The following is a 271261-nucleotide window of genomic DNA, read 5'->3' as shown; positions in this document are numbered from 1 at the left end:
AGGGGGCTCGGCAAAGTTTTCTCGCAGCTGCACCTGCTGTTAATTAGTCTATGTCTTAATGATCCCCAGGAACTGCTGATGCTGACTTGTCTTGGGACTAACATTTACAGCTTCTCTGCAGATGCACCATGGTCCCTTTGCAGAAGGTGTCAGTGCCTCGCAGATGACAGGGTAATTGCGGCTCATGGGGGGAAATGAACTTGGGGAATCTCAAGACAGATGACTGCTCTGGTTCTACTTGGCATATATTTACTGATGGCCACAGACCTGCTGCCGGTTCCTGTAGCCCTGGTGACTGTCTCATTACGGCTTAGACTCGGATAAGGTATGGGGGGAATGTCTGAGGGGAGAGGGCAGGTACAGAACTGAACAGGACAGCGGTTTTCCCCTTGGGTCTCGGGGCAACTTTGCCTCAGCTCTGGATTCCTTTCTTGGCTGACAGAGTGGTGGGACAGCGTGACCACAGAGACCCCAAGACAGGCAAGGGATGGTCATGGGTACGAGCCTGGATGGGGCTGGACATTGCTGAGGCTGAGGCCAGCCTGAGGGGAAAGAGTTGCAATTCTCCCTCCGCTTTCCCCTTAAGAGTGCAGACGAGGGGTTTCATTGGCTCAAACCACTGAGAACTGGGCTGGGAGCAGTTGATAAATTTGATGTCAAGAGTTCGGGGTGAACGTTCAGCCTCTAGGTGGGGTCCCATGCATACACACACAGACTCCTGCTGCTTCAGGACCTCCCGCAGACAGATTTCAGGATTTGGAATGGAGCTGGAGAGATGGATGGATGTGGGTTGTGATAGCGTGTGGCTTTTCTTCACCACTGAAAGGCACCATTTAAAAGCAACACTGACGAAGAGTCCAGCCTTTAGAACGAGGGGCAGCTTTTTTTTTTTTTTTTCAATTCCTGACTCAGCCTCCCTCCCTGAGGGACTGGGAGCTCCTGACCGTGCGTCTCAACGTCCCAACCTGTGAGCCAGGGATAGGAATGCAGGGTCAGTCCGCACACCAAGTAGAGTGACTGAAAGAGGGTGGCGTTGCTGGTACACAGGAAATCTCTAGCAAATAGTAGTCATAGGTCCCTTCTGCATGATTCTAGAGCCAGTGTTTTGCAATAAGATGGACACACAGCTGGCAGCTGCATCATCAAATTCACCCCGTCTCTGTGTGACTCTCCCTATTGACGTCCCAACTCCATTTCTGTGTGGTTTTGGACACTTTGTGGGATGAGTCTGAATGACTGTGTGTGTGTGTGTGTGTGTGTGTGTGTGTGTGTGTGTGTTTGGGAGACCAAAGCTGGACACGGGTATCTAGACACCATGCTTACCAGTATTCCGGTGAATTAATCCTCTCCCAGATATGTATGAATAATGAGACATTACATACCTCAGGTCATCAGACCTTGTCTGCCATGTACTGGAATTGCGTGACCTTGAGAAAGTTGAATTCTCTCTGCCTCATTTTCTATCCATGTAAAATAGGATAAGAATATTCTTTAACACCGAACACTCCGTGTTAATGAAGGCCCTGTACTTCCCCCTACTGCCCAACATACAGAGAAGGTCATCAAGCAATTGTATCTGTTCATAGTTTCTCTGAACAGACTGTGAGCCACTTGTTGGGAAGTGGGTTAGAAATACAGGAAATGGTAGCTCTGTTCTAACGTCTTCTTTCCGTGATCTGCGTTTCTCTCTTCCTACTCCTTCTCTTTTCCTCTCCTGCCTCTCATTATGTTCCCCCTTAGGTCACTAGGTTCTTCCAGTCCCATTCTTCTTCCTTGTCGGTCATCTCTAAGTGAGACCCAGGGGTTATTTCCAGAACTCTTGAAGCCAGGAGCTCTCTCAAACATCGCTCCCGCTTGGCTCCAGCTAGCACATCTGACTGTGCCTAAGTCACCGGTACTGGACCTGTCCCTCACAGTTCCATTTATTTTAATTTTCATGTTTATTTCTGATGAGGGCTTTTCCCTGGGGCACTTGCATTAATGGAGTTTTTCCCCCCTCGTTCCTGCTGTCAGCTTAAAATTTGTTTCCATAAAGAAGACCCCACAAAGCACAGGCACCCAGGGGAAGAAGGAAACCCAGTGGACATCTTGGGGTCCACTGCAGAAACTTTTAGTCCGTGGCAAAACAAAGCAGATGACACAGGATCCCTAAGACCTGGTTTGCGGGGGTCAGCTCCCACACCCACCACTAACTAACTTTGTGACTTTGGGCAAGGTTTGCACTGTCTGGGTTTCATTGTCGCTACCTGCCAAATGAGAAGAATAATTACTCTATTTATCCCATTGGGTTACGTGGGCATTAAATGAAATCACTATTCAAAACCCTGAGAGCTGGCACAGAGTCAATACTCAGTGAGTTTTCACTAATTCCTTATTATCCTTATTGTCCTGGTCTTACAAAGCATAGGTTATAGTGCATGTTTCATTTGGAGCCTGGAGCAGGGCTGGGATTTGGTGGGATTTGATGTATCGGAACCATGTGTCACCTTTCCAGAAGGAAACACTGATTCACCCAGCCCCAATTTGATCCATGACCTGGCTGTGCTATTCTCTCGCGCACGTTCTGCAGTTTCTGGTCCTGATGGTGCCCTCGCTGCTGGAGAACAGGAGGGTGGCCGTGTCGATGAGAGTCAGCGTGAGCGGGTTTTACAGGAATTCAGCAATACTGTCTGTGGGTGTCACAGCTGTTTATGGAGCCGGCACTGTTACTCTATAGAAAAGTCTCCCTGGGACAGACAAGCCAGTGGGTCTTGTTACAGTCTGGACTGAGAGACAAATGTTAGAAGGAAGACATAATTAGGTCGCAAAACGCAGAGCTGTGGCTGATAGTCAAACAGATTTGCAGGTAGATCTGACTAGTCCTAGACTGTAACCCAGATCTCTCACCTCTGTTCTTCAGGCCTAGATGCTTTCTTTACTAGGTGGGGCACTCTTTGTCCTTACTATGGGGGGAGCCTCTCAGCATATTCAGACAATACCATCATTATATATTGTCGTAAGACCTTTTTCTTAAGCATGAGATGCATGTTCCCCGGTACACCATATTCACTTTAGAATGGAAAAAAGCAGGGGCGCCTGGGTGGCGCAGTCGGTTAAGCGTCCGACTTCAGGCAGGTCACGATCTCGCGGTCCGTGAGTTCGAGCCCCGCGTCGGGCTCTGGGCTGATGGCTCAGAGCCTAGAGCCTGTTTCCGATTCTGTGTCTCCCTCTCTCTCTGCCCCTCCCCCGTTCATGCTCTGTCTGTCTCTCTCTGTCCCAAAAATAAATAAACGTTGAAAAAAAAAATAAAAAAAAAAGAATGGAAAAAAGCAGAATCTTGGAGGTATTTGCTACTTACTATTTTTGAAAAAAAAAAAAAAAAGTCTTGCGTGTTGGTAAAGATGGTAGTAAATTCACCTCCAGGGTTATGTTGAGCCCTTAGTCTGTGTCCCTGTGTGTGTGTGTGTGTGTGTGTGTGTGTGTGTGTGTGTGTGTGTTTAACTAGAATGAAAACCTGTGTCAAAAATTCACAGTCCTAAATCTTGCCTCCTCCGGGGCCATGCATAACTTTGCCGCCTCCAGGAATGATCGACGGCCACGTGGGGGAGTGGTTGAGAAAGTTGCCAATGAAACTCAAGCCACTGCCGTCATTTCGAAACTATTTGTTGACGTGTCCTGTGGGCCAGGTAGCCTGCCGAGTGCTGGGTAGGCAGAGACCACAGAACAAACGCGTCCCCTGCTGATACTGAATTTAAGCTGGGGGGCTGAAACACAAAGTGGCTATAAAATCTCGTATGAATAGCAGAAAGAGGCCTGAGTGAAAGCTGAAGGATTTTTGCTCCAAGGGAAAAAATAACTGGTGGCACCTGGCTTAGGAGGAAGGCTTAGCGCCAGTGTCGCAGACAGAGCAACCGTAGCTGAGACCGAAGTAATGACTCAGAGTAATGCTGGCCTATGGACTGTGGAGGATGTTGCAGGCAAAGAGAACATTCTCTGTCTTCAAAATAGGAATGGGCTTGAAAACCCAAGTCCTGAGAAGGACAGCTGCAACCCCGGGGGGGCGTACTGGCTGTGCACAGGGGCAGGAAGATGAAGCCGGGAAGGTAGGACTTGGGGAAGGATTTTGTCTTTTAATCCTAAGCACTATGGGATGTCAGCGAAAGCTTATGCGGGGAGTGACGTGATACAATCCAGGTTCCAAAAGTATTAGCCTGCTCTGGAGAATGCGTTGGTGGGAAGCAAGGGCCGTGTCGGGCATAAATGGGACAAATTGCCATCGCAATTACTGATAATGTAGCAACACTGCTGGACAGTCCAAGAGAATTAATGGAAAAAAATATGAGTAGTAATATGCTTGTTCAGTTAGGGAAATAAGAGATGATGATCATTAGCTTTCTTATACAAAAGCAAGAAAATAGGAAATAAGAAATAGGAATAGAAATTAATAGAAAATAGGAAATAAGAAATTAATGTGGCAAAAAGTAGCAGTAAATGGAATAAGTTTGAAAGAAGTGTGCAGAAAAAAAAAAAAACGTGAGCTGAAAATAAGCAGAGCAGTAAAGAAAGAAAAAATTAGGAAATGTATCTCACAATATTATAAGGATATTAGTTCTTCTCCTTTTTCTCTATGAATTTAGAGAAATTCCAGCCAAAACTTAAACTATTCTAATAATTCACTTAAAGAAGAAAATGTGGGAAAATGACAAATAATTTGAAAAGAAAACAATACTGACAAGAGACGTGCCAGATACACTTATCTGAAGCCAAATTTATAAATTTAAAAGTTCCATTTTTAGTTCTTTCTTCTTTTTGGTGGGGGAGGGGATATTTATTTTACTAATTTTATAAATGTTTGGCATTTTATGTTCAGTTTTTTTTTTTTATGAAGTAGAATTGACATACAGTATTATGTTAGTTTCAGGTGCACATGGGGATTCAACATTTATATACGTTATGAAACAATCTCCATGGTAAGTCTAGTTACCATCTGTCACCATACAGAGTCACTAAAATACGATTCGTTATTTTATCTGTGCTGTACTTTACATCCCCATGACTTTTTAATTTTTATTTCTTTAATGTTTATTTATTTATTTTTGAGAGAGAGAGCAGGAGAGGGACAGAGAGGGAGAGAGAATCCCAAGCAGGCTCCACACCATTAGGGCAGGGCCTGACTCAGGACTTGAACCCACAAACCATGAGATCATGACCTGAGCCAAAATCAAGACTTGGACACTCAACTGACTGAGCCACCCAGGAGCCCCATTATCTTATCTTATCTTATCTTATCTTATCTTATCTTATCTTATCTTATTATTTTTATTATTTTATTATTTTAATCTAAAAAGTATTTTTAATGTTTATATTTGAGAGAGAGAGAGGGAGAGAGCACAAGCAGGAGAGTGGCAGAGAGAGAGGGAGACACAGAATCTGAAGCAGGCTCCAGGCTCTGAGCTGTCAGCACAGAGCCCGACGCGGTGCTTGAACCCACGATTTGCGTGACCTGAGCCGAAGTCAGACGCTCAACTGACTGAGCCCCTTGGGCGCTATTTTATTTTTAAAGATTTTATTTTTAAGTAACCCCTGCACCCAACAGGAGGCTTGAACTCACAACCCCAAGATCAAGAGTTGCCCTCTCCACTGACTGAAGCCAGCCAGGTGCTGCCCCCCCCCCCACCACCACCTTGACTTATCTTATAACTAGAACTTTATACCTCTTAATTTTCTTTCTCTATCTTCTTTCTTTCTCTAATTTCTTTCTCTTTCAACATTTAGGATATACATTTACCTCTGAGGATAGCTCTAACAAACTCCAAGGCTTAGAAGTATAGTGTTTTCAATATCATTCAACTTTAACCATTTTTGAAAACCCTTTTATATGGGAATAGTTTAGAAGTCACAGAAAGTCCCTCCGCCTTCTGGGATCTCTCCTGTACCCGTTAGGTTTTGGTGTGAGTCGGCGGTTTTAGAAGTATCCATATTTAGATGTGGGTGTTTATTTCGTCTTCAGTTCTCCCACTTCTAGGATTTCCTTAAATTTGCAGTTTTTTTTTTTCTTTATCCCTGAATTCTGTTCCCTGGCACCTTGAGATGGTAAGCCCTGCTGTTGTAACTGTGATCAAGGAACTAAATGAAGAGAAATTCCCTTTACTACCCTGATCACAGTTATAAAATCTGTTTTAAAATCATTGTCTGCCAATTCCAACATCTGGGTCATCTCGGGTTTAGTCTCTATTGGTTACTTTATTTATTTATTTATTTTTCTTCCTCGAGCATGGGCTACATTTTCATGTTCCTTTGTATGTTTAGAAATTGAGGGTTGTTTACTAATACACTGTAGAGAGTGGATTTTGTTACATTTCCCCAAAGAATATAGATTATTTTCTTTCAGCCAACATTTAATTTGGCTAAGTTTAAATACCATATTTTGAAATCTCAGTTCGGATAGTTTAGGCTTAGATGGACCACTTGCCATCTCGTCCACGTGTGCATAGTCAGGGGTCAGCCAGAGCCTTGGATAGAGGTTACATCCAAATCTATAGTTCCACCTTTGTGGCTTTCTTTTTTCACAGACTTCCTTCTCCTTTGCAGCTTCTGTGATCATCCTGAACTTTGTTTTTTGGTTCTTTAGACCAACAGGACTACGGAGATCTGTTTGGCTTCAGGCATTTTGCATGTTGCCAGCTACAGCCTGAACCTCAGAAACAGTGTCATTTAAAAAAATGGAAAACCTGGGGCGCCTGGGTGGCTCAGTCAGCTGAGCGTCTCACTTCAGTTCAGGTCATGATCTTACAGCTCGTGAGTTCGAGCCCCGCATCAGGCTGTCTACTGTCAGCACAGAGCCTTCTTTGGATCCTTCTCCCCTGCTTTCTGCCCCTCCCTCCCTTGTGCCTGCAAGCTCTCTCTCAAAAATAAATAGACATTAAAAAAAAAAAAAAAAAAAAAAGGAAAACCCATAGTTCTTCCAAGTGTCAACCCCTTCCAGGATCTGCTTGTTGTTGTTCCCTCTTTAGTGAACTAACTCTTTAGTTAGTCATTAAAAAAAATATTTTGTCTGGAGTCTATGGCGATTGTTTGCAAAGAAGCTGATTCAGTGAGAGTTGCTCAGCTATTACCAGAAGCAGAAACTGCTCTTTCTTTTCTATTTGACTGTTAGTGTTTTGGCCAGGAAGACTTCTTTCTTTTAATCTTTGGTGTAGTTGACTTCATTGATATTTTATTACCTTCTGATTTTGAGTCCATTAGAAAGCATTTCCCAGATTTTACATCTTCTAATATTTATATGGAGTGTTTCATTTTAACAGACTTATTTATCTTAGTTATCTTTCTGCTCTCATCTGCTCCACTGTTCTGTTTGTCTGTGTGCAAGTATGACACTCTTAATTACAGAGACTTTGAAGTATGTTTTAATTTCTGATAGAACTACTCTCTAGCTCATAGCAATTTTATACTTTTCCTACCTAACCTAGCATGTTATTCTTCATTTAATCTTTAGAATCCACTCATTGGGAGTGGAGGTTATGTCCTGGGCACGTACACTCAAGGATTTGGGAATAGACTAAATAATGAACCATCTTGAATGGCTATATGAACATAAGCAGAAACATGCCAGGATGGCTATTCTGAGGGGCAGTTTTGAACTCACTGGTGTGGAGTGCCCTTCCCAGAAACGTTATTTCCATCCTCAGAAAGGGTAGTTGTCAAGGACCCAAGAGTCCCTTTCAGAGCTGGAAATATTGGAACAAATCTGTGACCGATGCTGTCACACTGAGTTCTAACTTTATGACCTTCAGGCTCTTTGCTGAACCGCTTCTTCCCATGATCCCAAGAGAATGATGTTTGGCGACTTGATCCTGATGCTACTTTTCTTTGTCCAGACTGGGATTGGGGTCCTGGGGAATACCTTTCTTCTCTCATCCTATGCTTCCACGTCATGTACTGACCATGCCCTGAGGCCCATACACTTGATTCTCACCAACATGGCTGTGGCCAACTTCTTGGTTCTTGTCTCCAAGGGGATCCCCCAGATGATACTCACCTGGGGAGTAACACGTGTGCTGGGCACCATCGGGTGTAAATTTGTCTATTATATCCATAGAATGGCCCGAGGCCTTTCTCTCTGCACCACTTCCCTCCTGAGCAGTTTTCAGGCAGTCACCATCAGCCCCAGAGCCGGCAGGTGGATGGGCCTCAAAGAAAGAGCTTGGAAAAACATCAGGTCTTCTTGCTTTTTATGTTGGATCTCCAACCTGCTGATAAACATCTTTATTCCCATAAATTTAGAATCTCTGCAGCCTGTTCACAATTCTACCAACATACAGGATTATGGACTGTGCTCTTCTAAAACTCCTGAAACACCTGGTGCTACAAAATACACAATTCTAATGACTTTCCCAGATGTTGTCTTCATGGGAGCCATGATTGGGGCCAGTGTTTACACAGTACTTTTCCTTCATAGACACCACCGGAGAGTGAGGCACATTCACACCCTCAAAAACGCCCATAGATTCTCTCCAGAGGGGAGAGCCACTCAAACCATCTTGCTTCTAGCAAGCACCTTCACATTTTTTTACTTCACCAATTCTGTCCTTACATTTTACAGTGTTTTGTTCAAGTCTCAACTCTGGATGCAGCAAACCACCACCTTTCTGGCGGCATCTTATCCCACCCTCAGCCCCCTGATACTGTTGCATCGAGATCCCCAAGCACTGAGATTCTGCTCTTAAATGGTGCGGGAAAAAATCCCGAGTTACTAACGATGCATTCACAACACTTTCTCTTTTCTTCAAGGAATCTGGTTATTCACTGACTCAAGCAAAGATATAGGGCTGTCTAGAACGTGACAGACATGTACCCAAGATACTGATGACAAAAAGATTTACATGACGTCGTAGTCATGTAGAGGCTTTCAGCTTCGCTTAGAAGGCAATCAAATATAATAATGCATAAATGTCTATATTGTCTCAGCGCTTTGTGATTTTTTTTTCTTTGAAATAATTGATGGAAGCATGGCCAAACTGTCACCTGCCTCAGCATTGAAGTGGTGCCTCAACACACAAATTATTCTTGGCAAAAGGGGAAGACTTCCAAGGCAGCTAAGGAAATCCCTGACTAATCTGATAGCCAAGCAAGGATTTCAGTGACCACATTCTACAGTGAAAACAGACTTTACTGAATTAGTCCAGGAATGACCAAACACACAAATTGCAACAACAGTAACCGCAGCAAACCATGAGGCAAGGGGGGCAACTTTATGTTATCTAAAATGTCTAGTTTCAATAAAAATTTGTGATACACAAAGAATCAGAAAAGTGTGGCCCATACACAAGGAAAAAAGGAGTCCATAGGAACTGTCCCCGAGAGGTCTTCTGTGTCAGACTTAATACACAATGACATTATCAGCTGTTAGAAGTGTGTTCGAGGAGCAGAAAACTAAAGAACCAAAGGGAAGTATGATAATGGTTCTTCACCAAATGGCATATATCAACAAAGAGATAAAAACAATAAATTTACTAGAGGGGCTCAGAGCAAATTTGATCTGGCACAAGACAGAACAAGCCAACACGAAGAAAGATCAATAAACATTATCCACTGTGAGAAAAAGGAAAAAGTGAAGTAGAAAAAAAGAAAAAGAAAAAGTGATCCGAGCCTCAGAGATCTATAGCACACCCTCAAGCATACCACCATATGCATAATGGAATCCCTAGAAGGGGGAGAGAATACATGGCAGAAGGTATATTTGAACAAATAATGACAAAAGCTTCCAAATTTGATGAAAACACTCTATACATCCAAGAAGCTCACATACTCCCAAGTAGCGTCAATTCATTACCTTCCCCGCAGGCTTTCAGTCCAGGAAGCCAGACAGAAACCCTGCTTCTCCCTGGGGATGAGTATAGAATGGGTTCTTCCAGATGAGTGCTGATTTCTACCAGTAATCTAAGTTGGACAGAACCTCTACTTTCTTCTCCCACTTCCTCCCAACTGCAAACAGACACACTAAGGAGAATCAGTTACATATCCAAAATCAGTCACTAGTAGTTTCCCAAGCCTTTTATCATAAAAATCCTCATGTACATACAAAAACTCAAATAATAGTACAGTGGACACCATTATATAGATCACATAAGTTCAGTAAATGTTACATTTTGCTGTATTTGCTTTATCTGTGTATCTTCTACTTATCCATCCATCTCTACTATCCAATTTACTGCTTTTTTAAAGTAAACATTTTTTTAAGTTCATTTATTTTTGAGAGAGGAAGAGAGAAAAAACATGAGTGGGGGAGGGGCAGGGAGAGAGAGGGAGGGACAGAGGATCTGATGCATGCTCTGCACTGACAGTAGAGAGCCCGATGTGGGGCTCGAACACGTGAACCATGAAATGATGACCTGAGCCAAAGTCGGATGCTTAACCAACTGAGCCACCCAGTCACCCCCCAATCTACTTTTGATTGAACTAATTGAAAGTAAGATTGCAGACATATGATCCTTCGCTGCCAAATACTTCAATTAGAATCTTCTTTATTTATTTTTGAGAGGGAGAGAGAGAGAGAGAGAGAGAGAGAGAAAACACGAGTGGGGGAGGGGCAGAGAGAGAGGGAGAAAGAGGATCTGAAGCGAAGTGGGCTCTGTGACAGCAGCGAACCAGATGTGGGGCTCGAACTCATGAACCTGAGCTAAAGTCAGATGTTCAGCCAACTGAGCCATCCAGGAGCCTTCAACTTGAATCTTCTAATAATAAAAGATACTCTCCTACAAACCACAGTGTCTTTCTGATGCTAATCCTTTGATAGTGTATTTGGAAAAAAATAAGGCCCAGATACTGAAAAGAGAAACCTCACTTCAATGAAAGTGTCAGACAAGAAAGCCACAGTGAAGCTTCCTGGGGCCAGGAAGCCCCCAAAGCCAAAGATACAATATAAAGCAGCAACAGAACCTTCATGAAATTTAAAAATCCTATGACCGTGTTCAGAATCAGGCCCTACTGTATTAGCTTCCACATGGTTACTAGGTCTTGGGACTGAACAACCATAGTCCTTTAAGTTGGGCAAATTGAAGACCAGAGTCCTTTAATGCCTCTGTGAAAAGAATGAAACAATTGAGCTCAACACTCAAGATCTAGCAGGTAAATGAAAAGGAGGGGGAAATGGGAGCTCTTAGGATAGTGCTCTTTTCACATGAGCTTTTTGGCTCCTAGACCAGACACTTGGGCCTAGCTAAACACAATCCTCTCTGTCTGTATTTTTTATATTTTTAAAAGATTTATTTATTTTTGAGAGAGAAAGAACAAGCAGGGGAGGGATAGAGAGAGGGAGGACAGAGGATCCGAAGTGGGCTCTGTGCTGATGTGGGGCTCAAACTCACCAACAGTGAGATCATGACCTGAGCTGAAGTCGGACTCTCAACCATCGAGCCACCCAAATGTCCCCCTCCTTTTTTTTTAAGATTTTTTTTTTTTTTTTTTTGAGAGAGAGTGAGTGAGAACAGGGAAGGGGCAGAGAGACAGGGAGAGAATCCCAAGCAGGCTCCATACTGTCAGTGTGGAGCCTCACATGGGGCTTGAACTTGCAAACTTCAGGATCATGACCTGAGCCAAAACCAAGAGTCAGACGCTCAACTGACTGAGCCACCCAGGTGCCCCTTAAAGATTTTATTTTTAAGTAATGTCTACACCCAATGTGGGAATCAAACTCACAACCCCAACATCAAGAGTCACATGCTCCACCAACTGAGCAAGCCAGGCACCCCAAACACAATCCTCTCTTTTGGGATGTTTAAGCTATTTGTTTCCGTGAAGTATTCATAAAAGTGAAGGCAGTTGTTGCCTGTAACTAAAAATCTATTAATTCTACCTAGTTGCCAGCTGTGTAAAGTGGAGTATGTACAATTATTAAAACATTTGTATTCTAGAATATACCATACAGAAAAGTATATTAAATACAATCACACACATATGTATTAGTTTAACATAAAATGGCAACACCCATGTGTTAACAATTATGTACTACCACTCAGATCAAGCCATAGAACATTCCAGAAGCCCAATTTATCCCTTTCCAGTAAACACCCTTACATCATTTTTAAATTTTTAATATTTATTTTTGAGAGAGAGAGAAAGACAGAGTGCAAGTGGGGGAGGGGCAGACACGGAATCCGAAGCAGGCTCCAGGCTCTGAGCTGTCAGCACAGAGCCCAACATGGGGCTCAAACTCTCGAACCTGGAGATCATGATCTGAGCCAAAGTCGGATGCTTAACTGACTGAGCCACCCAGGCGTTCCTCCTTCTCATCATTTTCAATGGTCCCGATCCCTTCACAGAGATAGCCCTGGAATGCTATTCTAGATTTTTTCCACAAACACTTCTGTGTGTGTGGAAGTTCACAAGGTGAGTTAAAATTTTATTTGAAAATATAAGGGTGTCTGGATGACTCAGTTGGTTAAGTGTCTGACTTGATTTTGGCTCAGGTCATGATCTCATGGTTCCTGGGTTGGAGCTCTGCTTCAGGCTCTGTGCTGAAGGCGGGAGCCTGTTTGGGATTCTTTCTGTCCCTTTCTCTGCCCTTCTGCCACTCACAGTCTCTGTCTCTCTCAAAAATAAACTTAAAAAATCTTATTTGAAAATATAAAGGGCCTAAAGAACAAAAACAGGCTCATAGAAAAAGAATATGGTAGGAGACCTTGCTTTATCGGATTGTTAAGACTTGGAAAGCTCCCATAGCTAAAACATAGTGGTACCGGCACAGGGATAAACAAAGAGACCAATGGAACAGAACGTCCTAAGTCAGAGCCATGAAGGTAAGGAGACTTGATTTATGACAGATGGTACTACATAGCAGTGGGGGAAACCGACTAAATAATGCTGCTGGGATCATTATCTGTGCGGTATTCACAAAAACAAATGACTGGTGGGCTGTGACTAACGAGGATACACAGGATCCTTCTTTAATGTACTCAGTTTATGTTGGGACACGGGATACAAGAGTTAATCTTCTGGCGTGGACCTCGGGTCCCAGTGAATGCTTCACAACCGTCTCTCATCGCGAAGCACACATCCAGAGCGCTCTCCTCGTACCGCCCCTGCTCCTCCAGATCCAGTTCTAGCCTCCTAATCCCCGTTTTCTCAAATGTGCCGTGAACGCCTCCGGATTCCCAGCCCTGAAGTCCGCTCTTCCCTGTACGGATCCAGACTTTCTCAATATGGCCGCGCCCTCAGAGCGGCTTCCAAAGGGCGACGAGACAGAGCGGGAGCGGCCATTTCCGGCTCAGGCCTGGTCTGTGATTGGCTTAGCGTCCCGGTGAGGTTGGAAGACTGCAGGAGAGAGCGCTGAGGTTCTACTAAGCATGCGCGACCGCACGGACAGCCGCTGCCGAGGTGGAAGAACCGGACATGAGAAGTCTCGAAAAGTGGAGAAAGGATGGGCTGGATTTGCACCTTTCGTGTCTGGCCGGCCTACTCCGGTCGCCTACGGTGGCCATCTCGCTCTCCGTACAGCGCACGACGCAAGATGGCGGGCACGATCCGCAATGGCCGCTCCCGCCAATACGCAGCGAAATCGTCGCGGCGGAGTTAGCCAGCGGTAATTCCAGCCGGGGCCGGAGTGAGGGTTTGTGGCTTGATCGCTCACTCCAAAGTGCTACTGAATCTGAGTAATGGCTCTGGACACGGGCCAGCACACCAGGTGAACGGAAGCGGAAGTGGCGTATTGAGGATTGGGTTCCCACGGCGTAAGGTCACAGATTCGCGGTCGAGGTCCTGTGAGGTTTCTGCAGGCTCCTTTCAGAGTCCCTCGTTGTGGGAATTCCTCGACCTGAGCTGCGGTTTGCGGTGGGTGCTCGTAGGAAGGTGCTTGTTTAAGGCGGTTTGGAGGCTGTCGGAGTCTTCGGCTGGCATCAGTGTTTAGGACGAGAGACCATTCCTGCTGACAGTGACAGGTGTGCTTCGGAACGCGCCCCCAAGCCGTAGACAGAGGCTCTGGGGGAGCCACTGACCCAGGGGCCCGGGGCCCATCGGGGTCCGGTCGGTGAGGAAAGGATTGGGGGTTAGTCGTCTGGGGTTCCTGTGGTCCGAGTTCGAGCATCCGAGGGGTTCGTGACCCTGTGAAAATAGCTGTCTGGGGGGGGGGGGGGGGGGCTGTGAGTAGGTGCAGGAGCGAAGGGCAGGGTGTGCAGCAGCCTGGCGTCCGTGGGAGAGGTGGGTGGGGTTGGCACGCGAGGAGGCCTCAGGTAGACAGACATTGGGGTGTGTATGAAGCATTGAAATATTACGTTTCCCAGCTTTTCATACCGAATTTTAAGCATAAAGAGAACTCGAAAGAACAGCAAAGTGATCACGAGTATACCTGCCATACATAGATCCATTGTTAAAAATTGTGCCATGAACACTGTGTGCGCGTGTCAGCCAGTGTATGCGTGTTTGCATGCGAGTGAAATCATGTTAGTCCTAGCTTTTTATGTCCGTTCTGCTACTTGTTTGTGTGATTTGGGGTGAGGTACCAAGTTCTATCTATAATTCGCATTTTTCCCATGCAGACAAATTGGTATCTACCTCACAGAGGTACTCCTGAGGGCCCTACCTTCATGACCTCATCAAACCTAATTGTCTCCCAAAGGCCCTGTGTCCAAATACACAACTAATCCTGAGTTTGGAGGCTGTGAATTTTTTTTTTTATTTTTTTAAGTAGGTTCCCCGCCCTAGGTAGGGCTTGAACTCACAACCCGGGACCCTGAGATCAAGCGTGGCATGCTCTACTGACTGAGTCAGCCAGGCGCCACCTAGACGACATAAATATTAAGTCCATAACAGGTAGGTACTTGACAAAAGGAAGTTATCGTTATATACTTATCATCAATAAAAGCGGATAAAAATCACCTTAAAGTGTCTGTACTATTTTGAAATGTATTTTTAAACCGAATTATATTTTGTATCTATTTTCCTTTTTTATCTTTTTTTTTTAAATTTTTTTTTAACGTTTATTTATTTTTGCGACAGAGAGAGACAGAGCATGAACGGGGGATGGTCAGAGAGAGGGAGACACAGAATCTGAAACAGGCTCCAGGCTCTGAGCTGTCAGCACAGAGCCCGATGCGGGGCTCGAACTCACGGACCGCGAGATCATGACCTGAGCCGAAGTCGGACGCCTAACCGACCGAGCCACCCAGGCACCCCTATTTTCCTTTTTTAATATATAAAAGTAGGCCGGCTTAACTGCATATTTCATATTTCAAAGGCTTCTGGTTTAGTTTTACCAAACTCCCCAGTAATGTTCCATTATGTAATGCTTGCACACACTCTGTGCCAGGCTTTTCTACATCTTTAGTGACACTGGGTGTATCATCCTTTTATGAGTTTTTTCTAGTGTGATAGCCCCATTTAGAAAAAGGTGATTAACCTCAGCTTTTCTTTATAGTTTTGTTTAATTAAAGGTCATATTTGATTATTTAAAAATGGAAAAGTCTCCATGCTTATTCATCTTCCTAGTCCCTCCTTTTAACTCTCCCAAACTTTGGAACTACTGTTCACAAATTAGTATGTAGTATTCCCTTGACTTTTATAATTTTATCACGTCTATGAATACCATAAGAGTACACTCTTTAATTTTTCTAGTTTGTAAGTGTTATAATAAGGATCTTATAATGTGGTCTTCTGAGGCTTGCTTTTCTTGATTCATTACAAGTCTGTGATTGAGGGTGCCTGGGTGGCTCAGTCAGTTGAGCATCTGAGTCTCTCGATTTCAGCTCAGGTCATGATCCTAGGGTCATGGGATTGATCCCTGTGTCAGGCTCGATGCTCAGCCTGGAGCCTGCTTAAGATGCTCTCTCCCTCTGCCCCTCTCCCCTGCTTGCACTCTCTCTCTAAAATAAAAAAAAATTTTTTTAATTATTTATTAAAAACATTTCTTAAATGTTTTTATTTTTGAGACAGAGACAGAGCATGAGCAGGGGAGGGGCAGAGAGAGACACACAGGATCAGAAGCAGGCTCCAGGCTATCAGCACAGAGGCCGATGCAGGGCTCAAACTCATGGACTGTGAGATCATGACCTGAGCTGAAGTCGGACGCCTAACCGACTGAGTCACCCAGGTGCCCCCAATTTTGTTTAATTAAAAAAAAAGTCTGTGATTCATCCATCTTGCATGTAAGTTTGGCTCATTAAAATGAATTTCATTGTGGGGTGCCTGGGTGGCGCAGTCGGTTAAGCGTCCGACTTCAGCCAGGTCACGATCTCGCGGTCCGTGAGTTCGAGCCCCGCGTCAGGCTCTGGGCTGATGGCTCGGAGCCTGGAGCCTGTTTCCGATTCTGTGTCTCCCTCTCTCTCTGCCCCTCCCCCGTTCATGCTCTGTCTCTCTCTGTCCCACAAATAAATAAACGTTGAAAAAAATTAAAAAAAAAAAATGAATTTCATTGCATGAATATAGTGTAGTTCACGCATCCATTCTCCTACTGTTGGACATTCGTATTGTTTCTGGGTTTCGGCTGTTAAAAGTAGTGAAGTTCCAAAGTCTTATATATCTCCTGGTCATTGTGAGAATCTATATAGTCTAGCCCAGAAGTATAATTTCTGACATAAAATAGATGAATTTTCATCTAGAAGGAAAAGCCAAATTTCTCTTGTACCACCTTACTCTCTCATCAGTATTGTAAAAGTGTCTGTTGATCAGTAAGCTTTCCCACACTTAGTATTTTCATTCTTGTTTTTGACCATCTTTTGGGTGTCAAAGTCCTCTCGTTGTGGTCTCCATATGTACTATTCTCATAACTATGATGGTTGATTATCTTTTTTCTTTAATTTTAATGTTTATTTATTTTGAGAGAGAGAAAGACACAGCATGAGTTGGGGAGGGGCAGAGAGAGAGGAGAGAGAGAATCCTAGGCAGGCTCCACACTGTCAGCACAGTGCCTGATGTGGGGCTCAAACTCACAAAACCGTGAGATCATGACCTGAGCCGAGATCAAGAGTCGGATACTTAACCAACTGAGCCACCTGGGTGCCCCGATTATCTTTTTATATGTTCATTGGCCAGTTTTATTTTATTTACTTACTTTAATTTTTAAATTTCATTACAGTTGATACAACAACGTTACAGGTGTACAACATAGTGATTCAACATCTTTATATATTACGTTGGCCAATTTTAAAACTTACAAGTTTGTCTTTACTCATTTTAGAGAATAGTCACGTACTTAGAAACTTAGTCTTTTGCTAGGTATTTTGTGATAAACCATTTGCCTGGGCTTTGTCCTCAGTTCCTGGGAGGTAGCCTCTAAACTGTTGGAATGTCCTAAGTGACAGGCGTGTCCCTGTTATTATTCATGGTGGGTCTATGGGTAGTTTATGCCAATGAAGACACTTGGCATGGGGCTATTTATGCCAGAAAGACCAACCATGCGATTAGGGGGTGGGGGCTTTGAGCCTGGTGAGACCAGCCTTAGCTCCAAGATGGTAGTGGTGCTGGAGGCTGAGTCAAATGGCCAGTGATTAAATCAGTCCTGCTTACTGATTAATGAAATTCTAATAAAAACTACAGACACTGAAACTCAGATGCACCTCTGTGGTGGCAATACCCTACATATTGGCACTCGTGGATATGCTGGATGGATAAGTAATGTGTCCCAACTCCCAGAGGATAGGACAATGGAAACTTCTGGTTTGGGATCCTCCCGAACCTCACCCTCTTGTCCCTCTCTCCATTTGACTGCTTACAATTTGCATTCTTTTGCTATAATGTTACCTTGCACAGGTTCCCCCCAGGTACTTCATAGGTTTTGCTGGTATTGTGAATACTGGTTATAACCCCTTTTAAACCTTAGTTGTTTTTTGAATGTGAAATTCCAATTGATGTTTATATTGATCTCAAAACAGTTGCATAATGACAGTTTTGGGTTTTTCCAGTCTTCTTTCAATTGGTTTTGCCCATTTTATTGCTCAGGTTCTGATCTGTGGTACATTTTTGACTAAAGGTTCAGTGAGAGGTTATCCATGTCCCTGAGTTTAAAGAAATGTGCTGTGGATTATTTTGTAGATACTCTTTCTTGTCTATTTCTAGTTTAGTAATATATTTTTTTTAATTGAGTGGCTTGGGGTTTTCTGACATCTCTTTTCTTCATCTTTTGAGAGAATTAAATGGTTCTTATTAAACTATCCTTGCGGGGCGCCTGGGTGGCGCAGTCGGTTAAGCCTCCGACTTTAGCCAGGTCACGATCTCGCGGTCCGTGAGTTCGAGCCCCGCGTCGGGCTCTGGGCGGATGGCTCAGAGCCTGGAGCCTGTTTCCGATTCTGTGTCTCCCTCTCTCTCTGCCCCTCCCCCGTTCATGCTCCGTCTCTCTCTGTCCCAAAAATAAATAAAAACGAAGAAAAAAAAATTAAAAAAAAAAAATAAACTATCCTTGCATTACTGGAATAAAGTCAGCTGTGCGTAGTACAGTTCTTCTGTATTCAGTTTTCCTAGTATGTACCTCCTACATACCAGTGGATACAGTTATCTAGCATTTTATTTCGAGGTTTTTTTTAATTATTTTTTTCCTAAGCAATCTCTGCACCCAACATGGGGCTCACACTCACAACCCTGAGATCAAGAGTTGCATCCTCAGGGTGCCTGGGTGGCTCAGTCGGTTAAACATCTGACTCCGGCTCAGGTCATGATCTTGTGCTTGATGAGTTCAAGCCCTGCATCAAGCTCTGTGCTTTCAGCTTTGGATCCTCTGTCTCCCTTTTCTCTGCCCCTCCCCCTCTCATGTGCACTCACTCGTCTCTCTCTCTCAGATATAAATAAACATTAAAAAAAGAGAATACCATTAAAAACAAAAGAGTTGCATGCTCTACCCACTGAGCCAGCCAGGAGTCCCTTATTTCAGGTTTTTATAGAGAAGCTAATAAATGCAATTGGCCTATAAATTTCTTTCTCCCATTGTCTTTGAAATCCAGTTGTTTTCTTCAGTTCTCCTACAGTCTAAGACACAGAGTTGTATTTTCTTTCAGAGTTCTCAGCAGTGTGATATTGAGAGTAATAAACTGTGTCCAAGTATTTCCAGGATGTCCTGGCATCTCTACATTACTCTGTGGTAAATTAATTTTGCATAGCCAGAATTAATTATTTAACAGTCAGCACTGCTCGGAGTACATAAGAGATCCAGCAGGGATTTTGTGTGAAGATAAAGTCTCAACAAGAGATAAGTATTTGAGACCGCCCCTCGGTCTTTTAAATTATAGCCATTCTGGGGCACCTGGCAAGTCTTGATCTCAGGGTCATGAGTTGGAGCTCCACATTGGGCCTAGAGCTTACTTATAAATAAATAAATACATATATACACACATATGTAAACACATAAATAAATGACCATTCTAACAGGTTTGTAGCAATATTTTATTTTGGTTTTAATTTGCTTTCGTTGTGTAACCTAAAACAGTTTTTCATGTGCTTAATTGCTGTCTATGTTTGGGAGGAAGTGTTTGTTTAAATCTTTTGTTCCTTTTTTTACTAGATTGTCTCTTTTGTGAAGTTGGAAAAGTTCTTCATATTTTTTACATAGAAGTCTTTCAATCAAGTATGCACTTCATTAATGTTTTACTCTAACCTCCTCTGGCTTCATCCTTCATTTTACAACTATCTTTTGCATATCAAAAATGTTTAGTAATGAGGAAGTCCAATTTATCAATTTTTTTTTTATTGTGCGTTTTGTGCCCTGTAATAAATCTTTGCCTAATCCAAGATCACTTAAAGTTTGTCTGTGCTTGGGGCTCCTGGATGGCTCAGTCAGTTAAACATTCAACTCTTGATTTCAGCTCAAGTCATGATCTCATGTCCACTGACAGCACAGAGGCTGCTTGGGATTCTCTCTTTCTCTCTCTCTCTGCCCCGCTTCCTCCCCCTTCTCTCTTCTCTCTCCTAAAACAAATAAATAAACTTAAAAATTTTTTTCTGTGCTTTCTTCTAGAAGTATCACAGTTTCAGTTCTTACAACTGTAATCTATTTGAGTTAATTTTGGTATGAGGTAAACGTAAATGTCCTCCTAGTGTTTCAGTCACATTTGTTAAACATTTTAAAGTTTTTCATCATGTTCATGCTTGTCCCTAATGTGTTGAATATATGGAGTATATATATAATAGCATTTGTTTTTAATTTTTTAATGTTTATTTTTGAGAGAGAGACAGAGACAGAGACAGAGACAGCACAAGCAGGGGAGGGACAGAGATAGAGGGAGACAAAGAATCCAAAGCATGCTCCAGGCTACAAGCTGTCAGCACAGAGCCTGACATGGGGCTCGAACCCACAAACCATGAGATCATGACCTGAGCTTACCCTACTGAGCCACCCAGGTGTGCCTATGATAGCGTTTTTAGCGTACTGGGTGCCAGGTCTCTCCCTTTGGCCATTTTTGTCTCTTTCTCTTGCTTGATTTCCCCCCTAGCCGTGGGTCATATTTCCTTGCTTCTCTGCATCTCTGGTCATTTTTGATTGGATATCATATCGTCAGCTTCACACTGTTTGCAAGATTTTCTTTGATTCCTTTCACTACTTTTGAGGTTTGCTCTGGGATGTAACCAAGTTACTCTGAAAGAGTTTTGATTCTTTGGAGGCTTTCTTTTAAGCTTTCTTAGGTGGGGCCATAAGAGTCTTTTTGGTCTTATTTTGTCCCCATTATTGAGGTAATATTCTCCTGAGACCTCTGCACATTTGAAAAACAGGCATACTAGAAGGTCTTTCCACCCAGGCTAGTCAGAACACTGGCTGTTCCTGATCTGGTGTGAGCTCCAGGAATTGTCGGACCTTCTCCCTTCCTCACAGTTCATTAGACCTTAGCCAGAGACTCAAAAGAACCCTCTGTGCATCTGCAGAGTGAGTTTTCCCTCTCTCTCTTCTGGTATACTGCCTGGCAAGTGCTTGTCATCTTTGCTTCCTCAGACTTTGACTTGTTTATCATTAATTCAGCAAGCCTGCTAGACTCTTTGGGTTCCTTCTCCCCAACTGTGGCCTAGAAGGTCTCCAGGCAGTGAGTCTCAGCTCACCAATGTTCCCCTTCTTCTCTGACTTCTGTGTCTGAAAATAGTTGTTTTAGATATTTCCCCCTTCTTTTTTAGTTGATTAGGCTGAAAGGATGATTCATCATTCTGGTAATTTCCCTGGAATCAGATTCTATCATTTCTGAGGGTTTGCGTCTTAATCCTTGGTCCACCAGTTACCGTGTGGCTTTTAGTTAGGGGTTTGATCTTTCTTTTCTTTCAAATGGAATAATTATAGTCTAGCCACTAGGATTGTGAGGGTTAAGTGAGAAAAGAAGACGCTTAAAAACAGTTCCTTGCCTGCACAGGAGCTTGCTTTTATTATTATTTCCACGCCAAACAAATCTTTCTTTGAATCCATAGATGCTGCCTTCCCAGAATGAGGCACTTCCTATAAAGGAAAAAAAGTAGATCTCGAGTCTAGAAATTCATCCTTACTGAGGATACTCTTGACACCGGAGACACCTGAATGCTGAAAATGACCAAGTCCCAGGTGAGCTGTTTATTTCCCATATTTCTAGAGGTTTATAAAAATGCATACAATCTGATGCTTGCCAGAGTTGGTAAGGGAGTGAGGAGTTGGGCAAAATGGGTGAAGGGAAGTGGAAGATACAGGCTTTCAATTTTGGAATGAAGAAATCATGAGCATAAAAGCTACAGCATAGGGTAGCACCTGGGTGGCCCAGTCGGGTGAGCGGCCGGCTCTTGATTTCACTCAAGTCATGATCCCAGGATCTTGGAATCGAGTCCCATATCAGGCTTCACGCTGAGAGCCTAAAATTCCCTCTCTCCCTCTGCCCCTTCCCTACTCACACTCTCTTTCTAAAATAAAACAATTAAAAAAAATTTTTTTAATGTACAGCATAGGGAATGTAATCAATGATATTGTAATAGTGTTGTATTTAGACAGCTACACATGCAGTGAACATGACATGACTATAGTTTGTTGAATCTCTATTATACAACTGAAACTAATGTAACATTGTGTGACAACTAATTAACTAGTTAACGATTTAAAACACTACACAAAGTGAACTATGTATATAGATACATTGCAGCTGGGAGAGATGTGCTTAGACCCAGAGACGGAATAAATGATCCAGAGGAGCCAATGAGGAAGGGAGTTCTAGCTAATCTGCATGTCACATGTTGCAAGGTGCTAACAGTTGGAACATTGCCACATAAGCAGTGGGATCCAGAGCTGAGTTGCAGACATATCTGTGGTAATACTGGAAACCATCACAAAAGAATAAAAACATAAGATTTACTTTGTATAGGGGCACCTGGGTGGCTCAGTTAGTTAAAGTGTCTGACTTGCGCTCAGGTCATGATCTAACCACTTGTGAGTTCGAGCCCCACATCAGGCTCTGTGCTGACAGCTCAGAGCTTGGAGCCTGCTTCCAATTCTGTGTCTTCCTCTCTCTCTGCCCCTCCCCTGCTCATGCTCTGTCTGTCTCTCTTTCTCTCAAAAATTAATAAACATTTTTTAAAAAAGGGATTTACTTTGTATATAAGGAGGAAGCACATGAACTTTTTGAGTAAATATTTCCCAGGCATTAAGTGTGAAGAAGTGTCCTCAAATATCGATGGGTATTCTTCTCCTGTCCTTCTCCAGAGTATGGACCCAGTGAACGGTCATCTTCCTAAGGAAATGTAGGAGGTATAAAAGGCATAGCTAGAAAACTTAAAAAAAATACCTTCTTACTTGCGAAGAGTAATGCTCACCTAAGGGTCATTGTGCAGATCATTGTGTTAACACATATGAAGTGTTTAGAGCAATACACAGTAAGTGCTTTCTGTTTGCTTTTGTATCATGAGTTAATATGTAGCACAGTCAATTTCTAAAAGGTAATTCTGAGCATAACATACTTTTGTATATGCAAAACACTGCAGGCGCACCTGGCTGGCTCGGTTGGAAGAGCATGTGACTCTTGATCTTGGGGTCATGAGTTCAAGCCCTGCATTTGGTGTAGAGATTACATACATAAACTAACTTAAAAAAAAAAGAAAAAGAAAAAAGAAAAACACTATAGTGTCTACCAAGTGTCTATAGGAAATATAAACACTTGCTCCAAGGTCTGTTGCTGCCTGTGCCCAGGGCATCTGTTCTCTTTGGCCTCTTTTGTCTCGCTGAACTTTTTGCAGTTTCTTGAAGCCAGTATGGTACTTAACACTTTTTTTTTTAAACTTTATTTATTTTGAGAGAAAAAGAAAGAGCACAAGCAGGAGAGGGGGAGAGAGAGGATCCCAAGCAGGCTCAGCGCTGTCAGCACAAAGCCCAACTTGGGGCTTGAACCCACGAACCGTGAGATCATGACCTGAGCTGAAATCAAGAGTCAGCTGTTCCACTGACCGAGCCACCCAGGCTCCCCAGGATTTAACACTTTGAACTCGTCCTCCCTTTGGAAGACCCATGGCTCCCACCTCTTCTAGCTCTTACTGTGGGACACACCACTAAACATACCGGATGTAGCTCTAGCTTGACCACTTCTTCAGGACTGTTATTTCTCCACCAACTTGTGCCCATGTTTTAACTTGAGTATACTTCTGTTGTAACCCTTAAACCATAATGTCTTCCCGTATGTCAACTCTGTCAAGGAGTGTACTTGCCACTCTGCACTATCAGAAGCTACATGAAGGCTGGATTATGCTTTATTTCCTTTTTTAGTGCATATGTATTCCTATTACAGTAGGTAACATTACTCATTTTTAAAAAGTTAACTTGAGAGAAAAGAGTATACGCACATGTGAATGGGGAGGGGCAGAGAGGGGCAGGGGGTGGGAGAGAGAGAGAGAGAGAATGAATGAATGAATCAATCAGTCCATCCATCCCAACCAGTCTCCGTGCTGTCAGCACAGAGCCGACTCGGGGCTTGATCTCACAAACCGTGAGATCATGACCCGAGCTGAGCTCGAGTTGGACACTTAACCAACTGAGCCACCCAGGCGCCCCAACATTAAACACTCCTAAGGTGGGCTGCAGATGGTTTTTAGGCAAAGTTTTAGCAACATTTCGCATGGGTGAATGAATGAGTGAAGTGAATGAAGAATGCAGAAAGGATAGCTTAAATGAAGTCATTAGCCCACAAAGCATAAATCAAAACTAGGCATGGAGAAATACTTGTTTATAAATGTCTATAGCAAAAATAATCAGAATAACATCTGTCTCCTACATTTTTTCCGTTATATTAACTCCAGATCAAAAAGGGTTATGTTATTACAGGGCTTATTGTCATTCAGTGATGTGGCTGTGGATTTCACCTGCGAAGAATGGGAGCTACTGGATCCTGTTCAGAAGAACCTCTACCGGGACGTGATGTTGGAAAATTACAGCAACCTAATGTCATTGGGTAAAGACGACTTTCCTACATATCTCAGCATGAGCCCATTAATTGCCCCTTTTTCCCCCCCATTGCTACAATTTATGGGTACTCCGATATCCTTAGTGATTTTGGACTTGGAAAGGTGATAGAACCTACTTTCCTTATGACCAGTGACGGTACTTATTTTCATTTTTGGAATAAAGAGTTTGTGTTCTGCTGAGATTTACTGTCTGTTCCCTAAAACAGAACTTTCCTTCGATAGGCCCTAATACTGCTCAGTTCTCTGTGATGACCCCTTGACAGGTTATCACGCTCCCTGGCCAGAAGCAACGGTTCCTGTGGAGAAAGGAGTGCAAGGACTGGTAGAGAGAGAATTCCCAAGTTCGTGTAGTCCAGGTGAGTATACCAGCGCAGTGGGAGTTAGCGGAAGCCAAGTGACAGTTGATCTTGGTGCTTTGGGACCCTTGTTATTTTGGGTTTTTTTTCTCATCATCTTTGAACCTTTAGAGGTGACTTTGAGTGAACAGAGGTCACCAGTGTGAATGGTGCTTCCTTCTCTTACCGTGTATGACTCATTTGCTAGCCACCTCAGAGAAGACGTACCTCCTTTTATCTGCTCTGGGTCAGATCTTGGCCTGTTTCATTCGGTCTTTCTTTTTTGGCTCAGTTGTTCTTTTGCAGCTTGTGAGACACAACCCACTTTCCCCATGTCTTACCCATATTCACTTAGCTCTCCTTCTTTTTCTTTCTTTTTTTTTTTTAAAGAGGTATACTTTTTTTTTTTTTAATGTTTGTTTTCGAGAAAGAGGGAGTGAGCAGGGGAGGGGAGAGGGAAGGGGAGACAGAGAATCCCAAGCAGGCTCGCGCTGTCAGTGCAAAGCCCAACATGGGGCTTGAACCCTCAAACCATAAGATCATGACCTGAGCTGAAGTTGCGGACACTCAACCAACTGAGCCACCCAGGCACTCCCACATAGCCCTTCTGTTACGCTTCTAGAGATTTCATAGATTCCCTCCAAAATTTGATGACACCCATGTCCTTCAGTTCATTACTTATTATCTATTTCTTTTATTGGATGCCTCTGACTTCTGTGCACCTGCTGTGTCACTTTCTCCATTCTCTTTAGATAGGGACTTGAGATTCCATCCCCCTCCATTTCATAATGATAGGATTTTTTTTTTTTTTTTCCCTGAAGTAATGTGGCAGGTTTAGGATTAGTATCAGGAAAATATTGAGAATGATGAATCTGTTAAGCAATAATGAAAATAATGCATTGGGAAAAAATTTTTCTCTGAGCAAAACTTTGTTCCATTTGTAGAAAGACCCCTTCAGTGTTTCTCAAGAGGAATACGTTTGAAACAATATTCAGATTCAAAACTTCAGAATAAAAATTCTGCAGAAATGAATTCCAATGAATTAAGTGGCCATGGGAAATCATTTTTCCATACTCCACATGAAACCTGCCATACTTCAGCCCAGTACAGTGAACATAATTTCTGTGTGAAGACTTTCAGCACGGTGAAAAATCTCAAAAGACATCACAGAATTCACACAGAAGGAAAACCTTATGAATGCAGTGAATGTCCCAAATCCTTCAGGTATAAGTCAAAGCTCATAATACACCAGAGAACTCATACAGGAGAGAAGCCGTACAGATGCCCTGAATGTCAGAAAGCTTTCAGTACAAAATGTCATCTTACTCTGCACCAGAGAACTCATACAGGAGAGAAACCGTATGGATGTTTTGAGTGTCCAAAGTCTTTCAGAACAAAGTATCATCTCATTTTACACCACAGGACTCACACAGGAGAGAAACCCTACGAATGCAAAGAGTGTGGCAAAGCCTACAGAGAGAAGACAAAGCTCAGGTTGCATTACCGCACACACACAGGAGAGAAACCTTTTGAGTGTAGTGACTGTGGGAAAGGTTTCATGCAGAAGTCAAACCTACTTATCCATCAAAGAACTCATACAGGAGACAGACCCTATGCATGTAAAGAATGTGAAAAGACCTTCTGCAGTAAGTCTCAGCTTGTTGTTCACCAGCGAACTCACACACGAGAAAAATCGTACGAATGCAAGGAATGTGGGAAAGCCTTCAGTAAAAACTCACATCTCCTGGCGCATCAGAGAATTCATATAGGAGAGAAGCCTTATGAATGCAATGAGTGTGGAAAAGCTTTCGTACACACATCACAGCTCATTGTACATCAGAGAAATCATACAGGAAGAAAACCTTATGAGTGTAAGGAATGTGGGAAAGCCTTCAATAAAAAGTCACACTTCATAACACATCAGAGAATCCATACGGGAGAGAAGCCTTATGAATGCAGTGAATGTGGAAAAGCATTTATAGACAACTCCCAGCTTATCGTTCATCGAAGAACTCACACAGGAGAGAAACCTTATGAGTGCAAGGAATGTGGGAAAGCCTTTAATAAAAAGTCATCCCTCATAACACATCAGAGAATTCATACAGGAGAGAAGCCTTATGAATGCAGTGAGTGTGGAAAAGCCTTCATAGACAAGTCACATCTCATTGTCCATCAGCGAACTCATACAGGAGAGAAACCCTATGAATGCGGTGAGTGTGGAAAAGCTTTCATACGAAAGGCAATGCTCATTGTCCATCACAGAACGCATACAGGAGAGAAACCCTTTGTATGTCTCGAATGCCAGAAAGCCTTTAGCAGTATGGCAATGCTCAGTAGACATCAGTTGATTCACACAGGAGAGAAACCCCATGGATGCAATGAATGTGGAAAAGCTTTCCGCCAAAAAAGCCATCTTATTATCCATCAACGGTGCCATACTGGAGAGAAACCCTATGGGTGTGTTCCATGTGGTCAGATCTTCAACCAGAAGTCACAGCTCATCAGACATCAGAGACGCCACACAGGAGAGAAACCATATCAGTGCACTCAATGTGGGAAAGCCTTTTTTGAGAAATCATACCTCAGTGTTCATCAGAGAAGTCACGTGGGACAGAAACCTTATCATTGTAATGAGTGTGGGAAAACATTCTCTGTCAAGTTCTTTCTCACTTCACATGAGGAAATTCACACAGGAAAGAAATCTTGGGAACACAGCGCTGGAAAGACTTTAGTGAAGGGCCAGATCTCACGGAATACAAAAGAATCCACACAAAGGACACCCTCTGAATGCAGGGAACGTTAGGATAATTTTGGTCTTTGTCAGTTCCAGAAAACTTATCCAGGAGGGGCCTTTTAAATGCAGTGAATATATTCACTGCATAGATGGAAAACCATCTACCACCAGTGTAGCCTAATTTCATTAGGGAAAGGCCTACAAATGAGGTGAAAAGTCAACATCTGTTCTCTAGAAGAGAAATCCCATTATACGTCACACAGAAATAAAACTTGGCTGCAACAGGTGTGTTTGAGGGGTCATCATATAATAGTTTTCACTGAGGGGGAAGAAAAAAACTCGTAAATGTTGGGAATCCTGGAACACCTTCCAAACAAATGAGCTTTCACACCAAAGAAGATAGCTGACTGAAGACTTGTGATAAGAGATGCCTCTGGCATGAAGTCCAAAACTTACTGTGCATCAGATAATACTTATTAAGGAGAGTTAGTGTAATGTAATGACACTGGGCCAGTTGCTTACATATAAACTTTATAATAGAAATTCTGTTCCTGTCACATTACCATTTATTTATAAAAAATACAACATGACGTAGTCAAGAAGAGCAAATAACTGCAGTATGCTAAAAGACAGTTTTGTTTCATGTTTGAATATATGGAATAGTCAAAGCAGTAATTTAAGAAAGGTCCAAGATGTATGTGATTTTGTGTCCAGAGGATTTTTGTAGCACATGTATGTCCTGAGTTTCAGGTTTCATAAGATCATGAAAGAAAATCGTATACCATAAAATTCTTGTTTGTAGGTGTAGAATCCATCAAGAAATGCCAGCATTGTAAATTTTTGTATATCTTCTAAATTGCAAGGGAAGTAATTAGGCTTAAAACTAAACAAGACTTAAAAAAAAAAACTTGGCTGGTATGTGTAAACGGATCTGGTAATACTTTTTAGCCATTTGGGATAATATTCTTTTTTAACACAAATTGTCTTCTGCCACTCTGATTTAATTGATTTAAATATATCAATACGTGTGGTGTAAAAGTTAAATAAGTCTATAGAATAAACAAGGTCCCTTTTCACCATTTCCCTAAATCCTCCCTTTCCTTTTCCATTATTTTTTTTAACGTTTATTTGAGAGAGAGTGAGTGTGTGCGCATGAGCAGGGGAGGGGCAGAGAGAGAGAGAGAGTAGGAGAAAGAGAATCCCAGGCAGGCTCCACACTGTCAGTGCAGAGCCCAATGCTGGGCTCAATCCCCCGAACCATGAGATCAGGAGCCAAAATTCAGAGTCGGAAGCTTAACTGACTGAGCCACCCAGGTACCCCCCCAAAATACTGAGATTTAAGAGTGATGAGTAATCACAACTCTTCTGTCCCTGAGTTTTGAAAAACTGGAAGCAGCTGGTATCTGCCCCACTCTCCTGCTCATATACTCTCTAAAATAAAAAAAGAAACTTTAATTTTAAGTAAATAAAACCTAAAAAAAAAAAAATCCATGTTTAAAGTAATCATTAAGGGAACAGGAACAGAGTGCATATTTTCCAAACGAGTCAAGGGCAAAGGCAGAATGATTAAGAAACAAAAATTATCATGAACCCAAAAGAAGGCAGAGTATAAAGAAACGTGGAATAAAAAAAGATAAATTTACGCTGATAAAAATATTTATAAAAGGAAGTTTTGAACAACATAACAAAAATCAATATAATGGAGGTATTGTATACAATGTTCTCAAAACTCACAGAATTTTCAAGCACTTATTTTCCAAAGTTTACCGTGTTGGCCATGTTCTAGCCTATAATGCAAATCTCAACAAACCTGAAAGGACTAAATAATGTGCACTCTTGTTCTGTAAGCCGACATACACTAAGTCCAGGACAAAAATTAGCTAGAAATCTGTAATTCTGGGAATCAAGAAATAAATTATAAATATTACATTGTTGCAGACCTTGAGTCCGGAGTTCTCTCATGTTCAGCAAGACAGCAGATGCAGAAATGAACACGAGAGAGGCTAATGTCTGGGAGGAGACAAGAGCCCTGAGTAAGGTCCTTTCTCCATATTAGGATCAGAAGGACTACATCTATGATGGTCATGCCGAAAGAGACAATAAAACAGTTATCATTATTCATGTGTGTGAGAGAAAAGGGGTTCCAAAGGTATGTGACGTTAGGGGTTAGGGTCAAGACAAATCAACATCTTGGTGCCAAGCAGGCAGCCCTTCACTGCTGGCACTGTATTTGTCTACCTTTTCTAGGGGCTAAGATGAATGGGGCATGCCACCCTAGGCTTAACAAGGCATATTTCTCGCTAGCAAACCTGGGACAAAGCCTTGCAGCCGCGGCTCTCCACCTCTACCAGCTCTCGGAGGCTTTCGTCCTGTGAAAGCGGCTTTCCGCCCTAAGCCTTGTGAACCCATTGGTGCAAGTTCAGAGAATTCTTAAACTTATCCCTCCACATTGCATGAGTCAAAGAAGAAATCGTTATTTTTCCAACTTTGCATTCTAACAATTTTTAAGTATAAAAAGATTGCAAGTCTAAATAATGATGAGGCCTATGTACCTACAAAATAGGTTCAGCAACTTCACCATTTTGTTATGTACCTATTTTCCATTTAGTTACCTACCTGTTTATCTTTTCAGAATCCTCTGGTCGTAAAGATACTATCACATCTATATTATCATGCATCCCCTACATAATCAAAACATCATTACTAAACCTAAGAAATTAAACAGTGGAAGTTAAGCCACTGGGGATTCCCTAATAAGAGCCATAAAAGTGTACACCAGGAGACTTGGCTGCCGCCTGACGACAGGTCACGTTAACACGACTAGTCCCATTTGGGCCTGGGTCTCCACTTTGTCGTTGGGAAGATGACAAAATACTCTTCCTGCGTGTTGAAGAAGCACTTAAAGCCAAGCCTTTATGTGACATCTCCAACCCAGATAGGTTGGAGGCGTCCAGGTGAACTATACTGTTATTTGATGGAGTAACTTGAACTCTTGTTTCCCAGGATGTGTCACAGACTGTGGAGTTTGGGGTAGGGCTGGTTGGTATGATCAGCGGAGCCCGGCAGACAACTCCAGAAATGCAGTAGTTCACATCCGCACTTTTTCTGGCTTTAGCATTCGCAACAGTTCCCCGGCGGCTCTGCTGCGGCCGGGCGCCTGGACCACGTGCAGAGCTCCCCCGCCCCCCTCCACTGGGCCCCCTTTCTCAGGGTCAGGCACGCAGCCCGCCCTCACAGTTGGCTTTCCCCTCCTACTGGCCCCGGTGTCTCCTTTCCCTTTTCCTCTTCCACAACCTCTATACGAATACCCTAGAGTTACCCCTCTTCAACGCACAGGCCTACTGTGTCCCCCAGAGCCCGCTGCCCTTCATCAGAAGTCTTCTCGGATTCCGCTACCAACCCTCCTGCTGGAAGTGCCCACTCGGGAGGCGCTGCGCCGCGGACGCGCTACTGAGCATGCGCAGCGGCTCCCGGAGGCGCGGCGGACTGGACGCGCTACTGAGCATGCGTGGCGGCCCGGGCGGGCTGCAGAGGCGCGGGCCTGGAAGCGAGGGAGCGAGACAGACCGGGAGAAGTGAGCGGAGGCCTCAGACCCGCATGTATTTCAAGACAACCGCTCCCATTGTGAAGCCGCTCAGTGCGGGCAGCAGCATTACTTGCCGTGTATCCACGGCCCTGAATTCCAGTGTTTGGGAGGATGCGGCCCTGTTATCTCCGCGTGCCCAAGAGTGAGCGGCAGAGGTGGTCGGCGCGGGGTGTGCCGGAAACGGAAGTGTAGTGTGCCGTTCTTTTAAACCTCTGGTGATGGGCTAAGTCAGATGCTTGCTTAGAGGGGCGGCGCTTAACGAGTGCTTGGGCTGGGTGGTGGTGCGGTCAGTTGTTGGTGAAGGCAGCCTGGGGGCATCTGGCCATGGGTTAGGGGATCTGTGATGAGTGAGGGGAGACGAGGCTTCGGCGTGAGAGCAGGTGTCATGGGAGTACGTCAGCGGGGCTTAGGGATTACTCCATGGGGACTTTTTTTTTTTTTAAGTTTTTATTTCGAGAGAGAAAGCGCAAGCAGGGGAGGGGCAGAGAGACAAGAAGATTGTGCACTGTGGGTGCAAAGCCCAACACGGGCTGGAACTCATGAACCGTAAGATCATGACCTGAGCCTGAGTCTGCTGCTTAATGAACTGAGCCACCCGGGCGCCCCTCCCTGGGGACTTTTGGTGGTCTATGTTTCGTTGGCTGCCAGAGTCCGCAATAACTTAAATGCCGTGGGTTTTTGAATGGGGTGACTTGGTTCAGGATAAGATAGAAGAGTGGGCTTGAGTGATTGTGATGTGAGGAACAAAGGCAAAAGAAAAAATTAAATTTCTTTATAACTTACAGCCCATTGGCAAGTCCTTGAAATAGGCAGAGTGACTGTTTTCCAAGAGGTCAGCTGCTTGGATGTTGACACTTTGCTAAGGGCAAAAGGCAATCTTAGCATTATCCCAAACCCCCAGGATCCTGTGTGCCTACTTAAAACATACAGAAATTCCTTTGGAAGCTTCCTTTATTTCTACCTCCCAAGATACATGTTAGCCATCATCCTCTAAGTATATGGCCCACTGATTCACAGCTGAAGGGTCACATGACTGAGGGTTTACTAAACAGTAATAAATGACCCTTTCCGAACCACAGCTACCCCCTCAAGGTCCTGGAAACCTTGTTTCCAAAATTCTTGGAGGCTTGTGCTGTCCCTAACGCCTTTAGGACTCTAGTGCAGCTCTCTTCCTGCCCACGTGTCCTGTCCAGTGCTTTAATAAAGCAGTTTTTTTGCACCAACGTCTCAAGAATTCTTCCTTGGCCCTCAGCTCCAAATTTCAAGATTTCCACATCAATTGGACAGCCTTATTTATGTTTGTGATTGGGTAGCTTGTTGGGGTATGCGCGGGTCTGAGAAGTGCAGTGAATTGGGGAGGTCTTGATGGACAGAGGGTTTCAGTAATTTGAGTCCACCACCTGGGAAAATGGGAGCAGGCTCTTTAGCGTATGATTCTCACAGCTGACACACAGTTTGGTCCATCATATCCAATCTCCTACTCAAGGTCCGTTTTCGAATCTCCTTTGACCTCAAGTCCTACTCTCCTCTTATTCTATGAAAAATGAAAATACTTTGAAGTGATTAGATTAATCTGAAAACTATGTGTAGTTATGAAAGTCAAAAAGCTTCTGCCTTTTTGACTTTTGAGTTTTGTAAATTTCACTTGAGTATTTCCTTTGTGGTTGATCATGACACAGGTAGTGAGAAACAAGCCAGTTCCCCATCCCCCCATATATGCTACCTAGAGATAACAATTGTTAAATTTTCATTATTTCTTAAGGCTTTTTATGCATTTTGAAAAATTCTTAATTGAGCAGTTTCTTAAAACTGAGTTTATTATGTATGCATTCCCACATTCTTTTAAATTTATTTTTTAAGTTAAAAAATACTTTTAGTATTCCATTAAGTGAATGTACAATGGAATTTTGACTGGTGTCACATTAAAACCCAGGGACACTTGGGTGGCTTAGTTGGTTGAGCCAACTTGATTTCGGCTCACGTCATGATCCCAGGGTTGTGGGATCGAGCCCCATGTTGGGCTTTCTGCTGAACGTGGAGGCTGCTTAGAATTCTCTCTCTCCCTCTCCTGCCTTCTCCCTGGTGCGCTCTCTCTAAAAAAAATAATAATAAAATTTAAAAAGAACTAAACATAAATTTGGGCAAAACAATCTATACTTTAAAAAAATGTTTTTTGTTTATTTTTCAGAGAAAGAGATAGAGTGCAAGTGGGGGAGGAGCAGAGAGAGAGAGGAGACACAGAATCCAAAGCAGGCTCCAGGCTCTGAGCTGTCAGCACAGAGCCCGATGCGGGGCTTGAACCCACGAACTGTGAGATCGTAACCTGAGCCAAAGTTCGACACTTACCCGACTGAACCACGCAGGCACCCCTACTTTTAACTTAATACAAATTGGTCTCTCTCTCCAGCTCCTCAAGAAAATTTTCTGGTTTAATTATGTGCTGGATATTTTTGTTGTCTTTAATAATTTTTACTGTTGTTTTAGTCATCAATGTAACTTGAATTTTCTGAAATGTTTTTCATTATCTTGATGTTTTTTATTTAATTGTTGTGGCGAATTATGTTTATTGGCTTTAGGATTTTTTTTTTAAGTTTTTATTTATTTTGAGAGAGAGAGAGAGCACAGGTGTGTGAATGTGAGCAGGAGAGGGAGAGAGAGGGTGAGAGAGAGAATTCCACGCAGGCTCAAGCAGGGGAGGGGCAGAGAGAGAGAGGGAGATACAGAATCTGAACCAGGCTCCAGGCTTTGAGCTGTCAGCACGGAGCCCAACGCAGAGCTCGAACCCACAAACCGTGGTGTCATGACCTGAGCCAAAGTCGGGCGCTTAACTGACTGAGCCACCCAGGTGCCCCCTAACTTTAGAACTTTATTTTATTAAAAAAATTTTTTTAATGTTTATTTATTTTTGAGAGAGAGAGCACAAATGGGGAAGGGGCAGAGAGAGAGGGAGACCTAGAATCTGAAGCAGGCTCCAGGCTCTGAGCTATCAGCACAGAACCCGACGAGATCATCACCTGACCTGAAGTCAGATGCTTAACCAACTGAGCCACCCAAGTGCCCCAACTTTAGGATTTTAAATGAACTCTGTACTCCTGTGGTAAATACCCTGATGACATCCTAACTTTAGGATATTTTAACTTTTAGGGGCCCTAACTTTAGGTTTTTTTTTTTAATGTTTATTTATTTTTGAGAGAGAGAGACAGAAACAGAGCATGAGAGGGGAAGGGGCAGAGAGAAAGGGAGACACAGTATCCGAAGCAGGCTCCAGGGTCTGAGCTGTCAGCCCAGAACCTGACACAGGGCTGGAACCCATGAACCACGGGATCATGACCTGAGCCAAAGTCGGACACTTAACTGATTGAGCCACCCAGGCGCCCGTAACTTTAGGTTTTAAATCAACTTTGTACTCCTAGGGTAAAACCCTTGATGACATCCTAAATCAGCTTTTGCTAGATTTGATTTCTCCTCCTCCCTCTCCCCGTTATCCTCCCTCTTCTCTGCCCCTCCTCCTCGTGGTGCAAAGGGATGGTTTGGTAAAGCATGGGGACAGGATCTGTGGGCAGAAAGAGCTGCCGATTTATTATTCTTTTACAGTGTCACTAGTGTTCATGTATGAGATTTGCCTGTAGTTTTCTTCTCTTGGACTGTTCTCAAAACTCAGTTTTTACCAGTTATTGTATGTTTCCCAATAGACTATACTTGTGAAGTTGCACGTTTTTAATATATATTCAAAGACTCAAATTTTAATATAACTGTATTGTACTGAGACAGTAAAAACCTTGGGAACAAGCCTCTATGCCCCTGGGAAGCTCCGTGCTGGCCAATACCACTTCTCTTGCAGAGCAAGACACCAGCTAAGGATCAGAGCAAACTAGTCTGAGACACAGTGTCTGCCAGATTTGACCTTTTACTGACTTTTGCCCTCATTATAATAGTAAAAATCACATGCAAGGGGTGGAGATTTTAACATGTTAGACACATAACACATGAAGAAGTGTGACCTTTAATTTTTTTTTAATGTTTATTTATTTATGTTTGAGAGACAGAGACAGAGCACGAACAGGAGAGGGGCAGAGAGAGAGGGAGACACAGAATCCGAAACAGGCTCCAGGCTCCAAGCTGTCAGCACAGAGCCCGACGTGGGGCTCGAACTCACAAACCATGAGATCATGACCTGAGCCAAAGCTGGACACTCAACCAACTGAGCCACCCAGGTGCCCCAGAAGTATGACCTTTAAATGCACAGGTATAAATAACCTTTTCCCACCTAAGTTCCTTTAAAAACTTTCCCTGACCTCTCCTTGAGGTCAGCTTGAGGATTCTTCCCTTAGTGCTGCCTCCCTTGTGCTCGAGCATAAGCCCCAATAAAGCCTTCCCTGTGCTTTAAATTCTGGGTCCAACCTCATTTCCATCGTTGCTGGAAATGGACTTGAGTCTGGTAACGGTACATGGGAAAGTCATCAATCCATAAGTATGCTTAGGATGTCCTTGGGAATATTAATAGCATCTCAGCCTTGGACACTGTATTTCCAGAGCCTTTGGATTAAACCAAACACTTAAGGCTATTTTTGTTCCCAGGAGCCTGATCAGAATCAGCAGAAAGCCTAGCCTGGAGTTCCATGTGAGGATAAGGCCTCGACAATAAAAGCAGAGATTCAGGGCCTGGAGTTAACATGCCATCTAACATAAGTATTCCCCTTAAATCCACAGGTCTCACTTTCTGGGAAAAGACAGATTACGTGACGTGAGGACGTAGCATTCCCGAGTAAGCGGTGCCTTGTCACTGACGGTTCTCTTGACCGGAGAGTTCATACCAAGATTCAGAGAAGAGCTGGAAGAGTCCTTTGGGCAGATGTTGGACTCGCCATTTCCCAAAAGCAGCTGAAAATGACCAAGTCCTAGGTGAGCTGTCTTTCCAAAGGATTTGGGGAGATTTCTAAGAATGTGCACAATTTTGAGAGCAACACTATGTGCACATAATAGTCACGTGGGAAAAAGCATGGACGAGAAGATAGAAGATTAAGACACAGCCAGGTGGAGCCTACATAGATCGTGGGTGAGAGCGCTTAACGTTGAAACATTGCCGCACGAACCATTACAGTCCAGAGCAGGGTTGCTGATTTTCCGCTGGTGCGGATGGCAGCCGTAATCAAAAGAGAAATGGGCATTTTTATGAAGTACATTTTCCATTAAGACAGTTCCTCACAGTCAATAAATGCTTTCTGTCACTTAGGCAACAAGGTCTTCATCAAAAACCAAAAGAGTCGCCAAAACTCCGTATCACCAGTCCCTCCTCCCTCTCTTATTTGAATCCACTTCAGTTGCTTTTAATCCCCTCCTTCCTCCAAAAGTGGTTTCTATCAGGATCCTCGGTGACTTCCTGTTGTTAAATCCCATGCTCAGTTTTTACTGGACCTTCCAGCAGCATCTAACATCGTCGATACTTCCTTCTTCCTTGAAGTACTCTTGTCGTTTGGTGTTCAGAACGCCATGCTCTCTCGGTGTTTCTGCCTTATTGGCCACTTCTAGGGTTCAACTTCTTTTTGTAATTTGTCTTGTCTCCCAATCCTCTTATCTTGTCTCAGGGCTTATTCCCTGCATCTTTTGTGTCTGTACTTTCTCCTTAGTGCTCTCGTCTGGTGTCACAGTTTAAACCGCACTCATGCTGATGGCTTCCTCTTTCTATCTCCAGCCTGCACTTGTCCGCCAAGCGTCACCTCCTGTACCTTACTGCCTCCTTGACATCTCTAAGGTGCACATCTCTACAGGTCCGTCCATTTTGCCATTTACCAAAGCTAGCTCTGAATCTCCCCTGAAGCCTGTTCCTTCCACAGTTTCCCTCTTTCAATGAATAGCTTCTCTTAGCTTCTCAGATGAGGGGTCAGCAAACTTCTGTGAAGGGCAAAATAATAAGCCTTTGTGGGCCAGATACTCTCTGCTGCAACTACTCAACTCTGCCACCACAGCACAACAGCAGCCATAGCGGACACATCTCCACTTCTCACACTTTCTTCGGTCTCTGTGTTTCCCATCATGTGAGGGCAAATCCTGTTGGTTCTGTTTACAAAGCCGAACTCAGATCTGTCGCTCTTCCTTGCCACAGCACTACCCTGGTCAGAGCCATCGTCATCGGTCATTTGGACCACTGCAGCTGCCGCCTCACTGTTCTTGCTCACGTTCTTGCTGTGTCACAGGCTCCTCTCCAGACCCTTGGTATTTTCTTATAAATTTTATTTTTTAAAACAGTATTTTAAAATAATTTTTTTATTTTAGAGACAACTCGCAAAGGGTGGGGCAGGGGGGCAGAGAGAGAGAGAGAGAGAGAATCCTGAGCAGGATTCCGTGCTTAGTACAGAGCCTGCCACAGGGCTCAATCCCACAACCCTAGGATCATGACCTGAGCCAAAATCAAGAATCAGACGCTCAACCAACTGAACCACCCAGGAGTTGCTCTTGTAAATTTTAGAATCAGCCTGTCGGTTTCCAGAAAACACCTGCTAGAATATTGGTTTTATTGCATTGGCTGTATTAATTTGGGGGATAATCAACATGCCTGTACGGTGGAATTTTCTAATCCAAGACATGGCATATTCTTGCCTTTATTCACATTTTCTTTAACGTGTTTCAGTAGAGTTTTATGGTTTTCAATATTGAGGTCTTGCACATCCTTTTAAGAATTATTTCTAGGCAGGGGTGCCTGGGTGGCTCAGTCGGTTGAGCATCTGACTTTGGCTCAGGTCACGATCTCACAGTCTGTGGGTTCGAGCCCCGCATCGGACTCTGTGCTGACAGCTCAGAGCCTGGAGCCTGCTTCGGACTCTGTGTCTCCCTCTCTCTGTGCCCCTCCCCTGCTCATGCTCTGTCTCAAAAATAAATAAAAACATTTAAAAAAATTTTTTAATTAAAAAAAGGAATTATTTCTAGCCATTTGCTGTTTGATACTATTATGAGTGGATTATTATTTAATTTCATTTCCTAGTAGTTGGCTACTAGTAGTTGGCTACTGTTGAAATGCAGTTGGTTTATTAATACTGATCTTATGGTCAGTGACTTTGAGAAATTCATTTATGAATTCTAATAGTTTATAATTCTTACGGATTTTCTACTTTCCAAATCACGTCCTCTGTGAATAATAAATTTCTTCCTAATTCTTTTGCCTCTTACTTTTTCTTGCCCAGTTGCACTGGCAGGGCCTTCAGTACCATTTGAATAGAAATGGTGATAGGCATCCTTGCCTCATTCTTACCTCAGTGCAAAGACTTTTAATAATTCACCATTAAATGTAATGTTTGCTTTAGGTTTTATATGGATTTTTTTTTGAGAGAGAGAGTGTGTGCACATGTGCAAACAGGGGAAGGGCAGAGAGAGAGAGGGAGAGAGAGAATCCCAAGCAGGCTCTGCATTGTCAGCATGGAGCCCGATGCAGGGCTCGATCTCACAAACCATGAGATCATGACCTGAGCCAAAGTCAAGAGCCAGACGCTTGACTGAACCACCCAGATGCCCCTATGGATGTTATTTTTTCAGATTAAGGCAGATTACTTATATTCCTAATTTGCTAAGAGTTTTCATCATTGAAGGGTGTTAAATTTTACTATGTGCTTTTTTCTAGTATTTTTTTGATGTTTTATTATAAAAAATTTCAGATGTACACAAAAGTTGAAAGAATTTTACAGTGAACACCTATATACCAACCAACTAAATTCTATAATGTTTTACTTGCTTTATCAGCTATGTGATACTGTGATTCATAAGAAATATACATTTGGTCATTCAGACAACCAAAATACATTTTTCATGTATATTTGGTCTTATCCACAGTTCCTGGCTCACAGCTCCCCAGATCCTTGGAATTTCCTAAATACTGAGAGTGATAACAGTGTCTTTTGTTACATGAATGATGACTTCTTGGAAGCCTCCAAGGAAGAGGGCTGGTTGCCAGGAGAATCAATCATGTGTTAAGAGGGTTGGAACTTTCAGTCACACCCCCCTGACCTAAGGGAATGGGAAAAGGGTAAGAGATTGAATCTGTTGCCAGCAGCCAGTGATTTAATCAGTCATGCCTGTGCAATGAAGCCCTCATAAAAACCCAAAAGGAGAGTGTTTGGACAGCTTCCAGGTTGACGGAGACTGGGAGGGTGGTGCACCTGGAGAGTGTGGAAGCCCCATGTCCTTGCCCCATACCTGGCCCTACGCGTCCCTTTCACTTGTCTCTTCCCTTGTTAAATCCTTTCATAGTAAACTCTTATTCTAGAAAGTAAAATGTTTCTCTGAGTTCTTTGAGCTATTCTAGCAAATTAATTGAACCTGAAGCAGAAGTTTTAGGAAGCTCTGATTTATAGCCACTCAGTCAGCAGTACAGGTGAACCCTAGACTTGTAACTGGGATCTGAGGTGGCAGAGGGGAAAGGCAGTCTTGTGGGACTGACCCCTTAAAGTGTGGAATCTGATGCTATCTGCAGGTAGATAATATCAGAATTAAGTTGAATTGTGGGACACTGAGCTGGTGTCCCAAGAATTGCTTATTGTTTTTATGAGGGAACCACCCCTCTGCCATGTTAGAAATTGGGTCTCTGGGGCGCCTGGGTGGCGCAGTCGGTTAAGCGTCCGACTTCAGCCAGGTCACGATCTCGCGGTCCGTGAGTTCGAGCCCCGCGTCAGGCTCTGGGCTGATGGCTCAGAGCCTGGAGCCTGTTTCCGATTCTGTGTCTCCCTCTCTCTCTGCCCCTTCCCCGTTCATGCTCTGTCTCTCTCTGTCCCAAAAATAAATAAACGTTGAAAAAAAAAATTAAAAAAAAAAAAAAGAAATTGGGTCTCAGAATACCAAAATATTTGCTTTTATTTAGCCATCCCTTGCTCCCTTGTTTTTTTTTTTTTTAATGTATTTTGAAGTAAATTTCAAACATTAGGGGGTGCCTGGGTGGCTCAGTTGGTTAAGCATCTGACTCTTGGTTTCAGCTCAGGTCTGATCTCACGGTTCATGAGTTCGAGCCTTGCATTGGGCTCTGGGCTGACATTGTGGAGCCTGCTTGGGATTCTCCCTCTCTCCCTCAGTCTCTGCGCCTCCCCCGCTTGCTCTCTCTGTCTCTCAAAATAAATAAATACACTTAAAAAATATATTTTTAAAAAATTAGTAAACTTCCCCCTAAATACTCCAGCATGTATATTATTAACTAGAGTTTAATATTTGTTTATAGTACTTTTATTTATTTTGAAGTAAAACTTATATACAACCAAATATACAAATCTTAGCAATCCATTCAATAGTTTAGACATATGTGTGCTCACTGGTGTGACATGCTTTCCATGGATCCATTGTCATGATGATAAGATTTTTATCCTTGGGGCACCTGGGTGGCTCAGTCGGTTAAGGGTCTGACTCTTGGTATCAGCCCAGGTTATGATTTGCAGTTCATGAGATCAAGCTCTAGGTTGGGCTCTGCACTAACAGCATGGAGCCAGCTTGGGATTCTCTCTCTCCCTCTCTCTCTGCCCCACTCATGTGCTCTCTTTCTCTCTCTCTCTCAAAAATAAATAAATAACCTAAAAAAATATTTTTATCCTTGATTCTGTCAATGTGGTGAGTTACACTGGTTGATTTTTGAATGGCAGGATATTTTTAATGAGCTGTAAGTTTCTTCCGTAGGTACAAGGCAAATTTAGATTCACCAAACCTTGGGTATATAATGTATTGTGAAAATGATCATAATAAATTCATGTGCATTTTTTTCCATACCATTGAGTGAAAAGTCACTTGAAACAACGTGTCATTACAGGTAACACTCACCTGAGGATGTGGCCGTGCACTTCACGTCAGAGGACTGGCAACTACTGGATGTGGTCCAGAAGAAGCTGTACTGGGTTGTAATGTTGGAAACTTACAGCAACCTCAGGTCAGTGGGCAAGGACTGTGGTGAACCCCAGTCTGTTGCCATTTCTTTTTTAACTGCTGGAATTTAGAAGCTCTCTGAAGTGTTTAATGTCTTTGAACTTAGGATTTATAAATGATAGAGCCTTTGTGTCTGTCTGAACGTGGAGAGAGGATCATGCTCTCGCCTCCCAAATTAAAGTTTTTCATGGGGCGCCTGGGTGGCTCAGTCAGTTAAATGTCCAACTCTTGGTTAAGGCTCAGGTCGTCACCTCACGGTTCATGGGTTCAAGCCCCACATTAGGCTCTGCACTGGCAGTGTGGAACCTGCTTAGGATTCTCTCTCTCTCTCTCTCTCTCTCTCTCTCTCTCTCTCTCTTCCCCCTCTCTCTCCCCCCTCTCTCTCCCCCTGTCTCTCTCTCCCTCTCTCTCTCTGCCCCTCCTGCACTGGTGCTATCTCTGTCTCTCTCAAAATAAATACATAAACTTAAAAAAATTTTTTTTCACTTTGCTGAGGTGTTGACTCTGGAACAGCCCCTTCCTACTTCTTCAGAGGTTCTGAAGATCAACCTCTTGGCACCGTGTTTAGCCGTGATCAAATTGTTAGGCTTCCCGACTAGCAGCGGTCCTCCAGCTGGAGCAGGGAGCCATGGATTGTAGAGGGGGAAGTCGGTAGTAAGGACCATCTGGGAGAGTGGATAACAGCCAGGTAGATGAGTGAAAGCCTAAGGAGCTATAACTTTTTTTTAATTTATTTTTTTAGTGTTTCTTTATTTTTGAGAGAGAGAGAGAGAGAGAGAGAGAGAGAGAGACAGAGTGCGAGTAAGGGAGGGGCAGAGAGAGAGGGAGACACAGAATCTGAAGCAGGTTCCAGGCTCTGAGCTGTCAGCACAGAGCCCGATGTAGGGCTTGAACCCAGGGACTGTGAGATCATGACCTGAGTGGAAGCCGGATGCCCAACCGACTCAGCCACCCAGGCGCCCCAGAAGCTAGAACCTTTGATAGGTTGTTTTAAGGACATTATTTAAAAACCCTTGAACCTTTGGGGCTCCTGGTTGGCTCAGTTGGTAGATCATGTGACTCTTGATCGGGCATGAGTTCAAGACCCACATTGGGTGTAGAGATTACTGAAAATAAATAAATAAGCTTCCAAAAAAAGGAGATAGGCCATTATGTCTTTGCACTCTGTGTCAGATCTTAGACTCAACTAGGACCCAGCTCTCTTGGTTATTCTCCGTTTCTAGCATCCTCACTCTTCATCACCAGTACTGCTCATGTTGCCTTCCTCCTACTCAACATCTCACCTCTGGTCAGAATTAAGCTTCCAGATACACATGAATTTTTCCCCTTTACCATGTCCCTCTGCTTCCCTTCTATTTTCTCTTCTTCTACTGGATGCCTCTAACTTGTTTCCTGATTAAAAATCCTCTTTTGTAAGGATCCTTGATCCTCATTGTGAGAGTTGGCCTCTTCCACTGCCTAATTGTATACAGATTCATCAGTCTCCTTCCTAGAAGATGCCTAGCAAGTTGATGATGAGGCAGATGGGCTCCAGGAAAACTCTGACAAACTTGATCCCATGGCAAGGCACCAGGAATGTGACGTATTTGACAAAATGTCTCACCTGAGAAAAGACTTTGATCAATTTGATTCAAATGGGAAAACTTTGAAACATAATTTAGATTTACTTTTCCAGAACAGAAATTATATAAGTGAAAAAGCTAAGAAGTTAAATCTATGAGAAATTGTTTTTCCATACTATGCATAAAAATGCTCATTCTGGAATTAATTGCTGTGAATGTGATTATGGAGAAGCTGTCAATAAGATGTCATGCCTGAATATAAGTCATATAGAAATGAGATTTTATAAAGGTAGTAAATGTCAAAGATCCTTTAACCATGTGCCGTAACTCCTACACCAGAGAAGTCACACAGGACAGAAACCCTATGGATACAGTGAATGAAGAAAAATTTTCTCCCAGAAATCACAGCTCATGGTATACCAGAGAACTCATACAGGAGAAAAAAACATATGAATGTGACGGATGTCTCTAAGCTTTTATTCAGAAGGTAGAGCGTATTTTATATCAGAGAACTCACACAGGAGAGAAACCCTATGAATGTGATGAATGTCGGAAAACCTTCATTAGTAAGACACATCTTGTTAAGCGTGAGAGAACTCATACAGGTGAGAACCCCTGTGGCTGTAAGGAATGTGGAAGAACTTTCTCTCTTAAGATTAGTCTCACTTTACTTCACAAAACGCGTACTGCAGAAAAGCCCAGCAAATGCACTCATTGTCAGAGAGCTTTCATCCACAGGTCACAGCTCATTGAACACCGAAGACAGCACACTGGAGAAAAACCCTTTTCATGTAAAGAACGCCAGAAGGCTGAGAATGCAAGCTGGTGCAGCCACTTTGGAAGACAGTATGGAGGTTCCTCAAAAAACTAAAAATAGAACTACCTTATGACCCAGCAATTGCACTACTAGGCATTTATCCACGGGATACAGGCGTGCTATTTCGAAGGGACATGTGCACCCCCATGTTTATAGCAGCACTATCAACAATAGCCAAAGTATGGAAAGAGCCCAAACGTCCATCGATGGATGAACGGATAAAGAAGATGTGGTATATAGATATACAATGAAGTATTACTCAGCAATCAAAAAGAATGAAATCTTGCCATTTGCAACTACATGGATGGAAGTGGAGGGTATTATGCTAAGTGAAATTAGTCAGAGAAAGACAAATATTTTATGACTTCACTCATATGAGGACTTTAAGAGACAAAACAGATGAACATAAGGGAAGGGAACAAAAATAATATAAAAACAGGGAGGGGGACAAAACAGAAGAGACTCATAAATATGGGAAACAAACTGAGGGTTGCTGGAGGGGTTGTGGGAAGGCGGATGGGCTAAATGGGGAAGGGGCATCAAGGAACCTACTCCTGAGGTCATGACGTTGCACTATATGCTAACTAATTTGGATGTAAATTTTAAAAAATAAAAAATAAAATTAAAAAACAAAAAGAATGCCAGAAGGCTTTCATCTGGAAGTCAGAGCTCACTTTATATCAGAGAGTTCATACCAGGGAGAAGCCTTTCCGCTGTAGTGAATGCCAGAAAGCCTTCAGTTCCAAATCAACACTCGCTATACACCACAGGAGAGAAACCCTACAGATGCAGTGGTTGTGGGAAAGTTTGAAGTCACAACTCATTGTGCATCAAAGAACCTACACAGGAGAGAAACCCTGTGAATGAAGTAATTGTCAGAAAACCTTCAGCCATAAGTCCCCACTCATCATACACGGGAGAACCCACGCAGGAGGAAAGCGAATGTGGGAAACCTTTCGCCTGGAAGCCTAGTCAAAGTAGGCATCAAAGAACACATACAGGAGAGAGACCCTACAGAGGCAGTGAGTGTGTGAAATCCTTTAGCGTCAAGGCACACCTCGGTAGATACCAAAGAGGGCAAAATCAGATGAGTATGGTGAAAATGAGGAAGCCTTTAAGGAGGTCATTCCAGCATGAAATTGCAGGCGTATGGGAGAGAATTCTTTTTTTTTTTTTAATTTTTTAAAATGTTTATTTATTTTGGAGAGAGAGAGAGACAGACTAGTGGGGGAGGGGCAGAGAGAGAGGGAGACACACAATCTGAAGCAGGCTCCAGGCTCTGACTGTCTGTCTGTCTTTCACACAGACGCAGGGCTCGAACCCACAAACCTTAAGATCATGACCAGAGCTGAAGTCTGGCGTTTAACTGCCTGAGCCACCCAGGTGCCCTTATATGGGAGAGAATTCTTATGGTGACTAAGGAGAAGCTTCCACAAGGATGTTTACTTTTATAGGAAGCTAAAATGAGAGAGAAATCTAGTGCAGTAAATAAATATGACAAAATCGGGGCTCTTGGGTGGCTCAGCCAGTTAACCGTCTGACTTCGGCTCAGGTCATGATCACTTGGCTTGTGAGTTTGAGCCCCACGTTGGACTCTGTGCTGACAGCTCAGAGCCTGGAGCCTGTTTCGGATTCTGTGTCTCCCCCTCTCTCTCTCTCTGCCCCTCCCCTGCTTACACTCTGTCTCTCAAAAATAAACATTAAAGGGGCGCCTGGGTGGCGCAGTCGGTTGGGCGTCCGACTTCAGCCAGGTCACGATCTCGCGGTCCGTGAGTTCGAGCCCCGCGTCGGGCTCCGGGCTGATGGCTCGGAGCCTGGAGCCTGTTTCCGATTCTGTGTCTCCCTCTCTCTCTGCCCCTCCCCCGTTCATGCTCTGTCTCTCTCTGTCCCAAAAATAAATAAACGTTGAAAAAAAAAATTTAAAAAAATAAATAAATAAATAAATAAACATTAAAAAAATTTTTTTTTTTAAATATGACAAAATCTTCAGTAACAACCTGTAGTGCGTTCATCAGGAAAATGCATACATGGGAGAAACTGAATTTAGCAAATGTGTAAAAGTTTTTCACATAGAAGTGTTAGCAGGCACTTAGGAGGCTTAGTCACTTAAGTGTCTGAGTCTAGATTTCGACTCAGGTCATGATCTCGCAGTCATGGGAACGAGCCAAGCCCTGCACATCCAGCTCTGTGCTGGCTGTGGAGCCTGCTTGAGATTCTCTCTCTGTCTCTCTCTGTGTCTCTGTCTCCCTCCCTCCCCCTCTGCCCCTCCCCAGCTTGGGTGTGTGTACATCCACTGTCTCTCTAAAAAATACATAAATAGGGGTGCTGGGGTGGCTCAGTCGGTTGAGTGTCTGACTTTGGCTCAGGTCATGATCTCATGGTCTGTGAGTTCGGGCCCCGCATCGGGCTCTGTGCCGACAGCTCAGAGCCTGGAGCCTGCTTTGGATTCTGTGTCTCCTTCTCTCTCTGCCCCTCCCCTGCTCATGCTCTCTCTCTCTCTCTCTCTCTCTCTCTGTCAAAAATAAACAAATATTAAAATTAAAAAAATACATAAATAAAAATTTATAAAAGAAGTGGTGTGCACTCATTAGACAACAGAAAGACAGCCACTGTAAATGTAGTGATTTTGTGAAAACTTTTAAGAAGTATAGGTCATTTTATATCGGAGAAACTCATGGAAAAGAAATTGTACAAGGGAGGGAATGTTGTAGTATTTTCATTGAGAAACCAAATTCCGGATGCATCAGAGAGTTTACTCCAGAGTGAATCATAGAAGAGTAATAAATGTGAGAAAAACCTTTTGTTGAAAGTCATAAGCATGTGGTATTAGAGAGTTTACGCTAAGGAATAACTTCGATTGCCATAAAATGCTTGAAAACCTTTTCTGATTATGAAAAAAATGTGTACAGACAATACATATAAAAATGCAAACCTGGGGGCGCCTGGGTGGCTCAGTCGGTTGAGCGGCCAACTTCGGCTCAGGTCACGATCTCGCGGTCTGTGAGTTCGAGCCCCGCGTCGGGCTCTGTGCTGACAGCTCGGAGCCTGGAGCCTGTTTCCGATTCTGTGTCTCCCTCTCTCTGACCCTCCCCCGTTCATGCTCTGTCTCTCTCTGTCTCAAAAATAAATAAACGTTAAAAAAAAATTAAAAAAAAAATGCAAACCTATGAATGTATTAAGTGTGGGGATGACTATACCATGAATAAACTTCATTGTGTATAAGATAATTTATATTTATGAAAAATTAAGCCAGGTCAGTGAATCGAGGAAATCATTTTCTCTAGAAATAATTTTGTAAAGTCATGTTCTTGCTGTGACTACCATGTTGATAAAATATTTCAGGGGTGCCTGGGTGGCTCAGTTGGTTAAGTGTCCAACTCTTGATTTTGGCTCAGGTAGTGAGATCAGGCCCCATATCTGGCTCTGAGCTGACAGTGCAGAGCCTGCTTGGGATTCTCTCTTTCCCAACCCCCCCCCCCCCCCCCCCCGCTCATGTTCTCTCTCTCACAAAAAAAAAAAAAAAAAAAAAAAAAAAAAAAAAAAAAAAAAAAAAAAATATATATATATATATATATATATATATATATATATATATATTTCAAAAGGCTTTCAGTAGGAAGAAGAGATGGTATGAAAGTTTTTAAGTGTGTGAGTAAATGGAATATTCAGAATAAGAGAAGAAGTCATCAACTATTTCAACTCTATATCTATGTGTTACTTCCTAAGAGTATCAGTCCAAGTTGTAGGCTTAACCGATTGAGCCACCTAGAGGCCCCCAAAATAAAGAGGAGCCCAGGTGGCTCAGCCAGTTAAGTGTCTGACCCTTGATTTCAACTCAGGTCATGATCTCACAGTTCTTGAGTTCGAGTCCCACATCAGGCTCTGTACTGACAGCATGGAGCCTGCTTGTGATTCTCTCTCCCTCTCTCTCTGCCCTTCCCAGGGCACATGCATGCCTCCTCTCTCTCTCTCTCTCTCTCTCTCTCTCTCTCTCTTTCTCTCTCTCTCTCTCTCAAAATAAATAAACATTTTTAAAAACTAATTAAAATATAAATAAATAAAATGGTACAGACAAATAAGTTTCTTAGAGAGTTATATATAGTAAAGCTATAAAGAATAGTTAGAGGAATGCTAGACACAAAATTTAGGAAAGTAGTTACTTACGGGTATAAAAGGGGAATTTGGTCAAAGAAGGGCAAAGACAAACTTTCATAGCATTGGTAGTATTCTCTCTCTTAAGCCTGGTGGTGAATGGGAGTCTTCACTAATTTTTTTTTCTATCTTACATGTATATAATAGTCCTTTGTATGAAATACTATAATTTCATAAAGTACTAATCTGTGAATAAAATATCACCACATCACCTTTTTTTGTTTTCACTATGATACCTGATGTAGAAAATGTTGGGGTTCAGAGCCGATGGCCAAGAAAGCATTCTTGAGATGTCTTTGGTGCAAAAAGGTGGTTTTATTAAAGCAGGATCCATGGGCAGGAAGAGCTACACTGGGTGACTTGTATACTTTGTTTTTGGTTTAAAAAATTTTTTTTAATGTTTATTTATTTTTGAGAGACAGAGACAGAGAGACAGAGCGTGAATGGAAGAGGGGCAGAGAGAGGGAGACACAGAATCCTAAGCATGCTCCAGGCTCTGAGCTGTCAGCACAGAGCCTGACACAGGGCTCGAACTGTCTCTTGAACCAAGAGATCATGACCTGAGCCACCCAGGCACCCCTATACTTTCAAGTTGGGAGGGGGTTTGAGACAGCACAGGAATTTTGGAAAGGTATTTTGGAAAAAAGGTTTCCAGGACCTTGAAGGAGCGAACTATTGTTACAAAAGGTCGTTTATTACTGTCTAATAAAACTTTAGTCATGAGACCCTTCTGATGTATATCAGTGGGCCATATGCTTGGAGGATGATTGCTAATATATATTTTGGGTATAGAGACAAAGGAAGTTTCCAGAGGAATTTGTGTATGTTAAAGTAGACTTGCGGGGGGGGGGGGGGGGGGGATGGGGGCAAGTGGGCTAAGATTGCCTTTTGCCCTGAGTAGTATGTCATCATCCAGGCAGCTAAGCTCCTAGAGGAAGGTCACTGTGCCTGTTTCAAGGACTTGCCAATGGGCTGTAGGCAGTGATGAAATTTAATTTTTCATTTGCCTTTGTTTCCCACATCAATACCTACCTACTTGACAAAAAGTGTCTAACCCAAGTACTTGTGATCAGTACTTAACTATATTTGAACAGTAAGATTTCACAGTGTCTTTCCATTTTTATCATCATAGGAATTTCATGAAGTGCCTGACGATAATGTCACAACACCCTTATTATACTAGTCGCATACTTAAGAAAATTTGGGACATTTTGGAGCAGTAAAAAATAATTTGGCTTCATTTTTGTTTCACTGCAAATTTCCACAAGACAAAATCATTGGAAACCAAGCGTTTTATTGTTTTAAAGCAATAAGGGGGTGCCTGTCTGGCTCAGTCGGTAGAGCATGCGACTCTTGATCTCAGGGTTGTGAGTTCAAGCCCCACAATGGGGGTAGAGATTACTTAAAAAAAAAAAGAGAGAGAAAGGGGCGCCTGGGTGGCTCAGTCGGTTAAGCGGCCGACTTCGGCTCAGGTCATGATCTCGTGGTCCGTGAGTTCAAGCCCCGTGTCGGGCTCTGTGCTGACAGCTCAGAGCTTGGAGCCTGTTTCGGATTCTGTGTCTCCCTCTCTCTGACCCTCCCCCGTTCATGCTCTGTCTCTCTCTGTCTCAAAAATAAATAAACGTTAAAAAAAAATTAAAAAAAAAAAAAGAGAAAGGACATTGCAGAAAACATAAATGAATATACCACAGTTTATCCACACACCTATGAATACACTCCTGGGTTGTTTCCAGTTGGGGGCTATTATAAATAAAGCTAATATGGGGGTGCCTGGGTGGCTCAGTTGGTTGGCCTGACTTCAGCTCGGTCATGATCTTATGCCTGGTGACTTTGAGTCCCATATTGGGCTCTGTCCTTACAGCACAGAGCCCACTTCGGATCATCTATCTCCCTCTCTCTCTGCCCCTCCCCAGCTTCTGTTCTCTCTCTCTCAAAAATAAATATTAAAAAAAATAATAAAGCTACTGTGAACCTTCTTATAGTCTTTTTGTTGAAATATGTTTTGGGTTTCTTTGGGTAAATATCTGGTATCTGAGGAGCTGTTTAAAATATGTAGTTGTAGGGGTGCGTGGGTGGCTCAGTTGGAAGCATCAGACTTCGGCTCAGGTCATGATCTCACCGTTTGTGAGTTCAAGCCCCACATCGGTCTCTGTGCTGACAGCTCCAAGCTTGGAGCCTCCTTCAGATTCTATGTCTCACTGTCTCTCTGCCCCTCCCCTGCTCATGCCCAGTCTGTCTCTCTGTCTCCCCCTCTGTCTCTCTCAAAAATAAATAAACATTAAAAAAAAATTGGGGGCACCTGGGTGGCTCAGTCGGTTAAGCATCCGACTTTGGCTCAGGTCATGATCTCGCAGTCTGTGGGTTTGAGCCCCATGTGGGGCTCTGTGCTGACAGCTCAGAGCCTAGAGCCTGCTTCGGATTCTGTGTCTCCCTCTCTCTCTCTGACCCTCCACTGCTTGCTCTCTCTCTTTCTCTCTCTCAAATATAAACATTAAACAATTTTTTAAAAATATGTAGTTTTAGGGGCACCTGGGTGGCTCAGTCATTTGAGTGTCTAACTTCATCTCAGATCATGATTTCACGGTTCCTGACTTCAAGCCCCCTGTGGGGCTCTGTGCTGACAGGGCAGAGCCTACTTTGGATTCTGTTTCCCCCTCTCTCTCCCCTTCCCCCACATGCGTTTGTTTTGTATCTCAAAAATAAGCATTCAAAAACATTTTTAATAAATAAAGTAAAACATGCAGTTTTGTTGGGATCTAATTGACATGAAACACCGTTAAGTTTATGGTGTATCACACAGTAGTTTGGCTTACATATATTGTGGAATGATCACCACAGTAAATTGACTTGTCCATCATCTGTCATCTCTTAGATGCAATAAAGAGAAAGCAAAAAGAGAAAAAAAATTTGTTTTTCCTTGTAATGAGAGCTCTTAGGATTTACCCTCTTAACAACTTTCAAGTACCCTGTATGGTAGTGTTCCCCATCATCATCATGGTGTCCATTCCGTCCCCAGTACTTCTTCACCTGGTAACTGGAAGTTTGTACCTTTGACCACCTGCCTCTGATTCCCCTGCCCCTGTTCCCACTGTTGGTCACCAACAATCACTGTTGGTTGATCTCTTTCTCTAGGAGTTTGATGTGTTTTTTTTGTTTTGTTTTGTTTTGTTTTTAGATTCCACACTTAAGTGAGATCATACAGTACTTGTCTTCCTCAGATTTGTTTCACTTAGCATAGTGCCTTTAAGGTCCATTCTTGTTGTCGCAAATAAATGTCGTGGACATTATGGAAAGTCCACTGTGGACTTATGGAAAAATTGCCACAGGTGGTGTTTGGGAAAGATATTTGGGGGAGGGTGGGGGAAGCTGGGAATTCAGGGGCGAACAGTATACAGCAGTTATAACCTATTTCCTTCAGCCTAGTAACAGTGAGGGGTGAGGGGAGGGCCAGTCTCTTGAATACACATTTGGATGGATGAGGATATCCTGGGTTTCTTGGAAGGTTGTTTGTTTGGGGGCCCCAGAAAACTCAATCTGGAGAAGCTGACAGAGAGGTAGGTGAGTTAGGAGTCTCTCCCAATGGGGGTGAAGAAATGAGATTCTGCCAAACTTCCTCTTCCTTAATTGTGCCAGAGCTCCAAGTAACCACTGGGTGGGGTTTGTGTTCTTTTTTTTTTTTTTTTCTTTTTTTAAATTTTTATTTATTTTTGACAGAGCATGGCGGTGGCGGAGAGAGAGGGAAAGGGAGAGGGAGAGAGAATCCCAAGCAGGCTCTGCACTGTCAGGACTCTAGTGAGGCTCGAACTCATAAACTATGAGATCATGACCTGGGCCAAAGTCAGATGCTTAACCAACTGAGCCACCCAGGTGCCCCCATTGGGGTTGTGTTCTAACTCAAGTTTTCATTAGCTCTTGAACAAATAAAATAGGAGTGGCATCAATCTCAGCTCAGGCCCAAGTTGTTTTGCTTGCTGTCTCTTTGATCTCCCAGATTTCTCTCTTCTAATAAGCCCAATTTTAGATAACAGAGCTCTGATATGAATAGGATGCTCTACTTCAGACTGCCTGGATCCCAGAAGCCAAGAGGCTTCTTTAGTGTAAAGGGAAAGGAATGAATTCATTTTTTTAATGCCCCCCCCTTAAAAAAAAAGTTTATTTTTTGAGAGAGAAAGAGAGACAGAACACAAGCAGGGAAGGGGCAGGGAGAGAGGGAGACACAGAATCCGAAGCAGGCTCCAGCCTCTGAGCTGTCAGCACAGACCCCAAAGCGGGGCTTGAACTCACGAGCCACAAGATCATGATCTGAGCTGAAGTTGGACACTTCACCAACTGAGTCACCCAGGTGCCCCTACCATTACATTGAGTTAATTGCTTTTGCATTTTCCAAGGCATGTTTGTATCCCCATTACTGAAGGTTTTGCTATTAAATACATAGTTTAAAAATCTAAAAAGAAAATAAAATAAACCTAATTATGTGTACCTAAGTAGTAGAGTTTAATTTTGCCTTTTGGAAAACTGAACATAAAAAAGAATATAACAGATCTATTCTGATATCTGTGGCTTTTTCATTTAGCATGATGATCTTAAGATTGATCCATGTTGTGCAGAATACTTCAGTTATCTTATTATATAGTAATTCATTTTAGGAATATACTGCAATTTTTTTGTTTATTTATTTATTTATTTATTTATTTTTCAACGTTTATTTATTTTTGGGACAGAGAGAGACAGAGCATGAACGGGGGAGGGGCAGAGAGAGAGGGAGACACAGAATCGGAAACAGGCTCCAGGCTCCGAGCCATCAGCCCAGAGCCCGACGCGGGGCTCGAACTCACGGACCGCGAGATCGTGACCTGGCTGAAGTCGGACGCTTAACCGACTGCGCCACCCAGGCGCCCCTTGTTTATTTATTTTTGAGAGAGAGAGAGACATTCAGAGTGCAAGCAGGGGACGGGCAGAGAGAAAGGGAGATACAGAATCTGAAGCAGGCTCCAGGCTCTGAGCTGCCAGCACAGAGCCCGATGCAGGGCTTGAACCCACAAACTGTGAGATCGTGACCTGAGCCGAAGTCAGACGCTTAACCAACTGAGCCACCCAGGCACCCCTGCAATTGTTTATCCTACTGTTGATGGACATTAGATTTGTTTACAGTTTGGTGCTATTATGAAATATGTACGTATTTTATAATCTTAGACACACACTTGTTCAGCTGTGTTTTTCCCTTACCTACGATGTATGTGCCCTAGTGTTCATAGGCACACATTTGTTGGTAGGGCATTTATGCATTTATCTAGGAGTGGATTTGTTGGGTCATAGAGTGACTTTTGAAAGACTTTGAAGTGGAAAATGGAAACATATACAAGAGTCGTAGGCTTCAAAAGTTGAAAACATTCTGCTGATCTCTCACTGATTGCCTTTTTTTCCTCTGGGGATTATCTCTAATCAGATATCATGTGTCATGTCATTTTCCCTGTAAATACTTTAGTATGTATCTGTAACAGATAAGGGTTTTAAAAGACTATAGCCACCATTACACCCAACAATTAACAATAATTTTTAAAAATATATTAGGGTTCTCCAAAGAAACAGAACCAATAGGTTGCGTGGGTGTGGGTGTGTGATTTATTGTGAGGTATCCACTCGCATGATTATGGAGGCTGAGAATTTGGAGTTGGAAAGGGTGAGGAAGATGTCTTCCTGATTAGTAACTTGTTAGCTGATCCTGAGAACCTCTCCTTTTAGAATAGAATTACCTCACCCCCATCTGCCATTTCAAGACCAAAGCAGCTCCAGAGGATCTCAAACAAGATACTGTACAGCAACCTTTCTGTTAAGATTTATTTTGCTGGGGCGCCTGAGTGGCTCAGTCGGTTGGGTGACCGACTTTGGCTCAGGTCATGATCTCATGGTTCGTGAGTTCAAGCCCCGCATCAGGCTCTGGGCTGAGAGCACAGAGCCTGCTTGGGATTCTCTCTCTCCCCCTCTCTCTCCCCTTCTCTCTGCCCCTCCCCTGCTCATGTGTTCTCTCGCTTGTGTGCTCTCTCTCTCTCTCAAAAGTAAATAAACATTAAAATTTTTTTTTATTTTGCTAACTTAACTGCCCACATTGCCCTCCTAAGAGCTGCTTCACCACCCCATAAGAAGACCATTTGTTCTTGGGTGTGGACTTTAAAGATATATCTGTGTCTCCAAGATCTGATCCTGGTTCTTAGTCGGCTCTCTTGTAAAGAGAACACTTATTCAACTGCTAATCAGCACAGGAATCTGATTGTACAAATAGCTACCAGGGAGCTTTGTGAATGAATACAGATTCCTGCCTTCTGTATCAGACTCTGTCGATCAGATGGCTTGGTGCTGCAGTGACCTAACCCATATTTAAAAACATACCTCCCCAGGTGATTCTGATGGAACAGCATCAGTTGTAGATCCTTATTTGGGAAACAGTTACCTAGATGGTATTTGGAGCTGGGAGAGCCAGGAGATGGAAACACAAGGAAAAAACACAGTTGCTCAATCTTCAGTGTCCCAAGATTATGAGACATTCACACAAATTCCCTTTTTATCTAGTAGCGAGTTTATCTAGTATCTTAGGGTGGGATGAGATACAGGAGACATGCCCACTCTCCTATCTCTGGAATGAACATTCTGGAATGAATGAGGGGGACTTCCTGGATTACAAAACAGATTTCCTTGTTCAGATGCACTTGGAAATTCACTTTGGGGGAACTCACCTGGAAGAGAATCTGGTTCTTCCAGAGAATCTCTCCCAGTGAGGTTAGGTTGTAGAGCTGAGGAGGCGGCCAGACGCCTGTTTCCTTGCTTAGTTTTCTGGAAGCCACAAGGTGGAGCTCTATTTCTAAGTCTGTTTTCTTTAGTGCTTAAAGGACACCAAAGCTGGGATTGTTCACTGCTGCTTGCTTCCCTTTGACCCCTCAGCTCTCCCTGTCCTAATAAATCCAAATTTAGAGAACTGCAGTGTCTGTATGAATGGGTTGCCCTACTTGAATCAGCCTAAATCCAGAAGCTATGAAGTTTTCCTGGTATGAAGGAAAAGGGATCTGAATTTCCCTGAACTGTTAAAAAAAAAAAAAAAAAAGGAATATAACAAACCTAAGGGCAAAAACAGATAGAAGATAAACATGGAGATTAACATATTTGCATAAAGGAAATCCCCATGTACCACCAGCAGTAGAGATCACAGCATTCCAGAAGCCATCAGCTGCAACATACATTTTCCTGATCAGTTTCTCTCCTTTCTTCCAATTATATAACCACTATCTTGATTATGGCAATCAATTCATCACTTTCCTTCATAATTTTACTGCATAGGTCTGTATCTCTAAACTGTATAGTTTAGGGGCATCTGGGTGGCTCAGTCATTTAAGTGTCTGACTCTTGATTTGGGCTCAGGTCATGAGCTCATGGTTTGTGGATTTGAGCTCCGTGTCCAGCTCTGCACTGATGGTACAGAGTCTGCTTGGGATTCTCTCTCTCCCTCTCTCTGCCCCTCCTCCGCTTGTGCTCGCCCCCTCTCTCTCAAAATAAATAAATAAATAAAAATACAGTTCAACTTTATTAACTAAAAAATTTGAAAACATAAATGGAATGCTGTACATACTGTTGTCTTTTTATTTTGTCTATGTGATAGATTCATGTTGTAGTTTTTAAATATTTTATTGCTGAAGAGTAATTTACTATTACTACACTTTATTCTGTTAATGAACTTTTGGGTTGTTTATAGTTTGGGGCTGTTGTAAACAATTCTACAGTGACCATTTGTGAAAACATGTGCTGTTGACATGAATATATAAAATTGAGCGTATGTGGGATTGCTGGGTATAGGAATCTTTTTTTTTTTTAAGATTTTTTATTTATTTTTATTTTTTTTTAATGTTTATTTATTTTTGACAGAGAGAGAGAGACAGAGCATGAGCAGGGGAGGGGCAGAGAGAGAGGGAGACACAGAATCCGAAGCAGGCTTCAGGCTCTGAGCTGTCAGCACAGAGCCCGATGTGGGACTTGAACCCACAAACCGTGAGATCATGACCTGAGCCGAAGTTGGACGCTTAACCGACTGAGCCACCCAGGAGCCCCTGGGTGAAGGACTTTTGATAACAAGACTACCTAATATTTATTTTGAGTTCTTTCTTTTGCCAATGCATCAGGAAAGTATGTTACACAGTAATGGATTATTTGCAAGTGATTATTTGCAGAAAGCCAAAAAAAAAAAAAAAAAAAAAAGCTGAGTATTATTGTAGACTGATTTATGTCAAAACAGAAGCACCAAGCAACAGTCAGAGTGCTTTACTTGAAGTAGAAATTCAAAACCAGATTCATAAAAATGTAAGCCACATGGGAATTTGTAAATCTTGTAAACTGCAATGATATGAGGGTCAGAGATCATTTTAGCTAGCTTTAAAGGTTCTCACTTGGGGCGCCTGGGTGGCTCAGTCGGTTAAGCGTCCAACTTCAGCTCAGGTCATGATCTCATGGTTCACAAGTTCAAGCCCCATGCTGGGCTCTGTGCTGACAGCTCAGAGCCTGGAGCCTGCTTCAGATTCTGTGTCTCCCTCTCTGTGCTCCTCCCCTAATCATGCTCTGTCTCTCTCTCTCTCAAAAATAAATAAAACATTAAAAAATGTTTTAATAAAATAAAGGCTCTCACTTGATATCTGGATCATACCATTGTTTATTTATTCATCAATTCAATATTTATTGAGTGTCTGTCTATCACATGTTAGGCACTATTTTACACATATGGTATGGGGATCCATTGGTGAACAATACGGACCAAAATCCCTGCCTTCAGATAGCTTACATTCTCATTATGTAAAGGAAAGCATACCAAGTACTACACACAGTTATTATACCATTTCATGCCAATAGATTTGACAGTTTGGATGAAATGGCTAAATTCATTAAAAGTCACAGTTTGTCAAAATTGACGGAAGAGGAAATAGAAAATCTGAATAGTCCCATAACTATGAAAGAAATTGAACTCGTTACTAAAAGCCTTCCCAGAAAGAAAACCCAGGGCCAACTGTCTTCGCTGGTGAATTTCTGAACATTTATGAAAGAATATAATCAGAGAAATCATTTCCCAAGTCTGTGTAGGAGGCCATTAGAAGTTTGGTGCAAAAGCTGACCAGGATATTAGTGGAAAGGAAAATAACAGACCCATCTTTACATGAACATAAATGCATAAGTTATAAACAAATCTAGTGACGTAAATTATAATTAGACAAAATACATCATGACCAATCCTGGTTTATTCTAGGAACGCAAGGGTAGTTTCACATGCAAAAATCAATCAAGGTAATGTACGGTGGCGTAAATAAAAGGATAAAAATAATATCTTCATATATGCATAAAATTCATTCGATACAGTTCTATAGCCATTCATGATTTTTAAAGGAAGAAAACACTTAGTAAACTATTAATACAAAGAAATTCCTGTAATCTTATTAAAAATAGCTTAAAATAAAACCTACAGCAAACATCTTAATGGTAAAATAACTAAAGTTTTCCCCTTACCATACCCTCTTATCTAAGCGTTACCAGTTCCCCATCACTTTCTCTTCTCCTCCCTTGTACCCCTTTACAGTCTCCACTTATCCCAGGGGAAGAAGCTGAGGCCCAAAATCCAAAAATGACATCTTATGTTACTTTTTCCTTTCATGATGTGTGTCTCAGTATGACCCAAGGTAAGATGGAGCTGGAAATGGGAGAAGGGTAGGAGCATACAGAGTTAAAAAATGTCCCCCAGCTGCCCTCACATTGCCTGTAACTCTGCTTCTTCATGAGGTAAAGTGGATTTGTTTGTTGTGTCACTGGTCTGGGATAAGTCCTCAGTAAGGGCCCTCTCCAGACTGGCAGGCAGGGAGTGGATCAGTCTCTCTCGGAAGTCTTGGCCCATGAAGACGTAAAGGATTGGATTGAGGCAGCTGTTGAAGAAGGCCAGGGAGCTTGTTGGATTAGTCAGGACATCAAGGATTTTGTACTTGCCCTCAAACAGTATCTGTTTGAGCCAGACTGTGCTTAAAAGGGCAACCATTTGAAAGGGGAACCAACAGAGAAAGAAGGAAGCCACAACAGCAGTAAGGACCCTTAAGGGACGGCTGGATTTAATCATGCCTTTTTTACGTATCTTGGCAGCAATGAGCCCATAGCAGATAGCAACAATGGACATTGGCATACTGAAGCCAATGATAAACCGGATGATGCCTCTGATTGTCAACATGGTGATAGCCACCTTCAGCCTCTGTTCAATACTGTTGCCCCAGTGTGCAAAGTTGAAAGTACAGTATATGTTCCCTGTTCCATCATTTACTGTAGTCAAGAAGATGAAAACTGGCAAGGTAAGGACTAGGGCAAAAATCCAGGGTCCAATGATGAGTTTTGTAGCCAGACTTACAGTGCGGTGGTTCTGGGCCCAGACTGGATGCAAGACACAAATACAGCGGTCCAGGGCAATGAAAGCAATGAGGAAGACACTTCCAAACAGGTTGATGTCCACCACAATGTGAATTAGCTTACACAGGAACCAGCCAAAAGGCCACCGTTCTTTCATGGCCATTGAGACAATGAGAAATGGCAGAGTGGCAGTGAAAGAGAAGTCAGCCAAGGCCAAGTTCAGGTAACAGATGGTGGTGACACTGCGTGCCATCCGGAATCCAGCCACCCAGATCACAAGCCCATTGCCCAGGATGCCAAGGACAAAGGTGATCCCAAGCACCACCAGTGATAGGATCCACAGAACAGTGTAGCCAGCAGACTCGTGGAGTATCTCTTCATATTCATTCGGAGTGATGGAGAGGTTGGTTTCCATCTTGCACACACCTGAAACATTTCAACAATGGCCATTTCCAATCCATGAACCATCTTACAGCCTCCCTATTCATGGACAACATCAACTACCACTCCAACTAGGACCCCCCTCTACTGAAACTTGGCCGGTTATACTATAAAATTGACACTCTTTTGGCTATTACTTTGGGAAAGGATAGTTCTCCATATTCCCATAATAATTCATATGCATTCCACCTATCAGGCTGATTGCTTAGCCAAGAGGATTACAAGGCTCCTGTTTACTAGCAGAAAACTACACCGAGGGTGAATAGATAAGAGAAATTGATTAGGAGCCAGTTACAGCTTAGTGAGGGAAGCGCTAGACTCAGAGTCAGCAGAGGAGGCACATTGCTTAATGTCATGCAGAGTTTCTCAGCCTTGGCACCATTGAACATTTGGAACTGGATAATGCTTAGCTGTGGAAGACTTTCCTGTACATTGTACAATGTTTTAGCAACATCCCTGGCCCCCATCTAGCAGCCCCACCCCCAGTTGTGACATGCAAAAGTATCTACAGACGTTATCAAATGTCCCCTGGGTGGGTGGGTGGGGGAGAATCACTCCCAGTTGAGAGCCACTGTTAACAGTATGAAGAGTGTTGGGCTCTGGGGGGAGGTCAGTCTGTATTCTCATCTGACACCTGCCCAGTGGGTTCTTGGTGACATCTCTTTGAGCTTCAGTTTGCTCCTCCACAGAATAGAGGCCATTTTATGGAGGAGACTGATTTTCAGGTGAGGGTTAGTTGAGAGCGGACATGGAAATCTTTCAGGCAAGACCAAGTGAGTCTAACAGATGGGAACTTTCTGTTTTCCCCAGGCTCTATGCTGTGCCCTGGGGCTTAGTCCTGGGCCATCCACGCATCATGGAATCTCAAGTTCAGGTCAAGTACAGTGCTCACAACAGTAGCAGCTAGTACTTAAGAGCATTTTCCATATGCCAAGAGTTCCTGTAGCCCTCACCACAACCCTTGTGTATGGCGTTTGAGGATTGACGTGTGCCAGAATTTGAGCTCAACCAGACAGATTCCACCAGAATTGTCCTCTCAACCTTCTTCCACCTGCTATACTTCCATAACAGAGTCAAGTTCTCTCTACCCACTCACTAAGCACCCTACAAGGCACTCAGAAGGGATGATGTTGCTGCAACAGGGAAAGCCAATTGTGCAATGACAGGAGAGGAAAGGCCAGTGAGACAAAGTTGTAAAATTAGGGCCGCACCCTGGTTGCAGTGTGGGACACAGAACCTGCAAACCACAGACGATACCCCAGTGGATTATGATGACTACTATTTGGTAAGCCCCTCAAATGTGCCAGTCACTGTACCTTTTATGATCTCCAATTACAACAGTCTTGCTTTTGGATAAGTATGATTACCACATCATTGGGGCGCCTGGGTGGCTCAGTCAATTAAGCATCCCACTCTTGACTTCTGCTCAGGTCATGATCTCGCTGTTTGTGAGCTCGAGCCCAACATCGGGCTCTGTGATCGCGGAGCCTGCTTGGGATTCGCTCTCTCTCCCTGTCTCTCTGCCCCTACCTTGCTCTCTCTCAAAATAAATAAATAAACTTAAAAAAAATAAAAAACTGAAGTATCATTACCACATAACGTAAAAGGAAGCCATGACTCTGGCAGGGGAAGTGACTTGTCCAGTGTCTCAATTACTAAGGGGCACAGTTGGATTTCTGACCGAATTTCATATGGCAGCTCAGCATTTGTGTGTCTGCTGACTCTACTTCTCCAGCATATTTGCATTTCCAAGTTTTGAAATAACTGTTGTAGTTCCACTTCCTCCCGTCTGCTTTTCCCTGGCCTCTCCCCTCCTCATCTGTGTGCTCATCTGATGCCTTTGCCTCATATTTTAACGGGAAAATGGTAACCATTGGAACTTTTTAGCCTTCCCTGCCCCAAACCTTCCAATCTGCCTGCACTGCTACAGTCAGTGTAGAGTTCTCGTTCATCCCAGTGGCTACCTTCCCATGTTTGCTCTGGATCCCTCTCTACCTCACCTTCCCAAGAACTTTCCTCCTGCATTATCCCTTTTTCTTTTTTACCAAGAACAAAAACCCAAGATTTTCTTAAAATTAGATTATGTTATCTTATCTCTTCCCCTTACAAAGAAACCATCCCAGGGGCTCCTGGGTGGCTGAGTCAGTTAAGCAACAGACTTGATCTGGGCTCAGGTCATGGATTCATGGTCATGAATTCAAGCCCTGCATCAGGCTCTGTGCTGACAGTGCAAAGCGTGCTTGGGATTCTCTCTCCCCTCTCTCTCTGCCCCTACCCAGCTCTCACTCTCTCTCTCTCTCTCTCTCAAAATAAATAAACTTCAAAAAAAAATTTTTTTTTAATAAAAAGAAACCATCCTGGGGACCCAAGGGTCCCAGTTGGTCAAACATCTGACTCTTGATCTCAGCTGAGGTTTTGAGCTCAGGTCTTGATCTCAGGGTCGTGAGTTCAAGCCCCACGTTGGGCTCCACGCTGGGTGTGAAGCTTACTTTAAAAAAGAAGTGGGGCACCTGGGTGGCTCAATGGGTTAAGCATCCAACTTCAGCTCATGATCTCACAGTTTGTGGATTCAAGCCCTGAGTTGGGGTCTCTGCTGTCAGCACAGAGCCCACTTTGGATCCTCTGTCCCCCTCTCCTTTTGCTCCTCCCCCACACTGTCTCTCAAAAATAAACCTAATAAGTAAATAAACAAATAAATGAATATTTAAAAATAAAAAGAAGCCATCCTGTTCTGTTTTTTAACGATTTCATTTTTAAGAAATCTCTATACCCAACATGGGGTTTAAAGTCACAGCCCTGAGATCAAGAGTCACACACTCCACTGACTGAGCCAGCCAAGAGCCCCCTCTAAATTTCACTTTCATTTCACTTTCTTTTTTTTTTTTAATTTTTTTTTTCAACGTTTATTTATTTTTGGGACAGAGAGAGACAGAGCATGAACGGGGGAGGGGCAGAGAGAGAGGGAGACACAGAATCGGAAACAGGCTCCAGGCTCTGAGCCATCAGCCCAGAGCCCGACGCGGAGCTCGAACTCACGGACCGCGAGATCGTGACCTGGCTGAAGTCGGACGCTTAACCGACTGCGCCACCCAGGCGCCCCTAAGTTTCACTTTCAATGTTAGGGCAGCCCAGGGTTTGTACCTGCTCCCCTCCATCCTCTCTATGTAGTCTTTCCATAGGTAGTATCATCTGGTCTCATGGCTTATAATACTACACTGATAACTTCCTTTTTAGGTTTTTTTTTTTTTATTTAAGTCATCTCCACACCCAACAACCCCAAGGTCAAGAGTCCCACACTCCACCAGCTGAGCCAACCCAGGGCACCTATACTGAAAACTTCTCATCTAAGGCATCAGCCTTGGCTTCTCCTTAGAGCTCTAGCCTGATATAACCATCTGACTTCCTGACACCTCCCTGTGGGAATGCCATAGGCACTCCAAACCTGACATTACCCAAACCAAACTCAACTATTCCATCCTCCCAAATCTGCCTCTCTCACAGTATCCTGTATCTATTTGGAATGTAAACACCCAGCTGTTAAAGCTCCAAATCTAAATCGTATCCTTGCTGTCTTTGCCTTATCACCCAAAGCAATCCAAGTTTATAGATTCTGTCTGCAAAGCAACTGAATCCACACCCAGAATCACTTCCATCTCCACTGCCCTTGCCCATGCCCCCTCTTCTGGTCTGCATGTTTCCACTGACCTTGAAAATAGCTTGTTCCTGTTCCGAATGCCTCCCCCCACTCACCCCAAAACATCCATTCTCCAGACCGTGGCCATATGACCTTTTAAAAACACAGATCATGACATTATTCTGTTCAACACCCTCCAGTGGTTTCCAAACTCCTAACTCAAGCTTACCAAGCACTGTTGGATCTGCCCTGTCTATCCTTCTTTTGTGACCCAGTTTCCAAAGTGTGAGGGAGTCCCCACACCAACAAACAATTTCCAAGAATTCAGCTCAGTTCTGACACCGTCAGATCACACCGGTTAAAGGTTCAGTCCTAAAAGATGCCCCTCCTGCCCCTGGGCCAAATCAGACACCAGCTGCAAGCCCAGGGTACCTGTGCGACTGACTGACTGGCTGTAAATCAGAGGTTCCCATAACCTCTTCCTCACAAAACTTAATGATTTCCAGAACCCAGAGAAATATTTTACGTACTAGATCACCAGTTGATTAGAAAAGGTTGTAACTTAGGAACAGCCAGTTGGAAGAGATGCGTAGGGCCAGGTATGAGGCAAAGGCGCGAGGCTTCTATGGGCCCTCCAGGTGTGCGGCTCTCCAGGCATCTCCATATGTTTTCACCAACCCGGAAGCTCTCTGAACCCTGCGTCCTTTTGGGGTTTTATGGAGTGTTCATTACATAGGCATGACTGATTAACTCATTGGGGTTAATGAGGATTGGGGATTGAACTGGGGGTTGAACTCAGTTTCTACCACTTCTTCTCTCCCTGGAGGTCAGGGGGCTGAACCTGAAAGTTCTGGCAACCAGCCCCCAGCCTTAGGTGCCTCCCTCAAATCACTCATTAACATAACAAAAGACACCTCTATTGCTCTCATCACTTAGGAAATTCCCAGGGTTTTAGGAGCTTGGTGCCAGAAACAGGATGAAGACCCGACATATATTTCTTATTATGTATCACAACATCACACTGGATCGTAGTTCATACATTCACTGTGATCTTACATAATGGGCTCCATCCAAATTGAATTCCTTCAATTCCTCCAACATGCTGAGCTCACTGCCATCTCAGGGCTTCTGGATCCTCTGTTCCTTCTGCTTACGATGCTCTTTCAGGCTTCCCACGTTTGGCTCTTACTGAATATTCAGTCCAAGCTTAGATACTAACATGTTCAGAGGCCCCACCTGGCCCATAATGCAGAGGAGCTATACCAGATATTTTTCCTGTGTATCCATTTGTTTATTTTCTACTCTAAATATCCTCCACGTTAGCATATATGCTAGAAGACTACCAAATTCTTTCAATGTTATACTTCTAGAGTAACGCTCTCCAATGGAAACATAAATGTAAGCCATAAATATGAGCCATATATGAGGGTTACCATTCTCTTTACAAAGTAAAATAAATGGATTATAATAACATATTAACTTTGATAATATATTCTGTGTAAGCCAACATATCAAAAGAATATTATTTGAAAATGTAACCAATAGAAGAGTCATGAGTCAGGGGGCTCCTGGGTGGCTCAGTTGGTTGAGCGTCATAATCTCACAGTGAGTGGGTTCGAGCCCCACTGTGCTGTCAGCACAGAGCCCGCTTTGGATCCTCTGTCCCAGTCTTTCCTTGCCCCTCCTCTGCCTGTGCTTTCTCTCTCTCAAAAATAAATATTAAAAAAAAAAAGTTACCAATCAGATATTTTACATTCTTTTTTCATGCTGTCTTTGAATATAACATTGGTTTCACACTTCCCAGCACATCGCGATTTGGCCTAGCAAGAGCTCAACAACCATATGTGGCAAGTGGATTCTGTATTGGACAGCCCGGCCTAAGGGCTTAGGAGGTATCTGCCACACGGTAGAGGTTCAAATAATAAGTTTTGAAATTGTCAAGCCCCCAACTTACCACCAGCTGAGATCCTTTTTCTGTCTCTAGTTCCTGGCTTCCTGCAGAGTGACTCAACTCGGGCAGATGCTTTATTGGACAAGGGGGAGGGACAGTGGAGCTGGGACCAATCAGGTGACAGAAACCCAGGCTTCTTGCAGTTTCCAGAAAGCAGCCTGGATGTGTTGTCAGCATCCCCTTCTTAGAAGTCTGAATATTCCCCTCACCTCCAACCTTCTGTGGGAGACAGGAATTCAGCCCTCTAAATGTCAAGAATCAAGGAATCTGGATGTCCAGGCCCTCCCTTTCTCCTTCAGGGATTCAAGAAAATGAAAGAAACAATTAGATGAGAGGAACTCAAGGCAAGCAATAAAAAGCATAGAAGATAGTCAAAATCTTGTTTCTCTACTCACACAACAGGTTTTTTTTTGTTTGTTTGTTTTTTTTTTTTAGTTTATTTTTTAAGTAGGCTCCATGCCTGGCATGGAGCCCAAAATGGGGCTTGAACTCATGACCCTGAGATCAAGAGTCAGATACTTAACTGACTGAACCACCCAGGCACCCTTGCCCATGTAGCACTCATGATACCAAATGTGTAGTAAAGGGCTCAATCCCACAAGCCTGCCCCCATTTCAGATGCTACTTCTCAGCTTGCCACCTGTACTTCTGACTGACCAGCTAAATCAGGGGCTCCTGTGACCCCCTTAGGTTCAATAATTTGCTAGAGTGGCCCAACAAACTCAGGAAGGCAATTTGCTTGTGTTTACCAGTTTATTATGTAAAGGTTATGACTCAAAAACAACCAAAGCCTGTGTCCATCTTGTCATTTCAGATGAAATAAAGAACAATAGGGTCTGTATCAACCCCCAGGCACAGCTGGACAGCCAAGGAATCTGTGGGAACCCTACTAGCTTGTAAGTAGTTAATCAGCACTACCCTAAAGATATAATCACAAGGGGTACCTAGTGAAACCTCTAACATAAAAAATAAAGATATTTTTCAGGGCACCTGGGTGGCTCAGTCAGTTAAGCGTCCGACTTCTGCTCAGGTCATGATCTCACAGTTCATGAGTTCGAGACCGCATCAGGCTCTGTGCTGACAGCTCGGAGCCTGGAGCCTGCTTTGGATTCTGTGTCTCCTTCTCTCTCTGCCCCTCCATGACTCGCACTCTATCTCTCTCTCTCTCAAAAATAAAAATAAACATTAAAAAAAATTTTTTTTTTAATTGGGAGGAAGTAGGTTCTGAGTCTGAACAAGAATTGAGTTTATTATAATTCTTCCAGTCCACCATCCCATTGGTTTTCTTCCAGGGGCTTCCTGAACATGACCACGAAATGGCTGCCATTGTTCCAGACATCACCACCATGGCCACATAACCTCCAAGCCAGGAGAATGGGGATGGGCAGAAAAACAGACTTCATTAATATGCCTCTCTCATTTTATAAGGAAGGAAAATCTGTTCTGCCGTCTTTGCAAAACCTCTTCTTACTTTCCACTGGCAGAACCAAGTAATATACCCATTTCTAGACCAATGCCTGACACACACACACACACACACACACACACACACACACACACACACACACAGTTTCAATGAAGTTGCCCTGATTGGCTTACGATGAACGAAATTGCCACCTGGATAAAATGGAGTCCACCTATCAAGGAATAAAGGTGGTAGATAACTGTATAGGTATAGATCTCCAAAGGAGTTCTCCCTTGCTGGTTCCTGGGGACGTAGAAAGTAATCAGACATAGGCTCTGACCGACTGGATGAAGAGATGAGACAGTGAAGGGCTTGTGTCACTGACTTAGGTCCTTTGGGTTCTCCAAGCAATAGAAATTTACTAGAGGCATTGACTAGAGGAGTTTCAGGCTTTCATTGGAGCTTATGCTCAAGCACAAGGGTCCTTTGTGCCGGCTCTCTGGCAAAGGCCAGAGAACGTTCTTTAAAAGAGACTGAGATGGGGCAGGAGTGACTCTAAGTCATGTAGTTGGGGAGAGATACAGGAAATTGGGTGCACAGGTATAGTGAACAGAACATGCTTCATCGTGCATTGCATGTCTCATTAGTATGTTAAATCTCCACCCCTGGGAGTGTTTTTAGTATTATAATCGGGGAAGAAGTCAGTGAAAGGTCAGTGCTGGGGTCCACTCTTGGCGCAGGCTGGTTTCAATTTGTCTTTGCCAGTCGAGACCCTCCTTTGGTAAGCATCCTGCTCCCACATTCCTGCAAAATATGCTACTTAAGGGGCCTAGGGCTTCACCTATCAAGGGACACTGGGTTGCTTAATCAGGATTGAGGGGACTCAAGTCCAGTCCCTGCTCTGTCTCACTTGGTCACAGTAGAGTGAGAGTATACATAGTGATAGAGAGATGCCTGGGTTTTTATGCGATCCTCCAAAAGAAACAGCTAAACTCAGACTGACAAGACCTAGTAGTATAGAGATGTTGCCTAGAGGGAACATCTAGGCTGGGTCTTAGAGGCTCAGGTAAAGAAGAGAAAGAAAATTGCATTCCAGGCGGAGGGGAGTGAAAATGCACAGGAGAGAGGCCAAGAAATAGGTTAAGTTGGTTATTGGAGCGTAGGTAGTGAGGCAGAGAGCAGTAAGTGATAGCAAGGGCCATCTCTTAGAGGCTCTTCACTGCTACAAGAAGGACTTGGACTTTCTTCTTAAGGAAATGAAAAGCCATTGGGACCATACCAAAATAGAAAGCTTCTGCACAGCAAAGAAACCCATTAAACAAACAAAAAGACAACCTAATGAATGCGAGAAGATACTTGCAAATGATATATCCAATAAGGGGTTAATATTCAAGATCTATAAAGAACTTATACAACTCGGGGCGCCTGGGTGGCGCAGTCGGTTAAGCCTCCGACTTCAGCCAGGTCACGATCTTGCGGTCTGTGAGTTCGAGCCCCGCGTCAGGCTCTGAGCTGATGGCCCAGAGCCTGGAGCCTGTTTCCGATTCTGTGTCTCCCTCTCTCTCTGCCCCTCCCCCATTCATGCTCTGTCTCTCTGTCCCAAAAATAAATAAACGTTGAAAAAAAAAAAATTTAAAAAAAAAGAACTTATACAACTCAACACCGAGAAAACAAAAACAAATAATCTGATTTGAAAGCGGGCAGAGGACCTGAATAAACGTTTCTCCAAAGAAGCCATCCAGATGGCCAACAGACACATGAACAGATGTTCAGCATCTCTAATCATCAGGAAGATGGAAATCAAAACCGCAATGAGATACCACCTCACACCTATTCAAATGGCTAGAATCAAAAAGACAGAAATAACAAGTATGGTGAGGATGTGGAGAAAAAGGAACCCTCATGTTGGTTGGAATGTAAATTGGTGCAGCCACTGTTGGAAACAGTATTAACGTTCCTCAAAAAATTAAAAATAGAAACAAGGGGCGCCTGGGTGGCGCAGTCGGTTGAGCGTCCGACTTCAGCCAGGTCACGATCTCGCGGTCCGGGAGTTCGAGCCCCGCGTCGGGCTCTGGGCTGACGGCTCAGAGCCTGGAGCCTGTTTCCGATTCTGTGTCTCCCTCTCTCTCTGCCTCTCCCCCGTTCATGCTCTGTCTCTCTCTGTCCCCAAAATAAATAAACGTTGAAAAAAAAATTAAAAAAAAAAATAAATAAAAATAGAAACAAAAGTAGAAATTCGACTACCGGGTATTTATCCAGAGAAAGCAAAAACACTAAATTAGTGTTTCATTACTGTTTAATTCTTTTTGAATTAAAAGAATAAAAGCACCCTTATGTTTATTTTCAGCATTATTTACAATAGCCAGTGGGGTGCCCAGGTGGCTTAGTTGGCTAAGTGTCTGACTCTTGATCTCAGCTCAGGACTCGGTCTCAGGGTCATGAGTTCAAAGCCCTGCGTTGGGCTCCATGCTGGGTGTGATGTGTACTTTAAAAACAAAATACAATAGCCAACATATGGAAGCAACCAAAGTGTCCATCAATAGATGAGTGGATAAAAAATATGTGGTATACGTATACAATGGAATATTAGCCATAAAAAAGAATGAGATCTTGCTATTTGCAACAACATGGATGGACCCAGAGGGTATTATGCTAAGTGAAATATCGGTCAGAAAATGATAAATACTGTATCATTTCATTTATATGTAGAATCTAAAAAAATAAGACAAGTGAACAAACATGCAGAAACAAAACCATAAATACAGAGAACGAACCGTTGGTTGCCAGAGGCGGGTGGGGAGTGGGAATTGGCAAAATGGGTGAAGGGGAATGGGAGATACAGGTTTACAGTTACGCCACGAGTAAGTCATGGGGATGAAAGGTACAGCATAGGGAATATAGTCAATGGCATTGTGATCTTGTTGTGTGGTGACAGATGGGAGTTACATTTGTGATGAGCATAGCATAATGTGTAGAGTTGTTGAATCACTATGTTGTACACCTAGAATTAATGTAACATTGTCAACTATACTTCAATTTTTAAAAATAGGAAAAATGAAAAGCCACTTAAACAAGAAAGGGACTTGTCAGATGCATGCTTCAGGGAAAAAAAAAAAAAAGCCCTAGAGTTCTGCAAAGGAGTAGACTTGAGAATGCTCCCAATTGAAGCCAGAGACCATAGAGTGGAGGGTCTTGCAAAAGATTAAAGGAAAGTTGTTGAAGAGCTGCCCAGGGCAGGAACAGTGTCATAGAGAGGAAGTGTGGTCTGAGGAAAGATTGTTCAGGCTCAGGAGATGGGCTCTGGAGACTGGGCAGCCATGGGGAATGAGAAGGAAGAAGGACTCTTAATGAATCCCTCGGTTTTTGAGTTCCTGTTACTATTGCTACATAATAAGCCACTTTAAAACATAGCGATGTTTGAAAACCAATTTGACAATAAATTATATTATTGATTATATCATATTAAAAAAAAACATAGCGATGTCAAACAACCATTTTATTATGCTCATGGATTATATGGGTTAGGAATTAGAACAAGGCACAGAGGAGATGTTTCTTTCTGCCCCCCTAAGACTTGAAAGTTTGGAAGTGACTTGAAGGTTGGAGACTGGAGTCATCTGGAGCTTCCTTCATCTACATGTCTGGTACCTGGGTTGGGATGACCCAAATGCCAAGAACCTACACAAGGTCTTTCCAGCATGGCGCCCCAGGATAATCAGATTTCTTCCATAATGACTGCCTTCCTCCAGAACGAGAGTCCCAAGAGAACCAGTAGAGGGGTGCCTGGATGGCTCAGTCGGTTAAGCGTCCGACTTTGGCTTAGATCATGATCTCGCCATTCCCGAGTTCGAGCAGGGCTGTGTGCTGCCAGCTCAGAGCCTGAAACCTGTTTCAGATTCTGTGTCTCCCTCTCTGCCTCTCCCCCGCTCATGTGCTCTCTCTCTCTCTCTCTCTCAAAAATAAATAAATGTTAAAAGAAAAAAGAAAACAAAGAACCAGTAGAAGCCTCATGGCCTTTTCTGACCTAGCCTCGGAAGTCACGTAGTGTCATTTCTACTACATTCCATTGGTCAAAGTAGTCCTGATCCCACCCAGATTCAAGAGGAGAGGGCACAGACCCTACCTCTCATGGGGAGACAAAGGATTTTGCAGCTATTTTCTTTAAAATAACCATACCAGGGGGCGCCTGAGTGGCTCAGTCGGTTAAGCGTCTGACTTCGGCTCAGGTCATGATCTCACAGTTCGTGAGTTCGATCCCTGCGTCGCGCTCTGTGCTGACAGCTCAGAGCCTGGAGCTTGTTTCAGATTCTGTGTCTCCCTCTCTCTCTGCCCCTCCCCTGCTCATGCTCTGTCTCTCTCTGTCTCAAAAATACATAAACATTAAAAATAAAATAAAATAAAATAAAATAAAATAAAATAAAATAAAATAAAATAACCATACCAGGGTAATTTGGTGGGTTTGGGAGCCATCACTGATAGAATTCCATGAAGAGAAACAGAATATTTAGTTTCCTAGGAATGCCTCAACAAAACCACCACAGACTGGGCACCTTAGACAACAGAAACATATTTCCTCATGGTTCTGAAGGCTGAAAGTCCAAGATCAAGGTGTCAGCAGGACTGTTTTTTTCTGAGGGCTCCCTCTTTGGCTTGTACATGGATGTTTTCTCACTGTGTCTTCACATGATTTTTCTTCTGGGGCACCTGGGTGACTCAGTTGGTTAAGTGTCTGACTCTTGATCTCAGCTCAGGTCTTTTTTTTTTTTAAGTTTATGTATTTTGACACGGAGAGAGAGCAAGTGAGGGAGAGGCAGAGAGAGGAAGGGAGAGAGAGAGAATCCCAAGCAGGCTCCACACTCAGCACGGAGCCGGATGCGGGGCTCGATCTCACAACCACAATTTCATGACCTCAGCCGAAATCGAGAGTTTGACACTTAACCGACTGAGCCACCCAGATGCCCCTGGTTTTTATATTTTTTAATTACTGAATAAAACCAAAAGGATAATAATCTGTGTTAAATGAGATGACATAAAATTCCATTTTCAGCATCTTAAATAAAGTTTTATTGGCACACAGCCGTGCTCATCGTCTACATATCGCCGATGGCTATACTCACGCTATAATGGCAGGGTTGCATAGTTGTTATAGAGACACTACGGCCTGCAAAACATGAAAGATTTACTATTCTGGCCCTTTAGAGAAAATGTTAGCCAACCCCTGGGTTAGATGGCCTGATTGATTGCGGAAGGAGTCAAGGGTACATTTGGGTTTCCAGCCCAGGCAATCTGGCTTCACCATCTCAGGCACTGCAGTTTACTGAAAGACTTTGAGGTTCACAGAGGCCACTCAGGATATCAGCCACCACAGGGGTCAGGGATTTTGCAATACAGGCAGGAATTTGCCCCACCAGGGCCAACCCCAAAATCATTTCCCCTTTGGCCTTACACACATTAGACAATGTGGACATTCAGGAATCAGAGTCCACTTGGGACTTGCCCTTTTTTTCACCTTAGTCACTTTGCCTCTGTCATTTCTGCAAGTCCTGGTGTGTCAATCATGGGCCACTTGGTAGCAAAGAATAAAACCTGCATATACTTCACGGCTTATGGGAAACAGGCAGGGGCATCCAAGAAGTCTGGTTTGGGGAAGTCAGACTCCCAAAGACCTGGAAATTTGAGAGTTACGCTCCATGGGGTCCCATGTCTCTTGTTTTCTCTCAGCATCTGAGCCCTTCTCCTCGATGAATAGTAGTGCCCTCTGCCATTCTTTTCACTTTAATTCCCAGAAAGACTGTGACTTCCTTTTGACTCTTGGTCACATCCACACTTGTTACCCTTCCTCCCTTGGGAACACTCTAAACTGTGTCTTCTGTGTGTGCCTCCAGAGAAATTTTTATAAAATACACATCTGAACATACCCTACTTCTTTTAAAAATCTTCAGTGATTCCCGTTTCATCCTCATCCTCCTGACTTGAAGTGCTGTGGTGTGAAGTTAGGAGCTGTGGCAGCTGTCTTGCAGCCATTAGGTGGCAGTCTCCAGGAAGAAAGCCACCATATTGGGGATGATAAAATGGAAGAATTAAAAGTAAATGTTCTCTGAATAGACACTTCTCCAAAGAAGACATCAAGATGGTGAACAGACACGTGAAAAAATGCTCAACATCACTCATCATCTGGAAAATACAAATTAAAACCACAATGAGATACCACCTCACACCAGTAAGAATGGCTAACATTAACAACTCAGGCAACAACAGATGTTGGCAAGGATGTGGAGAAAGAGGATCTCTTTTGCACTGCTGGTGGAAATGCAAGCTGGTGCAGCCACTCTGGAAAAAGTATGGAGGTTCCTCAAAAAATTAAAAATACAACCATCCTACCACCCAGCCATTGCGCTACTGGGTATTTATCCAAAGGACACAGGTGTGCTGTTTTGAAGGGGAATGTGTACCCCAATGTTTATAGCAGCGCTATCAGCAATAGCCAAAGTATAGAAAGAGCCTAAACGTCCATCAATGGATGACTGGATAAAGATGCGAGGGGCTCCTGGGTGGCTCAGTTGGTTAAGCGTCCGACTTCAGCTCAGGTCATGATCTAATGGTTCGTGGGTTTGAGCCCCGCGTCGGGCTCTGTGCTGACAGCTCAGAGCCTGGAGCCTGCTTCAGATTCTGTGTCTTCCTCTCTCCCTGCCCCTCCCCTGCTCACGCTCTGTCTCTGGCTCTCAAAAATAAATAAATGTATAAATTTTTTAAAAAAAAAGATGTGGTATATATACAATGGAGTATTACTTGGCAAGCAAAAAGAATGAAATCTTGCCATCTGCAACAACGTGGATGGAACTAGAGGGTATTATGCTAAGCAAAATTAGTCAGAGAAAGACAAATATCATATGATTTCACTCATATGAGGAATTTAAGATACAAAACAGATGAACATAAGGGAAGGGAAGCAAAAGTAATATAAAAGCAAGGAGGGAGACAAAACATAAGAGACATTAAATATAGAGGCCAGGGGCGCCTGGGTGGCGCAGTTGGTTAAGCGTCCGACTTCAGCCAGGTCACGATCTCGCGGTCCGTGAGTTCAAGCCCCGCGTCGGGCTCTGGGCTGATGGCTCAGAGCCTGGAGCCTGTTTCCGATTCTGTGTCTCCCTCTCTCTCTGCCCCTCCCCCGTTCATGCTCTGTCTCTCTCTGTCCCAAAAATAAATAAATGTTGAAAAAAAAAATTAAAAAAATAAATAAATAAATATAGAGGCCAAACAGAGGGTTGCTGGAGGGGTTGTGGGATGGGGGATGGGCTAAATGGGCAAAGGGGCATTAAGGAAGACACTTGTTGGGATGAGCACTGGGTGCTATATGTAGGGGATGAATCACTGGAATCTGCTCCTGAAATCATCGTTGCACTACATGCTAACTGGATGTAAATTAAATAATTAATTAATTAAAAAATATATTTGATGGGGCGCCTAGGTGGCTCAGTCGGTTAAGTGTCCGACTTCGGCTCAGGTCATGATCTCATGGTCCGTGAGTTCGAGCCCCGCATCGGGCTCTGTGCTGACAGCTCGGAGCCTGGAGCCTGCTTCAGATTCTGTGTCTCCCTCTCTCTCTGACCCTTCCGCATTCATGCTCTATCTCTCTCTGTCTCAAAAATAAATAAATGTTTAAAAAAATTAAAAAAATATATATGTGACCTCCAAGAAAATAAATAAATAATTAATTAAATAAATAAATACAAAATAAAATAAATGTTGTCCTTAATGATATCACTGAAACAGAACCTAACCTAGTAGTATCCATTTCCAAAATTCTTTTTTTTTTTTTAATGTTTATCTTTGAGAGAGAGTGTGAGTGGGGCAGGGGCAGAAAGAAAGGGAGGCAGAGGATCTGAAGGGGCTCTCTTCAACAGAGAGCCCCATGAGGGGCTCAAACTCACAAAGTGTGAGATCATGACCTGAGCCGAAGTCAGACGTTTAACTGAAGTTGGATGCTTACCCAAGACTGAGCCACCAAGACACCCTTCCATTTCCAAAATTTTTGTAGAAGCGCTGTTCTATCCATGGGGCGTGTGATTCTTGATCTCAGGGTTGTAAGTTCGCCCCCCACATTGGATGTAGAGATTACTTAAAAATAAAATCTTAGAGGCGCCTGGGTGGCTCAGTCGGCTGAGCGTCCGACTTCCCCTCAGGTCATGACCTCGCAGTTCGTGAGTTTGAGCCCCGTGTCGGGCTCTGTGCTGATAGCTCAGAGCCTGGAGCCTGCTTCCGATTCTGTGTCTCCCTCTCTCACTACCCCTCCCCCCGCTCTTGCTCTCTTTCAAAAATAAATACACATTAAAAAATTTTTAAAAATAAAATAAAATCTTAAATTTTTTTTTTTTTTGTAAAGAGTAAGTGTCTGGTTTAAGACATTGTTAGGTATAATTGTAAATTGTAAGTGACTTAAAATTGAAAAGACCTAATTGATTCAGGGCCTTGGGAATACTGTTGTTGGGAGGACTGCCTTTACTCTTCTCAGGACACCAGAACTTAGAACTATCTGGAAGAAGAACAGGAAAAGGCCAGGTGGGAAATGTATCCTTAGAGTCTGGGGAGCTTGACAAGGGCACACTCGGAATGGAGGGGACGACAGACTCTTTGGAGTGAGTTATAGAAAAATGCACGGTGAAGAAATCAATATATTGAACATACAGTATTCCTTCAGGATGTTTTTCTGTGAAAGACAGCCAAGGAATTTGTTGGAAACTAAAGAAGGATGTGGCATCTAAGAATTAATTTCTTAAAAGATAAGAGTTCCTGGGGCACTTGGGTGGTTCAGTGGGTTAAGCTTCCAGCTCTTGATTTCAGCTCAGGTCATGATCTCACGGTTTGTGGGATCAAGCCCCTCATCCGCAGAGCCTGCTTCAGATCCTCTGTTTCCCTCTCTCTCTGCCCCTCCCCAACTTGTGCACATGCTCTCTCTCTCTCTCTCTCTCTCTCAAAAATAAATGTTTAAAAATTTTTTAATAAAAAATAAAAGAGGTTCAATACCATATCAGGGTGCTGATGGGAATGATGGAGTCTCAGAGAGAAAATACTGTTGCGACAGGAGAAAGAGGGGAAAACAAAGGAGGAAAGTTCTGGAGAAGGCGGGGGTGGGATTCAGAAGAGAAGTAGAAGGATAGGTCTTGGGCAGGGGTACTTGCTTTCTGGTCATGGAAGCAAAAGCAGAGAACGGTGATGTAGTCACAGACAGGAGGGTAGATTTGGTGGAACATAAAGCAAGTACATCGGCTGTGAGTGGGCATGATAGAGGAGGTCCGGAGCTTTATGGAGAAAGCAGAGGGGCCAAAATAATTATTATAGGGGTGCCTAGGTGGCTCAGTCGGTTAAGTGACTGACTCAATTTCAGCTCAGATCATGATCTCACGGTTCGGTTCGTGGGTTTGAGCCCTGCATCAGGCTCTGCACTGACAGTGCAGATTTCTCTCTCCTTCTCTTTCTGCCCCTCCCTCTCTCTCTCTCTCAAATAAATAAATAAACTTTAAAAAAATAATAGGGGCGCCTGGGTGGCTCACTTGGTTAAGTGTCTGACTTCAGCTCAGGTCATGATCTCACCATTCGTGAGTTTGAGCCCTGTGTCGGGCTCTGTGCTGATGCCTCAGAGCCTGGAGCCTGCTTCAGATTCTGTGTCTGCCTCTCTCTCTGCCCCTCCCCTGCTCAAGCTCTGTCTCTCTCTTTCTCAAAAATAAATACACATTAAAAAATTATTATTATAGAACTTGGGGAAATGAAGGTAATAGGGAAGCAGTAGCCTTCCAGAGCAGTGATCATGCATCCCCACACGAAGAGACTGGTCCTGGAGGTCCCATGGGACCAATCAACAGGACTCAGCTCTGCCTCGTCGAAATTGCGATCTTTGGGGCACCTCGGTGGCTCAGTCCCTTAAGCATCTGACTTTGGCTCAGGTTATGATCTCATGACTTGTGAGTTCAAACCCTACATTGGGGTATGTGCTGACAGTGTGGAGCCTGCTTGGGGTTCTCTTTCTCTCTCTTTGCCCCTGCCCCCCCCCACCTCAAAATAAATAAATAAACTTAAAAAAAAAAAAAAGAAAGACATTGTGACCTTAAACCTTAGGGCAGTCATTTCCCCTGTTGAAGCCGGATTTTTTTCTGTCATTTGGTGATGACGATGGTTAGCCAGTTCGGAGCTTGTTGAGCTCAGAGGCAGGAAGAATCGGGATGTGGTACAGTGACTGCCCCAATAGAAGCGGCTCAACGAGGGCGGCCACCATGATTTGTACTGGTTGCAGATAACAGGTTTCCTCCCCACCCTCAAGTCTTGATGGAGTAACAACCACACAGCCTTTCCTCTGTGGTGTGTCCCTTCCTGGTATTACAGAATCTTCCCTATGCATTGCTTTTCAAATGATTGCCTTAAAGATTCTTGAGGACAAACTGTCCTCAGGGCATCTCTGTGGTTGGTTGGGGGTGAGAAAACATCTACAAGCTATTTCTAGGCTGTAGAGCATTGAATTCCATCGCAAGGTGAACCACGTCTGTGACACCGGGCATCTTGGGGCACCTGGCTGGCTCAGTCAGTAGAGCACGTGACTCTTGATCTCAGGGTCATGAGTTCAAGCCCCGTGTTGGTTGTAGGGATTACTTTGAAATAAAATCTTTAAAAATTGGGGAGCTTCGGTGGCTCAGTCAGTTGAGCATCCAATTCTTGATTTCGGCTCAGGTCATGATCTCACAGTTCATGAGATTGAGCCCTGCATCAGGCTCTGCAATGACAGGATTCTCTCCCTCTCTCTCTGTCCCTCCCCTGCTTGTGCTCTTGCAAACACACACACACACACACACACACACACACACACTCTCTCTCTCTCTCTCTCTCAAAACAAATAAATAAACTATAAAAAAAGAAAAGAAAACCAACCAAATATTGTGCCTGAGCTTTCACAATGGTGGAGGAAATGGGGGCTTTTGTGCCCCTTAAGAGAGAGGGGGGGCAGAATCTGAGACAGAGAAGTTGCATATCTTACAGCTCTCAGGCAGAGACTCATGGGAGGAAGAAAGTCTGAGCTCATGTCTGTGAGTCACTGGACTCATCCTCAATCTCATCAATCAATCATCAACCAGATATCCACACACCTTTTTTTTTTTTTTTTTTTTTTGCTTTTTAAAAATTGTGGTATGGGAGCCTGGGTGGCTCAGTCGGTTAAGTCTCCAACTCTTGATCTCAGCTCAGGTCTTGATCTCAGGGTCATGAGTTCAAGCTCTACACTGGGTTTCATGCTGGGTGTGAATTAAAAAAAAAATTGTGGGGTCGCTTGGGTGGCTCAGTTGGTTAAGCATCTAAGCTCAGGTCATGATCTTGCAGTTTGTAGGATCAAGCACCAAGCTGGGCTCTATGCTGGGAGCAAGGAACCTGCTTGGGATTCTCCACACCCCCTCCCGCCCCCCAGCTCTCCCTCACTCATGCACACTCTCTCTCTCTCTAAAATAAATAATAAACTTTTAAAAATTTTTAAAAAATAAAAAAATAATTCAAAAATTGTGGTAAAATACACGTAATATTTACCATTTTAAGTACATAAATCAGTGGCAGTAAGCATATTTGCATTGTTGCACAGCCATCACCACTGCCTAGTTCCAGAACTTTCTCATCACCCTAGACCGAAACTATGTAGCCAGCCAACAGTAACTCCCCATTCCCCAGCCCATGGCAACCTGAATCTGCTTTCTGACTCTGTGAATTTGCCTGTCCTGGACATGTCAACTATGTGGAATCAGATGATACGTGACCTTTTACGTATGGCTTCTTTCTCTTTGTGAGGCTTATCCACGTTATAGCCAGCATCAGGGCTTTGTTCCTTTTTCTACAGCTGAAAAATATTCTGCTGTATGGATGGACCACACTTTTGTCTCTCCATCCATCTGTCAATGGACATTTGGGATGTTCTGGAGAACATCCAGAACATCTGGCTGCCCTGGAGAGTGCTGCTATGACCATTTGTGCACATTTTTGTTAGAGTTTTTGTTTTCTACATATACCTTTTGCCCAGTCTGTTCTCTTGGAGGGCAAGGACTTTACCTTCTTCTTCTTCTTCTTCTTCTTCTTCTTCTTCTTCTTCTTCTTCTTCTTCTTCTTCTTCTTCGATATTTATTTATTTATTTATTGAGGGAGAGAGAGCTGGGGGGGCAGAGAGAGAGAGAGAGAGGGAGAGAGAGAATCCCAAGCAGGCTCCACTCTTGTCAGTGCAGAGCCTGACGTGGAGCTCCATCCCACGAACCATGAGATCGTGGCCTGAGCGGAAGTCAAGGGTCTGATATTTAACCGTCTGAGCCCCCCAGGCACCCCTGGACCTTATCTTCTTTAGCTAAGTGGTCTCCCTGCTAGGCGGCTTGTATGTTAACATCTGTGATACTGTGATGTATAATAAGAAATATCTATTTGATCTTTATCTCTGTTTCTGGCATAAAGCTACCAAATCTGTTGGAATTTCCTGCGTTGGGAGTGATGAGGGTGTCTTTGGTTACATTAATGAGGTGGCTTTTGAAAAGCACCCCAGGCCCGCAGACCCATGGGTGGGACATTTGGATATTCAGACCAAGAGTAGATGGTGGAACCAGTTTCCGGTCACATGCTCCTGGGCACTTTCCTTCATCACCTCCCTGAGTCCCAATTTTGGCATTTGGGAAAGGGAATTCAGTACAGGAATCAGAGTTGCCCCAGGGAGGATAAGAGCTGGGTTGGAAACACGCAGCCCGGGTGCTGGCACCAGGTGGAAAGCGGAGTCTGCATTGTTTCCTTTTCTCGTCTCCCAGCTTTGTGACTGGAGCCCCCGGAGGGCGCATGCCTGCAGCACCGAACACCGAAAGGGGCTCCAGGCATCTCACCTGCTCCTCTGACTTCCTCCGTCTGGAGCGCACAGGGGCAACTCTCCTCGACACACCATCTCTGCTGCATGCCGTCTGCTCCCTAAACTTGTCCGAGCTCCTCGAAATAGCCTGGAGTAGGCAGGATCTTCACTCTCCTCCAGACACGAGGAGGCCGGGGCCCAGAGATTTGCTCCATGGCCAGCCCAGTCCCGTCCACGCACATAGTGGGGCCGTGGGCTCTGCTGGTCTGCAGGTGGGACACCTGGCCAGGGTGGGACATAGCTTGCCTAAGGCCACCAGCCTCGGAACCCTGGAGCAGCTGACTCCAGACCGTGGGCCCCTCCAGGCCCCTACTGGGCTGACTCCCCAGAGCACCAGTGAGGTGGCCAGGACAGGTGGAGAGTCCCCCTGTTGCCACCTGAATCATTCACGGAGACCCTCCGTGCGGCCGCTTCAGGAAGAGCTAACACGTATCTCACATGGCAGTGTGCCAGGTCAAAGCCCTCTCTCTGACTCTTACGCTGACAACTTGAGATATTCCCATTTCACAGATGAGGAAAGAGAGGCTCAGGGGAATGAAACGGCTCCTTGCCAAGAGCACACAAGTCACCAGGCCCTCCTTGGGGCCCCAGACTTTGCCTCCAACTCCACATCCTCGCATCTGTCTTCTGACTCAGATGGCTGTGTTCCTTCCATGGAAGCTCATCAGGCCTTGGCCTGTGCTGGAAGTGGACTTGGGATTCACAGTGGACTGCTTCCGGAAGGGAGTGGCCGAGGCACACGGCCAAACCATGCGTGTAAGGGTAACCTGGTTCTCACAAGATCTCCTGTCCGAGCTCGGAAGAGGGGCCAGGGCCAGTCCTCTGCATACGCAGAAGTGCAGACCCCTCGCTCAGACCCAGGGGTCCTGCCCCAGCCCCCTCCTCCCTCAGACCCAGTTCAGGCCCCCAGCCCCCTCCTCCCTCAGACCCAGGGGTCCTGTCCCAGCCCCTTCCTCCCTCAGACCCAGGGGTCCTGTCCCAACCCCCTTCTCCCTCAGACCCAGGGGTCCAGCCCCAGCCCCCTCCTCCCTCAGACCCAGGGGTCCTGCCCCAGCCCCCTCCTCCCTCAGACCCAGGGGTCCTGCCCCAGCCCCCTCCTCCCTCAGACCCAGGGGTCCAGCCCCAGCCCCCTCCTCCCTCAGACCCAGGGGTCCAGCCCCAGCCCCCTCCTCCCTCAACCCATGGGTCCTATCCCAGCCCCTCCTCCCTCTGATCCTGGAGTCCTGCCCCCAGCCCCCTCCTCCCTCAGACCCAGGAGTCTTGCCCCCAGCCTCCTCCTCCCTCAGACCCAGGGGTCCTGCCCCAGCCCCCTCCTCCCTCAGACCCTGGAGTCCAGACCCCAGCCCCTCCTCCCTCAGACCCTGGAGTCCAGACCCCAGCCCCTCCTCCCTCAGACTCAGGAGTCCAGACCCCCAGTCCCTCCTCCCTCAGACCAAGAGTCCAAGCCCCAGCCCCTCCTCCCTCAGACCCAGGAGTCCTGTCCCAGCCCCTTCCTACCTCAGACCCAGGGACCCTGCCCCAGCCCCCTCCTCCCTCAGACCCAGTTCAGGCCCCCAGCCCCCTCCTCCCTCAGACCCAGGGGTCCTGCCCCAGCCCCCTCTCCCTCAGATCCAGGGTTCCAGCCCCAGCCCCCTCCTCCCTCAACCCATGGGTCCTATCCCAGCCCCTCCTTCCTCAGATCCTGGAGTCCTGCCCCCAGCCCCCTCCTCCCTCAGACCCAGTTCAGGCCCCCAGCCCCCTCCTCCCTCAGACCCAGGGGTCCTGCCCCAGCCCCCTTCTCCCTCAGACCCAGGGATACTGTCCCAACCCCCTCTCCCTCAGATCCAGGGCTCCAGCCCCAGCCCCCTCCTCCCTCAGACCCAGGGGTCCAGCCCCAGCCCCCTCCTCCCTCAGACCCAGGGGTCCTGCCCCAGCCCCCTCCTCCCTCAGACCCAGGGGTCCTGCCCCAGCCCCCTCCTCCCTCAGACCCAGGAGTCCAGACCCCCAGCCCCCTCCTCCCTCAGACCAAGAGTCCAAGCCCCAGCCCCTCCTCCCTCAGACCCAGGAGTCCAGGCCCCCAGCCCCTCCTCCCTCAGACCCAGGAGTCCAGGCCCCCAGCCCCTCCTCCCTCAGACCCAGGAGTCCAGGCCCCCAGCCCCTCCTCCCTCAGACCCAGGAGTCCTGCCCCCAGCCCCTCCTCCCTCAGACCCAGGAGTCCTGCCCCCAGCCCCTCCTCCCTCAGACCAAGAGTCCAAGCCCCAGGACCCTCCTCCCTCAGACCCAGGAGTCCTGGCCCCCAGCCCCTCCTCCCTCAGACCCAGGAGTCCTGCCCCCAGCCCCTCCTCCCTCAGACCAAGAGTCCAAGCCCCAGGACCCTCCTCCCTCAGACCCAGGAGTCCTGGCCCCCAGCCCCTCCTCCCTCAGACCCAGGAGTCCTGCCCCCAGCCTCTCCTCCCTCAGACCAAGAGTCCAAGCCCCAGGACCCTCCTCCCTCAGACCCAGGAGTCCTGGCCCCCAGCCCCTCCTCCCTCAGACCCAGGAGTCCTGCCCCCAGCCTCTCCTCCCTCAGACCAAGAGTCCAAGCCCCAGGACCCTCCTCCCTCAGACCCAGGAGTCCAGGCCCCCAGCCCCTCCTCCCTCAGACCCTGGAGTCCAGACCCCAGCCCCTCCTCCCTCAGACCCAGGAGTCCTGCCCCCAGCCCCTCCTCCCTCAGACCAAGAGTCCAAGCCCCAGGACCCTCCTCCCTCAGACCCAGGAGTCCAGACCCCCAGTCCCTCCTCCCTCAGACCAAGAGTCCAAGCCCCAGCCCCTCCTCCCTCAGACCCAGGAGTCCAGACCCCCAGTCCCTCCTCCCTCAGACCAAGAGTCCAAGCCCCAGCCCCTCCTCCCTCAGACCCAGGGGTCCTGCCCCAGCCCCCTCCTCCTTGCTGCCTCACTCTGGCTAAGGAACTGTTCTCCTCAGGCGTCAGGCTCCCTCTCTGAAAAAGGAGACCCCTCCTCTCTTTCTTCCCTGGAGAGGACAGAACTCCCAGAAAAAGAAGTCTCCTTCTCCCCTCTCCCAGTCTGTGGCTGTCTCTGTTTCTGTTTCCTACAGGGACGCGGACAGCAATGAAGGAATCTGGGATGTGGCTGCAGGGACGGGGTCACGGGAAGACAGGGCCCCGCAGGCCCCACAGATGCTTCCCAGAGGCAGAAGACAGACCTGCAGTCACCCCTGCCTCCCTCTCTCCCTCCCTCCCAGATTTCTGCAGAATCTTGGAGGCCTAGGTGTTTCCCAGAATTCCGGTGTTGGCTGCCACTGTCCAGGGCTCCCCTGAGAGCACTGGACCCAAGCCCTCTGAGTTCCTGGAAGTCCAGAGGCAGTCTGCTTCCAGATTTGAATCTTGGCCATCCTGGGGCGCCTTGCCTAGGGTCCCACCTCCCTGGGAGCCCTTAACCCCACCCCTGTGAGGACTGGCCACTCTGGGATGCTCCCCAGCAACTGGGTAGGGGTGGGGGTGGGGGGTCCCAGCACGGGGGCTCTCTCCCTCCCACTTTCTCCTCTCTCTGCCCCTCCTCCTCCTCCCTCCCTCCTTCCTGTTCTCTCCTTTCCCTTCCCTTCTTTCTCTTTCCTCTCCGTCTGTCTTGACAGCTACCATTCTGTCTCACCATCAGGATCTCACTCATGCCCTCGACACGTATTTGCCCGGCACCTACTGCATACGGGCCACGGTCTGGCTCCTGAACAGTCACAAACAAGACAGGCAGAGACCGCGCCTGCTGGTGGCTGGTGGGGAGCTTGCATTCTAACGAGGGAGATGCCCATTATCCAAGAAGGGCAGTCAGTGGGCAAGTGACACTTTAGGTAGGAAGGTGGAAAATGCTGTGAAAAACAAGAAAGGGCAGAGGGAGGGAAAGGGGAAGGGGGCTCCCGGGGTGGGGCACGTTTCCGTATTAGACTGGGTGGCCAGGTAAGCCTGCCTCCCTCTTCCCTTCTCTCTCCCTCCCTTCCTTCCTCCGTCCCTTCTCTCCCCCCTTCCTCCCTCCCGCCCTCCTCCCTCCTTCCTCCCTCTCCCCCTCCCGCCTCCTTCCATCCTCTGTCTCTCCGCATCTACTCTCCCAAAGCGCTTCCGAGTTCCCCTGGAGGCTGGCAAGTAATCGTCGCAAAGGGTACCCGCCCGAAAGGAGGCAAATGCCGTCGGAAGGAGCGCAGACGAAAGGCTCCGTGAGCTGCCTCCCAGTCTCCTCGCTCCTCAGGGTTTTCTCGGGGACCTCTGCTCGGCCTCTCTCTGTGCGCTTCGTCTCTTCTCCAGCCCCACAGCTTCTGCCCGCATCCCGGCTCAGACTTGCTCAGAGAAGACCGTGATAGAAACACCCTGGCCAAGAGTCCCTGGGCCCTCCATCCAGTCTCTCCCTCACGGGCACCCACAGCTGACCCAGCCCTCCCACAGCATAGCTCTCCGGCACCCCCAGGACGAATCCCAGCCCCTGAACCTGTCAATCCAAACCCTGCTCCAGGTGAACTCAGCCAGGTACTGCACCCCCACCCCAGGGCTCCACCTATATATGCCTCTACATCAACCAATCTATACTTTGCTGACTGGCCCAGGACATTTCCTGCCTTGCAGGCCCTTCCAACTCCACTTTCTAAACACCAGCCACTTTCTAAACCCCGCCCCCCGCCCTTACCTTGGCTAATTTCCCATCAGTCAAGACTCTGCTCCTCCAGGACATCACCTCCACCACGAAGCCCTCCCTGACTCTCCAGCGGGGTTGGTGCATCCATGCACTGGTCTTTGATCCTCTGTTTACACAGCTGTCTCCTCCCCAAGATTGGCATCTCCTCAAGGGCAGGGCCCAGGTCTGAGTCATCTCTGTGGGCCTGGCATCACCCAGCCAAGAGCCTGGAGCACCAGCGGTGCAGGAGATGTCCCTACAATGAACAAATGTTCTTTTCTCCTGCCTTTTCTCCATTTCTGCCTTATTATCTCCCCACTCTTCACTCCTTCTGTCCTGGTGTTCTGTAAACCAGACCCTGAGGTTTTCTGATGATGACTGAAATCTTGGGAGGGCCACTGTGCACCCAGGGCAGGGACAGAGATCGGCCTCCACTGGAGTGGAGGGTTCTGGGAAAGAAGGCTGTTAGGGCAGCAGGACATCATCCCACCACTACCTCTTGCCTCCTGTGGGAGTGTCTGGTTCCATCTGTCCTTGTCTTGACTACCACCAAGCCTTGGTCATCTCTCCCTGCAAGGAATTCTGGGAGACTGGATATGTAAATCTGAGGGAGGAGGGGGCTAGGGGCTTGGACTTTTGGGATTGAGGGAGGAAGGGGATGGGGGTCTGGACTCCTGAGTCTGAAGGAGGAAGCTGGGGGCCAGGACTCCTGGCTCTGAGAGAGGAGGGGCTGGGGGCCAGGACTGCTGGGTCTGAGGGAGGAGGGGCTGGGGGCAGGACTTCTGGGTCTGAGGGAGGAGGGGGCTGGAGGCCTGGACTCCTGGGTCTGAGGGAGGAGGGGCTGGGGGGCAGGACTCCTGGGTCTGAGGGAGGAGGGGGCTGGGGGCCTGGGCTCCTGGGCTCCTGGGTCTGAGGAAGGAGGGGCTGGGGGCCTGGGCTCCTCCAGGTCTGAGGGAGGAGGGGCTGGGGGCCTGGGCTCCTGGGTCTGAGGGAGGAGGCGCTGGGGGCCAGGACTGCTGGGTCTAAGGTAGGAGAAGCTAGGGGCCAGGACTCCTGGGTCTGAGGGAGGAAAGGTTGCCCCCCCCCCCCCCCCCGGACTGCTGGGTCTGAGGGAGGAAGGGACTGGGGGCCTGGATCCTGGAAGAGGAAACCACAGGGGTTTAAAGTCCCGGTCCCTCCTCCCTCATCCACACTCTGGTTTTAGAAACATCTGGTTTTATACAGCTGCTCCACCCGGGCAGGGTGGGGTGGGGGCTGGGCAGCCAAATGCCCAGCTTCTGAGTGGAGCCTGGGCTGTCCCCACCCCCACCCTGGGGTAGAGGAATCTCCCTCCCCTCCTGCTCTGGGCTCAGCTCCCACCGGAGGATCCATCATCCTGACACAGCCGGACACCAGGCAGCCCAGGCTCCAGGCAACAGCGTCACAGACGCGGCCCCGCCCTGGTGAGGTAGGCGGGGTGCCTCTCACTTGGGCCCTGAACTGGCTTCCCCGACAGCCAGGCTCAGGCAAGGCCCAACCTAGCGATGGCCCCCCACACCCTGCGTCCCCGGGGAAAACCAGGGAGTGAGGACTTGGTGTCCTGCAGGGGAAAGCTCCGGGACAGTCTGGGCCGGATGGAGCCGCAGGGAGAAAGAAAGGAGCACTTAAGAGACAGAAAACACAGAGAGAAACAGTGAATGAGAGAGCGTGAGAGAGAGAGAGACCGAAAAACACACACAGCGATGGAGCCTCAGAAGGAGATGCACAGAGATGCGGGGAGACCGAGGGAGACCGACCGAGAGAGGGAGAGAGAGACAGACAGAGAAACAGCCACTGAGAGCAACAGGGAGAAACACAGAAAAACTGGGAGATGGGGCGGAGGGAGGGGGAGATACGAATACAGATATTCAAAGAGAAAACAGAGAAGATAGACAAATGCAAAGGAAACAAAGGCAGAGACACACAGGACGCTGAGAAAGGAAGAGAGACACAGACTAAGAAAGTCAGGGAGACCAACAGAAATGAAGAGACAGACAGACACAAACCCAGAGGGAAGGAGGTAGAAAAGGACACAGAGACAGAAAAAGGGGCGGGGGGGGGGGGAGATAGGCATTGGAGACAAAAGAGACAGGAACACATGGAGAGAAGCAGACAGGGGGACTGGGAGGTAGAGCCAGAGTGACAAAGTGACAGAGACTCAAGAAAAAAAGGAGATGGGAATGTACAGCCAGGGGCAGAGGGAGAAGCAGGGAGAGAGGCAGCTACAGAGGGAGAGAGATGGGCGTTGTCAGTCCACAGGAAGAGAAACAGAAACAATTAGATATAGAGAATTGGGGGGGGGGGGTGCACCCGGGTGGGGCTCAGTCGGTTGAGCTTTGGACTCTCGATACCGGCTCAGGTGAGGATCTCAAGGTTCCTGGGATCCAGCCCTGCATCGGGCTCTGCACTGACAGCTCCGAGCCTGCTTGAAATTCTCTGTGTCCCTCTCTCTGTCACTCAAAATAAATAAAACATTAAAAACAAACAAAAAATTTTTTTAAAGATACAGTTTTTTGTTTTTGTTGTTTTTAATCATGGAAAGAAGGGCATGGAAGCAATGGTATTTATCACAGTCTCCTTGTCTTGAGGGGCTGGGAGCTTAGATGCTCGGACCCAGTCTCTTTGACCTCTAAGCGAGGTCACTGCCGCCTTCGCTCTCAGGTCGCAGGGGGGGGGGTCCCCGGGGGCAGCTGACCTACAACTCTGTGAGTTCGCCAGGGAGCCCCTGGGAGACAAAGCCCAGCGCCCAGCCCCCTCCCCAGCCCTGGCACACGCGGACACGCACGCACACGCACACACGCAGACCCACAACCACTCACAGCTCCTGGCAGACGGCGCGCCCCACGGCCAGCGCACGCGGCCACGCCCACAGCCGCGCACGTGTGCGCATTTTCTCCATCCCCGGGGCTTCGAGGGGAGGGGCTGGCGTGCGGGGGGCTGGGCGGCGGGGGGAGAGATCGGACAGACGGGGGGAAAGACGGGCGTTGGGGGCGCCCGAAGGCAGAAGGAACGCGAGGGAGAGGAGCGCAGAAATGGAGAGAAACCAGAGGGGAAAGACAGCGGAGAGCCGGAGAAGGACGGGTGCGACGGAGGGGAGGCCTCGGAGGGCAGGGAAGGGCGCGACGGCGGCCCTGGGAAGGGAGGCCGTCGGGCGCGGGGGTGCGGGCAATGGCGGGAAGCGGGTGGAGCTGCCCGGCTCGTCCGTGACCTCAGAGCCCCTGGCCCAGCTCCGCCCTGACGTCAGCCCTCCTCCGCCCCCGCCCGCGTCGGGCTTCAAATGACCCCCGGGCTTCCCAGCCCCAGCGAGACCCGGGAACCCGCAGAAGAGGAGCGCCCGCCGGAGCCATAGCGATGACACAGGTGCGTGCGAGAGTGCGGTAGTGCGGGGCCCGCTGGCACCTGTGTGACCACGTGGGTGGGCGCACTGCGCGCGCTCCTGTGCGTGACGGCCGCCGTCAGTGTAGGACGGGGACCCCGTGAGGCCGAGTTCGGGTTCCATACCCCTGTGTGGGTGGCAATCCCGCCGGTAGAATAGATGTGACAAGTCCATGCTTATCCTGCTTTAAGTCCGCGCCTGTGTGCGGGGTGCGGGTGGGGAGGCAGGGCGGTATTTGCTTGACACATGGCCTGGATTTCTACTTTTTTGTGTCCAATAACTATTAAGTTGAACCAAACGAAATCGCCGCTGTCTGGTCACGTTTGCCCTTTGAAAACGGCAATTTCATGCAGTTCAACCTTAACCCTTACTTTCTTCTTGCTCCGGACCCAACCTTAGCCGTTACTATTTCTTCTTGCCCGTGTGTTTCTTGTCCTGTGGGCTTCCCTTCTAGGCTTAGCTCCTTTCTGCTCAAGGGCACGTGTTCCCAAGTTCCCCTGCATGGCTGTTGGTGGGGGTCTCAGGATCACTAAGTTGTTTCTTTAAGTTTATTTATTTCTTTATTTTTGAGAGAGAGCGTGAACTGGGGAGGGGCAGAGAGCGAGGGAGAGACAGAATCCCAAGCAGGCTCTGCGTTGCCAGCACAGGGCCAGACTTGGGGCCCGAACCCACGAACGGTGAGAACATGACCTGAGCGCAAACCAAGAGTCGGCCACTTAACCGGCTGAGTCACCCAGGTGCCCCAGGATCACTAAGTTCTAAGAGCAAGTGCCTGGGGAGATCTTCTAGAACATGAATGTTCTCCTATGTTGGCACATTCTCTGGGTCTCTTGTCATGTGTGAGTACATGTGTGGGGCTGTGTGTCCACAGCTGATACAGGTGTGTTTGTGAGTGTTGGCATTAGAACCGTCTGTTCACCCACCTGTCCCAGCATGAATTGGGCCACCCCCAGAATCTCAGTCAGGGCCAGGTTTAGGGCAAAAGGACAGAGAAGGAGAATTCCAGAAGAAATAATAATGTAATTATTAATATTGAGCATTTATTAGCACCAGGCCAAAAGCTCTATAGAGAACCTAAAAGTAGTATCCTATAGAAACATAAAAGTAAAGTGAATTTCAATAATATATGTTATTCAACTCAGTGTATGAAGGGTCATCAAACTTTTTCTGTACAAAGCTAGACAGTCAGTATTTGAGGGTTTTGTGTGCCATATGGTCTCTACGGCAACTACTCAACTTTGGCCTGGTGTGAAATCAGTCACAGACAATATGTAAACAGAGGAGTGTGGTTGTGTGGCAGTAAGACTTGATTTAAGGATGCTGAAGTTTGAATTTCATGTCATTTTCATATGCAACAAAATTGGGTTTTTTTGTTTTTTACTTTCTTTTTTTTTTTTTAAAAATTTTTTTTTCCAACGTTTTTATTTTATTTTTGGGACAGAGAGAGACAGAGCATGAACGGGGGAGGGGCAGAGAGAGAGGGAGACACAGAATCGGAAACAGGCTCCAGGCTCTGAGCCATCAGCCCAGAGCCTGACGCGGGGCTCGAACTCACGGACCGCGAGATCGTGACCTGGCTGAAGTCGGACGCTTAACCGACTGCGCCACCCAGGCGCCCCTGTTTTTTACTTTCTTTACCCATTTATTTTTTAACTTTATTTAGAGAGAGAGAGAGAGAGAGAGGCATTGAGAGAATCCCAAGCCAACCCTTGCTATCAGAAACATAATTTAATGGGACGCCTGGGTGGCTCAGTCATTTAAGCGTCCAACTTCAGCTCGGGTCATGATCTCCCGGTTCATGAGTTCGAGCCCCCCATTGGGCTCTGTGCTGACACCTCAGAGCCTGGAGCCTGCTTTGGATTCTATGTCTCCTTCTCTCTCTCTCTCTCTCTCTCTCTGTGTCCCTCCCCCACTTATTCTCTCTCAAAAATAAATAAACATTAAAAAAATATTATAATTTCATGAATAGATGCAGTAGACTATATTTGCTACAACATAACAAACTTCATAACAAGATTTTTAAAACTATCATTTCCATATGTAACCAATACGAAAATATTAATGAGATACTTTCTGTTTTTCAAAGGAAAGCCTCAAAATCCAGAAGCGTAGCACATCACATACAGATGCTATATTTTCATTGGAGATAACTTGATCTGTATTTAGATTTCATAAAATTTACACTTGAAAAAGTAGGGCTTCCCACGCCCTACTTGTTTCAGACATACTTAAAAGCTTTCCAATAACTGAATTAAGTATTAGTTCCTAAACTTAAATATTGAAATAAAATTAGAATTTCAGTTCCTTTGTCATTTTGGCTGCTTCCCAAGCGCTCAGGAGCCACACGTGGCTGGTGACTCCTGTACTGGACAACACGAATCTGTATCTTAACTCACTTAACTCATAAATAAGCCCATGAGGCAGGAGCCAGTGACACATGAGGCAGTTGAGCATAGAGGACGATGCAGCCAAACTGTCTGAGTGGCCCTGGGCTAGAGAATCACCTCTCCGTGCCTCAGTTTCCTCATATGGAATAGGAGTGATAACAGTATCTACACCATGGAGCAGTCCTTGGCATGCAGAAGGAGCTAAATCCCCATTTTACAAGATGAGAAAATGGAGGCACCCCCCCCCCCCCCTCCCGCGTTCTGATTCTGAGCTCTTCCAGCAACATGAACTGGGCACTTGGCCCTGTTGGGGAGACCTGAGCAGTGGAGTTGGAGAAGGTGGCCATGGCTTTGGGAAGTCAGAGAAAAGATTCCTCCTCCTGTGAGCTTCATGACCTTGAGGGAGCCCTTCTTCCTGGCTAATCAGTCCTGTTTTGCCATGTGTATGGTGTCAGTAAACATTATTTGTCCCCCCCACCCTCTCCTGAAGAGTAAAATCAGTATATGAGCTGGTGATTCAGTGACCAGATTCCTGAGGTTCAAATCTTGGCTTCTCTGCTATCCAGGTGTGACCTTGGGCAGGTTGCTGCCCCCCTCTGTGACTCAGTGACCTGATCTGTAAAATGGGGATAATAGTAATAGTACCTATTCCTACGGCTGTTGGGAGGATTAAAATAAGTTAGTTTCTGGGGGCGCCTGGGTGGTTTCAGTCTGTTAAGACTGGGACCTCAGTTTAGGTCGTGATCTTGCCTTTGTGAGTTTGAGTCCAGCATGGGGCTTGCTGCTGTCAGCGTGGAACTGCTTCTGATCCTGTCGCCCTCCCTTCTTCACCTCCCCCCACCCTGGGCTCTTTCTCTCAAAACAGTTCCTGTAAAAGGCTTACAGCAGTACCTGATATATGTCAAACTGCATTATATTTTAGATAATGATGATGGTTGTATCAACACTAGGAAACCTTTGATTGGGAGATGAGTGATTATGTTCTGTGCCACTAAGATAAGAAAGGGGGGGGCGGGGAGAGAACCCCTGTTCCCCTGTGACATTCCCTTGAGTGTAATCCTCACGGATTGAAGAGCTGTTGAAAATGTGAAAACAAAAGTACCAGAATGCACATAATCAGGCATTAAGCCTTGCTGTTTGCCACAATTATTTTCAAATAACTTTGCAGTACCCAGGGGATTTTTTTTTTTTTTTTTAACGACAAGGGGATGCTATGTTGGCTTGGGGCGGGGGGCGTGGGTGGATCTAGGTCTTCTCTTCCCGGAGGAGGATTTCAGAACTCTCTTCCCTTGCTATCCCCTCTCCCCGCTCCCAGCAGGACGTGCCCAAGCCCACCCCGGCCGCCCGCCACTGCTCCGGCCTGGCCCGGCGGGTGCTGACCGTCACCTTCGCGCTGCTCATCCTGGGCCTCATGACCTGGGCCTACGCCGCCGGGGTGCCGCTGGCCTCCGATCGCTACGGCCTCCTCGCCTTCGGTCTGTACGGGGCCTTCCTCTCGGCGCACCTGGTGGCGCAGAGCCTCTTCGCGTACCTGGAGCACCGGCGGGTGGCGGCGGCGGCGCGGCGGGCGGCGGCGCGGGGGCCCCTGGACGCGGCGGCGGCGCGCAGCGTGGCGCTGACCATCTCGGCGTACCAGGAGGACCCCGCGTACCTGCGCCAGTGCCTGGCGTCCGCCCGCGCCCTGCAGTACCCGCGCGCGCGCCTGCGCGTCCTCATGGTGGTGGACGGCAACCGCGCCGAGGACCTCTACATGGTGGACATGTTCCGCGAGGTCTTCGCCGACGAGGACCCCGCCACCTACGTGTGGGACGGCAACTACCACCGGCCTTGGGAGCCGGCGGCCACGGCGGGCGCGGCGGGCGCGGGCGCCTACCGGGAGGTGGAGGCCGAGGACCCCGGGCGGCTGGCGGTGGAGGCGCTGGTGAGGACGCACCGCTGCGTGTGCGTGGCGCAGCGCTGGGGCGGCAAGCGCGAGGTCATGTACACCGCCTTCAAGGCGCTCGGCGACTCGGTGGACTACGTGCAGGTGAGTGGAAGGCGTCCCCTCCCCACCGTGCCCCTGACACTCGGCATGCCCCTTCTCTGGGATCCTTTTTCGGTGCAGAGATCGGAATGAACCTCCAACTGCCCTTATTTATTCATCCGTTCAAAGTAGCGATTCTTTCCTTTGCTCGTTCATTCTTACGGGGAGACAGACTCATTTGTTGCTTTCGTTCACGCGGCGATTCATTAATTCCTTCCTTTCTTCACTCATTCATTCTCGAGTGCATACTCTTTCATTTCTACTCTTTTTTTAAAAAAAAATTTTTAATGTTTAGTTTTTTGAGACAGAGACAGAGCACGAGCGGGGGAGGGGCAGAGAGAGAGGGAGACACAGAATCTGAACAGGCTCCAGGCTCTGAGCTGTGGGCACAGAGCCCGACGCGGGGCTCGAACTCACAGACCGTGAGATCATGACCTGAGCCAAAGTCGGACGCTCAACTGACTGAGCCACCCAGGCGCCCCACTACTCTTTTTAAGTTGAAGTGTAGTTGACATCACACATTCTTACACCCACCTCCAATATGGAGATCATTCATTTTACTCATTCATATATCTGTTGGATGCAGACTCTCCTTCATGCATTCACTCATCCGTCCATGTACCCATCCACTCAGTCTAAAGATTTTTTCATTTGTGCATCTAATATAGATTTATTTGTTTGCTTGTTTAAGATTTTATTTTTAAGTAATCTGTGCACCCAACATGGGGCTCGAACTCACAACCCCGGGATCAAGAGTTGCACGCTCTACTGATTGAGCCAGTCAGGTAGCTCTTATTTCTGTATTTTCATCCATTCCATGTAGAGATTTCTTGCTTTCTTCATCCAGTGTAGAAATTCTATCCTTTACTCATCGGTTCATGCATCCATTATCCATCTAATAGGGAGACCGTGCATTCATTTATTCATTCATTCACTTACCCATTGAACATAGGGACATTCAGTGTGGAGATTACTTTGTTCATTTATTCATCCATTTATCTATTCAATATATTCATTTGCTCAATTAGTCATTCATCCATTCAGTGTAGAAATTCATTCATTAATGTACTGCATTCGTTTTCTATGACTGCATAACAAATTACCACAAATTTGGCCGCTGGAAACAAAACACTTATTATCTCATAGTTTCCATGAATCAGGAAAGTCTGGGCAAAGTCTTACTGGATCCTCTATTCAGGGTATCATCAGGCTACAATCACGGTGTCAGCTGGGTCCTATCTAAGGCCCGGGGCCTCTAACAAGCTCATGTATTTGTTGGCAGAATTCATGTTCTTGCCGTCCTAAAACTTGCCTCTTCCAGACCAGCAAGAGAAACTCTCAGACTTCTAGACCCCCTTTCAAAGGGCTCACCTGATTAGGTCAGACCTACGCAGGAAATGTCAACAGATTAAGGATAAATTACACTGCAAAACTCCTTTACCATTTGTATACAAGGTAGTATAATCATGAGAGTTGTGTCCCATCACTTTTGCCATATTCTGTGGGTTAGAAGCAAATTACAGGTCTCACCCACACACCAGAGGAGGGTGTTATACAGGGGAATGGGTCTCGGGGAGGAAGTCATCTTAAAATGTGATTAGGCGTTGGAAATAACGACAAAATTCAAACGTATGTTCAGATTGGCTGTAGAACGTCCCAGCAGCTCCCCGCCCCTGGGTGTCCTCCCCTCAGGATCTGGCCTGATCCCAGCCCCTTCCGCTCCGCAGGTTTGTGACTCAGACACGAGGCTGGACCCCATGGCACTCCTGGAGCTGGTGCGGGTGCTGGACGAGGACCCCCGGGTGGGGGCTGTTGGGGGGGACGTGCGGATCCTCAACCCCCTGGACTCCTGGGTCAGCTTCTTAAGCAGCCTGCGGTACTGGGTGGCCTTCAATGTGGAGCGGGCTTGTCAGAGCTACTTCCACTGTGTGTCCTGCATCAGTGGTCCCCTAGGTGAGCAGAGGTAGGGCTTGGGAGGGCCATGGGTGGGGTGGCGGGGGAGAGGGGAGCCAGAACGGGTTGAGGAGGGGATTGAGACTGGGGACAGAGACGGGGCTGCAGCAGGAATTGGGATTAGGGATAAGACTGGAAGGTGGGCAGGTGTCCGGTGGGGTTGGAGAAAGGGTGTGGATGGGGATAGGTGCTGGGTGGCTTGGGGAAGGGGGTGGGATGCGGTTGGAGTCAGGGACAGGGTTGGGGCCAAGTCTGGGGTTGGTGATGGGTTTTCGGATGGGGAGGGGGAGGGGAGAGGACTGAGAATGGATACGGGGTTGGGGATGGAGTTGAGGTGGCTTCACCATCAAAAATGCATGTAGGTGTGGGCCAGGGGCAGGACTGGGGCAAGTTTGGGCCTAGGATTGCAGTGTGGGGTTGAGGGTAGAGGGTTAAGGAAGGATCGGTGTTGAGAACGGGATCAGGGCTGGAGGTAGGGCTGAGGACAGGACTGAGGTGGTGGAGGATGGGCTGGGATCGGAGGCGAGTTGGGTTGGAGACAGGATTGGGGACAGTATTGGCAACAGTAGAGGCTGATGCTCTTCCTGTACTCCCCACCCAGGCCTGTACAGGAACCACCTCCTGCAGCAGTTCCTTGAGGCCTGGTACAACCAGAAGTTCCTGGGCACCCACTGCACCTTTGGGGATGACCGGCACCTCACCAACCGCATGCTCAGCATGGGTTATGCCACCAAGTAAGCTGAGGGCTTGGGTGGTGTGTGTGTGTGTGTGTGTATGTGTGCTGGGAATTACCCAAACCCAAAATACCTTGCCGCACAGTGGGCTCTACCAAGTGAGACATTAGGGGAGAGTGGAAGACACCAGAAGGGACAGGGGTGGCAATCCCATTGATCACATGACCCAGTGGACTCTACCAAGTGAGGCAAGGTGAGGGCAGGGGATTCCACCTAGGAGACACAACACGAGATCGGGGCAAGGTGGCTCTACCATGGGCGGCACACATTCCTCCCAGTGACGTGGGAAGGGAAAGAGATAAACAGTGGGATCTAGTGAGCGAGTGAGTGAGAAGAATCACATGCTTCAAGAAGAGTTGTAATTCCATGAAACTAGGGGAGTACATCTTCCAGCAGGTCAAGTTCGGGTGGGGAGGGGGGGAAGAATTCTACCAAGCTAGACCCCATGAAAGGGCCAGAGAGCACGTGGGGTATATCAAGAGAACCCATGCATTCATTCACCCAGCAAGTATTTATTACGATTTTTTTTTAAGTTTATTTATTAAAGTAATCTCTACGTCCATTGTGGGGCTCGGCCCAGTGATCAAGAGCCACACTCTCCCGCTGAGCCAGCCAGGCGCCCCTCATTACAATGTTCGAAGCTCTAAGAATGCAGCAGAGACACAAATTCATGCTCACAGACACCCGGGGACACAGTAAATACGTGGATGATGGCACATGCCGTGCGGTTGGATAGTCCGGGAAAAGGGGGGATAGGGTGTTTGGGAGCAGGGAATGAAATGTTAACTAGGATGCCCCAGGAAGGGCAGAGGCAGAGGCTGGAAGCGGTGCCGCTGGAGCCCTAGCAAGGGGGAGCGCATCAGGGCAGGACGGAAGGGTCACGGGGGCGGGCGTACTACGAAAGGCTTGTAGGCCACTCGAGAACTTTGAAGTACGGGAGGGTTCCGGGCAGAGGGGTGAGGTGCTGCTTGTGGTAACAGGATCCCTCTGGCTGCTGTTTGGAGTACAGACTGCAGGAGGCCAGGGCAGGGCAGGGAGGCTGCACAGGGGAAGGAGACCGGACACTGTCCAGTAATACCCGTGAGGCTAGAATAGTTGGACGCCTCCTAACCAACCGACTGCTAGCGGTCACCTGCTGACGTTCCCTAAGAGGGATTCTAGCCTTGCGTGGGCTTAGCTGGAAACTGGGTGGGGACCGATCAGGATGTCTGCTGCGGCCACGGGAAGGGGGCTTGATGGGTCCCTTGAGCTCTAACCCGTTGGGCGGCTGCCTTCGGCGGGAACATCGCCTGGCTTGTGCCTCACCGTGAGGCCTGCCAATAGTAGTGAGTGCTAGAGTATTCGTAATAGATTAGTGATAGCATTAGTAATAGGTCAGTAACTGTAATGCTGTTAGTAACGACAGTAGTGGCATTAGTCACCGTGAAAACGGTAGTAGCTGCTAATATTTATTGAGTAACCGGGCTGGTAATCCTGATTCAGCGCTCACGGCAGCCCTGTTAGGTGGGAATCCTTGTGGATCGCATCTTGCCTACGAGAACCGGAGGCCCGGGGAGGTCAAGAAAGCTTACAGCGCAGTGGCCGCGCGGCAGTGGCCTCTTCTGGCCCCGAGCTCTGTCCCGGCCACGGCCACGGGGAGGGCCGTGCTGACGCCCCGCCTCGTCCCTCCCGTGCAGGTATACATCCCGGTCCCGCTGCTACTCCGAGACGCCCTCTTCCTTCCTGCGCTGGCTGAGCCAGCAGACGCGCTGGTCCAAGTCGTACTTCCGCGAGTGGCTGTACAACGCGCTCTGGTGGCACCGGCACCACGCCTGGATGACGTACGAGGCGGTGGTGTCGGGCCTCTTCCCCTTCTTCGTGGCGGCCACCGTGCTGCGGCTCTTCTACGCCGGCCGCCCGTGGGCGCTGCTCTGGGTGCTGCTGTGCGTGCAGGGCGTGGCGCTGGCCAAGGCGGCCTTCGCGGCCTGGCTGCGCGGCTGCCCGCGCATGGTGCTGCTCTCGCTCTACGCGCCGCTCTACATGTGCGGCCTCCTGCCCGCCAAGTTCCTGGCGCTGGCCACCATGAACCAGAGCGGCTGGGGCACCTCCGGCCGCCGGAAGCTGGCCGCCAACTATGTGCCCCTGCTGCCGCTGGCGCTCTGGGCGTTGCTGCTGCTGGGGGGCCTGGTCCGCAGCGTGGTGCAGGAGGCCAGGGCCGACTGGGGCGGCCCCTCGCGGGCCGCCGAGGCCCGGCACCTGGCCGCAGGGGCCGGCGCCTACGTGGGGTACTGGGTGGTGATGCTGACGCTCTACTGGGTGGGCGTGCGGAGGCTCTGCCGGCGGCGGGCGGGCGGCTACCGCGTGCAGGTGTGAGTCCCGGCGTGCGGGGACCCCGGGAGCCACGGACTTGCCGGCCTCGGGTTCTGTGGGCCTCGCTTGTCCTCCTCCGTGAAGCGAGGGGGTCGACCCGAGACTCTTCAGCCTGGACTATTTGGGGGCTGGGACTTGGGGTCTTTGGGCAGGGGTATTTATTGATCAGGGTGTGGATTTTTAGGGGCAGGGGGAGACAGGGGTCCCCGTATGCTGTCCTGGGGTCTGCTTTCTCACGGTTCGTATTTAATATCCATTTGTACTGTGTGATTAGGACATAATAAAGAATTTTATTTATTTTCTTCTGAGTCTCTCCCCTTTTTTTTGAGAATGGAGGGGCTGTGTGGTTGAAGGTTGGAGACTCATGGGTCTGTAATGTTTCTTTTTGAGAGACAGAGCATGAGCGGGGGAGGGGCAGAAAGAGGGAGCCAGGAATCTGAAGCAGGATCCAGGCTCTGAGCTGTCAGCACAGAGCCTGATGTGGGGCTCCCAACTCATGAACGGTGAGATCATGACCTGAGCTAAAGTCCAATGCTTAACCAACTGAGCCATCCAGGCGCCCCAAGCTGGTTGTTGTGTTTGTTTGTTTGTTTGTTTGTTTTTTAAGTTTTATTTATGGAGGGTGAGAGAGGGAGAGACAGAATCCCAGGCAGGCTCTGCACTGTCAGCACAATGTCTGATGCGGGGTTCAAACCCAGGAACCGTGAGATTGAGACCCAAGCTGAAACCAAACGTTGGCTGTCCAACTGAGCCACCCAGGTGGCCCAGCTGCTTTTTGTTTGTTTGTTTATGCATTTATTTGCGGGGCGGGGGTAGGTGCAGAGAGAGAGGGGGAGAGGGCAAATCTCAAGCAGGCTCTGCACCATCAGTGCAGAGCCCGATGTGGGGCTCGGACTGACAAACTGAACTGTGAAATCATGACCTGAGCAGAAGTCAGCTGCTTAACTGAATGAGCCACCCAGGCGCCCCCCCCCCCACCTCCCAACTATTTGAACCTAGACAGGATACCCTCCCTCCTTCTTCAGAGTCTCGGTTCTCTGGGAAACGGGGATAGTAATCCCATGGCTCAGAGGTGTGAGGGTGAAATTTCTCAACTCCTCATTCACAGACACTTACGGAGTACCTACTACATGGGGACACTGTCAGGCACTGTGGGTGGTGTCTTCCTGGTCCATCCTCTCCGCTCCGCTCCTAACAAGGGGAACTTGTACCGTCTCTCCTCAAACCCCTAGCATCTCACCCTTGGCTTGCTTCCCATTCACTGAGAAAACAGAGTTGGACGAGACAACTTCCAGTCCCCACCCACGTCTTCCCACTGCCTCTGTGCCCACACAGGCCACCTTCCCCCACTACTGCAGGTGAACCCTCTGTGTTCCGATGCCAACCCCTTCACGCACTAGACCTCATGCCGTCTGGTCTGTCTACTCAAAGATCTCCCACGCGCTCACCGTCATCAATTCTTCCCTTCCCACCAGCATCCAAATGTGCCATCACTCGAATTTTTTTTTTTTTTTAATTTTTTTTTTCAACATTTATTTATTTTTGGGACAGAGAGAGACAGAGCATGAACGGGGGAGGGGCAGAGAGAGAGGGAGACACAGAATCGGAAACAGGCTCCAGGCTCTGAGCCATCAGCCCAGAGCCTGACGCGGGGCTCGAACTCCCGGACCGCGAGATCGTGACCTGGCTGAAGTCGGACGCTTAACCGACTGCGCCACCCAGGCGCCCCATCGAATTTTTAACACTCCCTTCCTATTCCTATTTCCTCCTGAGCTACTCATTTTTAAAAAGGTAATCTCAGGGGCGCCTGGGTGGCTCACTCGGTTGAGTGACCGACTTCGGCTCAGGTCATGATCTCATGGTTTGTGGGTTCGAGCCCCCCGTCGGGCTCTGTGCTGACAGCTCAGAACTTGAAACCTGCTTCGGGTTCTGTGTCTCCCTCTCTCTGACCCTCCCCCACTCACGCTCTGTCTCTCAAAAATAAAATGTTTTTAAAAAATTTTTAAAAATAAAAATAAAAATAAAAAAGTAATTTCTACCCCTAGGCACCTGGGTGGCTCAGTCAGTTAAGCGACCGACTTTGGATCAGGTCATGATCTCGCGGTTTGTAGGTTCGAGCCCCACATCAGGCTCTGTGCTGGCAGTGCGGAGCCTGCCTGGGATTCTCTCTCCCTCGATCTCTGCTCCTCCCCCACTCGTGCTTTCTCTCTCTCAAAATCAGTAAATAAACTTAAAAAGATTTTTTAAGGGGCACCTGGGTGGCGCAGTCGGTTAAGCGTCTGACTTCAGCCAGGTCACGATCTCGCGGTCCGTGAGTTCGAGCCCCGCGTCGGGCTCTGGGCTGATGGCTCAGAGCCTGGAGCCTGTTTCTAATTCTGTGTCTCCCTCTCTCTCTGCCCCTCCCCCGTTCATGCTCTGTCTCTCTGTGTCCCAAAAAAAATAAACGTTGAAGAAAAAAAAAAAATTAGAAAAAAAAAATTTTTTTTTAAAAGTAATCTCTACCCCCAGTGGGTCTTGAACTCACAACCCTGAGATCAAGATTTGCAGGCACCCCAAACTGTCTCGTTTCTAACAACAAAACTCCTTGAGGGCTATTTATATTTGTCTCCAGTTTCCACAAAGTTCAGCCGTGTAAGTGTATAATTCAATAGACGTGTGCAGCCATTACCGTCATCTGATTTTTGAACATTTTCATCACCCCCAAAAAGGAACCCCATACCCACTGGGAGTCACTTGCATTCCTCACGCACTCATTCTGGATCCACCTCCACACCCCAGGCAACCATAATCTACTGTCTTACAGATTCGCCTCTCCTGGATATTTCACACAAATGGGATAACGCGATATGGGTCTTTTGCGACAGACTTCTTTTGAGGTTCATCTGTGGTGTTGCATGGATCGGTGGCTCTTTCCTTTTCAGGGCCAAATAACATTCCACTGTAGGGATGTATCGCATTTGGCTGATGCATGTATCAGTTGATGGACATTTGGGATGTTTCCATTTTGGGGCTATTGTGAATAACGCTATGAACATTCACATGCAAGCTGTTGTGTACACACAGGTTAACTTCTCTCGGGTGGAATTCTCTAGGAGTGGAGTTGCTGAGTCACAGGGTAATCCTACGTGTAATTTATTGCCAAGTGGTTTCCACAGTGACTGCACCATTTTATATTCCCACCAGCGAAGTATGAGGGTTCTGATTTCCCTGCATCCTCACCAACATTTGTTATCACCTGGCTTTTTGATTATAGCTTCCCGGGGGTGTGAAGTGGTATCTCACTGTGGTTTTGATTTGCATTTCCCTGATGACTAATGTTGCCTCCCACTGACTTTTTTTTTTTTTAATTTTTTTTTTTCAACGTTTATTTATTTTTGGGACAGAGAGAGACAGAGCATGAACGGGGGAGGGGCAGAGAGAGAGGGAGACACAGAATCGGAAACAGGCTCCAGGCTCCGAGCCATCCGCCCAGAGCCCGACGCGGGGCTCGAACTCCCGGACCGCGAGATCGTGACCTGGCTGAAGTCGGACGCTTAACCGACTGCGCCACCCAGGCGCCCCAGCTGACTTTTAAACCCATGCGAATCACATGGTTCCCCCACCTCCCACCCCGTTGCTCTATAGAAGTTGCTCAGGGTAAGTTCATCAGTGTTGTCCATGTGGCTAAAACCAACGGCCAATTCTCAGGCCTCCTATTTCACGATGTGGCAGCATGTGACCCAGGTGGTCACGCTCCTTGAAATGCTTTCTTTGCCCGGCTTTCAGAATGCCACCGCTGCCTTGTTTTCCCTCTCCTTTTCCTTCTCGGTTCCACGTAATGTTTCAGACTGCTTCGCCTTGGAGAAGCCTCCTCCTCCCCACTTCTCTTCTCCTCCCACACTCGTTTCTTCTGTGGATCCAGCGATACGGCTCTGAATGCCTCGTTCATGCTCCCTGCCTGGAGAAGGGACTCTGGAATCAGACCTCACCCCTGCATTCGAGACTTGTATCCCCAACCGCCTCCAGGACGTTCCCACTTGGGACACCTCAAAACCAGACCCAGCCCCTCATCTGTCCTCCCCTGCCTCCCCCTTAATCCCCAGGAAACCTGACCCTCCAGCAGCACCGATATCCAGAAACAGAACCCCTACCTTAGAGCTGCTCATGCCGTGTGCGTTGTGCACAACAGTAACCCCTACCACATAGGACTATTTGATTGCTTTTCATTCACTCATTCTTTGACAAAGTCAATCAGTCACAGACCCACTTAACCAAGTATGAGCTGAATTCCACACTTTGCCAGGTTTGCAAATACAGAAATGAATTAAGAGGCAGCGCCTGACTTCCAGGCGCTCCTAGTCAAGTAAACAAAGAATGTGATCCAGACTATACCCAGGATGCCCAGACACGTCCCTCTGTGACTACTGTTTTCAAAGATGAGGGACAATTTAAATTATCAAAGCTACAAAAGATTATAAATTTAGCTCCTCACTTGCACTGGCCACATTTGAGCTGTTTCGTGGCCGCAGGTGGCTGGCAGCCACCACGATGGACAGTGCACATCTAGAACATTCCCATCATGGCAGAGGGTTCTATCGGACGTTGGTGCTGCCCTGACCATTGACACCTGCCCCTTCTCTTTTCTTCCCCTCACACCCAACATTCCGATCCACAAGCGAGCCCCACTGCTCCACCTTTAGGCCAGATGGAGAACGACTGCTCTCACCGTCACCACTTTGTCCCTGACGCCGGATCTCTTTCCTGGATTAAAGCTGTCCAGGTTATCACAGCACCAAACAGTGGTTTCTGCTTCTACCCTTCCCGCTACGGTGTAGTATCGACACAGTAGCCACGCAAATCAAATCAAATCATGACCTTCCTTGCCTCAAAAACTGCCCATAACGTTCATCTCAGAGGAAAACGCAGACCTTCCAGTGGCCAAGGTCCTGCATGACCTGGTCCCCTCACATCCTCTCTGACCTCACTGCGTGGCCATTTCCTAAAGTCCTGCTCCAGACGCCCTGCCATCTGGCCAGGTCCCCGATGCTGGGCACACTCAGGTTGTTTCTGACTTGATCCATGCCTCATTTTTGCTTCATTTTGTTTATCGTCTGACCATACGTGAGGACATAAACTCCATGAGGGTGCAGACTTTTGTCTGTCCTGATTTCTTCATTGCTGTCTTGACAGTCTCTTAAAAATGCCCGGCACATAGGAAGTACTCAGTAAGTATTCTCTAAACGAATGAGTAAAGGGGAATATATCAGTGAATAAGAACGAGCAGATGCCTAAAAGGAGCTTATCTTTCACATGCGAGGACACAAACCCAAATAAAAAACACAAGCTGACATTAAGTCCCAATGAGTGCTTATGCACAAGCTAAAACAGGGGGATGTCCATGCAGGGGGAGCGTAGTCAGAGAAGATGGCATTTGGGCTGGGACGTGTGCACTGAGAGAGAGGTAGCTTCGTGCGGTTCACAGTAAAGTCATTTCAAGTATGAAAAACAGCACGTGCAAAGGCCTGAACATGGGACCGAGCTTTGTATGTTCAAGGACCAAAAAATGGCCAATGGGGATAGAGAGTAAAGAGGGGGGACAAGAAAAGAGAGTCAGGCAAATACAGTGCCAGGCACACAGAGCTGTCGTGGGGATTAAATAGGTTAATACATGTAAAGGCTTTTCAGAGGAAACCCTAAATGGGTTAACTAGCCATGTAACAAGGTCCTGGAGAGAGTGACAAGAATCATGACAAACGCAAGGAAGAAGCAAAGGCCAAACGAACTGCGGGGTAGAAAGATCAAGGGGAAGAGTGGGACAAGGCTTGCCCGATCATCAAGGGCCAGAACCTGGGGGATCTTGGAGGCCTTGACAAGGAACTGGATTCTGTCCCAATGGCAATAGGGAGCCACTGAAGGCTTTTGAGCCGGAGTAACCTGATCTGACACACTTATTTTTTTAACTTTATTTATTTTGAGAGAGAGCATGAACAGGGGAAAGGAGCAGAGAGGGAGAGAGAATCCCAAGCAGGCTCCATGCTGTCAGCACAGGGCCTGATGTAGGGCTCGATCCCATGAACTGTGAGATCATGACCCGAGCCAAAATCCAGCGCTGGACCCTTAACGGACTGAGCCACCCAGGCGCCCCTGATCTGACATACATTAAAATATTACTCTGGCTGCTATGTGGAAGACGGACTGCAGCGGGGCAAGGCCGAGTCGAGGCAGGGGGGCGAGTGGGGATGCTGCTGCAGTGATCCAGGGAAGAGATGATGGTGACTGGGACCACAGAGAGAGGGCAGCTGCACAAGATGTTTAGGAGTTAAAAAGGCTCAGGCATGAAAACGGGAGAGGAGGAGGAATTAAACTTAGGTTTCTGGGGGAGCAGCTGGGTGGACGGGGGCGTCTTTAGCAGGAAAGCCTCAGGGAGGCACGGGCTTTCAAGGAGACATCAAGGACTCTATTTGAGGGTGTCTTCTGCAGGCTGCAATGTCAGAGAGACTGCCAGAAATCCCGGGAAGGGTCTGGGCTTGCACCTAAAGCCCTCAGCACAGGCCCTTGCACTGTGACAACTCTACATACTCCTGTCATTAGGAGCCAATCCGCCTGAACGTATCTGGGGTACGCTGCCTCTCCTGCTACCTGCGACGGTACTGACCACCTTCAAAGATGGAAAGAATCTAGAGAGCGGAAAGACATTCTTTATTTTAGGGATGAAAACAGGACAAGGAAGTAAGAAAAAGATACCTTTGTTAGTTGCCCTTGAAGTACCATCGAAAAAATACCCTGGGGAAACAAGGAGGCATTTTGTGTTGGGGGGCAGGGTTGGGGATGAGATACTGGGGTCCTGGAAGCCTGAGTCCCTAAGGTGGATAAGGCCTGAACTCTTGGATCTGAGGGAGGAGGGGGCCGTGGACCTGGACTTACGGGTCTGAGGGAGGAGGGGCTGGAAGCCTAGATTCCTGGGTCTGAGGGAGAAGGGGCTGGAGGTCTGGACTCCCGGGTCTGAGGGAGGAGGTGGATGGTGGCCTGGACTCCTGGGTACGAGGGTGCCGGACACTCAGGTCTGAGGAAGGAGAGCGGATGCTGGCACTCCAGGGTCCCGGGGACTCACCACACCATAAGGGTCGCACTGGCTGATGCTACGGCTGCGAGGGTCGCGAGCAGGCACTGGTTGCCCGGCGTCAGAGCCTCGGGCCTGGCCAGCAGCTCGCCCAGGCTTGGCCTCCATGGTTCCAACGTCTCCGTCTCCTTCGGCGCCCAGCGCAGCACTTTCCGAAAGGAGACCTGGAGCTCGATCTCCCCACGCGGGGGCGCACTGGTCACTGCGGGGGCGAGCACGTCAGCCGGGCGTGCTCCCGACGCCCCGCGCAGCCCCGCCCCCTCGCGCAGCCCCGCGCGCACCGTTAAGAAAAAAGTAGAGCCGCGCCACTGGGCGCTGGTCGTGCAGGATGGAGCAAGAGAAGGTCCCGCTGTGCGTGGGCTGCACCGGCCGGATCCGCGCCAGGTATCCTTGGGCCCGCGGGATGTCTCGGAAGTGGGACTGGTCCTGCGTCCGGAGCTAAGGGACGCTCGGGCTGAAGCGGTGGGAGGAGCGGAGCCCTGCCCTAACTTGGGTCAGGTTCCCCCTGCAAGCGTCTCGCCAAACCAGAACGTTCGAGTCCCGACCCGGAACTAGACCACGCCTTCTCGAGCCTTGGCCCCACCCCTCATCCCTTATTAGCGGTCCTCCCCCCCCCCCTCCTCCACGCATAACCCCGCCTCCTGGGCGCCGTACTCACTCTCCGGCCCTAAATCCTTCCTTACACGTAAGCCACCCTCCTGAACCTTGACTCCACTTTTAAATCCTGGGACCGTCCCCTTGCACGAAACGTGAATCTAGACCGAGCTCCCTCGAGTCCCACCCCCCTGAGTCCTGACCCCCCCCCCCCCATCCTCTAGAGAAGCATAACCCGCCTCCTAAACCCTTCGCGTTGGCCCCGCTCCGACTCACACCTCCTCCTGCGAACTTCCAGGAATAGGTGATTTCCTCCTTAGGCAGTTGGAAGTTCACAGTGCAGGAGAACTTAGCCTGCTGACCCCGAGTCACCGTCAAGTCCTGAACTGAAGACATGTCCGCGTCACCACCCGGGCCCGCCCCCGTGCGGCCGCTTCCCTTCCCGGCTCAGCTCTAGTTTCTCCAGTTCGTACCGTTTCTTCTCCTTCCAGGCCCCGCCTCTCACCTGGGCAGTCCAGCGGGAAGTTGCAGGCCTTGGAGTAGCACCCGTAGCAGAGGAAACGCCGGGCGACATCCTGGAACCCTGTGGGACCGAAGCGTGCACCTGGGCTCCGTCTGCGTTCCCAGCCAGGGTCCCTTTGGCCAACTTAAGGTCTGTTAAGCCTCCGGGCTCTATCGGCCAGACAGGCCCTGGGCGCCGCCTTCCCTGCGCTCCCTGGCTGACTCGCCACACTCTCCGGCCTCTAGGACTCCTATTGGCTTGTTTTTGCTTACAGGCCCGCCTTATATGAGGTTTGTGAGCAATACCTGGTTTTATTACTTTTCTCCAGGGCTCTTATTGGCCTCCTTCGGACCCGACGCCCACCCAGGTTTCGATCCCGACCACCTCCCTGCCCCCTCAATTCTGAGCTTTGAATGAGGTGCTTACCGCAGGGAGGGACGCAGGCCTGGGCTGTGGAGAGAGAGACATAACTACCTTGGAGGGCCTGGAAGTGCCTATCTGGAGCTCCCATAGGGGATGTTACTGGGCCAGATGCTTTCCTCCTACGGGGCGGGGCCAGGCCTGCCGCGGCCCACCTAGGGGGCGGAGCCAGGCCTGCCGCGGGCGATCCAGGGGCGAGGCCTGATCTGCCACCGCCCACCTAGGGGGCGGGGCCAGGCCTGCTGCATTCCAGTAACATCAGGCCCAGGCATGCTGTTTCTAAGGGCGCTGGGCGGACCCCAGTGTGTTCCACTGAGGGAGCGGGGCTAGACCCCGGGCGATTGTTTTAGGGACAGGGCCTAACTAGCGGGCTCAGAGTAGAGGTGTTGGCTAGGCTAGAATTCCCCCACTGAGGGGGTCCACTTGGAAAGGAAATGTCAGAGTGCGCCGACAGATCCAGGGAGAGGCCCAGGCCAATCTGGGACGGAACCATCCCAAGAAGGGGTCCTAGCTGGAGAGGAAACCTTCCACCGAAGCGGGGACCACATCCAGAGTGGTCCTGGCAGGGGGAGAGGCTGTGTCAGGAGTGACCCACCGAGGGCAGCGGCTCAGAGGGACTGGGCAGAAGGGAGAGGATGGCTGGCTCAGGAATTTTCTAATCGTGTGTGTCGCGCCTAAGGGAAGGAACTGGAGCCTCTTTTACCTCCTTTAAGCTTCATAATGACCTTCCGCATTTTCTCGGCAGCATCAGGGAAAGCAACGTTAAAGGAGCCTGGGGAATGGAGGGGGGCCTTGTAGAAAAGACCCTTCCTTTCCTCAGCCCCTCCCGTCCCTACGTGTCTAGTATATACTGCACCCCCTCTCCTCACCTCCTCCCACCCTGTCTATCTGGAAGCCTGACGACTCCCCAGATGTCCTTCCATCTGCCCCAGGACTATCTCTCCAATGGAACCCCTCTGCATCCTGTGTTGATCTTATTGAGGGGGAAAGGGAAGATAAAGATCAAATTCCTCACCAAGTCCTATTACCCCTACATGGTCTGGCTACTTTCCTCTGGCTCTCTATTCCATCGTGCCCACCTATCATTTCCCCTAGTGTGAAAACAACCATATTCTCTAGCACCTCAGGGCCTTTGCACATGCTGGCTTCTGTTTCTAACACATCTTTCCCCCTACTCCTGCCCATCCTTCATCTCCGACCTCATGTCGTCTCCTGCGAGGTTTTCCCTGACCACAGATCTAATCCAGTTCCCTATTTTTGTCTCCCGAAGTGTTCCATTCATTCCATTTAGAGTTCTCAGTTTAGAATGATATGTATTTATATAATTTATTTTAAAAATTGTAATGTTTATTTTTGAGTTGGAGAGCACAAGCAGGGAAGGGGCAGAGAGGGAGACACAGAATCTGAAGCAGGCTCCAGGCTCCGAGCTGTCAGCACAGAGCCCGACGTGGGGCTCGAAATCACAAACCGCGAGACCATGACCTAAGCTGAAATCGGACACTTAACCGACTGAGCCACCCAGGTGCCCCCTTACATAATTTATATATACAGCAATCATGTAAGTGTGTACACTGTTAAGTTCGTAAACACATTGTTCTTCGTTCTTCAGTGCCGTATCCCCAGAACCCAGGGGAGGGCCCTGAGTCTTAGTAAGTATGTGTAGAATGAATTCCAGGATCCAGCTGGAATGGCGACCACAACCGGTGGCCTGTGGCTCCAGTCCATCTCTTGCATGTGTTATATTTGGACTGGAATTTATTTTTAAAAATTAACCAGTTGCCAGCATGTAAAATTTGGGAAAGTCACATAAAACGTTTGGCATTTCTTTTAAAACATTTGGAAGAGGTGCAACACAGAGGCTGTGTTTTTGTGAGGGGGCAAGTAACTACAGCTTAGGGGTGGCTACCTGCTCTACACAGGGCATGCACCTGACCCTCCTCTGTGGTCTCCAGTCTCTGTTCGTTCCTACCCCCCTTTTACGCTTTCTTTCTCCGTCCTTGTGGGTGTTGGCAGTTTTGACCCTTGCAGGGGCCTCCCAACTGTAAGGTTTTGTGGCTTTTCCCAAAGTGAACGGCTGGATGGTGGATTGGCGATTGGTGGAGATGGCTTTGGAAATTAGAAATGTGGCAGGTGTTATGGACTGAATTGTATGTAGTCTTCCCAAATTCGTATGCGGAAGTCCTAACCCCGAGTACCTCGGACTGTGACTGTACTTGGAGGTACAGCCTTGAAGAGGTCATTAAGTTAAAATTATGTCATCAGGGTGGACCCTGATCCAGCATGACTGATGGCATTGTAAGAGGAGGAAAGCTAGACACAGACACACAAAGGGAAGAGCGTGTGAAGACACAGCAAAAGAGAAGATGGTCATCTACAAGCCAAAGAGAGAGGCCTCAGAAGGACCCAGCCCTGCTCACCCTGATGCCTTGATCTTGGACTTCTAGCCTCCAGAATTGTGAACAAATACCTTTCGGTTGTTTAAGCAACTCAGTTTACGGCACTTTGTTATAGCAACTGCAGCAAGCTAACACACAGGGATTGCTAGTTGCCTCCAAATATCTCTTTAGTAACATCACACTGCATTTCAGCTGGGAAAGCACCCCCGGCCCCGCCAACCACCCAGCTAAAAGGCTAGATTTCTCAACAGCCCTTGCAGCTTGTAGCTGCAGTCACGTGACCCAGTTGTGGTCATATAACCAAGTTCATAGGACATAGTCTTAAAAGAGACATAGCACATTTTATCAATCCTTCCCCTTTCTCCATTTTGCTGCCTGAAGCTTGGATGGATGGCCGGAGCTCTAGCAGTCATGCAGAACCACGAAGATAAGGGCTCCATCCTAGGATGGTAAAGCAGGCAGCCGGAAGGGGTTTGGGTCCCCAAGAAGATGAAATGGTGCTGCCGTACTGAAGTGCCTACCTCAAGACTTCTTTTACACGGGAGAAATAAACTTCTAGCTTGCTTAAGCCGTTGCACATTCCTCTGTGACTTTTTTTTTTTTTAAGTAGGCTTCATGCCCAGCGCAGAGCCCAGCGCGGGGCTTGAACTCACAATCCTGAGATCGAGACCTCAGCTGAAGTCAAGAGTCAGACGCTTAACCAACCCAGCCACCCAGGGGCCCTGTTCCTCTGTGATTTAAGACATATAAAAATGGAAAATATTGGCAAGTGTGGCTGATATGGTGATCTTTGGGTATAAATTGGAGAGGGGGGCACTGAAGCCAGGAAGTGGGTTCAGAATGAGGGGTCAAGGACTTAGGTGTCTCTCCTTGGTCACAGGGCAGATGTGTGGTCTGGAGACGGCAGGATGATCAGGAGGATGTGGTCAGAGTGGGGTGCTCAAATGAGAGGCCAGGATGTTGGAGTCGTCATCCAAGGAATATCTTTGGGCCAAACCAAGTGACTCACAGGGAGGATGAGTGTGGGATATACCAAGTGAGCCATGCCCAGGGTATGTGTGCGTGCTGTATCGATCGAGTAAATCATGGGAATAAAACAGGGATAGAGTGAAATGTCCAGAGGCAGAGGGGTGGAGGTCGTCTCAAGTGAGCCACAAGGGGGCGTGGGTAGATGTTGTAAAGTCTACCCAAAAAAGGTGCATGTAAAAAAAAAAAGTGCGTATCCGTAGGAACTTCAGCTGTTTCAGACCATCCGGGTTTGAGTCCCAGCTCATCCATCTGTTATGGGTGTTGGGAGTTTTGACCCTTGCAAGGGCCTCCAAACTGTAAGGTTTTGTGGCTTTTCCCAAAGTAACGGCTGAATGGTGGATTGGCGATTGGTGGAGATGGCTTTGGAAATTAGAAATGTCACAGCTGAGACATCCATTTCCAGCCCTCTTCCTTATGTGACCTTGGCCAAATATTTAGCTTTCCTGATCCCCAGTTTGCAAGACGGGGACAATATCAGCGCCTGCCTCTCAGGGCTGGGGCGAGATTTAATGCCGTACAATATAAAGGGCGTCCCCATGCCAAACGATGTGCCGTTTAATGGCCGCGTGACAGAATGTCTGTAAGCGCTTCGGATTGCACACGGCGAGTGTTACGGACGGGTCAGCTGCTCGTATCGACCACCTCCAGGTTTGAGATGGGGAAACGGAGGCACAGAGAAGTTAGGAAGGTGGCCCGAGGTCACACAGCTAGACTTCAACCCAGGTGGTTGAGCTCCATGACCTGTGGCATACCTCCCTTCTCTACACCATGCCATCCACTCCCTGGTTTTTATATGCAAACAGGATCACCTGCCACCACGGAGAGCCTCTCGGACTCAGCATGTCCATCTCTTGGGTCCTCCATCCCGGAGACCTGGAGCTGCCCTTTCCATCCCCCTCACCCTGCACACACCCAATCCAGCATCTCCTGGGTCCGTCCAGGACAGAAAGTCTAGCCGGGCCCCAGCTTCCCCATCTAGAAAATGGGGCCACAAAACCCCACCTCACAGGGCCGGTATGGAGATGTCCTTGAGGAGGATAATTAACATGTGTAACCGCAGACACGGCCCCTCCCATGTATGGGGCACGTTTGGCACGGTCACATCCTTGACCTTCCTAATCTTCCACGCTCAGGCCCAACCCTCGTCTTGGCCCACCTGGCCCACTACAGCTGGTCCAAACACCGCTGACCTTCTCAGTGGTTGCCCTGCTTTTGCCCTTGGCCTACATGGCCTCAGTCAGATACCATCTCTTTCTTTCTCCCTGAAATCCTCCAGTGTGGCTCCCGCCTCGAGAGCAAAAACTGAAGTCAGTTCAAGGGCCCACAAGAACGGTTCTCAAAGTGTGTTCCTGGAGCATCACCTGGGAACTTGTTGGAAATGTGCGCTTCCTGGCCCTGCCTCAGACCTACTGGTCCGAAATGGAGGTGGGACCCAGGTGTCTGCATTTTAACCGGCTCCCGGGTGATTCTGACATCCACGGGAGCTTGACAACCACTGGCCTACGAGGTCCTACAGGATGTGGTTCTTCGAAGCCTCTGATTTCATCTCTCGCTTTTTCCCTCCGCTCCAGCCCCTTGTGCTGGCTCTTCCCCCAGACTACCTGCATGGCTCTGTCACCTCATGCACATCTTTGCTCAGCCGCATCTTCTAATTTGCAACTCCCCTGACCAACCTACGTGACATAATCACCCCACGGGGCGCCTGGGGGGCTCAGTCGGTTGGGTATCTGACTTTGGTTCAGGTCATGATCTCGCGGTTCGTGAGTTCGAGCCCTGTGTCAGGCTCTGCGCTGACAGCTCGGAGCCTGGAGCCTGCTTCAGACTCTGTGTCTCTCCCTCTCTCTGCCCCTCCCCTGGTCGTGCTATGTCTCTCTCTCCCTCCAAAATAAATACAAACATTAACATTTTTTTAAAATAATCATCTCATGGGGCACCCTGTTCCCTTTCTGTCCTCTGTTCCCCTCCATATCCTGGATTACCAACTGACACACTATAGTATTTCACTGATTACATTTATTGTCTGTGCCTCCCACCGCCCCCAATACAAGCAACCTGAGGGCTAGTGGTTTGGAGTTCTGGTCACAGCTATGTCCTCAGTGTTGTTTCCGGCACATTCAATAGAAACTTGTCGCTTATGTTGCCCCAGCTTCTCCCGGCCTCTGGTCTGTCCCCCACACAACCCCAGAGGATCTTGCTATGCCCAGAGCTGAGCCTGCCCTTTCCCCACTCATAGCCCTGCTCCTTCAGGACAGTCTCCAGTCTCCCTGACCTTGCAGCTAAACCCTGGACGCATGTGTCTAGCTGCCTCCTGGATGTCTCCTGCGTCCCTCACGGTCACTACATCCTAGCCCAGCTCACCACCTACTCCCACTCCTGCTCTTTTGCCCGGACTCCCCGTCTCCAGGGATGACTCAGCCCCCACCCTCGCATGGGGACCCCGGGTGCTGTCCGTTATCTTGCAACTCCCCGAACGGCCCATCAGACCCACCCCCTGTCCCTCTTGCTCTGGACTCTCATCTGCGCCCGTGTCCTCTCCTGCACCGTCACAGCCCATCCCCGCCTCGGGCCTCCCAGCCTCCACTGTCTCCCCACTCCAGTCTGTCCCACACACAGCTCTAGGGGGAGATCTTTTACGTGCAGAACGGGACTCGTTCCTGCTCTTTTCAGAAACTTCTGTGAGGAGGTGGTCTACGTGGGGAGAAAAGGTGTTTTCTGGAGTCCTGAGCCCCTCCCCCCACCCCAGCTCTGAGTTGCCCAGGCCTCTCTTTGGGCTTTGGGGGTCTGTAGCTGAAGTCTTATCCACGCTCACCCCCTCCCCAGATACCCCCTGGGTGGACAGGAACCTCCCCATCTTTCAGGGTCGTTGTCAGAAAGCTTGGTGGGCAAGAGCAAAAAACAAAAGGCCTAACTGCAGATGTAGAAATAAACCCTGAGCCCTGGACCCCCAGCTGGCCAGTTCACGCTGCAAACAGCACTCAGGCCTCCCTCCTCCCTCCCACCCTCAAGGTCTGTCTGGTCGGGAGGCTTCTCCCGCTCACCACGCTGCACAGCCGTCAGGGAAGCAAAGCAATTGTCCCATCTTACAGGTGGGTGAGCTGAGACCCTGAGGGAGGCAGCAACACATCCAGAACCTCACAGCCAGGAAGAGGGGGAGCCACACAGCCAGGTGGCTCTGCCTGCTCCCGACTGGGCTTCAGACTCGAGGTCATTTCTGCACTATTCTTTGACCTCCCTGCCAGCATCCGGCCGTCCCTTCTTCCCGACAGATAATCAGGCTCCCTCAGCCTATGGCACCGCCTCAGCATCTGCCACATTTGCCCCCCACGCCCCGCCCCGCACACACACATCTACCTCTTGGGGGCTTCCAACCCACATCCGCCAGACCATCCCCACCCCACTCACCCTGGGCGGCAGCTATCTCCTGGAGAGAGTGGGTCATCTGGGTGAAGGCGTCATGCAGATGGCTTCTGTCGTCGTAGTCTGGGAGTAAGGGCGGAGGGCAGAGGCTGGGAAAAGCAGTCCCCTCAACACCACGTCCGAAGTGTGGAGATTCTCTGTCTCTCTAAGATACCTTCTGTCTCTGAGTCTCTGTCCACCCCCCCCCCCCACTGCTATCCTGCCCTCTCTGAGTCTGTCCCCTATCTCTGAATCTATCCCCCCATCTCTCTCCTCCCTTGAGTCTGTCCCCCGTCTCTGTTCCCCCCCGTCTATCCCCCCATCTCTATCCTCTCCTGAGTCTGTCCTCCATGTCTATACTATCCCCTTCTGAGTCTGTCCCCCCCAAATGTCTGTCCTCCCCTGAGTCTGTCCCTCACTCTTCATCCTGCTCTAAGTCTGCCCCCACCATCCCCTCTCTGTGTGAATCCCAATGGTTCTCAAGGCACTCGGGGCCCTCCCTGCACATACCCCCCAGGACCCCGGAGGAGAGTGGCAGGTCTCCTCACTGATTTCAATGTCGGCGAGGTCCGCAAAGGCGCTGCTGAATGCCTCCTGACACTTCTCCAGCTCGGGGCCCTGTATACCAGCAAAGATCTGGCAGATGCGGGTGCGTTCCTTATAGGATGTGAAGCAGATCAGACAGGCCCAGGCGGGGGCCCTGAAGACCGTGAGGGCCACCAGGGCACACGGGACAGCGCTGTCTTGGGCCAGCAGGGCCATAGCGGAGGGTCTAGGCCCGGGGAGAAGCTGGTGACCTTTGTGAGGTCACCATGGTGGGGGGGGAGGGGCACGTGGTCTAGGGTCAGAGGTCGGATTTCTGTGGCTGGCCAAACGTCAAGCTCTGGGTTTTCCAGGAGAAAGGGTGTGAGCGGCCAGGGGTCAGGTGGGCAATCCCCAGGCTTGTGGTTGGTCCGGACGCCAGGCTCCCAAGAACCTCACCTGTGACCCTGGATGTCCTCACAGGTTAAAGGGTCTCAGGGACCCAGAGGCCGGCAGTGTGGCGTGGGGTGGCCTGACAGGCGCTGGCGTGGGGTGGGGGTGTGGGGTCAGAGTGGAGATGGCACAGAGATACTGTGAGATCCCGAGAGACAGGAGCTGAGACATGGAGGGATGCCAGAAAACACAGTAAGAGAGAGATGAAGACAGAGTCTGAGAGGCCGCTGTGCAGACACACAGAAGACTCCAGAGACACAGTGGAGATGGAGAGACAGCCCAGCTCCTCCACCCAGGGTCCCCCCGGCATGGGGCAGCGGTCCGGGGCTGGGGTCCCCGCCGGGCGTCCCGTGCAGGGCGCAGCCTGGGGAAAGCTAGGAGGCCGTATAGTGATCTCCGTGGGTGTCCTCCTCAACTATACAACCTCCTACCTCAGCCCGGGGGGCGCGGCAGGTGGACAGACAGACGGATGGACGGACAGATGGGGGCCAGGAGGACCAGGGAGGGCGGGGAGGGCCGGGAAGACCCCAGCCGCGATGGTGAGCCCCCGACACGGACCCACAGACTCGAGCTTGTGTGCGGCGAAGGCCCCGCAAGGTCGGTTCTACGGGTGGGTGCCAGGACCCAGGAATCCGGGCCCCCGGCCCCCTCCTCCCCCAGGAACCCAGGAATCAGTCCCTTGGCCCCTTCCTCAGCAGGGACCCAGGAGTTCAGGCCCCTAGTCCCTTCCTCCTCAAAGGGCCCTGGAATCCAGGCCCTCCCAGCCACCTCCTCCCTCAGACCCGGGAGTCCAGCCAGGCCTGCCTCCCTGGGGAAGACATGGCCTGGCTTCCCGGATGCAGAGTCAGAGGGAGCCTCACCTGTTTTGGAGTTGGGCCCCTTGGGCAAGCAGCTCCCTACCTACCTGTCAGATTCTGGAATCCAGGACTAGGGCGGAGGCGGGGATATGAAACCTTCGAACATCTCTGGATATTTTTCCCCTCTCTCATGTCTTCTTTTGGCCTCCCATCGTTTATAATGATGACAGCTGTGATCCCTGAGCGCTAACGCTGCCCCAGGCCTAGTAAGGTGCTGTCGGCTCCCCCCCATTGGGCAGGTGAGAAGGCCGCCTCGCACTGCCCCACGAGGGGGGAGGCTGGGCCAGAGCAAGTGGGAGGGGCCGGGCCTGGTAGGCTCCGGGGCGGGCACCCAGCCTCCCCACCCGAGGGCTAACCTTTAGCCCGTCTGTGCACCTGCAGGCAGCAGGTCGGTCCCTCCGTCCAGTTCTGTCTGTCCCTCGCTCTAGCTCCATCTTTCTGGCAGTCTCCTCCTGCTGTCTGTTCCTGCTGCGCCTGGTGTCCGTGTCAGCTCCCAGCTCACCTGGTCTCTACCTCCTCCTGCGTCTGTTTCTCCCGGCTCCGCATTGCTCATTCCCCGCTCTCGGCCTTCTCTCTCGGCCTCGCTCAGTCTGTTTCTCCCCTCCTTGGTTCCGGCACTCTCCCTCGCAGATGGCCTCTCCCTCTCTTCTCCTTCCTTATTCTTTCTCTTTCCCTTCTGTCTTTCTTCCTCCCTTGTCCTCCTCCCTCCCTCTCTCTTTGTCTCTCATGCTCTCAGTCTCTTTCTTCCTCAATGTCTCTGTCTCTGGCCGTCTCCCTTCTCCTCTCCCTTTCTCTCCATCTCTGTCTCCCTCTGTCTCTTTCCTCCCTTCCTTCCCACCCCCTTCTTTCTCCCTCCCTTCTCCTTCGCCCCCTCTCTGCCTCTCTCTTCGCCTCTCTCTCTCTCTCTCTCTGTCTTTCTCCTTCCCTCTCTCCCTCCCCCTCACAGCTCAGAGCCAGGTCTGGAGCTGGGGGTGGGGTGGGGGTGGCTGGAGAAGGGGCCCAGGGCTGGGGTAGCGACCTGCTGAGGAGGGGGAGGAGAGGCGGGAAGGGGGCGGAGGAGGAAAGGAGGAGATGGGGGGCCAGAGTCGGTCCGGCTCTCATCCCCCTTCCCTCCTTCCCAACCTCCCAGACCCTCAGGCGGGGGCGAGAGTCAGGCCAAGGTGGGGAGGAAGGGGAAGGGAGGAGGCTGCCCCCGCCCCCCCACAACCTGGCCCAGAGCCCAGGCCGGGTTCCCAGCATGCCCCGGGGCTGCCTGGGGCCTGAGGAGGGGGTGAGAGGGGAGCTGAGAATCTTAAAGATTTGCAGGACCCGAGCATCTCCCCACTCCCCCCCAAAATTTCTCCTTGGGGAAACTGAGACGCAGAGAAAACCGTCAGGACTTGTTCAAGGTCACCGGACACGGCGCTGATGGAGACACGAACTCCCTGGGCCCATAGGCCCGATTTGGGGAGGGGGTTGGCGCTGGACTTCCCTCAGGTCTGGGTCCCCCTCCCCCTCTCTGCAGACCCTGGGGAGCCCCCAAGGGTCAGAGAGCAGACCCAAACAGTCTGGCACCATGGCAACCGGCTGGCCCCGCCCCCTTAACCCCCAGAGGGCTGGGATCCAGCTGGGGCTTAAAGAGGAGGTGGGGACGCCTGGGTTCGGGGGAGGAAGGGGCAAGGGGCCCGGACTCCGCCGTTTTGTGAAGGGTGGGGGCTGGGCTGTGGATTCCCAGGTCTGAGGGAAAAAGAGGCCCGAGGCCCAGTCTCTCTCGGGTCCTGGGGTAAAGAGGGCTAGGGTTCGGATTCTGGGGGAGGGGGCTGGGTTGCGGACTCCCAGGTCTGAAGGAGGAGGGGGCTGAGGCCTGGAATCCCAGGTCCCCGAGGGAGCCTGGATGCTGGGCCTCTCCTCCGCCAGACATCCCCTGCCCCCGCCGCTGACCCTGGCCTGTCTGGCAGCCCAGACAACCTCCCCCCCCCCCTCCTCCGCCCCCACCTCGCACGGCTCACCCTTGACCCCTCAAAGCCCCGCAGCCCCTTCCCTGCCCCTCCCCCTCCCCTCCAGCCAGACGTTAACCCTTCCGCTGCCAGAGGCACCTCCAAAGCTAACCTCTCTCCCTCCACCTCCCCTGAGGGCTCGGGCGGGCATCTTGCCCCAGTGTCCTCCAGCCTCCGCGTCCAGCTACCCCGGCCCCAGCTCCCTCCTCCTCTGGAATCCGGGAGGCGTTCCCCGCCCTCTCCTCCTCCGGACCCCGGAATCCAGGCCCCCAGCCCCCTCCTCCGAGGATTCAGGAGTCTGGGTCCCCAGCCCCCTCCTCCTCCAAGAACCCAGAAACCCAGGCCGCCGCGGCCTCCTCCCCCTGGGACCCCGGGTCCGGGCCCCAGCGCCCTACCCCCGCCCCCCGCCGCCCCACCCCCCGCCCGCTTTCCGCAGACTCACGGCTCCGCCGCTCCCGCGTCGGAGGGCAGGGGCTCCCCGGCCAGCCCCCAGGCCGCGCCGCGCCGGGCCCGCCGCCGCCGCCGCCGCCGCCCGCTCTCCATCCTCTCCCCGCCTCCGCCGCCCGACGGCCTCTCCCCTTCCTCCCGGCGGCCCCGCCATCCTCCTTCCCTCCTCCCGACTCCCTCCGGTCCGCGTCTCCGCCCGGGACCCCGCGGGCCGGCCCCCTCCCCGGGCGCCCCCGCCCCGGCCCCTCCCCGCCGCCGGCCGGGCCCGGCCTGCCTCCCCCGGCCCCGGAGCTGGCCCCGGTCCAGGGGAAAAAATTCCATCCAGCCCCGGGGAGGAGGCGCGGGCGGGGGAGGGAGCGCGCGGGGAGGCCGGCCGGGAGCGTGACGCAGGGCGGAGGGAAGGGACAAAAGGGGCCGGGGCGGCGGGGCGCCGCGCTCCACTTCTCCCTCCCTCCGCCTCCTGCGGCCGGCCCGGCTCTCCCCTCTCCGCTTTCTCCCGCGCCCTCCACCTCTGCGCCCTCGCCTTGTCGCCGCGGTCGCCGCCTCCTGCGCGGTGCATTCTCCTCCCGGTCTCTCCGTCTCTGTGTCTCTCCTCTTCCTTCCCACCCCCCCCCCCCGCCCCAGCGGGGTCTGCTCCCCTCCTCGCTCTCCCCCCTTCCTGCCCTCCCAGCCTCCTTCCCCTCCCTCCGCTTCGCCACCCCCCGCCCCCCGCGCTGGGGCCCCAAAGGTGAATCAGACCCATAGCTGCCCTTGCAGACGGAGCTCACAGTCTGATGGAGGAGACAGCCCCAGACGCAGACAGTTCCAGTGCAGGGCGACCGGGGTATGACAGAGCCAGAGGCCCGCGGCTGTGCGAGCCCAGGGGAGGAAGGAGCCCTTTCGGCTGGAGACAGCCGAAGGGACCTCCGAGAACCGGGAGAAGTTAGATCTGGATGGCCGAGAGGGGGGCTGGCCGCAGCAAGGACGTTCGTGGCGGAGGCTCTAAGGCAGGGAACCGGGGGCGATTCCGGGAGGACCGCAGAGCAGTCGAGTCCGCCTGGAGCCTTAGAGGACAGGAGCCGAGGAGCTCCGAAGATGCGGCTGAGGCGGTGGGCGGGGCCAGGCTCGAGAGCGTTTTGAAGGCCAGGCTGGGAACTTTCTCCTGGGGGTGACCGGGAGCCGGGGAGGGTGGTAGTCAGGTCTGGACGTCAGAGAGACCCCTCTGGGGCCCTGTGGGGGATGGGTGGAGGGGGCGGGTGCCCGGGCTGGGGCTGGGACCCTGCGGACAGAAAGGAGAGGGTGGGGCAGGGAATGTGTGCCGGCAGGAGGGACTGGGCACTGACCGACTGTGGGCGTGATGGGGAGGGGAAGACGTGAAGAAGATACAGCCGCCAGGAGTCTGGCCCAGGAACTGAGGGGACAGAAGTTGTTCCCAAATGGGAACCAGGAGGAAGAGGGAACTGGGGAGGATAGGTGCTATGCGCAGCTCGGAGCTTTGTGGGCGTTTGGGTCAGGGGACGTTTAGGGAACACATTCAGGCAGCGGTGGGTATGTGATTCTAGGGCTCCAACAGTGAAAAATGCGTTTGCCTTCCACCCTGCCCCCCAGACACCCAGTACTTGCTGGAGATAGCTTAGGCTTACCAATTTCTTGTGTATCTTTTCAGCCGAATTCTATATATCTATGCACATATATTATGCCACCCCTTTCTCTTTTTTTTTGTCCCCAGCTGGGATCACATTGTCCTACACTTTGCTTTTTTAACACTGCGTCTTGAAGAGCCTCCCCTATCCATGCTTATAGACCCAACTTCTCCGTTTTAGGGGCTATATAGTATTCCATTGCATACATTATCCATACTTAACTCAGGCAATTGGGAGATTTGTTTTCTTGCATACAGAAACTAATGCTTATGCATATGCAAATTACTTCTTTTAAAAAATGTTTATCTATTTATTTTGAGAGAGAGAGAGCGCGCGCGCACACACACGAACTGGGGAGGAGCAGAGAGAGAGAATGCCAAGCAGGCTCCACACCATTGGCACATTGCCGGATTCCGTGCGAAGCTCAGGAACCCTGATACCATGACCCAAACCGAAATCAAGAGTTGGATGCCTAACGGACTGAGCCACCCAGGAGCCCCATTTGTTTTTTATTTTTATTTTTTACTGATTTCTTCCGATGCTCTTAAGCCTCTGAACTCAGATATTGGATACTGACCTCAAAGTCTTTTAAATTTTGTTTTTAATTACTAACGATAGGAATAATGGTAATGACAACACATACCCTTTGCTGAGTGTCTAGTTTGGGGTGGGACCTGGGCTTGGTATTTGTTATAAATCAGATCATCCAGTCATCACAGCAGTCTTACTATTTTTAAAATATTTTTAAAATTACTTTATTTTATTTAATATTAATATTTTAGATTTAAATTTTATTTAAATTTAAATATAATTAAAATTAAATTTATTAATATTTTAAATTTAAAATTAACATTTTATTTAATATTTTTTAATATATTTAAAAAATTTTTTTAATGTTTATTTATTTTTGAGACAGAGAGAGACAGAGCATGAACGGGGGAGGGGCAGAGAGAGAGGGAGACACAGAATCGGAAGCAGGCTCCAGGCTCTGAGCCATCAGCCCAGAGCCTGACGCAGGGCTCAAACTCACGAACCGTGAGATCGTGACCTGAGCTGAAGTCGGACGCTCAACCGACTGAGCCACCCAGGCGCCCCTAAATATTTTTGATTTAGAGGGAGAGCGTGGAGGGCGGGGGGAGGAGGGACAGAGAGCAGGAGAGAGAAAATCCCAAGCAGGCTCCAGGCTGTCAGCACAGAGCCCTATGTGGGGATTGATCTCATCGTGACCTAAGCTGAAACCAAGAGTTGGATGCTCAACCAGCTGAGCCACCCAGGCGCCCCTCAGAGCAGTCTTACTATTGGAATTGTTTTATCTCTGTGTAAGGATGAGGGAACTGAAGTTCTGAACAGGGAGTTAGCCAACCTCCAAAGTGAATGGCAATGGCAGGACTTGAACCCTGGTCTCTGTGGCTCCACGGTCCATGCCTCTCCTTTGGAGGTGAGCTGCCTCTGCAAAAATATGCAGTTTACTTGGGATTAGTATTTGGCTCCTGTCATGCACACGAATTCACATGGGAGAAAAAGGACATTCTGTCAGGCCCTACACCTTGATTTGGTATCCAGAATTACCGTCACTCTACATTTACCCCAGATGCCCTATAGTCTGGACAGGACAGTAACTGCACCACCCTGCTGTCTCCTTTTCCTGGCTCTGATCCTGTCATGTTGTGATTCTCGGTGTCTGGGTCTGGCTCTGGGAATTCACTGAGGGCACCATCTAGGCCTGAGTCATCTCTGTGTCCTCACTATCACCCAGCATAGGGTGTGGCTCATAGCAGGGGCCCAGGAAAGGGTTTGCTAACGAAATGGAGGGATAGATGAATAACAAACAGCTTTATGGGTTGGGTTGCCTTGGGACTTGCTTAAGCCTCTGGGGTAAAAGAACATACATAATTCCCGTTAGTTCCTAAAACATAAGGCCTACATTCTCATTGGTTAGTGAGTCACAGGACCAACTGTTTCCATCATTCTCATATAGAGTTTTCGACTCCCTTGGCACCTAAGACTCAGCTGACCCGTTCCCACTAATCGCTGAGACTCAGGACCCACCATTCCAACCAATCCCTGACAGTCATGACCCACCCTTCCCATCAGCCCCTGGGACTCTGGACCCACCCTTCCCATCAGCTCCTGGGACTCAGGACCCACCTTCCCATCAGCCCCTGAGACTCTGGATCTACCTTTCCCATCAACCCTGGAGACACCAAGGCCACCATTTTCATCAGACATTGGCATACAAATACTGTTGTTCTTTTCAGTCCCTGAGACCCAACATCTATAATTCCTATACCCCTAGGATACAGGGCCCACCATTCCCACCAACTCCTGAGATACAAGTTCTGCCATAATTATTATCCCCTGGAACAGTGTGCCAATGGAAAATAGAACCATCCCACCCATCACAAATACATCCCCACGATCCCAGAACAGGAACTATTAGCCATGAAGACACCTGTCTTGAAGTAGGTCTGAGTCAATAATTCACTGATTAATACTGTAGAAAAGAAGGCACCAGGTCATGAAGAACATCAAAGTAGCAGAGAATCCTTCCATATGAGGGATCAAACCCAAACCCGAGATAATCCTACAGTACCGCCAGAAAATCCTTCCACGTGGGGGTTAAACTCCAAACTCAAGATAATCCTACAGCACCACTTAATCCCCACAGGTGCGATAATCCTCAGGCTGGCGGAGCAACCAAAATACCAGATGATCCAAATGCAACACAAGCTCCTGTTGCACCATTAAGTTATCCCAGATGGGCACTTGCCCCTCGTAGGACTTGGGGACAGGGGCACCTTTTCTGTGTGTGTGTGTGTGTGTCTGTCTGTCTGTGTGGCAGGTGCAGAGAACACAAAGCTTTGTCCCTTTATTAACCCTTTCCTGGGCGGAGGGTAGGAAACATGGGAGGGATTTTGAAGGGAGAGTTTCTCCGCAGCCTGTTTCTTCCCCTTAGGGCCATGCCTTCTGTTCATCCAAACAGTGAAGGACCTCCAGCTACCCTGTTTTTTTGTTTTTTTTTTTTTTTTTGCATCTCTTCAAAAGGTAGGGAGGGTGGTTCTGAGGTTCAAGGAGACTGGCGTGGATGGGTGGTTTTCCATGCCCCTCAGCGGCCATCTACTTCCTCTTCCTCTGGTAATACAGCCTCTTTGGTGTACGAAATCCACCCATGTGACTCTACTGAGAATGTTCTGGGACTAATGCAACTTCCATTCCGCAAAACATGTGGTCTGGGCATTTGACCCAACACAGGCCAATCAGAACATTCATTTGTGTCCCCCCCGACCCTGAAACAGAACTGATTAGAATCCAAACTTTTACTTTTTAATCTTAAAAAAAATTTTTTTTAGAGGATTTTAAGACTCATAACCCTGAGATAGTTACATGCTCCACTGACTGAGGCAGCCAAGCGCCTCTTTACTTTTTTATTTTGACGCCTCGTTTTGTTATTTACTTTTTATTTATTTGGTCTTATAAAATATACAAGCATTAAAAAAATTTTTCTTTAGGGGCGCCTGGGTGGCGCAGTCGGTTAAACGTCCGACTTCAGCCGGGTCACGATCTCTCGGTCCGTGAGTTCGAGCCCCGCGTCGGGCTCTGGGCTGATGGCTCAGAGCCTGGAGCCTGTTTCCGATTCTGTGTCTCCCTCTCTCTCTGCCCCTCCCCCGTTCATTCTCTGTCTCTCTCTGTCCCAAAAATAAATAAACGTTGAAAAAAAATTTAAAAAAAAAAAAAAAATTTTTCTTTAACGTTATTTGTTTTTGGGAGAGAGAGAGAGAGAGCGCGCCTCGGGGAGGGGCACAGAGAGAGGGAGACACAGAATCTGAGGCAGGCTCCAGGCTCTGTGACCCAGGGCTTGAACCCACGAACTGCAACTGAGCCACCCAGGCACTCCAAGTATACAAGCATTTGTACACACATGTAGTGTTTTTGTTTTCCAAGAACAGAATTATATTGTATATAGCAAAGTGTTTAAGAGCACAGATTCTGAAGCCAGGCTGAATCCTGGCTCAACCATTTTCTTAGCTGTGTCTTTTTAGGCCTCAATTTTGGCATCAGTGAAATGGGTATGATAATTAATAATACCTACATCACAGGGTTGAGATATGAGGATTACAGGAGTTAATATGTATAAAGTGCTTAAGACAGTGTCTGGCTCCTAGTAAGCCACAGATAGGATTATCTGTTGTTATTATTCCCACAAAAAATAGAAAGCTAGCTCTTTAGTCTAATTTCTACATAAACATGCACAGCATTTTCTAGAAACAGGACAATTTATACTTATGGAAATATTGTTTACTACATTCTTCCTCCTCTCCCTCCTCTTTCTTTTTCCTTTGCTTGCTTTTTTTTTAAGGTCTTTTTTTTTTTTTTTTAATGTTTATTTATTTTTGAGAAAGAGAGCGAATGAGCACAAGTAGGGTAGGGGCAGAGAGAGGGAGAGGCTGAGGATCCGAAGCAGGCTCTGTGGCTCAGCGCAGAGCCGGATTTGGGGCTTGAATTCATGAACCGGGAGATCATGACCTGAGCCCAAGTCAGACCCTTAACCACCCGAGCCACCCAGGCGCCCCTAGCTTGTCTTTTCTCGACTCCTTCCTTCTTGTCCACACCCCAGGCACCTCTTCACCCTGAATTACATATGGTATCTGTCATGGGTTGAATTATGTGCCACCCACCCCTATGTTGAATTCTTAACTCCCAGTACCTGTGAATGTGACCTGATTTGGGGGTCTTTAAGATGTAATCAAATTAAGATGAGATCATACTAGAGTAGAGTGAGCCTTAAATCCAATGACTGGTATCTTTTTTTTTTTTTAATGTTTATTTATTTTTGAGAGAGAGACACAATGCGAGCAGGGAAGGGACAGAGCGTGAGGGAGACACAGAATCTGAAGTAGGCTCCAGGCTCTGAGCTGTCAGCACAGAGCCCGACGTGGGGCTTGAACTCACAAACCGTGAGATCATGACCTGAGCCGAAATCAAGGGTCAGATGCTCAACCAACTGAGCCACCCAGGCGCTCCTAAGATCATAATAGCCACTTTTAAATTTAAGCATCCTGGTGTAAGGGGAGTAAAAACCTTGTGTGTGCATTCAAAGTCAAAATTTTATCTGTCAGTTGAAGTGTGTGTATATGTGCGCGCGTTGAGTAATTACATAATTACAGGAGTAAGACGCTGAAATAATTAATGATGATTGCAGGCTGTAGGTTGGGTTTTCAGGAAAGGGACTCTGAAAAAGAAATTAGGGTTTAGGATATGAACTGGGGAGCGCTGTCAGGTTCAGCAGCGTAAAGGGGGGCAGGGAGAGGAAGAAGCTGAACTACGATACCTCATCCAGTCCCACAGGCAGCTAGAGCTGAATGCCCCCAGACACGTGTCTCAAGAGGCAAGAGGACCAAGTCTTTGTATTACACATTGACCTGGCATTGGATGTGGGCTGCCCCTAGGGAGGGGCTGTGACCGAGGGCAAGGGAGTGGGCAAGGCAGCCCTTTTCCTCTGAGGGCAGTCTCTGGGACGGGCACTCAGCTGCAAGACCTCAACACCCTCAGCAGTGTCCTGGAGGGGAAGTCTGTCCATTATAGCATGCCTTTTACATGCCCCAAACAAATTTTGAGAGCTTCCGTGTAATTATGTAAATCAGGAAGGAGAGTGAGTGTTGGTGTGAATATTGAAGGTGCTTCAGGGGCGCCTGGGTGGCTCAGTCCGTTAAGCGTCTGACTTCAGCTCAGGTCACGATCTCATGGTCCGTGAGTTCGAGCCCCGCGTTGGGCTCTGAGCTGATGGCTCAGAGCCCGGAGCCTGTTTCCGATTCTGTGTCTCCCTCTCTCTCTGCCCCTCCCCCGTTCATGCTCTGTCTCTGTCTGTCTCAAAAATAAAATAAACGTTAAAAAAAAATTAAAAAAAAATAAATAAAGGTGCTTCATTCAGATACCATTAGGAGGACAGTTTTCTCCTCTTGCAATGGACAAATTCCTGTAAAAATGTGAAGAATAAATAACGTGAGGCAAAACAGCAAAGATCAGATCGAATGGAAATTCAGAGATCATTTCTATGGCAGGCAGCCTTCTTTGTAGAATTGTTTTGTATTCTGCCATTCATACTATTAAAAATAATCTTTAATAACTATATTTGATTTTTTAGTTATTTAATTGTATTTTTAAAAAGTATTACTTCAGGGGTGCCTGGGTGGCTCAGTCAATTAAGTGTCCAACTCTTGATCTCGGCTCAGGTCTTGATCTCAGGGTTTTGAGTTCAGGCCCTGTGTTGGGCTCCACACTGGGCATGAAGCCTACTTAAAAAAAATAAAAAATAGGGGCTTCTGAGTGGCTCAGACAGGTAAGCATCCAACTCTTGATTGCAGCTCAGGTCATGATCTCACAGTTTGTGGGATCGAGCCCCACGTTGGACTCTGCACTGGCAGCACAGAGCTTGCTTGGGATTCTCCCTCTCTCTCTCTCAAAATAAATAAACATTAAAAAATTATAATGAAATAAAAAGTTAAAAATAAATAAATAAATGGTAAAAAGTATTCCTTCACATTTGTGAGGATGAATTTTAAAAGTTTGACAGCTTTGCTGACTTAAATTTCTTGAAGTGGAAATAAAACTCTCTAAAATTATGTACAACAACTTGTATGATAAATCACCTTTGATCCAGACATAATAGTGAATGCAAAGAGCATGAGGAAAATAGGAAAGTGTTAGAAAATTAGATCCGCTGAATACATGTTGTTCTTACCAATCAAACCTCAAAACAACATATTTTATAAGAATACTTTTGAGGGGTGTCTGGGTGGCTCAGTCGGTTAAGCATCCAACTTTGGTTCAGGTCATGATCTCGCTGTTCCCGAGTTCAAGCCCCACGTCAGGCTCTGTGCTGACAGCTCAGAGCCTGGAGCCTGTTTCAGATTCTGTGTCTCCCTCTCTTTCTGCCTCTCCCCTGTTTGCACTCTCTCTCTCTGTCTCTGTCTCTCTCTGTCTCTCTCTCTGTCTCTCTCAAAAACAAACATTAAAAAAATTTTTTAATAAAGTAAAAGAATATTTGGAAGGATAATTTATATAGATACAAGTGCATATATTAAGTTTTGAGCCTATTAAGGCCAAAAGCTTACATCACAGCTGCCAAGTTGACTGCAAAATACTGTCAACTGTTTTCAGAAGTGGAAAATGAATGATTTTCAAAATTTGCCCAAGCTATTAGTCCCACAAGTTCTTTCTAGAAAACATAGTTTGAAAAATTGTCTGGATCTTATTAAGCTGTGCACAGACTTCCTGTGTGTATTACTTCCGTATCTTGTACATGGCACATTTGGATATGAAGAAACCATCAGGTATCTTTTTATCTGATTTGCAATGAAAAATTTTTAAATTTATTTATTTTGAGAGAGAGAGAAAGAGAGCACATGTACATGCACGAGCGGGGGAAGGGGCAGAGAGAGAGGGAGAGAGAATCCCAAGCAAGCTCTGAACTGTCAGCACAGAGCAAGATGTGGGACTTGATGTCACGAACCGTGACATCATGACCTGAGCTGAAATTGAGTCAGATGCTTAACTGACCGAGCCACCCAGGTGTCCCTGATTTATAATGAACTGAACCCTGTTTCTACTTGATTGCTGAGATATTTCTAGGTCTTATACATAGTTAATAAGACAGTGAATATGGCTTATGAAATACATGTGGAATGGAAAAGCAGTGTTGTCATTGATAATGGAACGAAAATGGAGAAGGCTATGAGGGAATTAGAAACTGCAAGCGTATTATGATGTGTTCACACTCTTTAGCTGTGTGTCTAAAGTGACTGGAGCTCAGTACCAGGTGAACAATTACCGGCCATAAGCAGAAAGATGGTGGGCTACACTGTTATGGTTCTTCTTCAGCCAAAATCAATCTCATGACATACGGTAGGTTTTGGAACTGCATTCAAACAAAATGGCAAAAAAGCTTTTCTATGTTCAAAGGCCCACTTGAGCAAAAGAAGATATTTTTTATTTTTTAAAGTTTATTAATTTTTTTTTTTTTTTTTTTAGTAATCTCTACACCTAAGGTGGAGCTTGAACTTACAACCCTGAGATCAAGAATCTCATGCTCGGGGTGCCTGGGTGGCTCAGTTGGTTAAGCATCCGACTTCAGCTCAGGTCATGATCATGCAGTTTGTGGGTTTGAACCCTGCATCCCGCTGTGTGCTGACAGCTCGGACCCTGGAGCCTGCTCTGGATTCTGTGTCTCCCACTCTCTCTGCCCCTCCCTGACTCGTGCTGTCTGTCTCTCTCTCTCTCTCAAAAATAAAACATTAAAAAATATTACAAAAAAAAAAAAAAAACCCAACAGAAGGTCATGCTCTTCCAACTAAGCCAGCCAGGTGCCCCAAGAAGAGATTTTATGGTATACTCTGCATGGCAATATTAACATATCAAGACTTCCTGACAACTGAGAGTTGCTTATAGAAAAAGCGGTTGGTTTATCTGATGAGCCTACTGAAGAGGTAGCCAAACCAAGGTGCTTGGAGCATGGAGGTAGTCTATACAGATAGGTGTTATAAAAAGTTTGTCGCCATCCTGCTCCTACCAAGGTGCCAAAGTTGGTGTGTAGCTGTTGAAAACCAGGCTCACAGATGGAAATTCAGACCTCATTCTTGTAGTGTAGGTGCCTTCTAAAATGGCTCCCAATGATCTCCACTTCCTGGTATTCATGCCCTTGTGTAACCCAGCTCCCCTGAGTATGGGCCGCACCCATTGACTTGCTTATAACTCATAGAATATGGTGAAAGTGATGGGATGTCATTTCATTTCCAAGATCAGGTTACAAAGGCCTGGGATTTCTGTCAAATTCTCTCTATTGCCTTCCTGGCTTTCATTATTAATGAAGTAAGTGGCTATACTGTGATCTCCCATTTTGGAAGGACCTAGGTATTAAGAACCTGAGGGAATCCCAGCAAGGAACTGAGGCACTCGGTACAACCTCCTATGAAGAATGTTGCACAAAACCAATGAATGAGCTTGGAAGTGAGTCATTCCAAGTAGAGCCTTCAAACGAGACTGCAGGTCTTGGATCAGCACCTTGGTTTTAGCCTAGTGAGAAAGTATGAAACAGAAGACTGAGATAAGCTATGCTCAGACCCTTGACTCACAGAAACCTTGAGATAATAAATGTGTTGGGTTTTTTTTTCTTTTAATTAAGTAGTCTCCACACCCAACGTGGGGCTTGAACTCATGACCCTGAGATCAAGAGTCACATGCCCTACCAACCGAGCCAGCCAGGTGCCCCAATAAATGTGTTGTTTTAAGCTGCTTAGTTTTGGGATCATTTGTTACACAGCAAAAGATGACTAATACAGTTTTGACATCCTGGAAGTCAATGGCCTTGCTCCATTGTCATGTTTCTCATTCGAGATGGAAGAACAGATTATTCCTGAGTAATTATGCGAAGTAGCCAGTGCCTGCAAAAACCTCAGGGGAAAAGGAAAAAAAATGTGAGAGAGGGCAGGGCTTTCTCGCTTTTGATAATGTCAGGCTGGGTTATTTCAATCAGCCCTTCTACTGAAAACAACTAAAAGCACTGGATAAAATGCTAACAACAGTGCTTGCAAAATCATGAAAGATAGGACAATCTAGTGAGGAGTTTCCCAGGTTAGGGTTTTTTTTTTTTAATTTTTTTAATGTTTATTTATTTTTGACAGAGAGAGAGAGAGAGAGAGAGAGAGAGAGACAGAGCATGAGTGGGGGAGGCAGAGAGCAAGGGAGACACAGAATCTGAAGGAGGCTCCAGGCTCTGAGCTGTCAGCAGAGAGCCCGACGCGGGGCTTGAACCCACCAACTGTGAGATCATGACCTGAGCCAAAGTCGGATGCTCAACCGACTGAGCCATCCAGGTGCCTCTCCCAGCTTAGGTTTATTAAGGGGGAACTCAGAGAAATAAGAAAAGCATTCTGAGCTGCTTTGATTATGAAAATGAGCCATAGTTTTCAACAGGCTCCCGAAATGAAGGGAACCCAGATCAAAGTGGTACCCCGCTGGTTCCATGGCAAATGGAAAAGCAAACTTACACCCTCTCTGGAGGAAGGTTCTTAAATCACAAAAAGAAAATGGTCCCAGCTGGAAGGTGTGAGATGGACAGAGCAAGAAAGTGGTCAATGTATAGATGTTTCCATCAGAATCTCACTGTGAAACTCATGGCCCTGTGAAAGGCTCAGTTGAACATAAGCTAATGGCCCAATTAAACATAACTAGTTACAGAGGTGTGGCAGGATGAAGAGGTCCAGTAAGGGATAGTGGGATTTCTGGTACCAGCAATGGTGGGGAGCCATTACCACCCCCAGATCTGATGGGACAAGGAAGGAAACGATGGTACCTGAAGCCAGTGAGACATGTAGGCTTGGAGGATGGGTCTCTTAGGATGGTCTGGAGAAACAGAACCAATAGGGTATAGATACATAGGAAGAGATTGTTTATATGGAATTGGCTTATGCAATTATGGAGGCTGGGAAGTCCCACAATCTGTTCCATCAAGCAGACACTAAAAACATTCCCAAACAGGCTGATGGTGGCTTGGTCCGTTAAGCATCCGACTCTTGATTTCAGCTCAGGTCATGATATCCCAGTTCGTGAGTTTGAACCCCACGTCCAGCTCTGTGCTGACAGCACTGAGCCTCCTTGGGATTCTCTCTCTCTCTCTGCCCCTCCCCTGCTCACGCTCTCTCTCAAAACAAATAAATAAACATAAGAAAAGCATTCACAAAAATGTAAAACAATGCCATTCTTTTCATTGGCTTTTGTTTTAAAAGAGTGTTTTCTATTAAATACATTCTTTGTGTTAACTTGTAATTTTAAAATGTGATTTTTAAATGAATTAATACATAAATATTTTGAAAGTTACTCTATTTTAATTCCTCATAAGGTGCGTATTCATAGTTATAAACTGCATAAGCCAAAGAAAGCTCTTGGGGCTCTCAATACTTCTTTTTTTCATAGTGTAAAGACGTCCTGAAACTGAAAAGTCTGGGGCCTGCTGAGAAGCATACAACTATGTATAGAATTCTCACACACACTGTGTTGCAGAAAATAAGATACAAAAGGATACAGAAAGTCTTGTTTCATATGCATAAATACCTATCCTTGAAAACAGGCAAAAGAAAACTAAGTGAAGACATTAAAAAGACTCAGAGCAAAGGTGCCTGGGTGGCTCAGTCTGTTGAGCATCTGACTTTGGCTTGGTCATGATCTCATGGTTTGGGAGTTCAAGCCCTGCATTGGGCTCTCTGTCTCAAAGATAAATAAACATTAAAAAAAAAAAAAAAAAAAGATTGAGGACAAGTTTATCAAAAAGTTAGAATGTTGCAAACTTCTGGAAGTGTGGAGGAGTTACCATTGAAGAAAAGGAAAACACATGCATGAGATTCTGAAATATTGTGTATATTTCATTTCTTGACCTATGTGACAATAGACTGTTGAATTTTTTTTAATGTTTTTATTGATTTTTGAGACAGAGAGAGACAGAGCACGATCAGGGGAGGGGCAGAGAGAGAGGGAGACACAGAATCTGAAACAGGCTCCAGGCTCTGAGCTGTCGGCACAGAGCCCGTCGCAGGGCTCAAACTCTTGGACTGAAAGATCATGACCTGAGCCGAAGTCGGACGCTTAACCGACTGAGCCACCCAGGCGCCCCTAGAGTGTTTACTTTAAAATTACTCGTGTGTAGGGGCGCCTGGGTGGCTCAGTCAGTTAAGCGTCCGACTTTGGCTCAGGTCATGATCTCACGGTTTGTGAGTTCGGGCCCCACGTCAGGCTCTGTGATGACAGCTTGGAGCCTCGAGCCTGCTTCGGATTCTCTCTCTGCCCCTCCCCTGCTTACACTGTATCTCTCTCTCTCTCTCAAAAACAAACACCAAAAAAATTTAAAAATAAAATAAAATTACTCATGTGTGAAAATAAAATTACTCGTGCGTATGAATACATTTGTTTTATGCATCTTTATGTAATATTTCACAAGAAATATATAGCTGAGAGCAAGAATCTTACATCTGCTTCTGAAATGGTTGAGAAAGCAGCAAAGATTCAGTCTGTGGAACATCTTTAATGAAATTACATCATTGCTTTTGACCAAATTTTCCCGAAGAGGAAGGAATCCTTTCCTTTAATCACTTTCTCTTCTTAGGGAGGAAGGAAAGCTTAATACCCTGATGGTGACATCACTATCACGGGGATCCTTTACTGGCAAAGTGAGCATTTACTTAGTATCAGAACTGTGCAGTTTGGTGAACAGAGAGAAAAAGAAATAACAGCTTGTAAGTGCCAAGGGGGTGCCTGGGTGGCTCAGTCAGTAAAACATCCAACTTTGGCTCAGGTCATGATCTCACAGTTTGTGAGTTTGAGCCCCAGTCAGACTCTCTACCATCAGCACAGAACCCGCTTCCAATCCTCTGTCTCCCTTTCTCTCTGCACCGCCCCCTCCGCCGTGTTCTCTCTCTCTATGAAAAATACATAAACATTAAAAAAATAAAAGTGCCTAGAAATCATTGTTCCCACACTCTACTGTTAAAATGTTAAAGTTAGATCATCATACAGTTTTAACTCTTTATGTTGAACTCATTTTAGTGTTTTTGAAAAGTTGCAAAAATAGTACCGAGAATTCCCACATACTCCTCTAACTTTCCCTAATGTTAACTTCTTATATAACTGGTGCCAAGAATACACAATGGGGAAAGAATAATCCCTTAACGAATGGTGTGGGGGAAACTGAATGTTCATGCAAAATAATCAGATTGGACCCTTATCTTATAGCCTACACAAAAGTCAACTGAAAATGGGTTGAAGACCTAAGCATCAGACCTTAAACTCTAAAGCTCCTAGAACAAAACACAGGGAAAAGCTTCATGACAAAGGTCTTAGCACTGATTTCATGGATATGACCCCAAAAGCACAGGCAACAGAAGCAAGAACAAACAAGGAGGACTATATCAAACTAAAAAGCTTCTGCACAGCCAAGGAAACAATCAAGGGTGAAGAGACAACCTATGGAAGGGGAGAAAATATTTACAAACCATATATCCGATAAGGAGTTAATCTCTAAAATATGTAAGGAACTCCTACAATTCAAGAGTAAAAAAAATAAAAGCCTTAGTTTAAAATTTAGCTCAATTTAAAAAATGAGGTGAAAATTGAATAGACATTTCTTCCAAGAAGACACATAGATGGCCAACAGATACATGAGAAAATGCTTAACATCACTCATTATCATGGAAATGTAAATCAAAACCACAATAAGATATACCTCACACCTGTCAGGATGGCTATATAAAACAAAACAAAACAAAACCCCAAAAGTGTTGAAGATGTGGAGAAATTAGAACCTTTGCACACTGTTGGTAGGAATGCAAAATGGCAGGGGTGCCATTGGAAACAGTATGGAGCTTCCTTGAAAAATTAGAAAGAGACTACCTATGATCCAGCAATCTCACTTCTAGATATTTATCCAAAAATATTGAAAGCAGGATCTTGAAAAGATATTAGTGCCTCTATGTTCATTGCAGCATTATCAACAATAGCCAAAATGTGGAAACAACTTGTATGTCCATTGACAGGTGGATGGATTGAAACAGAGAAACAAACAAACAAACAAACAAAACCCCTGTGGTATATACATATGATGGGATGTAATTCAGCTTTAAAGAAAGGAAATTCTGCAACATGCAACAACATGGATGAACCTCGAGGACATCATCCTAACTGAAGTAAGCCAGGCACAGAAAGACAAATGCTGGATGATTCCACTTACATGAGGTATGCAAAATAGTCAAACTCAGGGATACCTGGCTGGCTCAGTCGGTAGAGCATGTAATGCTTGACCTCAGGGTTGTAGGTTCGAGCTCCACATTGGGTGTAGAGATTACTGAAAAAAATAAAATCTTTTAAAAAATAGTCAAAATTTGGGGCACCTAGGTGGCTCAGTCAGTTAAGTGTCTGACTTTAGTTCAGGTCATGATCGCAGGGTTCGTGGATTCAAGCTCCGCGTCAGGCTCTGTGCTGACAGCTCGGAGGCTGGAGCCATCTTCGGATTCTGTGTCTCCCCCTCTGTCTGCCCCTCTCTTGCTCATTCTCTGTCTCTCTCTGCCTCTCAAAAGTAAATAAATGTTTTAAAAAATTTTTTAAAAAATAGTCAAATTCACAGGATCAAAGAGTGGAATGATGGTTGCCAGGGGCTGGAAGAGGGAGGAAATGGAAAATTACTTATCAACTGACATAAAGTTCAGGTGAGCAAGATGAATGAGTTCTAGAGATCTGTGGTACAACACTGTCCCTGCAATCAACAGCACTGTGTTGTACCCTTAAACTTTGTTAGAGGGGGAGGTGCCTGGGGGGCCCAGCGGGTGAAGCCTCTGACTTTGGCTCAGGTTGTGATCTCACAGTTCTTGAGTTCAAGCCCTGCATCCGGCTCTGTACTGACAGAGCAGAGCCCAGTTTGAATCCTCTGTACCCCTCTTTCTCTGCCCCTTCCCTGCTTGTGTGCTCTCTCTCAAAAATAAGTAAAGATTTTTAAAAAATTGTTAAGAGGGTAGATCTCATGTTAAATTTATTGCAATAAAATAAAAAAATGTCAAAACTCATGAAATTGGGGCACCTGGGTGGCTCAGTCCGTTAAGCGTCCACTTCGGCTCAGGTCACGATCTCGTGGTTTGTGACTTCGAGCCCCATGTCAGGCTCTGTGCTGACAGCTCGGAGACTGGAGCCTGCTTCGGATTCTGTCTCCTTCTCTCTCTGCCCCTCCCCAACTTGTGCTCTGTCTTTCTCTATCTATCAAAAATAAATAAATGTAAAAAGAAAAAAAAATTTTAACTCAGGAAATTAACATCGGTATAATGCTACTGACCTTACTATATATATATATATATATATATTTTTTTTTTAATTTTTAACGTTTATTTCTTATTGAGAGACAGAGACACAGATCGGGAGCAGGGGAGGGTCAGAGAGAGAGGGAGACACAGAATCTGAAGCAGGCTCCAGGCTCTGAGCTGTCAGCACAGAGCCCAACGGCAGGCTCGAACTCACGAACCGTGAGATCATGACCTGAGCCGAAGTCGGACGTTTAACCGAGTCACCCAGGCGCCCCTGTTATATTTTTAAATAATAAAGTTATCAAGAACCTTTTATTTATTTATTTATTTAAAAAAAATTTTTTTTTTCCCAACGTTTATTCATTTTTGGGACAGAGAGAGACAGAGCATGAATGGGGGAGGGGCAGAGAGAGAGGGAGACACAGAATCAGAAACAGGCTCCAGGCTCTGAGCCATCAGCCCAGAGCCTGACGCGGGGCTCGAACTCCCAGACCGCGAGATCGTGACCTGGTTGAAGTCGGACGCTTAACCGACTGTGCCACCCAGGCGCCCCAAGAACCTTTTAATGTAACCCGTGGTCATTTGGACTTTCTGTGAAGTCTGCTCAGGGCATTAGGCAATTTTGGTATTGGGTTGCCTAACTCTTTTTCTAATTAAGTTTGTGGTTTCTTTATAATCCTCATCCAATGAGAATTGCTGTCAAAAGTATTACAACCACATTGGTTGTAGGGATCACCTAAATAAATAAAACCTTAAAAGAGAGCGAGAGATTGTTTTACATTTTTGCAAACCTCTTTAGTCTCCGGCTTAATGGGAGATAACAGAATTCTCATACCTGCGTCTTCATTCAATTTGTTGTGATAGTTGGCTTTTTTTTTTTTTTTCAATTTGCCTTGTTTTCAGTGATGTCAGTGAGCCGAAATTCATTCATCCATGATTCAGCTGGTGAGCTTTCAGTTGGCGTTCAGTTTTGTGGGTTTCGTTTGGTTTGTTACCATGAGTAATGCTACCATTAATATCCTTGTTTGTTCATCCTTACGTGTTTCTACCTCTGCTTCCGTGGAATTAATTCTAGAGTGGGATGGTTGCGATCAGGGCAGTGTGTAGATGTAATGCTAGTGGCCGATGCCATATCACTTCCACATGTAAGCGTGTTCTTTCGTCACACTCAAGCCAGCGAAGGGTGTTCAAATTCCTTATAATTTTGTCATCTAAAGGGGCACCGTATTTTTACTCAGATACGCACTTTTCAGACTCCTGGTTAATTTGAGCATTTGTTTCATGGTTAGCTTTTTGATTTATTTTGTTCTATGAATTCTCTATTCTCATTCCTTGCCCATTTTCTATTGAGTTGTTTCTCTCTTTTTAACTTCTTGTAGGAGAATGGATCTCGATTTTTAATAGCCATCAGTATTGAAAGATGTACTATCCATGACCCTCGGTACACTGATGATTCTTTGGGTGCATTTTGCTATACAGAAGTTTTTATTTTTATTTTTACATATAGAGAGTATTTATTATTTTCCCCTCCAGGTTTTTATTTAAATTCCAGTAGTTAGGGGTACCTGGGTGGCTCAGTCAGGTAGGCATCCGACTCTTGATCTCAGCTCAGGTCTGGCTCTATGCTGGGTGCGAAGGCTACTTAAAAGAAAAAAATTCAGCTAGTTAACATACAGTGTAATATGAGTTTCAGGTGTATTTAGTGATTCAACACTTACATGCAATATCCGATGCTCATCACAAGTGCCCTTATTAATACCCATCATCTATTTAACCCATCCCCTCACCCATCCGCCCTCTGGTAACCATCAGTCCATTCTCTGTAGTTAAGAGTCTGTTTCTTGCCAAAAGTTCTTTTTTTTTAATGTTTTCATTTAATTATTTTGAGAGAAGGCGAGTGGGGGAGGGGCAGAGGGAGAGGGAGAATCCCAAGCAGACTCTCCACTGTCACCACAGAGCCTGGCACGGGGCTCTTTGTCATGAACCGTGAGATGGTGACCTGAGCTAAAATCAAGAGTCGGGTGCTTAATGGACTGAGCCACCCAGGCACCCCTTGGCAAAAGTTTTTATATCCATATAGTCACATGACTATTTTTTCCGCAGACCTTTTGGTCTCCTGCTTAAAGTTACCTCCACAGTCGCATAATTGCGTTGATTTTCTTCTAATATGTTCACAACTTAAAAAAAAAAAAAAAGTTTAATCCTCTCATGCCTTTCTGTATGTGATGTGACCTGAGATGGGAGTCCAGCTTTATTATATTTTCAGATAGGTCTGTTTAGCCAAGACCTGTTTTTTTTTTTTTTTTAAAGAAGTTAGCGTTGTTGTTTTTAAGATTTTGTTTATTTAAAAAAATTATTTAATGTTTATTCATTTTTGAGAGAGAGACAGAGCGTGAGAGGGGAATGGGAAGAGAGAGAGGGAGACACAGAATCCGAAACAGGCTCCAGGCTCTGAGCCATCAGCACAGAGCCTGACACGGGGCTCGAACCCACAAACCGCGAGATCATGACCTGAGCCGAAGTCGGATGCTTAACCGACTGAGCCACCCAGGTGCCCCAAGATTTTATTTTTAAGTAATCTCTACACCCAACGTGGGGCTTGAATCCACAACCCCAAGATCAAGAGTCACATGCTCTACCAACAGAGCCAGCCAGGCACCCCAAGGCCTGTTTGTTAAATACACTATTCTTTCTCATTTGTATAGGACCATCACCATTGTTATATTTAAAATTCTCATGTAGACTTGGATCTATTCTGGATTCCTTATCATGTCCTTTGATCTATTTTTCTATTCCTATTCCAATATTACACTAGTTTGATAACACCAAATTGATAGTATGTTCTTCTGCATTAAAACAAACAAACAAACAAACAAACAAACACCCTTCATTACTTTTCTAAGAGGTTTGATAAATGAATGACAGGAAAGAATAAGGACCCTACGTGCTCTGTCATTGTAGATTGTAGGAGCCATAAAAGCCTGGATCAGCCTGTAGCCACCTTCATGAGCGTCAGTGGAAGCAACTGTCTGTAGGTAGTGAATTAAAGATCATTTATTTATTTATTTTTTAATGTTTATTTATTTTTGAGAGAGAGAGAGAGAGAGACAGAGCATGAGTGGAGGAGGGGCAGAGAGAGAGAGAGAGGGAGACACAGAATCTGAAGCAGGCTCCAGGCTCTGAGCTGTCAGCACAGAGCCCGATGCGGGGCTCAAACTCATGGACCCTGAGATCACGACCTGAGCCGAAGTCAGACGCTTACCCAACTGAGAGCCACCCAGGCGCCCCAGATATCATTTAAAAAGTGGAGAACTAGCTTCTTGCCATTTCAGTCTCTTCAGCAGGAGGTGAGAACAATAAAAGGGGGAAAGAACAGCTATGGAGCAACCAGTCAACTGTACCAACCCTCCTACAAAATGATGAACACCAACTCTACTTACCTGCTGGACTCAGAGTAAGACAATGATAGGGATTGTCATCACAGAAGTATAAATCTATAAGCCTATAAGAGTAACACGCTGATAGGGGCACCTGGGTGGCTCAGTCGGTTAAGAGACCAACTCTTGGTTTCAGCTCAAGTCATGATCTCTCAGTTTCGTGAGTTTGAGCCCCATGTCCAGCTCTGTGCTGATAGCTCAGAGCCTGGAGCCTGATTTGGATTCTGTATCTTCCTCTCTCTCTGCCCTTTCCCCGCTCACACTCTGTCTCTGTCTCTCTCAAAGATAAATAAAACATTTTAAAAAAGATATAACAGTAAAAACCAGGGGCGCCTGGCTGGCTCAATCAGTAGAACATGAGACCCTTGATCTAAGGGTTGTGAGTTCAAGCCCCACATGGGGTGTGGAGCCTACTTTAAGAAAAAAAAAAAAAAAGTAAAAACCAGAACTAAGAAAAACAGCAAAATCAACTAAAAATTGGGTGTGGAGGGGATGAAAGGAAGTGGAAATATCCTAATTTTGTCATTGCTCATAGTGAAGAATGATCACACACACCCACACACACACAACAAAAAGAAATATAGACCATATTGTGAAATATAATTTCAAAAGAAGCAATAAAAACAGAAAGTATAACATTAAAATGTTGATAAAACTAAGGGAAAATATATCTGTCATAGAAATGAATTTAAATGTGCTTATTCTACATTTTTTTTTTAAAGCAATTATCACATCAGATCACACAGTAAAACCCAACTATTTTCTGGAAATAGTAGAAACATGTTAAAACAAATGGATGCAGAAGGTTTGCAAATGAAAAGATGGGCCAAGGCATGTGAGACCAATTGAAAGAAAAAGAAAACAGGGCTTCAATTTTAATATACAACAAAGTTGAATTTAGGACAATAAGCCATAAACAGGATAAAGAGAGATACTTTATGAGAATAAGAGATATATATACACAAGAATGATCTAATAACACCCATGATATTCTACATACCAAATAATATAGCATCACAATTTTTTCTCAATAGAAATGTCTTTTTTTATATATATAATTCATTGTCAAGTTAGCTATTTATATATATAATTCACTTGTCAAGCCAAGTGTGCTCTTGGCTTTGGGAGTGGATTCCCATCATTCATCACCTACATGCAACACCCAGTGCTCATCCCAACAAGTCCCCTCCTCAATGTCCATCACCCATTTCCCCACCCACCCCACCCCATCAAGTCTTAGTTTGTTCTCTGAATTTAAGAGTCTCTTATGGTTTGCCTCCCTTCTGTTTTTAACTATTTTTTCCCTTCCTTTTCCCCATGGTCTTCTGTTAAGTTTCTCAACTTCCACATATGAGTGAAAACATGACATCTGTCTTTCCCTGACTGACTTTATTTCACTTAGCATAATACCCTCAAGTTCCATCCACGTTGTTGCAAATGGCAAGACTTCATTCTTTTTTGTTGCTGAGTAGTATTCCATCATTTTTTATCGTTTTTTACCACATCATTTTTATCCATTCATCCGTTGATGGACATTTGGGCTCTTTCCATAATTTGGCTATTGTTGATAGCACTGCTATAAACATGGGGGTACATGTGCCCCTATGAATCAGCACTCCTGTATCCTTTGGATAAATTCCTAGTAGTGCTATTGCTGGGTCATAGGGTAATTCTATTTTTCATTCTTTGAAGAACCTCCACTCTGTTTACTAGAATGGCTGTACCAGTTTGCATTCCCATCAACAATGCAAGAGGGTTCCCCTTTCTCCACATCCTCCCCAACATCTGTTGTTTCTTGAGTTGTTCATTTTAGCCACTCTGAGCAGTGTGAGGTGGTTTTGATTTGTATTTCCCTGGTGATGAGTGATGTTGAGCATTTTTTCATGTGTCTGTTAGCTATCTGGATGTCTTCTTTGGAAAAGTGTCTATTAATGTCTTCTGCCCATTTCTTCACTGGATTATTTGTTTTTTGTGTGTTGAGTTTGGTAAATTCTTTTTTTTAATTTTTTTAAAATTTTTATTTATTTTTGAAGGAGAGAGAGAGACAGAGCATGAGTGGGGGAGGAGCAGAGAGACAGAGAGACACAGAATCCGAAGCAGGCTCCAGGCTCGAAGCTGTCAGCACAGAGCCTGATGCGGGGCTCGAACCTACAAACTGTGAGATCATGACCTGAGCTGAAGCCGGACGCTCAATCGACTCAGCCACCCAGGAGCCCCGGTAAATTCTTTTCAGATTTTGGATACTAACCCTTTATCCGATATGTCATTTGCAAATATCTTCTCCAATTCTGTTGGCTGCCTTTTAGTTTTGTTGATTGTTTCCTTGGCAGTGCAGAAGATTTTATCTTGATGAGGTCCCACTAGTTCATTTTTGCTTTTATTTCCCTTGCCTTCAGAGACATGTCAAGTAAGAAGTTGCTATGGCCGAGGTCAAAGAGATTGTTGCCTGTTTTCTCTTCTAGGATTTTAATGGTCTCCTGTCTCACATTTAGGTCTTTCATCCATTTTGAATTTATTTTTGTGTATGGTGTAAGAAAGTGGTCCAGGTTCATTCTTCTGCATGTTGCTGTCCAGTTCTTCCAGCACCATTAGCTAAAGAGACTGTCTTTCCATTGGATACTCTTTCCTACTTTGTTGAAGATTAGTTGGCCATACATTTGTGGGTCCAGTTCTGGGTTCTCTATGCTATTCCATTGGTCTATATGTCTGTTTTTGTGCCAATACCATGCTGTCTTGATGATTATAGCTTTGTAGTAGAGGCTAAAGTCCAGGATTGTATAGCATCACAACTTAAACAGCAAAACCACCGAACATTAGGAGAAATACACAAATATTGATCTGTACTAAGAGATTTTTTAAATTATTTATTTATTTAGAGAGAGAGAGAGAGTGAGCAGGGGAGAGGTAGAGAGAGAATCCCAAGCAGAATCCCAGGCAGGCTTTGTGCTATTAGAGTGGAGCCAGACGAGGGGCTCAATCCCATGAACTGTGAGATCATGACCTGAACCAGAACCAAAAGTCAGATGCTCAACTGACTGAACCACCCAGGCATTCCTGTACTAAGAGATTTTAATTTACCCCTCTTGGCTATGGTAGAATCAATGGGTAAAAATAAATAAAATTTTAGAGCTGTCCTGTCTAATACAGTAGCCACTAGCCACATATGGCTGTGTAAGTTTAAATTAATTAAAGTGAAATAAAACTGAATATTCAGTTAGTCACAACTAGCCATATTTCAAGTACTCTTTAGTCACATGTGGCTAGTGACCACTATATTAGACAGCACAGATGGAAAGTACTATTAGACACATTGTGTAGAGGATCTATTTCATGTAATTAATGAGTCATTGTATCTATCACAAAATGGTAAAAGTCACACATACACAGAGCCAAAATGGAGGGAAAACATTCTCTGACAATAGGCCCATCAAAATCGCTATTTCAGAATATCTAGAAAATAATCATATCAAATCCAACAGAGTCCAGCCATCTCAACTGCTAAAGAAATTTAAGAGTCATTAGTGATAATGGTGAAATTCTAAAGTCTTCCCAGTTATGCCAGGAACCGGGTGGTCTATTAACACAATTGTAATTGCTTCTGAAATGCTAGCACAGGCAGCTAGACAGGAAATTGAAATAAACAGTGTAGATATGAGAAATGAGCGGCAAGCTGGTCATCTTTTGAAAATGATATGATCCTTCACCTAAAAAACCCAAGAGAATTTACAGAGAAACAGAACTCCTTATCAAGTTCTTTGACTTGGCAAGATATAAGATAAATATACTCATCAAGATCTTACGAAGAATCGACAGGTAAAATTAAAAAAAAAATTTAATGTTTATTTATTTTTGAAGGAGAGAGTGAGACAGAACATGAACAGGAGAAGAGCAGAGAGAGAGGGAGACACAGAATCTGAAGCCGGCTCCAGGCTCTGAGCTGTCAGCACAGAGCCCGACGTGAGGCTCGAACTCACGAACTGTGAGATCATGACCTGAGCTGAAGTTAGATGCTTAACCGACTGAGCCACCCAGGCTCCGCAACAGGTAAAATTAGATGTGTATTTCAAACAATACACAGTGTCATTCCAGATGGATCTAATATGATTTTTAAGGTAATTTATGTACGAACAAAAAATATTTTCCATTATAATTTTGGATTGGGTGTTTTTTAATGTAAGAAAGTTATTGATTTTTTTTTATATTGATTGTACAACCCAATCCAAGCGGGGACAATTTTGCTTTCCCTCCTGGGGGCACTTGGCAAGGTCTGGAGACATTTGTTCATCCTGATTGGGGGAGAGGGGTGTTCCTGGCATCGGGTGAATGGAAGGCGGATCAGTAGTGCTGAAATTGAAAATCTGTGGTGTAACTCGACACCTTAATGAGATATCATGTTGTTTCTAACAGTGTTTCCAGTTCATTTTGGATTTCCCAGGGATGCAATCCCACTAATCGCAAAAAATAAGGATATATCCTTTCCAGTATTCATACCTCTTATTTGGTTCTGTTTTGTAATTGCATTTGGCTGGCACTCTTACACCCGTGTTTGCACTGAGCAGCTGAACTCTACTTCTCTGTTTGGGAATTCTGTCATTGTGAGGGCCCACTTCCTACCATTAAGGACCTAACGGCTAGATTACTTGCTTTCCCTGAAACCTAGCACGCAGGTGTCTGACTGAACTCACACTGAGACTTTATAAAGACATCAAGAAGGGGTCAGTGCTCACTTTGATGGCTTTGGCACTGAACCAGGCTGTCCCTAGGCAAACTTGGCGATGATTCTCCTTTCATTGTTTCCTTGGGTTCTGACCCATTTTCTAAACTTGGTACTTTAGCTTTCTCAGCTGCCCCACGTCCTATGAATGAACTCCTTTCTTTTTTGTTGTTAACCCAAATTGGTTTCCTTCGCAACCAAGAACCCGACTATTAGAATGTTAAATAATAATTGTGATAGCAGGTGCCATTGTCTTGTTCCTGACTTCGCTGGAAGTAGTCTCTTGTTTGCACACATTCATTAATTCATTCACAAAATGAATATTGAAGTCCATGCATTCGTTCCTTTACCTCCGGTTCCAATCCAGTTACCACATGGGCCATTCCAGTTTCCGCTTTCCTGCTTGTGTAAATCCCTTCTCTGAAAAATGGGAAACCTGTTTCCCATTATCCGTCGTATGTATACTTATTTCATCAGTCCCTCTGAGTGTAACTAGCTCTCCCTCTCAGCCACCATTCCTCCTTATTGGCTCTGCTTTCGGGGCTGGGATGTTCCCACCCTCCTCCACCAAGGACTCCCTCTCATTCTGCTGGGTCATTCCAGAGAGTAAACACATGCAAATGCCCTCCTCATCTTGCTCAGGTTCTGACATTCCCCCATGACATTCTTCTTCTTCTTTTTTTTTTAATGTTTATTTATTTTTGAGAGAGAGCATGAGCAGGGGAGGGACAGAGATAGATGGGGACAGAGGATCTGACGTGGGCTCTGCATGGACAGCAGCAAACCTGATGTGGGGCTTGAACTTACAAACCATGAGATCATGACCTGAGCCCAAATCAGATGCTCAACCGACTGAGCCACCCAGGCACCCCTCCTCTATGACATTCTTGAGTAGACACCCTCTTCACTGTGTTTGAGACACCTCATTCTAGGCCACCACTCTACACAGGTATCCGTCTTGCACCTGAGCTCTCCTGATCAGAAGAGAAAGAGAAAAGAAGAGACAGGAAAGGAAGGAGGGACGGGGCGGGGAAAGGAGAAGATGAATTTTCAATATATTTTGAATGCAGAGCCGAGGGGATTTCCAGCTGGATGTAGGGTGAATGAGGAAAGGAGACAAGGATAACTCTGAGGTCTTTGGCCTGAACAGATGGAGTTAAGCTCTCCCGAGATGGGGAAGGCTGTGGGAAGAGCAGACATGGAGCAGAAATCTAGACTAAGGTTTGGGCATGATGAGTTTACATATTAGATACCCCAAGCAGGCAAGTAAATTGAGGAACCTGGAGCTTTGGTGAGAGGATCAGAAGGAAGGTACACATTTGGGAGTTACCAGCATTTTGTCATCTTTAAAGACTTCAGACTGGAGTAAATTGCTTTGGGAATGAGTAAAGATGGCAGAGAGAAGTGGCCCAAGGCGTAGGTCTTGGGGTAGGCTGCCAAAGCAGTGTTTTACAAGGAAGCATTTAACTTGTCTTTGGTTTTATGTGACCTGAGAGATTGGTAAGTAGAACTCTCAAGGTTTTTTTTGTTTAATTTTTTTTATTTTTGGGACAGAGAGAGACGGAGCATGAACGGGGGAGGGGCAGAGAGAGAGGGAGACACAGAATCGGAAACAGGCTCCAAGCTCCCAGCCATCCGCCCAGAGCCTGACGCGGGGCTCGAACTCACGGACCGCGAGATCGTGACCTGGCTGAAGTTGGACGCTTAACCGACTGCGCCACCCAGGCGCCCCAGTTTAATTTTTTTTTAACGTTTATTTATTTTTGAGACAGAGAGAGACAGAGCATGAACGGGGGAGGGTCAGAGAGAGGGAGACACAGAATCTGAAACAGGCTCCAGGCTCTGAGCAGTCAGCACAGAGCCCGATGCGGGGCTCGAACTCACGGACAGTGAGATCATGACCTGAGCCGAAGTCGGATGCTCAACCGACTGAGCCACCCAGGCGCCCCAGGAAGTTTTAATTTTTATCTTTAGTTTATGTGGAATCAGAATCGTCTGTCTGTTGATAGTTTAAAATAATATGCTTCTGTCCATTTATTTCCAAAGAATTTTTTTAAATGTTTATTTATTTTTGAAAGAGACAGAGAAACGGAGCATGAGTGGAGGAGGAGTAGAGGGAGAGGGAGAGGGAGACACAGAATCTGCAGCAGGCTTCAGGCTCCCAGCTGTCAGCACAGAGCCTGACGTGGGGCTCGAACTCACGGACCGCGAGATCATGACCTGAGCCGAAGTCAGACGCTTAACCCACTGAGCCACCCAGGCGCCCCTCTGTCAGTTTATTTCATCGTGACCAATCTATTTAACATGTTCATCTCTTCCTGGAAATATTTTTGCAACTTAGGTTTCTGAAAAATCATCCATTCATCCCCCGTGTTTTACTTATTAGCAAGGAGCTGAACAGAGTTCTCTAATGTGGTTCCTCCAGAGCTGTCACCGTCCCTCTCATTATTTTCACCCTTTGGCTCTTTCCCCCGCATCCTGTGTGATTTTCCTGAACTTGGAAACCATGCCACTCGTGTTTATTTTCTGTGTGCGGAGTCTTGTATTTTATGCTTCTAAGTCCCATTTTAATTTTTCATTGTCATCATTTTCTCCTTAATAGTTTGCCCTCGATTTGCCAGTTCCATTTGCATTTTTCTTTCTTTTTTTTCCAAGTTTTATTTCTATTTATCTTGAGAGAGAGAGAGAGCGCCTATGCACCTGCTTGAGCAGGGGAGAGGCAGAGAGAGAGACAGAGACAGAGAGAGACAGACAGAGTGAGGGAGAAAATCCCAAGCAGGCTCTTCACTGGCAGCGCACAGCCTGACACGAGGCTCATTCTCACTAACGGTGAGATCATGACCTAAGCTGAAGTCAGATGCTTCACCGCCTGAGCCACCCAGGTGCCCCTGTATTCTGCTTTCTTATTATTGTTCATATAAGTTTTCTTCAATTTCCGTATAAGTGGAAGCTGCTAGAGCCTACCATTGTTTTGCTTCCTGCAGTTAATAAATTAAAATACTCTTTTATAAATAAATAAATACTCTTTAAAAAAAATCTTTTATTTTTAAGTAATCTCTTCATCTAATGTGGGGCTCAAACTCACAACCCTGAGATCAAGAGTCACATACTCCACCGACGGAGCCAGGCGAGCACCCCTCTTTATAATTTTTTCATTCTCTTTTCTTTTTCTCCTTTATTATTTGTCAAAATTGTGTTGGAAGAGAGAGCTGGAGCGTTTTTTAGGCATCTAAATTGGGAATCCTAGGAATTCACTCCATGGTTTACGGGCCAAGCGTGCTGAGCGCACTTTGTCCAGCAGGGGGCACACTTGGACTTTGATTGCTTCCCTGCCTCAGGTTCAACAAGATCCGTGGCTGAGAAATGAAGTTTTTGCTTCATGAGTCAGGGCATCTATTTTCCCAGCAGATGCAAAATCAAACCCCTACAATAGAAAGGCAGGGACAGAAAATGAGGTAGCAGACGTGCGGTAAAGGACAGTAGTGGGGCAGGCATACATGCTGACAACTGGGACCTGAGCTTTGGCCCCAGTTCCACTGAGACCACGGCACTGGCTGGGAGAATGTCGCCGATTAAGGCCCTGCAGATTCCGTTCAGCCCTAGCTGATCTGTCACATGGGAATGCCAGAGGATCAATACGTTCAAGAAAGGGTGGACATTCAGATTATTGGAAGAGATGTCCGAATTTTTTTTAGTGTTCATTCATTTTTGAGAGAGAGAGAGAGAGCACGTGAGCAGGAGAGGTACACAGGATCCAAATCCGGCTCTGCACTGACAGCAGAGAGCCCGAAATGGATCTCGAACTCATGAACTGTGAGATCACGGCATGGGCTGAAGTCAGATGCTTAACTGCCTGAGCCACCCAGGCGCCCTGAGATCTCCAAATGTTAAACTGCGACCAATGAACTAAAACTGTTTCAGGGGCACCCCAGGGGGGGCTCAGTTGGTTAAGCATCTGACTCTTGATTTGGGCTCAGGTCATGTTCTCATGGTTTGTGGGATTCAGCCCTGATAGCTGGGAGCCTGCTTGGGATTCTCTCTCTCTCTTTCTCTCTGCCCCTCCCCCCACACTCTCTCTTTCTCTCTCAAAATAATTAATTAACTTTTTTTTTTTTTTTTTTTTTTTTAAAGCATGAACGTATGTCAGTGTCTTTCCCGGAAGTCCATGGAAGGCTTATGAACTGTGAAAGTGAAGTCAAGTTTCACAGGGAGGTGCTGGCAGCTTCAGGGGTTGAGGCAGAGCAGGTAGCCTCTCTCTGCCTCTCTCTCTGCCTCTGCAGGGGTTGAGGCAAGCGGGCATGGGCACAATGGTTAGTGGAGAGGGGGTGTTAGACCTTTTGAGTACGTGTAAGATCAGCCCAGTTCAAACTGGCCTAATGGAGGGGGAAAAAAAAGTATTAACTCACTACGATTCTCCCAATTCCAACGTCTTTTTCCTTACACATCCAGGAAATTCTCGGACACTCGTTGAGCGTCTTACAGTTCAACTTAACTCTGACACTGGCTACCTGGAAACAGCCTAGGATCCCACAGGTTAAGGGCTCAGTCCCACAAGACCACCCCCTTCCCCTAGATGTCAGTCAGGGGTCCCAGCTTGTCACCTGTGCTTCTGACCCACTGGCTGTACATCAGAGGCTCCCAAGACCCCCCTCCTTGGGTTCAGTTAATTGGTTAGAGCAGCTCACACACTCAGAAAACCTGTTTACTCACTAGGTTACCAATTTATTACAAAGAATATCCAAGGCTAGGAATCAATAGCCAGATAAGAGGTACATAGGGTGATGTCCTGAACAAAGGAGCTTCTGTGCCTGTGAGTTTGGGACCCTGCACAGTGGCACATGGATGCGTTTTGGTTCATGCATCTGAAAGCTCTCTCTAGACCTTGTCCTTTTGGGTTTTTACAGAGGCTTCATTATATAGGCTTCAATGCTTAAATCATTGGCCACTGGTGTTTGAACTCAACCTCCAGCCTCTCTCCCTTCCCTGGAAGTCAACATGCTCGGACTGAAAGTCCCAGCATTCTTTTTGTTGTTGTTGTTGTTAATATTTCTTTATTTTTGCGGGGGGTGGGGAGAGGGAAAGAGAGAGCGAGAGAGAGACAGAAAGAGAGAGAGAGAGAACAAGTGGGGGAGGGGCAGAGAGAGGGGGAGACAGAGCCGTGAGACCATAACCTGAGCAGAAGTCAGATGCTTAACTGACTGAACCACCCAGGTGCCCCCAGAAAGTCCCAACATCCTAAGAGCAAGGTTGTTTCCCCTGGCAACCAGCTCCGCCCCTTAGGTGCTTTCCAAGTTACCTCATTAGCATAACAAAAGAAACCTTTATCTGCTCTCCTCACTAAGGAAATTCTCCAAGGGTTTTAGGACATTTCGGCCGGGAACTGGGACAGTGACCAAATATATATTTCTTATTATAAATCACAGTAACACACTCTGCTGGCTGAAAGGTTTTGAAATACACTGGCCTGTGGCACAGAGGGTTCTAGAGCTTGGTCGATGTCACCGAAATCCTTTAAAAAAATTTGCTACCCCTGTAGCTCTGCTCTCCTCTGTTGGCTTTGTTCTCAGGCAGGCTGTAGCCCAGTTGGGCCCTGACAGCTCCAGGCTTGAGTCTTACCCTTTCAGAGACCCCAGGAGAAACAGGGCAGCTATACTTCCCGAAGGTATAGCAGAAGTCCTGGAAACTCGTTAGAGGAAAATGGATATAGTCTCATCCGGGAGCAGATAAATTGACCGTGGGTGTTATCGGTGATGAAATATGCCCACTGGTTAGTGTTGGTTCACAGACTCACCCATAGAATAGGGAATCAGGTTGATAATGGGACGATGGCTGCCCTCCAAAAGGAAATCAAGATGCTTTTATTTGGTTTTTTGTTTGTTTGTTTATTCATTTATAATTTTAGTTAATATACCCTGCGATCTTGGTTTCAGAAGTAGAATTCAGTGACTCATCACTTAGGTACAACACCCAGTGCTCACCACAAGTGCCCTCCTTAGTACCCATCACCCATTTAGCCCACCCCCCACCCACTTCCCTCCATCAACCCTCACTCAGTTTGCTCTCCATTGTTAAGAGTCTCTTGTGGTATGTTTCCCTCTCTTCTCTCCGCCCCCCCCCTTCCTCTATGCTCATCTGTCTTGTTTCTTAAACTCCACATATGAGTGAAATCACATGGTATTTGTCTTTCTCTGATCGACTTACTTTGCTTAGCATAGTACATTCTAGCTCCAGCCGCATCATTGCAAATGGTAAGATTTCATTCTTTTTGATGGCTGAGTAATATTCCATTGTATGTGATGTGGGAAACAAAGGCAGAAGGAAATGGTGGATAAAATTAAATTTCCTTATAGCCTGCAGCCCATTGACAAAGACTTGGGGCAGGCAGAGTCTACCATTTCTCCAGGAACCCCTACCGCCGTAACGTTAATGCTTCACTAGAGAGGACAGCAACCTTAGCTTGACAATAGCTAGGCTTCCAGGATCCTAGGAGTCTTCTTTAGCAAATGAAAATCCTTTTGGGAACCTCTCTTTTGCCTTTTCCTCCCCCAGCTCCGTAGTATATAATCTGTCACCCGTCACAACCCCAGTGCAGCAATTCCTGCCCACAGGTCTTGTCCCTGTGCTTTGATAAAACCACCTTTTTGCACCAAAGACATCTCAAGAATTCTTTCTTGGCTGTTGGCTCTGAATCCAACCATCGCTACAAAACCGCATCATTTTTGGTGTCCAACGTGGGACTCCTAGTCTTTGCATCTGGACTCTGAGCTTCGGTGCAAATTTGCTGAGTATTTTCTCTTTTCTTCCTTTACTCTCATTTCAGGGGCTTTTCAAGGAGTATGGTCTTATTGGAACATTTTCATGTCGATTGCTCGGGCTGCAGTCCTCTAGCCCATGGCTACTCTATGGGGAGGAGAAAGCCTGCCTTTTGGCTGGAAGTTAGTAGCCTGGCTGAAATGGTAATAAGGCCCAGAAACTTGATGCCCTCTCTTTATTCCTGTCCTTACACAAAGTTGTCCATCTTGGGCACGGGACTGCCACCAAAGTGACTAGCATAGCTTCCAATTTTAAGACTCCCTTGTGAGGTTTTCTCCTCGTTGGTCTTATGTGATCCCCTCCACATCTCTAGTCTAGCAGCTTCTGGCCGTGGGACCTCCCGCAGAGCTGGCCAAAACCAGTACCTGACTGAATTAAAACCCAGTCAGAGACTGTTTGCTAGGAAGTTGGCTGTAAGGACTACATGTGTTGGAATGTCACTTAGATAATGATGGATTTCTAGCTTTACTGTTTTCCATCATTGTTTTCTACTACATAAGTGGGTAATTTCACCTTGTAAACTTTTCCAGTGTTTTCCATGGGTTAAAAATGATGGGTTCTTCACAGCCTTCTCAGCAAGGCAAACTCAGTCCCTATGCCAGCATCCATTGTAGTCTAGAATGCAATGGGGAAGCAGGGGAAGGGCTGTCCTCTCTTCTACAGGGCCTTTATGGCAGGTGGTGATCATAGCAATTTAGTTCCAGGGATGCCTTGGGCCGCTTTGACACCAGCAACCTCTGACATATGCTGTGTGGGACACCACCAAGAGTCAGGGGGGGATTTTCTTAGTAACTGACCTTCTTTAAGTCCCCAAGGACTCTCCCTTCGGATGCCTTTTTTTTTTTTTAAGTGTTATTTATTTATTTTTGGGAGAGAGAGTTCTAGTGGGGGAGAGGCAGAGAGAGAGAGAGGGAGAGAGAACCCCAAGCTGACTCTACACTGTGAGTGCAGATGCAGGGCTCAAACCCATGAACTGTGAGATCGTGACCTGAGCTTAAATTGGACACTTAACCAACTGAGCCACCCAGGCACCCCTGGGATGCTTTTTTTAACCCACTGGAAACAACTCAGATTGTAAAATTTGAGAAAGGACTGATCTTCTGTAACACTGCATGGCCTCAGTAGGATCTAGCAGTTAGATCTCTTCTGCAGGAAACAGGGCAAATGAATGGAGGTGCCCTAGATCCAGGCCTTTATGGCTCTAAATCAGGACCGAGAGCTAAGGGCCTCTTATTATCTGAACAGGACTCCTCTGAATAAATCCACATTGCTAGAGGAAATACAGGCCACCTCTAATGAAGAGTATACCATCTGTCTCTCACTATTCTTCTCCTAATAGATGTGGGGCTTCTCCCTCATTCATTCACCCAGCTAATAACTTTAATTGGAACCAACTGTCTCTGATAAATCTACCTTGGGATGGGGGCTTTAAGTAATATTCCCAAGCAGCTGGTGAAACTCCCTTTGTTTCAGGAAATTCTCTGTCTTCTCAGGCCCAACACAGACTGCTATATCCACTTTGGTGGAAAAAAAAAAGAACACACATGGTGTCTGCTCACCTGTCTGAGCTGATGAGGTTTAGAACCAGGAAGCCTCTTTCTCTGCCTTCTGGGAGCACCTCGCCTCTTCTGCCTCCCCCTCCTCCTCCTATTTTTGCACCACGTTTGGTGCAGCCTCTATAACTGGTACCTATGCCATCCTGGGTGCCTCTGGCACCACTGGCTCCTCCTCCCCCCCCCTCTCTGTCAAGGAGCAAGAGCACCTGCCTTGAACCACCCACTTCAGATTTCCCCACCAGTGGCCCAGGTAAAAATTGACCACAGGGAACAAGTTGGTGGTGGTCTTTTAAGTGGACCCAAGTGGAACAGGATTTGGTGTTTAATCTAAATTGAGTTTGTTGGTTTAATTAAGATACACATGCCTTTAGAGTTATCAGCATTAAATATGAAACTTTTATTCTTCCTAGGTTTACTGAAGGTCAAACAAACTCATGTTTTCTCTGTTGCAATTTGGCAGCAAAAAGATGACTGAAAATGATAGTTAATTTTTTCTGTCTTAAGGTTTTTATGGGTAGTTGTTAAGACCGCTTTCAGCCTTTGGTAACTTGAAACTCTGAAGTTTTGCCTGCATGATAAGTGGGATTGAATTCATTGGGCATTTAAGTCTTTTCCAAATGAGATAAAATACTAAAACATTGATTATTGAACGTTTTTGTTTCTTATTACAGAGAAACTAAGAATACTTGAGTTTGCCATCCAAAGAATTCTGGTATCACAGTTCACAATCGGTTACTACTAGTTTTCACTGGAGATGAAGGTTTCTAAGAGTTAAAATTCTGCTAAATGTAGTTAGATAGATGGAAATAAAGAAACTCTGGATTAAAAAGTTCTTGTGAAAGGTTTGTGAAGGGAAATCTTTGGAAAGGAATTTTATGTGTGGTCAGGACTAAAGTTGAAATGAATGGATTTTAAAAGTACACTGGTATAAGATTGAAATTATGCTTTCTTTCAGTTAAAAAAAACAAAAAAGCTTTCTTGGATTGTTGGTCTGCTCTTGATAAGAAAATGTAAACAAAGGTTTTTGTTTTTCCTCTTTTGTCTGCCCAGAAAACCAGTTTTTATATTTTGTCTTTATCAGGTCTTTGATGACTCAGTCAGCACTTCTCAGCATTAAATGAACTAGGTTTTGCTAACACCCATATAACCCTAACTAGTTGCCTTTACAATCTTTTATCGTCACCGTGGTTAAACAAACAATAAGCCTTGGGTTACATTTGGGTAAATGCTATAACTATTCTAGAGATATGCTAGGCAATTCCTAAAGTTTTAATATATTTTGGTATAAGGCCATCACTTGATAGTCTTAATTATTGAAGTGTTGTGTGCCACGGAAGCGACTGAATTTCCCTGTCAATTGCATCATAACGCACTCTCCTCAGATCTCTAACCTTGTCCGTTTTTGAGTCTTTTTGTCATTTGTAGTTCTTGTGACCCCTGTTTAAAATATTGCTGTTCTCTAATGTTTGCCCTTCCACGTTAAGGAAACTTTCTCTTAGGGTATCTGTGACCCCTTTAGAAATGTGACAAAATATTCATTTGTGAACAAATCGAAGCATTTAACTTTTCTCTCTACCTGAACCTTCTGAAATTCAAAAAACTCCCCTTGAGTGTTCTTTCTTTCATGGCCATCATAATTATTCACATAAATTCAGTAAGAATCTGTTCTTCGAAGCGCCTGGGTGGCTCAGTCAGTTAAGCATCTCTTGGTTTCGGCTCAGGTCATGATCTCATGGTTTGTGGGTTTGAGCCTGCTGTCAGCACAGAGCCTGCTTGGGATTCTTTCTCTCCCTTGCTCTCTGCCCCTCCCCACCCGCTCTCTCTGTCTCTCTCTCAAAATAAATAAACTTAAAAAAAAAAAAGGAATCTGTTCTTCATGTAACAGGACACCATTAGAAACATTGGTTATTTTACCAGGGCTTTGACTGGAATGTCCTATTTGAGAGACATGCATAGACTCAGATATAACCAGACGACTTTAAGGAACTAAGGTTGACTTTATGAAACGTGGAGTCATAAAGTCCCTTGGAAATGTTGGCCTGATACCTTGCTTATAGAGTTCCCAGCAGCCTCACCAGGTGAGTAAAGAAGGTCACTTCCTGGCAGGTGCAGGAACCTCAGGATATCTTGGGGACCTCGTAAAGAGGAGTTGGCCCAACTCTACAGGCCTTACAGGCCTGTCTGATGGCAAGTATTTGGCTTGGCTTCTGGCCTAGAGAGACTACTAAAAGTTCAACTTAGATTCCTCATGAAAAGTTCCAACATAGCAGATTTTAAAAGATCTATATGGCCAATCACTATTCTTGCTGAGCTTATGTAAATAATTAGGCAGCTTAGGTAAATAATTATTTACATTATGTAAATAATGTAAAGTTTGGTGTTTAAAAAAAATTTTTTTTTTAATGTTCATTTATTTTTGAGACAGAGACAGACAGAGCAAGAACAGGGGAGGGTCAGAGAGAGGGAGACACAGAATCCAAAGCAGGCTCCAGGCTCTGAGCTGTTACCACAGAGCCTGACGTGGGGCTCGAACTCACAGACCATGAGATCATGACCTGAGCCGAAGTTGGAGACTCAACCGACTGAGCCACCCAGGCACCCCAATGTAAAGTTTGTTAAAACTGGACTTGTTTTACAAAAGAATTAGTCTCAATTTGGCTATGGCTCTCCAAACTAAGGTTTTCAGTCTGCTTCCAAAAGGCCTTCCTTCACAGTAGACCTATCAATAGGTAAAGACTATAATGCTCTGTTAAATTATTTGCTTGAGGCCGGGTTAATTCATAAATCTCTAAATGAATATGCAAACCATATCCTCCCTAAACCTGATCTGACAGTTACTAGAAACCCATCCCATATAAACTCAGGAGACCTAGTTTATCTAAAGAACTGGAAATCTCGGGGCACTTAGGTGGTTCAGTCACTAAAGCCTCCGACTTCAGCTCAGGTCATGATCTCATGGTTTATAAGTTTGAGCCCCACTTTGGGCTCTGCGCTGACAACTCGGAGCCTGGAGCCTGCCTCGGATTCTGTGTCTCCCTCTCTCTCTGCCCTCTCCCGCTCGCATTCTGTCTCTCTCTCAAAAATAAATAAAAACATTAAAAAAAACTTTTTTAAAGAATCGGTGTAATAGGTCAACTTATAAGATATCAGAAAGCTTATTGATATAAGTTCGGCTTAAACTCACCTTTCATGAATAATTGAGACAAAAGCTTATGTAGTTCCCTATTAGGGTTATCGGAAATTACTAACTGCCCTATCTCGCTTCTGTGACCTCGCCTGCTTGCTAAATAGATAACTTAGGATGCAAAACGCTCCCCCACCTCTTCTACCAAGATCTGGCCTAGGCAAAGCCAACATGTAAAAAGTCACGTACTCGCTGCCCCACGGTATCTCAGGTGTCTAGCTATGATTGGTCATTTTAAACCCTCTTAGGACAAAGAACTTTAAATTGATAGGTTCCCACCAAAACTAACGTCTGTATGTCACAGTATAATTGGCTACCATGAGATGCTGTAAATTATAATTGGTTAACTAAATAATGACGTATTCTGACTTGCTAAAATCCATATAAGCTCACTGCTGCCTTTGTTTGGGGCCATTCTCTGCACTTTTCTCCTTAAGATCAGGAGGTTAGGTTTGGCCCGCCCATGAATAAAATCTTGCCTCGCTTCTATTCGGCGTCTGGTGGTTTTTTTCCGGCAGCACCCTGTTTCAATCGGAAGTCTAATACAACAGGGGATTTAACTCCAAAATGGAAGGACTCCTACCGGGTCATATTATGTACTCCCTTCCACGGCAGTAAAATTAGAAGGACATTCCTCATGGACTGACATATCAGGAATTAAACCTGTACCTTCCTCAAAGGAATCTAGTATGCCAGCTGACGCACCTCCTTATTCCTGTGAACCTGTAGAAAACCTCAAATTTCTCTTCTAACGACAATGAAGGCCTTGAGGAAAGTTCAGATTAACTACCAAAGGCTGTTTTTATCGGGCTTCTTCTTATAATAATATTAACCCTAATTTGTTGTCGTTTCTGGTGTCTCCCTGCCTGGTGCCCAAACTCCTATACTGCTATAACTTGTAGCTGACAGATGATCCTTTCTACTCCAGGAGGTTTATATATGTTGTCCACCTCGGAATGGCTGCCTCTGCCTTTGGTAATTGTATATAAATACCCCACTTGACCAACGTTGACCCATAGGTGGGGACATCTCTAGCCCCTGTTCAGCTGGAGGAAACTACAGATGAGACCTTCCACCCTCAGCAACCTTAAAGGTTTCAGGGTCAAAATGGTTCAGGGGGGAATGATGTGGGAAACAAAGACAGAAGGAAATGGTAGGTAAAATTAAGTTTCTTTATAACCTGCAGCCCATTGACAGATAGATACCTGAGGCAGTGGAGTAAAACATTTCTCCAGAAATCCCCACTGTTTTCATGTTAATGTCTTACTCAGGGAAAATACAACCTTAGCTTGACAATAGCAAGGCCTCTAGTATCTTGTGAGTCTTCTTTTTTTGGTTGTCGTTTTGTTTTGTTTTTGCGTTTTTCAGGTTTATTTGTTTTGAGAGAGTGTGTGTGAGTGGGGGAGGGGCAGAGAGAGAGAGGAAGAGGGAAAGAGAGAGAATCCTAAGCAGGCTGTGCACAGTGTGGAGCTCAATGATGAGCTCGAACTCACAAACCCTGAGATCATGACCTGAGCTGAGGTCAGACTCAACCAACTGAGCCACCCCCGACTGCCCCTCTTGTGAGTCTTCTTTAGCGTATGAAAGTCCTTCTGGAAACTTCCCTTTTGCCTTTCCCTCCCCCAAGGCCACAGTATATAACCAGTCACTCCTCACAACCCCAGCACATCTCTTTCTGCCCACAGGTTCTATCCCCGTGCTTTAATAAAATCACTTTTTTGCACCAAAGACATTTCAAGAATTCTTTCTTGACTGTTGGCTCTGGACCCCCACCTCCACTCCCAAACGCATCATCTCCAGCTGTAACACAGGGCTTGGCACATGGGAGGTGTCCAGGAAACGGAATTCGGATGAACAAATACCCAGTGCCAGCCACTGCCCTAGGCGTCTGATACACGTGAACTCATTTAAGGTCACGTAGCATGTGCAGTAGTGGCCCCATTTTATGGATGAGCAAACTGAGGCGCTGCGAGGCTAACTAATTTTGGCCAAGTTGAGCAGGTGGGAGGAGAAGTGGTAGGTAGATAGCTGTCTGGGCTCCAACCTGGTGACTCCAGCCCTCAACCCGCACACTCCAAATGCCCGGCTCTCGGGTCAACTCTGCGTCAACACCAGGGCCAGAGTCTGAGGCGGCCTGGGATGAGGACAGTGGTGGGAAGGGGGACCCATATCCAAGGGGTCAGGAGGCCACAGGGTCACTGGTGGCAACCACATCTCTAGGGACTGCTGGGGACCGAGTGACGTCTACCTGATGTATTTGTCCCTGAGAACTTACCTTCCCTGATGCCGCCTGGCTTCTCAGCCTGGGAGCCTCTCCTTAGAGCCCCGTCGTGTGATAATGCATTTGTCTGATCTCTTCCAGCGCCCATGGGCTCCCATCCCAGGGAGCTAGCCAGGCGGTGTTCCCTTCTCCTCCCTGTGCAAACATGGTGCCCGAGGAAAGGGCTACTACCGTTCTGGGGCCTTATCCGCCTAGACAGGCCTCGGTCCATCTCCAGTAACTCCCAGGCTCCCCTGCAACGGGCAGGGAGGCAGGAGGAGATGATTTCTCAGCCCCCCTCTGCTCCCCCCACCCCACGGCCTGTGCTGCCCAAGTTCCCCTTCCGTGGTGGCCACAGCTCTGTCACACACGGCTTCCTGTTGGGGCTTCCTTGGCCTCACCCCACATTTGGGGAATTTCCCTCCCTGACAGAAGGACCTGGATCCGGGCTCCTGCCCTGGCCGGTGCAGACATGGTGCCCCTGCTGCTGCTGCCCCTGCTGTTGGGGGGTGAGTGGGCCCCGGGAGGAGGGCTGGGCACAGGTGGGAGGGGCTGGAGCCCCGGCTGAGCCTCCGTGTCCCCCCCAGGGGAGGATCAGGAGTACCAGCTCCAAGTGAAGGAATCCGTGACCGTGCAGGAGGGTCTGTGTGTCCATGTGCCCTGTTCCTTCTCCTACCCCTGGAAGCCGGGGTATTCCCGGACGATGCTCTACATATACTGGTTCCGGGATAGGGACACCTCAAGCAACCGTTATCTGGTGGCTACAAACAACCCACAGAGAGCAGTGAGGACAGAGGCCCAGGGCCGATTCCGCCTCGTCGGGGACCCCTGGGCCTACAACTGCTCCCTGAGAATCAGAGACGCCATGAGGAGTGACGAGGGAGTCTACTTTTTCCGAGTGGAGAGAGGAGAAGACGTGAAATATACTTACACACATACGACGATGACTCTGCGGGTGGCAGGTACAGCAGGGGCCCCGGGGGAGGGCTCTGGGATGTGGACACCCCCTCTTAGAGCAGGCACAGGACGCCGGAACATTCCCTGCTCCGGGTCTTGGGGCTGGGACGGTTGGAAGAGATAACGGGGCCCGGGGTCAGCTTGGGCCCTGAGGCCCGGACCCTCTCAGGGTCACCCCGTGGGTCCCCACCTCCCTGGGGCCCGGGCACCTCCCTGTCTCCTCCTCAGCCCTGACACAGGAACCCGACATCCGCTTCCCGGAGCCCCTCAAGTCTGGCTGGCCCGCAGAGCTGACCTGCAGCCTGCCGGGGTCCTGCGAAGGGGGAAGACCTCTCACATTCTCCTGGGTGGGGGCTGCTCTGGACTCGCTGGACCCCGAGACCCTGCACTCCTCGGTGCTGGCCTTCACCCCGAGGCCGCAGGACCATGGCACCAACCTCACCTGTCAGGTGAAACTGCCAGAAGTTCAGGCCACCGTGGAAAGAACCATCTGGCTCAATGTCTCCTGTGAGTGCTTGGGGGGGGGAGGGCTGGGTCCCTCAGGGCAGTGGGGTTTGAGCAGTTCTGGGAGTAGAGGGAAGGGAGACGGCAAGGACGGCCATCCCCACCTTCTCAGTGCTCCCCACCCCTTTCCAGTGCTCCCCTACCCCTTCTCAGTGCTCCCCACCCCCTCACAGTGCTCCCCACCCCTCTGGGGGTACTGGGTCAGCTTCCATCCCAATCCTCACCTCTGAAGCAGGACCATATCTTTCTACCCCAGATGCCCCCCACAACCTCACCATCAGCATCTTCTTCAGCAATGTCACAGGTAGGAAAGAACTATCTTCTTGGGGGCTGGGGCCAGGCCTGGGGTGGGGGTGGGGGTTCAGCTCCCAGCAAGGGACCATCTGGCTTACTGTCTCCCATGAGTGCTGGAGGGAGGGCTGGGTCCCAGAGGGCAATGGGGGGAAGAGGGATCCAGGCCTGGGATCCTTTTCCCGGAGGACACTGGGGGAAGTCTGAACACCCCGTCCAAGGTTTGCACTTACGGGGCTTCTGGAACAAAGGGCAAAAGCCCACCCCTCTCAGCCACACGGCAGTTGATGACCACCCACAATTTGCAGGGCCACAACGCAGGCAGGAAAGATCCTCTCTTCCCTGGGGCTGTGATAGGAACTGGGTCTCTGCGTGCTCAGGGCTCATGGTTCAGGGCTTGGGGATTGAGACCCTCGCCCACTCCTCAGCCCTGTGGTCTGGGTCTGCCCCCCCACCCACCTCACCAGCGTCTCCCATCGTGGACCCTGTATTGCTTTTGGCTGCTGCCTCTTCTTTTCTCTGGTTTGTATGTATTGTTTATGTTTTACTTTGGCTGAGGACTAATCGACACATAACGTTGTATTGTTGTGTTCGTTTTAGCTATACAACATAATGATTTGTATTGTGACATGATCACCACAGCAAGTTCAGTTAACATCCCTCATCACACGTAGTTACTGTTCTTTTTTCCTGTGGTGAGAACATCTAAGATCTGTGCTCGTAGCAGCTTTTTTTTTTTTTATTTTTTTTTTAACGTTGATTTATTTTTGAGACAGAGAGAGACAGAGCATGAACGGGGGAGGGGCAGAGAGAGAGGGAGACACAGCATCGGAAGCAGGCTCCAGGCTCCGAGCCATCAGCCCAGAGCCCGACGCGGGGCTCGAACTCACGGACCGCGAGATCGTGACCTGAGTCGAAGTCGGATGCTTAACCGACTGAGCCATCCAGGCGCCCCAACAGCTTTCAAGTCTGGGGTACCGCTATTACTTACGGTCTCTGTGCCTGCGTGTTACATCCCGTGACTTATTTGTTCTATAACTGGACGTTAGTTCCTTTTGACCTTCTCCATTGTTCCTTAGTTTTAAGGTCTGTGGTTTTTTAAGTTCATTTTAAGTTTTATTTTAGCGAGAAAGAGAGAGAGGGAGGGAGGGGCAGAGGGAGAGAGAGAGAATCTCAAGCAGTCTCCGAGCTCAGCCCAGAGCCCTACGCGGGGCTCAATCCCACCACCCTGGGATCAAGATCTGAGCTGAAATCGAGAGTCAGACACTCAACCGACAGAGCCACTCAGGCTCCCCAAAGTCTATGTTACTTGTAGTGAAACAGACACAGGTAACACTACCTTCCGGGTGTTTAAGGGTAGAGCTCAGCAATGTCCAGTCCGTTCGTGGTGTTGTGCAACTGGTCTGCAGGGCTCCCTCCAGCTCCCGGAACCGAAACTGTGTCCATCGGGGCACCAACTCCCCTCGCCTCCCCTCCCACACCTCCCCTCCCCTCCCCCGCCCCCTGGCAGCCTCCCTTCCACCTTCTGACTCTCCAGGTTCTGCTCCCTGGGCTGGAGTTGCTGTCTGCTCTCCTGCCTCTCTGATCTGGTGGACCCTTCCATGTTCCCCTTCCCCACGGCTCCAGCCTGGACCCCTGTTTCTCTCTGTCTCCACTCTCGTGGGCTTGCTCATTCTGTTCCTGTCTCCACCTGTGCCCCCGTCCCTATCCTGACCCTATCCTGGTGCCTCCCACAACTTTCTAGTCCCCTCCTTGCCAGCATCCCCCCACGAGTCGGGGAGTCTCGAGGACCTCACTTCCCAAATCATTCCCCTCTTCTTGCCCTTGGCCCCAGACCCAGCTCCAGTCTACTCCTGGACCCTGAACCCTCACCTCAGCCTCTTCCTCAGCCTCCCTGCCTCCTGGTTAATCTCTTCCCTGCACTCCCCACTTGGCCCCAGCAGGATCTCTCTAGAACTAGTGCTGATTCTGCATTTCCCCTGCTTTTACAGCCCCTACTGCTTCCCAGTAACCTCAGGGCAAAGCTCAAGGCGCTCAGTCCGGCCCTCAAGGCTCACCCCACCTTCTCTCCCACCGGGATCCATCGGGACGGTGTCTGTCCTGGTTCTCCCTGCCCAGGCGCAGGTGTTCCTCCCCTCACGTGCCAGGCCCTCAAGTCTTGGCACATCTCCACGGGAGCTGCCCGCCCACGGCTCACCCTCCCCACCTCAGCGCAGCCCCCCTTCTTTCTGGTGGCCTGACTTGACCGCCAGGGTCGCTAATCAGCCACGAGTAGCCCCGCCGTCAGCCCTTGTGGCATGGCCCTGTCTTTCCACTGCTGGCTCTGCGGGCACCATCCGGAAGGGACTCATGTCCCGGCTCCACCCGCCTTGTGGTGAATCTCTTACCCAGTCCCCAAGACGCTGTGCAACGGTATGTCGCTGCCGGTCCTGGAGGGCCAGTTCCTGCGGCTGGTCTGCGTGGCTGACAGCAATCCCCCTGCCGTGCTGAGCTGGTCCCGGGAGGGGAAAGCCCTGAGCCCCTCCCAGCCCTCCGCACCCGGGGTCCTGGAGCTGCCCCACGTAGGGGCTGGAGATGAAGGAGAATTCACCTGCCAGGCTCGGCACCCGCTGGGCTCCCAGCACATTTCCTTCAGCCTCTCTGTGCAGAGTGAGTCGCAACACGGGTTGTGGGGGTGGACAGCCTGGCCGGGTGTTTGGGATGTGGAAGGGCCTGGGGCCTGCGGGCAGGACTTCATCCTCTGTCCCCCGCTTCGCCAGGAAGCCTGTCTTCCTGCAACTGTGTGACTGACGAGCAAGAGGGCTCCTGGCCCCTGGTCCTCACCCTGCTCAGAGGGGCCCTCATGGGGGCTGGCTTCCTCCTCACCTATGGCCTCACCTGGATCTACTACACCAGGTGAGCGGGCCTGTCCCCCCCCTCCCCCCCAGGGCAGTCTCCAGGAAGTCCCTGAGTTCCAGGTGGGACGCAGCTGTCCCACCTGCCTGGAGTTAGAATGAAAGGGACAACTCTCTGATCTGAGACCCACGTTGTCCCTGCAGGTGTGGAGGCCGCCAGGAAGCAGGGCTGAGAGTCCAGACCGAGCCTCCCTCCCTCTGGAGACGGGACTGAGGTGTGGCCCTGGAGCCCAGAGGGACAGATATGGGGCCCTCGTGGTCAGCTTCTTCCTGGAAGCTCTCAACTCAAGCCTGCTCAGTTCCTGGGAGTTTAATTTGGAGAGCGGACTGAGTGACAATGTGGGGAGGCCGCGCCATCAGAAGAAGGGACTACTTAGGTTTCAGCAGGGGCTGTGGCACGCCACGCCATTCAGGGCCACAGGGGCAGAAGCAGGTGCAGGGAAGCCTCGCCAGAGACGACAGAGACCTGTGGGAAAGGCCAGGCCGGGAGGGCAGCTCGGGACCAGCTAGTTTGAGTCATTCCGGGGGGGCCTTGGCCTAGAGGGGGGGCTCTAGGTGTCTGGTTCCTGTCCTGAGTGTCTTAGGGCAGGGGAAACGGTGGCCTGGCGTGGGATGAGAGAAAAGGGGTGTTTGGGGGACACGCTGGGGATTGGTTGGTTTGCTCTGAAGGGACTGAGCCCTCTGCTACCTTTAAGACCCGGCCCGGCCTGGAGGGGCCGTCTCCCCAGGGATGGCAAGATTTTTAACACATCAAAAGTCACAAGATACAGGAAACGAACAATCTGACTAGTACACACCCCACGGGCACCCCCTCTCCCCCGTCTGTGCCTGTGGGTGTCTCCTTCTGTTCAGCCTGCCCCTCCTTGCTGGTGTCACCCCTCCCACCCTCCTGCTCTCCATCCCCAGCCCTGCCCCTGCGAAGGGAATGAGCTTCATTCAGGCTTATTTTCATGACCCAGAAGTTACCTGACTAACCCCCGACTTTCTGGTCTCCCAGATTTCCTGCTCAGTGTAGACGTCAATGCACGGTGGAGTCAGGAACACGTCTTTCCCACCCGAAAGACGCCTACCTCATAATAATTGCAAGAGAATATCACAGGATTTTTTAAGTTTATTTATTTATTTTGAGAAAGAGAGAGGGAGAGAGAGAATCCCAAGCAGCCTCTGCACTGGCAGTGCAGAGCCCGATGTAGGGCTTGAACTCATGAACCTTGAGGTCATTGACCTGAGCCTCAATCAAGAGTGGCATGTTTAACCGACTGAGCCACCCAGGCACCCCCAGAACATCACGTGTAATTATAAATACAAGTCAGTGGCGCCTGGGTGGCCCAGTGCATTCGTTGGGTGTCTGACTTGGCTCAGGTCATAATCTCAGTTTGTGGGTTCGAGTTCCAAGTCAATCTCTGTGCTGACAGCTCAGAGCCTGGAGCCTGCTTCTGACTGTGTGTCTCCCTTGCTCTCTGCCCCTCCCTGCTCACACTGTCTCTCTCTCTCTCTCTCTGAAAAATAAATAAACATTAAAAAAATAAAAAATTGTATATACGAGTTTGATTAAAAGTGAGACATAACAATTGATTTTATCATTTAATGTCTATAGAAATTTCTAGAGCAAAATTATGTTTTTTTTGTTTTTGTTTTTTTTTTTTAAATTTTTTTTTTTTTCAACGTTTATTTATTTTTGGGACAGAGAGAGACAGAGCATGAACGGGGGAGGGGCAGAGAGAGAGGGAGACACAGAATCAGAAACAGGCTCCAGGCTCCGAGCCATCAGCCCAGAGCCCGACGCGGGGCTCGAACTCACAGACGGTGAGATCGTGACCTGGCTGAAGTCAGACGCTTAACCGACTGCGCCACCCAGGCGCCCCAAGAGCAAAATTATGTTTTAATCTTCTCTTCCTTTTTGCTGAACAGTTTCTAACCAAGACTTTTCGTTTATTCATTGTGTTTGGGGGCCTAACTTAAATAGAGTAAAATATGCAAATCTAAAGAGTGCGACTCGATCAGTGCTTACCTGTGTCAACACCCTTGCTTCCCCCACCAAGCTCAACCTACAGATTCTTTCCACTTCCTCCTGGAGGTCAGGTTCCACCACTAAGGTGGGGAGGGTGAGCGGTGGGCGGGCAGTCAGGGTGGAGATGTGCCGAGACCTGAGACGGCCCTGGCAGATGACGGGGAGGGCCCCTTGCCCGCCGCGTGGCAGGAGTTCCAGAAGCACCAGAGACAGGATCACCGTGGGAGAGAAGGCAGGGTGAGAAATGTCAGAGCCTTGAGTGCCCAGCTGAAGGCATTGGGCTTTGTCTTAGGCCCCTTCAAGTCACACATTTACAACTGTATGGCCTCTCTCTCTTCTGTCCCTGCAGATCCGCAGCGCCCGTTTTTTGTGCGCTAGGAATGGGGGCTCAGATACTACACGAGCTTTAGGGTCTGACTTCTTTCTCTCAGCTTTAAGTTTTTCAGGTGTATCCGTGTTGTTCCATGCATCAGTAATTCATTTTTGGTTTTGGTATTCTTTTTGCTTGTTTTAATGTTTATTTATTTATTTTGAGAGAGCAGGGGAGGGATAGAGAGAGAGAGAGGGGAGAGAGAGAATCCCAAGAAAGCTCCGCAGTGTCAGCCCAGAACCCAATGCAGGGCTCAAACCCACAAACCATGAGATCGTGACCTGAGCCGAAATCAAGAGTCAGACACTTAACCGACGGAGCCACACTGGCACCCCAGTTTTTGCTTTTAATTAGTATCGTAGGTTGGACATCCTGCCATCTGTTTATTCTAAAATACAGTGACTGCAGGGGTGCCTGGGTGGCTCAGCCGGGTGAGCGTCCGGCTTCAGCTCAGGTCATGATCTCACGGTCCGTGAGTTCGGGCCCCGAGTCGGGCTCTGTGCTGACAGCTCAGAGCCTGGAGCCTGTTTCGGATTCTGTGTCTCCCTCTCTCTCTGACCCTCCCCCATTCATGCTCTGTCTCTCTCTGTCTCAAGAATAAATAAACATTAAAAAAAAAAAATACAGTGACTGCATTTGTTGCCGGGGTTTGGCTTTTATTTGTGATGATTTATTTATATGATTTTTTAAATTTGTTTAAGTAGGGTCCATGCCCAACATGGGGTGTGAACTCATGACCCTAAGGTTGCAGGCTCCACCGACTGAGCCAGCCAGGCGCCCCCGATAGGAAAGTTTCGCTGAAAAAGAAGGAACGCTAGCACTCTGCTCCATCACGAGGTAGGCGTGTAATCAGCTGCAGAGAATCTCATGAAAGCCTTCTCCCGAATAGTCACGTGAATTCACATCCCCACCACCATGTTCATGTTTTCTTTTAATATTTTAATTTTTCCAGACTTTATTGAGTTTCTGTATTTGTTTTCAGAGAGAGAGAGAGAGAGGGAACGCTCAGGGGGGAAGGGGGAGAAGGAGACAGAAGATCCAAAGTAGGCTCTTGCCGACAGCAGAGAACCCGATGTGGGGCTCGAACTCACTAACTGTGAGATCATGACCTGAGCCGAAGTCAGACGCGTAACCACCAGAGCCACCCAGGCGCCCCACCGTGTGCATGTTTCAAAGTTCTAACCTTGCTCCATCCAGCAATTTCCCTTCTAGGCAGATAGATGCCCAGAGGATGGAAAGCAGGGACTTTCACGGATCTTTGTGCATCGGTGTTCACAGCTCCTTCTCCCTCAATAGCTGGCAGCCAACCAGCGACCATCCGTGGCTCCATGGATAAACCACATGAGGTGTATACACACGATGGGACCTTATTCAGTCGTGAAACGGAGGAACTTTCGAACACGTGCCACGGCGTGGTTGAATTTGAGGACGTTATGCTAAGGGAGAGAAGTCAGACAGAAAATGTGAGGTACGTGGACCGTGGTCAAAGTCACAGAAACAGAAAGTAGAATGGCGGCTGTCAGGGGCTGGGAGAGGGGGAAATGGGGAGTTGGTGTTTATTGGGTACAGAGTTTCAGTTTGGGAACTTGAGGAAGTGCTCGAAATGCACGATGGTGATGGTTACACAACAGGCTGAGTGTACTGAATACTGTTGAAGCGTATACTTCATGTATTATTATGTTTTGAAACAGTTGCTTATTTGTGAGAAAGTAGGAGCAGGGGAGGTGCAGAGAGAGAGGGAGACGCAGAATCCGAAGCAGGCTCCAGGCTCCAGGCTCCGAGCTGTCGGCACAGAGCCCGACGTGGGGCTCGAACTCACGAGCCGTGAGATCATGACCTGAGCCGAAGTGGGACCCTTAACCCGCTGAACCACCCTGGTGCCACTTGAAGGGTATACTTTAAAATGGTCCAGGGGTAGGGGCGCCTGGGTGGCTCAGTCGGTTGAGCGGCCGGCTTCGGCTCAGGTCACGATCTCAGGGTTCGTGAGTTCAGGCCCCCCATCGGGCTCTGTGCTGACAGCTCGGAGCCTGGAGCCTGTTTCAGATTCTGTGTCTCCCTCTCTCTCTGACCCTCCCCCGTTCATGCTCTGTCTCTCTCTGTCTCAAAAATAAATAAATGTTAAAAAAAAAATTTAAAAAAATAAAATAAAACGGTCCAGGGGCACCTGGGTGGTTCCATCGGTTAAGCGTCTCTTGGTTTCGCTTCAGGTCATGATCTGGAGGCTGTGGGACTGAGTCCCGTGTTGGGCTCTGTGCGGACTGGGGACCCTGCTTGGGGTTCTCTCTCTCCCTCTCCGTCTCTGCCCCTCCCCCACCTCAAAAATAAATAACTTTACAAAAGAATAAAACAAAAAGGTCAAGATGGCCAAAATGGTCGTTTTTGTGTTCTGTCTTCCGTACCCAAACGAAAGCCTTCTATAAACCTAGTCAAGACAGACAGAATGGGAACAGGAGACGGATAATGCCGCCCAGTGGAAGCCAGACGAGAAAGCAGGCACAGCCCCCTGGGTTTTCTCTCTTCTTGTCCGTGGTGCACAGCTGTTGTGGTTGGAGCCCTTGAGAATCGCTTCCCCCTACCTCGGCCTGGCCGCACGGCACCATAAGCTCAGGCACGGGGGTTACCACTCCGTTCCCAGTGCCTCTGTCTCACTGAAATGTTGGCAAGTTGTGCTGCACCTGACTGTCTTATTTCAGTTTTATGCTACAGCGGCAGATTTGAGTTTTGTGGTACAAACCAGCACAGCAAATCCTGCACCCTGCTCAGACTTTTTTTATTAAAAAAAATTTTTCTTTCTAATTTTAGAGAGAGAGTGGGAGAGGGCAGGAGAGAGAGACAGAGAATCTTTTTCTTTTTTAATGTTTATTTTTGAGAGAGAGAGCACAGGGAAGGGGCAGAGAGATGGAGATAGAGCACACGAAGGAGGCTCTGCACTGAGAACAGAGAGCCCGACGTGGGGCTCGAACTTACAAACCGTGAGACCGTGACCTGAGCCAGAGTCGGACGCTTACGTGCCCAAGCCACCCAGGCGCCCAGAGAGAATCTTAAGCAGGCTCCGCGGTCGGCGCGGAGCCCAATGCAGGGCTCAATCCGGAGACACTGGGATCGCGACTTGAGCCAAAATCAGGAGTTGGATGCTCAACTGACTGAGCCACCCAGGCGGCCCTCATCCTTCTCAGATTTAACATCCACAGAAGGTGACGGGATCTCTCACACTTACTCATTGCAGAGAACCCAAAGCTGCCAACCCAGCATGATACGTGGGAGGCTTCCTGAGGGTGATGTGTGATTGTCACAGGCAAACTGATGTCCTTTCCCTCAGCGTGAGAACAAAAGCTTCTTCCCCGCATCCCCAGCACTCAACCCAAGGGTGTTTTGTGTCAGGCGTAGGTTCCAAGGCCCCCAGGGGATGCCTGAACCAACAATCCTATATATATTATGTTTCTTCTCTCTCTACAAACCTATCATAAAGTTACATACGAAGCACAGTGAGATATGAACCAGCGGAAGTAATAACAAAGCATAACTGTGGTAACCATATACTGTCCTATAAAGTATGTGAATGTGATCTCTCAGGCTCTCTCTCAGAATTTCCACTTGTGCTGTCCTCACCCCTCTTCTGAATGCGACGATGCAGATGATCAAGCACTACTTTCTGAGACGAAGCGAGGGGAATGAGGTAGGCTTGCGATGTAGCGCTAGGCTGCCATTGACCTTCTGGTTGTCCTAAGGAAAAAGCATCCAGACTGCAGCTGACCTCAGGGGAACTGAAACCACACAAAGTGAAACTGTGGACTAAGGGGACCCGCCGTCCTGTCAGGCAGTTTTGCAAAGTGACCGTGCTCATTGACATTCTCACCAGCAGGGTCTGAAGAGGTCGGGGTCCCCTGCGTTCTGTCCAACACTGGATAAAACCAGGCCTTTCAACTTTAGCCCCCCCTGGTGTGTGCAGATGTATGTTTTTTTCATGAATCTTAGTAAGAACTGTGACTTAGGTCTCAGGACTTGACTTTATTTTTTCAAATGTTTATTTATTTTGAGAGACAGAGAGCAAGTGCACCCAGGGGAGGGGCAGAGAGAGAGAGAGAGAGAGAGAGAGGATCCCAGGCAGTCTCCACACTGTCAACTCAGAGCCCGATGTGGGGTTTGAACCCAGGAACTGCGAGATCATGACCTGAGCCAAATCATGAGTCAACGCTTAAGTGACTGAGCCACCCAGTGCCCCTAAAGATATTTTCATTTTTAAGTATTCTCTACACTCAATGTGGGGCTCAGACTCACAACCCCGAGATCAAGAGTCCCATGCTCTACTGACTCAGTCAGCCACAGATCCCTACTCCAATATAAATTTTATAATGAAAATATCAAGTTCTTCAAAAATCACTCCGGGGGATTGGTTGATATATGGCTCTGATTCTGCATATGAATTTAGGTAGACTTGACTTTTATACAGTATTATTTTAAACCCATTAACATGACATATTTTTCGATTTACTTACAGATTTAAAAATATTTTTTAAAGATATCATTTTTATTTTATTTTATTTTATTTTATTTTATTTTATTTTATTTTATTTTTTTGAGAGAGACAGGGCACAAAAGCAAGGGGAAGAGACAGAGGAGAGGAGAAGAGAGAGAGAATCCCACCAGGGACAGAGAGAGAGTGGGTGGAGAGAGAGAGAGAGAGAGAGAAAGAAGTGGGGCTCATGCTCACCTGATGTGGGACTTGAACTCACAAACCGTGAGATCATGACCTGAGACAAAATCAGATGCTTAATGACTAAGCCACCAAGGCACCCTTAAAAACAATTTTTTTAACGTTTATTTCTTTCTGAGAGACAGAGCATGAGCAGGGGAGGAGCAGAGAAAGAGAGAGGGAGACACAGAATCCAAAGCAGGCTCCAGGCTCTGGGCTGTCAGCTCAGAGCCCAACGAAGGGGTCCGAACTCCCAAACTGGGAGATCATGACCTGGGCCGAAGTCGGACGCTGCACCGACCGAGCCACCCAGGAGCCCCCGGATCTTTGCTATTGTAAATGCTGCTGCAATGAATACACAGGTGCACATATGTTTCTGAGTGAGTGCTTTTTCATTTCCTTCAGACACAGACCAGAAGTCCATTGCTGGATCATGTGGTAGTTCTGGTTTTAATTTCTTGAGGAACCTCTGGACTGTGTTTCAGAGTGGCTGCACCAATTCACATTCCTTCCCACCAACAGGGCACAACAGTTCTCTCTTTTCCACATCCTTGTCAACACTTGTTGTTTCTTGTCTTTTTGGTCATCGCAGCTTGAGATTTGTCAGACCGACAGCTGTCGGCACAGAGCCTGATGCGGGGCTCGAACTGCTGAACTGTGAGATCGAGACCTGAGCCGAAGTCAGGGGGAGGGGTGCGTTGGGGAGGGGAAGAGAGAGAAGGGGGCAGAGGATCCCAGGTAGGCTCCATGCTGTCAGCAGATTTACCATGCAGGTCTCAAACCCATGAACCATGAGATCATGACCTGAGCTGAAGCCAGAGGCTCAACCCACTGAGCCATCCAGGGGCCCCCACATATGAATTTTTTTTTTAAATGCACCATGTCAAATTGCAAAAGCATTGATTTTTGTAACCTCTACACCCAACGTGGGGCTCAGAATCATGACCCTGAGATCAAGAGTGGCACGCTCTTCCTACTGAGCCAGCCAGGAGCCCCAAGAACTTGACTTTCAATCCTACAGCCTGCTACGGGAATGTCTAAAGTGTTTATGATCATGGTGCAATTTGAGGAACGCTTTATCAAGGTTGAGCCCCCCCCCCAGTGCCTTCAGAAAGGGTCCCTGAAAGGTAGAGCCTCATTACCTTCATGGCAGCAGGGTAATGCTGCTTCTCTGCTAAAGTCACAGATTTGGGGTGTCCCTGCCCAGTGGGGTCCCGGTTTCCCTTGATCTGCCATTTTGCGCGGCCTGGGCCATCACTGTCCCACAAGACCCTCAGATCCGCAAAGACAATCATTTGAGGATGCCGTGTTCCCAAAACCCGTCAGGGCAGAAGGGCTTTGACCCTGAGCCTTCCCCTGCTTCCCCCCCTCCCCTGGATTTGGGTCCAGAAATGCCTTCCTTCCTGGCCTGCACTTGAATGGTTTTAAGGAAATGGTAAATGATCCTTTTCCAGAACTAGCAGTGGTTTTCAGCTGGAGGGTGAGTCACACTGAATCTCTAGGACTTTCCCCTTTCTCTCTTTAGAAAGGATTGATCACAAGACAGCAATCTTTTTTTTTTTTTTTTTAAGAGACTAAACACGATCAGAGGGGAGGGGCAGAGGGAGAGAGAGAAAATATCAAGCAGGCTCCAGGCTCAACGTGACGGGACTCCATCCCACCACCCTGGAATCATGACCTGAGCCAAAATCAAGGGCCGGGCATTTAACCGACTGAGCCACCCAGGTGCCCCAAGACAGCAATGTTTTATTGAAACTTCTTTTTTTTTTAGTCTAAAACAATGGGAGGAGAAACTAATCTCTTCATATGTTCCTGGGAACATAAGTCTAATATCACTATTCCAAACCAGTATTATTTACAAAAATGACTCTTTACTTCCTTGCCAGGTTCACAAGGACTAGTTTTTTTTTTGGGGGGGGGGGGGTGGGAAGTAAGCGAGAAATACAGAGAGAGACAGAGAGAGAGAGAGAGAGATTGGGAATTGGGGCTTATACTCACGAACCATGAGATCATGACCTCAGCCAAAGTTGGACGCTTAATCGACTAAGCCACCCAGGTGCCCCACGAGGACAAAATTTTAAGCCCACCTCAGCATAGCTTTGCGAATCTCCCTGCCATCAAATGCCCAACAATCCTTACGGTGGAAAGGTCGGCCTTTTCATGGCCATGGCAATATTCACCGTGCACCGGGACCACAGAACCCCAGGCAGCAGCAACAAGATGAAACCCCTCCACACCATTCCTGTTTGCCTTCCAAAAGCATGCTGTGTCTAAATCTCCCTTGTCTATCCAGACTGAGGCAGATGAACCCTGGAGGGTTTTTTTGTTTCCTTTTTTGTTTTGAGGTCTGTGCTCAAATGTCGCCTTATCGCCATGGGTTCCTCGGAAGGATCTCTCTCAGAAGATGCCCTCCCCTCTCCCCCGGGGCTCACCACTTCCTCATCTGATTTTCTATCAGAGTTTAGCAAAATTTTCCTTAAAGGGCCAGGGCCAGTATTTGCAGCCATAGTGTCTCCGCATACGGTTTTTCAACTCTTACTGTAGCACAGAAGCAGCCGTAGGCCACGACCGGATGGGTAAGTCAGACTCGTAAGCAAAGTGGTTGGCCGGATTTGGCCACATGCCCGCATTCCGGACCCCTGTTCTAGACGAAGGCGACTACGGATCATCTCGGGTCCTGTCCTTTCCCGTTACGGAGTTGCAAGCTTCGTGAGAGAAGCCACACGCTTTTGTTCACTGGATCTTCAACGCCAAGAGCGACTGGCATCGACCCCAATGTTCACGGGGTAACAGAAATCCGTACTTGCAATACCTTCTGGTCCTACCGCGTCTATTTCCCTCCTCCAGTGGAGGAGGTGCTCTTTCTGCTCCGTCTGTCCCCTCAGGATGCTTCCCTTGTATTTACTCCAACTAGACTCCACCCTCCTCTAGAGCAGAGGTGGGTCTCTTCCATTCTGGAAGCCCCGGGCGCATCAGAATACTTAACCGAACACACTCTATAGATCTGCACGGAAAGAAGAAATCGGTCACCACAAGAAGATGGGGGTAAGAATCGAGAAGGCTAAGCGGTGATGGGAGAGGAGCTTCTAGGGAAAAAGAGGATCGTGGGAGTGAGTGCTGGCCATTTTCTCTGAGTATAGAAAACAGGGACGATGTTCTGCGGTACGATTTGTCAGCCAAACGCTACCCACAGGGCTTTGCTCTACGGCTGGTGCCCATACTTTAAGATGGAACATTGTGTGGTCCCCCAAGAGAAATTTAGTGTTAACTAAATTCACCACTTCAGAAAGTGAAGTGTGCATATGGGTGAGCTGCTATGGACACCAGCAGATAATATAGAAAACTTCAGGGGCGCCTGGGTGGCTCAGTCGGTTGAGCATCCGACTTCGGCTCAGGTCATGATCTTGTGGTCCGTGAGTTGGAGCCCCACATCGGGCTCTGTGCTGACAGCTCGGAGCCTGGAGCCTGCTTCGGATTCTGTGTCTCCCTCTCTCTCTGCCCTTCCCCTGTTCACGCTCTGTCTCTGTCTCAAGAATAAATGAACATTAAAAACAAAAATTAAAAAAAAAGAAAACTTCAGGGGTGCCTGAGCTACTCAGTTGGTTAAGCGACCAACTCTCGATCTCGGCTCAGCCCATGACCTCAAGGTTCGTGAGATCAAGCCCCGTGTCCAGCTCTCAGCTCAGGGAAGCCTACTTGGGATTCTCTCTCTCTCTGCCCCTCCCCTGCTCGTGTGCCCACTAGTGCTCTCTCAAAATAAAGAAATAAACGTTTCTTAAAAGAGACAAGAAACTGCCTTCCAGTTAAACACATCGCTAAAAATCTTTCAAAGCAGATAAAGAAATTCAAATGAAAAGGTTCCATAATGAAAAGTGCTGGCTTATTATATAGTTTCTGCCAGACTCCGAGATCCTGGGTGCCAGAGAGTAATTCTATCCCAGTTGTTGGTAAAAAGATGAATCTCGTTTACACTAAAAGGGCGGTATTACAAGACCCTGGTGTCACCTGTCAAAACAAGAATGTCTAGAACGGAAATTCCAGTAAGCCCTTGGGATGAAGGGCACTCAGAATACAAGAGCAAGCAAAATGCACGTCAATTAACTCCTAATTTGAGAAATCAATAGAGTGTGTGTAAATTGATACACACTGTCTAGTGGGTAGCTAGTTTCTAACTCAATTATGACCATCCGGCCTCTGCTCTCTTCCCCGGATCAGTCTGTTCCAGAAGGACCCCCTACAGCTAAGCAGAGGGTAGCTCCGAGGCAATCGCTTCATGTATAAATCTGTCAGATACTAAGTACCAAGGGAACAGTGATAACCAACAGGACAAGCACCAGAATACAGACGTTCTTGCGAGATTTTCTTTTCTGATCGTAAGCAGCTTGCGGAAACTGACCGGCGTGGCTCTGTCTGCACGCACCTCTGGGCCTTCTCCGTCGGCTTCCGTGCTGTCAGCGGGGTCTCCTTGGTCACGGATCATCACGGGCAAATCTTTAAACCTCTGACGGACGTCCAAAGTGTGAGCCTGCGGCTGCCGAATTGCCCTTTCCCTCTCTTTAATCAGTTCCAGTTCCTGCTCCGAGGTGGCCACGTCATCCCCCTGGTTCTGCATCTGGTCCCACTCGTCGTGGCCATCAAAGGACAGGCGCTGCTCTTTCGTGGCCTCCCCTCTGCAGGGAGACATGCGGCTCTCGCTCTGGCAATCTTCTCCTTTTCCTTTGCAGACCCTCCTCTCCACCCAGCCTGGAAATCCTTTAAGGCTGCAAAGAAGTCATTCAGTTGGCGTCCTTTGTTCTTTCCGAGCGTCCAGTTCCTATTGTATTTCCTGGGCAAGGTGCTTTGTGGACTGTTACAACTGTTGCAAATTTTCCTCCTGTTGCTTGAGTCCTGCTGACTTCCTGGTAGGCTCAGCAAATTCTTTGAGCAGTGGCTGGGCGTCCCCGCCCACCCGTGACTGCTGAAGTCCCGGGGCTGGGGCTCGGAGGGCCCCAGGTTTGGTAAAAGGGACTGTAGGGCATGAGGAGGACCTAAGACCCACTGGTTTTGCACGAAACTCCTCGAAGCAGCCCCCGCCTGGTTGCACAGGCTGATGGGGATCTGGGAAGAGAAAGGGCTGGGGGAAGGGGCTGAGGCTGCCCACAGGCTCCCTGTTTCTCTTTCCCAGCTGCTCTTGCCCTTCGCTCACCTCACTCTTGACTTAAATGGCATTGGCCGGGTGACCACCCTCAGATTCACATCTGGATGAGCACCCCAGCCTCCGGGGCCCTCGGTATTTTCACGGGCTGTGTCAGATGCAGAGATGAGACAAGATAATTTCTTAGTTCCCAACTCACCGCACCCCCCCCTACCCCCCACGGCCTGTGCTGCCCAAGTTCCCCTTCCGTGGTGACCACAGCTCTGTCACACACGGCTTCCTGTTGGGGCTTCCTTGACCTCACCCCGCATTTGGGGCATTTCCCTCCCTGACAGAAGGACCTGGATCCGGGCTCCTGCCCTGGCCGGTGCAGACATGGTGCCCTTGCTGCTGCTGCCCCTGCTGTTCGGGGGTGAGTGGGCCTCGGGAGGAGGGCTGGGCACAGGTGGGAGGGGCTGGAGCCCCGGCTGAGCCTCCGTGTCCCCCCCAGGGGAGGATCCAGAGTACCAGCTCCAAGTGAAGGAATCCGTGACCGTGCAGGAGGGTCTGTGTGTCCATGTGCCCTGTTCCTTCTCCTACCCCAGAAAGCGGTGGTATTCCCAGACGATGCTCTACATATACTGGTTCCAGGATAGGGACACCTCAAGCAACCGTTATCTGGTGGCTACAAACAACCCACAGAGAGCAGTGAGGACAGAGGCCCAGGGCCGATTCCGCCTCGTCGGGGACCCCTGGGCCTACAACTGCTCCCTGAGAATCAGAGACGCCATGAGGAGTGACGAGGGAGTCTACTTTTTCCGAGTGGAGAGAGGAGACATGAAATATACTTACACACATACGACGATGACTCTGCGGGTGGCAGGTACAGCAGGGGCCCCGGGGGAGGGCTCTGGGATGTGGACACCCCCTCTTAGAGCAGGCACAGGACGCCGGAACATTCCCTGCTCCGGGTCTTGGGGCTGGGACGGTTGGAAGAGATAACGGGGCCCGGGGTCAGCTTGGGCCCTGAGGCCCGGACCCTCTCAGGGTCACCCCGTGGGTCCCCACCTCCCTGGGGCCCGGGCACCTCCCTGTCTCCTCCTCAGCCCTGACACAGGAACCCGACATCCACTTCCCGGTGCCCCTCAAGTCTGGCTGGCCCGCAGAGCTGACCTGCAGCCTGCCGGGGTCCTGCGAAGGGGGAAGACCTCTCACATTCTCCTGGGTGGGGGCTGCTCTGGACTCGCTGGACCCCGAGACCCTGCACTCCTCGGTGCTGGCCTTCACCCCGAGGCCGCAGGACCATGGCACCAACCTCACCTGTCAGGTGAAACTGCCAGAAGTTCAGGCCACCGTGGAAAGAACCATCTGGCTCAATGTCTCCTGTGAGTGCTGGGGAGAGGGCAGCATCCCCCAGGGTAGTGGGATTTGAGCTGGTGTGGGGCAAGGAGAGAGAGCAAGGACGGCCATCTTCACCTTCTCAGTGTTCCCCTACCCCTTCCCAATGCTCCCCACCCCTTCTCAGTGCTCCCCTATGCCTTTCCAGTGCTCCCTACCCCTTCCCAGTCCTCCCTACCCCTTCCCAGTGCTCCCCACCCTTTCCTGATGCTCCCCACCCTTTCCCAATGCACCCACCCCTTCCAAGTGCTCCCCTATGCCTTTCCAGTGCTCCCTACCTGTTTCTAGTGCTTCCTACCCCTTCTCAGTGCTCCCCTACTCCTTCTTAGTGCTCCCCTACCCCTTCCCAGTGCTCCCCACCCCTTCCCAGTGCACCCCACCCCTTCCAAGTGCTCCCCACCTTGTCAGTGCTCCCCACCTTGTCAGTGCTCCCTACCCTTTCCCAGTGCACCCCACCCCTTCCCAGTGCTCCCCACCCCTCCGTGGGTGCTGGGTCAGCTTCCATCCCAATCCTCACCTCTGAAGCAGGACCATATCTTTCTACCCCAGATGCCCCCCACAACCTCACCATCAGCATCGTCAGCAATGTCACAGGTAGGAAAGAACTGTCCTCTTGGGGGCTGGGACCTGGCCTTGGATGGGGGGGGGGGGCGGCTTCCACCATGTGGAATGGGGATCATAGCTGGAATGGGACCAGATAAGGGAGCACGGATAAAGATCGCCACCCTCCCTCCTCCACCTTGCCTGGGTGCAAAAGTGGCTGCTCAGGCACACTCTGTTCACCTCTACGGGGCGCTGCTGTGGTTTTCCTCCTCCCCTCCCGCCCCAGCCTCCTCCATCCTGTTTCCTGCCGAGTTCACTGACCGAGGCCACCAAACAGTCCAGGCGTGTCCCAGTGGGGGCACCGAGCCCTCTCTGAAGATGTGAAGCCCGGACACTTGAGGTCAACCTCTTTTGGGCGTAAAGCCCAGCCTTTGAGCCCTGTTGGACCCAAGTCAGTGGGCCAGGGAAGGCGAGGGAGATGCCAACCAGATCCTGGGACGGAGGGAGACGTGGAGACTGCCGGTCTCCAGCGGCTGTCTCAATGTCTCTCTCTCCTCTCTCTACATCTCTCCCCCAAAGCCCTCAGCATTCTGGAAAACACCTCATCCCTTCTCATCTGGGAGGGCCAAGCTTTGCGGCTGCTCTGTGCTGCTGCCGGCAACCCCCCCGCCGAGCTGAGCTGGTTCCCGGGGTCCCCTGCCCTGAATGCCACCCCCATGTACAGGACCCACATCCTGGAACTGCCTCAAGTCGGGGCTGCGGAGGAAGGAGTCCTCACCTGCCGAGCTCAGAACTCGCTGGGCTCCCAGCACGTCTCCCTGCGTCTCTCTGTGGTCTGTGAGTGTGGGGACCCCCGGGGGGCGGGGCGGGACACCCGGGGCCTGGGGAGCAGAGGCGTCGCTGACCCTGCCCCTCCCCCACCCTGCAGGCCCCCCGCGGCTGCTCGGCCCCTCCTGCTCCTGGGAGGGCGAGGCGCTAGGCTGCACCTGCTCCGCCCGAGCCCGGCCGGCCCCCACCCTGCGCTGGCGGCTGGGGGAGGGGCTGCTGGAGGGGAACCACAGCGACGCTTCCTTGACCGTCACCTCCAGCTCCGAGGGGCCCTGGGCCAACAGCTCCCTGAGCCTCAGGAGGCCGCTGGGTTCCGACCTCAGACTCGGCTGCGAGGCCCGGAATGAGCACGGGGCCCAGAGCACCGACGCCGTCCTGGTGTTGCTGCCAGGTCTGGGGGCTGTGGGGGAAGGGTGGGCAGAGCCGGGGGTGGGGGGTGGGGGTGGGGGTAGGGGTGGGGAAGGAGTCTGCATCCTAGAGAAGATGGTCTGGGTGGGCGTGGGGCGGAGGGCGATTGGTGGGACAGGGTGGTCCATCTTGGGCCTCAGCAGGCCCTTCAGTGAGTTCTGCAAGGAGCTAGGAAGGCAAGAGACTGAGTCCTGCAATTCGGTCTCCCTCTCTCCGCAGGGAAGTCGCTGTCCCTGGCAGAAGCTGCGACTGCAGCTGTGGGAGGCGCCGGAGCCATGGCTCTGCTGTGCCTGTGTCTGTGTCTCCTCGTCTTCTGGGTGTAAGTCTGTGCGGGGAGGTCCCTCATCCCAGAAGTACAGGGCTGAGTAGGGGAGCTCGAGAGAAGAAATGCACTGCTTCATTTTCATCCTGTGCCCATCCTCCCCCAGGCCTAGGGGACCACCAGTCTGTTTTCCATCTCTCTAGATTCGCCTCTTCTGGACTTAAACAAAAATGTTAACGTTTATTTATTATTGAGAAACAGAGAGAGACCGAACATGAGCAGGGGGAGAGCAGAGAGAGGGGGAGACACAGACTCCGAAGCAGGCTCCGGGCTCTGAGCTGTCAGCACAGAGCCCGATGCAGGCTTCGGACTCACGAACCGCGAGATCACGACCTGAGCTTAACCGACAGAGCCACCCAGGTGCCCCGGCGTGTACAAGTTTTTCTGTGTTAGACGGATCTTTCGTGATGGAAGTTCAGTCTGGCCAAACCTCTGGTCACCCAGGGGAATGGATGGAGTGCTTCCTGGCCTGTCTGGTTCCAGACCGGATACCTCAGCGGATTGGCCGGGGAGCAGACAGCCTGCCCACGGGAGCCTTCGTGGCTGCAGTGTGCTGCTTTCTCCTTTTAGGGTGAAAGCCCGCAGGAAGCAAGCGTCTAGGAGTCAAGAGGGCATGGCTAATGAAGACCCTGTCATGGGTACAGTCGACTGGGTGAGTGATGCCGGGGTCTTCTCGTGCAGTGGGGGGGCTCTGGACCTGTCCATTGGGACTCCACACGGAGCTCCTCAGCATTTCCCCGCCCCTGCCCCAGCCTGGTCACCTGAGCAGTCACCTGGGAGGTGACTTCCCTACTCCACTGTTCCCTACTTCCCTTCCAGCCCTTCTGGAGTTTCAATGATGCTTGTTCCCAGTGCTTTGAGAATCAAGTCACATTCCTTGTCCCATGTTTGAAGTCCTTCAGTGGCCATCAGTGGCCCTTGATGGCCACTCCAGCCCTGGTCCGGCTATGGTGCAGCCACACTGGCCTTCTCGTGGTCTCCCCTACCGCTTGGACCCTTTGCGCATACAGCTCCTCCCACCAGAAATCCCCTTCTGTCCCCATTTCCGTCACCCCACTTCACGTATCAGCATCTTCTGCTCTGGGAAAGCTTTGCCATTTCCTTCCCTGCCAACGCCCACGCCTCCCTCCTCTACGTCCCCAGAGCTCCGTGTCCAGCCCCGTCTCGAGGGGCACATCCCACAACACCACTGCATCTCGTCGTGTTTGGGATGTCTTTGCCGGCGGGGGCTGCAGTTGTCTCTCACTCCGCCCCTGTCCACCATGTCCCTTCTGCCCTTTTATGAAACTGGGGCCGTGGTGCCCTACATGGAGTTATCCAGAATGCGTTGTTCATGGCCAGTTCCTGGAACGGGCATTGTTTGCTTGCACGTACTTGTTTTGTCCATAATAAGATGAGCAACGATGAACCCGGTTGCCACTGTTACCCCATATATGCCACTGAGATACGCGCTGTTTCGTGTAACTATTTCTGAACCTACAAAGGGTGGCACCCTCTGTGTGCGCTTCTCCGGCTCCCTTTGTGGACTCATCAACCCTGCAAATTAGGTCCTGGAGATTCATGCCTGTTGTTAGCTGCAGTTACCTGTTTACGGTGTTTCGTTTTATGATCGTGTCTATTGCCTAAGCTCGTCTTGCTGGACATTTGAGTTGCTCCAGCTCTCATTGGATTCACATACGAGTGTTCGTTTTTTTTGTTTTTTGGCAACATTACGTAAGAATTTAATTACTAGGTCAGAGGGTGTGTGAATGTTCCTATCATGACAAATGGTTTTCCAAAGCAATCACATCCATGTGTACACCCGTCTGTGCCTCTTGGATTCTGTTGATCTATATAGTCTCTGTGCTTCGTTTTCTCAATTTTTTGGGTCATCTCACTCTCTCGCTATGGTTTTGATTTGCATTTCATTAGTTGTCAAGGAGCATGAAAATCTCTGTCTTCAATGGCAGATGAACACCTCCTCTCTAAAATGCTTGGTCCCGGGGCGCCTGGGTGGCTCAGTCAGTTAAGCGTCCGGCTTTGGCTCAGGTCGTGATCTCACCGTTCAGAGTTCAAGCCCTGCATTGGGCACAGAGCCCACTTTGGATCTTCTCTCAGAGCCCCTCCCCTGCCCTCTCTCTCTCTTTGTCTCTCAAAAATAAAATAAATGTTAAAAAAATAAAATTCCTGGTCTCATCTGCAGCCCATTTCCCTGCAGCCCATAGGGTGTTTGACTTTCTTACTGAATTGATTGGAGAGCTTTATACATTTTCATATTGGTTTCTTTTTTTTAGTTATATGCACTGTAAATATCTTCCAGTGAGTAATTTGTCTTCACTTTTTAAAGGTTACCTTTGATGAACATAAGTTCTTAATTGCAATATAACCATATTCACTAATCTTCTCTGTTCTTTTTTTTAAAAGATAGATTGACATAGCTTTCTTTTTTTTTAATTATTTATTTATTTATTTTGAAAGAGAGAGAGAGAGAGCAGAGGAGGGGCAGAGAGAGAGGGAGAGGGAGAATCCCAAGCAGGTTCTTCCCTGTCAGCACAGAGCCCGATGTGGGCCTCGAACTCACAAACCATGAGATCACGACCTGAGCCGAAATCAAGAGTTGGTGGCTTAACCAACTGAGCCACCTGGGAGCCCCTGATCTTCTCTTTTCTGTTGAATGCCTTTTGGGTTTCATTTAAGACAATCTTTCTTTTTTAATTTTAATTTTTTTTAACTATTTGTTAAAGTTTATTTATTTATTTTGAGAGAGAGAGAGAGAGGGCACGCGAGCATGAGCAGGGGAGGGCCCGCACTGTCAGCGCGGAGCTCAACGCGCAGCTCAACGCGGGGCTCCAACTCAGGAGCCTCGAGATCATGACCTGAGCAGAAATCAAGAGTCGGACGTTTAACCGACTGAGCCACCCGGGTGCCCCTAAACAAGTCTTTCTTCTCCTAAGATTAGAATGATATTCAAGTATAGTTTCTACTAAAAGTTTTACGTATTCCTTTGGACATGTGAAGCCTTAATCTACCCGGAGTTGATTTGTGTGTGGTGTGCAGTGTTGATCTATGTATGTTCCTCCTCGACGTGTGGAATAATGTCTCTCTCTCCTCTTTGCTGATCTGCCCTCTACTCTGTCAGACATCAGAAGTCTATACATGCGTGGCCTCTGTCTGTGGCCTTCTATTCTGTTCCAGTGGTCGATTTTACTGTCCCTGAGTCAGAACTGTCTATAGAGGCAATAGAATCTACAGACCCAAAACTAAGTCCTGCTGTCTGATAGAGCAGGATCCTCTCCTTAATCTTCTTTAAAATAGTGTCTTGGCTATACCTGGACGTTTGCTGTTCTATTACATATTAGAATCGGTTTATCAAGTTCCAAAAAACACTCCTGTTAGTGTTTTGGCTGGAATGACATTGCATCTGTAGATCAACTTGGGAAGAATATACTTCTTTATAAACTCAAGTCTCCTTGTCCGCAAAAACAGGTTATCTATTAGTTTAAGGTTTTTTTCCCCAAGAAAGATGTAGAAATCCTTCAACACATCTTGCGAACCTTTTGTCAGTTTTCTTCCTTAATACTAGTTTTGTTATTGTTATAAATGCCATCTTTTTAAAAGTGCATTTTCTGATCACTTATCGCTGATATGTGGAATGAAAACATTTAAAAAAAATTACAGATTGGTCTTAGATGTCATTTAGAGTCTTGCTGGTTTGGTAGCTGGAGCATTCTTAGATATGATTCATAAGCCTGCTGAACCATTCTTTTACAGAGATATGGATACTGTCTGAAAAGTTTGTGATATTTTTTTTTAATTTTTTTTTAACGTTTATTTATTTTTGAGACAGAGAGAGACAAAGCATGAACGGGGGAGGGTCAGAGAGAGGGAGACACAGAATCTGAAACAGGCTCCAGGCTCTGAGCTGTCAGCACAGAGCCCGACGCGGGGCTCGAACTCACGGACCGCGAGATCATGACCTGGGCCGAAGTCGGCCGCTTAACCGACTGAGCCACCCAGGCGCCCCAGTTTGTGATATTCTTGTTTTAAATTGTCATGGCTTTGGGGCGCCTGGTGGCTCAGTCGGTTAAGTGTCCACTTCGGCTCAGGTGATGATCTCGCGGTTCATGAGTTCGAACCCCGCGTCAGGCTCGGAGCTGACAGCTCGGAGCCTGGAGCCTGCTTGGGATTCTGTGGCTCCCTCTCTGCCCGTCCCCTGCCCGTAGTCTGTCTTTCTCTCTGTCAAAAATAAGTAAAATATTAAAAAAATTAAAAATTAAAAGCATTGCCATGGCTGCTGAATCAAAGCAGCTGATTTGATGCAAATATAGTGTCATTTCCTTCAAAAATCAACTCCTCCTTTTAGACTTTAGATACAGAAGAAGAAACACCTGATCTCATGCATTCTCTGCGGATGTATTTTTCTTCTAGGAGATTTCTTTTTTTTTAACTTGAGAGAGAGAGAGAGAGAGCGCACACGCACAAGTGAGGGAGAGAGAGAGAGAAGTGAGGGAGGGGGGAGAGAGAGAGAGAATCTTTCTTTTTTCATGTTTATTTATTTTGAGAGAGAACACGCAACAGCATGAGTGGGGGAAGGTCAGAGAGAGAAAGAGAGAGAGAGAGAGAGAGAGAGAGAGAGAGAGAGAGAATCCCAAGCAGGCTCTGCATGTCCGTGCAGAACCCGATGTGGGGCTCCATCCGTGAACCGTGAGATCATGACCTGAGCTGAAATCAAGAGTTGGACGCTCAACCGACTGAGCCACCCTGGCGCCCCAAGATTCCATATTTCAACAAATGACTCACTCCCCTGAATCAGTGATGGGGAAAGTAAGCACACTCAGACTCTGGCCTCTGGTAAACAGAGGTCTGTGGAGCACGGATTGCGGGCAGTAAGTGACTAAAGACTGAACACCAGCCAGTTCCTTCATTTGTTCAGAGAGCTCCTCCTTCCACTTTCCCCCTTATGGGGCCAAGCTGCCCCGCAGATTCTTCTGGGGCTTCGCTGTAAATGTTCACGTCTTTTCAGTGACACCCGCCCCTTCAGGGGGTTAGTGGTCTGGATCCTCAGCATTGCCTTCAGTCTCTCAGTAGATGCAGCAACGTATGAAACGCAATTCCGTGCTTGTCGATCTTAGGTTCTTCCAGCTTGCTAAGCTCTCTTGTTCGTTCTCATCATTTGTATGTAGACATTGAACTATTTTTAACAGGGTTTTTTTTTTTTTTTTTTTTTTTTTGATTTAACAAATATCACAGGGGTGCCTGGCTGGTTCAGTTGGACGAGCATGTGACTCTTGATCTTGGGGTGGTGAGTTCCAGCCCCCACGTTGGGTGTGGAACCTACTTAAAAAATTAAAAAGGGGGTTGTGGGAGGGGGGATGGGCTAAATGGGGAAGGGGCACTAAGGAACCTACTCCTGAAACCATTGTTGCACTAGATGCTAACTAATTTGGATGTAAATTTTAAAAAATAAAAAATAAAATAAGTTAAAATTTAAAAAAATTTGTAAAGGATCCTAGGTTGGGGTGCCTGGCTGGCTCGGTTGGTGGAGCTCGGTTGATCAGAGCATTAAATAAATGTTCTCAAACCCACAAGTCCTCAGAAGTCTTAATACAAGAAAACCCAAACTGAAAACACATTACACTTTCCCTTTGGTGCTGATATTCTTTTTTTTCTTCTTAAAGCTTTTTTTTTAAAGTTTATTTATTTATTTTGAGGGAGAGCAGGAGAGGGGCAGAGAGAGAATCCCAAGCAGGCTCTCCGTCCAGCAGTGCTGAGCCTGATGCGGGGATCAAACTCACGAACCATGAGATCGTGACCTGAGCCAAAACCAAGAGTCAGACACTTAACTGACTGAGTCACCCAGGCGCCCTGGTTTTGATATTCTTAAAATTTACTATACTGTATTGGTGTGTGAGGTTTCCCTGGTCTTTTTTCTTGCGCTTGTGGGCCCTTTCAGCTGGAATGGTTTACCTCTCTTCAATTTAATTTTATCTCCACTATTTTTGTTCACATATTTTCTCCTCTTTTTATTTCCAATAACACAACAGACCTGAATTTGGTTCCTGGCTCTGTCTGTTACTAGATGAGTAATCTTGGGCCTCCCACCTCAGTCTACCATGTCTGTAAAATGGGAATAATAAGTATCATTCATACTGTGTGTGTGTGTGTGTGTGTGTGTGAATTAAATGTAATTAGTAAGCCTTCAGTATGGCCTAATCAGTCATAGCGTTACAGAATTTTAAATGGATGCGTGAAGGGCACCTGGGTAGCTCAGTCGGGTAGGTGTCTCTTGACTTCAGGTCAGGTCAGGTCATGACCTCACGGTTCGTGAGTTTGAGCCCAGCATTGGGCTCCACACTATCAGCTTGGGGTTCTCTCTCTCACTCCCTCTGGCCCTCCCCTGCTCTCTCTCTCTCTCTCTCAAAATAAATAAGTAAACTTAAAAAAATAAATGGATGAGTGAATCATTGGGTTCGTAGGAAATGTGTGTGACTAGGAGGAAGAATGAACAAATGTCCCATTAGCCCAACCTCCCTTGAGGGGGACCACGTCTGCCTCATTCCTTCTCCGACTCTCTTTCACTCAGGGTTCCAGGAAGAAGCCCTGGCCAGACAGCCCTCCAGATCAAACGACCCCTGCCGGGGATGCCCCTCCCTCGGGGGAGCAGCAGGAGCTCCATTACGCCTCCTTCAGCTTTCACGGGATAAAGATGAGGGAACCTCAGGACCAGGAGGCCACCAGCACCAGTGAGTACTCGGAGATCAGGACGAGCAAGTGAGGGCCGCCTGGAGCCAGGAATCCCAGCCCCTGCGGGGAGAGGAGAAGTCAGGCGCCAACTGATGAAGTGCGTGGAGCCCTGTGGCGATATAAAGGAGCAGGACTGTCCGGGTGTCCCCGGGTAGAGCAGATTTGGGCTCAAACGTAGCCTGTCAAGCAAGTTGCTTCATCTCTGCGTGCTTCAGTTTCCCGTTCCGTAAATCAGAGATCATGCCTTCTGCCTCAAAGGTGGTTGTGAACAGTAAAGAAATTAACACAGAGAAATCAGCCAACAGAGGTCCTATCGCACCATGGGGCTCAGTGCCTACTGATCTGTCTTCTTTGGACAGAAAGGTCCTGCTGGAAAGTGACCCTGGGGCTGAGGGTGACCGCCCCGGCACACAGTAGCAACCGGCTGGTGTCATTCTCCTTCAAAGCCTCCCCAGGGAAAGACCAGCCCCTCAGCCTGGATTTTGGTTTCACGATACAGCATCTTATCATCTCTGTGGGGTCTTCTCTGCGTCCCACTTGTATCTGTCCATTCTTCCAGCACATTCCATCACCTCCTGACCTCCAGTCCCTTCCCTGTCTCATTTATGGGCCCCCACAGGGATCCGTCCAACAGCCAGAGAGCTGACCCTGAGTCTCCTCCACAAACCCATTCAAGGCTCCCTAGGCTTAGACAATACATCACAAACATCTGCCCCCACCCCTGGCATTTGAAGTCCACCAACCCCCCCCCAACCCCTGCTATCTACTGTTGGAAAAGAAACAATGGGCCCCGAGTGGAGGCACTTGCCCCCACAACAGCAAACCCAAGACTCACTGTGGTTTCAACCTCTCCCAGAAATGTGACCTTTAAACAGTCGGTCTGAAATTTCCTGATCAGCACTGGTGAGGTCACCTGCAGGGTAAGATCTTCCCCCAAAAAGATGGCCCAATCTGGGGGGGAAAAATCCTTCCTTTGTTTTGAGAATACTTCCTCATGCCACCCTCCTGCCTTTAAACACCTTCTGCTACTTACAACTCCTCAGGGCACCCATCTCCTTACCGGAAGGGACACTGCCAAACTCATGAGCCTTTGAATAGAGCCAATTACATGCCCAGATTTCCTCGGTTGAGTTTTTTTTTTTTTTTAACATTTATTGATTTTTGAGACAGAGAGAGACAGAGCATGAATGGGGGAGGGTCAGAGAGAGGGAGACACAGAATCCGAAACAGGCTCCAGGCTCTGAGCTGTCAGCACAGAGCCTGACGCGGGGCTCGAACCCACAGACCGTGAGATCATGACCTGAGCTGAAGTCGGCCGCTTAACCGACTGAGCCACCCAGGCGCCCCCTCGGTTGAGTTTTTATTCTTTTTCAAAAATGTTTATTTATTTTTGAGAGAGTGTGCGAGTGAGGGAGGGGCAGAGGATTCAAAGCGGGCTCTACACTGAGAGCCAGATGCGAGGCTCGACCTGTGAGATCATGACCTGAGCTGAAGTCAAGAGTTGGATGCTTAACCAACTGAGCCACCCAGGTGCCTTCAACAAGCTTTTCTGATCCCAACTGCCTGACACTATGCTTTTGATTGCCGTACAAAAGAAAAGTTTTTCTAGAAGGAGGCAAGCAAGAAAGTTATCAGCTACAGGAAAGGATTGTTTCAGGCAAGACTGCTTTCCTCCTGTGTGTGGGGTAAAGATAAGGGGTCTTCTTGTGCAGAGGACCTCGTCTTCCTTTAGGGGATGGAGAGGTCCTTGTGGCCAACTCATTGGCACTGATTGTCAATAGCCAAAGTATGGAAAGAGCCCAAATGTCCATTGATGGATAAATGGATAAAGAATATATATATAGAATATATATATAGAATATATATATAGAATATATATATAGAATATATATATAGAATATATATAGAATATATATATATAGAACATATATATATATATATATTGCATGTGTGTGTATACACACACACACACACACACACACACACACACACACAATGGAGTATTACTTGGCAATCAAAAGGAATGAAATCTTGCCATTTGCAACAATGTGAATGGAACTAGAGGGTATTATGCTAAGTGAAATTAGTCAAAAAAAGACAAATACCATATGACTTCACTCACATAAAGAAAAGATATAAAACAGATGAACATAAGGGAAGGGAAACAAAAATAATACAAAAATGGGAAGGGCGACAAAACATAAGAGACTCTTAAATACAGAGAACAAACAGGGTTGCTGGAGGGGTTGTGGGAGGGCAGATGGGCTAAATTGGCAAGGGGGCATTAAGGAAGACACTTGTTGGGATGAGCACTGGGTGTTATATGCAGGGGATGAACCACTGCATTCTACTCCTGATATTATTAGTGCGCTATATGCTAACTAATTTGGATGTAAATTAAAAAAAAATAAATGATTAAAAAAATTCCTGACTATAAAATAGTTCAATGTCTACATACAAATGATGAGAACGAACAAGAGAGCTTAGCAAGCTGGAAGAACCTAAGATCGACAAGCACGTAATTGCGTTTCATACGTTGCTGCATCTACTAAGAGACTGAAGGCAATGCTTAGGATCCAGACCACTAACCCCCTGAAGGGGCGGGTGTCACTGAAAAGACGTGAACATTTACAGCGAAGCCCCAGAAGAATCTGCGGGGCAGTTTGTCCCCATAAGGGGGAAAGTGGAAGGAGGAGCTCTCTGAACAAATGAGGTTAAGACTATTTCTGGGAGAGAACAAGGACTTTAATCATCTCCACTTTGACCTTGGTCTGTACTTTCTAATTAAGTTCTTCTTTCCAGCGTATTTCTTCACTCAGGCAAAAGACCTTGCAGGCACAGCATCCCTCGTTGGGAACTGAAACTACTCCCTCAAGCAATAAAAAGACTGCCCTGGGCCAGCAAGACCCAGCATGACTAATCCCAAGACCGTGATCAACCTGACCTTTACTGCCCAGCCACATGTCCCCACTGCCCTTCATCCCACATTTTCCTTATATAAACCTATGAATATTTTCAGCACTCTGGAGACAGAGTGAGACGTTAGTCCTGCGTCTTCCCCGGGGTTGGCCTCACTGGAGTAAATCCCTTTCTTGTCCACCTCCGCTTATGTCTCTGCCTTCAGATTTTGTCAGCAGCATGTGGCCAACCCAGTCTGTTTGGGATCCTCGGAGCAGGTGCACTTGTGACTCTGTGCCTTGGTTATATGAGGTTGAAACTGAAGTTAGGTATGTGTTAACTTAAGTGACGCCATTTTGGGCCTGTGGGTTTTCTTTTCTATTTTGTCTTTTCTTTTCTTTTCCTTTCCTTTATATTTTATTTTACTTTAGTTTTTAGTTTAATTCCAGTATAGTTAACATACAATGTTATATTAATTTCAGCCGGTACAATGTGGTGACTCAACAGTTCTATATCTTAGTGCTCATCATGAGGATAAGCTCCTTAATCCCCATCACCTATTTCCCCCATCTCCCCCACCTCCCCTCTGGTAACCATCTGTTTGTTCTCTAGAGTTAAGAGTCTGTTTTTCAATTTGTCTCTTTTCTTCTTTGTTCATTTGTTTTGTTTCTTAAATTCCACACATGAGTGAAATCATATGGTATTTGTCTTTCTCTGGCTGACTTACTTCGCTTAGCTTTATTCCGTCTAGATCCATCCATGTTGTTGTAAATGACAAGATTTCATTCTTGTTTATGGCTGAGCAATATTCCATTGTGCATGTATACCACGTCTTTCTTACCCACGCATCTCTGGATGAACACTTCTCTCTTCCATAATTTGCCTATTGTAAATAATGTTGCAATAAACATCGAGGTGTGTATATCTTTTGGAATTAGTGGTTTTTGTATTCTTTGGGTAAATACTCAGTAGAATTACTGGATCATATGGTAGTTCTATTTTTAATTTTTTTAAGGAACCTACGTGCTGTCTTCTCACCGTGGCTGTGCCAGTTTGCTTTCCCACCAACAGCTTATGAGGGTTCCTTTTTCTCCACAGCCTCACCAACATTTGTTGTTTCTTGTGTTTTTGTTTTTTGGTTTTTTTTTTTTTTTTGAGAGAGAGAGAGAGAATGACAATGCAAGTGGGGGATGGGCAGAGAGAGAGGGAAAGAGAGAATCCCAAGCAGACTGCATGCCTAGTGTCGAACCCGACATGGGGCTTGATCTCACGACAATGAGATCATGACCTGAGCCGAAATCAAGAGTTGGACACTTAAGTAACTGAGCTACCCAGGCACCCCTGTTTTTTTTCTGACGTTTATCTTGTTTTAGATAATCTCTACACCAAACGTGGGGCTCAAATTCAAGACACTGGGATCTAGAGTCACATGCTCTTATGACTGAGCCAACAAGGCACCCCTCTTGCTTTTGATTTTAGCCATTCTGACAGGTGTAAGATGATGTGTGTGGGTTTTTAAAAAAGATTTTAAAGTAATCCCTACACCCAACACGAAGCTTGAACTCACAACCCCAAGATCAAGAACCTCATGCTCCACCAACTGAGCCAGTCAGGTGCCTGGTTTTTGTTTTGTTTTAAATCTCTGCACATTCTTCCCCATTATGCCTGGCTTCTTCCCCAGTTCCCTGCTCCGTCATAGCTGACTTAACATTCTCAAAAACTACCCTCTCTATAGGTCGCACTGAGATCTTAATTCTTAGTGGAGGCCTGACAAGCTTGGTAGCTTCTCTAAAATATGAAGTTCACAGGAGAACTTCCTCTTCTAGGGACATTCCACTGGCAAATGCTAAGTGAAATCCACTCTGTCACTAATAGCGAGCATGTTGCATGTCCACTAGGGCAGAGTCTCCCGAAATTGTTAGAAGATGACATGGGGACTGGTCCTTGGAGACACGATCTTGATACCTTTAGATTCCCCCCACCCCATGGTGGTCTCTCCTTCTGCTGTCTGCTGTCACCATCAGTCCCGGACTATTGTCTGATGGTCTCCATCGCTTATAATTAAAACACCTTCCCAGTGTGCATCATCTGCTTTCCCGGGACCAGGGTACAGTGGGTTCAGGAGTCACTATCTATGGTGTCAGGTTTGTGTGGATCATAACCCCAGCCCCCAAACGCACAGTGATCTCGCAGTGATGTGAGACCCTGCGAAGGCTGCTTATCACATCAAGTCTCCGTTTCCCACTGGATGAGGAGAATTGTTAGCCAGTCTTCTCTAGGATTGGTTGTGAGGGTTCAACGGGGCAATATGTAGAAAGGTACAACCCTGAGTCAGCACGTGAGGACCTCCAGTGAATATCCATCTCTTTCCTAATCCTCTGCTCGGAGGGAGATCCGGGCACAGGGTTGCTTCTTAAAGTGTGGCCCAAGGGCCAGCAGCATGACATAACCTGGAACCCCAGAGAAGACCTTGTCCCTCCCTGTCCCTCCGCCAGCAGACACCACAAGGTGAAAAGCAAGGTGAAAAGGCAACAAGAGGGTTGAGGGGAAAAGCACAGAGATGAGCCCAGTCCACTCCACCCCTTCTTCTGGCTTCTCCTTCCTAAGAAGGCCCCGGACTTTCAGAAATTGCTGCGACCTAGGTGCCCTGCTAGCCTAGAGCTCGGGACCTTGCACCTATGGATTGGGGTCCTTGGCAGAGTTGGGGTTTCCTGAACTCACCCAGCTTTGCTCCAGAACCATGGACAGCACCAACCCTTGGGCTGGGAGGTCCCCAGGTCTGGCAGGATGGGCGGAGCGCCCCCTGGAGGTAGTTCCCTGACTTGCCTCAGATGCAGAGATCAGAAGTCAGGGGATTGACTGGCGTGATATTCTGTCCTAGGGGACAGAGATGCTGGCCAGAGCACGTCCAAGCTTCTCCTTAGTCACCCTCTGAAAATCCACTCATCCTGGGGACTCAGCTTCAGAGACACAGTGCATTTCTCACAGAACACTGGATGCCTTGCCCCTCAGGGCTGACTCTGCCCTCACCCTGTCCAGAAAACCCTCCCTCTCCTCACTTTCCAGCGGGTTGATATTTGCTGTTGCACTTTTTAAAGTTTATTTATTTTTGAGAAGGGAGGGAGGGGCAGAGAAAAGGAGGGAGAGAGAGAATCCCAAGCAGGCCCTGAACTGTCAGCACAGAGCCTGATGTGGGGCTTGAACTCAGAGTGAGATCATGAACTGAGTTGAAATCAAGAGTCGGCCGCTTAACCGACTGAGTCACCCAGGCGTTCCCGGAGTCGGGAATCTTCTTAATCCGCTCTGGGATTGAGTGTGTTTGAAGCTGGGTTCTGGTGTTTTTGTGGATGGGCCTACTTCCGGGTGACCCTTACTTCAAATTTGTAACCCTACTTGGGTCCTAACGGGTGCTTACTGGGCCTCTACTTTTTAGGAGACCCTGAACTTCAGACTGTGTTTATCCTGTTTCATGAGGCTGCCCAGGGGACAAGAGCAGGTGTTGGGCTGACTCAACACTGTTCCCTCCCCCCAGATTCTGGCCCTTCCAGTCCCTGCCCACATAGCTCTGCACTCCAATTCTGTGTCCGGTCCCATGACACCGTTGAAAGTTCTGCTCAGATCCCCAGCCTCTTTACCCTGTTTTCTGCCTGCTTCTGGCCCCTCCAGCAGAATGAGCCTCTTTTCTGTGGGATCCTGGCTGCTTTCCCAGTTGGCCTCAGTGGAAAAGTTCTGGCATGATATACTCTGTCGTGGCTGGAAACCTCCCTTGCTTTATTTTGGTCTTCTCCTGAGTCACTTTCTCAAAAAGGCCCTGACCTCCCAAACTGAAACAGCACCCCCTTCACACTTTTGCGTTAAGCTCTTTGTTATTCATACATAGCTCACATCATGAGGTCAGATTGCATACTGATTTGTCTATGCCTCTCTCCCAAATACTAGAAGTTCCACGGCTGATAGTTGGTTTGTTGTTGTTGTTGTTGTTTTTTATTTGAGAGAGAGAGCGCGCGTGCACGAAAGCAGAGGAGAAGGGCACAGGGGGAGAGAGAATCCCAAGCAGGCTCCTTGCTTGTGGATCATGACCTGAGCCGAAATCAAGAGTCTGTTGCTCAACTGAGCCAGCCAGGCACCTTGGAGAGTTCTTTTTTAAGTTTTCTTTTCTTTTTTCTTCCAGTAATCTCTGCACCCAACGTGAGGTCGAACTCACGACCCCGAGATCAAGAGTCGAATGCTCTTCTGACTGAGCCAACCAGGTGCAGGGAATGAGGGTTTTTTGTTCACCCGCCCCCCCCCCACCTTTGTTTGCTCAAAGGTAAACATCAAGGTTACTGGAAATGAGAGTCCCTCAAGGGAAGCGGTTTTGCTTATGGTGCAACAGGCAGACATGACACATAGTAGGTCCTACAGAAGCGTTAGACTCTCCTGAGCATGCCCAGAACCTGGCAGAGTATGAGGCAAGCAGCCCCCTAATTCCTACCGGCTCTGAGACACAGGAGTACTGGCCCCTCCAGCCCCTTTGCCAGGCCCCCAGCCCCTCCTCCCTCAGACCCGAGAGTCCCGGCCCCCAGCCCCTCCTCCCTCAGACCCAGGAGTCCTGGCCCCCAGCCCCTCCTCCCTCAGACCCAGGAGTCCTGACCCCCAGCCCTTCCTCCCTCAGACCCAGGAGTCCAGGCCCCCAGCCCCTCCTCCCTCAGACCCAGGAGTCCAGCCCCCAGCCCCTCCTCCCTCAGACCCAGGAGTCCTGTCCCCAGCCCCTCCTCCCTCAGACCCTGGAGTCCTGACCCCCAGCCCCTCCTCCCTCAGACCCAGGAGTCCTGCCTCCAGCCCCCTCCTCCCTCAGACCCAGGAGTCCTGATCCCCAGCCCCTCCTCCTTCAGACCCAGGGGTCCCGGCCCCCAACCCCTCCTCCCTCAGACCCAGTTCAGGCCCCCAGCCCCTCCTCCCTCAGACCCGGAAGTCCCGGCCCCCAGCCCCTCCTCCCTCAGACCCAGGAGTCCCGGCCCCCAGCTTCTGCGGGGTCGGCGGCGACCGGTCCCGTCCGTCCCCCTCCCAGCCTCGCACCGAAGCCCGGGCGGAGGTCCCTTGGGTTTATTCGCAGCGCTCTTTACAGGTAGCCCCGCACCCCCCGGCGGCGGGGCCCGGCGCAGAGCCGGGGTCGCTGGGAGGCGGGGGTGGCGGCCCCGACGACCCCTCCTCGTCGCGCCCCCCGCGGCCCTTGCCGATGGCCAGGCGGGGCCGGCCGCGCTGCAGCCCGTCCAGGAGGGCGCAGGCCTGGCAGAGCGCGCGGCTGGCCAGCGCCCCGCAGCGGGAGCAGGCGCCGGGGGGCGGGGGCCGCGCGGCCGGGGCCAAGGCCAGGCGCTCGGCCGAGTGCACCAGGTCCAGCGCCGCCGACGGCCGCGCCGCCTCCAGCAGCTTGAGCAGGTGGCGCGCGTGGCCGCGGAAGGCCTCGGGCGCGTAGACGCACTCCTCCGAGAAGTAGTCGAGGCGGCGGAAGTGCGCGTACAGCACCACCTCCTTCTGCGAGGCCAGCTGCAGGGGGCGGCAGCGCGGCAGCGCGCCCCCCTCGCCCCGCGAGCCCAGGCCCCCGCCCCGGGCCAGCCGCCCCGCGTCGCCCCGCAGGAAGTTCATGAGCACGGTCTCCGCCATGTCGTCGGCGTTGTGGCCTGGGGGAGAGAGACGGGGAGCCGGTGAGATGGGGGCGCCGCCGTGGGGCAGCAGGGACCCAGACGGACGGGGAGGGGCCCTGGAGAGCGGCACAGAGTGGGCGACCCGGGCTGGAGACCCCCACCCCACCCCCAGACACTGCAGGACGCCAGGACCAGGAGAGAGATTGGGGGGGGGGGGGGCGGAGAACAGCAGGGAGGGCCGGACAGGGCCAGGGAGACCCCTGGGCACCACGCGACAGCCTGGTGGAGGTGTGCGGTGGGCACAGTGAGAAAGGAGAGGGGACACACAGGCCTCCAGGAGGCAACCCGGGGTGCCCTCATTTGCCACCCACTTATCGCCAACCAGGCCCTGTGCCAGCTGCTTTTTCAGGAGGGTAGAAGTGCTTTATGCTACAAATATCTTTTCAGTCTCAGTTGAAGGTGTTCGTCACACGGCACCGGCACCGGAGAAGTCACAGCGGCCTCTAACGGTCAGTGAAGGTTGTCAAGTAGGCTGCTGTCCCAGTGCCGGGGAATGCGGATCACCGCGTGCAGGAAGGCCAGCGAGAGCTTCAGTATTTACTCGACGGTCACCGTAAACGTCACCTAAGCGTCTACCTATTCTGCATCTTGCCATCTAATACTTGGGTCTGTCTGCTCCGACAGACACTGGTCTTCTTGGCGCTTCTCCAGTTGGCCACACTTCCCCTCCTCAGGGCCTTTGCACCAGCCACTCCTCTGCTCAGACCCCAACAACTGGGTCTGCCCTTCACTGGTTACTCAGGCGGCCTTCAGGTCAGGCTCACTCAGGAACCACTTCCTAACTCCAGGCTTCCCCCTTCACTGGATCCTCCTGTTGTAAACTGGCAAAGTCTGTGTGATTTTTCCTTAGCAGCACCTGCCGGGTTATAATTATGGACATGATGGGAGGGCAGGGGCAGAGGCTGTCTTGGGCAGCATCAGGACGCAAACATCTCTGTGAGGCCTGCTGTTTGCCAGTCTCTGGTCTAAGTGCCTCACACAGAACTCACTTTATTCCCAACGACCCTGGGACCTCGATATTATTAATAACCCCGTTTTACAGATGAGGTAACCGAGGTTAGGTGTTGCTCGAGGCTACAAAGCGTCTGGTACAGAGGAGATGGTCAACAATCACGTGTTGAAGCAACGGTTGGGAGAGAGTAAGTTCTCAAGTTCTCAGAGAGAAGAGGCCGACAGAGAAGGGGGGTCTAAAGAGTTGCGTTTCAGACTACAGATGGCTTCTGATGGGTGGTGTCGCTTCACTCGCCTCCTTTTGTGAAGGGACACAGAGAATGTCATTTTGAAAACTGCAGGGAACACAGCCCCAGCCCCCGGAGAGCACCCCTGCACCCCTCCACGGCCAAAGCGAAGGCAGTGACTCAAAGCTTGCCGCGCCCAACCCCGGCGCGCGCACACTCTGCCCACGCACCTTCAGCGGGCGTGCGCACCCCCTTCTCGTGGAGATCCCCCACTTCGGGCACCCCCGGCGTCTCCTTCACCCCTTGCTGGGCACGCGCCCAGCCCCCTTGCAGCGCCCGCCCCGCGCCCCTCGGCTGCGGCGCCCGCGCTCACCCGTCACGATGTGCGTGGCTCCCACGAGGCGCGCCCCTTCCTCCAGCGCGCGGCGCCGCAGGACCCCGCAGAAGGTGCAGCAGGCGCGGCTGCGGCCGGAGCCGGCCGTGCTGCGGGCCACGGCGTCCATCGTCCAGCCCCCGAAGAGGTCGGCGTAGGCCACGACGGTGAGCGGGAGGTCCCAGCGCGCCGCCTGGCGCCGCACGGCCGCCAGCGCCGCGTCCCGGTAGCCGCCGATGCCCTCGTCCACGGCCACCAGGCGCAGCGAGACGCCCAGGCGCGGCGCCAGCTCGCGCAGCACGTGCGCCAGCACCGTGGAGTCCTTGCCGCCGGAGGCGCCCACGGCCACCACGGCGCCGGGCGGCAGCAGGCGGCCCGCCAGCACCGTGTGCAGCACCTCGGCCTCGAAGGCGGTGCAGAAGCAGGCGCCGCACAGCGCTTGGCCGGAGTGCGGGCGGCGGAGGGCGGCGCGCGCCGCGTGGCAGGAGGCGCACTGCGGGGCGGGCATCGCGGGTTCCGGGCGGGCGGGGAGGAGTTGGCTGCCCCTGGACAGGGAGAGAGGGGAGGCAGGTTACGTGCGGATTCCGGATTGCGGGGTCGATGCCTCCGGGAAGCCTGCCTGAATAGCGCCCAGAGTGCATATACCCATTGCCTGGAACCCTCTCCCAGCCCATGTGCAGGATTGGCACCTTCAAGTCTCAGCGTAAGCTTTTCATCATTCATTCCTTCATTCAACAGGTATCCATTCATTGCCTCCCATCTACCCAAAATGCGTTCGATACTGGAACAGCAGTGAACAAAATAGGAAAGGTTGCAGGCACGACGTTCTAGGGGAGGAGCCAACCCATGATAAGTAAATAACCAAGACACTTGACAAATATAAGGAGTACTATGAGGGAATTATCGTCTGAACTGGGGCCAGAAGGATGAGAAGGAGTCAGGCAATTAGATCAGGGTGGGAAGAATGTTCCAGATAGTTAATAGCAAAGGCAAAGGACCTGAAGGGAAGGGCCTATATTCAGTTGTTTGGAAAGTGAGTTATGGGTGAGGACAAGAGAAGATCGGGGGCTTGGAGGTTGGCAGGGTGAAAAGGTTGGATTTTATTCTGAATCAGCTGAGAACCGTTAGATGGTTGAAAGCTGTGGAGTGATAGGATGTGATTTATATTTTGACAGGATGCCTCAGGCTGCTGCGTGGGAACAGAGAGTGGAGTGGCGCGGGGCAGACACCGGTAGACCAGTGAGGAGGCTCCTACAATGGTCCAGATGAGCCGTAATGTGGCTAAGGGCTGAGTAGAGGCAGTGGAGAGAAGTGGTCAGATTCTGGATCTCTTCTGGAAATAGAGTAGGTTGGACTCACACGAGACTTGGTTGAACGAGGCAACAGATGAGAGAAACAGAGGACTGACGACTTCAAGGTTCTGCCTTCAGCACTTGCAGGGATAGTGGGACCATTTCATGGGGAGGACGTGGGAAAGAAGGAAGAATAGGGAAATATTGCGAAAGGTGTAGGTTTAGTCCAGAGAATCTGTAACTTTGTTTGGGCATGGTAATTTGGAGGTCCTTTGTTTGCTCTGAAGTCTTTCCTGAAACCTGACCTGGGTCTGGCGCCTCCTCTGGGCTCTCATGGCCGCCTGACACCCCCCAGGCCAGCCCTGATCACTCTAGATTGTAACCAGGGCAGAGGAGGCTGCGTTCGAACCGCCCTCAGGTTGAGGGTGGAAGCTAGGAATCAGAACCTAGACAGGCTCCAAAGCGGGTCAGCAGGGGCACCGGACACAGGCGTTGGAGGATCGCGGAGAGCGGTGCCATCTCTCCAGGGATGCCTACCGGAATGCGTGGGAAGGTAAGATGGAGACCCTCAACTCCTACACCGCAGCACGACAAAGAGCGGAGATCGGCCCGCTGAGGAGGGGAAACTCACGTGAGTAGAACCCGCGCTGGGAAGTCCAGGCTCCGAGAAAACGCGGAAGCCTGTGGAGGGACTACGATTCCCAGAAGGCTTTGGGTTTACCCGCCTACGACTCCCAGGTGCCGGCGCGGCGGCTTGGCCCGCATCGCCTTCAGCTGCGAGACCAGCTGGGCGCACACGCTGCCCACCTCGCCGTGACGTCACGCTCTCCGCCCACTCCCAGAGTGCTCCCGGCCAGGCCGGCACGTCTCCCGTCTGCGCCTGCGCCAAAACAGGTGGGCCGTCTGATTTCTGTGTGCCGCCGTACACTGTGCCCTTTATTCTAGAGAAGGAATGAATGCTTTCCAGATTTTCTGCTCTTATGGAAGTATGATAGAATTTATGGTGCGACTGGAGAGTTGTCGGGGTGGGGGGAAGAGAGGGATAAGGGCACGCAAGGGAGAGGCCGCGCGTGCAACCGCACGTTGCAAGGCTTGGGCTGCGGCGCCCGGCGCAGGGTGCACGAAGTGGGCTTTTATGCGCTCCGCCCGCAGGCGTGGGAGTGGGTGCGCGCGGGTTCCCAGAGCCGCGGCGGTGCGGGCTGGGGGCGCCTTGCGTCCGCGGAGCCGACAACGGGCGGTTTGCGGTTCCCCACGCGGGTACCGGGCTGGGGGCGGAACCCAGTGGGCAGCTACGCTCAGGTGTAGCGCACGGACGAGTGCGCGTACCTCCAGCCTTGTGGAGTTGAAGGCAGAGCTCGAGATGGAGGACAGGTGAGCCCCAAGACACGGAGGGTGTCCGAGGGCACAAGCCTCCGAAAGCAAAAAACCGAGCACTCTCCCGGGTGCTGGGGCACATTTGAGTATCTGAAGCTGTCGCGAGGGTTGAACCCTGGTTATCGGGCTCCTACGTTAGTGATTTCCTGAGGCTTCCTGTGTGCCGGGTCCTGCCCTCGGGGACACAGGAGTGTCATGCCTGGGTGGGGAGTTGAGGGTGATGAAGCTTGATGTGGAGGGACCAGATGTCAGGGGCTGCGGGAACCCAGAGGTTACAAGTGCCGCTAGCCAGGACATGGGGGAAAGAACTGCGCTCGCTGAGCAATTAGCAGGTGCTCGGCACGTACCGTCTCACATTCCTCCTCTGTAAAGTGCGCCTAACAACAGAGGCTGCCCCACAGGCTGTTTGTGAACATAAATGAGTTAATATGGCACGTGTGTATGCGCCAAACAGTAAACTTTCATTATTCTCCTCCCATTTAATTCTCCTAATCAAGGTCGGCTTCTCTTTGGGGACCAAGCCTAATAGTTCTTTTCAAGAAAGGAGATGAAGTTTCAAAACTGACAGGTTTTAAGCCAGTCCTCAGTTTGGGGTGGTTTTGTGCCCCAGGGAACATTTGGCACTATCTGGAGACGTGTTTGGTTGTCACAACCACGGACCAGGGCAGGGGTGGGACTGGTGTTTGGTAGGTAGAGGCCAAGTGTGGTGCTGAATACAGTGTGCACAGGCTGGCCTCTTACTGCAAAGAATTATCCAGTTTGAAACGATAGTGCCAAAGCCGAGGAACGCTGGCCTGAGTGGTGTTCTTCTGTGATGTGCATTCATTTTTCTGCCCCAAAACTAGTATACAAATTCAGGTGTTTCTGTGTTGGTTTTAGTCTCCTACTTTGCAAGTTTCTCTAATTAAATGTTTGAGTAGATCTCAACACCACCTGTATACTTTTGAGTGAGAAGTTAATAACAAGGATTACCCTCAAGACTAGACGTCATTGGCAACAAGAGGATGTGAAAGCCAGCCTGCGCCACTTACTTAGTCATGCGACCTTGAACCTTTCTGTGCCTCAGTGTCCTCCGTGGGGGTGATAAAGCAGTTGTTGGGATAAAGAGGTAAATGAGTTAACATGTAAAGCTTGGGAGTGCCTGGGTGGCTCAGTCGGTTAAGCGACCGATTTCGGCTCAGGTCATGATCTTGCGATTCGTGAGTGCGAGCTCCGCGTCAGGCTCTGTGCTGACAGAGCCTGGAGCCTGCTTCAGATTCTGTGTCTCCCTCTCTCTCTCTGCCCCTGCCCCACTTGTGCTCTGTCTCTCCTTTTCTCTCTCTCAAAAGTAAATAAACATAAAAAGTATATTTAAAAACATCATATAAAGCATGAAGGTCAGTGCTTGGTGCTTAATAAGTGTTTGGGGTGGGGGTGTGCTGGTCCCTTATGTCACTTCCCTGGGGTGGCAGTGGTTGGGAGTGTTGAGAATGGGACCAGTCCCTGTAGTCCTTAGTGGCCACATTCACCAGCAAGCTGGCACAGTTTGGGCAGAGGTTCCTCACGGATGTTTTGCAAACATTTTTATGTTTTGTTTGCTGCAACATGTTAATTAATATTCCAGTGGAAAAGACTGTAAGTTGGTGTTGGGGGTTTCTGGAGAGGGCAGATGACTAGCTCTCATCACCTGCAGGGTAAGGTCGAATCCCTCAGCCTGGTGTTTGCAACCATGCCCTTGATGACTTTTTAGCCTCTCCCATCCCCGAGATTCTGGCAGGTCCCCCACAATCGCCAGCGAAGTAACTTTTCTGCCAGGTGTTTGCACGTTTTGTCCTCTCTTCCTGAAGACCCTCCCTCCCTCACCCCTCTTCCCCACCACACTGATTCCTGTTCGTCATCCGAGTAGCCATGTGGATGTACTCTTTCCAGGTAGACTACGGGACCCATCCTACCTTGCACTGCGTTAACAAGCCACCTCTAGGCTCACTTTGTCAGAGGCCCCGTCACCTTGGGCTGTGACTGTGACTGTTTCAGTGTCTCTTTGGGTTGGGAGCTCCTTGAAAGAGGGCTTCAGTTGGATTTGCATCTGGGTCCCAGCGTCTAGGCACAAGGCCTCGTACAGAACAGGCAAGGTACTCAAGGCCCTTGCTGAGCTGTTGCTGGCTTACCTCTCCTTTCTTGTCCCCTACTGTGATCTGTACCCCAGTGAGCATGAAGCCCAGGCAGGAAACTTGCCACGTGGTATTGTGGTTAAAGACAGAACAGCTTGGTTCTGATCGTGGGATTACCAACCTGGTTGTGTAACTGTGGACAGCTTACATATTCTCACCTGTAAGGTAGAAATAATAATGGTACAGCCTTCACATGATGAGAGCAGTGGTTCTCAATCTGAGATGATTTTGGCCCCCAGAGGACATTTGGCAGGGACAGTTTTGGTTGTCACACCTGGGGTTGAGGCATACTGGCATCCAGCAGTGTTATAAATCTCAAACACACAGGACAGCCCCAATAGCAAAGAACTAACATGCCCAAAATGTCAGTAGTCCTGAGGTTGAAAAGAGGGCACACTTGATGAATACTTGTAACAGCTCTTGGGCCACAGTAAGTGCTCCGTAGATCTGGCTGCCATCACCTCCGCTACTTATGCGTGCCAAGCTCTCTGGTGACTCCTTCTCCCTCTGCCTAGAGTGCCTTTCCATCACTTGGCATTGGTGTTGAATGCCTACTTACCCTTCTGGAACTACCAGGAATGCTACCTCTTTGGGGAAGCCTTTCCTGACCTCTGTCACCTTCAGCCCCCAAGACACCCTCAACCAGGCAGTGGAAAGAACTTTGGAATCACACATAGGCCTAGACTCAGATTCATGCTCTTTTCTTACATCTGAGTGACTTTAGACCTCAGTGCCCTTATCTGTGAAATCAAAGGGTGGCTTTGAAGATGAAATGGATCCACACTGGATTAGTGTTCGATTAAGGTCAGGACTCCCTTTGTGGATTACATTAGTTTATAAAACCTAGAAGCTTAGTGTTGGTTTAGATTAGGGGAAATTGTTGGGGTGCCTGGGTGGCTCAGGTAGTTGAATGTCCGACTCTTGATTTCGGCTCAAGTCGTGATCCCAGGGTTGTGGGATCGAGCCCCGCATCTGGCTCTGCGCTGACAGCACAGAGCCTGCTTGGAATTCTCTCTGCCCCTTCCCTGCACACGCATGCACTCTTTCTCTCTCTCTTTTAAAATAAACGAATAGAGGGGCACCTGGGTGGCTTAGTCGGTTAAGCAGCTGACTTCGGCTCAGGTCATGATCTCGCGGTCCGTGAGTTCGAGCCCCGCATCAGGCTCTGTGCTGACAGCTCAGAGCCTGGAGCCTGTTTCAGATTCTGTGTCTCCCTCTCTCTCTGACCCTTCCCCGTTCATGCTCCATCTCTCTCTGTCTCAAAAATAAATAAATGTATTAAAAAAAATAGAATAAAATAAATGAATAGATAAACAAATATTTTTAAAAATTTAAATTGACATCTGACATTTTTCAACATTAAATTTTTTTCTTGTCACTCAGAGCCAGAAGTCATTATACATTGTATGAGGTGACAGGAGATGGGGATTGTTTGTTAATAGAATGACTATTTTATGACATGATTCACATAAGCTTTAAGTACCTAAGAGAAAAATGCACACCATGTCTAATGGGGATCATTAGTTTTTTACCTGAATGTTTTATTCGGTGTCACTTGAAAACTTTGTCCCTGAAACATTCCAGTTAATTTTTTTTTTTTTTTTTTTTTTTTTAATTAGCTCCTCTAAGCTGTAATGCTTTGGTTCTGAATACAGGATGTCCCGACATGGACCAGGAGTCACCTTCGAGGAGTAGAGTAGACGTACAGTCCTGTGTGGGGAGTTGTGTATACCCCCCACTCTGAAGACCTCTTTTAGACAAAACAGGGTCTGTACATACAGATACATTTCCCACCTTCTTGGACGTACGTCAAGAAGCTCAGGGGTTGCTTTAGAGCGAACACACAGTCTGGTCTGGGGCATGTATGTCTGAGCCTATCAGATCCAGCCCGAAAGAGAACTTCCCCGTGAAGAAGAAAATAGGTTTCATTCTTACAGAAGAACCACATTTCTAATGTTAGAGTTTCTTGGGAATGAGGGGCTTCCGGACGGCTTGGTTTCAGCATCCTCCCTCTGGTTGGCCATGTGTTTTCTGGAGAGTGTGGGCCTGGGAGGGTCAGTAGTGTGTGTGACAGGTCAGCCAGAGGCCCTCTCCCTTTTCGTGAAAGAGGGACCTGATGAACGTGGGTTGGGGCAGAGAGAACGCTAGGCATTGTCATCCTCAAACCACAGCCCCCCTCAGCCTGACTCCAAAAACAGAGCTGGGGGCGGGGAGTATGTTAGGAACCCTCCAGGAGGAAGGGACTACTTCCTGGGCGGAACCAGAGAGTCCAGACTCCTTGGGGGAGACTCTGGGTCTCCTGGGTCATAATAGGCTCTTAAGGGATGTACAGACACAACATGGCAGCCAGACAGCCTGCTTTCTCCAAACGCACATACACCTTATTAAATGAAACTTGGAAACCTGTCCCTTGGAAAATGTGGGTGTGCTAATTTGAGTCACATAACATGCGTGAAGGTTGCTGTTTAAGACGTTAGACTTTTTTTCTTGAAATCTTACATAACTTTGGGAAACCATATGCAATTGATTTTATCCTAGCTGGTTCACCTTTCAACACTAGTGGAATGGATCCTTTTCTGTTTTTTGAAGAAGTAACAGGAACACACTCTTAGGCTTTCACACCTATAGTCACACAGTTATGCTGCCAAGTTCTTTAAAAAAAAAAAAAAAAAAAATTGTTCAGGGGCACCTAGGTGGCTCACTTGGTTAAGCATCTGACTTCGGCTCAGGTCATGATCTCAACGGTTCCTGAGTTCAAGCCCCGAGTCGTGCTCTGTGCTGACAGCTCAGAGCCTGGAGCCTTCTTTTGGATTCTGTGTCTCCCTGTCTCTCTGCCCTTCCCCAGCTGACACTCTGTCTCTGTCTCTCTCTCTCAAAAATAAACATTAAAAAAAATAATTGCTCATAGTTGGGGCGCCTGGGTGGCTCAGTTGTTTACCCGTCTGACTCTTGATTTTTGCTCAGGTCATGATCTCACGGTTGTGAGATCGAGCCCCGAGTCGGACTCTGCTGAGCATGAAGCCTGCTTGGGATTCTCTCTCTTCCTCCCTCTCTGTGTCTCTCTTTCTCTCAAAATAAAAATAAAGGAAATCATTGTTCACAGTTAAATTTTTGCCAGCAAGAGCCCAAATAACAGTAACACCCTGTCTTAAGTCATAACCTCTGTACTTGCAATAGGGATTTGTGATAAAACGAGGAATGAGAAAATGATGGCTCATAGTCTACAAAACTCACAGGCTTTACAGTGCCTGTGGAGAGGGAGGGGTTATGTTTACTGGGCACTCCAGGAGACAAACCACACTTCTGATAGCAGCCTTTCCTGTCCCGCAGGAGGAGGAGGAAGTGTGGAAATGTGGGTCTGAGGGGTTCTGGGTGTTGTGACGTCAGATGGTACGTATCCACACTTGCTTAGTTGCGGGCTCCACAGAAACCACCAGATGCAGCTGAATCCTGTGTGAAGAATCATGTCTGGGGCGCCTGGGTGGCTCAGTTGGTTGAGCATCCAGCTTAGGCTCAGGTCGTGATCTCAGGTTGGTGAGTTCAAGCCCTGCATCAAGCTCGCTGTCAGCACAAAGCCTGCTTCGGATCCTGTGTCCACCCCCACTCTCTCTCTCTCTGCTCTTCCCCCACTTGTGCTCTCTCTCTCTCAAAAATAAACAAACATTAAAAAAAATAATAATAGGGGTGCCTGGGTGGCTCAGTCGGTTAAGCGTCTGGCTATGGCTCAGGTCATGATCTCGCGGTTTGTAAGTTCGAGCCTTGCGTCGGGCTCTGTTGCTGACAGCTCAGAGCCTGGAACCTGCTTTGGATTCTGTATCTCCCTCTCTCTCCACCCCTCCCCTGCTTTTGCTCTTTGTCTCTCTCTCAAAAATAAATAAACATTAAAAATAATAATAATAATAATCATGCTCCCAAGAGCACATATACCGTGGAAAACTCCTCGTTCCTACAAGTTCGCTGACCCCCTGCCTAGAAAGGGGAAACAGTCACCTCCAAGTCTCTGTTGGCACCTGCTCGGTTTACATAGCAGCTGGACACCAGCCAGCACGGCAGGACTAGGGCACCGTCCACACCCGCAGCATTCCCAGCTGGGAAACAGGCATTAGGTGAGCCCTGCTGTTTTGAGCCCAGCAAATACATTCATAAATGGCTGCTGGGGCAAGTCTACCAGGATGCTTCAGACACTGGTTTTGGTCCCAAAGGGCAGCACCAAATCCAGCTGAGGTTCCCGAGAGGCACTTGACGATCCGTTGTCTTCTATGTGTGAATGGGATGCTTTTCCGCCATGTTTGGGGGTTTTGTTTCTTCTCGCTTTGCTTAAAGGAGGGGTGTCCGAATCCAGGAGTGGTTTTCTATCAACAACGCTCCTTTGTAAGCTGTCCTTCCAGCTGGAAAGCTGAAGAGAAATTCTGCCAGTGGGTAGCTCTTTCTGCCTGTCCCACAACAGAGAGTTTGCAGCTGAAATTGGACTCTCGTTTCAGGGCTCCAAAATTTTAAGGATTTTCTGTCGCCGATGACATTCGTGTCTTGCCCCACATTTGAGATCCAATGAGATAATGTTTTGCTTCATCTAAAAGTGTGCTTGTGGACTGACTGACAAGGACACCGGCCTGTGTGTAACCATTCGATGCCCCTTGACCCTCCCCCTGCCCACCTCTGGACCTTTCCACCTCCTCCTCGTCCTCCAGGGCTCCATTTAAGTGTTACTGCCCAGAGTTAGTCTCTGTTTCTTTACTCTTGATCCGTTTCCTCCTCCACCCCTTTTTTTTTAAAGTTTATTTTGAAGTGGGGTGCAGAGAGAGAGAAAGCAAGCAGGAGAGAGAATCCACAGCCAGATCCCCCCTGTGGACACCAGTAAGGAGGACCTGCCCAGCTGCCCCCTCATCCCACCCTACATCAGTAAGCTTGTTGGGGCGTCCCACACTCCCCAGCCCTGCCTCTGGCTGGCAGGACTCCCTGGGGAGCAGGGCAGGACCTGGAAGCAGAAGTTACAGGGCTGGTGGCCCCAGAGGTGATGGAGAGTTTTTGCTGATCATGTGTTGCTGCATCAGAACCACCCACCCCAGAACTTAGTGTCTTTGTTTTTTTTGTAATTAAAAACAAAATTTAAATTTATTTTTAAAAAATTGTATTATTTTTGAGAGAGGGAGAGCGGGGGAGGGGCAGAGAGCGAGGGGGACAGAGGATCCGAAGCAGGCTCTGCGCTGTCCGTGCATAACCCAGCGTGGGGTTCGAACTCGCGAACCACGAGATCATGACCTGAGCTGAAGTTGGATGCACAACTGGCTGAGCCACCCAGGCGCCCCAGAACTTAGGGTCTTTAAACAGTCATCAGCTCTCAACTTGTATCTGGGTCGGGAGTTTCGGGAAGGGTCCAGCTGTAAGAAGGGCATTTTGGCTAGGAGATACTGGTGTGGCATCTTTGGCAAAAATACCGGCTGCTAGAGAGAGGGGGAGGAGCCACAGCGGGGGGCTGGGTGGGTCACCCCTCGAACCCCCTCAGTGAAAGGGAACCGAGGAGGGCAGTCTAAATGTAGGGAGAGTGGGTGGTCTGAGAACCATCCCAGGGGAGGCACCCTTAAAACAATAGAAAGTTGGGGTGCCTGGGTGGCTCAGTCGATTAAGCGTCTGACTTCGGCTTGGGTCATGATCTCACAATTCGTGAGTTCAAGCCCCGCATCGAGCTCGCTGCTGTCGGTGCAGAGCCCCCTTCAGATCCTCTGTCCCCCTCTCTGTGCCCCTCCATTTACACTTGCTCTATCATAAATAAACCTTTAAAAAAAAAAAAAGTTACTCTCCCACAGTTCTGGAGGCCAGAAGTCCAAGGTCAAGATGTCAGCAGGGTGTTCCTTCTGGATGCTCAGAGAGAAACCATCCTATGTCCCTCCCCTAGCTTCTGATGGCTGTTGGCTTTCCTTGGCTTGTATGCTCATCACTTTAATTTTCGCCTCCATGGCCGTCTTCTCTCCAGGTCTTCACATGGCCTTCTTATGAGGACACCAGTCGTTGCATTTAGGGTCCACCCCAATCCGATACTTCCGCATTTTAACGTCTACATCTGTGTAGACCCAGTTTCCAAATAAGGTCACATTTCGAAGCTCTGGTGGACGTGGTTTTGGGGGGACATGATTGAACCCAGCTAGGTTGTGGGGGTTGTGGGACAGGTCCCTGACCATCCCTGCCACTCTCAGATGGCCCCTTGAAGGGGACGATCCCAGAGAACCTGATGGTGGAGGTGACGATGGAGGTGGTGGGAAAGAACCTGCTGGTTGGAGCTGGGAGGCCAGTACTGGCCACTTGGTTGCTGGACGTGGCTGCACACAGTTGCGGTGCCCTACTACGGGCAAGTCTGGCACCAGCAGCACCTGCCCTTCCACCCGCACCCCTTCCCACAGAGTGCCATACACATGGTGAATCAGGTGCAGTTGGAAAGGGGAGGGTCAGAGGCGAGAAGATGGGTCTGAACATGGCTGTGGAGTCAACACTGAAGTCTTCAGTCTCTGGGCTGACAGTGTTTGGGCCAGAGAGTGCCTGTGGGGCTGGATTTATGAGCCAAGAAGAACTTGAACTGGGGGAAGTCAGAGCCTGAGCTATAGACTGGCCGAGTGCGGGATCAGCTTAAATGACTCTCTGAAAGGCTCAGTCCTGCCGAGTCTGAGTCTCCCTGAGACCAGGGCTGGCCAGGTTGGGCAGTGAAGCCAAGCGGTCACTTAAAGCACTGGGTTTGGAGTCCCTTAGATGTTTGTTTGAATCCCAGCCTTGCCCATTACTACTTGTGTGGTCAGAGTGTGGGACCAGTCATCTGTCCGTCCGTCCGTTTGTCCATCCGTCCATACATCCGTCTGTCCACCTATCCATCATCCACCCATCACATTGTCACTTAGTATAATCATGTATGAACTTGGGGAACTTCTCTGCACCACTGTTTTCTCATTCATGAGACAAGGATGATCATAACACCTCCATCACTGGGCTGCAGGAGGGATTCACTGAGTTAATGACATTATAAAGCTGCGAGGCCAAGGCCTGGCCCATGGTAGGTGCTCAGTAACGATAGTGCTAATGATCATGGTGATTCTGTTGGTGGTGATGATTGAGATGCTGCTGCTGTCGGCGGTGAGGATGGCGATGGTAATAGTGATGGAGGGAGGGGACTGTGTCGATGGTGTTGGAGATGATGAAGATAGTGGTGACAGTGCTAATTAGCGCTGATGATGAACATGACAGTGGTGACGGTAATGATTAAGGTGGTCATGATGGGGGCGCCTGGTGGCTCAGTTGGTTAAGCGTCTGAATCTTGATTTCGGCTCAGGTCATGATGTCACGGTTTGTGGGATTGAGCCCCGAGTCAGGTTCTATGCTGACAGCGTGGGGCCTGCTTGGGATTTTCTCTCTGCCCCTGTCCCACTTGTGCGTTCTCTCTCTCTCTCTCGCTCTCTCTCAAAATAAACTTAAATGTAGGTGGTCCCTGCTCACCCTAATCTCTGCCTCCCTCAGATGATCTCTTGCAGGGGATCATCCTTGAGAACCCTGAACATGGCCAAGGAGGCAGAGCTGGGTGGCTAAAGATAGTGACCCTGCCCAGGATGGGGGTGGGAATCCAAGGAAAGTTTTCCATGGGAGGGAACCTTTGAACTGTGCCCTTGTGGATGGGTCTGGGTTTGCCAGCTCTGGTGGGAAGAGAGTCCAGGCAAGAGAATGGTACTTGGAAAGGGGAGAAGAGGGGCCTGGCAGGTGGGGGCATGCTCCTGCCTGCTGGTGAGGAAGCATTGAGCATCTCCGTCCATCCCAGGTACACAATACCGCCTTCAGCGCTGGGCAGGCTGCACAGTGTGGGCTTCTGGGAGGCCGCACAGAGGAATAAGACTGCCTCCTTCCACCATGTGAACCTCCTCCCAGAGGATGACAGCGACCTCTACATCTGTGACATCTTCCCCACCCTTGTGTCTGTTGGTATAGACGAGTCCAGCTATGAGTGGATGGAGGGAGGGGACCGCCTGTGGGGGACGGTTGGCCATCTGTAAGGTCCAGGCCCTGATCCCTGGGGCCGACTCTGGGACGATGGGGCGGGGAAAATCCTGGGAGACAGGGAAGAACCTTCCTTTTGGATGCAGGTGTCACAGGGGTCCAGTGGTAGACAGAGGGGGTAATGACAAAAGCCAGAGAAGAGGAATGTATGAAAGGAGGGGCTGGCCAGGGGGCAGGAAAGGGTGTTCTTAGGGATCTGGGGAGAAAGGGCCATCAAGTGGTCATCAGGTGGGCCTGTCAGAGGATTTAGAGGAGGGGAGATCCCAGGGGTCGAGGACCTGTCTGAAGAGGCAGAGGAAGGGCGACCGCAAGATCAGGGAAGGGGACACCCGAAGGGTCAGGGGAGAGGTTATCACCGGGTGAATGGAGAAGGGGGAATGCAGAAATAAAGCTTAGGGATAGAAAGCCAGGGCCAGGGCCCTGTTGCCTGAAACTCCTGGCTTCCAGCTCTCTCTGCCTCTCCAGGCTCCCCTGCTGTGGCTTCCTCGGAGGCATGTTTGCCCCGTGCCCCATTCGCTACCTGAGGATAAACGGCTTCCCCAACTCCCACCGGGGCTGGGATCATGAGGATGAGGACATGGCTGCCAGGGAGGGGGGTGCTGCTTGAGGAGCCCACAGGGAGCCGCAGGTCCCTCCATGGCGTGGGGGGCGCAGGCCACCTGGCCTCCCCCCTGTAAGGCTGCAAAGACGCTCCTCTTAGCACCCCGTCTGTTCTCCGGCCACCACCGTTTGCCGGAGGGCCGGGACCTCTGCCAGGAGCAGAGCCACCAGAGGTAAACTGGGGTTGGAGGTAGAATGTTCGGTCTTGGGCGGTCCTTAAGTCCTGGGCTCGTGTGGCTGCCCCTCCCCCCATCCTGGCTTTTTGGCCCCAGTCAGCTGCAGATGGCATGAACTCCTAGGGCTCCAGGCTGCTCTCCAAGGAGCTACAGCCCGTCCACACCAGCCTCCCCATGGACATCAACTTCACAGCCCTAGGAGCCCCAGTGCCAAGCCGAGGGTTTGCTGGAGGCTGGAACAGAATCCCCGGGACCAGAGCTCCCACCTGGTTTCTTACTAAGGAGGGCTGATTTTACTCACTTCTCCCCACCAGCCTTATTCCCCCGCCTTTCACTTCCACGCATCTGTTGGTTCCAAGTGCTTAACACGGACCTACCTGTTTACTTCTCACAAAAGGACGTTGGCATCGTCCTTCTGAAACCCAGGAATTAAACACTTGCCCAACTGACGTAGGATCAGATACAGGTGCCTGGCTCCTGGGCCTGTGTCCGACCACACTATGCTATTCTTTCTTGTAGCAAAAAAAAAAAGGGAAGAGAGTAAAACCGGTGAGGCTGGTTGAATATGTTAGAGCGTGTTCACCCTACAGCATATGGTGCAGCCACCGAACGGACGTGTTGCAGCTCGAGAAGAACGAGGCACACACGCCTGTGACAGGATCCGATACTGACAGAACCAAGGACAGAGCTCCGACACAGGTGTAGGATTATGAGCATAGGGATGAGTGTGTGCGGACACCAGGTGCTGGCAATCTCCCGTAAGGGCCGGAGGGTAAATATTCTCGGCTTTGCGGGCCACGTGGGCTCCGCCACGGGTTACTCACGCCCGCCATACACAAACAGGTGAACGTGGCTGTGTCCGGTAAAATTTTTATTTAAAAAACCCGGGTGGCCAACGGCCAGTTTGCTGACCCTGGGGAAGTGACCAGGAGGCTGTATAAAAATGGGAAAAAGTCCACACCGAAAGGTTGACGCTGGTTATTTACGGAGATGCTCGCCAGAAGTGGTGGGGGTGGAAAGAAGTGGGGAGGGGAGAGCTGGGCTAGTCGTGTAAGAGAAGAGGTGCCCCGTGAAGACCAGTGTACATCACAAAATCACATTTATGCATTTATCAAAAAATCTGGCAAAATTTTATCTTGTACTACTTTTTTTTTTTTTAACATTTATTTTTGAGACAGAGACAGAGCATGAACCGGGGAGGGGCAGAGAGAGAGGGAGACACAGATTCTGAAACAGGCTCCAGGCTCTGAGCTGTCAGCCCAGAGCCCGACGTGGGGCTCGAACTCACGGACCGCGAGATCATGACCTGAGCCGAAGTCGGATGCTTGACCTACTGAGCCACCCAGGCGCCCCTCTTGTACTACTTTCTACAGAGACACTTTTCTCAAGGTTAGTCCGGGTTTCTTCCCAAGAGAGTTTTATAATCCTTGACGAGGTTAGTACGAATATGGACACTTCCCCTCATTGTTAAATGTTCTTGTCTAAGTGATTTCCTTCATATAAAACAAGGTGTACCTTTGCAACAATGCAGCGCATTCCGGGGGTCCTTCTGTTAACATACAATTGAATCAGACTCTACGGAGATTTTTTTTTTCCTTCGAGAAATTTAGACTTTGTTTCACTTTATGTTATTGCTGATGCATACTGGGAGCGGATGTCTGGGTAATGCCTTTCATGCAGTAACTGCTCTTGTAAGGTCTGTCTCTGGTATGAGTTGTTTGGTGTTTATTAAAATTGGATCTGTTGTTGAAGGCCTTCCCACACTGAGGACACGCATAGGGCATCTCTCCCGTGTGAATTCGCCGGTGCACTTGGAGCTGTGGTTTCTTACTGAAGGATTTCCCGCAGTCCCCGCATTCATGAGGCCTCTGTCCGACGTGAGTTCTCCGATGTGCCATCAGCTCTGATTTCTGGCCAAAGGCGGTCCCACATGTGTGGCAGACAAAGGTCTTCCCTCTCGTGTGAGTCATCTGATGTTTGTGGAAATTGGACCTGCCGTTGAAAGCCTTCCCACACTCGGCGCACACGTAGGGTTTCTCGCCCGTGTGGACCCGCTGGTGCTCTCTGAACTGTGACTTGGAGGTGAAGGCTCTCCCGCAGTCGCTGCACTTGTAGGGCTTCTCTCCGGTGTGGGTGCGCTGGTGCATGTTGAGGATGGACTTCTGGGTGAAGGCCTTGCCGCAGTCACGGCACACGTGCTGTCTCTCTCCCGTGTGGATCTTCCGGTGCATGTTGAGGTGTGACTTCTGCGTGAAGGCTTTTGCACAGTCACGGCACTCGTATGGCTTCTCGCCGGTGTGGATGCGGCGATGTATGTCGAGCTGCGACTTGCAAATGAAGGCTCTCCCGCAGTCGCTGCACTTGTAGGGCTTCTCTCCGGTGTGGCTTCTCTGATGCACGGTCAGGTGGGCCTTCTGCACGAAGGCCTGGCCGCACGCGAGGCACGCGTAGGCCTTCTCCCCCGAGTGGATCCTCCGGTGCAGGCTGAGTGCAGACTTCTGGGTGAAGGCCTTCCCACACTCGCCGCACGCATACTGCCGCTCGCCGGCGTGGATTTTCTGATGGATGGCGAGGGTGGACTTCTGGGAGAAGCCTTTCCCACACTCGCTGCACTCGTAGAGCTTCCCTCGAGTGTGGGTTCTCTGGTGTCTGAAGAGAGATAACGCCTGGAAAAAGGCTTTTCCACATTCCTGGCATTTGTGGGGCTTCTGTCTGGCGTGGCTTTTCTGGTGTGTCGTCAGTTCTGACCTCTGAGCGAAGACTTTCCCGCACTCCTTACATATGTACGGAACGTGTCCTGCGTGAGCGGGCAGATATGCGCTGAGGTCTGGCCGCGGGGCAAGGCTCGTCGTGCATTTCCTGCTCTCCTGGAGGTTTTCCACGCTGTGGAATCTCTGCTGCTCGAGGGGTGGCTTCTGGCCGAAGCCCCTGCCACATTCGGCACATTTATCGGGTTTCTCCCAGGTATGGACTCGATGTTGTGCGTGTGGCGGTTTACGGCTGCCGACTTTCATATGTGGATTCCCTTCACACAGGTTCTCTCCTGGACGAACGTTCTTGTAGCCAGGACCGGAAGGGCTATGGTGGAGTAGCCGGCCAGAGCCGACAGTCCCATCGAGGTGTTCTGTGCCGTCGCTTTGCTTTTGAGGACTCCCTTCTAGGTTGGGCTTCAAACTTTTCGCAAATGAGCCACATTTAGGAGGTCTTTTTTGTGGAGGAACAAGATGGGGCCTCACAGGAGCGATTTTTCCCGGGTCTTTACACCCGCAGTCTCTCTCTGTATCCGGTGTTTCCCTACTGAGGAGAGCCCCGTGCCGCGAAGGTTTCCCTTGCTTCTGCAGACCCCTCGTTGTGGGGTTCACATCTCCCAAGACGGAGCACCCTGACCCACCTCCCAGGGCCGCAAGTTCCTTACCGTCGCGAAACGAAGCTTTTTCAAAAATTTTCTGTCGTGAGGTTTTGAGTCCAAACTCCCCTTCTAGGAGAAAAAGATGAAGAGGTAGGCACAAGTTAACAGAGGAAGGAGGACACGTCAGAGGAGCGGATGGAGACCGAACACAGAAATTGCAAGTCACAGGGTAATGACGGGGGCGAGGCTGGTGATGATGAGGAAACAGCCACAGACTTTACTGCGTGTCAGCCTGTCTGCGGACGGCACGACCGCGTGCCAGACCGTGCGACATCGTGCCACAGAAACTCCTTCAACCCTCACACCCCTCCATGCGTAACGGCACTTACTACCCCTGTCTCACGGAGGAGGAGGTGCAGCATAAGGAACTGACCACAGTCACCTCGCTGAGCTCTGGCGGGAGTCAGATTCGAACAAGGGCAGCCTGGCTCCACTTCCGCAGGCAGACGGTCCAGAGACCCACAGATACGCACACCTATGGACGACTCCAGGAAACACAGACACGGGCAGCACGGGGCAACGGCCGAGAACGGCCGGGGCGGGCCGGAGGGGCTCGGCGGCCAGCTCTTCGTTAGCTTTCGGATCTAAGTCGTGACTCATCCCCCGTCTCCCCCCGCTTGTCAGAAGCAAGGTGGATTTGGTGAGTCCACCCGCCCTACGTGTCGTCTGCAAAACGGAGACGGCACCAGCCCTGACATGGCCAAGCAGCAAGGGTACCGCTGCCCAAAGGCAACTCTCCAGGAAGCTGAAATCTGTTTGCTTGAACCTAGAAATGAACTTACAACCCAGGAAAGGAACACTGGAAGAGTGGACAAGCAAGCTGTCCCCCGAAATCTGTGTCACCGTCTTTCATAGAAGTTAACCGTGACCAGGTACGTGCCTGCCAAGCTACGTAACAGTTCTCAACGTCCTTTGTGATGAGATGTGACCGGGAGACAGTTTTGGCTGATGGAATACGCATACGACATGATGCACCAATTCCGGCCCCGGGGGGGAAAGACCACAGCTTCTCGATACCCTGCACCCCCCTTCTGCCTCACAGAACCTGCCTTGGGATGCAGTGCACATTCAGTCGCGCACATCGACAGAAAAACTGAGAGCTTTCCCCCGAGATCAGGGACGCGACAGGGATGTCCACTCTCACTGCTGCTGTTTAACATAGTGTTGGAAGTCCGAGCCTCAGCAATCAGACAACAAGACAAAATATTAGGCATCCAACTTGGCAAAGAAGTCAAACTTGCACTCTTCACGGATGACAGGACACTCTACGTGGAAAACCCAAAAGACTCCACCAGTCACGCACATGGACAGTGTCATAAAGCACAGCGCAACAGCTAGGGAAAACCGTAGACACCCGGAAAATACAAGAAGTGAGGCTTCCTGCTCATCTGCCTTTTGAACTTTTTACAGGAGAGAAAAGTATTCTAGAAATTACTAAACTGAACCTTGGTCTCTTTGTGGAACTTTCAGCCTTACGCTAACCTAATGTATCGTTTTTTATCCACCAAGAACAGGCGTCATCGCTCATTCAGTTGACTAGTATAGAACACAAGATGCAAGAGATGCTGAACAGAAAAGGAAGGAGCGCCTGGGTGGCTCAGTCACTTACGTGTCCAACTTCGGCTCAGGTCACGATCTCATGGTTTGTGAGTTCACGCCCCGCGTCAGGCTCTGTGCTGACAGCTCAGAGCCTGGAGCCTGCTTCGGATTCTGTGTCTCCCTCTCTCTCTGCCCCGTCCCTACTCGTGCTCTCTCTCACTCTGTCTCTCTCAAAAATAAACATCAAAAAATTTTTAAAAAAAGAAGAAATACAAAAAGAGTGATGGCATTTTATTATTCCTTCATCTGCCCTGAGATTTAAATACCAACTGTGAAGAGAACATCATATCTTATTTCTTCTGTCAGTCCCCTGGAGAAACTGTATCTCAGACCTTTGTCCTGTCCCCAAACCTCACTCATCATTCACTTATTTATTTATTTAAAAAAAAAATTTTTTTTAACGTTTATTTATTTTTGAGACAGAGACAGAGCATGAACCGGGGAGGGTCAGAGAGAGAGGGAGACACAGATTCTGAAACAGGCTCCAGGCTTTGAGCTGTCAGCCCAGAGCCCAATGTGGGGCTCGATCTCACGGACCGTGAGATCATGACCTGAGCCGAAGTCGGACGCTTAACCAACTGAGCCACCCAGGCGCCACATCATTCACTTTTTTAAAAAATGCGAATGCTTTTTGTCTTTAGTGTTAACTGTTAAAAAAAAACTATGGTTAAAAAAATGCATAGTGTAAAATTTACCCCCTCAGCCATTTCTAAGTGCAAGAGTGTCAGGCATGTTCACACTGTTGTGTAACCCATCTCTCCACAACTTCTGTTTTTTTTTTTTTTTTAATGTTTATTTTTGAGAGAGAGACAGAGACAGAGCATGAGAGGTGGATGGGCAGAGAGAGAAGGAGTCACAGAATCCAAAGCAGGCTCCAGGCTCTGAGCTGTCAGCACGGAGCACGATGCGGGGCTCCAACTATGAACTATGGACCGAGAGATCAAGATCTGAGCTGAAGTTGGATGCTTAACTGACTGAGGCACCCAGGCGCCCCTCCACAACTTTTATTTTGCGACAGACGCGATGCCACTGAAATGGCAGCTCCCCCTCCCCCCCTGAAAACCACCATCCTGCCTTCTGTCTCTGTGAACAGGACTCTCTCTAGACACCCCCTAACCTCCTATTGTGACTGGAATCAGATAGTATTTGTCTGTTTGTCACTTATAATATCCTCAAGAATCATCCATATCATATTATGGGTCAGATTTACCTTTCTTTTTAAGGCTGAATCACATCGCATGGTGTGTACACACATTTTCTTAATCCGTTCACCCATCAATGGACAACTGGGTTGCACCCACTTCTCAGCTACTGTGAACATAGGTGTGCAAATCTTCTCTTCAAGATCCTTTCAATTCTCCCAGATATATATACAGAAGTGGAATTAATTGCTGGCTGCATCATATGGTCATTCTATGCTTAGTTTTTTAATGTGTATTTATTTTTGAGACAGACTGCAAGTGGGGGAGGGGCAGAGAGAGGGAGACACAGAATCCGAAGCAGGCTCCAGGCACTGAGCTGTCAGCACAGAGCCTGACGTGGGGCTCGAACCCATGAACCATGAGATCATGACCTGAGCTGAAGTCGGACACTTAACCCACTGAGCCACCCAGGCGCCCCCAGGCTTAGTTTTCTGAGGAATCACCGTACCGTCTTCCATAGTAGCTGCATCATTTTACATTCTCAACAACAGTGTGAGGGTCACATCCTTGCCAACACTTACTATTTTGATTTTTTAACAGTAGCCAGTCTAGCAGGTAAGTTGGTTACCGCTGTGGTTTTGCTTTGCCTCACCCTAATACTGAGCATCTTTTCATATACTTGTTGGCCACTCATATGTCACCTCTGGAGAAACGTCTACTCGAGTCCCTGACTTTTTATATCAGGCTATTTGGTTTTTTCTTTCATTTTGCGCTCTTATATAGCAATTCTACCTAAACACTGGCTTTCACGTTTTCTGAAGACATTCTACTTTGAGTTCCCAGACAGTGATTTGACCATTTTGAACGGTTCATTCAGATCATAAAACTCTTGGAGAACCCAATGAAATGTACATCACTACTGAAGATGCTCAATGTAAAATATCAGCACTATGCTGAAAAGCTTGTCCATAATTCTCCAAGGCAGCTTAATGTTAATAATGCTGTTCCGGGGCGCCTGGGTGGCTCAGTCGGTTAAGCACCCAACTTCAGCTCAAGTGACAGAATCAGAGTTTGTGAGTTAGAGCTCTGCATCAGGGTCTCTGCACAGAGCCCACTTCGGGTCCTCTGTCCCCCCACTCTGCCCCTCTCCTGGTCACTCTCAAAAATAAATAAACATTTAAAAAACAAATAGGAACACTTGGGTGGCTCAGTCGGTTAAGCGTCCGACTTTGGCTCAAGTCATGATCTCATGGTTTGTGGGTTTGAGCCCCATGTTGGGCTCTGTGCTGACAGCCCAGAACCTGAAGCCTGCTTCAGATCCTGTGTCTCCCTCTCTCTCTAACCCTCCACCAGTTGGATTCTCTCTCTTTCTCCCTCAAATATTAAAAAAAAACAAAACAAAAAAACCCCCCACAAAGCTGTTTCCAAAAAAAGTCTAATTTATTCCCAAATCCAAGCATATTCTCACCTCTTCTACCCCAATTTAGCTTTAGAGCTCACAGCTGCCATGCAGAACAGTTACAAGTACCATGTCCTTCACCTTACCCCCAATGCCACTCCTCTGGGCTGATGCCATCGCCTTGGACCTTCACAAGCAGTCACTCCCTACACCCTTCATCCTGATATGTATTTTTTGAGTTGGCCTCCATTAAACAGACAACATTAATGCCAAAAGGCTGATGCTTTTAATATCTCATGTTGTTACCCACTCTAATGATGATCTCGGTGTCTTTGTTTTTGAGACACAGGAGATAGAGAGAGAACAAACAGGGAAGGGGCAAAGGAGAGGGAGTCGAAGTCAGACGTTTCACCGACTGAGCCACACAGGTGCCCCAATCTTGGTGTCTTTGAATTTACCTCAGCAGGTATTTTGTTTCCTTCCAAAATAGAAAAAAGTATTTTTTGCCTATCTTCAGAAATTCAATAATTTTTATATCCTGAATGGTTTCCTCATGCTCGATACTGACATAACGAAGATTAAGTACGGAAAGTGGAGATCAATCAGACCACGCAGACAGGATCATCCTACAGACAGTATATACTGTCTATACTGATGTATATCCATCTCTGTAGTAGACAAGAAAACAGGAACACTAGGTACAGCACAAGCAATGAAACTCTCTAGATACATTTGAATGTAGAAATACGTGAGGCACCTGGGTGGCTGGCTCAGTCAGTTGAGTGTCTGACTTTATTATTTTTTTTAATGCTTTTATTTATTTTTGAGAGAGACAGAGTGTGAGCAGGGGAGGAGCAGAGAGAGGGAGACACAGAATCTGAAGCAGGTTCCAGGCTCTGAGCTGACAGTGCGGAGCCTGCGTGGGATTCTTTCTCTACTCTTCCCCACTCGCTGGCTCTAATAAACTTTAACGTTTTTTATTTATTTTTGAGAGAGAGAAAGAGAGAGTATGAGCAGGGGAAGGGCAGAGAGAGAGGAGACACAGAATCCTAAGCAGGCTCCAGTCTCTGAGCTGTCAGCACAGAGTCCGATGTGGGGCTCGAACTCATGAGCATGAGATCATGACCTGAGCCGAAGTCAGACGCTTAACTGACTGAGCCACCCACGTGCCCTGCTCTAATAAACTTAAAAAAAAAAAAAAAAAAAAAAAGAATCTGACAAAATGTAAAAGGCTGAGAAAAATGTTTGATTTGGTAAGGATTCCAATTTCTGATCTCCAGCAAATAAGGGAAGTGAGCCATCCCGCAGGAATTGTCCACCACACCACTGAATAAGGTAAGAGAAGGGTTTAGGCACAGGAACTGGAGGGGTTGATCTAGAGATCACCAGAAAAAAAACCCTGAGGCTTGGTATTGTGAAGAGAAGGGCCCTTCAAGGGAATTACCATATGAAGGGATGACCAGAGGGTAAGCCTGGGGCTCTGAGGGGGAGAAGCCACAACTAGGGGAAAAGAAGGAAGAATATCCACCATAGAAAAGACAAACCAGTGAATTCAGGGGGCAAATAAAAAAGAAAAAGGGCCTTACGAAAACTCCATGGACACAAAAGGACCAAACAAGATGTAGAAGCAACGTATAGACGGAAAGCCCGATCATGAAGGATATGAGGAGACACTCTAACTCTGTATTAACTAAATGACGTTAAAACAAGAAAACAGCCCAATGGCCTATCACATGGGCCAGGAGAAACCTGATCAAGGCCACGCTGGCAAGCAAGGCGTACAAGGGTGGGTCCTTGAGCCTTCTCACGCCAGAGCACGGATTCTGTAGCCCATCAGAAGAGTCTATGGTTTACTTAGTCACACTAAGTACGCTTGTGTCCAGGGATCAGGGAAGCCCGCTCCTGCCTAGTCACCTCTGAGAAATTCTTACGCCTGCCCCCACGGCCATCACAGCGTTAGTTGTAGAAACCGGGAGAGCACAGGGCGTGCGGTCCACCCACCGGGGGATGGGTAGGGTGGCAGGTTGAATAATGCCCCCCCCCCCCCAGAGATGTCCACGTGTCTGCCAGGTAACAGTCACTCACCTGGACGCCACTGATGTGGGAGCTGAGCCTCCCTTATCCATGGCTCCTCTTCCTTTTCCATCCTGAAAATCATCTCTGGCCTGGGAATGGGGTACCCTGTTCGTGAGAAAGAGTATCGGATTTGGATGTGGTCTTGGGCTTTACAGGCCATTCAGTGAAGCTTTGCATCGGCTCCTCGGAAAAGTCAACATCTTTTACTTAGGAACTAAGTACAATTCGAAAGGGCCCTAAAGGAACGACAAGACAGGGACAAATCAAAGGCAAACAGATAACATACTTCATTTGCCCTGCTGCGTCCCACAACAAGGAGGGAAATCTCGACGAGGTCTGTCCGAGATTCGGGCGGGGGGGGGGGGGGGGGCGGGGAGGGCAGGGCAGGGGTGCTCACCCAGGGAGAGGAGGTGGCTGCAGATCTCCAGCATCACGTCCCAGTACAGGCATCTCTGGGTGGGGCCCAGCTGCTCCCACTCCTCCCTGCTGAAGTCCATGGTCACATCCTCAAATGACACTGATACCTGTAACATCAAACCCCAGGTCATTGCGAAATTACTCCTTATTGGAAAGAGGTCACCTGCAAACCTGTTCTTAATGATTTTTCCCCATGATGTACATGGCTCTCCACTAACCACCCACTTCATGTCGTATTTTGGGGGACTAAAACTTTTTAGAAATACCCTGCAATCTTACTACATACTCGTGATATTGTGGTTAGTTCCAGCTGTCTGGCACAGAGCTCTTAAAACACTTGAAAAATTTTTTGGCACAAAAACAGACACTCAGATCAATGCAACAGAATAGAGAACCCAGAAATGGACCCACAAACATATGGCCAACTCATCTTTGACAAAGCCGGAAAGAATATCCAATGGAATACAGTCTCCTCAGCAAGTGGTGCTGGGAAAACTGGACAGTGACATGCAGAAGAACGAACCTGGACCACTTTCTTACACCATACACAAAAAGAAACTCAAAATGGTTGAAAGACCTCAATGTAAGACAGGAAGCCATCACAATCCTCGAGGAGAGAGCAGGCAAAAACCTCTTTGATCTTGGCCGCAGCAACCTCTTACTCAACACATCTCCGGGGGCAAGGGAAACGAAAGCAAAAATGAACTACTGGGACCTCGTCAAAACAAAAAGCTTCTGCACAGCGAAGGAAACAATCAACAAAACTAAAAGGCAACCGACAGAATGGGAGAAGAAATTTGCAAACAACATATCAGATAAAGGGTTAGTATCCAAAATCTATAAAGAACTTATCAAACTCAACACCCAAAACATAATCCAGTGAAGAAATGGTCAAAAGACACGAATAGACACTTCTCCAAAGACGACATCCAGATGGCCAACCGACACATGAAAAAATGCTCCACATCACTCATCATCAGGGAAATACAGGTCAAAACCACAATGAGATACCACCTCACGATAAAGGCTTGAGGAAGAAGATGGTGGCGTAGAAGGACGCTGGGCTCACCGCGTCCTGCTGAACACTTAGATTCCACCCACACCTGCCTAAATAACCCAGAAAACCACCAGAAGACTAGCAGAACGGATTCTCTGGAGCCAAGTGTAGACGAGAGGCCCACAGAAGAGGGTAGAAAGGGCGGAGAGGCAGTGTGCACTACACGGACTGGGGGGAGGGAGCCGGGGCAGAGGGGCAGCCCGCCGGCCAAGCAGAGACCCTGAGTCTGGCTTGCAAAAACGGAGGGGCTGGATGGAGTGTGTTCGGACAGCAAGCGGGACTTAACATCTGGAAGGTTATAAGCTAACAGCTCTGCTTGGAGAAGGACAACGGGAGGGAGAGTTGTTGAGCCCCGGACGACAGAGCTCAGTTTGGCGGGGAACAAAGGACCTCGCCAGTGCCATCTCCCTCGCCCATCCCCCACCAAAATCCCAAAGGGAACCAGTTCCTGCCAGGGAACTTGCTTGCACCGCGCAAACATCCAACGCTGTGCTTCTGCAGATCCATCCCTCCGGTGGCGGGTCTGATTCCCTCCCGGTGCTGCAGGGCCCCTCCTGAAGCAGACCACCAAAGGAAAAGCGAGCTGAGCCTGCCCCTCCTGCCCCCGTGCACCTTGCCGATCCACCCCAGCTGATAAGCCAGATCCCCAGCACCACAAGCCTGGCAGTGTGCAAGTAGCCCAGACGGGCCACGCCACCCCACAGTGAATCCCACCCCTAGGAGAGGGGAAGAGAAGGCACACACCCGTCTGACTGTGGCCCCAGCGGTGGGCTGGGGGCAGACACCCACCAACGCAAGTTACTCAAGACAGCACAGGGGAAGTGCCCCGCAGTCCCGCACCACTCCAGGGACTATCCAAAATGATGAAACGGATGAATTCCCCTCAAAAGAATCTCCAGGAAATAACGACAGCTAACGAACTGATCAAAAAGGATTTAAATATAACAGAAAGTGAATTTAGAATAATAGTCATAAAATTAATCGCTGGGCTTGAAAAAAGTATAGAGGACAGCAGAGAATCTATTGCTACAGAGATCAAGGGAATAAGGAACAGCCAGGAGGAGGTTTTAAAAATGCTATAAATAGCTGCAAAATAAAATGGAGACAACCACAGCTCGGATTGAAGAGGCAGAGGAGAGAATAGGTGAACTAGAAGATAAAATTATGGAAAAAGAGGAAGCTGAGAAAAAGAGAAATAAAAAAATCCAGGAGTATGAGTGGAAAATTAGAGAACTAAGTGATGCACTAAAGAGAAATAATCTATGCATAATTGGTATTCCAGAGGAGGAAGAGAGAGGGAAAGGTGCTGAAGGGGTACTTGAAGAAATAATAGCTGAGAACTTCCCTGATCTGGGGAAGGAAAAAGGCACTGAAATCCAAGAGGCACAGAGAATTCCCTTCAGACGTAACTTGAATCGATCTTCTGCACGACATATCATAGTGAAATTGGCAAAATACAAGGATAAAGAAAATTCTGAAAGCAGCTAGGGATAAACGTGCTCTAACATATACAGGGAGACCGATAAGACTCGTGACAGATCTCTCTACTGAAACTTGGCAGGCCAGAAAGGAATGGCAGGAAATCTTCAATGTGATGAACAGAAAAAATATGCACCCAAGAATCCTTTATCCAGCAAACCTGTCATTTAGAATAGGAGAGATAAAGGTCTTCCCAAACAAAAACTGAAGGAATTCATCACCACTAAACCAGCCTTACAAGAGATCCTAAGGGGGATCCTGTGAGACAAAGTACCAGAGACACCACTACAAGCATGAAACCTACAGATATCAAAATGACTCTAAACCCCTATCTTTCAATAATAACACTGAATTGTAAATGGACTAAATGCTCCAACCAAAAGACATAGGGTATCAGAACAGATAAAAAAACAAGACCCATCTATTTGCTGTCTACAAGAGACTCATTTTAGACCTGAGGACACCTTCAGATTGAAAGTGAGGGGATGGAGAACTATCTATCATGCAACTGGAAGTCAAAAGAAAGTTGGAGTAGCCATACTTATATCAGACAAACTAGACTTTAAATTAAAGGCTGTAACAAGAGTTGAAGAAGGGCATTATATAATAATTACAGGGTCTATCCATCAGGAAGAGCTAACAAATATAAATGTCTACGCACCGAATACGGGAGCCCCAAATATGTAACAATTACTCACAAACATAAGCAACCTTATTGATAAGAATGTGGTAATTGCAGGGGACTTTAACACTCCACTTACAGAAATGGATCATCTAGACACACGGTCAATAAAGAAACAAGGGCCCTGAATGATACATTGGATCAGATGGACTTGACAGATATATTTAGAACTCTGCATCCCAAAGCAACAGAATATACTTTCTTCTCAAGTGCACACGAACATTCTCCAAGATAGATCACATACTGGGTCACAAAAGAGCCCTTCATAAGTATACAAGAATTGAGATCGTACCATGTATACTTTCAGACCACAATGCTATGAAGCTTGAAATCAACCACAGGAAAAAATCTGGAAAACCTCCAAAAATATGGAGGTTAAAGAACACCCTACTAAAGAATGATTGGGTCAACCAGGCAATTAGAGAAGAAATTTAAAAAATATATGGAAACAAACGAAAATGAAAATACAACAATCCAAACGCTTTGGGACGCAGCAAAGGCCGTCCTGAGAGGAAAATACATTGCAATCCAGGCCTATCTCAAGCAACAAGAAAAATCCCAAATACAAAATCTAACAGAATACCTAAAAGAAATAGAAGCAGAACAGCAAAGACACCATAAACCCAGCAGAAGAGAAATAATAAAGATCAGAGCAGAAATAAACAATAAAGAATCTAAAAAAACTGTAGAGCAGATCAATGAAACCAAGAGTTGGCTTTTTGAAAAAATAAAATTGATAAACCTCTAGCTAGGCTTCTCAAAAAGAAAAGGGAGACGGCCCAAATAGATAAAATCACGAATGAAAATGGAATTATTACATCCAATCCCTCAGAGATACAAGCAATTATCAGGGAATACTATGAAAAACTATATGCCAACAAACTGGACAACCTGGAAGAAATGGACAAATTCCTAAGCACCCACACACTTCCAAAACTCAATCAGGAGGAAATAGAAAGCTTGAACAGACCCATAACCAGCGAAGAAATTGAATCAGTTATCAAAAATCTCCCAACAAATAAGAGTCCAGGACTAGATGGCTTCCCAGGGGATTTCTACCAGATGTTTAAAACAGAGATAATACCTATCCTTCTCAAGCTATTCCAAAAAACAGAAAGGGAAGGAAAACTTCCAGACTCATTCTATGAAGCCAGTATTACTTTGATTCCTAAACCAGAGAGACCCAGTAAAAAAAGAGAACTACAGGCCAATATCCCTGATGAATATGGATGCAAAAATTCTCAATATGATACTAGCAAATCGAATTCAACAGCATATAAAAAGAATTATTCACCATGGTCAAGCGGAATTCATTCCTGGGCTGCAGGGCTGGTTCAACATTCACAAATCAATCAACATGATACATCACATTAATAAAAGAAAAGAACCATATGATCCTGTCAATCGATGCAGAAAAAGCATATGACAAAATTCAGCGTCCTTTCTTAATAAAAACCCTCGAGAATGTCGGGATAGAAGGAACATACTTAAAGATCATAAAAGCCATTTATGAAAAGCCCACAGCTAACATCATCCTCAATGGGGAAAAACTGAGAACTTTTTCCCTGAGATCAGGAACACGACAGGGATGTCCACTCTCACCGCTGTTGTTTAACATAGTGTTGTAAGTTCTAGCATCAGCAATCAGACAACAAAAGGAAATCAAAGGCATCAAAATTGGGAAAGATGAAGTTTTCACTTTTTGCAGATGACATGATAGTATACATGGAAAATCCAACAGACTCCACCATAAGTCTGCTAAAACTGATACATGAACTCAGCAAAGTTGCAGGATACAAAATCAATGTACAGAAATCAGCTGCATTCTTATACACTAATAATGAAGCAACAGAAAGACAGATAAAGAAACTGATCCCATTCACAATTGCACCAAGAAGCATAAAATACCTAGGAATAAATCTAACCAAAGATGTACAAGATCTGTATGCTGAAAACTACAGAAAGCTTATGAAGGAAACTGAAGAAGATATAAAGAAATGGAAAAGCATTCCGTGCTCATGGGTTGGAAGAATAAATATTGTCAAAATGTCAGTACTACCCAAAGCTATCTACATATTCAATGCACTCCCAATCAAAATTGCACCAGCATTCTTCTCGAAGCTAGAACAAGCCATCCTAAAATTCATATGGAACCACAAAAGGCCCCAAATAGCCAAAGTAATTTTGAAGAAGAAGACCAAACCAGGAGGCATCACAATCCCCGGCTTCAGCCTCTATTACAAAGCTGTCATCATCAAGACAGCATGGTATTGGCACAAAAACAGACACATAGACCAATGGAATAGAATAGAAACCCCAGAACTAGACCCACAAACGTATGGCCAACTAATCTTTGACAAAGCAGCAAAGAATATCCAGTGGAAAAAAGACAGTCTCTTTAACAAACGGTGCTGGGAGAACTGGACAGCAACGTGCAGAAGGTTGAAACTAAACCACTTTCTCACACCATTCACAAAAATAAACTCAAAATGGATAAAGGACCTGAATGTGAGACAAGAAACCATCAAAACTCTAGAGGAGAAAACAGGAAGAGACCTCTCTGACCTCAGCCACAGCAATTTCTTACTTGACACATCCCAAAAGGCCAGGGAATTAAAAGCAAAAATGAACTATTGGGACCTCATGAAGATAAAAAGCTTCTGCACAGCAAAGGAAACAATTAACAAAACTAAAAGGCATCCAACGGAATGGGAAAAGATATTTGCAAATGACATATCAGACAAAGGGCTAGTATCCAAAACTTATAAAGAGCTCACCAAACTCCACACCCGAAAAACAAATAATCCAGTGAAGAAATGGGCAGAAAACATGAATAGACACTTCTCTAAAGAAGACATCCGGATGGCCAACAGGCACATGAAAAGATGCTCAACGTCGCTCCTCATCAGGGAAATACAAATCAAAACCACATTCAGATATCACCTCACGCCAGTCAGAGTGGCCAAAATGAACAAATCAGGAGACTATAGATGCTGGACAGGACATGGAGAAACGGGAACCCTCTTGCACTGTTGGTGGGAATGCAAACTGGTGCAGCCGCTCTGGAAAACAGTGTGGAGGTTCCTCAAAAAATTAGAAATAGACCTACGCTATGACCCAGCTGTAGCACTGCTAGGAATTTACCTAAGGGATACAGGAGTACGGATGCATAGGGGCACTTGTACCCCAATGTTTATAGCAGCACTCTCAACAATAGCCAAATCATGGAAAGAGCCTAAATGTCCGTCAACTGATGAATGGATAAAGAAATTGTGGTTTATATACACAATGGAGTACTATGTGGCAATGAGAAAGAACGAAATATGGCCCTTTGTAGCAACGTGGATGGAACTGGAGAGTGTGATGCTAAGTGAAATAAGCCACACAGAGAAAGACAGATACCATATGTTTTCACTCTTATGTGGATCCTGAGAAACTTAACAGGAACCCATGGGGGAGGGGAAGGGAAAAAAAAAAAAAAAAAAGGAGGTTAGAGTGGGAGAGAGCCAAAGCATAAGAGACTCTTAAAAACTGAGGACAAACTGAGGGCTGATGGGGGTGGGAGGGAGGGGAGGGTGGGTGATGGGTATTGAGGAGGGCATCTTTTGGGATGAGCACTGGGTGTTGTATGAAAACCAATTTGACAATAAATTTCATATATTTAAAAAAAATTGTAAAAAAAAAAATATACCACCTCACACCTGTCAGAATGGCTAACATTAACAACTCAGGCAACAACAGATGTTGGCAAGGACGGGGAGAAAGAGGACCTCTTTTGCACTGCTGGTGAGAATGCAAACTAGTGCAGCCACTCAGGAAAACAGTATGGAGGTTCCTCAAAAAATTAAAAATAGAACTACCCTACGACCCAGCAACTGCACTACTAGGCATTTATCCACGGGATACAGGTGTGCTGTTTCGAAGGGACACATGCACCCCATGTTTATAGCAGCACTATCAACAATAGCCAAAGTATGGAAAGGGCCCTAATGTCCATCGATGGATGAATGGATAAAGAAGATGTGGTGTATGTATACACACACACACACACACACACACACACACACACAATGGAGTATTACTCAACAATCAAAAAGAATGAAATCTTGCCATTTGCAACTACGTGGATGGAACTGGAGGGTATTATGCTAAGCGAACTTAGAGCAAGACAAATATGACTTCACTCATATGGGGAATTTAAGACAGAACAGATGAAGGGAAGGGAAGCAAAAATATAAAAACAGGGAGGGGGACAAAACAGAAGAGACTCATAAATATGGAGAACAAACTGAGGGTTACTGGAGGGGTTGTGGGAGGCTAAATGGGTAAGGGGCAGTAAGGAATCTACTCCTGAAATCATTCTTGCACTATATGCTAACTAATTTGGATGTAAATTAAAAAAAACAAACAAAAGAACCTTGAAAACTTTTTAACTTTTTTTAATGTTGATTTTATTTTTGATAGAGAGAAAGAGAGAGTGCAAGCAGGGGCGGGGCAAGGAGACAGGGAGACACAGAATCCGAAGGAGGCTCCAGGGTCTGAGCTGTCAGCACAAAGCCCGATGTGGGGCTCGAACCCGTGAGCTGTGAGATCATGACCTGAGCAAAAATTTGATACTCAAGTGACTGAGCCACCCATGTGCCCCAAACCCTTGAAATTTCTTAAGTGAGGAAGAGTGATAAAGGTGTCTCTTACTATGTTGATGAGGTGAGTTTTAGGAATGGGGGGCTGGTTGCCAGGGGAACCAGAGCAGTGACTGGAGGGTTAAAACTGACCCCCAACCCTCCAGGGAGGAGAGAGGGGCTGGAGGTGGACAATGGCCAATCACCGATGATTTCGTGCACCCTGCCTGTGTCATGAAGCCTCCATAAACACCCACAAGGGCGGGGTCTGGACAGCTTCCCGACTGTGGAACCAGATCCAGTCCCCAGGGCACCCTTCGGGGCCTCTGACTGGGGACAGAAGCTCCTTTGGAATCTCACCTGATGGATCTCTTCATCTGGCTGTTGATTCTTATTAGTTAATATGCTTTGCAGCAAACGGGTTTCGTAGTAATGGTTTCCTGAATTCTGGGGGCTACTCCTGAAAATTAACTAAACCCAAGGCGGGGATCCTAGGAACCTCCGAAGGCCACTGGAGTTTTGGTTGGCATCTGAAGTTGGGGGAGAGGGGCTGCCTTGTAGGGTGAGCCCTTACCCTGTGGGATCTGACCCTATCTATGGTTAGACAGTGCCAGAATGGAGTTCAATTTGATAACAAAAGGCGCACCTGGGTGGCTCAGTTGATTAAGCGTCTGACTCTTGATTTCTACTCAGGTCACGATCTCACAATTCATGAGTTTGAGCCCCACGCCAGGCTCTGTGGTCACAGCACAGAGCCTGCTTAGGATTCTTTCTCTGCCTAGGATTCTTTCTCATGCTTGCTCTCTCAAAATAAATACACTTAAAGAAAAAAAGAAATTTTTTTAACGTTTATTCATTTTTGAGAGACAGAGACAAAGCATGAGTGGGGAAGGGGCAGAGAGAGAGGGAGACACAGAATCTGAAGCAAGCACCAGGCTCTGAGCTGTCAGTACGGAGCCCGACCTGGGGCTTGAACTCACGAACTGCGAGATCATGACCTGAGCCGAAGTCAGACACTCAACCGACTGAGTCACCCAGGAGCCCCAAAAAAAAAAATTTTTTTTAACGTTGAGAACAAAAGACCCTAATAATCAGACAGCAACAGCTAACGGACAAGATGGGTTCCCTCATGGCAAGGGAGAGAAAACAGAAATTTTCACCAGGCCAGATGACCCTGAAGAATAAAAGCACGGCCTGTGGCAATGGGCCCGCACAAAATTCGGCAAAATTCACGGGAAGACACACGGTATCGTGCTCCTCCTCAGCTGCCACACCCTGGAGCCACTGCCGGAAATGGAGGGCTGGGTCCTGCTTGTCGTCTGCTCCTGAAGTTGAAGTCTGGGGTCGGACCACACTCGACAAGGGGACAAACTTGCGGGTTTTGCCTATTTAAGCCTAAACCTTCCCCTCTGGAGTGGGCTTTCCGTTCACAGCCGAAGGCTGTGGTCTCCCCAGTCTGCAAATCGTGGCAGCAAAGCTTCCCCTTGCCTGTGACCAAATCGTGGTATCTCAGGAGTTTCTGCTGACAAACTGCAGGACACCCAGCTGGTGTCACAGGGAAATGAGTGGCTGTGGGGAAAAATCTCCACGCATTTGGTGACCAGGAGAGTCAGAGGCGCCGTGTTCTGTGTGGGTAAAGGAGCCACACAGGAGAAGCGATTTCCCTTTACAACAGGGACTGTGAGGGCGCCTGGGTGGCTCAGTCAGTTAAGCGTCACAGTTCATGAGTTCAAGCCCCGTGTCAGGCTCCGAGCTGCCAGTGCAGAGCCTGCCTGGGAGTCTCTCTCAAAAATAAACAAAACAGGGAATACTACTCTGAGCAGAAGCTGACCTCTAGGAAGAGTAGGCATGAAGGCATGCCCGTGAGTGCTGCAGGTGGAAGAACACAAAAGATGCCAGGTGCCTGGGTGGCTCAGGCAGTTAAGCCTCTGACTTCAGCTCAGGTCATGATCTCAGGTTCATGGGTTCGAGCCCCACATTGGGCTCTGTGCTGATGGCACCCAGCCTGGAGCCTAGGGCCTGCTTTGGATAGTGTGCGTGTGTGTGCGCGCGCGCCCCACCCCCACTCACTCTCTCAAAAATAAACATTAAACTTTTTTTTTAATCAAAAAAATAAAATAAAGATGCTCAATGGCAACCTGAGCAGACTCTGAGGTAATGCTTTTTTTTTTTTTCTGGACCAAGTTCCACCATATGGGTGGAGGAAGGGGGATCCCCTCACACCACCAGGCGGGATCCCTACAGTGGGGTGGCCTACAGCTCAACTTAATTCTGACACCATCTACCTGGAGGTGGCGTCAGATCCCACAGGTGAGGGCACTCTCCTGGAAGCCCCGGCTATCACCATGCTTCTGATCAGCAAGCGGGTGGGGGGCTGGAATTAGAGGTTCCCATGACCCCCTTCTTGGGCTCAATTAACATGCTAGAGAAGGGGCGCCTGGGTGGCTCAGTGGGTTAAGCGTCCGACTTTGGCTCAGGTCATGAGCTCATGGTTTGTGAGTTCGAGCCCCACGTCGGGCTCTGTGCTGACAGCTTGGAGCCTGGAGCCTGGAAGCTGCTTCGGATTCTGTGTCTCCCTCTCTCTCTACCCCTCCCCTTTTCATGCTGTTTCTCTCTCTCTCAAAAATAAGCAAACATTAAAAAAAAGCAAAACAAAAAACCATGCTAGAGCAGCTCGAAGAATTAAGGAAACCCATTTACTCCATTGGATCACTCACTATAAAGATAGTAAAAGATATGAATTAACAGCCAGGTGAAGACATGCCCTGGACAGGGGGTGTGGGGGAAGGAGGCTAGGGCTCCCATGCTCCCCTCCAGTGAGCCACTCTCGGGGCACCTCCACCCCACTAGCAGCTCCCAAACCCCACCCTCTTGGGTGTTTCTGGAAGCTTTATTACATAGCTGTGATTGACTTGGAGTGTATCACTGGCCTTGGGTCACTGATTCCACCTGCAGCCCCTCCCCCATCTCTGGAGGTGAAGAGGTGGGGCTGGAAGCCCCGACCCTCCAATCACAGGGCTGGTTCCCTTGGCAACCACCATCCTTAGGGGATTTCCAAAATTCCCCTTACTTGTATAAACCCAATAGTGGTGGACAGGGGCTGACACACACCAGGGTTATGGCTCTAAAGGGTTTGGTTTTTTTGCCAGGAACTGAAGACAAGACCAAATATTATGACAGAAGATGCCCCTGCTGCTTAGGGCTCAGGAAAATTCCAAGGATCTGGGGGGCTGTGAGCCAGGAACCATGGAAGACCAAATATCCTCGTTTCTCCCAAATCTCAGTATCACAAAGCTTTGTAAGAGTGTCATTAAAAGATCAGGAAGTAAATACCAAAATATTTAGTTAATAGGGTAAAAGTTCATTGCCTCTAAGGAGAAGAGACAATGCTGACAGCTGTTTGTTTGCTTTTTTAAGCTGGAACACTGTGTAAGTCTATGTAACAGCTGGTCTTTGGGAGGAGAGGTAAGTGGAACAGGACAGACCTTCCAGCGAGAGGAAGCTTATACTGTGTCACACAATTTCCATCATCTTCCACACAGCGGTGCTTGCAAAGACAGCTGTTATTATTTACAAGCCTAGCAAAACAATCTTTTTTATGTACAAATAAAACCAAAACCACCTGCAAAGGAAAAAGTGCCAAATGTCTCAGAAATGTACGTATATGGGTGATGAGTATTATAAAATATATTTGAAAACCAGAGGCTAAGACAAACAAAAATATACAACACAAACATAAATTATAAATCAAAGGGCAAGAAAGAAGTTAATTCACACCCAAAAAATATGCCTGACACCTGTCAGGATGGCTAGTATCAAGAAGACAGTAACAGGAAGACGGCGGTGTAGGAGGATGCTGGGCTCACCTCGTCCTGCCGATCGCGTATATTCCACCCACATCTGCTTAAATAACCCACAAAACCGCCAGAAGACGAGCAGAACGGAGACTCTGGAGCCAAGCATAGAGGAGAGGCCCACGGAAGAAGGTAGGAAGGGCGGAGAGGCGGTGCGCTACCCGGACTGGCGGGAGGGAGCCGGGGCAGTGGAGGGGCAGCCCGCCCGGCAAGGCAGAGCCCCTGAGTCTGGCTTGCAAAAGTGGAGGGGCCGGACGGAGTGTGTTCTGACAGCCAGCGGGACTTAACATCTGGAATGTTAAAAGTCAACAGCTCTGCTCTCGGAGAGCGGGGAGAGCAAGGAGAGCGGGGAGGGCAAGAGGACACCGGGAGGGAGAGTTGTTGAGCCCCGGAGGACAGAGCCCAGCATGGTGGGGAACAAAGGCGCTGGCAAGCGCCATCTCCCTCTCCCATCCCCCGGCCGAAATCCCAAAGGGAACCAGTTCCCCTCACCGAACTTGCTTGCACCACGCAAACACCCAACGCTGTGCTTCTGGGGATCCATCCCTCCGACAGGTCTGCCTCCCTCCCGAAGCGGACCACCGAAGGCAAAGCGAGCCGAGCCTGCCCCTCCCACCCCTGTGCACCTTGCGGATCCACCCCAGCTAATACGCCAGATCCCATCGAAGCAGCACCACAAGTCTGGGAGTGTGCAAGTAGCCCAGACAGGGGCCACACCACTCCACAGTGAGTCCTGCCCCTGGGAGAGGGGAAGATAAGGTACACACCAGTCTGACTGTGACCCCAGCGGTGGGCTGGGGACAGACATCGGGTCTCACTGCAGCCCCGCCCACCAACACAAGTTACTCCACACAGCACAGGGGAAGTGCCCTGCATTTGGAGCCACCACAGGGACTACCCAAAATGACGAAACAGAAGAATTCTCCTCAAAAGAAACTCCAGGAAGTAGCGACAGCTAACGAATAGATCAAAAACGATTTAAGCAATACGACGGAACAAGAATTTAGAATAACAGTCATAAAATTAATCACTGGGCTTGAAAAAAGCATAGAGGACAGCAGAGAATCTATTGCTACAGAGATTAAGGGACTAAGAAAGAGTCACAAGGAGCTAAACAATGCTATAAATGAGGTGAAAAATAAAATGGAGGCGGCCATAGCACGGATTGAAGAGGCAGAGGGGAGACTAGGTGAATTAGAAGACAAAATTATGGAAAAAGAGGAAGCTGAGAAAAAGATTTAAAAAATCCAGGAGTATGAGGGGAGAATTAGAGAACTAAGTGATGCAATCAAATGGAACAATATCCATATCATAGGAATTCCAGAAGAAGAAGAGAGAGAAGGGGCTGAAGGTGTACTTGAACAAATCATAGCTGAGAACTTCCCTGATCTGGGGAAGGAAAAAGGCATTGAAATCCAAGAGGCGCAGAGAACTCCCTTCAGACGTGATTTCAATCGATCTTCTGCACGACATATAGTGAAACTGGAAAAATACAAGGATAAAGAGAAAATTCTGAAAGCAGCTAGGGATAAACACGCTCTAACTTATAAAGGGAGACCCATAAGACTAGTGGCAGACCTATCTACTGAAACTTGGCAGGCCAGAAAGGAATGGCAGGAAATCTTCAATGTGATGAACACGAAAAATCTGCAGCCGAGAATCCTTTACCCAACAAGTCTGTCATTCAGAATACAAGGAAAAATAAAGGTTTTCCCAAACAAAAACTGAAGGAATTCATTGCTACTAAACCAGCCCTACAAGAGATCCTAAGGGGGACTCTGTGAGTGAAATGTTGCAAGGACCACAAAGGACCAGAGACATCACTACAAGCATGAAACCTACAGACATCACAATGACTCTAAACCCCTATCTTTCAATAATAACACTGAATTGTAAATGGACTAAATGCTCCAACCAAAAGACACAGGGTATCAGAATGGATAAAAAAAAAATAAGACCCATCTAATTGCTGTTTACAAGAGACTCATTTTATTTTATTTTATTTTATTTTTTAATTTTTTTTTCAACGTTTATTTATTTTTGGGACAGAGAGAGACAGAGCATGAACGGGGGAGGGGCAGAGAGAGAGGGAGACACAGAATCGGAAACAGGCTCCAGGCTCTGAGCCATCAGCCCAGAGCCCGACGCGGGGCTCGAACTCACGGACCGCGAGATCGTGACCTGGCTGAAGTCGGACGCCTGACCGACTGCGCCACCCAGGCGCCCCCACAAGAGACTCATTTTAGACCTGAGGACACCTTCAGATTGAAAGTGAGAGGATGGAGAACTATCTATCATGCTACTGGAAGTCAAAAGAAAGCCGGAGTACCCATACTTCTATCAGACAAACTAGACTTTAAATGAAAGGCTGTAACAAGAGATGAAGAAGGGCATTATATAATAATTACAGGGTCTATCCATCAGGAAGAGCTAACAATTAAAGGTCTATGCACTGAATACAGGAGCCTTCAAATATATAAAACAATTAATCACAAACATACGCAAGTTTATTGATAAGAATGTAGTAATTGCAGGGGACTTTAATACCCCACTAACAACAATGGATAGATAGATCATCTAGACACAGGATCAATAAAGAAACAAGGGCCCTGAACGATACATTGGACCAGATGGAACTGACAGATACATTTAGAACTCTGTATCCCAAAGCAACAGAATATACTTTCTTCTCGAGTGCACATGGGACATTCTCCAAGATCACACACTGGGTCACAAAACAGCCCTTCATAAGTATAAAAGAATTGAGATCATACCATGCATACTTTCAGACCACAATGCTATGAAACTTGAAATCAACTTCAGGAAAATGTCTGGAAAACCTCCAAAAGCATGGAGGTTAAAGAACACCCTACTAAAGAATGAGTGGGTCAACCAGGCAATTAGAGAAGAAATTAAAAATATATATGGAAACAAACGAAAATGAAAATACAACAATCCAAACCTTTGGGATGCAGTGAAGGCAGTCCTGAGAGGAAAATACACTGCAATCCAGGCCTATCTCAAGAAACAAGAAAAATCCTAAGTACAAAATCTAACAGCACACCTAAGGGAAATAGAAGCAGAACAGCAAAGACACCCCAAACCCAGCAGAAGAGAAATAATAAAGATCAGAGCAAAAATAAACAATATAGAATCTAAAAAAAGTGTAGAGCAGATCAATGAAACCAAGAGTTGGCTTTTTGAAAAAATAAACAAAATTGATAAACCTCTAACCAGGCTTCTCAAAAAGAAAAGGGAGATGACCCAAATAGATAAAATCATGAATGAAAATGGAATTATTACAACCAATCCCTCAGAGATACAAGCAATTATCAGGGAATATTATGAAAAATTATATGCCAACAAACTGGACAACCTGGAAGAAATGGACAAATTCCTAAACACCCACACACTTCCAAAACTCAAACAGGAAGAAATAGAAAGTTTGAACAGACCCATAACCAGCAAAGAAATTGAATCAGTTAACAAAAATCTCCCACAGATAAGAGATGGTTGTCTCCCAATAACCAACCAGATGGTTTCCCTGGGGAATTCTACCAGACATTTAAAGCAGAGATAATACCTATCCTTCTCAAGCTGTTCCAAAAAATAGAAAGGGAAGGAAAACTTCCAGACTCATTCCATGAAACCAGCATTACTTTGATTCCCAAACCAGAGACCCAGCAAAACAAGACAACTACAGGCCAATATCCCTGATGAATATGGATGCAAAAATTCTCAACAAGATACTACCAAATTGAGTTCAACAGCATATAAAAAGAATTATTCACCATGATCAAGTGGGATTCATTCCTGGGCTACAAGGCTGGTTCAACATTCACAAATCAATGTGATACATTACATTAATAAAAAAAAAAGATAAGAACCATATGATCCCATCAATCGATGCAGAAAAAGCATTTGACAAAATTCAGCATCCTTTCTTAATAAAAACCCTTGAGAAAGTCGGGATAAAAGGAACATACTTAAACATCATAAAAGTCATTTATGAAAAGCCCTCAGCTAATACCATCCTCAATGGAGAAAAACTCAGAGCTTTCTCCCTGAGATCAGGAACACGACAGGGATGTCCACTCTCACCGCTGTTTAACATAGTGTTGGAAGTTCTGGCGTCAGCAATCAGACAACAAAAGGAAATCAAAGGCATCAAAATCGGGAAAGATGAAGTTAAGCTTTCACTTTTTGCAGATGACATGATATTATACATGGAAAACCCGACAGACTCCACCATAAGTCTGCTAGAACTGATATATGAATTCAGCAAAGTCGCAGGATACAAAATCAATGTACAGAAATCAGTTACATTCTTATACACTAATAATGAAGCAACAGAAAGACAAAGAAACTGATCCCATCTACAACTGCACCAAGAATCATAAAATACCTAGGAATTAACCTAAGAAGATACAAAAAAAATGGAAAAGCATTCCGTGCTCATGGGTTGGAAGAATAAGTATTGTCAAAATGTCAATACTAGCCAAAGCTATCTACACATTCAATACAATCCCAATAAAACTGCACCAGCATTCTTCTCAAAGCTAGAACAAGCAATCCTAACATTTGTATGGAACCACAAAAGACCCCGAGTAGCCAAAGTAATTTTGAAGACCGAAGTGGGAGGCATCACAATCCCTGACTTCAGCCTCTACTACAAAGCTGTCATCATCAAGACAGCGTGGTATTGGCACAAAAACAGACATATAGACCAATGGAATAGAATAGAAACCCCAGAACTAGACCCACAAAAGTAGGGCCAACTAATCTTTGACAAAGCAGCAAAGAATATCCAATGGAAAAAAGACAGTCTCTTTAACAAATGGTGCTGGGAGAACTGGACAGCAACATGCAGAAGATTGAAACTAGACCACTTTCTGACACCATTCACAAAAATAAATTCAAAATGGATAAAGGACCTGAATGTGAGACAGGAAACCATCAAAACCCTAGAGGAGAAAGCAGGAAAAAACCTCTCTGACCTCAGCCACAGCAATTTCTTACTTGACACATCCCCAAAGGCAAGCGAATTAAAAGTAAAATGAACTACTGGGACCTCGTCAAAACAAAAAGCTTCTGCACAGCAAAGGAAACAATCAACAAAACTAAAAGGCAACTGATGGAATGGGAAAAGACATTTGCAAATGACATATCAGACAAAGTGCTAGTATCCAAAACTTATAAGAGCTCACCAAACTCCACACCCGAAAAACAAATAATCCAGTGAAGAAATGGGCAGAAAACATGAATAGACACCTCTCTAAAGAAGATGACCAACAGGCACATGAAAAGAAGAAATGGGCAGAAAACATGAATAGACACCTCTCTAAAGAAGATGACCAACAGGCACATGAAAAGATGCTCAACGTTGCTCCTCATCAGGGAAATACAAATCAAAACCACACTGAGATACCACCTCATGCCGGTCAGAGTGGCTAAAATGAACAAATCAGGAGACTATAGATGGTGGTGAGGATGTGGAGAAACGGGAACCCTCTTGCACTGTCGGTAGGAATGCAAACTGGTGCAGCTGCTCTGGAAAACAGTGTGGAGGTTCCTGAAAATGTTAAAAATAGATCTACCCTATGACCCAGCAATAGCACTGCTAGGAATTTACCCAAGGGACACAGGAGTACTGATGCATAGGGGCACTTGTACCCCAATGTTTATAGCAGCAATGAGAAAGAACGAAATATGGCCCTTTGTAGCAACGTGGATGGAACTGGAGAGTGTGATGCTAAGTGAAATAAGCCATACACAGAAAGACAGATACCATATGGTTTCACTCTTATGTGGATCCTGAGAAACTTAACAGGAACCCATGGGGGAGGGAAAGGGAAGAAAAAAAAAGTTAGAGAGGGAGGGAGCCAAACCATAAGAGACTCTTAAAAACTGAGAATAAACTGAGGGTTGATGGGGGGGGGGAGGGGAGGGTGGGCGATGGGCATTGAGGAGGGCACCTGTTGGGATGAACACTGGGTGTTGTATGGAAACCAATTTGACAATAACTTTCATATAAAAAGACAAAACAAAAAAACAAAAAGACAGTAACAAGTGTTGGCAAGGATGTGGAGACCAAAGGACCTTCACGCAGTGTGGGTGGAAATGTAAATGGGTGCAGCCACTGTGGAAAACAGCATGAAGGTCCCCTAAAAATTAAAAATAGAAATACCACACAATCCAGTATTTCCGCTACTGGATATTTACCCAAAGAAAATGGAAACAGTGCCTTGAAAAGGTTAGGACTTGTCAAAGTCCTAACCCCCAGTACCTCAGAGTGTGCCTGTATTTGGAGACACAGTCTTTTAAGAGGTAACCTATGTTTACTGCAGCATTATTTACACCAGCCAAGATATGGAAGCAACCTAAGTATCTATCAACAGGGGAACGGATAAAGAAGATGTGGGGTGCGTATAAATGTTAGACACACGGGTGTGCATATACTGTGTATAGACCGGGAGGGTCTTGTGCTAAGTGAAATAAGTCAGAGACAAATACTGTATGATTTCACCTGTATCTGAAATCTAAAAAACAAAACGAATGAACAAGCAAAGCAGAAACAGACCCATAAACACAGAGAACCAGTGGTTGCCGAAGGGGAGGAGGATGGGGAGATCGGCAAAGGTGAGGAGTGGGGAGTACAGGCTTCCAGCTATGGAACCAATGAGTCTCAAGGATAAAAGATACAGCATAGGGAACACTTGTGGTGACAGATGATAGCACTTGTCAATTTAATATGTTGTACGCTTGTTACCAACGTAACATTGTGTCACTACACTCCAATTTAAAAAAAGACCCATAAAACAACGTAAAAAATACAAATTAAAGCAGCCGTGGCATCTATTTATTTTTGATCAGATTAACAGGCTTAAAAAGTAGAGAATAACAACACAATATTGGCAGAAGCCGAGGAAGACCATGATGAAAAGACTGCGAATGTTGGTGGTAAATAGCCTAACACGAACAGAGAAGCTGAGTGAAAATCTGAATTAGCAACGGGAGGATCTACTGAAACGGCAAAACGAAAACCAGGGCAAGCCGGCAAAATTATTTTCATCATCTAAAAGGAAATGAGCCGATGTGAAGTAACATGTATCATAACACCCACCTGAACACGCTTTCAATCCTGCTCTTAACAGTTCAACACATATCAAGGCAAAAGGAAAGGCATTTACCTACGATGTACTGTTTGTCACCGTTTATGGGCTTAACTGTGTCTCCCCTCCAAGCTCCCCACACCCAAGAAAATTCTTATGGCCAATCCTAACCCCCAGTACCATGGAGACATGGTCTTTTAAAAGCCTGGGTGTCTCAAGGGGCGCCTGGGTGGCTCAGTCAGTTAAGCGTCCAACTTCAGCTCAGGTCACGATCTCGTGGTCCGTGAGTTCGAGCCCCGCATCGGGCTCTGGGCTGATGGCTCAGAGCCTGGAGCCTGCTTCCGATTCTGTGTCTCCCTCTCTCTCTGCCCCTCCCCCGTTCATGCTCTGTCTCTCTCTGTCTCAAAAATAAATAAAAAGGTAAAAAAAAAAAAAAAAATTAAAAAAAAAAATTAAAGCCTGGGTGTCTCAGTTGGTTGTCTGTCTGTCTGACTTTGGCTCAGGTCATGATCTCGGGGTTTGTGGGTTCAGAGCCTGGAACCTGCTACGGATTCTGTGTATGTGTGTGTGTCTCTCTCTCTCTGCCCCACCCTCCTCCGCTCGGACTGTCTCTACCTCTCTCTCAAAAATAAAGAAACATTCAAAAAAATAAAAAAAAAAGAGGTAACCAAGTTAAAATGAGGTCAGTAGAGTGGGCTCTGATCCTGTATGACTGGGGGTCCTGATAAAAGATTAAGGGGCACCTGGGTGGCTCAGCTGGTTAAGCCGCTAGTTTAGCAGCTGACTTGATTTCAGCTCAGGTCTCGATCTCAGTTCATGAAATCGAGCTCCTCCCCAGTGAGGAGCCGGCTGTGGATCCTCTCTCCCTCTCTCAAAATAAATAAGTAAACATGAAGGGAAAAAAAGAAAAAAAAAAAAAGGGAAGGAAATGAGACACAGACCCCCACAGAGGGCAGATCACACGAGGACAGTCAGAAGCCATCCATCTACAAGCCAGGGAGAGAGGCCTCAGAAGGAAGACCCCTGCTGACGTCTTGACTTTGCATTTCCAGCCCCTGGAATCATGAGAAAATACATTTCCGTTGTTTATGCCACCCAGGCTGTAGCACTTCGTGACGGCAGCCCGAGCAAACTAACAGTCACACAACAAAGATCTTGGACAGTTCTGGGTGAAATTTGGGTGTTTTACCTTTTCATTTTTGGCATGCCTTTTAGGGGGCACCTGGGTGGCTCAGTAGGTTAAGCGTCTGACTCCTGATTTCAGGTCATGACTTCACGGTTTGGGAGTTCAAGCCCCACATCAGGCTCTGTGTGGACAGTGCAGAGCCTGCTTGGGATTCTGTCTTCCTCTCTCTGCCCCTTCCCTGCTCATGCTCTCACTCTCAAAAAGAAATAAACATTTTAAGTTTTTATTTATGTATTTGAGAGACAGTGCAAACGGGAGGGGCAGGGAGAGAGCAGAGAGAGAGCCAAAGAATCAGAAGCAGGCTCCAGGCTCTGAGCTGTCAGCACAGAGCCCGATGAGGGGCTCAAACCCTCGAACCCCGACATCATGACCTCAGTCGAAGTCAGATATTTAACCGATGGAGACATCCAGATCTCCCCAAAAATAAACATTTTTTAAAAAAAGAATGACTTTTAAATATCTGCGGCAATACCTTTTAATTTTTAAATGATTTTTACTCGGCATTTATTTTTAATAGTTTTAATGTCCTTCAATGTTTTCTATTATCAAATGTTTCTGTCAGGTGGAGTGGATTTTAAACATAATTGAAATATATAATCTTCTCACAGTATGTTGGTTCACAGTGGTAATAACCCATGCATTTACTATACTTAAAAAACAGGACATCTCTCTGTAACTGATTATAAACCCATCACAAGGCAGTGACACACGGTTTATTATTATGGCCACCCATTACTGTTTTAAAACACACAATGTCATGGGGCGCCTGGGTGGCTCAGCTGGTTAAGCGGCCGACTTCGGCTCACGTCATGATCTCGCGGTCAGTGAGTTCGAGCCCCGCGTCAGGCTCTGTGCTGACAGCTCAGAGCCTGGAGCCTGTTTCGGATTCTGTGTCTCCCTCTCTCTGACCCTCCCCCGTTCATGCTCTGTCTCTGTCTCAAAAATAAATAAACGTTAAAAAAAAAAAAAAATTAAAAAAAAAAAACACACACAATGTCTTTAAATACACAGACTAACTTGTAATTTAGGAAGTCTTGAGTATACCCAAGAATCTTTCTTATTTCCATATATTAAATATTAATATCTGGGGCAACTTAGAAACACTATTCTCTGGCATTTTTATTCATTTTGAAAACAGGAAAACCCACACGTGTCCTTAAAAGGCAGTTCTCGCTCTAGTATCCTATGTTCCTGTAACCCATGCGGAGACGGGAAACGAAGCAAACCCCTGCCAGCAGGTAAAGAGAAGTCAGGTAGGGGGCAAGCAGCTGGGGGCAAGCGGCTTAGAACACGCGGACACACCCAGTGGTGGATGAAGTTTCGCATTTCCCTGCCAGTGGCTGGGGCTTCTCACCTGGATCAGGAGCTACCTTTTCCTCTCCCTCTGCCCCAGGGCCAAGCCTCCCCTCCATCAGCCCGGTTTGGTTTCCTCTACAATACAGATGGCCTGTGAACGAGGGGACATCAGCCCCCGCGGCCCGCTCTCAGCAGGCGGATGCACATGGTCTGAGCGACACAAAGTCCAGAATCTGCTGCTTTCTGTGTCTGCCCTCAATTTCTGGAAACTGTCCCTGGAGTGGCTCCTGCTTACCTCGCATGGTCCATCCTGCTCCTCTGAACCCAGGGCCTGGGACCTCTGGGACAAATCCTCACCAGCAGTCATGTCTCCTCTGGGCTTCACTTCTCGGTCTCTCTTGTGAGCAAGTCCTTTCTTCCCGGGAGCCCAAAGCTGGGTGGGCATCTGGAGGCTTCAGTCAGAGCTGCGGGGGAGAGTCTGGCTGGGCTTCTAAGGAGACCAGCAGCGTCACTGGTGTGGTCTGATCCGGGGGCTCTGCAGAGCCACCGGGAAGTCCTGGAGAGGGAACACCCACACAGTCATTCATCGAACATTTGCTCCATGCAAGTATTTTCGAGAGTCCTTCGGGGAAGGCCACTGTGCTAGACATAATTTTTTTTTTAATGTTTATTTATTTATTTTGAGAAAGAGAGGGAAACAGAATCCCAAGCAGGCTCCAAGCTGTCAGCACAGAGCCTGATGCGGGGCTCGATCCCACGACCCTGGGATCATGACCTGAGCCACGCTTAACTGACTGAGCCACCCAGGTGCCCCTATGCTAGATACTATTGATGTGGGATCATAAGGCAAGCTAACATCCGCAACCCCCACCAGGTGGGATACATGTGATATCCCTCAGGCACTCGTGGCTGCCCAAGAACAAAGGAAAAGGGAAAACGAATGGTTAACTGACCTGGTTAACTGACCGAGGTCACAGTCAAGCAGGACAGGAATCCCGTGGGTTTACATAAGTCTTGGTAAATTACAAGAAAAAGACAATCTTATCAATAGCCTAACCTCCAGAAACCCAGACTCAGTCTCCTGGAGCCTTAACATCACCCTCCCCTGCATAAGGATGTGGGGAACAAAGGCAAGAAGGAAACGGTAAATAAGATTAAATTTCCTTATAACCTGCAGTGCATGGAGGCCAGAGTGAAACATTCCTCCCAGAACTCCCTACAGTCTTAATGTTAATGCTTTGCTAGAGAAAAAACAACTTTAGCTTAACAACAGCTAGGCTTCTAGGATCTTATGAGTCTTCTTTTATTTAGCACATGAAAATCGTTTTTGGAAACCTCCCTTTTGCCTTTCCCTCCCCCAACTCCATAGAATATAACCAGTCACCTGTCACAGCCCCAGTGAGGCTCTTTCTGCCCACGGGTCCTGTTCCCATGCTTTAATAAAATCACCATTGTGTATCAAAGACATCTGTCTCAAGATTTTTTTTTTAATGTTTATTTTTGAGAGAGAGAGAGAGAGAGAGAGAGAACACGTGCGTGCGTGCACCAGCGGGGGAGGGGCAGAGAGAGAGAAAGAGGGAGACACAGAATCCGCAGCAGGCTGCAGGCTCTGAGCTGTCAGCACTGAGCCCAACGCGGGGTTCGAATCCAGAAACCGCGAGACCATGACCTGAGCCGAAGTCAGACGCTCAACCAAATGAGCCACACAGGCGCCCCTGAAGATTTCTTGGCCGTCAGCTCTGAACCCCCACCACCACTCCAAAACCACACTGCTATGGAATAAAAGCTCAGAAGATCCCAATTATTTTTTTTTTAGGTTTTTTAATTTTTTTTTCCTAACGTTTATTTTTGAGACAGAGAGAGACAGAGCATGAATGGGGGGAGGGTCAGAGAGAGAGGAAGACACAGAATCAGAAGCAGGCTCCAGGTTCTGAGCTGTCAGCACAGAGCCCGACGCGGGACTCGAACTCACAGACCGCGAGATCAGGACCTGAGCCGAAGTCGGGACGCTTAACCGACTGAGCCACCCAGGCGCCCCAAGATCCTAATCACAGTAAGAGTTTGCTCTAGAGGACGGTTGAATTGTAGCTCTGCCACCTTTTAGCTGTGAGAATATGAAGATGTTACTTTAACTGCAGTTTCCAAAATGGAAACGCAAGTTTTTATCACAGGCGACGGGAAACTGGTACATGCTGATGAGGCTTACGACGCCTCCAGCACCTGCCCAGCATGCGGTGAACGCTGGATAAAAATCAGCAAGTAAGGTTATCAGGTACCTGGTTCTACTTGCACGTAACCCTGTCAACTAAACATTACCATCACGATTATACCCATTTTGTGGATGAGGAAACTGAAGCTGAGTGCTGTTACATAATTTGCCTTGCGGTCACTCAGTCCGCAGAAGGAAGGAAGGAAAGAGAACCAGACTTTCCTCCGCCTCCTTTTTTTTTTTTTAACATATATTTTTCAATGTTTATTTATATTTGAGAGAGAGAGGGAGGCAGAGAGTGAGCGGGGAAGGGGGCAGAGAGAGAGAGGGAGACACAGAATCCGAAGCAGGATCCAGGCTCCGAGCTGTCAGCACAGAGGCCGACTCGGGGCTCAAACTCACCAACCGTGAGATAATGACCCGAGCCGAAGTCAGATGCTTAACCGACTGAGCGCCCCAGGTGCCCCTCTCTTGTGCCTCCTAAACTGCACACAGCTGCCTCTATCCCACGTGGTCCCCTACGCGGTCAGCTTCCATAAACACCATCCATCTCTATCTCCCGTTGCCTTCAGAGAGCTGAGGCTTTGAGCCAGCCACGCTGGTGTGTCTAAGCTTCTGGACATTTCCGTGCCCATCCATAACACCCTAGACAGCCCGGACTTTTCTAACAAAGATAAAACTTAAATTTACTGTACTTATGGGGCGCCTGCGTGGCTCAGACGGTTAAGCGCCTGACTCTTGGTTTCGGTTCAGGTCATGATCTCAATGTTTTTGCGTTCGAGCCCAGCATCCGGCTACACGCTGACCGAGCAGAGCCTGCTTGGGATTCTCTCTCCGCCCCTCCCCTGCTTGCTCTCTACCTCTCCCTCCCAAAATAAAGTAAGTTTACAGCACTTAACCCCTACCTTCACCCCAAAACCTGCAGACATGCATCAGGACCCCGATCACCTACCATGTCTTGACAATACATAATAAATTGCCTTCCAACGCCGCACCCAAATGCAGTCATGACAGCAAGGACCTCCAGATATCCCCGAAGAGTGAACCACAGGATGGCCAGAAGGTCGCCTAATGCGTCCCCCGACACAACACGATCACAGCCAGGCTCCACAGGCTGCCAAGAAAAGTCTCTCTCCCAGGCACTGAGTTGCACAGAACCCGGAATAATCCCCAACACCGGCTTCCAATTAATGCATCCCAATAGGAGATCCTCATCCATCTGTTCCACATAAGGCCAATTTCTGACCCTTATCACGTCCACAAGGACCTAAGGAGAGACCTTGGAAACCCCCATAACGGATTCCCTAGGCCTCCAGTCGATAGGGTCCCATAAGCTACCCTCAGCGCCCCACTCTACTGATTTCTATAGGTCCCCAAGTACACTGGTCCCCGATGTTACAATGGGACCCTCCAAGTCCCCCAATCCTGAAGCCGCTTGCCCCTGCATCAATCACTGCTTCCAGGGAGTCACTCCCCCAGCGTCCCCAGTGCTACCTGAGGCCCGTCCAAGAAGCCAGTTCGCCGTCCTCAAATGAACGACTGTCAAGGATCAACAGTATAAAAGTTGGTATTAAAACACACTTGGAATTTAAGTTCCCCCCAAATACTTACACACACGGAAAACACGCAAAGACTGACAATGACCGAGCCAATCACCCAACTCAGATTAGCAGCCGCCGCCTACCGCACAGCTCCCGTCACTAAAGACCCCATCACTCGCAGACCCTCGCCACTCGTCCTCCGAGCCCGTCACACTCACCGCAAGCCGAGTTCCCCTCATTGGCCCCACAGGACGTCCACTGCTGACATCCTAAATCACCGCAGCGTCCCACGCAGGCGACGGACAGGTTAGAACCAGTTAACAACCTAAGCGAAATGGCCGCGCTGGGCCACTTCCGGCCTGGGTTCGATTCCCGTGGGCGTTTCTTGGCGCGCCGGCGATTGAATGGTGCGCAGGCTCAGTAGAAGCCGTGAGGCCACGCCCTGCCAGTAGTTATCATGGCGTACTACAGTCTATTCGGCGGGTCATCTTCTTACAGCGGTTGTCAAAGGAAGGACATGACCGCGTCCATGAGGATTATGATACCGGAGGCCGCCATTTTCCAAAGACTTCCATTCCGTACAGCCAGGGAGGGCGTTTGCTACCTCACCAAGTCTTGGGATCCATCCCACCTTGGCAGATGTATTACTTACTTGTTTGTATATGTATTTCTAGGAGAAACTGGCATTGTATATCCCGAAAAATACCTTTTCTTTGTATTTTCACACTGATTTAAAACTCCACACTCAGGAGGTGCCTGGCTGGCTCAGTTGGTGGAGCACGCGACTCTTGATCTCTGGGTTGTGAGTTGGAGTCCCACACTGGGTGTAGAGTTTACTTAAAAATAAAATCTTAAGAAATAAACAATTTTAAAGAAAGCTTAAAAAAATGAAAAATAAATAAATGCTCAAAATCCAGGTGTTCTGCTCCCTCTTCCCTACCACAACTCACCCTGCAACAGAGATGCTAATGGTGAGAGGCAAATGGGATCCCAGAGGGTGTTGAGTCTGGCACTCAAACTCTCCATCCATCACCAGATTCCCCTGGAGGCAGCTGGGACCCCAGGCTCTGAGGACTGGGTAGGCTGGGGGCTTGCTTCTCAAGGGTCCAGCTTAGTCTGGCAGGAGTTGCTGACAATCACGGAGACCAAACACAGGGACTGGCCCTTCAGGACTGATAGAGAGGAGCCATTCCCCAGTGTGGTGCAGCTGTGGTAAGAAAATGGTAGAGACAGAAAGAGAGAGACAAAGCCAGACCTAGTGTTCAGAAGGAATTCCTCTCCTTCTGTTTCTCAGTCCCCATTTTCTAATTATTTATTTACAAAGTTCTGTAGGCTTTGCTGTTGTGGGGAACAAAGGCAGAAGGAAAAGTAGATAAAATTAAATTTCCTTATAACCTGCAGCCCATAGACAGATACTTGAGACAGGTGAGTAGGATGTTCCTCTAGGAACTCCCGACTGTTTTAATGTTACTGCTTTGCTAGAGGGAAAAACAATCTTAGCTTGCCGGTAGCTAAGACTTCCGGGATCCCGCACATCTTCTTTAGCATATGAAAATCCTTTTGGAAACTTCCCCAGTCTTTACTTCTCCCAATTCCCAAGTATGTAATCAGTCACTCCTCACAACCCCAACGCAGCTCTTTCTGCCCTTGGGTCCTGTCCCCGTGCTTTAATATAAAAACCCTTTTGTGCCCCAAAGACATCTCAAGAAATCTTGGTGATCAGCTCCAAACCCCAACATTTCCACATCATTTACTGCAGTATGTATAATAATTCAGTACAAAGCTTCTGGAGCTGGACTCCCTGGGTTTGAAGCCAGCTGTTCAGATTTGGGCAAGTTAGTTAACCCCTCTGTTCTTCAGTTTCTTGTTTCATAAAGTTGTGCTTTTGGCGGGGTACCTAACCCGATTTGTGTGAGAGCCGGTGGCGGCATGGGTAATGAAAGAATCCACCCAAGGCAGAACAAGGAAATAGAAGTTTAATGAATACACCAGAAAGGGACTGGGGAAAGACAGTGAGGGAGACACTGTCTGCAGGGAGGTAGTGGGTGGGGGCTGTATTTAAAGGTGTAAGACCCTTGGGGTGTCTGGGTGGCTCAGTCGGTTGAGAGGCTCAGGTCATGATCTAGCAGTCTGTGAGTTGGAGCCCTGCGTCAGGCTCTGTGCTGGCAGCTCAGAGCCTGGAGCCTGCTTCCGATTCTGTGTCTCCCTCTCTCTCTCTCTGCCCCTCCCCTGCTTGCTCTCTGTCTCTCTCTGTCTCAAAAATAATAAACATTAAAAAAGAATTTTAAGGGGGAAACCCCTTTTGGTATTTGGTAACTGTGCCTGGTTGTAAGTAACCCATTGATTAGTTAGGGCCTATGGATATTTTGAGGTGGGTCATCTTGATGTGGGAGCAGAAGGCAAGCCTTCACCCCACAAACACCCTGCCAGGTGGGATATGTGTGATATCCCTCAGGGACTCCCGGCTGCCCAAGAACAAAGGAAAGGGGGAAATGAATGGTTAACTGACAGAGAGCACAGTCATGCAGGACAGGAGTCTCCATCAGTTTACCTATGTCTTAGTAAATTACAAGAAAAAGGCAATCTTCCAGAAACCCATAGACTCAGTTCCCTGGAGCCCTAACATCACCCTCCTCTCCACAGTGATGTGGGGAACAAAGGCAAGAAGGAAATGGGAGATAAAATTAGATTTCCTCATAACCTACAGCCCATTGACAAATACTTGAGGCAAATACAGAGTAGAACATTTCTCCAGGAACCTCCTACTGTCCAAAAGTTAATGTCCTACAGGAGGGAAAACAACCTTAGCTTAACAATAGCAAGGCCTCCCTTATCTTAGGAGTCCTCTTTAGCACATGAAAGTCCTGGAGTCCTCCCTTTTGTCTTCCCTCCCCCAATTCCATAGTGTATAATCAGTCACTCTTCACAATCCCAGTGTGGCTCTTTCTGCCCAAGGGTCCTGTCCTTTAATAAGTCACCTTTTTGCACCAAGGACGTCTCAAGAATTCTTTCTTGGCCATCAGCTCCGGACCCCCACCACCACTGCCAAACCCCATCAGCCTGATGGGCCTGGTTGTTTTCAGTTGATGCTCTGTTGGTCTCTGTGGGCCCTTTCTCTATTCCATTGCTGTTGCCTAAAAGCAGCCTCTACAATGATCATATTCAAAATGTTTGAAACAGTGATTCTACATAATAAGAATGAGCTGTCACTGGAGAAAAATATTCTATTTCATTCATTCAACAAATATTAGGTTCCTATGATATGCCCAAGGAAAAAAAAGTTAAGGATTTTATTTTTAAGTAATCTCTACACCCAACATGGTGCTAGACCTCACAACCCCAAGATCAAGAGTTGCACGCTCCACTAACTGAGCAAGCCAGGAGGCCTCCAAGAAAGACTTGTTGAATTTTTTTTAATGTATATTTATTTTTGAGAGATTGAGACAGAGTGTGAGCAGGCGAGGGGCAGAGAGAGAGGGAGACACAGAATCCGAAGCAGGTTCCAGGCTCTGAGCTGTCAGCACAGAGCCCGACGTGGGGCTCAAACCCACTAACTGTGAGATCGTGACCTGAGCTGAAATCAAGAATTGAATGCTTAACTGACTGAGCCCCCCCAGGTACCCCTGTAGTTTAGTTTATAAGTCAACTTCTAATGCTGTCATTCCCAACTCTGAGATTATATATAACGTATATATAATACACAATGTATGTGTGTATAAACACACATATTTCACATATTTATATTTATGCTTATATTTATATCCTGCCAAGTTTTCCTCTTTTCACCTCTGCCCTCCAGATTTCCACACACACTCCTTCCCTCTTGCCTTACAGGATTAATTTCCACAACCTGAAAATCCAAGGCCATTTCGATCCACAGTTGTCTTTGCTCTGCTCTTCCTTCTTCCTAGCATGCTTTTCTACTCCAAAATCATCAGATGTACACTTCTACTTGTCCATCTTACTCTGCTTAAGTCCCTCTTCCTCCAGGAAGCCCCTCTTGATTGTTGTCTCATTGAGCTGCCTCCTTAGCCTGAGTTACTGCATCACAACACTCGTCATCATCATAAATTTCATTAAGCTTAGTCCAAATCTCTTGGTATTTTCTTTCTTTTTTCTTTCTTTTTCTTAGTAGTAGAGTTTGATTTTTCTGAGTTTGAGCCTTGACTACTCTCACTGTGTAGCACAATGACCTTTACCTGAGGGTGCCCAGAAATTTTATGTGGAGACCATGTGGGTGTTGCCTCTCCAGGACTTTTTGGTGTCTCTGCAGAACCCCCAGGTCAGACCACATCACCGAGGCTGCAGGTCTCTTCACACCCCAGCCAGACTCTTCCCAGCAGCTCTGATGGGAGCCATCAGATGCTCACCCGGCCTGGGGGAAGTGGAGTTGTCAGCAAGAGAGACTGAGAGATAAAGCCCAGAGGACATGCCTGCTGAGGCCCCAGAGGAGCAGGATGGACTGTACAAGGTATGCAGAAGCTCCGGGAACAGTTCTCTAGAACTTGAGGGCAGACATAGGAAGCAGCAGATTCTGGGTTCCCTGCTCCTGAGATACTACTCAGCAATAAAACAAGTGACCCACTGATGTATACGATAGCATGCAGGCATCACAAGAAGCCAGATGTAAAAGAGTCTACAATATGATTCCATCTTATGAAGTCCTAGTGTGACCCAAACTAAGCTATGGTGATAGAAATCAGTAAAGGCTGCCTCAGGGAGGGAGCAGTATGATGGAAATGTGTGTAGAGATGAAAATATTCTACATCTTGATTGGGGGGAGGTGAATACATTTATCGAAACTCATTAAAACCTGGGTACTATATATAAATACACTATACAAAATGTATTTATTTATTTTTATTTATTTATTTTAAAAAAAATTTTTTTTCAACGTTTATTTATTTTTGGGACAGAGAGAGACAGAGCATGAACGGGGGAGGGGCAGAGAGAGAGGGAGACACAGAATCGGAAACAGGCTCCAGGCTCTGAGCCATCAGCCCAGAGCCTGACGCGGGGCTCGAACTCACGGACCGCAAGATCGTGACCTGGCTGAAGTCGGAGGCTCAACCGACTGCGCCACCCAGGCGCCCCCAAAATGTATTTATTATACACAAATATATTTGCATGTTATATATGATGAGTATATGTCATGCATATATGATAACACGTATGTAAGATAGGGTAATGGTGGATACATGATATTATGCTTTTGTCCAAACCCATAAGACTGTACAATACACTAACAGAACCTTAGTTTGAACTATGGACTTTAGTTGATAATGATGTATCAATATTGAGTCCTTAATTGTAATAAATGTATTATGCTAATGCAAGATGTTAATAATAGGGGAGACCGTGATGAGAAGTGGATATATATGGGAACTCTCTGTACCATCTGCTCAATTTTCTGTAAAATTAAAACTGTTCTAAAAAATAGTCTATGGGGGGGGGGCGGTGCGCCTGGGTGGCTCAGTTGGTTAAGCGTCCAACTTCAGCTCAGGTCATGATCTCATAGTTTGTGAGTTTGAGCCCTGCGTCAGGCTCTGTGCTGACAGCTCAGAGCCTGGAGCCTGTTTCAGATGCTGTGTCTCCCTCTCTCTGCCCTCTTCTGCTCATGCTCTGTCTCTCTCCGTCTCTCTCAAAAATAAATAAACATAAAAAAATTAAAAAAAGAAACGGATGGGAAAAGTTGTTATAATCACACCAATGCAAAATAAAGAAAATATAAATATAAAACTACTTTTCTAATCTTGAATTAGCAAAAGTGAAAGAAAGTCCATCATACCAGGCACTCTTATGGGGTGTCTGCAGATTTAAATGCATTGGAAAATGTCATGTTGGCTTCAAATAGAATTGGAAGAATCATCTCCACTTTCCACATAATGTATCAATGAGGAATGCATTTTGCTCTAAATTACGAGGCAGACTTTCAGGAACCTTAATAAATAAGGTTTTATTTTTCTTTCTTTCTTTCTTTTTTTATGTTTATTTATTTTTGAGGGGGCGGGGGGGGGGGGGGGAGAGATGAACAGGGGAGGGGAAGAGAGAGAGAAAGACACAGAATCTGAAGCAGGCTCCGAGCTATCAGCACAGAGCCAGACGCAGGGCTCGGACCCATGAATCCTGAGATCATACCCTGAGCCAAAGTTGGCCGTTTAACCGACTGAGCCACCCTGGCGCCCCAAGGGGCCTTTATTTTTCTCACAGAACACGATGTCTAGAGATGGGCTGCTAGGAGCTTCGATTTCAGCGGCTTGGCAGAGCCTACTAGACATTCTCCGGGGCAAATAAGGAGAAGGGAGAGGGGCCGGCTCCTCCCTGGTTTTCTCACTCCTAGGTGGGCCCAGTCCTGACTCAGCAGCTTTCCTGGACTGAGACCCTTCCACACCGCCCAGATATTCCTGAACTCGGGACCGAATCCTGCTTCAGCACCACGGACAGTGCCACATCCAGCTTTGGGCGGGAGAGCGCGCTCCCCGGTGGGCAGGTTCTGGGAGAATTGAGAGGCTTGCGGACGGATTTGAACGGGATAGGTGCCCACCACCCCCGCTCCAGTCTAGCTTTGCCCTTCCTAGACTCCTTGACACCGCCGGAAAATTAGGGCCTTAGGGTCAGTCATACCCTTCGTGTGGGACTGCTCACATGCCCTTGGTTTCTTGCCTCTCAGGGCCAACTCCACCCCCAATCTCTTCAGAGATCCTTCCTTGTCTGGGATAAACCTTTATTCTCTTCCTCACCTCTTACAGGCAGGAAGGGATTCTCTCCCCAATAAGCTGATCTCTTCCTCCTCCTTTCCCTCCCCCTTCTCTTTCCCTCCCCTCCTGCTGTATCTCTCTCCCTCTTCCTCTCCACGTGTCCCTCTTTCCTCCTCCTCCTCCTCCTCCTCCTCCTCCTCCTCCTCCTCCTCCTCCCCTTTCCTCCTCCTCCTCCTCCTCCTCCTCCTCCTCCTCCTCCTCCTCTTTCCTCCTCCTCCTCCTCCTCCTCCTCCTCCTCCTCCTCCTTCTTCTCTCTCTCTCTGTCTCTCTCGCTCAGTCTCTGGCCAATGCCCAAATGGAGCTCTGGAGGACTGAGAACAAGACTCACCACCCTTTCCTGATTCTAGCTGTGTCCCAAATCCTGAAAGATGGTTTAAAAATATGCCTCTGTGTCTGTCAGATAAATGAAGGAATGGAATATCAGGAGCTGACTGAGGCATCGTCTTTGGGAGCCAAGGAAGACATTCAAAGTGTTTAGGCACATGTGGGACCTTGCTTAGATTGGGAAGAGTTCTGTGACCTCAGAGATGGAGCACTGTCCATGGGAGACTGGGAGGCTAAGTGAGCCTCCATGGAGGAGAGGAATTGTGGCACCTGGAAGAGTGTGGGGGAAAAGGGGAGAGAGATTCTGTATGTGCAGAGCTCAAGGGAAATGTGAGAAGAGGTTAAGACCCAGTCACAAGTTCTACCTCACCCTGAACCCAGGCTACAGATTCAAGTCTGGAGCTGGAGTCAGGGCTCCAGGCTCAGTCCCAACCTCTATCCCTGCAGATGAATTCAACAGTTCAGCCAGTACTTCCTGAGGTCTCCAGGGTGGGTCTGACATGGAGAGGATTTGTTCTCAGGAGTGTCTTGGTGTTCTGTTCCTCCATCTTCATAAGAGGGTCTCCAAAAGGGGCGCCTGGAAGGCTCAGTCGGTTAAGCATCTGACTTCAGCTCAGGTCATGATCTCATTATCTGTGGGTTTGAACCCCACATCAGGCTCTCTGCTGGCAGCATAGAGCCTGCTTCAGATCCTCTGTCTCCCTCTCTCTATCCTGTTCAAGCTCTCTCTCTTTCAAAACTAAACATTAAAAAAAAAAAAAAAAAGAGGGTCTCCCAGAAACCTATCTGGGGAAAACAGACATTTAAACTCCACATCTCTCTTGAAAGAAGTGGACTGGTTTTCAGAAGTTGAGAGGCAGGGTTCTGGGGCACAGGAGGAAGGAAACCCCCTGCCCCCTCACCCCACACACAATGTGGTTCAGAGAGTTAAGGGCTCCACTTTCACTTCCTCTGCAGTGGCCTGAGGGAGAGAGAGGTCTCCCTGTTGAAGGGAGAAGCTGGGGACAGAAACCATCCATTGAATCCAGAAAGCATCCCCCCCTTCTACCATCCCTCAGATGCCTCCCCCTCCAAGCTGGGAGAGGATAATCATAAAGTGTTAAGGGAATCTATCTAGACTATTCTCTGCACCCCAGAGATGCCAATGCTGCTGTGGTGGCCACAACTGTGAGGGCAAGAGAGGTCTGAGGAAGAGGTCTGAGTGGGGCTGTGGTCAGACACTCTGCTTGCTACCATGGTCCCCGGAGGATGGTGTAAGTATGATTTATATCCTTCCATCAGTGACAGTAAAGGAGGCCTGTGCCTCCTATCCCATTCTGGACTGACTTTGACCCATCCACACCCACCTTCAGATCCGAAAAACATCATAATCCTTCTCTGGCCACAGACCCTATCAAAACCAAAAAGTGAGAACCTCCTCTTGGAGGGGCCCCCAGTTGGTCTCTGAGCATCAGATTTCCCCAAATTCAGACGAGTGGAAATAGTTTAGGATACAGAAATATGGGGGCGCCTGGCTGGCTCAGTTAGTGGAGCATACAACTCTTAATCTCGGGATTGTGGGTTTGAGCCCTATGTTGGGTGTAGAGATTACTTCTTTAATCTGCACTCTTAGTGAGGAGCCCAATGAGGGGGTTGGAACTCATGAACTGTGAGATCATGACCTGAGCGGAAATTAAGAGTCAGATGCTTAACTGACTGAGCCACCCAGCCACCCCTGTGTAGAGATTACTAAAAAAAAAAAAAAAAAGGAAAGGATAGAGAAATATGGTTTCCAATATATGAGACTGTCTCTGAACATGACAAATAGCCAAAGCTCCCCAGGAAAGAACCCCAGAGATGGGAACTCATCTCCTTATCTAGAGGGTGGGGAAGATGTACAGAGCCCTGAGGCTCATAGAAGAAGAGGACACTGTAGAGGTTGTACCCAGGATCACACTCCAGGGTCTGAGTCTTTTCCTCTTCTCCAGCTTGTACCAGATACCCCAAGTCTACACCCTTCTAACATGTAGTGCAGAGTCAATTCAGAATATAATTAGCACTTTGCCAGGAGCTTGCGTAAGAGGATGATTCTCTCCTCCCCAGACCCCAAGACCCCCACCCCTGAGTACTCATTCATGTCTTCAGATCCCAAGATCACAACCCCAGCACTACACATCAGGTGACCTCCCTAGGTCTGTGATGGACAGAACCATCTGAGAAGGTCAGCCCATGGGTAAAACATGTATGTGATTTTCCAGGCCTGATCATAGGCAAATATGAAGGCTTTCCCTGGAGGGCAGACCCCTGTGGGTGGGGGTGGGGGGCTGGGAAGCTGCCCTCCCCACTCCAGACTTGGTGACAGCCAGTGCATCAAAATCCCAGAAGGGAGTTCCTCCCGTCAAGGACTCAGACATCTCTGGCTGGTCATATGCTTTGCACCCTGGGCCAGCTGCCTTCATTCCTACCTCTCTTTATCTGGGTTCTTCAGGTGCCTCTACTGAGGCCCCCTGATGGGGGAAGGAGGAGGAAAACTTGAAGACACTTTCCCCACCCAGACTCTGCACTTTCCACCCCTAGCTCCCCACCCCCACCCCCTGCAGTAATTTCCTGTCAGTAATTCTCCTTCCACTGACCCACCCCCTACTCCTTGGTGATAAATTCCCACTTTTCCTTACTGTATTCAGAGTGGAGTACTGGCCTCTCTCCCCTCCTGCCACACCCCATTGTGGTGGTTCCTGTGGCCCCAAATACAGTCTTTGCCTTTCCTTAATAAGCGTCACAAATAATTTTTTCCTTGACAATCATATTTTTTTCCCTTTAGCACCCAACCACCTTTCTCTGGGGGGGAGGAAATGGAAAGGGGAGGTGCTTTCTCTGATTTAGCTTCTTGCTTGTACGATATACCATCGCAGTGTGTGATTAAAGGCCTTGTTGTTACCTTTCATTTTGACTCATTGTTGCTTCAATTGCCTACTTAGGTATCTCGCTTAGCTAAGCTCCAGCCACCACCTGGCTCAGCACCTACTACTGTTGCTGGTCAGGACACCTGGGTCCCCGAGGGCCTATGTGACTTGATGCCTGGCCAGAGACCTGGCTTGAGGAAGGAGAAAAAAGCCCACGGACAGCCTCCCCTCACCACCCCTCTGTGGATCCAAACAAAGGATTAAAACCAGCCCCTTCCCACCAATGAATTAGAACATGTTGTCATTCTCTGGTCCAAATATTGATAAGAATCTCGCTGTTGGGCCCTGGTAGGAAATGGCGCAGGTAGGGAAGAAAGACTCTGCTCTGGAGCAGTGATGCAAGTGGAGTTTCTGCTGCTCAGGGCAGAGGTGGGGTCTCAGAACTCCAAGTCAGGGTGAAGTTGGGGTGGGGCTCCGGGAGTCACTCCAGTAGTCCCTCCCCCACCCACCGCACCTGTCTTTCATTTTCAGTTCCTGAAAGTGTCTTAAATCACTCTTGCTTCCATTACCAAGGCTGCTGTCTCCACGTGGGCTTGGGTTTTCCTTTTCCCCAAAGTCACAACAGTTTCCTCTCTGACCTTTTGGCCTCCAGCCTCTCCCTTCTGGCTCTTCCCTACACTGGCCTCAGAGGGATCATGTTGATTACTATATGATCCTGCCCCTTTCCTGCTCAAGAACCTCCCATGGCTCCCCATTGCCTTCAGATAAAGCTCAAGCTTGTCTGTCTTCCCCCACTGCTTGAACTAGTTGAGGGTCAGGACTGATTCAAATCTGTCCTTTTTTTTTTTTTCTATGATAGTTTGTGAGTGAATGAATGAATGAACGACATAAGTGAGGGTGTGTGTTACTTGTCCAGATGAAGACTCTTTCATACCTCTGACACTATGTAGGCTAGCCTGAGAGCCATCCCGAGGAGGGCACCTCCACGAGGGTCCCAAGGCTCTGACTCTCCGGAGGGGCTGGCCAGGTGAGATTGTAACAACACTCTGAACTGCTGGAAGGGTGAACTTGCTTCAAGCTAATGCACTCCTTGCTTGCTGACTTCAGACCCGTTATCTGTACCAGAACTAGCTTGCTTTCTTTGAGGTTTGCAGCTCACTGACCTTAAGCAGTGAAGGACCAGACTTTCCCAGAAGAGAGGCGGGACTCCATTCGAAGACAGCTGCCGTGGATGCCAGCCAGTCTGTTCAGGGTCATGTATCAGGTCCATGACCAACCACTTGGGCACCTGCTTCTCCTGCACTCAGCTCCCCTCCCTTTTCCTGTGCCGTCTTCCCAGGTTGCCAGCTTCCTGAATAAAGCACCATCGACTCATCTCTCGAGTATTGATTTTTTTTCTTTTCTTTTAATTCCAGTATAGTTAACATGCAGTATTATATTAGTTTCAGTTATACTGGTTTACATGACTATTATTTATTTCCAAGCGGTGAGCGGCCGCACCTGACTTCAGGACCAGCTTTCTGTCCAGTTAACAGCTCTTGGCTACAGACAACTGGGCATGAGCCCAGGAGGCAGGGCTTGGGGGCTCCTGTCCTTCCTTACTGCCTTACTTGAGCAAGACCCTTGCCTCCTCTGAGTCTCAGGACCCGCCTGCCCCACGCAGAAAGGAGACCAGATTATCTCAAAGGTTAATCACAGCTGACTGTGAGTCTGAAGTTCTCTTTTCTAGGTTTGTGGCCTCTTGTACCTACCACAGGCTTCCTGTCTGAACTTCCTCTGTCCTCCCACAGCACACGGATTCCTTTCTCTGTCAGAGGGGCCACAGAAGGCAAACTGTCCCAGGGCATGACAGAGGGATGCCGCTGTGGCTGCTGCTGCTGTGTGGAGGTGAGTGAACTGAGGGGAGAGGGAACCCCATTTGGGGGAGGCATCGAAGCTCCGAGCTGAGTCTTTCCCTCTCTCTCCAGGGCCCCTGCTTCGGGTTCTGGGCTACCAGCTGGAGCTACAGGAGTCTGTGACTGTCCAGGAGGGCTTGTGTGTCCACGTGCGCTGCAAATTTTTTTGGCCCTGGTTTAGCTTTGGATTCATCTCCATATCTTGGTTCCAGAAAGGGGCAGATGTTTACTACGATCCTCCAGTGGCCACAAACAAACCAGACAGGAAGCTGCATGAGAGGACCCAGGGCCGGTTCTTCCTCCTTGGGGACCCCCAGACCGAGGACTGCTCCCTGTACATCACAGATGTCAACATGGGGGACAGTGGGACTTACTTCTTACATGTCGAAACACACTCCTATCTATATAATATGCTTTCTCTGAATGTGACAGGTATGGGAGGGGCCCAGGGAAAGACCCCAGGGTGTGGGGCATCAGAGATGGAAAAATGAAGGTTCTGTGCCTTTTGGGGGTGGTGTGGAGTGGAGACGGGCATGACAAGACACTGGGGCGGGCTGACAAAACACCGAGGGGCCCCAACATTGTGTCTGTCCTCACCAGCTCTGACCCACACACCTCACATCCTTACCCCGGGGACCCTGGAGTCCGGCCGCCCCGGGGACCTGAACTGCTCTGTGCCCTGGGCCTGCGAGCAGGGAATGTCCCCCATCTTCTCCTGGACGTCAGCCGCCTTCACCTCCCTGGGTCCCAGGACGCGCCTCTCCTCAGTGCTCACCCTCACCCCACGGCCCCAGGACCACGGCACCAACCTCACCTGTCAAGTGCAATTCCCTGCAATTGGTGTGATGGTGGAAAGGACCATCCAGCTCAATGTCACCTGTGAGTGGAGGGCCAGGAGCACCCAGGTGCCTGAGAGGTGGGGCCAGGGCAGAGCTAGGCTGTGGTTTAACAATGGGGTCTTGGTAGCTAAGCGGGAAGGGAATCCCCTTATCTGTGGCCCCGGGTCCTGGGGGAATGGCCCACCACCCACTCCTCCGTTGCCATGAAAGCCGAGGCAGCCTCATCCTTCTGTCCAGATGCTCCACAGAACACGGCCATCAGGATCTTCCAAGGAAACAGAATAGGTAGGAAAGAACCTCTTTTCTCCGTGGCTGGGGTGGAAACCCGGGCTCTGCCAGGACAGCCCTACTTGGCTCTCAAGCTTCTGCTGGCCAGGAACAGGCCTGAGACACATACAAGAAGCCGGACACTGAATTCAGACAAAGGGAGCGGTGGGCCGGCCAGAGGCCTGCACAAACTTGGACTCCCTGAAGTTAATGTTTGTGCACCATATGTATCCCCTGTCTCAGCCCTCGGGCCTCCATCTGCTGGACGGTGGGGCAGCTCCCGGGCAAATCATCCCGGCCTCGACTGCAGGCCTGCTGCTTGGACTCTGCCAGTCCCCTCCTCAGAGCGAGTGTGGACATCACAAGAGGAGAGAGTCACCGGCCTCACCCAACTCCTCTCTCCCTCTCTGCATCTCTCTCCCCCAAAGCCCTAGAGATTCTGCAAAACACCTCATCCCTTCTCATCAGGGAGGGCCAGGACCTGCGGCTGCTCTGTGCTGCTGCCGGCAACCCCCCCGCCGAGCTGAGCTGGTTCCGGGGGTCCCCTGCCCTGAATGCCACCCCCATGTACAGGACCCACATCCTGGAACTGCCTCAAGTCGGGGCTGCGGAGGAAGGAGTCCTCACCTGCCGAGCTCAGAACTCGCTGGGCTCCCAGCACGTCTCCCTGCTTCTCTCTGTGGTCTGTGAGTGTGGGGACCCCCGGGGGGGGGGGGGCGGGACACCCGGGGCCTGGGGAGCAGAGGCGTCGCTGACCCTGCCCCTCCCCCACCCTGCAGGCCCCCCGCGGCTGCTGGCCCCTCCTGCTCCTGGGAGGGCGAGGCGCTGGGCTGCACCTGCTCCGCCCGAGCCCCCACCCTGCGCTGGCGGCTGGGGGAGGGGCTGCTGGAGGGGAACCACAGCGACGCCTCCTTGACGGTCACCTCCAGCTCCGAGGGGCCCTGGGCCAACAGCTCCCTGAGCCTCAGGGGGCCGCTGGGCTCTGACCTCAGACTCAGCTGCGAGGCCCGGAATGAGCACGGGGGCCCAGAGCACCGCCGTCCTGGTGCTGCGGCCAGGTCTGGGGGCTGTGGGGAGGTGGGGTGGGTGGGGGGTGTTACCTGGAGGACTAGGAGCTTGGTCCTTGCACTACATCCCTCGCTAGAGAAGCTGTGACAAAGTCCCTCACACTGGGCAGTTCAAACAATGGAGATTTACTCTCTCCCAGTTCTGGATAGAATCAAGGTGTCCACAGATCAGTTCCTTCTGAGACTGTGAGAACTGTTCCAGCCTCCCCCTGGCTTCTGGTGTTTGCTGGCAATCTTTGATGCTCCTCAGCTTGTGCAAGCATCACCCCTCCTCCGCCTTCATGTTTTCCTGGCACCCTCTTGGGTGTGCGTCTGTGTCCAAATATCCCCATTTTATGAGGACACTCGTCATGTTGGGTTAGGACCCACCCTAGCGATCCCATTTTAACTTGATTACCTTTGTAAAGACCCTGTTGCAAGGAAAGTCACATTGTGAGGGTGGAGGGGTGTAACAGAGGGCTGGGACTTCAGCATAGGAATTTGGCAGGGGACACAATTCAGCCCCCAAGAGCCTCAGAGAGATGGGGCTGGGGTGGGGAGGCACCTAAGGCCCCAAATGGAGCAGCTGTAGGCTTAAGATCTTTAGTCCTGAGGCCAGGGGAAGGGGCCAGTCCAGCGTCCACAGGGCAATGGAATGCCACGTGATGGGTGGCGGGTTATACTAAAGGGACACGGAGGGAGAGAAGTGGAGGGTTGGAGGATGTCATGTATTGGAACTGGAGATTACACAGAACTCAAATTTTCTGCAGATAAGCCAGAACCCAGGGCCAGTGGCGTCCTGGGAGCCGTCGGGGGAGCGGGCATCATGACCCTGCTACTTTCTCTCTGCCTTTGTCTCATCTTCAGGTGAAAGTGGGCTCCAGGGATGGAGGGAGAGGCCTGGAGTGGAAAGGGCATGAGGTCATGGAATCTTAGAGAGCCCGAGCTAGAGGAACTCGGGCTGCTGGGAACTCCAAGAGCCAGGGAAGGAGGCTGCGTGGTGGAGTGAAGCATCCCGTAGCCAATCGGGCCAAGCCTGGGTTCTCTTCCCAGCCCCTGGTTCAGCTCTTGGATTAGGGGAAGCACTTGGAGACTGGACCCACACCCACCTGCCTCCTTCTATGCTCTTTGTGGGATGCAGGGGATGGTCTGCCCACTGCACGCCCCAAATAACCAGGCTGAAAGTCCTGGGGCTGTTTCCTTAGAGTGAAGACCCTCAGGAAGAGAGCAGCCCAGCCAGTACAAATCGTGGATTTGAACTCAGCCGGTGACTCAGGCTCTGGGGTGAGTGTCAGACCACGAGCTCCTATCCAGCCTATGCCTTTTGGAAGCCGCCCTCAGCGAATAGTCGAGCATTTCCCTTTTTAACATCTAACACTTGCTCCAGTTCCAGTTTTAAATTATTGATTCAACTGCTCTAATCCTTCTGCTTCTGATGGAGTGTGGATATAATCCGGTTGCTCATTGAGGGGCATTTATGCCTCCTATGTCAGAGTATCGCATTCCCCTGGAATATTAGCCTTTTTCTTGTGGCGTTGGTTACCCAGAAGCGTAAGGGCCCTAGCTTAGTGTGGGTGAGACCCACTGAGTAGGGAAGTGGTGACTCGAGCCCTAGGGTAGAGACTGGGGCACCCCGAAGTCACACTTTGCGCATCACTCCCATTTTGCATCCTTCAAATCTACCACTGTCAATGGTAGATAAATATCAACCTCATTTATTATATGCACTTTACGTAAAATAAAATGCACCCATTTGAATGTGAATTTTGACAAACGTGTTTGCCCTGTAACCATGTTCTCGATCAAGATGTGGAACATTTCCAGGGCACCTGGGAGGCTCAGGTGGTTAAGCGTCTGACTCTTGGGTTGGCTCAGGGCATGATCTCACAGTTCATGGGTTCGAGCCCCATGGGTTCGAGCTCCGTGCTATCAGCTGCTTGGGATTCTCTGTCTCTCTCTTTTTCTGCCCCTCCCCTGCTCTCTCTCTAGCTCTCTCTCAAAATAAATAAATAAACTTAAAAGAAATAAACCATTAAAAAAAAAGATGTAGAACATTTCCATCATGTCCCTAAATTCCTTTGTTCCCCTGCCCAGTCAGTTCAACCTTTCCAGAAATCACTGATTTTTATCACTGTGGATTACTTTTGTCCCTTCTGGGACTTTATATAAAAGGAATCATGCAGGGGCACCTGGGTGGCTCAGTCAGTTATGTGTCCAACTTCGGCTCAGGTCATGATCTTGCAGTTTGTGAGTTCTAGCCCCGTGTCAGGCTCTGTGCTAACAGCTTGGAACCTGGAGCCTGTTTCGGATTCTGCGTCTTCCTCTCTCTGCCCCTCCCCTGCTCATGCTCCCTCTCTGTCTCTCAATAGTGAATAAACATTAAAAAAAAAAAAAAACTAAAAACAAAAAAAGGAATCATGCAATATTTACTAATTTATCTGGTTTCTATCACTTCATGAAAAGACACAAAAATCCTAAACATGTATTCCTTCCATAACAGAGCACCATTCATCAAAATAAGGATACTTGAAAACTGACAGAACAGCAAAGAGAAATAGACATACTGGCAATCGTAGCTGATTATTTCAAACTCTTCTCTCCATAACTGGTGGAACAAGTACACACAAAATCTTTTTTTTAAGTTTATTTATTTACTTCAAAAGGGAGGGAGAGCACAAGCAGAGAGAGAGAGAGAGAGAGAGAATCCCAAGCAAGCTCCATGCTGTCAGCACAGAGCCCAACATGGGGCTCGATCCCATGAACTGTGAGATCCTGACCTGAGCCGAAACCAAGAGTTGGACGCTTAACTGACTGAGCCACCCAGGTGCGCCCCCCCCATATCATTTTAAAAGTTTAATTTACGTAATTCCCCGTCTTGTTTCTCCTTGGTGGATCTTGGGGAGCGGAACCCTTAACATGAGCTAAATCCCCATCTTGTCGTGAATCACGACATATATCTTCCATTTCTTTACCTTCAAATTCTCAATTTTTTTCCTTTAAGCGAACGTCTCTTGTAGTCAGTACAGTATAGTGGTTCAAAGCATGGACTCCGGAGCCGGACTCCTGCATTCAAATCCCATCTTTCCCTACGGGCAAACTGGGTGACCTTGGGCAAGTGGCACACACCTCCGTTTATTTTTGGTGACATGGGAATGTTAAGAGTATAGAGGGTAGTTACAAGAAGTGTCTAGAACACTAGCTGGCACGGGGTAAGCACAGCGTTCATTACTACAGTCAGAGTCGTTACCTCCTCTAGCGAGTAAGTCCTAAGAGCGGTTTGTTTTGTAGCTATTGTTTCATTCCCGCTTGTGTCCCCAGAGACCAGAGAAATGCCCAACAGTTTCCTCTTAATCCGAGAATTACTTCTCGTTTTGCCTCTCTCAGCGCCTGTGTGAGGGCTTGTTTCTTTTTTTTTTTTCTTAAGCTTATTTATTTATTTTTGAGAGACAAAGAGAGCTAAAGTTTGCAAGTGGGGGGGAGAGCATAGAGGGAGGGAGAGAGTGAATCCCAAGCAGCCTCTGCACTGTCAGCGAGGAGCCAGATGCAAGGCTCGAACTCACGAACTTCGAGATCATGACCTGAGCCGAAACCAAGAGCTGGACGCCCAACCGACTGAGTAACCCAGGCGCCCCTGTGAGAACTTGTTTCTTGCTGCTGTCGCCTGGGGGTGTCACGGGCAGGGAGCAGGTGTGGGCGAGGGTGTCTGGTTGCCATCTTGACTGCGGGAACTGACCTCTGCGCCATCTTCTAGAGCTTGTCCAGAAACGGGATATGTCATCCCTGCCTTGCTTCATATTTCTAAATGTCTCCTAACCCAGATGTAGAACTTGGAACGTATTTGTTTTCTATTTGTTTAGTAATTGCCTCTCCTAGGAAACCATAAGCTGTGTGGTACCAGGAACTGTTATCTGCTTTCTTTGTCACCCCACGCACTGCACCTCACACACTGGCTGGACAAAGGACGGTACTATCATTGGAAAGAATTGGTTTTGAGTCCTGGCTCAGTGGTGCCTTTATTTTATTTTATTTTATTTTATTTTATTTTATTTTATTTTATTTTATTTTATTTTTATTTTATTTTATTTTATTTTATTTTATTTTATTTTATTTTAATTTTATTTTATTTTATTTTATTTTATTTTATTTTATTTTATTTTATTTTATTTTATTTTAATTTAATTTAATTTTACTTTATTTTGAGAGAGTGATCAGGGGAAGGGCAGAGAGAGAGAGGGAGGGAAAGAATCTTAAGCAGGCTCTGTGCTGAGCACAAAGCCTGCTGACGCTGGGTTCCATCTCACGACCCTGAGATCATGACCTGAGCCCAAATCAAGATCCGATGCTTAACTGACTGAGCCACCCAGGAGCCCCAGTGGTGCATTTATATAGATAGGTGTCTGTTTCTTTTTTTTTTTTTTTTTTTTTTTTAATTTTTTTTTTTTCAACGTTTATTTATTTTTGGGACAGAGAGAGACAGAGCATGAACAGGGGAGGGGCAGAGAGAGAGGGAGACACAGAATCGGAAACAGGCTCCAGGCTCTGAGCCATCAGCCCAGAGCCTGACGCGGGGCTCGAACTCACGGACCGCGAGATCGTGACCTGGCTGAAGTCGGACGCTTAACCGACTGCGCCACCCAGGCGCCCCTCTTTTTTTTTTTTTTTAATTTTTTAAAAATTTTTTTTAACGTTTTATTTATTTTTGAGACAAAGAGAGCTAGAACATGAACGGGGGAGGGTCAGAGAGAGAGGGAGACACAGAATCTGAAACAGGCTCCAGGTTCTGAGCTGTTAGCACAGAGCCCGACGCGGGGCTCGAACTCACGGACCGCGAGATCATGACCTGAGCTGAAGTCGGCCGCTTAACCGACTGAGCCACCCAGGCGCCCCTAGATAGGTGTCTTTAGGACAATGTATGTATATAATCTCTCTTAGCCTTGGTTTTACTATTTGTGTGATGAATGTGATAATAATATCTTCTCCCAGCCTTTAAAAAAAAAAAAAAGTAGGGGCACCTGGGTGGCCCAGTTGGTTAAGCACCTGACTTTGACTTTGGTTCAGGTTGTGGTCTCACAGGTCATGGGTTCAAGCCCCTCACTGGGCTCTCTGCTGTCGGTGTGGAGTCCACTGTTCCCTTCTGTCTCTGCCCCTCCCCTGCTCTCATTCCCTCAAAAATAAATACATTAAAAAAAAAATTTTAAAAACGTAATGCAGTTAAGGTAAACACTGACTAAGGGCTGGCCAACCTTAATTATTAAACATTCAAAAATAAATGAATGGGTGAATGATAAAAATTCCATCAGGGCCCGACCCCTTCTGGCCCTTGGCTGCTTTCTCCCAGACCCTGCTGACTGGCTCCAAATTCCTCCTCTTCCTTCCACTCAGGCGCATCGGCACCGGGTCTGGACAGACATCCCTGCAGACCCCCCAGCTCCTGCTGGGACCAGCCCCGTTTCAGGAGAAGAACAGGAACTCCACTATGCTTTCCTCCGATTTCCCAAGCTGAAGCCTCGGGAACAGGAAGGCATCAACACCGAGTACTCAGAGATCAAGACATACAAGTGAGGAATTGTTCGTCTCCTAGTTCTGGAGCCTGGAAGTCTGAGATCACGTGTCAGCAGAGGTCTCTCTCCTTGGCTTGTAGATGGCCGTCTTCTCCCTGTGAACTTACCTGGTCTTCCCTCTGTGTGTCCGTGTCTCAATTTCTTCTTCTTCTTTTTATTTTTTTAAACATTTTTTAATGTGTTTTTTTTTTTTTTTTGAGAGAGAGAGAGAGAGAGAGAGAGAAGGACAGAGGATTCGAAGCAGGTTCTGCTGATAGCACAGAGCCCAGTGCAGGGCTCCAACTCATGAACCATGAGATCATGACCGGAGCTGAAGTTGGAGGCTCAACCAACTGAGCCACCCAGGTGCCCCTCAATTTCTTCTTCTTAAAAAAAAATTTTTTGGGGGGGCGCCTGGGTGGCGCAGTTGGTTAAGCGTCCGACTTCAGCCAGGTCACGATCTCGCGGTCCGTGGGTTCGAGCCCCGCGTCGGGCTCTGGGCTGATGGCTCAGAGCCTGGAGCCTGTTTCCGATTCTGTGTCTCCCTCTCTCTCTGCCCCTCCCCCGTTCATGCTCTGTCTCTCTCTGTCCCAAAAATAAAAAAAATTAAAAAAAAAAATTTGAAAAGCATCTTTTAAAAAAAAAAATTTTTTTTAATGTTTATTTATTTTTGGGAGAGACAGAGACAGAGTGTGAACAGGGGAGGGGCAGAGAGAGGGAGACGCAGAATCCGAAACAGGCTCCAGGCTCCGAGCCATCAGCACAGAGCCCGACGCGGGGCTCGAACTCACAAGCCATGAGATCATGACCTGAGCCGAAGTCGGACGCTTAACCGACTGAGCCACCCAGGCTCCCCAATTTCTTCTTCTTACAAGGACGCCAGATATACTGGATTAGGGCCCACCCTAGCGACCTCATTTTATCTGAAATTGTCCCTTTAAAGACCCTACTCCTGTAGTCACCTTGAGAGTCCTGGTCATATCCCTTCTGCCAGTTCCTTCTAGTTTCCTAGTGTCCTGGTGTCTTGTCCAGCTTCCCACTGGACAGTAAGTAGTGTGTCCTGGCCGGTCAAATTCCCCCCTCCCCCCATCTCCTCTCAGAAGAGAATGGACTTCTCCCTATGTGTTTGGAGAATGCAAGGCAACATAAGTTAATGAAAGACTGCCTCCCCGTGTTTAGAGAAACACAACTAAAATGTAAGGATTCAGGGGCGCCTGGGTGGCTCAGTCAGTTGAGCGTCCAACTCTTATTTCGGTTCAGGTCATGATCTCACAGTTTCATCAGTTCGAGCCCCATGTCGGGCTCTGCACTGGAGTCTGCTTGGGATTTTCTCTCTCTCTCTCTCTCTGTCTCTCTCTGCCCCTCTCCCCTGCTTGTGCATCCCCTCTCTCTCAAATAAAATAAAAATTAATTAAAAAAAATAAAATGTAGGGGCGCCTGGGTGGCTCAGTCAGTTGGGCATCCGACTTCAGCTCAGCTCATGATCTCAGAGTCTGTGAGTTCGAGTCCTGCATCAGGCTCGTGCTGACAGCTCGGAGCCTGGAGCCTGCTTTGGATTCTGTGTCTCCCTCTCTCTGTGCCCCTCTGTCTCTCAAAAATGAATTAATGTTAAAAAATTATAAAAATAAAATTAAAATAAAATAAAATAAAATAAAATAAAATAAAATAAAATAAAATAAAATGTAGGGGTACCTAGATGGCCCAGTTGGTTAAGCTTCCAAAATTGACTTAGGTTGTGATCTCACGGTTCATGAATTCAAGCCCCGTATCAGGCTTTGTGCTGACAGGGCAGAGCCCGCTTGGCATGCTCTCTCCCTCTCTCCCTGCCCCGCCCTGCATGGTATCTCTCTCTCTCTCTCTTCCTCTCAAATATATAGGCTTAAAAAAATAAAATGGAAAGATTCAGAAAGGTTGAAATGACAAGATGTCGAAAGAGATACCATGCACCATGCAAGCACTAAACAAAAGAAAGCTGGTGTTGGTGTCCTAAAATCAGATGAATGAGTCTTTGAGGCAAAAGGCACTAAGAATGGGCACTTTGGGGGCGCCTGGGTGGCGTAGTCGGTTAAGCGTCCGACTTCAGCCAGGTCACGATCTCGCGGTCCGTGAGTTCGAGCCCCGCGTCAGGCTCTGGGCTGATGGCTCGGGGCCTGGAGCCTGTTTCCGATTCTGTGTCTCCCTCTCTCTCTGCCCGTCCCCCGTTCATGCTCTGTCTCTCTCTGTCCCAAAAATAAATAAACGTTGAAAAAAAAATTAAAAAAAAAAAAAAGAATGGGCACTTTGTAGGGCACCTGCGTGGCTCAGTCAGTTTAGCGTCCTACTTGTGCTTAGGTCATGATCTCAAGGTTCGTGAGTTCCAGCCTGCTTCAGATCCTCTGCCCCCCTCTCTCTCTGCCCCTCCGCCTCTCGTGCGGGCACCCTCTCTCTCAAAAATAAACATTCGGGGTGCCTGGGTGGCTCAGTCGGTTGAGCGTCCGACGTCAGCTCAGGTCATGATCTCACGGTCTGTGAGTTCGAGCCCCGCGTCGGGCTCTGTGCTGACAGCTCAGAGCCTGGAGCCTGCTTCAGATTCTGTGTCTCCCTCTCTCTCTGCCCCTCCCCCGTTCATGCTCTGTCTCTCTCTGTCTCAAAAATAAATAAACATAAATAAATAAATAATAAACAAACATTAAAAACAATGGGCACTTCATAAAGATAAAAGGCTTAATTCACACACACCCCAAATATACAAGTGTAATATGTAGGCATCTACAAATGGAATTTTGAAATACACAAAGCACAAATAATCACAGAATTACAGTTACTTGTCACAGAGAGCTCCAGGTGCTGGACACTTACTGTTTTACAGTGACTCTTGACTAGCCCGGGGCTAGTGTGTGACCTCGTGAGCAGGGAAGGGATGCCCACCACGTGGATTCCGAGGGAGGGAGGACAGTGGGCCTCCTCACACCCCCTTCTAGCCTCCCCCATCCCCCATCTCCCAGGTCCTGATGCCCACCCACCCCCCCCCCCGCCCCACCGGCAACACTGACTTCCACAGACATGTACGGCCTGTGATTCAGGTGGTCTGGCCCAAAGGAAGGAACCCTTTTTCACTTTGCAAAAAAATGACCCCAGAAGGGTGGGGCATTGGCAGGAAGGCGGGAGATGGGGCTCGAGCCCTGCACAGGGTGTGAATTTGGGCGAGGCTCTCACCCTCTCTGGCCTCTAGGCCCAGGGTCCCCAGCAGTGGAGATGCGATGGTGGATGGCTGATTCCCAAGGGCTGTCCCGGCCCTGACAGCGTCTGCGTGCGAGGTTCCTTCTCTGACGAGGGCCACTGTTCTGACATCACTGTCACCTTCCTGTCGGGGCCTCCTCTCAGTCTTGCAGCTCTTAGCTTCTGAGAGACAGACCCGGAGAAACAGGCTACCCAGGGACCTGGCACCTCCAAGCCCAGACATGCTTCTGCTGCTGTTGGTCCTGCTCTGGGGGACGGAGGGGGCCGAGGGCCAGAGGGGGGCCGGGAGGGGGCCACAGGGGGATTACTGGCTGCAAGTGCAGGACGCAAAGGGGCAGGAGGGCCTGTGTGTGCGAGTGCCCTGCAGATGCTTCTATCCCCGGGAAGGCTGGTCTGAGTCTACCCCAGCTCTCGGCTACTGGTTCCGGAAAGGGGCCGGTGTACAACAGGATGTTCTAGTGGCCACAAACAACCCAGATGGAAAAGTGCGGCAGGAGCCCCAGGGCCGATTCCGCCTCCTCGGAAACCCCCAGGACTACGACTGCTCCCTGGACATCAGAGACGTACGGAGAGGGGACTCGGGGACATACGTCTTTAGGGTGGAGAGGGGGCCTTCTGTGAGATATACTTACACACGGGACCAGCTCTCCGTGCGTGTGACAGGTAAGGAGCAGATTGTGGGAGAAGCCACAGGGGAAGGTTGGGGGTCCCAGGACAACCCGGGAGGGGCTGGGGGTAATGCAGGTTGGGGCTCAGAGGCAGGGGCTGGTCCAAAGCTTGAGGCTTCTCTCAAGGCTGCACCTCGGACCCTCCTCCTGATCCCCGTGTCTCCCCATCTCCCCCCAGCCCTGACCCAGACACCTGACATCCTTATCTCGGGGACCCTGGAGTCTGGACGCCCCAGTAACCTGACCTGCTCTGTGCCCTGGGCCTGTGCGTGGGGCGTGCCCCCCATCTTCTCCTGGACGTCAGCAGCCCTCGCCTCCCTGGACCCCAAGACCCACCTCTCCTCTGTGCTCACCCTCACCCCACGGCTCCAGGACCACGGCACCGACCTCACCTGTCAGGTGACCTTGCCTGGGACCGAGTGACCACAATGAGGACCATTCACCTCAACGTGTCCTGTGAGAACCGGGCCAGGGCCACCCGGATCCCTGATGGGGTCCTGAGGGCAGTTGGCTGGGGGGTCAGGGCCTGGGACCTTGGGTGTCGGGTCCTGGAATGTGGGCTGGGAGGGGGTCAGGAGGATCTCCACCCTCTTCCCATTCCTGCAGCTCCCGTGGGGACTGAGGGCCAATGTCCACCAGCCCTCTCCGTTGACGCCAATCTGCCATGTCTTTCTGTCCCAGATTCTCCGTGGAACTTGACCGTCACTGTCTTCCAAGAAAACGGCACAGGTAGGATAGGGGCTCCTCCTAGGGTGCAGGGAGCAAGGGCAGGGCCGGGTCCCTCTTGTGGGTCCCCCAGGGGCCCTCCCCCTCCCCGGCCCCCATGGCCCTGTGAGCAGCTGTCCCCTTCGGCCCCTCCCTCCCCCACTTCTGCCCTCCCCCCTGTTATCAGGAGAGCAAGCACAGGGCAACACTCGCCCGGCAGAACTGCCCCTTATCGTGCACCTCCGGACGCCCTCACCTTTTGTTTTCCTGCCAACCGTTTATCTGAGTGCTTTTGAACAGCTAATCTATTCACACGGACACGTATTCATGACGCCCGGCAAAGTCGGCCTCAGATGTCCAGTTCCCTCCCGGAAAGTGTCTCGTGTCCAGAGGCTGCTCTGAGCCTCCGTGTGTTTGCCAAGGATCTAAGGGGCCCTTCGCCGTCAGCGACACAGACTGTCCTCCTTCTGCTCTGTGACTGCGCAGTGTTCCTTCACGTGGGCGGGTTCTGCTTCTGCGTGCGCCTTCCACTAACGGGACATCACGGCGTTCGTTTTATTCTATTAACGGAAACGCTGCAATCGATAATCTCCTACTCGTACCCACTTTCTCAGGTGTGTGTCTATGCCTTTGGGATAAATTCCTGAAAGTTAAGTAGCTGGGTCACGTGTTCAATTTTTTTCTTATTGAGGCATAACAACTTGACATATAACAGCTTATGAGTTTCAGGTGTGTAACGTCACGATTGGATATTTGTATATGTTGCAAAATGATCGCCTTGGTAAAACTAGGAACATCATCGTCCATAGTTACAATTTTTTTTTTCTCGTTTTGAGGGCTTCAAGATCTATTCTCTCGGCAACTTTCTAATATGCAACGCGGTATTGTTAACTATAATCACCTTGTTGTACATTACATCCCCAGGATTTACTTATTTTATAACTGGAAGTTTTTACCTTTATAAAAAAACCTTTAATGTTTATTTTATGTTATTTTTAAAAAAACGTTTAATGGTTACTTATTTTTGAGAGAAAAAGAGAGACAGAATGCAAGTAGTGGAGGGGCCGAGAGAGAGGGAGACACAGAATCCGAAGCAGGCTCCGGGCTGTGAGCTGTCAGCACAGAGCCTGATGCAGGGCTCAAACTCACGAGCTGTGAGATCATGACCTGAGCCGAAGTTGGACCCTTAACCGACTGAGCCACCCAGGCACCCCAGTTTGTACCTTTTTAAAATGTTTATTTATTTATTGGGGGGGGGAGGGGCAGACAGAGAGGGAGAGGGAGAGAATCCCAAGCAGGCTCCGAGCTGTCCGCTCAGAGCCAGATGTGGGGCTCGAACGCACAAACTTCGAGATCATGACCTGAACCCAAGTCAGTGGCTTAACCAACTGAGCCGCCCAGGTGCCACCCCCCCACACACCACTTTGAGTTTGTAAAAATAAACTGTCTGCCTTTCCTCCTGTGGTGTCCTCTCTGAAGGCCCTCCTCTATCCCACACTCCTTAGCACCGATTCGGTAGGTCCTCTTAGATGTTCTTTGGACGTGTTCTGTCCTTGGTTGTCTTTGCACTCTCTGTTCCTCCTTCTTGCCGTGCCCTTCCCAGCCCTGTCATCATTTTGCCGCCCCTGCTTGCCTCTCACACTTGACTTCAGAAGCTGCCTCCTCCAGGAGGCCCTCCTGGATCTGCCAGTCTCATTTACATTGCTAGCTCCAAGGCTGCCCGCCCAGTGTCCCCACCACCTCAACATGAGTCAGGTGGTGTTGGGAGCTCCTGTTCCTGGGTCCTTGTTCCCCACCAGACCATGAGTTTCTACGAGTAAGACCCCTTGGGGTACCCCTTGGGGTACGGTTCGTGAGTTCAAGCCTCGCGTCAGGCTCGGTGCTGACAGCTCAGAGCCTGGAGCCCGCTTCAGATTCTGTGTCTCCCTCTCTCTCGCTGCCCCTCCCCCTGCCTCGTGCTCTGTCTCTCTCTGTCTCTCAAAACTAAATAAATGTAAAAAAAAAAAAAATGTAAGACTAAGTCCCCTTGGAGATGACTCGTTAAGTCAGTAAACAGGTATCAAGTGGAAATCCGAAGAAAGGACAGAGTTTGCTGGGTCAGTGTGGGTCCTGATGGAAGGACGCGGCATTTAGGGCAGGAATGACCACGTGCACGGGTGTCCTGAAGGCCCAGGACCCTCCGTCTGTGCTTCCTGGGGCCTGAATCTGGCCAGACAGAGTCCATCCGGGCAGAGATAAAGCTATGTCAGAGATAAAGTGCAGAGAAAGAAGGGGCCTGAGCAGCCTCTGGGCTTATGCTCAGTGCCTCTCCCTGGGTCCCTCTCCCAAAGGGAGGCGCCCAGAGTCTCGATCTCAGTCCATGTCTGTGTGTCTGTGTCTGCCCCTCTCTGCTGGTGTCCACCTGTATCAATTTCTTTGTAATTCTGACCCTCAGTCTCTTTTTCTCCGCCACCACAGCCCTTGGAGAATGGCTCATCTCTTACAGTCCTGGAGGACCAGTCCCTGCACCTGGTCTGTGTCAACAGCAACCCCCCCAGTCAGGCTGAGCTGGGCCCTGGGGAGCTGACCCTGTGCTCCTCAAAGCCCTGGAACCCTGGGGTGCTGGAGCTGCCTCAGGCACAGGAGAGAGATGAAGAGGAATACACCTGCTGAGCTCGGAGTGCGGTGGGCCCCCAGCACGCCTCCCTGAGCCTCTCTCTGCAGGGTGAGTGTCCAGGGGCTGCACAGTGGACCCTAATCCCTCAATGCCATTTGGCTCACTGGTCCCCGAGCAGGCAGCCCCAGAGCCCGCTGTCCAGCTGCCGCAAGGCCAGGGCACGGGGTAGCGTGCGGCTCAGGCACATGGGGTGCCACAGCGGTGACGCAGGGGGGCCTGGGGGACCGATGTCCAGAGACCAGCCGGGAGCAGAGGACACGGTGTAGCAGTCAAGCTCATGAATCCACAAATCCATCGTCCTTCGCCTCATCGTCCTCGTGTGAGCACTGCCCCAGGGGGAGGGGAGGCCTGAGGAGGGTGGGGGTTGTGGCCGAGTCCCAGAACCAGCGCAGGAGGGACTGAACAGGTCAGAGGGCAGGGCAGGGGGGAGGCTGACCAGGTGTGAGGATTCCACAGCGTCCAGGACAGGACGGGCTGCGCCTGCTGTGCTCATAGCCGTCTACGGGGCCAGACCTGCACTCTCCCACCTCGTCTGCCCTCCAGCCCCTTAACTGGGAACCGGAGTGAATCAGCTGGCCCTGCATTCCCAGGACCCGACCGAAAGGCCCCGGTGTCTTCTCTCAGACTGAGATTCGTCAGGAAGGAGAAGCCAGGCCTGCAGGGGGCGTGGAGGAGGCCAACACCACCCCCAGTTAATCCCTCAGGTGAGTGATGTGGGCAGCTCACCACCCAACATCCCACCATCACCTCCTCCAGGATGGCCCCAGGATTGCTTCACTCAGCACGGCCGAGGTTGAGCTGCCACGTTCCTCTTGAACCTTCTTCTCTGCGGGGATTCCCTCACATGGCTGGCATGGTCTCATCTCTAAGGCCAGAACCGGGGGTGTGGTTCTCCACCGTGACCTCCCTCTGTTCTGCCTGGTCCACTACATCACCTGGTCTTGTCCATCCTCCCTCTAAGCTCATCCTAGCTCCCGTCTCCTCCCCATCCTGACCCTGCTTGTTCCTGCGGCCTCCTCTTTTCCCCGGGCCTCTAATGCACCTGTCTCTTGCCTCCCCCTCCGTCCTCAACACTGAGTCTCGGGACACCATTATCATCCACTTTCTCCACAGTATGAAGACCTAGGATTCCTCTCCACAGTCCAAACTGAGGGGCAAACAGGCTAGATTTGAAGACCTGACGTGGTCTCTTTCCCACTGAACTCTCCACCCAGGTCCCTACCTCTCCCTGCATCTTACAACGTCTCCACACCCAGCCGGGTTAGGGTTTTCCTGACTCTGAGACTTTGCCTATGCTGTTCCTTCTCCTGAAATGCCGTTCCCTCCCCATTCCTGCCTCTCCAAGTCCTAATTACCTTCAGGATCAGTCTTAAATGCCACTCACCTGTGTGTGTGTGTGTGTGTGTGTGTGTGTGTGTGTGTGTGTGTGTGTGCATATGTGCGCACCTGTGTGCATATGTGTGGTTGTATGGTTTTGAGTGGAAGAGTGATAGCCAGTCATTTACTCATAGACTTATTATTTTTTTTTTAATTTTTTTTTTCAACGTTTATTTATTTTTGGGACAGAGAGAGACAGAGCATGAACGGGGGAGGGGCAGAGAGAGAGGGGGAGACACAGAATCGGAAACAGGCTCCAGGCTCTGAGCCATCAGCCCAGAGCCTGACGCGGGGCTCGAACTCACGGACCGCGAGATCGTGACCTGGCTGACGTCGGACGCTTAACCGACTGCGCCACCCAGGCGCCCCAGACTTATTTTTTTTTTTAATTTTTTTTTCAACGTTTTTATTTATTTTTGGGACAGAGAGAGACAGAGCATGAACGGGGGAGGGGCAGAGAGAGAGGGAGACACAGAATCGGAAACAGGCTCCAGGCTCTGAGCCATCCGCCCAGAGCCCGACGCGGGGCTCGAACTCACGGACCGTGAGATTGTGACCTGGCTGAAGTCGGATGCTCAACCGACTGCGCCACCCAGGCGCCCCTAGACTTATTTTTTAAAAATATTTGTTTCTTTTTTTTTTAAAGTTCATTTACTTATTTATTTTGAGAGACAGAGGGAGAGAGCACAAGCAGGGGAGGGCAGAGAGAAGGAAAGACAGAATCCCAAGCAGGCTCAACACCATCAGCGCAGAACCCGATGCGGGGCTCGAACTCACCAACTGTGAGATCACGACCCGAGCCAAGATCAAGAGTTGGAGGCTTAACCAAGGAGCCCCACTCATAGACTCGTCTGGAAGTATCGTGGAACACCTGCTCCGTGCCAGCATTTTCATGGGTGCCAGGGTACAACCATGAACACAACTTCAAAATCTCTGTCATCCAAAGGACTTGAGTCGGGGCGCCTGGGGGGCTCAGTCGGTTGAGCATCCGACTCCAGCTCAGGTCATGCTCTTTCTCGTCCCCAGTTCAAGCCCCACCTCGGGCTCTGTGCTGACAGCTCAGAGCCTGGAGCCTGTTTCTGATTTTGTGTCTCCCCCTCTTTCTCTGCCCCTCATCCACTCACACTCTGTCTCTGTCTCTCAAAAATAAGTACACATTAAAAAATTTTTCAAAGGACTTGAATGGACACTTCGGCAAAGAAGATACACAAACCCCCAAGGAGCACATGAAAAAAATAATCAACATCATTAGTCACTAGCGAGATGCAAGTCTAAACCACATCTGTTAGGACAGATGTTCTACTTAAAAGAAGAAAGAAGGAAACCAGTATTGGCAAGGATGTGGACACATGGGAACCCATGACATGGCTTGCAGGAATGAAAAATGGTGCAGCCTTGTGGAAAACTCTTTGGACTTTCCTTCAAGAGTTAAACACGGGGGGGGGCACCTGGGTGGCGCAGTCGGTTAAGCGTCCGACTTCAGCCAGGTCACGATCTCGCAGTCAGTGAGTTCGAGCCCCGCGTCAGGCTCTGGGCTGGTGGCTCGGAGCCTGGAGCCTGTTTCCGATTCTGTGTCTCGTTCTCTCTCTGCCCCTCCCCCGTTCGTGCTCTGTCTCTCTCTGTCCCAAAAATAAATAAACGTTGAAAAAAAAATTTTAAAAGAAAAAAAAAAAAAAGAGTTAAACACGGGGGCACTGGGGTGGGCTCATTCAGTCAGTCGAGCGTCTGACTCTTGATTTTGGCTCAGGTCATGATCTCACTCTTGTGGGATCGAGCTCTGCATCAGACTCCACGCTGACAATGCAGAGCCTGCCTGGGATTCTCTCTCTCTCTCTCTCTCTCTCTCTCTCTCTCCTTCTCTATCTGCCCCTCCCCCTCCCCTGTGTGTGTGTGTGTGTGTGTGTGTGTGTGTGTGTGTGTGTGTAATTAGTATTAGAATTACCATATGATCCAGTGGCCCCACCTCTGGGTGCATATGCAGGATCGAGAGCAGGGGCCAAGAGATATTTACACACCCATGTTCGTAGCAGTATTATTCACGATAGCCAGGTAAAAAGCAGCCCGAGTGTCCCTCAACAGCTGAACAGATGAACGAAATGTGTTCTAACCCATCATGGAATATTATTCAGCCTTAAAAAGGGCAGAAATTCTGACACATGCCGCCACACGGATGAACCCTGAGGACGTTATGGCCGATTGAAATGATTCCACTTATATGAGGTCTCTCAAGTAGTCAAATTCCTGGAGACAGGAAGTACAACAGTGGTTTCCGGGGCTGGGGGGAGGGGGAAATGGGGGGTGGTTCCTTAACGGGAACCGCTTTAAGTTCTGCAACTTGAAAAGAGTTGTTCCTGTTTACCGCAAGTCCAAAATAATCCTGCACTTGGATTTTTAGAGAATAACCAGTAGGCCACCAGGACACATAGCAAAGTCACAGATGCCTGCAGCTCCGCACCCCACGGGGACAGCACCATCGTCTAGGGAGGAAGTGGTACGGGTGGGGACCCTGTCACCGGATTGACCTGGTCAGGCTCATCTGTCGTGTTTCCAGCTCCCCCAACACAGATGTTCACTAAGCATTTGGGGAATGGATGAATGAATGAATGGTTCCTGCCTTCACTTCACCCAGCATCCCTTCTTTCCTTCTACCCCGGATATTCACAGACCTCAAGAGTCCTCCACCTTGCAGGACCGACCACTCGAGGGTCTGGATGAGGCTCTGACCCTCCAGGTGTAGACAGCAGTTGACTAGCTCCCTGGTGTAGACAGCACTGCTCAGACAAGCACCTCAGATGGGAAGATCTTAGGAGACTCACCGTGTCCCATGCCTCACATGCTCTCAGAGGTCCTGGTCCAGGCCCCGTTGGTGGAGGGAAGAGTGGAGATGGGGGGCAGGACACAGCGTTCTGCTCCTGGTCTCTCCTGTGGGGGTCTCCAGGAGAGAGTGCGGGGGGTCACCAGCACCTTGCAGATGGGAGGTGAGCTCCGCAGCGGCAGTTCCCCTTTTGCGAAATCGTGAGGCTTCGTGCTCCTCCCCAGCTTCCCGTGGGCCCCCCTCAGCCTCCCTCTGCCTTCCCTTCTTCACCCACAGGAAGCCCAGACATCTGTCTCTAAGATGTTGTTGCCTCTGCTGCTGCCCCTGTTGTGGGCAGGTGAGTGGGCAGAGGGGAGAGGGCCAGGCTACTCTGGGAATCGAGGGCGGGGGCCGCTACTGACCCTCGATTCCCTGCAGGGTCCCAGGCTCAGGAGAGGAGATACTGGCTGCAGGTTCTGGAGTCACTGGTGGTGCAGGAGGGTCTGTGCGTCTCCGTGCCCTGCAATTTCCTCTATCCCCTGAATAGCTGGAATGACTCTTACCCTGTGCATGGCTACTGGTTCCGGGAAGGAGCCAATGTAGCACAGGATGCTCCAGTGGCCACAAACAACCCAGGTCGAAAAGTGCAGAAGGA

The 271261-nt window shown here is 48.3% G+C and overlaps 12 protein-coding genes, 2 long non-coding RNA genes, 1 other non-coding gene and 1 pseudogene across 30 annotated transcripts in view; 9 read left to right on the top strand and 7 right to left on the bottom strand.

The window, feature by feature from the left end:
- The first annotated feature begins 13269 nt into the window (after window positions 1–13269).
- Window positions 13270–28490, top strand: LOC112850850 (uncharacterized). The gene is given in 6 exon segments (XM_086688371.1): window positions 13270–14784; window positions 21343–21472; window positions 24203–24329; window positions 24606–24698; window positions 25622–27391; window positions 27394–28490. Coding segments are annotated over 5 exon segments (2085 nt in total). The 5' UTR covers window positions 13270–14784; window positions 21343–21448; the 3' UTR covers window positions 27465–28490.
- A 27595-nt stretch (window positions 28491–56085) lies between these two features.
- FPR2 (formyl peptide receptor 2) lies at window positions 56086–82990 on the bottom strand. 2 transcript variants are annotated; one of them, XM_086688414.1, is made up of 4 exons: window positions 82813–82990; window positions 78142–78385; window positions 63859–64148; window positions 56086–58255 (listed from the first exon to the last, which is right to left on the bottom strand). In XM_086688414.1, the coding sequence occupies exon 4, from the start codon at window positions 58242–58244 to the stop codon at window positions 57189–57191; it is 1056 nt and encodes a 351-aa protein (XP_086544540.1). In that variant the 5' UTR covers window positions 58245–58255; window positions 63859–64148; window positions 78142–78385; window positions 82813–82990; the 3' UTR covers window positions 56086–57188. The 2 variants fall into 2 exon arrangements, with proteins under 2 accessions (XP_086544540.1, XP_025770525.1); XM_025914740.2 differs by lacking the exon at window positions 82813–82990 and having other exon boundaries at window positions 78142–78978.
- Window positions 82991–85924: 2934 nt separating this feature from the next.
- Window positions 85925–95948, top strand: HAS1 (hyaluronan synthase 1). The gene is made up of 5 exons (XM_086688397.1): window positions 85925–86178; window positions 89900–90607; window positions 92332–92557; window positions 93159–93291; window positions 94968–95948. The coding sequence occupies exons 1-5, from the start codon at window positions 86170–86172 to the stop codon at window positions 95641–95643; spliced, it is 1752 nt and encodes a 583-aa protein (XP_086544523.1). The 5' UTR covers window positions 85925–86169; the 3' UTR covers window positions 95644–95948.
- LOC147573781 (uncharacterized) lies at window positions 93784–174368 on the bottom strand. Its single transcript, XR_015244438.1, has 2 exons — window positions 174334–174368; window positions 93784–96076 (listed from the first exon to the last, which is right to left on the bottom strand). It is a non-coding gene; the product is annotated as an uncharacterized LOC147573781 (long non-coding RNA).
- On the bottom strand, window positions 101568–114877 carry SPACA6 (sperm acrosome associated 6). 8 transcript variants are annotated; one of them, XM_086688419.1, is made up of 9 exons: window positions 111625–112429; window positions 111083–111160; window positions 104959–105027; window positions 104262–104285; window positions 103807–103916; window positions 103610–103714; window positions 103021–103177; window positions 102731–102941; window positions 101568–102296 (listed from the first exon to the last, which is right to left on the bottom strand). In XM_086688419.1, coding segments are annotated over exons 1-9 (969 nt in total). In that variant the 5' UTR covers window positions 111839–112429; the 3' UTR covers window positions 101568–102295. The 8 variants fall into 8 exon arrangements, with proteins under 8 accessions (XP_086544545.1, XP_086544549.1, XP_086544541.1 ...); XM_086688423.1 differs by lacking the exons at window positions 101568–102296; window positions 111625–112429 and adding exons at window positions 102298–102402; window positions 113411–114877 and having other exon boundaries at window positions 111083–111186; XM_086688415.1 differs by lacking the exon at window positions 101568–102296 and adding an exon at window positions 102298–102402 and having other exon boundaries at window positions 111625–112421.
- On the top strand, window positions 112272–113098 carry LOC147573784 (uncharacterized; the record flags this gene model as incomplete). Its single annotated transcript, XM_086690865.1, is given in 2 exon segments — window positions 112272–112938; window positions 112941–113098. Coding segments are annotated over 2 exon segments (825 nt in total), but the record flags the coding sequence as incomplete, so codon positions are not given.
- Window positions 154127–159932, top strand: LOC147573783 (sialic acid-binding Ig-like lectin 14). Its single transcript, XM_086688428.1, has 7 exons — window positions 154127–154257; window positions 154336–154710; window positions 154934–155212; window positions 155466–155513; window positions 157892–158149; window positions 158260–158395; window positions 158539–159932. The coding sequence occupies exons 1-7, from the start codon at window positions 154221–154223 to the stop codon at window positions 158606–158608; spliced, it is 1203 nt and encodes a 400-aa protein (XP_086544554.1). The 5' UTR covers window positions 154127–154220; the 3' UTR covers window positions 158609–159932.
- LOC147573782 (uncharacterized) lies at window positions 161444–171693 on the bottom strand. The gene is made up of 2 exons (XR_015244452.1): window positions 171434–171693; window positions 161444–162211 (listed from the first exon to the last, which is right to left on the bottom strand). It is a non-coding gene; the product is annotated as an uncharacterized LOC147573782 (long non-coding RNA).
- On the top strand, window positions 167952–181924 carry LOC112850846 (sialic acid-binding Ig-like lectin 5). 6 transcript variants are annotated; one of them, XM_086688388.1, is made up of 11 exons: window positions 167952–168513; window positions 170193–170302; window positions 170938–171014; window positions 171093–171464; window positions 171688–171966; window positions 172529–172573; window positions 173102–173359; window positions 173451–173741; window positions 173978–174077; window positions 174651–174732; window positions 180643–181924. In XM_086688388.1, the coding sequence occupies exons 1-11, from the start codon at window positions 168508–168510 to the stop codon at window positions 180832–180834; spliced, it is 1812 nt and encodes a 603-aa protein (XP_086544514.1). In that variant the 5' UTR covers window positions 167952–168507; the 3' UTR covers window positions 180835–181924. The 6 variants fall into 6 exon arrangements, with proteins under 6 accessions (XP_086544514.1, XP_086544517.1, XP_086544519.1 ...); XM_086688391.1 differs by lacking the exon at window positions 170193–170302; XM_086688389.1 differs by lacking the exons at window positions 167952–168513; window positions 180643–181924 and adding an exon at window positions 175992–177865 and having other exon boundaries at window positions 169604–170302.
- Window positions 181925–188770: 6846 nt separating this feature from the next.
- Window positions 188771–192984, bottom strand: LOC147573780 (cytoplasmic tRNA 2-thiolation protein 1-like). Of its 3 annotated transcripts, none has more exons than XM_086688413.1 (3): window positions 192296–192984; window positions 190937–191481; window positions 188771–189361 (listed from the first exon to the last, which is right to left on the bottom strand). In XM_086688413.1, the coding sequence occupies exons 2-3, from the start codon at window positions 191442–191444 to the stop codon at window positions 188787–188789; spliced, it is 1083 nt and encodes a 360-aa protein (XP_086544539.1). In that variant the 5' UTR covers window positions 191445–191481; window positions 192296–192984; the 3' UTR covers window positions 188771–188786. The 3 variants fall into 3 exon arrangements, with proteins under 3 accessions (XP_086544539.1, XP_086544537.1, XP_086544536.1); XM_086688411.1 differs by having other exon boundaries at window positions 192766–192984; XM_086688410.1 differs by having other exon boundaries at window positions 192860–192963.
- LOC147573779 (beta-1,4-galactosyltransferase 3-like) lies at window positions 192787–206094 on the top strand (annotated as a pseudogene).
- A 3-nt stretch (window positions 206095–206097) lies between these two features.
- ZNF175 (zinc finger protein 175) lies at window positions 206098–240015 on the bottom strand. Its single transcript, XM_025914726.2, is given in 6 exon segments — window positions 206098–206244; window positions 206247–208034; window positions 214191–214286; window positions 214579–214705; window positions 236182–236442; window positions 239855–240015. Coding segments are annotated over 5 exon segments (2226 nt in total). The 5' UTR covers window positions 236332–236442; window positions 239855–240015; the 3' UTR covers window positions 206098–206179.
- LOC112851445 (small nucleolar RNA SNORA28) lies at window positions 225863–225988 on the bottom strand. The gene has a single exon (XR_003222765.1). It is a non-coding gene; the product is annotated as a small nucleolar RNA SNORA28 (small nucleolar RNA).
- Window positions 240016–251326: 11311 nt separating the features above from the next.
- On the top strand, window positions 251327–259585 carry LOC112851187 (sialic acid-binding Ig-like lectin 6). Its single transcript, XM_086688433.1, is given in 10 exon segments — window positions 251327–251487; window positions 251568–251927; window positions 252096–252374; window positions 252572–252619; window positions 253030–253291; window positions 253381–253621; window positions 253623–253659; window positions 254418–254514; window positions 254853–254931; window positions 259030–259585. Coding segments are annotated over 10 exon segments (1614 nt in total). The 5' UTR covers window positions 251327–251456; the 3' UTR covers window positions 259210–259585.
- Window positions 259586–262627: 3042 nt separating this feature from the next.
- Window positions 262628–267957, top strand: LOC147573778 (sialic acid-binding Ig-like lectin 8). Its single transcript, XM_086690593.1, is given in 6 exon segments — window positions 262628–263069; window positions 263253–263489; window positions 263492–263530; window positions 263756–263803; window positions 266237–266754; window positions 267026–267957. Coding segments are annotated over 5 exon segments (855 nt in total). The 3' UTR covers window positions 266326–266754; window positions 267026–267957.
- A 2165-nt stretch (window positions 267958–270122) lies between these two features.
- Window positions 270123–271261, top strand: part of LOC112851192 (sialic acid-binding Ig-like lectin 14) — a 4186-nt gene continuing 3047 nt past the window's right edge. Inside the window, exons 1-2 of the mRNA XM_025914737.2 lie at window positions 270123–270964; window positions 271045–271261. The exon at window positions 271045–271261 is cut by the window's right edge and continues 167 nt beyond it. Of these exons, the coding sequence (XP_025770522.1) occupies window positions 270928–270964; window positions 271045–271261 (254 nt within the window). The 5' untranslated portion in view covers window positions 270123–270927. The remainder of the gene's footprint in view (window positions 270965–271044) is intronic.

The sequence above is a fragment of the Puma concolor genome, chromosome E2 (genome assembly GCF_028749965.1).
Source record: "Puma concolor isolate L17-30 chromosome E2, mPumCon1.1.hap2, whole genome shotgun sequence".
Lineage (NCBI taxonomy): Eukaryota > Metazoa > Chordata > Mammalia > Carnivora > Felidae > Puma > Puma concolor.
The sequence above is the reverse complement of the archived record's forward strand: the minus strand, read 5'-3'. Positions and strand labels throughout refer to the sequence as shown.

What these genes read in the sequence shown, in the direction of transcription:
- FPR2 (XM_086688414.1), bottom strand. Translation starts at nt 58,244, where the DNA reads ATGGAAACCAACCTCTCCATCACTCCGAATGAATATGAAGAGATACTC.
- LOC147573780 (XM_086688413.1), bottom strand. Translation starts at nt 191,444, where the DNA reads ATGCCCGCCCCGCAGTGCGCCTCCTGCCACGCGGCGCGCGCCGCCCTC. An exon ending in AGCCACGCACATCGTGACGG is followed by an intron (nt 189,362 to 190,936) that starts GTGAGCGCGGGC and finishes TCTCTCCCCCAG; the next exon opens with GCCACAACGCCGACGACATG.
- HAS1 (XM_086688397.1), top strand. An exon ending in ACTCGGTGGACTACGTGCAG is followed by an intron (nt 90,608 to 92,331) that starts GTGAGTGGAAGG and finishes TCCGCTCCGCAG; the next exon opens with GTTTGTGACTCAGACACGAG. An exon ending in AGCATGGGTTATGCCACCAA is followed by an intron (nt 93,292 to 94,967) that starts GTAAGCTGAGGG and finishes CCTCCCGTGCAG; the next exon opens with GTATACATCCCGGTCCCGCT.
- LOC147573783 (XM_086688428.1), top strand. Translation starts at nt 154,221, where the DNA reads ATGGTGCCCCTGCTGCTGCTGCCCCTGCTGTTGGGGG. An exon ending in CTTCTTCAGCAATGTCACAG is followed by an intron (nt 155,514 to 157,891) that starts GTAGGAAAGAAC and finishes TCTCTTACCCAG; the next exon opens with TCCCCAAGACGCTGTGCAAC. An exon ending in ACCTGGATCTACTACACCAG is followed by an intron (nt 158,396 to 158,538) that starts GTGAGCGGGCCT and finishes TTGTCCCTGCAG; the next exon opens with GTGTGGAGGCCGCCAGGAAG.
- LOC112850846 (XM_086688387.1), top strand. Translation starts at nt 170,151, where the DNA reads ATGCGGCTCTCGCTCTGGCAATCTTCTCCTTTTCCTTTGCAGACCCTC. An exon ending in GCTGCCCCTGCTGTTCGGGG is followed by an intron (nt 171,015 to 171,092) that starts GTGAGTGGGCCT and finishes TGTCCCCCCCAG; the next exon opens with GGGAGGATCCAGAGTACCAG. An exon ending in GATGACTCTGCGGGTGGCAG is followed by an intron (nt 171,465 to 171,687) that starts GTACAGCAGGGG and finishes TCTCCTCCTCAG; the next exon opens with CCCTGACACAGGAACCCGAC.
- SPACA6 (XM_086688415.1), bottom strand. Translation starts at nt 111,838, where the DNA reads ATGGCCCTGCTGGCCCAAGACAGCGCTGTCCCGTGTGCCCTGGTGGCC. An exon ending in CCTCGCCGACATTGAAATCA is followed by an intron (nt 111,161 to 111,624) that starts GTGAGGAGACCT and finishes CCTTACTCCCAG; the next exon opens with ACTACGACGACAGAAGCCAT. An exon ending in GCCTGGAAGGAGAAGAAACG is followed by an intron (nt 103,715 to 103,806) that starts GTACGAACTGGA and finishes TCTTCAGTTCAG; the next exon opens with GACTTGACGGTGACTCGGGG.